This window comes from Choloepus didactylus, chromosome 8 (assembly GCF_015220235.1).
Source record: "Choloepus didactylus isolate mChoDid1 chromosome 8, mChoDid1.pri, whole genome shotgun sequence".
Lineage (NCBI taxonomy): Eukaryota > Metazoa > Chordata > Mammalia > Pilosa > Megalonychidae > Choloepus > Choloepus didactylus.
The window spans coordinates 114,863,877-115,152,234 of record NC_051314.1 but is presented as its reverse complement, the minus strand read 5'-3'; the positions used below and the strand labels follow the sequence as shown (position 1 = coordinate 115,152,234).

At 35.3% G+C, this 288,358-nt stretch overlaps 1 pseudogene; it reads left to right on the top strand.

The window, feature by feature from the left end:
• Positions 1-29,137: 29,137 nt before the first annotated feature.
• LOC119542886 lies at positions 29,138-32,364 on the top strand (annotated as a pseudogene).
• Positions 32,365-288,358: the final 255,994 nt, after the last annotated feature.

Sequence of the window (288,358 nt, the reverse complement as noted above, 5' to 3'; positions counted from 1 at the left end):
AAATCACAAAATTATAGTGATAGTGAGTGGATCACTGATTGTCAGAGTTTAAGATTGGAAGAAGAATGTGACTATAGACAGGAAATACTTGAGATCATGTTTGTGGTGATGGAAGTGTTCTGTATCCTGATTTTTGTGGTAGTTAAACAAATCTATATACATGATTAAAATTCATAGAAGTATACATAAAATAGAGTACGTAAAAACTGGTGAAATATTAATAAGGGCCTTTATTTAGTTAATAATAGTGTACCAATGTCAATTCCTAGTTTGATAATGTATTATGATTATATAAGATACTGCCATTGGGAGAACCTGGGTTAAATGTAACCAGGAATTCATTGTACTATGTTTGCAAATTCTTGCGGGTTTTAAACTATTTCAAAATAAAGTACTTAAAAAAAGTAAAACAATAAACTTAAGACTTAAAAAATATAAACATGATGTCTTTATGATATATAAAATATGTAGGATTAATTCCTTAATATCATCAAATATCTAGTCAGTGTACAAATTTCCCCAATCGTCTCATTTTTTACAATTGTTTTGTATATAATTAGGAACCAAATAGTGTACACACATTGCATTTTGTTGATATGTTCCTTCATTTCCTTTAGTGTTTACATTCTCACCCCCCACTTTTTTCAAAAAACCTTACAGTTAATTAAACTGGATGGTCTGTCCTGTAGCATTTCCTACTGACACTCATGTTGATGATGTTCCTGCACTGTCATGTTATACATTCTTTTGTCATCTGTATTTCCTGTAATGATCTGGTTAGAACTAGAGGTTTGATCAGATTCAGATTAAATTCTTGGCAAAAATATTTCTTGTATATTCTCACATATTTACATTAGGATCTACATATGTAAGTGGTCTCTCTTTGGGTGATGTTGGCAACCATTGATAATAATTATCTAGAACTATTGAGGCAGGTTAGAATATGGCACTCTGGGCAGGCCAGGGGTGTCGGTCAGTTCAAATGGAGAGTCAGCATCAAGCCATAGATAGCCAAGTGGAGAGCGAGAAGGAGGGGCCGAGCAAAAGCAGGACCAAACCCTGCTTCTCAAAACCAGCTGAGATAGACAGGCGGAGGGAGAAAGGAGGGGCTAGATGGAAAGAGACCCTACTAATTCCCAGAATCAGCTGAGATAGCCAGATGGTGGGAAAGGAGGGGTTAAGCCAGGGTGGGGGAAGAATGGGAAATTCCACCCCCAACCCTGGCCTAAGGCATAGAAACAGGCTAACATGTAACACCTGGACATAGCTCAAACAGGTGCGTGCCCCCTCAGACACGCCCGTGCTGACCTCACAAGCGTGTATTCCTTCTTACCAACCTTTGCTATTGCCCAGTCTGTGCCAGCTTTTTTTTTTTTCAAATAAACTTTACTGCTTGCTACTGTTCCTCTTGTCCCTGAATTCTTTCTTGAGACAAGAAAATAGAGCCCACACCAGAGCTCACCTCAGGTGCTGAGCAGGCACGATTATTTCATTAAGGATTACCACATGGTGATATTTAAATTCTCTCATTTCTCCTCCATGTACTCGCTGGAGTATCCCTCTAGAGAGAACTTTCCTCCTGTCCACTATTTTCTTCCTCTGAGGGAGAGCTCAATATGAAAATGAAGAACATATGCTTCCTTTTTTTCTCCTTCTATTAGCTTTCAAAACAGTATTTTTCATTTTTACAGTATCCTCTAAAGCTGACCAATAACGATTTAACTAATTTAAAGAAACGTATTAACTCACGGTTTTGAGGCTAGGAGAAATTCAAAATCCAGGATTCAGCAAGACTATGTTTTCTTCCCCAAGGCTGCATCTTCTGGTGCAGGTGCGGCGATCCTCTACTCGCGCCACACACCTGAATCCTCCCCTTTCTCTCCAGGTGCTGTTGTCTTCCGGCTCCGGCTCCTGGCTACCGGCTCCCAGGTCCCCACAAAGCTTTCTTTGATTATGCATGGATTTCTTCTACATAAAAAGGCGGCCAGTAATCCTAATTAGGTCCACCCTCATTGCGTTGAGCAACACCTGAACGTCATATAACGTTTTCAAGCGATCCTTTCTACAGGAGGTTCACACGCAGGAATGTGGGTTGAGAACGTGTCTAAATTAGAATACATTATTCAATCTACATAGAGATAGTAAAAATTTGTTCATTATATAAATTGCAGATATTGCCTCAGTTGGTCATTAGTTTTGTTTTGTTTTTTTTACTTAAGTTGTTTTTTGTCGGACAAATATTTTATGTTTATGTTAAATTGTCTAGCAGTAATTCCCCTTATTGTTTCTAGGTTTTGAATCATAGGCCTGTTTTCTTCACCCATGCTTGAACTTTTATGGTTCCATGATTTTTATACCTGGATCTCTGATAATCTTGTCATTTTTCCTCATAAATAGTGTGAATAACACACTCAATTTTATTTTTTTTTCCCTATGGCTAGCTGTTCAGTTTTCACGCCAGTTCTTTAAATGTCTACCTATTTTCCCACAGATGTACTGTTTCCTTTCATACTACATTGCCTTATGGAATTGGGTCTATTTTTGCCTGCATTTTCTACTAAACTCCATTGGTCTTTCTATTCATGAACTGATAACGCACTATAAGTTGGAATAGCCATCCTCATTGCTCTCCTAATTCTTCTGTCTATACTTGATTCTTTTTCTTCCAAATGAATTTATAATCAACTTTTCTAGCTCTAAAAATATTATGGCATTTTACTAGGGTCCCATTAAATATTGATTTATGGGTATTTGCTATTTTAAGTGTATCCATCAATTTCCCTCCAAATTTACCTATGAATTCTAGAGCAGTGCACAAGTTCACAAAAAGACATGCATATAAATGTTTATTACAACATTAATTAAAACCAAAAACTTAGAAATAAATTCAACACTAACAAGAAAGATTATTAAATAATTTTTTGGATTTATCAAATAATAGAGTGTTACGTAGTCATTAACATAATTTTGACAATCTCTAGGATCTTATAGAGAAATATCACAAAATATACCCTCAAGTGAAAAATAAATTTTATAGAAACATGCAGAGAAAAATCTCATTTATATAGAGTAAAATTAAAAATATTATACACACAAAAAAGGGATCATAAAAGGAAAAGATTACATGATTTGTTATGTTTAAATGTTTTATAAGATGAATGTTTGCTTTTTACTGAATCACCAGTTTTTCTTTCTCTATTCCATCATTCCCATTAGCATGTCAACATAGTGTTACTCATTTCATCTTAATGAGAAAACAAAACAAAAACAAAAACACTCTTCACTCCACATTGCTAAGTACTGCACCTTGTCTCTTTCTCCCTTCAGCAAAATTGCATTAAAGAATTACCTCTGTTTACTGTCACTGATCTCCATGTTACCATATAATGATCAATTATCATCCTTGACATCTCAGCAGCATGTGAAACAACTGATCATTTCTCCCTTAAAATAGACTCTGCATTTGACTTCTGGACACCGTACTTTCTTGGTTTTTCTCCTAACTTACTTGTTGCTCCTTCTAGTCTCTTTGACTGAATTATCCTTCAATTTCAAAATTCCAAATGTTGGAATGTCCCAAGTTATATCCTGGGACTCATTCCCTTCTCTATCTACACTATTTTCTCAGTTAACTAATCCAGCATATATATACACACATTTTTTACAACTGTGGAAATCAAGGCTAAGTCAGGCTAGGAGTAGTTACTAAACTGGTAGGAGGTGCAATGCAGATCTGAAACAACTCCATTTGACTGCAAAGCCTGGTTTCCATCTCTGATGCCTTTAAATCCCTGGAATTATGTTGAAATCAGCAAAGTGTGGCAGCTTCTTAGTTTATATAGGATTTGCAGTCAGTGCAGTCTGATTCACTAAAGACACACCAGCCTCACATACACACACACACATCTACTTGGGACCTGATATTTGGCTGACATGCTTTTTATTACCATCCATATGAAAATGATTTATAAGATTTCTCTAACCATAAACTTCAAATGAACCAAAACGCATAAATCCATCTCACTATTCAACATTTACCTCTGGATGGCTAATAGGCATCTGAAACTTAGCATATCCAAAACTGAATCCCTGATTTCCGCCCATAAACTTGCCCAGTAATTTCAAAACCATTAAATTACTTAATTTTTCTCTCACACACCTGATCTAATAACAGAACTTATTAGCAGTACCTTAAGATTATATTTTGACTCATCTACTTCTTATCATCTCCAACACTTATCAATCCCAGTCAAGCCACTATCCTTTCTTACCACAGTATACGAGACCAGATATTTTCTATCACCTGTCTATCACACTTTTCCCTTTGATCACCCTGCTTCAGGTTCACTGGTCTCCTTGCAGTTCTTGAACATACTAAGCAGATACCTGCCTCAGGGCCTTTGTCTTTTCTTGGCACCCTCTTACCTCAGACATCCACATGGCTTACATTCACTCTATTCCGGTCTCTGTTCAGTTGTCACCTCAGAGAGGAGTGTTAATTAGCGTACTTCATTACTGATTTTCTTTACCCTAATTAATAGTTTTTGTCATGGTAATTATCTCCTATCATAAGATATATTTGCTTATTGTTTATTTTATATCTCCTCTAAATTTTAAGTTATTAAATATAAAGACACTGTTTTTTCCACATTCATATCCTCAATGTATAAAAGAGTGCCCAGCACATAGAATTTATTTAATAAATATTCAAAGAATTGTTCAATTAATGAGTTTATGTAATATCTGTGTAATTTTTTTAATTACAAAAGAAATCTAGAAGGAAGAGCATTGTGAGTTAAAAGAGAAGTCCAAGGACCTTTTGGGCAATTCAACTTATCCTTCTGAACTTAAAGTTCTTAAGATAAAAATGAGAGCCTTGGATTATATTTTCCCCTACAGCTTTAAAAATGGAGAATGTCCTTGGAAATTTTAACATTTTTCATCACATATTAATAGTTGGTCCTTTATAGAGTAGAAGGACCAGTTGTATGACCTCTCTAGGTTTTAATGGATCCATGCTTTGTTGTTGCTGTGTTTAATTAGTTTTGTTTCATCATTTTGCTTTTAAAAAGAGCTTATACTTATGTGAGTTTGAAAATAAGTTGAGAAAACTGTGAAATAGTGATACTCTGAACTTTTATCTTTAAGACCTTTAGGACAAATTCAATATATATTATAATAAGGAAAAACAACAACAACAAAAATGCAACCAATAAGAGTTATTCTTTTCTCACTGTTCTTGGAAAGTCTTATCCAATGACAAACATTTAGACCCATGTATTTTGAGCATGAAGATGCTGAATCAACTCCATTCTAGTTCTTTTGGTAGGGTGAAATAACTAAGGAGGTTATCGGGGCCAAAGATATCTTTATGATCTACCAATTCCTGTATGTCTATGGAGATTCATTCAGTTCAGTTCTCCTCACCATTGTAAGGATAAAAGAATTCATTGAGGATCTTACAAATGAAGAAACCTTTGGTGAATTTGCTGCAATTCCTCATTTCATACCAGACCATAGTGACTGGTGCTGAATGGACTGTATAATAAGGTACACTGCTCTCTGATAGAAACTTTCATAAAGAAGAAAAGTTACTGATGAAAGCCAGTGGATTGTGTGTGTGTGTGTGCACTAGTGAGCAGTTGAGGTTTCATCTTGCTTTCAACGACTGAAGAATGAAGGACAACGGGGGAGCAGGCCACAAACCTGAACTCCCTCTGCTCCTTTCCTGAAAGTGAAGAGAGAGCATCAAAGGGAATGTAAGTAACTGGATATCCAACAGAAAAGTATTGTATATTCTTGCTTTGGGTCACAGCCATAGTTTGCATTATAAAGTAAAAGCTTCCTAATATAACATTTATGAACTTAGTTCTTGGTTTACATTGAGAGGTTGTGGAAAATATTGTGTGTTAGGAGTGATGGGTTCTGAGGTGTAATGATCAAATCTTTAACTTCTCAACATGGTTTATTTTGCTCCTTCACATTTGACTGTTGTTTTTCTTTCTCATAATTGTACATTCTAAATACATAATCACTTCAAATCACAAAGCAGTTACTTGCATTACCTAAAATAATGGTGTCAGGGAATTGTTTAATTAAAGAATTTTATATTGTTACTTGGAAATTGGCAGTTTGGATCCTTTCATGGTTCTCATTCAGTAAACATATCCCAAATAATAAATAACATTAATTAGTGAACATTACATAATTAATAATTATTGTGGGCATAACCTAGCTAAGAATTTTAAATTTCCCTATTCAATAAAATATGAAATATTTCTTTTCAAATTGCTTCTTGAGAACTCTTCTGATTTCACTAAGATTATAGTTATGATACCAGAAGTTTGAGTTCTCATTCAAAATTACTTTTCTTGCTGACATTTATACAGTAGAAATGAAAAGCTTCCAAACTTTTCTGGCTGTTTTAACATAGTAACCGTTTCATGAGAATGGAACAACTAGACACAATCTTCAATATTTGGACGTCTTATTCATTCAACCTCTCCACCCTGCACCCCACACCCCATCACTGCCCCCACTGTTTATAACTTCTAAAATGTTTTGCATCTGTCATCTAAATATGGCTATAATGCTGTATAGGTCAGCTGTTTTTGACTCACTGTCCCAAATTCAGGTTTTCAAATTCACATTTTTCTGGTGCACATTATCAGTATGTTTCCAGATAGAGTCCCATGTAACTTTGTTACAGATAGAAAAGATCTATTTTAATTTATTTTCTTATTGTAACCACAAATTAAAAGCAGGATGTGGTTACTTTGCCAAAATGCCAGCTCTATGCCTTTGTTTCTGTACATGGCATTTTTATGTCACATGTAAGTTAAAATTGATAGAGATAAAATCCTAATTAATAAAGGCTTTGGCACAGTCATTGTAAATATTTTAGCATATGCAAATATTTCAGTCAGTAACTGTTATATAGGAACAAAATCCTGGTTTAATAAACAATAAGGTAATTCAGAGAAAAAATATCTGTTAGATTGGGTATAAAGTTAAATTGGATTATTCAAACCGGATTGGCCACTTGAGGTTTTATTTATATAACCCAGAATAAGCCAAACAGCAGTGGCCAACACTGGAAATGCTGTGTCCATGCTGCTCCTGCCAGGCTAGTTGAGACAGGGATCCTTTAACCTAGTTCCATTGTCTTGTACCCTTCAAATTGCACTATATGCACAGATGTTTACTCCAGTTTTCTAGCCAAACCAGAGACTAGGAAGACAGTGCAAATGAGCTTGCTTTTGTAATTGCATTCTCTCCTGTGATCATTAAATGTGTTTTATCTTTAACATGCTCAAATGCTATGATACCACAAGGGAGCACTAACTCTGAAATTAACCTGTTACATCTGAGAAATCCTACAGATTTGCAATTTAAGGCTCGCTGCAAGAATCTGTTTTCAATGTCCTTTTCCAAGATATATTGTAAACTTTTATCCGGAGAAATAAGGAGAAGTTACTTAATCTTTTACATATGATATGAACCAATGTTCTTTATTTAGAAAACTTGATAATCATTATCAAATAATATATAATCAAATTTTCCTTACATCTAATTTTAAGTTCCAAAATCCAAGTGAGATGTGGAGAACATTGATATGGTCCAGAAAAAAAAGAAAGGAATAAAAATTTGGAATACTAAATATGCCTGATGATGAATAGTACTGGAAGGAATTTAAAACCTCCTGTATTTAATGAACATCGCCTAGGTGGTAAAGATCAACTGTTTCATTTTCACAGAGGGAACTTAAAAAAAACAATTAAATTAAACCATGAGGAATGTAAGTTAGATTTTCAGGCTGAGAAAGACTCAATTTATAGTGTGGTCAAGAATAACACAGATACCTAAAATAATCTACCATATACTTCTTGAAGATAAGAGCTAACTTCATATTTTCAGTGCTCAGACTATAGTAATATAGATGTTTAAATAACGTCTTTTGACTACATAAATGAGAGAAAAAAACTTGGCCCCACCCAGATAATCCAGGACAACGTCTTTATTAGCTGATTAGCAACCTTAAATCCATCTGCAACCTTAATTCTCCCTTGCCATGTAACATAACACATTTACAGTTTCCAGAGATTAGCATGTGTACATTTTTAGGGGTTGGGGGCACATTTTTCCACCTGGCACACTCTTCTTTGTATTGTAATCAAGCATATTTCTAAGTTTCCCTTGCCAATTAACTCAAGCAATGGCGGCCACTCATTGGTACTAAAAGGAGGTTGGAGATTGGGGAAAAAGGAGGAAAGCAAGATTCTCCTTTGCTTGGGCAATGTACCAAACAGTGGCTGCTTCTCCTCCCATTCCAGATAAGTGTTCTCACCAATTCTTTTTTTTTTTTTTTTTTTTTTTTTTTAATAATCATTTTATTGAGATATATTCACATACCACGCAGTCATACAAAACAAATTGTACTTTCGATTGTTTACAGTACCATTACATAGTTGTACATTCATCACCTAAATCAATCCCTGACACCTTCATTAGCACACACACAAAAATAACAAGAATAATAATTAGAGTGAAAAAGAGCAATTGAAGTAAAAAAGAACACTGGGTACCTTTGTCTGTTTGTTTCCTTCCCCTACTTTTCTACACATCCATCCATAAACTAGACAAAGTGGAGTTTGGTCCTTATGGCATTCCCAATCCCACTGTCACCCCTCATAAGCTACATTTTTATACAACTGTCTTCGAGATTCATGGGTTCTGGGTTGTAGTTTAATAGTTTCAGGTATCCACCACCAGCTACCCCAATTCTTTAGAACCTAAAAAAGGTTGTCTAAAGTGTGCATAAGAGTGCCCACCAGAGTGATCTCTCGGCTCGTTTTGGAATCTCTCTGCCACTGAAGCTTATTTCATTTCCTTTCACATCCCCCTTTTGGTCAAGAAGATGTTCTCCATCCCACGATGCCGGGTCTACATTCCTCCCCGGGAGTCATATTCCACGTTGCCAGGGAGATTCACTTCCCTGGGTGTCTGATCCCACGTAGGGGGGAGGGCCGTGATTTCACCTTTCAAGTTGGCTTAGCCAGAGAGAGAGGGCCACATCTGAGCAACAAAGAGGCATTCAGGAGGAGACTCTTAGGCACAAATACAGGGAGGCCTAGCCTCTCCTTTGCAGCAACCGTCTTCCCAAGGGTAAAACTTATGGTAGAGGGCTCAAACCATCAAACCACCAGTCCCCTATGTCTGTGGTCATGTTAGCAACCATGGAGGTGGGGTAGGCGAATACCCCTGCATTCTCCACAGGCTCCTCAAGGGGGCACTATCTCTTTTTTTTTTTTTTCCTTGTTTGTCATTTTTCTTTTTTTTTTTTTTTTTTGACTTTCCCTTCTTTTTTCAAATCAACTGTAAGAAAAAAAAAGTTAAAAAGAAAACAAACATACAATAAAAGAACATTTCAAAGAGACCATAGCAAGGGAGTAAGAAAAAGACAACTAACCTAAGATAACTGCTTAACTTCCAACATGTTCCTACTTTACCCCAAGAAAGTTACATAATATAGCAACATTTCAGTGAACTTGTTCCTACTACATCCATCAGAAATTAACAGACCATAGTCATTTCTGGGCATCCCCAGAACGTTAAATAGCTTATCTGTTCTTCTTGGATTATTGTTCCCCCTTCCTTAATTGCTCTCTACTGCTAGTTCCCCTACATTCTACATTATAAACCATTTGTTTTACATTTTTCAAAGTTCACATTAGTGGTAGCATATAATATTTCTCTTTTTGTGCCTGGCTTATTTCGCTCAGCATTATGTCTTCAAGGTTCATCCATGTTGTCATATGTTTCACCAGATCGTTCCTTCTTACTGCCGCGTAGTATTCCATCGTGTGTATATACCACATTTTATTTATCCACTCATCTGTTGAAGGACATTTGGGTTGTTTCCATCTCTTGGCAATTGTGAATAATGCTGCTATGAACATTGGCGTGCAGATATCTGTTCGTGTCACTGCTTTCCGATCTTCCGGGTATATACCGAGAAGTGCAATCGCTGGATCGAATGGTAGTCCTATATCTAGTTTTCTAAGGAACTGCCAGACTGACTTCCAGAGTGGCTGAACCATTATACAGTCCCACCAACAATGAATAAGAGTTCCAATTTCTCCACATCCCCTCCAGCATTTGTAGTTTCCTGTTTGTTTAATGGCAGCCATTCTAACCGGTGTTAGATGGTATCTCATTGTGGTCTTAATTTGCATCTCTCTAATAGCTAGTGAAGCTGAACATTTTTTCATGTGTTTCTTGGCCATTTGTATTTCCTCTTCAGAGAACTGTCTTTTCATATCTTTTGCCCATTTTATAATTGGGCTGTCTGTACTATTGTCATTGGGTTGTAGGATTTCTTTGTATATGCAAGATATCAGTCTTTTGTCAGATACATGGTTTCCAAAAATTTTTTCCCATTGAGTTGGCTGCCTCTTTACCTTTTTGAGAAATTCCTTTGAGGTGCAGAAACTTCTAAGCTTGAGGAGTTCCCATTTATCTATTTTCTCTTTTGTTGCTTGTGCTTTGGGTGTAAAGTCTAGGAAGTGGCCTCCTAATACAAGGTCTTGAAGATGTTTTCCTACATTATCTTCTAGGAGTTTTATGGTACTTTCTTTTATATTGAGATCTTTGGTCCATTTTGAGTTAATTTTTGTGTAGGGGGTGAGGTAGGGGTCCTCTTTCATTCTTTTGGATATGGATATCCAACTCTCCCAGCCCCATTTGTTGAAAACACCATTATGGCTCAGTTCGGTGACTTTGGGGGCCTTATCAAAGATCAGTCGGCCATAGATCTGAGGGTCTATCTCTGAATTCTCAATTCGATTCCATTGATCTATATGTCTATCTTTGTGCCTGTACCATGCTGTTTTGGCAACTGTGGCTTTATAATAAGCTTCATAGTCAGGGAGTGTAAGTCCTCCCACTTCGTTTTTCTTTTTTAGAGTGTCTTTAGCAATTCGAGGCATCTTCCCTTTCCAAATAAATTTGATAACTAGCTTTTCCAAGTCTGCAAAGTAGGTTGTTGGAATTTTGATTGGGATTGCATTGAATCTGTAGATGAGTTTGGGTAGAATTGACATCTTAATGACATTTAGCCTTCCTATCCATGAACATGGAATATTTTTCCATCTTTTAAGGTCCCCTTCTATTTCTTTTAGTAGAGTTATGTAGTTTTCTTTGTATAGGTCTTTTACATCTTTGGTTAAGTTGATTCCTAGGTACTTGATTTTTTTAGTTGCTATTGAAAATGGTATCTTTTTCTTGAGTGTCTCTTCAGTTTGTTCATTTCTAGCATATAGAAACATTACTGACTTATGTGCATTAATCTTGTATCCCGCTACTTTGCTAAATTTGTTTATTAGCTCTAGTAGGTGTATCGTTGATTTCTCCGGGTTTTCTAGATATAAGATCATATCATCTGCAAACAATGACAGTTTTACTTCTTCTTTTCCAATTTGGATGCCTTTTATTTCTTTGTCTTGCCGGATTGCCCTGGCTAGCACTTCCAGCACAATGTTGAATAACAGTGGTGACAGCGGGCATCCTTGTCTTGTTCCTGATCTTAGAGGGAAGGCTTTCAGTCTCTCACCATTGAGTACTATGCTGGCTGTGGGTTTTTCATATATGCTCTTTATCATGTTGAGGAAGTTTCCTTCAATTCCTACCTTTTGAAGTGTTTTTATCAAAAAGGGATGTTGGATTTTGTCAAATGCTTTTTCAGCATCTATTGAGATGATCAATTGATTTTTCCCTTTCGAGTTTTTAATGTGTTGTAATACATTGATTGTTTTTCTTATGTTGAACCATCCTTGCATGCCTGGAATGAACCCCACTTGGTCATGGTGTATGATTTTTTTAATGTGTCTTTGGATTCGATTTGCAAGTATTTTGTTGAGGATTTTTGCATCTATATTCATTAGGGAGATTGGCCGGTAGTTTTCCTTTTTTGTAGCATCTTTGCCTGGTTTTGGTATTAGATTGATGTTAGCTTCATAAAATGAGTTAGGTAGTGTTCCATTTTCTTCAATGTTTTGAAAGAGTTTGAGTAAGATTGGTGTCAGTTCTTTCTGGAAAGTTTGGTAGAATTCCCCTGTGAAGCCATCTGGCCCTGGGCATTTATTTGTGGGAAGATTTTTGATGACTGATTGGATCTCTTTGCTTGTGATGGGTTGGTTGAGGTCTTCTATTTCTTCTCTGGTCAGTCTAGGTTGTTCATATGTTTCCAGGAAATTGTCCATTTCTTCTACATTATCCAGTTTGTTGCCATAGTTGTTCATAATATCCTCTTATAATTTTTTTAATTTCTTCAGGATCTGCAGTTATGTCACCTTTTTCATTCATTATTTTGTTTATATGGGTCTTCTCTCTTTTTGATTTTGTCAGTCTAGCTAGGGGCTTGTCAATCTTGTTGATCTTCTCAAAGAACCAACTTTTGGTGATATTTATCCTTTCTATTGTTTTTTTGTTCTCTATGTCATTTATTTCTGCTTTAATCCTTGTTATTTCTTTTCTTGTACTTGGTTTAGGATTGGTTTGCTGTTCATTTTCTAGCTTCTTCAGTTGATCCATTAGTTCTTTGATTTTGGCTCTTTCTTCCTTTTTAATATATGCGTTTAGTGCTATAAATTTCCCCCTTAGCACTGCTTTTGCTGCATCCCATAGGTTTTGGGATGTTGTGTTCTCATTTTCATTCGTCTCTATATATTTAGCAATTTCTCTTGCTATTTCTTCTTTAACCCACTGATTGTTTAGGAGTGTGTTGTTTAACCTCCAGGTATTTGTGAATTTTCTAAGTCTCTGATGGTTATTGACTTCTAATTGTATTCCATTGTGGTCAGAGAATGTGCTTTGAATAATTTCAATCTTTTTAAATTTATTGAGGCTTGTTTTATGTCCCAGCATATGATCTATTCTGGAGAAAGTTCCGTGAGCACTAGAAAAGTATGTGTATCCTGGTGATTTGGGATGTAATGTCCTGTAGATGTCTGTTAAATCTAATTCATTTATCAGATTGTTTAGGTTTTCAATTTCCTTATTGGTCTTCTGTCTGGTTGATCTATCTATAGGAGAGAGTGATGTGTTGAAGTCTCCCACAATTATTGTGGAAACATCAATTGCTTCCTTTAGTTTTGCCAATGTTTCTCTCATGTATTTTGTGGCACCTTGATTGGGTGCATAGACATTTACGATTGTTATTTCTTCTTGCTGAATTGCCCCTTTTATTAGTATGTAGTGGCCTTCTTTGTCTCTCAAAACATCCCTGCATTTGAAGTCTATTTTATCTGAGATTAATATTGCTACACCTGCTTTCTTTTGGCTGTAGCTTGCATGAAATATTTTTTTCCATCCTTTCACTTTCAGTTTCTTTGTGTCCCTGTGTCTAAGATGAGTCTCTTGTATGCAACATATTGATGGTTCATTTTTTTTTGATCCATTCTGCGAATCTATATCTTTTAATTGGGGAGTTTAATCCATTTACATTCAACGTTAAAACTGTGAAGGCATTTCTTGAATCGGCCATCTTATCCTTTGGATTATGTTTGCCATATTTTTCCCTCTCTCTATTAATATCCTTTATTGTACCCATACCGAATCTCTTTAGTACTGAACCTTTCTCCAAGTCTCTCTGTCCTGTCTTTGTTTCTCTGTCTGTAGGGCTCCCTTTAGTATCTCCAGTAGGGCAGGTCTCTTGTTAGCAAATTCTCTCAGCATTTCTTTGTCTGTGAAAAATTTAAGCTCTCCCTCAAATTTGAAGGAGAGCTTTGCTGGATAAAGTATTCTTGGCTGGAAATTCCTCTCACTCAGAATTTTAAATATATCGTGCCACTGCCTTCTCGCCTCCATGGTGGCTGCTGAGTAGTCACTACTTAGTCTTATGCTGTTTCCTTTGTATGTGGTGAATTGCTTTTCTCTTGCTGCTTTCAGAACTTGCTCCTTCTCTTCTATGTTTGACAGTGTGATCAGTATATGTCTTGGAGTGGGTTTTTTTGGATTTATTCTATTTGGAGTTCGCTGAGCATTTATGATTTGTGTATTTATGTTGTTTAGAAGATTTGGGAAGTTTTCCCCAACAATTTCTTTGAATACTCTTCCTAGACCTTTACCCTTTTCTTCCCCTTCTGGGACACCAATGAGTCTTATATTCGGACGTTTCATATTATCTATCATATCCCTGAGGTCCATTTCGAGTTTTTCAATTTTTTTCCCCATTCTTTCTTTTATGCTTTCATTTTCCATTCTGTCATCTTCCAGGTCACTGATTCGTTGTTCAACTTCCTCTAGTCTTGTACTATGAGTGTCCAGAATCTTTTTAATTTGGTCAACAGTTTCTTTAATTTCCATAAGATCATCCATTTTTTTATTTAGTCTTGCAATGTCTTCTTTATGCTCTTCTAGGGTCTTCTTGATTTCCTTCATATCCCGTACTATGGTCTCATTGTTCATCTTTAGTTCTTTGAGTAGCTGCTCTAGGTGTGTCTCTTCTGGTCTTTTGATTTGGGTGCTTGGGCTTGGGTTATCCATATCGTCTGGTTTTTTCACATGCTTTATAATTTTCTGTTGTTTTTGGCCTCGTGGCATTTGCTGAACTTGATAGGGTTCTTTTAGGGTTTGTAGACCAGTTGAAGTCCTTATTTCTAATTTATCAGATCTACAGCTTCGTGGAGTACACTTTCTCTAACTGACCAGCAGGTGGCGTCCACGAGCCACCTGTTCTCCACAAGCCAGATCTCCCCTGCTTAGCCTTTTTGGTGAGTGGGGGAGTGAGTCTTGAGGGGCCCAATTGGTGTACCAAGCTTGCGTGTGTAGTTGGTGTTGCCTGCCCTGTATGTGGGGCGTGTTTCTGGGCAGTCGGGGAGGGGGGGTGACCCTAACAATCAAATCTCCCTGATGATCCTAGAGTTTTAAAACTACTGCAATAGTCTAATCCTTCAGTTCAGTCCTGCCACAGTTTGTCTCTGCCACTGACCCACAAGTCTTTGGTATTGGCGTATGGCTCCTGAGACTTGCAAGTGGGCCCCTCTTCCAGGCTGTGCACCCCGGGTCCTCTGTTGAGGGATGACTGTGCTATGTCACAGGTGAGTGCCGTCCCCCCAGGGCAGTTCTGGGCTGCTGGGCTGTGTTGGGAGGCTCCCAGTCTGCTCAAATGATGGCTGAATGGGGCTCTGTTAATTCACACTGCTCCCCCTTCCCAGCTCTGGGACATTCAGCTGAGGTTGCAGGGAAGGCTAATGTCCAAGCCCAGTTTTGTGGTGTGTGCCTGTTATTTGAAGCACTTCCGTCACACTGGGTTGTCTGGGGCAGCTCTGGGCTATGGGGCTGGCGATGGGCAGGAGTGTTTCCTGTCCACCAGGATGGTGGCTGTGAGCGGACACCCCCCTTTTCTTGGGAAGTTGTGTTGTTTAGTGAATTTTCTCAGCCACTGGATTATTGCCTTTTGTCTCAGAGCTCTCTTAGTTCTGCTCTTGACTTGACGTGCCCAAATTTCAATTCTTTGAAGCTTTCTGTATTGAGCTTCTTAGAGTAATTGTTTTAGAAAAAGCAAAAAGGATTTAAAAAAAAAAAAAAAAAAAAAGGCCCTCCTCAGAGATCTAATGGGTTATTGAAATGCTAATAGACAAAGCAACCAGGGCCATTAAGGAAAGGTGCACAGGGCAGAGAGATCAGCCTTGCTTCGGGATTTGCATATGCGCCTCAAGGCCTGATCTCCGCCCTTCCCCTTTCTGTGTTCACCAGAACTCCAAAAATCCTCTGCTTTTATTTTGGAGTTTTTCGTGTTGTTTTTTTTCTATGCCTGTCTCCTCTCTGCTGGGCTGGCTGCTCTCAGAGTCTCTGGTGTCTGGTCTCAGTCTATCTATGGTTGGAGTTTGAATCAGTAGAATGAGTTTCCGATAAGAGCAGCCACTGCAATTCTCCCTTCTCCTTCCTGGAGCTGACAGCCCCTCCTCCCCCGGGACTGAGCCTGGCAGGGAGGGGCGCGGGTCCCCTGGCCGCAAAAACTTACAGATTTCGCTGATCTCAGCAGTTCCACTTTTTCATGAGTGTTGTATGAAGTATGCCCAAAGACAGATTGCTCTGTGGTGTCCAGTCCACGCAGTTCCTGGCTTTTTACCTACTTTCCTGGAGGAGTAACTAAAACATACAGCTCACCAGTCTGCCATCTTGCCCCGCCTCCCTCACCAATTCTTTTTGTTAAAAAGTCTCCTGCATTAACTTTCCTCTATTGAAAATTCTAAATCATTTCTATTTTCCTGATTGAACCCTAACTGATGGAGTTCTTGGTATCTGGGTGGTGCTAGGAAACAGACTCCCAAGATAGAAGGCTGGAATTCACCTGCTAGAGCTTGAATGCAGTGATAACATTCTTGCACAAACAAGTATTCAAGGCATGCAGTGGTATAATGAATACATACATTATCACATGTGTTTGCTCTGGATGACGTAGTTATTGAAGGAACATCTTTGGACAATCAAGTAGTCGTTGCACTCTCCAGTGTAGTGAAAATGAAGACAAGAAGAAGATAGCATGTTTTTTCATCTTACTGGGATGGACAGGAAACCAGAGCACTTATCCCTTAAATGGTTCTCTTATTTTTTATAAACTCTTTGCTGAAGAACAGAACAAAAAATTGAATTCATGGTAGAATGAGCAAGTTGCAAGTTGAATTTACAGGTTTATCAAATATTTAAGTTAAGGTTAAGGAGTAAATTAGAAGGGGAGGGACTCTGAGGCTTGTGATGGAAAACTTTGGTTCAACTTAGATAAATCTGAGAACACTGAATCCCCAAACCTTCAGTTGAAGGAACCGCTTAGCAAGGGACCCTTGCTAGGTCTCAGGACCCAACCCCAATATTCCTGATGGCTTTTAGATTTACAGAATGAGATTACATTATGTCTAGGGAGATCAAATTAGGATAGCTTCTATGCCAACACACTTTCAAATGTTGCTAACTTTTATCAGTAAGAACACAAGGACTACGTGTAGACATTGATTACAAAGACTGATTCAAGGAGTATCAGGCTGAACATATCCATATGTATACTCTTACTGGAGATTTTGGATTTAATATGCTCACTCAAGTAGTAGAAAGTAGTTCTAACAGTTTGAATAAAACTTGGGTTCAATAGTGGCCTGTAATCAATGAGCTCAAAGTGCCAGAACTTTCTTGCCATTATGTGGACAAAGGACTCCAAAAAATAAGAAGATAGGGATGCTATTTGGCTTTTTTATGTTTTACTTGGAAATTATCTTCCATCACCACCACCTCATCCTGAATCTTTGTTACCAAAGGGCAAACCAATTCTACCATATTCCTGGGAGAATTGCAGAACTTAGTGCCACTAAAAAGACTTGAAAGATACAGGAGTGATAATTTCTATCACATATTTAAGTTGTTGTTCAGAGGTACAAAGAGCTACAAAAGATTTTTCACAATGATTGAAGATTACATGAACTTAAATCAGGAGGTGATTGATGCACTGGAGCAAATTCATTTGTCCATTCCATTTAGCGAGGACTTTTTAAAAGCCAGTTATATTGTTAAGCAGAATCAAAAGTTTGTGTTCAACTGGTAGGGTCAGCGATCCACATTCAGTGGCTTACCTCAGGGCTTTCTCAGAATTCCTTCTCAGACATAATACCATTTGGATGTATCTGGATATGCATCTCACAGAATGTCACACTGATTGACTATTTTGATGTTCTCATGCTGTTTGGACCTGGAATGCAAGAAATAACAAACACTCTAGATGTTTTAGTAAGACACCTAAGTGATGGAAGTTTGGCAATAAAGTATAAAATGATCAGATATGGTCACATTGATGAGGTTTCTGGTGAAGTAGTTTAAGATGGGCCTTGAAAGTTAAGTAGTATGAAAATGTTGTAAAGGAAAACAATATATTCAAGAATTGAAAAGAATATGAATAATGGCATAAAAGAAAAAAATAATTTGTCTTATTTTTACAAGGTGTGCATTTTTTAGAATAAAGTTGTTTTCCTATATTAATTACATTTATCCAACTATATTAAGAAATTGCATATCTCTAAAATATGGGCCACACCTACCTTTTTGGTAATAAAGACTATTGCTTATAGATTCAAAATTATTTGAATGTTTCAAGGCTTTATATTATGCATATAAGTAATTAATACTTATTGATGAGTTTATTTATACTATCAGGGTGCAAAGATATTGAAGGTTGAAATCTTATAAAAGCATTGCAAGCATAAAGTAAGAAAACATGATATTTCTCTGAAAGAACTGATAGAAAGTTTAAGTAAACTATTGAAAGTCATCATCAAATCTAAGTAAGTGTACCTGAGAAAAGTCTGTAGGTGACTGAATATGAAAGTCTCAGCTGTGATCTAAGCAGAGTATTTATCTTTGCAGAGTCTCTTTGCCGCTTATTATAGCCTGAGAGTAGCACTTCAAAATCCTCCAGGTTTGCAAGGGGTCACTCTTTCCCTAACTCTCCAGTGGTACAAAAGAAAGCAAGTTCCAAAGAACAGGTTGACCCCTAACCTTGATAGCAGCAGTGTACTGATTAGACTGATTAGGAGCAGGAGTTGTGGGTTTTTTTTTTTTTTGGAGGGGAAAGAAAATGCTTCCTTTGGTATCCTCATTGTGTCTTTCCCAGAGGCAAACCTAGATCAATTTGTGAGAAATCCATAACTCTGAGATTCTATTATTTAAATTCCAATTATAAAGGTAGAATAGATTAGGTAGAGAAATGTCATGTCCTGCCCAGGGCTAGATTAAAAATCCCTGCCACAGGTAGAATTGGAACACAAGCCTCCCTTGCAGTACTAACAGTCACACTCCTATCCTTCATATTCTCTTACTTACCTAAAACAGCTCTTTTTGATATTTCAATAATACATGTATATTTAAAGGGTAAAAGCTACCAGTATATAATCTCATTTTCTATCTTTTATAAGCCAGCTGTCTCCCCATAGTCTCATAAATGATGAAAGGAATTCTTCAAATCATGATACCGTGAATTTAACATTATCTAAAAGAAGGATTCCTCCTGCTAAAGCAGGTGCACCGGTGTGAATGTGTGGCTGTCCCATATTGAAGAGTCATATATTTCACAGTTAGGCTCTACACACAGAAATAAACAGCCATATGGCAAACAAACTTTCATTTTGCGGCTTCATTTTATTTGTTTCAAAATAGTGCAATGCCACAAATTCAGAATATTAACAATGCTCCATCTGGAGAAATGTAAGTTTTGGATCCCTTAACCAGCATGCTAGCATTCCCACAAAACTTCAGAACTTCAATTGACTCCAAACCTGGAACATGCTTTATGTCAATTCATCATAATAGAATTCTAGTGGGTCAATTAAATATATGTATAAAATGGGTAAACGCATAATTCGGGAAATATTTTAAAAGTTCCCCCCACCTTGTATACTCTTCTAATAGATTGCATTACAATGTTTATTAGTAGATTTCTTTATAAATTTAGTTAGCTTTATTCACTCTTATTTTGCAAATGAGAAAAAGAAATGTACAGAGTTGGTTGCATATAAATGTAGGATCTGGCATTTAGAATCCTAGCTGTTTGGATTAGAAATAAATGACTAATCTTCATTAACTCAACAACAACAACAAAATCATAGGTTATTTACATTTTGGGGGCAGAGTGCAGGATACAAAAATGAACAGAAGATAATTTCTGATCTCAAGGGACTTTACTAAATATAAATACCTATATTAGATTGCAAAGGATCCCAAGTTTTGTTAGGTATATGATTTATTTGATGAGAAGTTAAAGGCACCAATTGGAAGTATTGTCTTTCTTAACTTAACTATTAGAAAGAAGAAGTGGAAGCTACAGAATTTGGATGGTGGAATTAGGAAAATCAATAACAATCATATGCAATTTGGGTTATATATTTAGGAAAAGCCCTAGCATATTGTTGATTATATTCAGTTTTTGTTATTTCATTTTACTTTAAAATATTTAAAAAAGTATTTAATTGTGAAGTATTACCAAATACACAATTTAATGGTCATTTGTGAAGTGAATGTCCATGAAACATTAACATAGCATATGAAAAAATAGAACCTTATCAGCAACACAGAAGCCCCTTGTGTGACCCTTTATGATCATAACCCCCTTTTCCCAACCCCAAAAGGAGAAATTAAATTAAATTTTCATTATTTCCAAGTTCCTTGTTTTTTTTCTTAAGGTTTTAGCACTTATATATCCATCCCTAAATTATTCTTTAGTTCAGAGATTGGTGACTAATCTGTAAATGCCAGAGAGTAAATATTTTAGGCCTTTGCAGGCCATAGGGTCTCTATCACAACTACTGGACTCTGCCACTGTAGAGCAAAAACAACCATAAACCATCTGTAAAAGCAGGAACGTGTCTGTGCACCAATAAAATTTCAATTACTAAAACAGGTGGCAGGACATAGTTGTCCAACTGGCTTGGTTTTTGCTGCTTTTGAGCTTTATATTAATAGAATCATAGCTTATTACTTTTGCTTTTCAGATTTTTGTTTTTCTCAACATTGGGTTTGTAAAATACATTCATTGAAGCTGAAGTTTGTTCACTTTCCTTGCTATTTAATACTGTTACATGAATATTCAGCAATTCATTTTTCCATTGTTTGGTTGATGAAAATTTGACTTTAGTGTTTTTAGCTATTATAGTGCTTCTGTGAATATTCTCATATATGGATCCAGTTTCACATGTGAATGGATTTTCCAGCATATTTTCTTATGAATGTAGTTATTGCGCTATAGGATACGAGTATCTTCCAGTACATTAGATAATGCAAATCTGTTATCCAAAAAGGTAGAATTGATTAGAATTATCACCAGAATGTATGTAAGTTCCAGTTACTCCACATCCTTACATATGTTCCATTATTGGTAGATTTTGCTTTTGTGCTTGAAAAAACATTTGCATATTATAAGATTTTTACCCACTACTTTCACCCATTTCATATTTTTATCTTTTAGGTTTGTTTCATAAATATAAGATACTTGTATTGTTTTCCTAATAAGGCAATTCTTGCTATTCAACTGGTTTAGTCCATTCACACTGAATGCAATAATTACTGAAATATTAGGATAGAAACAATTGTTATATGTTGGACTATTTCCCAACTTTCATTCAAGTTTTCCTTATTTTTCTTTCTTTTTGAGTATTTGTTATCCACTAACTATTTGGAGTACTTCAAAGTGTGATTGAATTATTTTAGTGATTACCAGAGAAATTACAGAATGCATACTTGAGTTATCAATATGTTAACTGTTATGATTCTAATTAATATAAGAACCCTAGAGCACAAATTCCATTTAACACCTACCAATTTAAAATTTACATATTATCTTAAGCCTATCTTGTTTCTCTTAAAAATATCTCACCTGATATTATCTCTCTTTTATTCAATCAATACTTATTTACATTTGCTTGCATAATCACCACTTTTTTCTTTTTCATTTTTTTAAACTTCAGATCTTCCCCTAGGAATCCATGTTTTCCTGACTAAAGCATATCCTTTAGAGGTTTTGCTAGTTTTAAACAATCTCATTTTTGTTTGTTAAAAGGTGTCTTTATTTCTTTCATCTTTTGAAATATATTTCTGAAGTTATATATAACTGCAGGTTGGCAATTAATCTCTTTAATATGTTGAAGATAATATTTCATCAACTTGTAATTCCCATTTTTACTATTGATAAATCAGCTGTCACTTTAAATTTTGCATTTTGAAGTTAGTACCTCTTTTCTCCCCATCTTCCCACTCCTGCCAGCTGCTTGCTTTGTTTGTTTTCTTTTGCTATTATTATTATCATTATTATTATTATTTAAATTTCATATAATGATTGGATTTCTTTGTATTTACCTTGCTGGAGTTCATTGAACCCCTAGAACTTGTGCTTTGATATCTAACTCATTTTGGGACATTTTCAGGCATCACCTCTCAATTATTTCCTATTTCCACGCTGTCTTTCCTGGGACTCCAATTGACTGTATGTTAGGTCTACTCACTGTATCTTCAAGGTCTCTAATGGCTCCTCTGTATTTTCCATCCTTTTCCTCTTCTTTTTGCATTTTGAATTATTTCTTCTGACTTATTCTCAAGTTTACTAATTCCCTCTTCTGTTAAGTTCATTATTTGCCAAACATATCCACAGAATGTTTAATGTCAATTATTGTATATTTTTAAAGCATTCTATTTGTTTCTTTTTCCAGTATGCAATGCCACTTTTTATGATTTTCTACTCTCTACAGATATTTCATTGTTATAATTTCTTTAAAGATACAAAGAATAGTTGTTTTATAAGCTGAAACAGATAATACCAATGTCTGAAAACAGTAGTGGTTATATTTCTACTGTTTATTATTTTTGCTGGTTCTTGCTCATATAGTCTTTTATCTCCTGTGTGTTGGATGAACTCATGCTGTTTTTCTCTGGTGAAACATGGGTGGGAATTCCCTGATATCTCGTGTGAATGCATGTTGTTTTGTTTGTTTTGCTACAGAGGATTTTGCATTTACTTCTGTCGGGCACACAGGTCACCATCAGTTGGGGATGTCCTCAAACCAAATCCTTAGCTTTGAGTTTATCTGACTTGCCCAAGTGATGCAAACCTTGGATGCAACTTTTGTGTAAAAACCCAATTTCTTAGTTTTTTTTTTTCCTTTTCTAGCTCTGTTCAGCTTTTAGACAAAGTTAACCAATAACCCTGAATTTGGGAGGAGGTTGTAGTGTTTAATTCTGGTTCATTAACTGAGAGTGGTTCTTTTGTTCAGCTTATTATGGGGAGGGAAACTTTCCCAAAACTCCTCATCTTTGCGTTACTTGAAACTTGACGTCACATACTCATATGTGAAGTGTGGGCAACTACCCTCAAGACAAAAGATACTTTATTTTTCTGACATGATACTTATTTCTCTAGGTTAAGGTTTCCCTCAGATTTTGGCCTACCATTTCTCTGTTTTTGGTTCAACTGTTCAATGCTATTGAATTGTTTTTAATATTTTGTCTTCCAATTTAAATTTTTCCTTTGGGAGTTTGATCTCAACAATCTGGACCACTACTACTAGAAAAAGAGACAGTTCATGAATAATTTTACTCATAAATTTAACTGAGCTTAGGGAAACGGGAAATTTTTTAGAAAGAAAGCATATATTTATGATATAAACAATACAAGTTGTACAAAAGAATTCCCATTTATTAAAAGGAAAACGGTGAGAAGACACTGTCTCACTAATGAGCCCAAGGAATTTTTTAAAAATCAGAAGAATTGAAAATTGTGCTTGCAAGTTTGGAGCAAAATGAAATAGCCATTTCTTATAAAGAAAAATCACAAAAGATAAAGTAAGTTATGAGATATCACCTGAGAATGCCTAAATATATTATAGATAATACCCAGAGCTGGCCCCAATTTTCCCTCAGAATTTTTGGAAAAACAAAGCTAAAAGAACTTTCCTTAAGAAAAGAACTTGGATCTTCTGGAAGCATACTACATGAAATGCACACAGAGCAGGTAACAGTTAAGAGCTGTAAAGCAATAAGTCATAATATGCAATGTTATCAGAGACTAACATCAAGGATATGAAGAATTGAAATATATGCATCATAGTAAAACCAAAGTTATTTTCAACAAATAAAAGAGCATTGTGCAGTCAATCAAAACACCTCAGAAGTTTAAATTACAGCACATATGCACAAATATTGTCCTAAATGATCTCACTTCAGATCATGAGGCCAGCATTGTAACATTTTGAGATGAAAAAAAGTGTGATGAAGTTCTAGTGACTAAGAGACAAATTCAGATTTGATACCAGTTCTTCTAACTTTAAATCTTGTCTTGTTTTTACTATGTCATACATTCATCTTTCCCTGAAATAAAAAATAATAATCAGAAATCTTTAGTTATCTGAACCAGAAAATGTCTTAGGTTCTTGTCCAATAATGGTGTATTTTTCTATAAGAATGGGCAGAAAGATTTGAATTAATTTTTGTGATGTCCTACTAAGACTCAATGGTAAAACAGGTGAGGCAAAGAAAAATAACAGATGTTATAGTGTGAAATTGGTTATGAATGTGATATGCCCTGAATTTAATCCAATTAAAATCAGCATTTATTTTGGACAGTCAGCTAAGTGGTAAGCACTTGGCAACGAATAAATGTATATCAAGAAATATAACAGGGCTCTGGACTCCAAATATATACTATGTTACAATACTACTTCTTTGAAGGATGTTTTCTCTGTCTGAATGCCGCAATAAAGTGGCACGGGCCATCATTATGACTACCTCTCAGATTAACATTTTAAATGCATATAACAGAGGTTTTAAATAAAGATAGAAGAATTTCACTGGAAATTAGTGTTTTTTTAATTCCCCCTTTAAATTACATGCATAAGCCAACTCCAGATAAACTAAATCAGAACCTTCAAGGTGAATAATAGGCAAATATATTTTGAAGTTTTAATCTCAGAAATTTTGATACCAACTCTTGATAAGGGAATATATAAAAGGCAGATAGGTATTGAATTTTCTAATTGATCTAGGCCCTGATTGTTTGAATCATCAGAAAAGCAATGGAAGAGGTACAGTTTTTTCCAGATGTTTTCTTGTTTCATGAGGAGAAACCAAGAAATGATGATGTGTCATGGTTTAGGCTGATTTTTTATGTCTGGCTCCATTTTTATTACTTTGTAGGGATTCCTACTACATTTTGATGCTACATTCTCTGTAAGTTTTGGTATTAGGTATGGTTGTGAGTTTATATTCTTTTCCCTTTTGCTTTATAAATATTTTTAGTAAAAATTTGGAAGAGTATATCAGAAACTTCTGGTTAGATGTCAATTTGGACCTGAATTCCTAAAATTATTCTTAATTTCACTTAGAATTATTTTATAGTTTTTTGGAAAAATCACTTGGGACAACATATACCTTGATGTATGTATGAAAAAAAATTTCTTTTTAAATGCTCCTTCATATTCTTCCCCCAAACCATATTTTATGAACTTAAACACTTTTAAAATTATTTTGGTAGTCATCTATGTGTTTGGCTTTCATATATGGGTATGTCACCAAATTTTAATGTTGATGACTTTAGACATTTAATAACCTCAGACTCAGTCTTCCCTTATTTTGAACCAAAACATTAAAAAATACTAGCTGTGTTGGAAATTATTTGATCTCCAACACACACCTGAGAGTGTTCCACTTTATATTTTGGGGTAAGAGGCACTCATGCTAATGGAAATGCAAAATTCCTTTCATTTCCTGCCAAAGTTTAGGTTCTATTTTTGCCAAACTAGAAGTAAAGCACATTATACAGGATATGTCTCTCTGGTTGTTAGTTCTTCTGCCAGTTTTACTTTATTACCATAAAGCTGCAACAGCAGATGGACTCCCAAAGTTAGCACTTGGAATGAAAAGTTGTTTAGAGGACTGTGGTGAGATGTGCAATTCCTTAAAGAGAAATTTTAAAGAAGGGTAAAGAAAGTAACCTATTAAATTATGCAACTAAACAGCAAATTTGAATCATTCACTGAGTATTCTCTCCCTCTCTCTCTCTCTCTCTCTCTCTCTCTCTCTGTGTGTGTGTGTTTTGTGTTTCAAATACTGGGTTTGGGATTAAAATATTATTTTCGTCTTCTTCTCAAATCCAATAATAAAATCTCAGTCCTTACCTTACTTGTTAGCCTTTGACAAGTTGATATTTCTTCCTTCTAAAATACTTTCTTTACATTTCTATGGACTGCACATGAAGGTTTTTCTTCCTGCCTAACCGGTTGCTACTTCTCAGTATCTTTCTTCTCTCATAACTTCTACTTTTTGCAATGCTGCAAGACTCAGTCTTCAAACATCATTGCCCCAGGTAATTTAATTTATCTCCATGTCTTTAAAAACCATTTACATGCTGATGGCTTATCTGTATATTTAGTTCAAAACGCTAATATGAACTACAGACTTGAATATTTAAATATATTAAAAAGATGCTCACTTGGAGGACTGTTGGATATTTCAAAATATGAGTCCAAAATTTCCCCTTTCCCGAAACTGCTCTGCCCCCAGTGTTTTTTATATCAGTGAGTGGTACCACAGATCCACTTCCACTCTTGAAAAAGGAACTCCTATGCATTTTCCCTCACATCAAAAACAACTCTAAAACTGGACAAATACATGAAGAGTCTATTTTTGGCCATTTAACAAAAAATAACATAGAAATATATGGAAGTCAGTATCAAAAATGGCCCTCAATGATCCTTGTAATCACCCACTGGTGTGTTCCCCTCTCACACTGAATAGCAAGGACCTGTGTAACCCATCTGGTTTTGTGAAAATTATGGCATGTAACTCCCAAGGTTAGGTCTTAAAGAAATTGTGACTTCTACCTTACTGTCTTCTGGAACACTTTCAATTGGTAAAACCAGCAAAATGGCATGAAGATACTCAAGATATCCTTTAGAGATGCCAATGTGATGAGGATCTAAAAATTCCTGCCTTTACTCATACACATGAGCCAACTTGGAACCAGTTATTTTAGCCACAGCTGAGCTTCCAGATAACTATAGCTTGTTAACATATTAAGTGCAACCTCATAGGAGACTCTGAGCAGAAGCCACCCAGAAGAGCTACTGATAGATTTCTGACTCATGAAAAAGTGTGGGAAATAATAAATCCTTATTGTATTAACCTGCTACATTTTGAGATAATTTCTTACTCAGAAATAAATAACTGACATAGATTTTGAAACCTGCACATGAAGAGCTGCTGAAATAAATAAATTGTGGGGGAGGATTTTGGAATCAGGCAATGGGAAGAAGTTTAAAGTATATGAAGGAGAGTTTCAAGGTATGTATTGGAGAGCTTCCTCCTGAATGCCTCTTTGTTGCTCAGATGTGGCCCTCTCTCTCTAGCTAAGCCAACTTGGCAGGTGAAATCACTGCCCTCCCCATTACATGGGATCTGACACCCAGGGGAGTGAATCTCCCTGGCAACGTGGACTATGACTCCCAGGGAGAAATCTAGACCTGGCATCATGGGATGGAGAACATCTTCTTGACCAAAAGGGGGATGTGAAAGGAAATGAAATAAGCTTCAGTGGCAGAGAGATTCCAAAAGGAGCCGAGAGGTCACTCTGGTGGACACACTTATGCGCAATATAGGTAACCCTTTTTACGTTCTAATGAATTGGAATAGCTAGCAGTAAATACCTGAACCTATCAAACTACAACTCAGAACCGTTTAATCTTGAAGACAATTGTATAAAAACATAGCTTAGGAGGGGTGACAATGTGACTGGGAAAACCATATGGACCACACTCCCCTTTGTCCAGTGTATGGATGGATGAGAAGAAAAATGGGGAAAGGAAAAAAAAAAATTTTTAAAGGCACCTAGTGTTGTTTTTTACTTTAATTGTTCTTTTTCACTTTAATTTTTATTCTTATTATTTTTTTGTGTGTGGTAATGAAAATGTTCAAAAATCAATTTGGTGATGAATGCACAACTATTTAATGGTATGTGAACAAATGAATGTACACTTTGTATGACTGCATGGTATGTGAATATATCTCAATAAAATAGAATTTAAAAAAAGAAAAAAAGAAATTTACAGGTAGAGTGTTCATCATGCCATCTGATTTCTCCTTGTCACTTGTTATTTGTTATAGTAAAATATGAGAAGAGGGATAAGCTAAATGAAGGATTATTTAAACAAAAGGACACTGGGCTTTCCTGCCATGAAGTTTTCCAGCCTGTACGGATGACAAATTATGCCAAAATTTAAAAATTTCATCAAGGTTAAAAAAAAATCCAAGTTCACCAGGTAAATGTAATCTATTGGTAAAGCTCAGAGTGAGTATATAAAATCTACTCATAAAAATCTCAGAAAGATCTAGGCCATTGCCTCAGAAAACTATTCAGTCAAACAAAAAGTCTTCTAAAATATTTAAAGGTCTTGTCTTCAGCAGGCTCAGTAGAAGCCCAAGTTAGAGAAGAGCATATTGGGAAGTAATTTGTGGGTATGACTTTTACCCAATTGATCGAATCCCAATAAGAGTCACATGAGACCCGGAAAGATTTTAAGATAATCATATTGGCAAAGGCAGTGTCAGCATGGATTAAGAGGGATAAAGACAGCATAAAAAATTTCTGAAAAGCCTTTGGGCTCCCAAATATCCACAAGCAGCAGGCGGTCTGAGACTACTACTTAGCCCCAAACAAATGCTGGAATTCATGAAAAATTAAGTATGAAATAGAGAATAGAATCAAGAGCCTAGAGGGTGGAGTAAAGAGCCATGAGGAATTGTTCCCAAGTTTGGAGCTCTAATCAAGAAACTGCTGACCTGGGTCCTGCTGTATTTCATAATTTCTACAGATTGGTGAGTCTTCTGTGCCTCCTGTTTCCCCCTATAAAGTGCTTATAGAGGTTTTGCTACACCTGTTCCACCATTTTGTTATAGGTATGTGGTGGGGGGGTGGTTGTGAGTGGGTGGGGATGTGTTGGTAACAGGCCTCTTTGTTCATAGGTTTCAGTTTAGGAGGAAATGTACTCAAAGACTTATATTTAAGGATCCTCATCTACACTTGGATATGAGCCATTTTTAAGGAGCCTGTCTTAGTTTGCCAGGGATGCTATGACGAATACTACACGATGGATTGTCTTAAGCAACAAGAATGTATTGTTTCACAGTTTGAAGGCTAGAAGACTAATATAAAAATGCCGGCAAGGCCATGCTTTCCCCCTGGAGTCTGCAGCATTCTGGCGATGCCAGTCCTCTGTCCCATGGTGATCTCTCTTTCCTCTCTGTCTTCCTCTAACTTTAGGCTTCTACTGACTGTGTCCAATTTCATTTCTTATAAGTCCTCAAGTCATAGATACTAAAGCCCATTCTGATTCAGTCTGAGCACACCTAAACAGGATCTTTGAAAATCCTATTCACAAATGAGTTCTTGCCCTGAATCACTTTCACATATTCAATGATATTTGAAAATGGGCTCACACTCACAGGAATGCACATTAAGATCTGAAGATGTCTTCAGTGGGGAAGATGAATCAGCCCCTAACAGCATCTCACCCACTCTTGGATAAGATAAAATTCTGGACCTCAAATTCATGCTGAAATGAGGTAAGATTTTTTGGAGAGGAGGTAAGTGTATCTTGAATATGGATAGAGCATTCATATTAACTGAAGAACATCACAGTAAAATTCAGCAGGCTTTAAAAAAAATAGACATTAATAAACTTATTCTAAAATATATATGGAAAAACAAAATAGCTATAAAAGCCCAAACCATTTTGAAATAGAGCAACAAAGCTGGAGTACATACATGACTTCATTTTAAACTCACTATAAAGAAAGTGCAATCAAGACACTTGTGTTCTTTTCATAATGATAGACATATACATAAACAGAACAGATTAAAGAGCCCAGGAATACATCCCAGCATATATAAGCAATTGATTTTTGACAAGTGTGCAAAAATTATTCAATAGGGAAATGAGAGCCTATTCAACAAATGGCACTGAGATAACTGATTATCTATTTGGAAAAAAAAAAACAAAAAAAAAACTCCCTAGACTTTGCTTCACTCCATGCACACAAATTAACTTGAAATACATTATCCATATAAGTACAAATGCTGAAACTATTAAAATTTTAGAAAAAAAATTATAGAAAATTCTGGCCACCTTGAGGTAGGCAAGGATTTCTCAGATATGATGTAAAAGTATGAACCACAAAAGAAAAGTATTGATAAATTGGGACTTCATCAAAATTAAACTTCTGTTCTTTGAAAGCACTATTAAGACATTTTTTAAACTGCCATAGTGTAAGAGAAAATAATTGCAACACATACATCTAATAAGAAGTAGTATCTAGAATATATAAAGAACTTCTACAAAAAAACAATATAAATGAGGAAAATATTGAATAGAAATACCACAACAGAAGATATTGAATGAACTAATAAGTACATGAAAAAGATTCTCAAAAATCTTTCATAATAGAGAGCCAGATAACCAGAAATCCTTTTTTCTAAGTGACCTCCAGGCTTTCAAGGAGCAAAACGTGAGTGGCCTATGTGGTTTTATTTTCCATCCTGTTGAAGTGGCCTTGAATTTCGCCAATTTATAAGAAGTTCATGTGAAAGTAGTGGGATCTGAATGCCTGGGCGAGCAGGAGTGGGGAGATAAACTTCCCCTGGATGCCTCCCGCGCTCACTCTGAGGTTTTATTTGCTGGGCAGTGAGGACCCCGCGGACCCATGCCCCTATTGCGGGGCTGGGGCCAGGCCTTCCAGTCGCGAGAAATGATGGCCTGAGGTACGGGAGCGGTGTTCTCTCGAAAGCCGCCAGTTGTCTTGTCTCCGTGCTATCTAGAGATTTCGGTGACTGAATTGATTATTTTGGGGACTGCAGCTCCCAAAGACAAATGCCCCCACCACACTTAGGGTGGGGGGCATACGAATCTTCACCCCATATGGCATCAAAACTAGGAAAAATAAACAAGAACGGCTGTGGAAGAACTTCAATCAATAATGAAAAGATATCAAATCGTAGAAGAGCAAAATTTTAAAGAACATTTTGGTCTGTTTCAGTTAGGAGGCCAAAGGTGTACAGACGAAGGATATACAGACCAACTATTAGAAATTATTCAAAATGAAAACAGGTCTTCATCAAGGGGCTGGAATCTTGTTGGTCCTCTTGTTTCGGTGCCTTTTGTGGAATGATAAGGAAGATGATTAAAGTAAAGATTATTTTTTGATGCTTAGTTTATTGGTAAAGTTATTTAATCCAAAGGAATTATTGTTGGGTTTGCTTGAACTGATTGAAGAAGCCTCTGGAAAACAGGTATCCCAAATTATTCTTCTTTTACTTCAGCCATTACAGTGATTCAGAAACTTCGTAACAACAAGGCATATTCAGTTGGATTGGCATCCTCTACCCTTTGGAATCAGCTGTCTCTTCTTTCTGTTTCATACTCAAAAGAACAAATACAGATGACTACAGTTTTGTCAGTGTTGTAAGGGACACATCTTCCTAATCAATATGCAGCACTCTATAATAGCATGTTCCATTTAAGGAATGATCAGTCTACTGAGGTCATGAGTTCTCCATCACTATTACAGAGGTGATTCATGGGACATGGGAGGAATTTGGACTAAATTATGTGTAATTACTCTCTAATCCAAAGATCCCATGTTCTGCTCCTCCTACCATTTTATTTGAGAAACAAAAATATACATATTTCAGTTTCGTAAGAATTAAAAAAAAAAATCTAGACCCAGCGGCTGCTCCCGCAGGGCGGTGCGGGAACCTGGGTGCACCGCCCCCTTCCCGCGAATCTCACTGGAGCCCTGGGGGGTTTTCTGACAGACCCCCGCGCTGCGACGGGACTTGGTCTTGGGTTCTGGTTCCCATAGCCCAGGTTTGCTCGGATCCATCCGGTAGGCTGAAAGTTCTACAAATGGGGATTTTATGCAAACGGCCCTTGGATTTGGTCCGGAAGCTGCGGGCGCACTGGAAAGGGCAGCTGCAGCTCGTCAGCCCGACTAAGAAGGCCCGGACCGGGCAGGGCGAGCTCGGGCACACCGCCCTCCTCGCCGCTGAGCCCCAGCGGTTGGTCTGGATCCAGAGGAACAAGGCTGCGCAACCTTGCTGAGACTCACAGCTCGCCATGTGCTGGTGGATTTTTGGTGAGAGTTGGAAGAAGCAACTCAACGGAGAGTTCAGGATACCTTGTATCATAAAGCTAATGGGATTTGTTGCAGAAGAAAGAAACCATTACACTATTTATCCACCTCCACACCAAATCTTCACGTGGACCCAGATGTGTAACATAAGAGATGTGAAAGTTGTCATCCTTGAGCAAGATCATTATCAGGGACCCAATCAAGTTCATGGGCTCTGCTTTAGTGTTCCAAGACCTGTTCCACCTCCACCCAGCTGGGAAAACATTTATAAAGAGTGTCTGTAGACATAGATGGTTTCGTTCATCCTGGTCATGGAGATTTACCTGCGTGGGCCAAAAAAGATGTTCTCCTACCCAAAGCTGTCCTCACTTATCGGGCTCATCAAGGCGGTTCTCACAAGGGGAAAGGTTGGGAGCAGTTTACCAATGCAGCCGTGTCCTGGTTAAACGAGGATTTGAGTGGCCTTGTCTTCTTACTCTGGGGCTCTTATGCTCAGAAAGAAGGGCAGAGCCATTGATAGGAAGCGGCACCACGTGCTGCTGACAGCTCATCCCCTTGTCAGTGTCCAGAGGACTCTTTGGATGTAAATACTTTTCTAAAACCAATGAGCTGCTGCAGAAGTCTGGCAAGAAGCCCATCAACTGGAAGGAGCTATGATCCTGAACTAAGGAGGGATGGTCTCCATCGATGTTTTTTGAGAAGCTGCTTTTGAAGAATTTGTCAGTTGTGACTTTGAAATGAAAAAATAATTTCCCTAGTAATTGTTAAGTATGCTGTCCTAGGGGAGACTGCTTTAATAGCACAGCCATGAACCAGGCTGCTTAGGAAGGGCAGCTCCGTCCAGCCAGAAACAGCAAAGACAGTCCCCAAGACTGTTAATCTTTCTTTGCAGCATGGCTTTGGCCTAAAATATGCCGCCAGTGAAACTTCTGCAAAGCCAAATACTAGGTCAAATACTCCTCTTTTTAGTCCTCCTCTCCTCTCTTACCTTTGGTCAAGGAGAGAAAATATGCACCTTCTTGATACATCCAACAGTTTGGTTTCTGCTGCTACTTATTTTTACTTGGTAGATGAGGCTTTAGGTTTATGAGGCTTTTGGTGTCTCCAATGTTATTTTATCCTTAATAAACTTGATATTTTAATAATGGTTTGATAACTTTTTGCCCAAAATTTAACTAGTTCTAAATATAATCAAATAAAAGGGGTGATATTTACTGTGCCACCTTAATATATTAGCAATACAATATGTTAGTAGTACAATCGTTGGGTTCACAAAAGCTGAAACACATCATCTGTAACCATATATAACATATATTTTAGCACTAGTCTCCAAACATTTTTTTCATACTTTACTCAGATAATTAACTTACTCTAGCATTATTTGAGTTAATTTTCCATTGCTATATAATAAATTACCACATATTTTGCATCTTAAAACAATACCAAATTATTATCTTTTAAGTTCTGTAGAAGTCCAAGAAGGGCTTAAATTATAGTCTCTAATCAGGTTCTCACAAGGCTGAGATCAAAGTTTTGGCCAGGCTGCATTCTTTATCTGGAGACTTGACTAGGGAAGGATCTGCTTCCAAACTCCTTCAAGTTGTCAGCTGAATTTATTTCCTTATATCTGTAGAATTCCTGGCAGCATGTCTTGTTAAAGTCAGCAATAGAAGAAAGAGTCTTTGTTGTATGGGCTCTCTTTTAAAGGGCTCATGTGATTAGGTCAGGCACACCCAGAATTATCTCCCTTCAATTAGAGATATTAATTACATCTCCAAAATTCCTGCATATTTGCCATTTAATGTAACATAGTCACAGGAGTGGCATACACCACTATTGCCATTTCTACTGGTGAGAAGCAAGTCACGGGTTCTAAAGGGGAAGTGTGGATACCAGAGAGAGGGAACCATGGGAGCCATTTTTAAATAATGCCTACCACAGGATAATTTAATGCATTGGTTCGGTGACTGCAGCATTAGGATTTCAGGTTTTTCTAAAGCTAGTATAGGGTATCTGTCTTCCCTGAATGTGAAAAAACTATTGTGTATTGTTAACTGAAATACTTCATGCTGTTCATTTCATTTTTTTCAGTCAACATGTATTTCTGAAATTAGAATGGATTAAACAAAACCTTTCATGGCATTTTAAAAATCTCATATAGGATTTTAATTATTTTGAATTTACCCTATTGTGCATAGACTGTTCTTTTAACCCCTACTCTGAACCCCATCCAACTGAGTCGCAGATTTATAACATTAAAATGAAAATATTATTTTACTTACTAACTTACAGAAGGGCACCCATATATGAATGTTCTTGAGTTCTGAGATCCCTCAAGAGAAGTGGAGGGAGATTTCATTCCATTACAGTATTTTGGTCTTGGTGGGTGTGGACCATCCCACAGACCCCACACCAATAGTCCTTGAACTACCCTAAAGAAGCAGATCACCATGGCAGAGATTTTGTTTGGAAAATTTGAAGGGCAGTTGATGCAATGATCCTAGCTTGCCCAAGTTGGGAAGGGATTAGCATCTGAGGGATATGGAAGTGGTCAGGTCTTTGAAGGTATATGGGATCTCAAGAAACTCAGGGATGAAGATAAGTATGTATAGTTCTACAAATGGCAGGGATGTTCACATTATGTTCCAGTGGCCTTAACAGTTATTATTAACCGAATAATACAATAGTCTGAATGATAGGAAACGTGAGCTCTTGAGTACTTCAAGTTTCAGATTTTGTATTATCAAACATCACCACATGATCCTTCTTAATTTTATTTGAAAACATTTGTGAGACATTGAGATAAATAAGGTCATAATTACAACCAGAAGATAGTGTGTCATATTTTAATGATAATACTTAAGTAATCTACCTATTGTGTGGATATAAATATAGATATAGATACAAGTACAGATGAAGATACAGACACAGATAGGGATATAGATACAGATCAAATTTCATGAACACAAAATGTGTAGAAAATGGCCATACTTTGTGGTTATTGGATTTTTCAACGTTAGTTGAATAGATTCTATAACTATTATCAGAAATCCATATGAATCAATTTATTTTTAGTGACGGTTTTCTTCCCTGGATTAGTTTTCTATGCTGCATAACAATTTTCTTCAAGTGTAGTGAATTAAAACAATGCAGATTTGTTATCTCCCAGTTTCCATAGGTCAGGAGTCTGGTATGTTTTAACTGGGTCCTCTACCCAGTCACACAAGATTGTATCAAGTTATCTTCCACCTATGACCTCATTTGGAGGCTTTACTAGGGAAAAATCCACTTCCAAACTCCACACTCCCTCATTTTCCTATGTGGGTTGCATATTAGAGATTAGAAAAAAAATTATTTGAAGAGATGTTGTTCATTATTATTTTTCTATGAAATATCTGAGTTGCTTATGTCAGCCAGTAGTGTGATCTTATTATATGTATACCAGATGCTTTTACATAACTTAAAAAAAGGATAAAATTGTAAGAATATTTTTATTTCAGTGATTTCATGTGTATGTGTGAGGAAATCTTTCCAAATAAAATAAAAATTCTACATTATTCAAGAATTGAATATCAGAAACACCATATACTGCTGAAGTACTTGTTTATTACTTACTCATACATACGTACTCTTATATACAATACATAAAATGGCGAAAATTTCTTTTAAAAAAAGTTCTGGAAAAGATCTCTATACAGGTATTTGAAAAACGTGTATATATGTGACCTGGCAGGGGAAGCTATAACCTGTCAGTTACTATTGTAATTCTGAGTTACTATGAGGTATGCATAATATCTCACACCACATAGTAAACATGAATTGAAATCAAGACAATGTAAATCCACATACACTGCTTGCTTTTACTTGCAATTCAGTTGACTTCTTGCATTTTCAACCAAAATTGTGTTGACTCAAATTTCTTAATTTGAAATTTTTCTCCTGTTCAGAAAAATTAGAAATGCCATCTTAGCTTTGTTTAGACTAAGAGCTTCAAGTTTAGCAATGAAAGAAATTGCATTTTCTTAAAGTCTTTATTTGAATTGATCTGCCAAAATAATGTTGTCATTCCTGAAATAACTGATACAGCACTGTTTTATGCTAAATATGCATGTGTTCAGAATTTTTCTCTCAGCTCATACTCAAATATAACTACAGACTAATACTCTTTGGACTTTTAAATAAATATAAAACTCATAAAAAATTAGAAATAAATATGAAAGACTTAAAAATTCTGACACAGAACACTGAAAAATGTATTGCCTTTCCTTAACATTGAAAGATTGTACAAATTATTTGTATTGTTAAATTACATAAACTATACAGTTATATACTTACATTAATTCGAGTTAACAGAAACTGTATTTTTTTTAAAAGATAATTAAGGAGAAAAAATACATTTTAAAATTTGACAAAATTATTTTTCTATTATTAATTCAGTCTTTTTTGAGTGTCTGTGATTCTTCCAACATCTTATTCAATTATGCAAAGGCTGTAATAGAAGCTTAATAGCCAAAAACTGCATCAGAAAGTGAATTTAAGTCAAAAGTGAGGCCAATGCAAAGAAGCTTTCTCTAACAGAGAAATATGAAGATGGGATGTAGTGACTTGAATCAGTGATTCAAGTATAAGGACAAGTATGGTGTAGAACTGATCAACTACCCTAAAGGGAGGAAGAATATATGACCTCAGTGGGGTGTAATAGAGAGGTAGGAAAACCCCCCATTGATCAAAATAACATAAAGTATTTTACATGGCATTAAAAAATATCCTTTAACAAATAATCTACATAACCTAACTTCCTTTGTATTAATGTTCATCTGTTTGAATTAAAGTACATAAAAAATATGCTGTTTACTGACCTACGATGCTTATTTTATAACCTCTATATTCAAAATAAAATATTGTAAGAGAAGACATTAGAATATACATATTATACATTATTAGGTAGGATAAACACATCTCTGAGATCTTTCAGTTTGAGGGTGGCCACAGTTGCCTAAGATTTTTCAGAACTGTTTATTATAGGATTGGTTGAAATCCATGCATTCCCCACACTATTAGATTCTCTCCACACAGCACTGATTTTCCCCCCATGATATAATATAAGCACGGTTATTAAAATATAATTTCATTCTTCATTTATGAACCATTTAAAAACACAAAATATCTGATATTGTTAAAAGTATAAATGTACTATACAGATGTATAGACATGTTTTGGTATTTGTTTGTTCAACACAGCATGCAAGTACAAGCATTATTGCAATAAGTAAGTCTGACAGATCATTATTTATGCTTGTGGAAAAAGTAGACAATAAACAATTTCAGGTAGACATGCGTGACTAAAATATCAAGAAGCATCTGTAATTGTGGGAAAACCAAAGAGGCCAGAACACAGATAACTCGGCATCAACACAAGAATCCACCAAGCAGTGTCCTAAATCCTGTTTACCCCTCCAACCTGCTTAGTAAAATATACATTATTGAGGATTTATTGAGTAAAAAATGATGGCCACTGAATTAAAACTACACACACACACACACATATATATATAATCTTGCTTACTCCTCAACATTAGCACACTTCCCATTGCACTCACGAGGAAACAAAAGCACAGTAATTTAAGACTATATTTTAGCAGTGGATTTGAGACTTAAATTCATACTTCTCACAATGTGTTATAGGGTTAGCTTTTCAGAGCGTAAGACATATCCAGAATAATATTTACCAAGAAAGAGAAAATAAAGAAAAAAATAGAAAAATATCCATATCTGAATCCATAATAGTTAGGACCACGACTAGGTTTGAGGTTTTGCTACTTCAGCATCTGTAACTATATCCTCAGGAGCTTTAAACAATCCAATTCTCAGGTCTATTTCAAAAAAAAAAAAAAAAAAATTCATGTATTAACATTTAACAGGATGTTAGCATGGAAATTACTATATTACTGAACTGCATATTATTACAATAATCATACAATGGAAATTTATTGGGGTAAATACATTAAAACACTAGAGGAAATCAACAAAACCAAAAGATGGTACTTGAAAAGATCAATAAAATTGATAAAACTCTATCCAAGCTAACCAAGAATAAAACAGAGAAGACACAAGTTACTAACATTAGAAATGAAAGAGGGGCTGTTCTAGTTTGCTAATGCTGTGGAATGCAAAACACCAGAGATGGATTGGCTTTTATAAACAGGGGGTTTATTTGGCTACACAGTTACAGTCTTAAGGCCATAAAGTGTCCAAGGTAACACATCAGGAATCAGGTAACTTCACTGGAGGATGGCCAATGGCATCCAGAAAACCTCTGCTGGCTGGGAAGGCACGTGGCTGGCATCTGCTCCAAAGTTCTGGTTTCAAAATGGTTTTCTCCCAGGACATTCCTCTCTAGCAAGCTTGCTCCTCTTCAAAAGGTCACTCACAGCTGCACTGAGTTCCTTCTCTTTGAGTCAGCTCATTCATATGGCTCCACTGATCAAGGCCCACCCTGAATGGGTGGGGCCATGCCTCCATGGGAATATCTCATCAGAGTCATCACACACAGCTGTGTGGTGCACATTCCAGGCAAATCTAATCAGCACCAAAATGCCTTCCCAGAAGACTACAGCAAAGATAATGGTGTTTGGGAGACACAATACATTCAAACTGGCACAGGGACCATCACTACTGATCCCATGGAAATTACAAGGATAATAAAGGAATATTATTAACATCTCTATGCCCACAAATTTGATAACTTAGATGAAATGAACCAAGTCCCTTAAAGACACAATATACAAAAATCCATACAAGGAGAAATAGACAATCTGAATAATCCTATCTCTATTAAAGAAATTAAATCAATACTTAATAACCTTCCAAAACTGAAAGCCCCATATTAAGATGATTTCACTGGTAAATGCTACTAAATATTTAAAGACGCAATGATACTAATTCTCTACAGTCTGCAACAGAAAATAGAAGCAGAGGGAATACTTCCTAACTCAATTTATGAGGCCAGTATTCCACTAATACTAAAAATCAGAGAAAGCCATTACAAGAAAGGAAAACAGGTCAGTACTCTCATGAATAGTGATGCAAAAAAGTCTCCATAAAATATTACCCAGACAAATGAAATAATGTATAAAAAGATGCATAAATTTCAGACACAAGTGGGATTTAGTCCAGGTATGCAAGAATGGTTGAACACTAAAAAAATCAATGAACACACCCCATCCCATCACAGGCTTAAGACAAAAACATGATACGATGCTATCAATAGATGAAGAAAAAGTATTTAACAAAATACAGTACCCATACATGATAAAAAATAAAACCCTCAGAAAACTAGGAATACAAGGAACTTTTAAATTGATAAAGAACATCTACCCAAAACCCACAGCTAACATCATTTTTAAAAGCAAGAAACTAGATGTTCTACCTGTAAGACTAAAAGAGAAAGGACTCCCCTTCTCACCACTCCTATTCAACATCTTACTGCTAATCCTAGCTAATGAGATAAAATAAAAAAGGAAGTAAATGTTGTACAGATTGGGAAGGAAGAAATAAAGCTGTCTTTATTCATAGATGAAATGACTGTCTATGTAGATAAACTCGAAGAATTGACCAAAAAAACCCTGAGACTAATTAGCAATTAAAACAAGGTTGCAGGATCCCAAGTTAATATACAAATGTCAATTACTTTCCTATACAAGTAGTGAGAAAGTGGAATTTGAAATTTATAACACAATACTATTTATATTTGCACAAATATACTTAGGCGTAAATCTAACAAAATATGAACAAGAGCTTTATAAGGAAAGCTAAAAGATTCTGATAAATCAAAGAGTTCTAAATAAATGGAGATATATTCCATATTCATGGATAGAAACACTCGATATTCTTAAAATATCAATCCTTCCCAACTTGATCTATAGATTCAACACAATTCAGTCAAAATCCAGGCAAGTTTTTTTTTAGATACCAAGAAACTGATTCTAGAGTAGAAATAGAAAGGCAAAAGAACAAGAATGGCAAAAATGACCTGACTTCAAGAATTACTATAAAGCCACAGTAACTAAGATAATGTGGTATTAGTGAGGGGAAAAAACAGAGGCATAAATCAATGATACACAATAAATAGAACAGAAAAAAATGTGCAAAAACATAGGAGCAAAGGCAAGTATTGGAGAAAGGATAATCTTTGTAGCAAATGGTGCTGGAACAAACGGACCACCACATGCAAAAAAAATGGAATCTAGACACGGACCTTACACCTTCCATAAAAATGAACTCAAAATTGGTAACAGAAACCTAACTGTGAAACATGAAACTATGTAATTTCTAGAGGATAACTTAGGAGAGAATCTAGGAGACTTTGAGTTTGGCAATGAACTTTTAGATAAAACATCAAAAGCATGATCCTTGAGAGAAAAAAATGATAGGCTGGACTTCATTAATAATAATAATAATAAAAAACATCTGCTTTGTGAAAGTCACTGTTAAGAACACAAAAAGGCCATCCACATACTGGGAGAAATTATTTGTAAAAAAACATATCTGCTGAAGGACTTGTATCCAAATTATACAAAGAACTGTTAAAACTCAACAATAAGAAAATGAACAAGACAATTACAAAATGGACAAAAGATCTAAACAGATACCTCACCAAAGAAGATATATAGATGGCAAATAGGCATATACGAAGACGACCAACAGCAAATGTTTTGCAGAAATGAAAATTAAAACAAGATACTGCTGCATACCTATCAGAGTGGCTCAAATATGAAACACTGACAATACCAAATGCAGGTGAGGATGTGTAGCCACAGGAACTCTCATTCATTGCTGGTAGGAATGCTAGATGAGACACTCACTTTGGAAAAGAGTGTGGCAGTTTCTTAAAAATCTAAACGTTCAATTACCAAACAATCCAGTCATTGCACTCATAGGTATTTATCTAAATGATCTGAAAAATTAGGCCCACACAAAAACCAGCATGGGGATCATTATAGAAGCTTTATTAATAATTGCCAAAACTTGGAGGCAACCAAGGTGTCTAAATAAGTGAATGAATAAGCAAACCATGGTGCATCCATACCATGTAATATTATCCAGTGATAAAAAGAAATGGGCTATCCAACTTGAAAGGTGAAATCACTGCCCTCCCCCCTACATGGGATCAGGCACCCAGGGTAGTAAATCTCCCTGGCAACGTGGAATATGACTCCCCGGGAGAAATGCAGACCCCGCATCGTGGGATGGAGAACATCTTCCTGACCAAAAGGGGGATGTGAAAGGAAATGAAATAAGCTTCAGTGGCAGAGAGATTCCAAAAGGAGCCGAGAGGTCACTCTGGTGGGCACTCTTACGCACAATATAGACAACCCTTTTTAGGTTCTAATGAATTGGGGTAGCTGGTGGTGGATACCTGAAACTATCAAACTACAACCCAGAACCCATGAATCTTGAAGACAATTGTATAAAAATGTGGCTTATGAGGGGGAACATTGGGATTGGGGGGGCCATGGGGATCACACTCCCCTTTGTCTAGTTTGTGGATGGATGAGTGGAAAGGTGGGGGAAGGAAACAAACAAACAAACAGACAAGGGCGCCCAGTGTTCTTTTTTACTTTAGTTGCTCTTTTTTACTTTAATTATTATTCTGGTTATTTTTGTGTGTGCGGTAATGAGGGTGTCAGGGATTGATTTTGGTGATGAATGTACAACTATGTAATGGTACCGTGAACAATCGAATGTACGATTTGTTTTGTATGACTGTGTGATATGTGAATATATCTCAATAAAATGAATATTTAAAAAAAAAAAAGAAATGGGGTATCAAGCTTCAAAAAGACACAGAGGAACCTTAAGTGTACATTGCTAAGAAGCCGTTCTGAAAACACAAAACTATAGAGAAGTGAAAAGATCAGTGGTTGCCAGGGGTTTGGAGGAGTTTAGTGGGGAGGAGAAATGAAAAGGTGAAGTATGTGGGATGTTGAGGACATTGAAATTATTCTGTATGGTCCTGTAACCATGGATATAAGACATTTTGCATTTGTCAAAACCCAAAGAACTGTGGAATGCAAAGAATAAAACCTAACACAAAATATGGACTTTAGTTAATAATGGTGTATCAATTTTGGTTCATCAGTTGTAGTAAATGTACCACACTAATGCAAGTTGTTAGTGATAGGAGAAACTATGACCAGAGGAAAGAGTTTACATGGGAACTTAATGTACTATCTGCTCCACTTGCCTGTAATTTTAAAACCCTTCCAACATTAAGGTATATTATTTTATTACCATTATCATATATACTTCCTGACCTGAAGAATGTCACAAAGAGTTCAGACTAACATAGACCTGTAAAGGCAGAAGAACTTTAACTTTTCTTACAGCAATTAAGTGTTAACATACTTGATCTAATGTTTTCATTTAAAAACTCAATATTATTTAAGATGCAAATTTGATCTGTGAGAATGTTCCCAATTAGAGGACAGAAAAAAGGAACCCTGTCAAGTAGCCAGGGTTAAAAGACGCCTATCTGCCCCATTTTGCCCCTAACTCCCTTCAAAATGTCTGATATTCTGGGGATATTTAATCATGTACTTAGCATTTGAAATTAAAAGGAAATAGAAATCTATTTTTAAATTTGGTCAGCTAAATGAAAGTTTCATTTTAAATTCATTCTAATGAAGCCTAAAAAATAAAAGTACTTACTTTCTTTCTCATTCAATTAAAATATTTTGACTTTGTTAGAAGCAAAGCAATTCGAACATCACCATCTTTGAGGTATCTTTAATATCTTCCCATTGTCATTAATAGTTACAATATATTACCAGTATGGTGTTTTATTTTGATTAGATGAAACCATCATTTAACTTCTTTAAATGCTTTTTCTTAATTTCTTAAATAGTCTGCATTATTCTTGGGAGGCCATAATAAAATATTCCCTACTACAATATATTTATAATAAGGTGTTCATTAGGCATGGTCTGCAATATCACAACATGTATTTGCAAGATATAAGAATGAATTAAAGCAAGAAACTAGTTATACATTCTGAATTTGACTGTGTTTCTAGTTGCTTTCTAATAGTAATTCCTACAGAAGATATCATTCAACCTAGAAAAGCCTGAACTAATGAATGCTAGAGAAATAAATCAAACTTCTGCTAGACATTGATGGTTTTTAAATTTGTTTTAATTCTTGAGGAAAGAAACCCAGGTGTCATTGTGAACAGCTCAATAAGGATGTCAACTTAATAGTCAACAATAGATAAGCAAAATGTTTATTTGAAGTATAAAGGGTAGAACAAATATGGAATATAAGAAAACAAAATTATGTAAAGAGAGAAACTAATGGTAATGTTTTAGCAGTTGCATTTTTTGTTAGATATTTCTTCTTCATCGGAATATATCATCAATACTACATTTGTCAGATATATATTAAGAATCTACTTATATAATCAAGGGAGATGGTCAGGGATATATCCACAGAAGAGATAATTTTTTGAGTCTCATCTTGAGTGGTCAGCAACAGATGCAAAGCAGACAATAATATTAAAAGCATTTGAGAAAGAAAGAATAGCACCTGTAAATCCTTGGAAATTTAAAATAGACTGATGTATTTGGAAGACAGCAAGTAACTTAATAGAATTGTTCTTTATATTACCCAAAAGCAGACAGTGATAGAAAGTTTTGGAATTTCATTATCATACAGATAAAATAACTCTTCAAAATAACTTATTGGACTCCAGGTACGATGTTAAGCACATCACATCATCTCATGAGAACTCTATAAAGTAGATACTATTATAGTCTGTTTATATAAACAGAAAAAACTGAGATGTAGAAGAGGTGATTTGCCCAGTGTCCAACAGTTGGTATTTACTAGTATAGCAGAAATTGAATCCAGCATGTCTAATTCCAAAGATATACTCTTAAGAATTACATAGAGTCTCTGATAATTTAAAATTGATAGCAATAAAGCAACTATTCTCATGCATTTCTCAAGAACTCATCTGCCCATCACCTGTGAACAAAGCCCTGCTTTATTGGTTTTAAGGAATATATCCATGACTCAGCAATGGATTGCTTTCCCATAAATAACTGTGCCATAAAAGCCGGTCAAAAAGTATACCTGGCTCTCCAACTTTCAGGCATAAGGTAGGGGGCCCCTGTTGAAGTTAGCTATGGCCAAGTGACTTACATTGGTCAATAAATTGCACTTTTGAACAGAAGTTTGAACATATGCATGATTTGCCCTTTTGCTTCTCACTGTTCTGGTGATCTTGGAAGCAAGTTTCCAGATGGAGTCTGTCAGCCTGGGACCCTTAGTGACTACAGTGAGCCCAAACCTCCTTGTCAACTTGTAATGGACATGTGGTAAAGAGCGAGAAATAAAACTGTGTTGTGTTAAACTTCTGGAATTTTGACATAGTTTTCTACCTGTTACACAAACCAAATGTGCTTATGAAATATTTCTAAAGTTACAAAAGTATCTAAAATAAGAAACCTTGGGTTTTTCCAGGATAAATAATTCCACATAACTTATGCTATTTTTCGCTGTGACCGATGACCAAAACCAAAAGATTAAGAAAGACCAAACATTTATTTGGAAACAATCTTTTCTTTTTCTTCTTGAATTATCTTAATGTATATAACTTAACAGACAGCTGTATTTTATATCTTTTATTTTCAGGATGCTGATTTTCATTCTAAACTAAATATCAAGTAAAAGATAACCACCAAACTGCAAATGGATAGGTATAAAATTTCATAATTAATAATTTAAACTAAGGATCTTCATTTTGAACTTCATTGAATATAAGTCTTGATGACAATCTAAAAGAACTTTGGAGAAGATATAATTTGCAGAAATCTGAATAGAGCCCCTTTTTTGAAGGGAAAGGGTAAAGAAATACTTTTTAGATGTTTTCTGAAATAATTTTAAATGCATATCCTAGTTATTGACTAGCTTTGCACTGTTTGGTTTTTGTGAGTACACTGTAAAGCTTAATTCATGTTCATTCTTTCATTGAAGAAAAAGTGGGTTTGTTTTCAACAAAATTCATTGACTATTTGCATCAGTACATTGTTCATAAAAAAAAATCTAAGCATTTCCATTTGAATTTGTTGAGAATAAATGGTATCTCTGAAGAAAATTTAATAGCAAAATGTCTTTTTAAGAAGCAAGTCTGATATTTAAAACTATATTTGCCATTGTTTTTTATATTCTTCATAATAATTGTAAAATACTCACCAGTTTTCTTTATATACACTTATCTTCACCAATATGTTTATGTGGCAATTTACTCCTATTGTGCTAGTGGCTTATTTAGCATAAAAATCTCTATACTGAAATGGTTTCCTTTGCCCCCATGAAAAATAAGTTGCCAGACTCTTTCAAAAAATGTATATGAAGTTTTTGTCCCCTGGCTACATGAAATATATATGTTTTGGGAACATTACTATTTTTACCATTTAAGAGGATTAAAAATTACAGAAACAAGAGTTTACATAGGTAAATTCATCTTCCTCAAAAAAAATACTGAGGAGACAGATAAAGGAGATCAAGATTCTTCCTTACAGTGAGGATCATTGCATGTGATGATACATTTATTGAAGATAACTTGTGAAATAAATATATATAATTCAATACATTATTTTATATATTTCATACTCCTTTGACACTCATCTCCATTCTTATTCACCTTTTTTTTTCCTCCCCAGAGGAAAAACTATAATCTAGTCTATTTTTAAAATAATCTCTCTTTTCCTCCTCTTCCCATTCATTCCTCCCTTCAAACACCTTTCTCCCCTTTGCTCTCTCTCTTCTCTCTCCTCTGTCCCTCCCTCCCTGCCCCCATCTCTCTCTCCCTTTATCGTTTCTCTCTCTGTGTCTCATGATCCATTTATACTGGGTACACTACACAAATTATCTATGATTTTCTCTCTGTACTTTGAAGATGTTATAACCCTGGCTCCTGCTTCTATCCTTTTGAAAGGTCTACTCAGTGGGTAATTATATATCCTTTAGGTGGGTTTTCTTTTCTTCCTGGCTACTTTTAAGATATTTGTGTTGACTTTAACATTATCTGTTTCACTACAACGATTTAGTTGTGGATTTCTTTTTATTTTATTCTGCTTAATTTCCTTTGTACTTGAGGATACACATCTTATATAAATTCTTAAAAGTGCAAAAGTTGACTTTCTTCTAGCTTCTCCTCACTATTTCTATTTCTCCTTCTGGAATCTCAAATAGATATATGTACATTTTTCTCCCCATGTCTCCCAGCTATTGTTTTTTACAATTTTTATGATCTTTACTTTCTGTGCTGCCTTCAGGGTAATTTCTTCTGAGCAATCTTCCAGTTCAATGAGTCTCTCTTCAATTGTTTATAATGTGCTGCTTAATAAAAGTTTTAACTTTAAAATTTTTTATAATTATGTTTTTTATTAAATTTCCATTTTAATCTATTTAAATTCTGCCTACTAATTTTTGACAGTTCTTAATCTTTATTTTTCTTTTTTCTTTTTCAGTTATTTACTTCTTAAATGGTTCATAAAGGGTTTTATAAAATCTTCCTGCTTTCTAGTCTTATTTTAATTCAAGCATTTTATTTTTTTTTTGTTGGTAATTTAGGCAATAAGATTTTTTTAACAACTGTTTACCTGTCATTGCTTTTTATTTTTCAGTAGAGAAGTTGTAAGTTTCCAGAAAATCATGTAAACAATTAAGCATTCCCATACACCTCCCTATTACTGACACACTGCATTAGAGTGGAGTTTCATTCCTTTTTATAGCTCAGTAATGTTCCATTGTACGTATATACAACATTTTGTTTATTCATTCATCAGTTGATGAACACTTGGGTTGTTTCCATCCTTTGGCAATTGTGAATAATGCCACTATGAACATGAATTTTTTTGGATACATAACTAGTAGTGAGATTGCCAGATCATATGGTAATTCTATACCAAGCTTTGTGAGGAATTACCAGACTGTCTTCCACAGAAGCTGCCCTGTTTTACTGTCCCACCAGCAATGAATGAGTATTCCTATTTCTCTACATCCTCTATAACAACTTGTAATTTTCTGTTTTTATAATAGCAACCATTCTAATGAGTATGAAATGATATCTCACTGTGGTTTTGATTTGCATTTCCCTATTAGCTAGTGATGTTGAGCTTTTCATGTGCTTTTCAGCCATTTGTATATACTCTTTATGGAAAAGTCTACTCAAGTCTTTTGCTCATTTTTAAATTGGTTATTTGTCTTATTATTCAGTTGTGTGACTTCTTTGTATATTCTATATATTAAACCCTTATCATGTATGTGTCTTCCGAATATTTTCTCCCATTGAGTAAGTTACCTTTTCACTTTCATAACAAAGTCCTTTGATGTGCAAAAGTTTTTACTTTTGATAATTAAAATTAATTTTATTTTGTTCCTTGTGCTTAGAGTTTAAAGTTTAAGAAACCATTGCCTAGTACAAGTTCCTAAAGATGTTTCTCTATGTTTTTCCCTAGGACTTATATAGTCCTGGTTCTTATATTTAGTCTTTGAATGATTCTGAGTTGATTTTTGTATATGGTGTAAAACAGGGGCACTCTTTTATTCTTTTGTAGATGGAGATTCAGTTCTTTCAGCATCATTTGTTGAAGAGACTATTCTTTCCCAATTGAGTGTATTTGGCAGCTTTTCAAAAACCAATGGGCCATGATGCAAGCAAGAGTCTATTTCTGAACCCTCAATTCAATTCCATTGGTCAATATATCTATCCTTGAATCAATCCCATGATGTTTGGATCATAGCAGCTTTGTAACCGTTTTTTGTTTTTTTGTTTTTTTCTTGAGGATATTGGTGAGCCATGAAAAGTTTTAAAGCTAGGATACAGTGGGGGTTCGATTTGCATTTTTAGAGAGAGCAGTCTGTTTGTGGGGAAGGGATAGGAGGAGCCAGCTGGCAACAGGGAGGCAGATAAGGAACTGGGGCAGGACTGCTCGGGACATAGAAGGGAGGCTGTTAACTTTGGGAGATGTTCCTAGGGCTAGCTGGTGGTTCACTGGTGAGTGAAGAAGAAGGGGAGGCCTAGGATAATGGCCAGGTTTCCATGGTTAAAAATGGAGGCCCACATGTGTTATGAGTAGAATCAGGGGGGATCTGCTTTGTAGGTAAAAACAGTTTCATATGATAAGAAAGGCAAGCTAAATGTTCAGAGTAGGGGCTTCTTGAGCCCCAAGCAGAATCATCAGTTTTGGAAAGTCTCTTTTCTGCAAAACCCTCACTGTCTCCAACTCCTGGACCTCAAGGCAGGGGGAGTTGAGGGTGAAGGGAAAGGGGCTGGGTGGGTTTTCAGGAGGAGCCACTTTCCTGAGGACACAGGAAATTTGGGGAGAGGTTGAGGCTAGGCAAGGCTGAGACCTGTGGTCTCAAGAATGTTGGCCGTTTGTTGTCTGTGTTCAACAAGCCTCCCTAATTTTTACCACTCTGCTGGTTTGACAGGTTTGTCTGGAAGAGTGGGCTCCAGTACATAATTGCAGTGACTGAGGTCATTCAATGGGCTCCCTGAAAAGTGAGTAGCCTCATCTTTTCTCTAAGAGCAAGTAGGAAAGTGCAATACACTTGGCCTTGGTCTCCAACGACACAATCCAGCATGGTGATGGCAGGACTGCTGCCCTTAGTAACAGGACAGGTGGACAGTCTTCTTTCAGGTCAGTTATCAGTGTCTTTTCTGCTTGGCCCCCTCACTCTCTCTGTTCCCAGTGGATCTACATTTGCTATCTGTTGTAATTTTCCCCTCTGGGTGAAAATGTGGATTGCTATCCCTACCTCCCTCTCACCCTGGGCTCTCGGGGGATGACCTGGGCAGTTTTTAAGGAACTTCTGGTGATGTTCCCTTCATGCTTGTTTCTTAGGCCTTTTTCTTCTGATTTCATACTCAGACTCAGTGGTGATTAAGGTTCCCTTCCTTTTCAACCTTATTTGTGTTAAAATGGCTATTGGGTTTTGCATTTACCCTTTTAGTCACTCTTACTGAATATCTTCACTTCTTCAACTCTACGCTAAGCCACTCTCTATCTTTTCCTTTCCACTGCAGAACTCCATTTAGTGATTCTTGAAGGACAGGTCTTCTGTAGACAATCTCCCTCAGTTTCTGTTTATCTGTGAATATTTTTAACTCTCCCTCATTTTTGAAGGACACTTTTAGACAGATAAAAAATTGGGAGTAGGCAGTTTTTCTCTTTCAGTACATTACATATATCATACTATTCTCTTCTTGCCTCTATTGTTTCTGATGAGAAATTGGCATGTAGTCGCATTGAGGATGCCTTGAAAGTGACAAATTCTTTTCTCTTGCTTTCAGAATTCTATATCTTTGGCATTTGACATTCTGATTATAATGTTTTGGGGTAAGTTTATTAGTATGTATTCTGTTTGGAGCATTTGAGCTTCCTAGGCATGTATATTTATGTCATTCATAAGAGTTGGCCATTATTTCCTCAAATATTCTTTCTGTCCCTTTCCCCTTCTATTCTCTTCTGGGGCATCCCTGATGCACATGTTTTTGTGCTTTGTGCTGTCATTCAAATTGCTGAGACATTGCTCAATTTTTTTCTATTATTTTCTTTATCTGTTCTTCTGACTGAAGATTTCTATTGTCCTGTCTTCTAGTTTGCTGATTCTTTCTTCTGCCTTTTCACATCTGCTGTTGTATGCCTCTAGTGTATTTTTAATCCCTACTATTGTGCCTTTCATCTCCATAATTTCTGTAGTGTTTCTTTTTACTTTCATTGTTCTTCAGGCTCATTTATTTTCTTCTTAATATCCTTTATCTCTTTATCCATATTTTCCTTTGTCTATTTGAATTGATGTAGGAAATTTGTTTGAACTTCTTTGTTCCATGTCTCCTCTGAAGTTTTAATTTGTTCAGTTCACTAAGCCATATCTTCTTGTTTCTTAGTATGGCTTATCATTTTTTGCTGATATCTGGGCATCTGATTATCTTGATGAATTTTCTCTGAAAGTCAGTATCTCCCTCTCATATAGGATTTTATTGTTGATAAACTTTGTGTTTTCTCAGCTCTTCTTCATCTGATTCTTGCCATGGATATGTGGTACAATTTTTAAGATTGCATTTTTTGTGCAATTTTTTCAACTCCTTGGGAAAGCTTTTTTTCCTCTGTTCATTCTCTGGGAATCTTGATCTGTTCTATTGTTTTTGTGCAGAATTTTATTCCCAGCTTCTATGATTTTTTTTAAATTCTTTTCCCCCTCAGTGCTCCCTTTTCATTGCATTTTTCTGTTCTGGAACCTGTCCTGTCTGGCAGCAGATCAGTGTAACCCCTCCATATTTTTTCTGTGAGGATTTTCTGGTTCCCATTTCTTCCCCATTAGGGTATCCTGCCTCAGGGAGCTAGACGGGGGTCAATCCAAAAAGGTGGCTCATTCCAGAAAAGTCCATTTTGTGTTTAGGTGGTCCAGCCAATACAAACTGTACTGAGTGAGTGCACCTCTTCTCAACAGTTCTGCCATAGTCTCTCTCTCTCTCTCTCTTTTTTCCCCCTTGGGGCTGTTTTGTATGCATCATGACTTAGAGGCTTCTTCTACCCAGGGCCTCTGCAGACATAGGTCCCTTTACCTGGATATGCATGGGGTTCTAACTTCCTACCGTGAATGGCTCTGTAGTCTGCCTCCACAGTGAGGGGGGGACCATGCTGCCTCTGCATGATTCCCAAGCTGCATAGGACCAAGTAAGGGGGAGGGTTCTGGACTGGTGTGTCTGTACAGAAATTTCCTACCTGATATGTTTCTTTTTCTTCAATTAAACATTTGTGGTGTTCTTATCCAGCCTGTACTATCTTCCAAAGTTCTAAGCAAGTGGGATGTGTCTGTTTATTAGCTGATTATCAGGGGAGACTTTTTCAGGGGATGTCTTACATCACCATGTTGACAATGTCACTGCATTGTCACTACTTCTTGTGCTTCTTTGTGTCTGGGTGTACTCAATTTTATTCTGGCAAGTTATCTCTGCCTTTGCTTCAGGCCAGGACTAGGGGAAGTGAACATTTTGAGTCAAGAGGTATCTAGAAATGTTTATGCTTAACCTTCTCATTTGAACTAGCTGAAAAGGTTGTGTGTGTGTGTGTGTTGTTTTGCTTTTATTCACTCAATATTTTGAAAATAGTATTTGATTTCAATCTGAAAATGTTAATCAGATATTTTGTTTCTTAATATTTATTCTTGTTTTGTAATAATATTTATTCTTGTTTGTAATAATATTTAGTAGTCTTCTCTTGACTTTAGTAATTTTATATTTATTATGATACAAGATATATTTTTATTGTTATTAATTATGCTGTTTGGCACATTGCGAGCTTAATGTAAAGATTGCCTATTTAATTCTGAGAAATTTTCAAATATTTCTTCATGTATTTCATTTATCCATGTTCTTTATTGAATCCTTCTGGAATTCCTCTTAGAAGGGAAAAAAGCTCTTCAAGATTTTTCTTCCATGGCACTTAACTTTTATTTTATATTTTTATGTTTTTATTTGTATTCTTGAAGACTTTTTTGTTCCAGTATTTCTGGTCATTTTTATATACTTTTTATTATGAAATTTAAGATATATACATAACAGTGATAACTTTCAAAGTATGACTTAACAAGTTGCTAGAGAGCAAATTTCAAAAAATCTTATGTGTTACAGTTCCACAATTTCAGTTATTTCCTTATTGTAAAATATATTTACAGAAAGGTGATAGCTTTTAAAGTATAATTTAATGAGCGGCTATAGAACAAATTTCAAAGGATATTATTGGTTACAGCTCCACCTTTTCAGTTATTTCCTTCTAGCTATCCTAATACCCTAGCATCTAAAAAAATTTACAAAAAGATTCAGTATTTGTAATCCTTTGTTAAATTCTATTTTGTTTGTTGCTACCCATTCCTCTCATTTAATCACTTTCTCAAACTTCATGGGTGTCTAGGCAGAGACCTCTCTAACTTGTTCATATTGAAAAGGGATGTCAACTTTGTGTGGAAGGGGGCTGCAACTGGTTGATGTTCATGAAGAGACTGTTGCCTCTGGGTTTGGGGACTTATCTGGCATAGGAGCATTCTGAAGGATTTAAGTTTCTGAAAGATAAACTTAGTGAGTGAAAGTTTTATGGAATCTCAGGTAGGGACCTACATTTTTCAAAATACTGTTGGTTAGGGCATGGCATACTGTGGCCATTTGGGATATCTAGCTGGAGCTTGCATAAGAGAAAACTCCAGGAAAGACTCATGACTCCATTTGAAATCTCTTAGCCACTATAACCTTATTTTGTTACCTTTCTTTTCCCCCTTTTGGTCAAGAAGGTATTTTCAATCCCTTGATGCCAGGGCCAGACTCATTTCTGGGAGCCATGTCCCATGTACCAGGGAGAGTCAATCCCCTGGGAGTCATGTCCCACCTGAAGGGGGGAGGTTAATGCAATTATTTGCTGATTTGGGCTTAGAGAGAGGAGCCACATCTGAGCAACAAAAGAGGTTCTCTGGAGATGCCTCTTAGGCAGAATTATAGGAGGGCTCAGCCTCCCTTTTACAGCCATAAGTTTCACAAGAACAAACTTCAAGATCAAGGGCTTGACTTATTAAGGACGGGATTCCTAATTTCACACAGCATATATTCTGCCCAAGATAAACAATCAGTATCTCACATTATCTTTACTCAGTTGTACAAATCATCATCACTCTCAATTTTAAACAATTATCATAACTCAAAACATTCCAGAGCTCTTACCAGCTGCTTATTATTCATCCCTAGTATTAGACTAGATACGGTGAGCTATTCCTATTAAATATAGTCTATAATATGTAAAGGGTAGTGTTTGTATATACCACTCTGTTGTTAACTCTCTGTACCAGTGTCATACCTTAGAAGTATATCATGCAAACACTAATATATATTTGTAGTCATTAATTTATTCTTCAGTTGTATGCATTGTGCTCTGTAGCCTATTTTAAGGGTAATTATTAATATTATTGTTAATTTTTTAAATTTATATTTTCTATTTCTAAAATTTCTACTAAATTCTTTCATTATCAGAATAATTTTCTTTATCTCTTGAAAATATTTTTAAATATTATTCTGCTCATATGATTAGGTTCCTTGAATATAGTACTGTTCTAGTTTACTAATGCTGCTGGAATGCAAAACACCAGAAATGGATTGACTTTTATAAAAGGGGGTTTGTTTGGTTACACAGTTACAGTCTTAAGGCCATAAAGTGTCCAAGGTAATTCATCAACAATCGGGTACTGTCACTGGAGGATGGCCAATGGTGTCCAGAAAACCTCTGTTAGCTGGGAAGGCATGTGGCTGGTGTCTGCTCCAGAGTTCTGGCTTCAAAATGGCTTTCCCCCAGGATGTTCCTCTCTAGGCCTCAGCTTCTCTCCAAAATGTCACTCTCAGTTGCTCTTGGGGCATTTGTCCTCTCTTAGCTTCTCTGGAGCAAAAGTCTGCTTTCAAAGGCCATCTCAAAAATGTCTCTGTAAACTACAGTTCCTATCTCAGCTCCTGTGCATTCTTCAAAGTGTCCCTTTTAGCTGTAGCAAGCTCACTCCTTCTGTCTGAGCTTATATAGTGCTCCAGTAAACTAATCAAGGCCCAGGCTGAATGGGCAGGGCCACATCTCCATGGAAACTATCCAAGTAGTCATCACCCACAGTTGGGTGGGGCGCATTTCCATGGAAACACTCAAAGAATTACAATCTAATCAACACTGATACATCAGCCTACACAAGATTACATCAAAGATAATGGCGCTTGGGGGGACATAATACATTCAAACCAGCACAAGTACCAATCTTTCTGGATGTGTTTTCTTTGTCATTATACGAGAATTTTTTAGAAATATAGTAACTCTTGACAGAGAAGTTGAGCTTGCTTGTGAAGCTCTCTATAGCTTCTCCCTCCAAAACTGTGAAGGCATGTGCTCAGCGCTGCATCAATGAAAATGAGAATAGACAGGATTTTCCACATAAGGAATGTTTGTCATTATTTTCAAACTCAAATTTTACCATTTAATATAGAGCTTCTGGTAAAACTGCACACACCACACTATTTCAGATCCATTTATTTCGTCTTATTCCTTTTGCCCAAATTACTGCTTTTAACAATGAATGTTTTTCAAGTGCCTTAAACATTTTAAGGAATATATTAGACACTTGAGAGCAAGAGATGAGCAAACACTTCTCCTCTGAAGTTTACTTCACTCAACTATGTCACTGTCATCTCTCCTAAGAATTCTTATTGGAATGAAGAGGGTTGGCCAACTGTGCCCACTCTCTATCCATATCCTAATATTTAACATTTTACATATTATTTTGAAATCATCTGCTTATAAGTCTGTTGTCCTCATTTTGCTGTTGGCCTAAATCAGGTCAAGGACCATGCCTTAATTATATTTGTATTCCCACAAGTGTCTAGACTGAATAAGTAAATACTCATAAAATTCAACTGAATTTAACTAATATTTGAAATGAAAGTGGCTTCTTTGTCTAAATAATATTTAATAATAATACTTAAGCTGTATTAAATGTTTCAACTACCTTTAGTTTTCACACAACCTTGGAGAATTTCACTCCATCCAATTTCCTCAAGAAATTTTCTCAAATCTCTGTGTGCTATTTAAAGGACTCATGACTGAACTGACAGGTGTGGTGATGGGAATAATGTTCAGTGAACTTTGTAGGGTTAATATGAATTAAAACCTAAGAATGAAATAAACAATTGTGTCATGGTTACCTGTCATACAAAAATAATTGCTACAGTTTCCATGTTTATATAAAACTTTGATTTGACAATACTTTTCTTATATTACATTTCATAGAGGGCATTTTAAATTATTGTATTTTCCATGATGCAAATTCTTATAAAACTACACAACTAATTCATTTTTATCTGTTAATAACAAATTATATATCAATGAAAATATTTCCTTGTAGTTATATAGTTTTCAGAATTTTTTTGAATGTTTGAATAGTTTGCTTTCTCTAATACAATCGATTTTATTCAATTTTCAGAGTACATCTCTAGAGGAAAATTGAGATAGTCAAGTATTCAGTATTTTTTTGAAAGTCAATTTGAGCAAGTATTACAATGCCAATATTTTCATAAAAAATCAAAACATAAACACGCACACAAGCAAACATGCATATAAATATAAAAAACACATTAGAACTTGAAACTATTGACCAAGTATCATGTATTTATAGTTATACCTACCTTTCAATCATGCCTCCAATGGAAATTTTAACTGACATTGGTCTTTCATAAAAAGAAGAGCTTGGTTATTTCCTCCCAAATTAAGACAATGGTCTTTAATACTTAATAAAAGTACTTTTCTTCCTTCTATTACTTTTTCCAATTTATTGTAAATGGCAGAGTACATCCAGGTCTTGAAATAATCTACACTTGATTTAAAATGGTAAACATAAAACATACAAAGATCATCTATCCCCAATCAAGTCTCAAATGAAGATTTCACTATCACAAAAATAATGGAATATGGAATATCAAAATCCTACAAAGTGGAAGATGGTTGTTCCAAAATGGAATGTAAAATGCAATGACTTTGATTCCACTATCAATGAAATGCTACATTTTTCTTTAATGAAACTTTCCAGATAATCTATCACTACTTTCTAGTAATTTGCTTTTCCAATAAATGCAGTAAACTGAATAATAGAGCCTACACTCATCTATACTTAAATGACAGAAAAAAATGCACTTAGATTTTGATCAAAAGAATTACCTTTGTCATTCAAATAGATTTTATGGTGTTATTTAAATTTTTTTATGTCTTGTCTGGAAATGAGAATGTTTCATGAATATGTTAAATAAATGATAATGTCGATTGCCGGTGTAACATTACTTCTAGTCACTCAGTATTAAACAAAAAGAGAATAGCCTTTTCAATATTACATTCACTTTTCATGTTATGATTCAAATTCTTTATATCCTAAGGGAAAAAGAATCTAGTTTGACTCATAAGGTATCCGGATATATTGCCAAAAATACTGTGCTCTTTTAACTAATTCTATTACATTTACTTGAGTAGCAACAAATACAGAAGTAGTGTACTTCAATGACCTTGTGAAAAGGTACAGTATGGGTTTACAATTCTGGATTTCATTCTCTGAGGACAAGAAGGTTTCTTTTACTATTTGTTTACAAATGTCTACTGTCTAGTTTAGTATATTTTTATTTTAGCCTTTATAACAGCCTTTCTTTCATGACCTAAAATTTCTTCCAAACAACTTATATAGTGGTTTAGTTTAGAAAAACTGTTGTCCTGTATTCCTTTTTTCTAGTATTTTCCAGCATGTAACATTTTTCTAGCCTAATTAATACTCCCCAATTATGAGTTCCCTCCAAATATAGGATCCAAGTCTCACCTGTTATATAAAGGGCAAGATCACTTAGTGAAAAATTTTACAGAGAATCATTATCTTATTGGGGCCACAATGAAAACTCCTGAGTAGAATCCTAGGCAGAGTTTGGCAGGAGGAATTTTAGAACAAATCCTCACAGAACTCATCAATGCCTACTTTTCAACCTCCCAATCTTTCCCAGGAGGTATTCTGCTACACTTCTGCTAGTAGCAGTGTTAGTCAAATCAAGTAGAGTACACAGGTTTTCTTTGCTTAACCTATGGAGAGAATGTCATTAGTGTCCTCAAGGACAAGTGTGTAAAAAAGTTGACTGGTATTATTTTGGTTTAAGTTATGCTTTAGGAAAAGAGTCTTGAGGAGATAAAAGACCCTATGTTAATAGTAGTCAAATTATGAGGAGACAACAATAAAAATGAATGGTTCTCAAAGGGTACTGGTTAAACTAGGGGCATGGATAAATTCAATAACTCTAAATTTCCATGTATAGAAGACCTATACAGCTATGAAAAGCACTTGAAAATATCTTGTACCCTATGGAAAACAAAAATTGATCTATGTAGATTTAGTGCAATTCAAATAAAAATTCCAACAGGAATGTTCATGTAAATTAACAAGATGATTCACATTTCTATATTGATGAGCAAATGGACAAAAGTTACTGGAAAAGAAGTAAAATGGATGATCACTGGTCTTACAAGATCAAAAATTAATTAAGACAGTGTAGCATAGGTGCTATATTAAATAAATTAGGGAACAGAAAAGAGAAATCAGAAATAGACCCATACATATAAACACATTTTATTTAGGATAGCACTTTCATAGCATTTCAGTGAGAGAAACACAAAGGAACCTCAATATCTGGTGCTGGGGCAATTATTGTCAAAATAGGGAAATCTGGAGTCCTGTTCTCACTAGAACCAAAACTTAAAGCAATACACATGGATTAAAAAATCAATCCAAGAGAATAAAAATATATATGTAGGGCCCCCACTGAGGAGCTGGGGGAAAATGCAGAAGTGTTGGGCTTCCTCACCTGGACTGCTGCTGATGTTCTCACTAACATTGAAGACTGGTGATTTGATGTGCTGAGCCCTCTATCATGGGACTTGCCGTTATGAAGCTCCTTACTGCAAAGGAGAGGCTAAACCTGCTTATAATTATGCCTAAGAGTCTCCCCCTGAGTGCCTCTTTGTTGCTCAGATGTGGCCCTCTCTCTCTCTCTCTCTCTAGCTAAGCCAACTTGGCAGGTGAAATGACTGCCCTCCCCACTACATGGGACCTGCCTCCCAGGGGTGTAAATCCCCCTGGCAACGCAGGATATGACTCCCGGGGATGAATCTGGACCTGGCTTCGTGGGATTGAGAACATCTTCTTGATCAAAAGGGAGATGCAAAATGAAACAAAATAAAGCTTCAGTGGCTGAGAGATTCCAAATGGAGTCAAGAGGTCACTCTGGTGGACATTCTTGTGCACTATATAGACAACATTTTTTAGGTTTTAATGTATTGGGATAGCTAGAAGTAAATACCTGAAACTATCAAACTCCAACCCAGTAGCCTGGACTCTTGAAGACGCTTGTAAGTATCTGATGTAAGGAAAATGTAGCTTACAAGGGGTAACAGCATGATTGTGAAAACTTTGTGGATCGCACTCCCTTTATCTAATGTATCGATGGATGAGTAGAAAAATGGGGACAGAAACTAAATGAAAAATAGGGTGCAATGGGGCGGTGATTTGGATGTTCTTTTTTACTTTTATTTTTTATTCTTATTCTGATTCTTTGTGATGTAAGGAAAATGTTCAAAAACAGACTGGCATGATGAATGCGTAACTATATGATGATATTGTGAACAGTTGATCATACACCATGGATGATTGTATGGTATGTGAAAATATTTCAATAAAACTGAATTTAATTAAAAGAAAATCAATCCAGGTAGCTTAAAACACACAAAAAAGCTAAATCGCTTAGAAAACAATATAAAATAATATTCTTTCTTATCTACGGTAAAGGAATGATTTATTAAACAATAAAAGAAAGGTTTGATTGCTTTAAAATTAAGCTTTCCTTTCACTGAAATGTACTGTAAAGAAAGGAAAACTAAATCCACTGACTGAAATATTATCAGTAACACTTCAAATATATATATATAAATTTTATAAAGAATGCCATAAAAGAAAGAAGACAAGGCAAACAAGCCAGTAGAATATAAAGGGTAAAACACAGGAATAGATTCTCCACAACAGAGAAAACACAAATGACTAATAGCCATTATTTATCAGGAAGATAAAAATTGAAATCTCAATGATATATCATCTTGCATCAATTTCATGGAAAAAAATGTCTGACAATACCATCTCTTGGTAAAATATGAAGCAAATGAAACCTTCATTCATTGCTAGTTAGAATGTAAATTTGTACAATCACACTGATAAACAATTGGCTTTTTCTAGTACCAGCTAAAGATATGTATACTCCACAACCCAGTAATCCTTCCATATTCTAGAAAAATGCCTTTACTTGTGTAGGAGAATTGCCTACAGGAGCATTGTTTGCACTGAAAAAAAAAAGCAACCTAAATATCCATCAACAGGAGAATGGATGAAGAAATCATAGGATAGCCATACTATGGAAAAATATATAGTACTAAGGTTGAATGAATTATAGTTAGCATGTTGTACCAGTTAGAGTTCAATCTGGAAAGACAGATTACACAAGTTTGAACAGTGAGAGTTAATATAAAGAATTATTAACTGTAATAGGACTGAAAAAATAAAGAATTGGCTAGGAAGAAGTAAAGAGAACTCTAAATAATATAGGAACAGCAGATACAAGGAGCAACCAGTGCCCCCAGGGCTGAGATAGAGGCCTACGGAAGAGCTTTCCACTCCCCCACAAAGCCCCAAACCTTCGCAAAGTGAAACTCAGAGCTTGTTCGGGCCAGCACAGCTATGGATGACTCAGAAGCAGAGAATTCAGTGTGGTACCACACTGGTAGAACTTGCCAGACGTCCACCTTCTAGGGTGCCTGGGGAAACTGTTCTTAGGGATGACTCTTATGAGAGGCCCTATGCTACAAAACCACCAGAGAGGGTGCTGGGGAGAGCTGCTGGCTGCTGTGCAATAGAAGAGCTTGCTGAGCAAGCTCGCCAGGAAAGGCCCTTTCCTCCTGTAAAGGACTTCTCTAGTGACATGTCCCTTACTGGCAAACCTTAGCATAGTGCCAGTTGGCATAGAAAAAATATCTAAAGGACTAGGGTTTAATTTTGGTTATTCTCTATAGCAAAGAAAAGGGCAAGTTAAAGGAGAAGCACAGTTAAGACTTCTTGGTTATGGCTAATGTTATCTTCTTAGCTGGGAGCTGTGTACATGAAATATTGCATTTTTTTCTTCTCTATACCATTCATATGTGTACTTTTATTTTTTTACCTCTATTCAGTATTTAATTAAGATAATTTTAAAGGGTGCAATCCAAGATCACACACACACACATACAATCTAAGCAGTGGAGTATATTTAGTACATCATTAAAATATTTCAGTGCATAGTAAAGTATGTATACTTATCAATTCATTTTACAAAGTTAGCACAACCATGATTATCAAAATCTGAACAAATTATATAAAACAAACAAAATTATCCAAATTCTTGTGTGACTATAGCTGCAAAGATCTTAAATAAAATAGTTATGAGAATATTCTGGCAATGTATTACAGGAATAATATAGCATGAACAAGTAGTATTTATTCAAAAAATGACAGGACGTGTCAAATTATGAAATCTAGAAATTAGAAAAATCTAGAAAAACTTTAAATCTACAAATTAAAGTAGAAAATTTATAAGTATATAAACATACTTATACATTTTTGTTAGAGTACTAACTAAAGAAGTATATGAACATTCTAAATATTTAAAAAATGATAATATCTGAAACAAACAGAAAACATAATAGTTAATAGAAGTAGAAGTATTTTAATTGAATCCAAACAAATAAACAAAAAAGGGTGCTTTATGAAACTATTAATATTCAACACAGTTCTCAAAGTTTAGCCAGTTCTGTGATATAAGAAAAAATTTGATTAAAAATATTTAAATGGAAAAAGGAGTAATAATTATCATTATTTAGCAAATGTCATATTTTCCAACTAAACATTCCAAGAATATTGCAATTAATGGAATGATAGTAAGCTATCTGGATGAAATACAATATATAAAATTAAATATCTTTATATTATACCAGTAATAATCAGTTCAAATTATAATGGAAACATCATTTCAGCATAGGAGCAACCATAGAGTAACAAGAAATTAAGCAGAAGTGACAAAATAAATGTGATACAATAATTCATATATATATGGATTTACTACAGTATATATGCATATAAAACATGTAAGGATATGATAGATAAATTATATATTTATTAAATATTATATGTAATTTAAAAATGATGGCATGTGCCATTTTTTTCTTCAAATTGAAGTAATCCAATCAGAATTACAATGGACATTCTAAATGCCTAATATTCATGGAATTGGTATGACAATTATGGAATACTGAGCAACCTTTAAAAAGATAAAATAAATATATTTACTGATATGGAAATATGTTCAGGATGTATTGGTAAAAATATAATGAGTAATATGCAGTAGGATGCCATTTTATTAAAGCATAGATATGTGATGATATATCATAAATCTAGAAAGGATATATGTCTATCTATATATCTATCTAGCAATCTCACCATATGTTAAAATGGTTTTTGACTTGGAGAAGAGGAGAGGGTAAGTAGGCTAAAATGGGAGGAGCAAAACAAAATAAAAAAATTTAACAAAAATGCATTCTGTGATGTCCTGCAGAAATAGTATAGAGTCTGTTTAAATATGTGTTCAGAAAAAAGTTTGAATTGGATAGAAAATTTAAAAAATTTCAAAAAATGCATATAATCCTAAATGCTCTATATTATAGAGAAATTGCTCACATTTCATTAGAATAATTGGCTCGGTACATACATAACACCTTGTGCTGTTCCCATACATACATCTGAAACATAATTTGATAGAATTTTACATTACATAAACAAGAAAAAACTTTTAATATCCATCTTTATATTCTTTTTCAGTACATAGTCAAATGCACTATTTCCTTACAGTGAATGGACAAATTGTATGCGAAATTCACTGCCTCACTGTTCAATAAAGAAAACTAATCAAATACTTATTTTCTCTTTTTGTGCAAACTCTGCCTCAGGTTATCAAATAGTTGATGAAAAAAATTATTCTTTTTTATAAAGGAAGTTTAGCTACTAGATGAAAAAGCAATGATACAATTAAAATATCACTTTTGCAATAATGGATTTGGTCAATGATAATGGCTGCAAATCTCATTAGGTGAAAAGCTGATAGGAAACTTTGTAATGGATGGGTGAGATTGACAGCAATTTAACCCAGTGATTGATTTTATTATTACAAAAAGACAGATAATCATATATTTTGTGTTTTGGTAGTATAGAATATGGTCTTTAAAATATCCTTGCCAAAATATAGAACCTGAATTTGAACAAGCCTCTAGATCTAATTTCCAGTTTATAGGAATTATGGGTCAAAGAAATAAAATAAAGGACACTAAGAAGTTGCAGTTAGCAAAATTCTGAATGTGAGAAATACTACCAGGACAAATAACTTGTGTTTTAAAAGATATATCAATCAAAGGATAAACAAGGAAGGATAAAAATCTTTTACATTAAAAGAGCCTTAAAAGACATAGCAACCAAATGTAATGTAGACCTAGCTTGGATCCAAATGCAAACAAACCTAGTATAAGGGAAAAATTATGAGAGAGTTGAGAAACACAAAGACAGACTGAACAGCTGATAATAATTAGGTAATTGATAATTTTAAAATTATCAATATTTGGTATGATAATGCTATTGTGATTACATTAAAAAGTCCTTATCAATATAGCCTTATCATGTAGAGATATATTTAGAAAAATTTATTCAGAAAACTTTAAAAGTAAAATAATTTGAAGCCTAGACTGACAATTGTTGAAGCAGACAGTGGGTATATGGGAGTGCATTAAACTATTCTGTTTTTGATTCTGTGTTAAATTCCCCATAAAAAAGTTATTTTTAAGACCTTGAAACATTGTAGCCAATAGTGATGACCAATGGAAATGAACACTCTATCTTAAATTGTTAACAATTGACATTGCGTCAAATATCATTAATGGGAGAGAATCTAAGATGGCGGCATAGAGAGGAATGGAAGCTAAGTAGTCCCCCTGGAACAACTGAAAAAAAACAGAAACAACTAGTAGATAACCCAGAATAACTGCAGGGGTACAAACGTGACCATCCACTCATCATACACTAACCTGAATTGGGAGGAATGCCTGAGATCATAGCATAAAATCTGTAAGTAAGAACTGCAGATCCAAATCGGGAGACCTGTCCCCCACAGCCCAAGCTACAAAGCCTCATGGTGCCAGAGAGAAGCTTTCTCCCATCAAGCGAATATAGCTTAGTGAGCTCCAACTGGGGTTTTAATTAGCGAGTGTGAACTGCTCACTACGAGGTATGAATCCCCAACAAGTAGACAGAGGCTTTGGGTGGTGACTGACCTTGGAGAGCCAGAGGGTCACCTCAGACTAGCTCTGTTCCTTTTTCGACTCAGTAGAGGAAGCCTCGGCCATTTTCAGTTCCCAGTTCTGTGACCCAGACAGGGGTGTGGCACAGGCAGAGAGAGATTATTGAAATGCTAATGACCTCCCCCTAGTGCGTCCATCTTCTCTAAGAGGAAAGGGGTAGGGCCCAGCTCTACTACCTGCCTTTCATTCAGAATTTACACCAGTCAAGAATTATAGGCTAATCTTTGCATCAGGCAGAGAGCGCCCCTGCATGGCCTGGCAGCCCAGGGCTTCCCTTGAGGGACAATGTGCACTAGTGATGTAGCACAGCCTTCCCTCAGCAGAGGTCCTGGAAGACCACAGCTAAGAAGGGGGGCCCGCTCAGAAAACCCAGGGACACTACGTCACTGCCAGTGGTTTGTGGGTCAGCAACAGAGAAAATCTGGGGCAAAACTGAAATGAAGGCTTAGACCCTTGCAACAGCCTTGAATCTCCGGGAACACCTGGGAGGTTTGAATATTAAAACTGCCCTGCCTCCATGACCACCCAGACACACGTCCCATGTTCAGGGTGGACAGCTTCAACAACAAACCCAAACTGAGTTCACCAACTGAACCCCATAAAAATCATTTCCCCACACACCATAGAGACGGAGTTGGGGAGAACTGACTTGAGGGGTATAGGTGACTCGCAGATGCCATCTGCTGGTTAGTTGGAGAAAGTGTAAGCCACCAACTTGTATTTCTGAAAAATTAGTTTGGTATTTTTTTTTTTTTTACAACTTGAAAGAACCCTATCAAGCAAAGCAAATGCCAAGAGGCCAAAAACAACAGAAAATTTTAATGCATATGATAAAACCAGATGATATGGAGAACCTAATCCCAAACACCCAAATCAAAATATCAGAAGAGACACAATACTTGGCACAATTAATCAAACAAGCACAATCGAGGAATGAAAACATGGCACAGGATATAAAAGACATGAAGAAGACCATGAACAGGATAAAAGGGATATAAAGAAGACCCTAGAAGAGCATAAAGAAAACATTGCAAGATTAAATAAAAAAAAAAGATCTTATGGAAATAAAAGAAATTGTTGGCCAAATTAAAAAGACTCTGGATACTCATAATACAAGGTTAGAGGAAGCTGAACAATGACTCAGTGTCCTAGAAGTCCACAGAACAGAAAATGAAAGAACAAAAGAAAGAATGGAGAAAAAAAATTGAAAAAATCAAAAAGGATCTCAGGGATATGATAGATAAAGTAAAACATCCAAATGTAAGATTCATTGGTGTCCCAGAAGGGGAAGAGAAGCATAAAGGTCTAGAAAGAGTATTCAAAGAAATTGTTGGGGAAAACTTCCCAAACCTTCTACACAATAGAAATACACAAAGCATGAATGCCCAGTGAACTCCAAATAGAATAAATCCGAATAAACCCACTCCAAGACATATTCTAATCAGATTGTCAAATACGAAAGAGAAGGAGCAAGTTCTGAAAGCAGCAAGAAAAAAGCAATTCACCACATACAAAGGAAACAACATAAGACTAAGTAGTGACTACTCAGCGGCCACCATGGAGGTGAGAAGGCAGTGGCATGACATATTTAAAACTCTGAGAGAGAAAAATTTCCAACCAAGAATACTTTATCCAGCAACACTCTCCTTCAAATTTGAGGGAGAGCTTAAATTTTTCCCAGACAAACAAATACTGAGAGAGTTTGCCAATAAAAAACCTGCCCTACTTCAGATACTAAAGGGAGCCCTACCAACAGATAGACAAAGAAAGGAGAGAGAGATATAGAGAATTTTGACAGACATATATAGTACCTTACATCCCAAATCACCATGACACTCATTTTTCTCTAGTGATCACAGATCTTTCTCCAGAATGCACCATATGCTGGGACATAAAACAAGCCTCAATAAATTAAAAAAAAAAAAAACATTGAACATATTCAAAGCACAATCTCTGACCACAATGAATACAAATAGAAGTCAATAATTTTTTAATTTAACTCCACTATTTACTTCCTACATGGTATAAAATACACTAACTCTAATGACAAATCAGTGATTTTGAACTCAATGTAAAATATGTAATTTTTGACAAGAACTATATAAAGGTGGGGGAATGGAGGAGTTTATGTGTCCTATTGAAATTAAGTTGGTATTAAAGAAAAACAAGATTGTTACGGATTTAAGAGTTTAATTTTAAGCCCCACAGTAAACACAAAGAAATTATCAGAGAATATGACCATAGAGATGAAAAGTAGAGTATGGGTTAAGAGAAATGGGGGAAGGGGCAATGGGGAGTTAAGAAATGAGTGTAGGGTTGCCGTTTGAGGTGAAGAGAAATTTCTAGTAATGGATGGTGGGAAGGTGATAGCATTACAACATTCTAAATGTGATTAATCCCACTAATGGAAGGCTAGGGAGGGGGTGGAATGGGAAGATTTAGGCTGTATATATGTTTCCACAATTGAGAAGAAAAAAAAAGACAGTCTAAATAGATGACAATTGAATGCCAACGATGACTCTGGATGGGATCTGAGGATGGAGGACAGGAGGCTCAAAGGGACACAGTTGAGACATAAGGAAAAGGAAATATAGAATGTAAGTTTTGTATCATTGTTGTATCTCTTGTACTTCTTAGCTGCGCTTAATGGGATTGCATAAAAGAATGTTCTTGTTCATGGGAATTGTATATGTGAATTATAGTGTTTGTTCAAGGGTGTGAGCAGCTAGCTCTCATATGTTCATAAGACAGAGCAATAGATGATGGATGATAGGGAGAGAGGGAGGGAGGGAGTGAGAGAGGGAGGGAAAGAAATAGCAGTGTGACAACATGTTAAAGTTAGTGGATCGGGATCGTGGTATTGGGGGGGTCAGGGAATGCTGGAGTTCTGTGTATGGGGTTTGTATTGTTTTTGCAACTATCCCTATAACTTTGAATTTATTTCAAAATAAAATATAAAAAAAATCATTAATGTTCTGATAAATCTAAAAGCAAAATGTTACTCTGAAAAATACATGATGAAGTGTTAGGTGGTATATGCAATCAGATAACGCCTTCTCATATAATCTGTGCACTGTATCTTACAAACAATGATAACCAGATATTTTGAATCTATTCAGAAGGAAACAGAATTACAGCAATTATTTTCCTCCTAATTCTCAGTTGTCACTTTCCACATCATATAAGGATATTTTTCAGGTGTTATAAATAGGATGTGAAGGGACAATGGAGTGAATGATAATTTATCTCATGACCATTCTACACTAATGTGAATTAGTAGAATTGAAGGTTTGTCTATAGTCAAAACATTTCCTACAAAACCAAAATCAGCAGCAATGAGTTTTAGATTTTTGCTTGTACGTCATAGTGTTTATAGACATAGAAATACATGACATTTGCATAGAAAGAAAAGACAGTGTATGAACAGCATTTTACTGAAAATGAAATACACTCCCTCCCTACAGACATGTATGTGAATATGTGCCCATATGAACATGTATGTATGTGTGTATGTCCTTGTGAACATTGTTTGCAAAGTAGCAAATTGAGGTCATGTTCTTTATTTCAAAATGGAAGAATTTAAATGAAACTCCATTGTCTCTCACTTTTATAGATTTAATGAAATTCCAGCATCTTTCCAAATAATATTCTCTTTATCTGGTTGACTATGCTTTATTGCAAGAAATAGTAATACATGGCTTTTAAAAGCATACTATTAGCTTCTCTGATAACAAATCCTAATACAGTCTTCCTGCTCAACTACATATTTTGCCAATATAATTTTCCTAAATTATAACAGTAGACAATTTCTGTTGACTTTTAAAGACCAATGCTTGAATTTACCCTGGTAATCTGATATGATGTAATAGGTCTGTTGTAAGTATTAAAGGATCATTGGAACCAACCCTGAAATTTTGCAAATGGAAAAACTAAGAACCAAAAGAGTTAAGTAACCTGATAAAAGTCAAATAATCACACAGGAAATTCTTTGGAGAAGGAGTGGATTGATTATACTCTTGAGGTTTTGTTTGCAATTTCTATACAGTTTTATTGCTCACACTACACAAAGCAGACAGAATCTTGAAATATCAGTGACAATATTTTTTTTGTACTTTCTTTCATTCAATGCATTGCTTTCTTCTGCCTGTAATTGGATATCCACCAAAATCACCTCATCACAAAAATGATTATGAAGATTCTCCTGTACTTACATTATTTGTGTCTTTAAAATATGATCAATTTGTAAGTACACTTAGTAATCACAGACAGCCATTGCTGAGAGACTAGGATACCAACAGAAATTTAGATGAATTGGCTCAAGTGCTCAAATAAGGTCTGGTTTTCTCTGAGTAATATTTGTTAAATACTTGAGTTGCATAGGGCAGAAGCTTAAAAACATAATGCATAAAACTCTAAAGTAATAGAAGAGCAATTTGGATGTCTTGAGACCAAGGTTCAGCTGGGGACCCACCAGAAAGTAAAATGAGAAGCATGATGAACAATGAAGCCTTGGTTCAGTACGGAAGGTAATTGGATATACGTGATCAGACATAAATCTACTGTGATGGCCAAGGGAAGTATGAATCACCTCTACAGGAAGACATTATCTGGCATTGTTATAATTTTTTAGCATTTAAGAAAAAAATGACTATGCTTTCCAAATGAGAGAACCACATGACTGAAAACCAAATGAAAAAATTAGATAATGGAAATTGACACAGGTGAATTAGATAATAAGTCAGTTGAAAGAACTTTAAAATAGCCATGTTTAATATATTCAAGAGAAAAAGATGACAAAGAATGCTGAAGAGATTAATAATTTTGCCAGGGAATTATAATCCATAAAAACAAACAAGTGGGACAGGACCTCTGGAAAGACGGTGGCATAGAAAGGAGTGGAAGCTAGGTAGTCCCCCTGGAACAACTAATAAACAACCAGGAACAACTAGTAAATAATCTGGAATAACTGCTGGGGGGCAAATGTGACTGTCCACACATCATACACCAGCCTAGATTGGGAGGAATGTCCAAAATCACTGCATAAAATCTGTAAGTAAAAACTGCAGACCCGAGTTGAGAGCCCCTCTGCCATGGCAGCCCAAACCACAAAGCCTCACTGTGCTAGAAAGCAGCAGTCTCTGAACAAGTGAATATACCTCAGCCCAGATCCAACTGAGGTTTTAATTAACAATGTTGACTGCTCAATACAAGCTATGAATCCCCAAAAAGCAGACAGCAGCTTTTGGTGACAGCTGATCTTGGAGAGCTGGAGTACCTCTCTGGGAGGGAGGGGGAGACCAGAGGACCAGGTGCTGTCTCTGGCCAATGGTTGAAACTGAGGGTGGCTGCAGACTGGCCCTGAAGGGGGGCTTTCTGTCCCTTTTTCAGCTCAGTGGAGAAAGCCTCAGCCATTTTCAGTTCCCAGAGCTCTGACCCAGACAAGGGTGGAGATAGCAGAGGCAGAGAGACTATTTGATTGCAAATGATATCTCCCCAAGGGGTGTATTTTCCCTAAGAGGAAAGAGGAGGTGCCAAGCTCTATTACCTGCCTTCCATTCAGAACCAGACCCCAGAGCCTGGAGGAAAAGAGCCAAGGCCACACCTCCTTACACGAGTCTTGAGGGACAGGCTGACAGGCACCACCTGCTGGGCAGAAAAGCACAGTGACTTGAGGCCTCACAGGGTGTATCAATCTTCTAAGACCTGATACTATTGCCTCCTTCTTGGACCTAAGCCTGTTCTGGTCTGGGAAAACATGATTGGGGTAACCAAAGAAACCAGATGCCTAGACAACAGAAAACTACAACCTACACTAAGAAAAATTAAGTTATGGCCAAGTCAAAGGAACAAACTTACACTTCAACTGAGATACAGGAATTTAAACAACTAATGCTAAATCCAGTCAAAAAGATTAGGGAAGATATGGCAAAAGAGATGAAGTGTAAAATGAAAACACTGGACATACATAAGGTAGAAATTGAAAGTTCAAAAAAAAAACTGGCAGAATCTATGGAAATGAAAGGTGCAACACAAGAGATGAAAGACACAATGGAGACATACAAAGCAGATCTCAAGAGGCAGAAGAAAACGCTCAAGAACTGGAGAGCAAGACACCTGAAAGCCTACACACAAAAGAACAGATAGAGAAAAGATGGAAAAATATGAGCAACATCTCCAGGAATTGAATGACAACGTGAAACACAGAATGTATGTATCATGAGTGTCCCAGAAGGAGAGAAGGGAAAAGGGGCAGAAGCAATAATAGAGGAAATAATCAATGAAAATTTCCCATCTCTTATGAAAGACATAAAATTACAGATCCAAGAAGCGCAGCTTACCCCAAACAGATTAGATCTGAATAGGCCTATGCCAAGACACTTAATAATCAGATTATCAAATGTCAAAGATAAAGACAGAATCCTGAAAGCAGCAAGAGGAAAGTGATCCATCACATACAAAGGAAGCTTGATAAGACTGTGCGGATTTCTCATTAGGAACCATGGAGGCAAAAAGGAAGTGGGGTGATATATTTAAGATACTGAAAGAGAAAAATCACCAACCAACAATCTTATATCAAGCCAAACTGTCCTTCAAATATGAGGGAGAACTTAAAATCTTCTCTGACAAACAGACAATGACAGAGTTTGTGAACAAGATACCTGCTCTACAGGAAATACTAAAGGAAGCACTGCAGACAGAAAGGAAAAGACAGAAGTGAGAGGTTTGGAGCACAGTTTTGGGAGTTAGTAGCACAGCAATGTTAGTACACTGAACAAAGATGACTGTGAGTACGGTTGAAAGAGGAAGGTTAGGAGCATGTGGGACACCAGAAGGAAAAAGGAAAGATATAGACTGGGACTGTATAACTCAATGAAACCTAGGGTGCTCAAAGATTGTGATAAAAGGTACAAATATGTTTTTACATGAGGTAGAACAAATGAATGTCAACATTGCAAGGTGTTGAAAATAGAGCAGAATTGGGGGGAAAATACAATTGTTGTAGTTTGCTAATGCTGCCAGAATGCAAAACACCAGAGATGGATTGGCTTTTATAAAGGGGGTTTATTTGGTTACACAGTTACAGTCTTAAGGCTATACAGTGTCCAAGGTAACATCAGCAATCGGGTACCTTCACTGGAGGATGGCCAATGGTGTCTGGAAAACCTCTGTTAGCTGGGAAGTCACGTGGCTGGCATCTGCTCCAAAGTTCAGGTTTCAAAATGGCTTTCTCCCAGGATGTTCCTCCCTATGCTGCAGTTCCTCAAAAATGTCACTCTTAGTTGCACTTGGGATATTTGTCCCCTCTCAGCTTCTCCAGAGCAAGAGTCTGCTTTCAACAGCCATCTTCAAACTGTCTCTCATCTGCAGCTCCTGTGCTTTCTTCAAAGTGTCCCTCTTGGCTGTGGCTCCTCTTCAAAACATCACTCACAGCTGCACTGAGTTCCCTCTGCCTGTCAGCTCATTTATACGGCTCCACTGATCAAGGCCCACCCAGAATGGGTGGGGCCATGCCTCCATGGAAATACCTACTCAGAGTCATCACCCACAGCTGTGTGGGGCACATCTCCAAAGAAACATTCAAAGAAATCTAATCAACACTGATGTCTGCCCACACAAGATTACATCAAAGATAATGGCGTTTGGTGGACATAATACATTCAAACTGGCACAACAATCAATGCAAACTAGAGACTATAATTAACAGAAACATTGTATTATGCTTCCTTTAATGTAAAAAGGCAATATACCAAAGTTAAATCCATATAGGGTGGATAGGGGAGGGTATGGGAGTTTTGGCATTGGTGATGTTGTCTGACTCTTTATTCTACTTTAGTTTAATGCTATCATTCCTTTTGTCACTTCCTAGCTGTCATGTTTTCTTTTTTTTTCTCTCTATTTTTTTTCTTTTGTCTCTCTACCTTCTTCGACTCTTCCTCCTTTGTGGAAGAAACAGAAATATCCTTTTCTATATATCACTATATAGATAGTGGTGAACTTAAATGTTTGGAAGTGGACAGAGGTGATGGTAGCACATTATGAGAATGACTAACAGAGCTGAATGGTCTGTGAATGTGGTGGAAAGGGAAAGCTCAGAGTCATGTATGTCACCAGAAGGAAAGCTGGAGGTTAAAAGATGGGAATGTACAAAACAGTGAATCTTGTGGTGGACAATGTCAGTGATTAACTGTGCAAATATTAGAAAACTCTCATGAACTAGAGCAAATTATGACACTATAACTAGAAGTTAATTATAGAGGGGCAAATAGGAAAAATATATACCTATTGCAAACTATATACTACAGTTAGTAGTATTTTAACATTCTTTCATCAACAGTAACAAATGTACTGTACCAGTACTATGAATCAATAATGGAGGGGGTTGTTTAGGGATATGGAAGGATTTGAGTTTCCTTCTTTTGTCTTTCTTTCTTTTCTGGAGTAATGAGAATGTTCTAAAAATTGAAAAAAAATTAATTGTAGTGATGGATTCACAGCTGTATGATAGTACTATGGGCAATTGATTGTACACTTTGGATCTTTGGATAATTGTATGCTTTGTGAACAATCCCAATAAAAAAACAAAATAAACAAACATTGCATGGGCGAGCCCTGTATTATGGAACTTGCCCTTATAAAGCACATTACTGCAAAGGAGGCTAAACCTGCTTATAATTGTGCCTAAAAGTCTCCCCCTGAGTACCTCTTTGTTGCTCAGATGTGGCCTTCTCTCTCTAGCTAAGCCACCTCAGCAGGTGAGCTCACTGCACTACCCCCTATGTGGGACCTGACTCCCAGGGGTATAAATCTCTCTGGCAATGTGGGATATGACTCTCGGGGATGAATCTGGACCTGGCATCATGGGATTGAGAACATCTTCTTGACCAAAAGGGGGATGCAAAATGAAATGAAATAAAATTTCAGTGGCTGAGAGATTTTAAATGGATTCAAGAGGTCACACTGGTGGGCACTCTTACGCGCTATATAGATAACCCTTTTTACGTTTTAATGCAGTGAAATAGCTAGAAATAAATACCTGAAACTATCAAACTACAACCCAGTAGCCTTGACTCTTGAAGATAATGGTAAAGCAATGCAACTTAGAAGGGGTGGCAGCGTGATTGTGAAAGCCTTGTGGATCACAGTCCTTCTGTCCAGTGTATGGATGGATGAGTAGAAAAATGGGGCCAAAAACCAAATGAAAAATAGGATGGGAGGTGGGGGATGATTTGGGTGTTCTTTTTTACTTTTATTTTTTATCCCTTTTTTCACTTTTTCTGGTACAAGGAAAGTGTTCAAAAATGGATTGGGGTGATGAATGCACAAATATATGATGGTACTGTGAACAACTGATTGTACATTTTGGATGATTGTATGGTATGTGAATATATCTCAATAAAAATTAATTTTAAAAATATATAATGCTGAGTGAAAAAACAATGAACAAAAAAAAACAAATGGACATTTAAAACTGAAAGACACACATTTTAAATTAATAAGGTAATTAAATGGTTTTAATGATAGGTTAGACACGGCAGATGGAAAAATTCATTTATGGAGAAACTAGGAAAATAGAATATAACTGAATTAAAATTAAAAGAGAAAAATATAAGAAAATAAGAGAGGTAAATGTTCATGGTTCAGTTTAAAAGTCTAACATACATGAAATTTGTGTGAGAAGTCAGAGAATCAAGCAAAAGGAAATATTATTGAAGAGATAATGATTGGAATTTCCAGAACTGATGGCAGACATCAAACACAGATTCTGTTCAAAACACATGGAATAAATATTGAATAAAAAGTAATAACAGAGTAAGACTCCTGAAACTTAAATTGGAGAAAAGCTTAAAAGCAGCCAGAGGAAAAAAAAGAGATACTATCTTCAAAAGAACCTTAACAAAACTGATATTTGATTTCTCAACATATTGAGGGAAACCAGACACAATGGTATGGCATCTTCAAGTCCTGAAAGATTACAACTGTCAATCAAGATTTTATACCCTGAAAAAACATACAATTCAAAAATAAATGCAAAATAAGATATTTACTAGAAATAAAAAGGAAATTTATTTATTTTAGAAGAAATACTGAATGGCAATATTTAATGGTTTGTATAATGAAGGTCACATATTTTAATGAAATTAGAAGAAGAAAATATGTGTTTTATATTTGCCCACATACTCACCAATTCCAGCACTCTAAATCTCCATCCCATAGATCTGAAATGCCATTTGTTGTAAATTCTCTTTCAACTTAAAGACCTTTCCTTAGTACTTTGTAGTGTGGGTGAACAAATGTGGGTATAAATTCCACTTACTTAAAAATGTCTATATTTTAGCTTTATTTTTTTAGGATACCCTTAATGGATATGAATTCTGGATTGTCAAATGTTTTCTTTCTTTCAGCCCTTTAAAGCTGTCATTCCATTTTTTATCTGGCCTTCAATGTCTCTTATGAGAAATTAGCCACTGTTTAATTATTGTTCTCCCATATATATTTGTTGTCTCCCTATAGATTCTTTTAAGATTCATCTTTCTCTTCAGTTTTCAGCAGTCTGATGAAGCGGATCCTGACTGTGGTTTTCATTATATTTTGTCTATTTGCAGTTTTCTGGATTTCTTACATTTATATATATGACTTTTTTTTTTCTTTCAAAATCTGGGAGATTTTTGTCCATTACTTAAATGTTTTCTGTCCCATTGTCTCTCTCCCTTCCCCAATTAAAGGTTGGGCATATTGACATTTTCCTACAGATCACCGAGTTACCGAAAACTTTTTTTTAATTTTTTTATCTCTGTTTTGCTAATTGGATGCTCCCAACTTTTCATATGTCCCCAACTTTTCTGATGTTTTCTTCAGTCATCTCTAAACTTCATTTAAATCCATGCAGTGAACATTTCATTTCATTTCTTTGTTTCATTTTTCTGCTACAATGCTCCATAAATGACTAGATTTTCTTTCCTTTTTTTTTTTTAAAGTTTTATGGGCAGAATGAAGAATCTGAATCCACTTTTTGAAATTTTGATGTTTGACAGCTTATCTCTCTCTTTTTTTTGCATTTTTTTCTTTATTAGAGAAATTGTGGGATTACAGAACAATCATACATAAAATACAGGATTTCCTCATGCCATCTTTTTCAGTTTGCTAACTCTGCCAGAATGCAATATACCAGAAATGGATTGGCATTTACAATGGGGTTTTTTTAGTTCACAAATTCACAGTTCTAAGGCATGAAAATGTCCCAATTAAGTCATCAAAAGGCAGATACCTTCTCTGAAGAAAGCCCAATGGCATCTGGTGTTCCTTTGTCACATGGGAAGGCACATGGCAACGTCTGCTGGTCCTTCTTCTCCAGGGTTCTGTTTCCCAAAGGGCTTTCTCCAAAATGTCTCTGGGCATCTGTCTTTCTTAGCTTCTTTCAGCTCTCTGCTTGTTTCTGCTGGGGCGTTTCTTTCTGAGTCTCTCCTAGCTTCTCTCAGCTCCTGTGGGTCCTCCTTGCTACTCCCAGGGGCAAACTTTGGATTATATATCTTAGCTTCTCTCCAAATGTCTCTCTCAGCTTCTCTGAGCAATCTTTCTCAGAAAATTCTCTTAAAGGACTCCAGTATAGGATTAAGACCCACCTTGAATGGGTGGGGTCACATCTCCATGGAAACAACCTAACCAAAAGGTCCCACCAAAAATAGGTCTGCTCCCACAAGACTGCAAACAGAACATGGCCTTTTATGGGGTATATAGATCCAAACCAGCATGCCACCCCACAAACAACAACTTGCATTGGTGTGGAACATTTGTTACAATTGATGATAGCACAGTTTTATAATTATACTATTAAAGTCCATGGTTCAAATTGGGTTCAAAGTTTGTGTATTGTAGTTCTATGATTTTTTTAAAAAAAAATTTTTTCTGTTACCATATGTACAATCTAACATTTCCCCTTTTAATCACATTTGGATATTTATTTCAGGGTTGCTCGTTGTGTTCACAACATTGTGCTACTGTCACCACCATCCATTACAAAACATCTCAATCATTCCAAATAGGAACCCTCTAATTTTAAGTCTTAACTTCCCATTCCCTATCCCCATCCCATCTGCTGGTATACTTATATTCTAGATTCTGACTCTATGAATTTGCTTATACTAATTGTTTCAAATCAATGAGATCCTTCTGACAGCTTTTAAGCCTACTGCTCCCTCTATTTTATTCATTATCATTATAATCTTTATCATTTCCTTCATTATTGCTTTGAGCTTAGTTTGCCCTCTTTTTCCAGTGTCTTAACATCAAAGGTTAGGTTTTTGTTTTGAGATTTTTCTTCTTCTTGGTATAGACATTTACAACTATATTTTTTCTCTAAGCACTGCTTTAACTCCATCTCATGAGTCATCATAAGTTTTGGTATGTTACTTCTTCATATTCACACATCTCAAAATATTTATTAATTTCCTCTAAGATTTATTCTCTGCCCCATTTATTATTTAGGAATGTGTTGTGCGTGTGTTTTTGCACATATTTATGAATTCCCCAAATTTCTTTCTTCTACCGATTTTTAATTTCATTTCATTGTATTTGGAGAACACACTTTTATTACATCAATCCTTTTAAATTTACTGAGGTTTGTTTTATGACCTAGCACACGGTCTATCCTGGAGAATGTTCGATGTGCACTTGAGAAGAATAGGTATTCTGCTATAATCAGGTAGAGTCTTGTACCTAGGTCTGTTAGGCCTGGTTGATTTATACTGTAGATTCATTATTCATTCATTCATCCATTTTTAAAGATTGTTGCATTTTGTTTTGGCAAGCAGTTAATTAACTGGTGGATTATCATGTTATTTGGGAAGTTTATTTTTCAGTTCTGTTAGACAAATTTAATGTAACCCTACTTATAAAGTGTGGGCTTTGATAGCTGTCAACAGAGTGTCTGGGACCTTCAGCACTGGGTCTTTTCTGGCTGGTCAGAACCATGTATTTCAGCATCATGTGACCTCCAAAATTTCTATTCAGTTCATTGCTCTCAGAAGTTCTTCCCTGTCAAGTCTTATGAAGACTTGCCCTTGGCCAAAGACTTAAGGACGTTTTACGGAGATTGTGAATTCCCTTATCTCCAGTACCCTGTCCCTCAAGCACCAGCACTCTCTTCATTCACAAAATATGATCTCTGCCTCCTCAGTTCAGTAAGACCACTATGTTTCGTCGTGCTCTAACTCACTGTACCGCGATCCAGGAAGTGTATCTAAGCAGAATCTAGCCAATTATGGAGCCATTCTAATCCGTTACCCTTGTCTCCAGAATCACAACGTTGTACTGCTTGTTATCTAACCTTTGAAAATAACTGCAAATATTTTCTCCAGTTTTATAATTGTTTACATTGGGAGGAATATTACAGTACAAATTACTCTGGTATGACCAGGAACAGAAGTTGACCTTTGCATATTATTATTATTGGAACAGATTATTCTTGAAAAAAGAAAACAGAATGGTTGCCCGAAATTTTATTTAGGTATTTTAAAAATCTTTTTCCTCTCTAGAATGCTTCCTCCAACTTATAACATTAAGTACAATGATACTTTGCATGTTTTTTTCTTTTGACAACACTTTCAGAAATGCATTATATATAATAATAGATTTAAGCATTCTCTCATTTTTTCTGTTTTTCTTTTCTGTTTTCTGGGTTTTTTAAACTTTTTTTGTCTTGTTTGCTTTTGTGCATTATGTACAGATAATTTTCTGGTATAACGACTTCTCAGATATTAGACTATTTTCTTGATACAATTACAAATAAAACTTGATGCTTTAGCATTTAAAATTAAGATCACAGGAAGCAAGCCAAAACACTCTTAAAGTCACTTAATGCCAATAAGTAGAGACTTGTGCAATACTCCATTAATTTGGGTGTTGATATGGGAGACACATAAATGACAACAGCATCAGTTTTAACTTGTATTGATTAAGACCATAGTTGCATGGAAGGTTACCAAAAGAGCAACCTCAAGACATTCTCCCAGTTGGATTTTAATTATTATTATTATTTTTTTTTTGGTACCTTAAAGGATGTTATGTGAATGTTGGGGAATGTTGCATACATGTTAAAGTAATCATGGATGCCACATGTCTTTGAATACAAGACAGATTATAATCCCTTATAATTACTCATATTGTATGCCAAAAGAACCAGGGTATATTTTCATACATAAACCAAATAAAATGAATTTATTTCCTTTAACTACCTTGCTCTGTTTACTTAGTCCTGATTCCCTGTAACCATTGCTTCCAACATTAATGTATATTTTGCCAGCATTTCGGTGTCTATGCATTTATATATTTTCATAATGCCTGCTTTTTTCAAATGGCATTATATATTTGCACATAAATTCTCTTTTTCTTTGTCATGTCTGCTAATCTTTTTGCTGATGCTGCATTTGGCCTGCAAGTTCAGTTTAACTCATGAATATCAAACTGTCTAGTCTGCCTCATTCATCATCATCAACCAAAATCACCCTGGAAATCAAAACTTGTTTTCTATTATCTTGTTAGTTTTGGTGATGAGAAATGGAAAGGAAAGTAGACAGTGGCAGGGCACAGGATTGAACTGTAGTTTATAGCAAACATCTGCCTCTGCATAGTAACCTTGTGGGATTTGTGCAGACTCTTATCTAAAAAATTCAAAATTCGGAAAGAAGCTTTTTCTGCCAAATGTTGTTTGGATACAAATTTCAGTATGTGGGTCATCAAAAGAAAATTTGAGTACCAAATACATATAGATTCTTCATACTGCAAATAATTGCAAGAAAAACTGAAGCAGCAAGTGTAGTCTAAGAGTAATGAATAATTTAAATTGAATTTAGAAGCTTTTATCTTGGTATCTTTAAGTAACAGACAATTCAATAGATCACAGGACATTTTGGAGAAATTTTTTTGGAAAAAATTGAAAGAAGAGAGATTCAATTTTGTCAGTAATTTGAGAGAGGTGTAAATTCAGTTCATTCTTCTAGTACAAACAAATAGGAAATCATTCTTAATCATCTTAAGGTCCAAAAATGAATGTGAAGTAGATAATATATCTTCCTCTGTGATTGTAAAAGGAAATAGAGAATTGATGCTTGTCTTGCATAGACTTAGAAAGTCGTAAATGTGAAATCACCCCGAGTCATTATCCTTTGATCATTCAGTTTTGCATCCAGATTAAAACGTAATAATTTTAACTATTCTGTGTTATGTCAGTCATAAGAATGTTCGATTTTAAAGCAAGCATATAAAATTAAAGTATTATAATTCATTCTATCTGAGCATGCTTAGGAAAGATATTTAATTCAGCCATTCATTTCTTTAGTTCTTTCAGCCTTTAAAACTTTTTTAAAATCATCTGATAAAACTGAGAATACATAAATTTGGAAATAATATATCAGTTAAATGGTGACTATTGTGAGCAAAAAATACATAATGAGTTAAATGAAATAAAATAGTACCTGAAGAAAGGTTCTCATTTTAATTTTGATGAAATCCTTATTATTGTTTTGACCAAGTTTTTCTGAACATTAAAATTTTAGATATGCTGTATGAACTCTGAGCATAGATTGCATACAAGTTTTGATTCACTATTTCTGCTATGTGGATGATGTTTCAATTCAGTTAAATCCTTTTATTTTACTGTCAAAAGCCAAACACTTGGTATTAAGAGGGCTCTTAGAGGTCCTATAATTCAACTCTGACCTTCTGCAGAAAAAAACTACTTAAAACTTCTCGGAGATGTGGTCTTTCAATTTGGAATCTCTTATGAAGGAGAAAGCCATTTCTCCATAAACAATGTGTGCTGGTTGGGAAGTTCTTATTCACTACATTAGTTTCCTAATGCCACAAACTGGTGGCATAAAATAACAGATATCTATTCTCTCATAGTTCTGGAGGCCAGCGGTCTGAAATCAGGGTGTTAGCAGGGCCATATTCCCTCTTAAGTCTCTAGGGAAGAATCTGTTCTATGGCTCTCTCCTAGCTATTCTGATGGTTGTAGGTGATCCTTGGCATTCCTTAGCTAATAAATTCATCACTCCAATCTCCTCTTCCATCGTCACATGGTGTTCTCCTCTCTTCTTTATTCTTATAAGGACATTAGTCATATTGGATTTAGTGTCTACCCTTACTCCAATATGACCTCATCTAAACTAAATACATTTACAAACATCTTATTTCCAAGTAAGTTCACATTCATGGATTCCAGGAGGACCTGAATTTTGGGAGGACATTATTCAATCTAGTACATTCATATTGAATAAAAATTCTACTACCTGGTCATTTAGATTTTTTTTTCAAATTAAATTCAAATTAATTTAATCTTACAACCACACAAAAATCCTGCACATATTTGACAATATCCATTATATCCATCATTCAATTATCAGAAGGAAAATTCTGAATTCCTTTAACTGCTCTTCTACAGGCCTCATTTCCAGAAACGTGTATATATCATTCTCTTTCATTTCTTAACATGCAATAATTACATTTCTTAATATCTCTGTTAAAATGTGACTTCCAGAAGTATGTAACATTTTCTCAATAATATTGGATCTATGCCAAAATTTTACCTTCATTTTTATAAACACCATATTTTTCTTAACTCAAGAGGCAATAATATTTTTGCCAACTATATTATACTGCTGACTCAAGTTGAACACATAATTATAAAAATTACAGTTACTTTATCCATTTGATAAATATTTTAAAGTACATACTATTCTACTTCTACCTCTGGTAAAAAGCTATGCTAGATGCTGGGAAAACAGAGACTAGTAAGATAAGGATTTCAAGACAAGAGATGAAACAGATGAATTCAGATAAAGTTCAATAAAATGCATACAGTATGCTATTGCATCACAGAGGAGGATTTTCCTGGGAGGTACCACATAAGCTGAGTCTTTAAGAATAAGTAGGAGCTAATTGGAGCAGAAAGTACAAAGTCATGAAATAGCATGTTGATGTTTTGGGGCAACTGAAAGGGTTTATGAAGAAACCACTACAATGAAATTAAAAAAATTAAAAGCCCATAAATCCTAAATAATGAACATCATAAAATTGGGAAAATAATGTGTATTAGAGATTTCAATATACTTTTCTAGCATGAAAAATAAAGAAAGGAATGATCATTGAAATAGCTAGATAAAAGAAACCAAAAGTCTAAGTTCCTGTCAAGAAAGCAACTAAATTGCCTCCCCAAAACACTGAAGATGCTAGATACTTGACAAGATCAATGGCAGAAAAAGGATGGGACTGAAAAAAGTGGAATTACAATCAAATCTGTATGTGGAAAATATGCCAACCTCCCTTCTCTCACTGCCACATTATAGTGCCTTAGGTAAAAGTTCTGAAGTTTATTTTCTAGAGAAATTGAAAAGAGTAAGAGTAAATACTTCTTCACTCTGGCATTTAGAAATCCTCCAAAGAAACATGCAAGACCCTATCTACTTATGTTAAAGCAAATCCCTCTAGCTAGCATGCCTCACCCATATATACAGGATTCCCAAATTAACTTTTATTCCTAAACTTAAAAAAATAGTCAAAGAATTTGTGAGAGTTAAGAAAAACCTCTAATTGGAAGTAGGGAGACTACTAATAAGCCAAAAGAACATGTGGCTTTTTAGAAAGTTGAAACTATGTATGATATTAAGAGGAAAAAAAGTATTCTTGAATGTGAGGATGAAAGAAGACACTACATCTAGACTACAACAATCAGAAAACAAAAACTACCTCTTGGAAATGAAATTCAATCTCTGATTGCTAAAATGAAACAAATTCAATAAAAGACTCTGAATGATTTTAATGAAGGAGGTAACCAATAAAATTTCTAATAAATTAGAATAAAAAGAGAAAGTACAGAAAATATGAACTAAGAGATCCAAGGAAGAGAACACTAATCCAAGAGTTCTAACTTCAGAACATTAGAAACAGTAAATGAAGAGAGACAAGATGTAGGAGAGAAGTATCAAAGAAATAGTACAAGTTGAGTTCCCAGAACTAAGAACAAAAACAAAAACAAAAAACACTTCCTCAAATAGAAGGATCATAACAAGTGCCCAGGGAAATAAACGAGAAAAAAAAGTACTCAGTAAACATCACTGTCAAATTTCAGAACACAAAAAATAAACATAAACCCCTAAAATTTCTAGATAGGTCACTTGAAGAACACTTAAACTCATCAAATTTCTCAACATCGATTGTCAACATAGAATTCCCAGTCCAGCCAAACTGCCAATGTATTTTATAAGGTAGACTACAGACATCATCAGTCAGGTAAGAACTCAGGAAATTTAACTCATACTTGTCTTTTCGTAGGAAGTCATTTGAGAATGTGCTCTTACAAAAAAAGAGAGTAAACCAAGAATATTGATAGAGATGAGCTAGAGATAGAGAAAATTGGTTGAACTTAACATAGTAACAAAAATAAGGCCTGGGATGGAGACATTGAACAAGAATAAAGAAAAATCAGTTAAGTTTGAAGCAAGAGACTATTGAATTTTTGGAGGGAGGTTCATGAAGCAGAAAAATAGAGAGCAAAATAGAAATCTCAGAAAGGGTTGATGATGAGGAATTAGGCAAATAATGTAGGAGAGACTGGAGAGACTGAAAGGCAATTACGATCTCAAGGAGAAACATAAACCTGCACCATAAAGAAACGTAATCACAATATACCTTCTAGGCCATCAAGGAAGAGTGTTTACATAATCATAAATAAGTCAGATCTTATTAGTTGTTTAATGAGGAATAGGTACATCAATGTTTATGAAGGACAAGGAGGGGGAGACAGGATGGCATAAGGGAACACAACTGTCATCTCTCATTACCAGAAGTCAAAAGATAACATCCAAAACTGACAGCACAAGATTTAACAGTAAAAGCTTATTTTTAAAACGTGTAATGGTAACTCTTAGATGAATCAGCTAATGGATCAGAAACTGTTCCTTTTGGGAGTGGGACACAGTGTTCAGGAACAATTCTCTGAATCTTCCTTCTTTCATCCTGATTGGTTTCAGTCTTACCACAAACATTGTTTCAACTCAACAGTGATTCTTCTGTGTTGTCCTTATCCCTGTCCAGATATAGTAATGGGTAAGAAGGGGGAGAACTCAGGTTAAAAGAAGGGTGCATGGGAAAATTTCCAATCTATGCATCAGCATGGTGGAAGCTTCCAACATGTAATAACTTTTAATGTGGCCAATCTGGATGTGAATTCAGCTGCACATTTGTTTCCATGCTTTAAGCATTCCAGTATATCATCATGCATACTATGTCAATTATGATGCACTAGAGACTTCCGTTTTCCAGCAAGTTAGAAGACAGAACATAAGTCTTCTCTATTATTCCTGAAATGAAATTATTTTACAACCAGTTTACTCCAGAAATTTAAAAAATATAAATTTGCATGTTTGTGGATTCCTTGTTATTCTCATTCTTTTAGATATCAAAGAAAAATTTTTGACTAAAGATGAAGGAAATAATTACACAGATTTAGCTACACATTTTATTTTCCCTTTAGCTATATCTCAGGTCAGTTTAAATCCACACATACACAATATTTTCGCAATGGTCTCTATCGACTTCAATGGATCACACTCTCTACTGACGCCCCCTGTGAGATAGAAAAGAATGAGGCTTGTTCATAGATTCCCTGTAGCACATCACCACCATTGATCCATGGTTTTAAGGGCTTTAGTCACTAATTTCCTCCCACCAATGGAGAGACCCATTGCTCAGTGTGTTTAGAGTCTTATGGCTGCCCACTGTGACTCCGGTTCTTAATCTGCCTGAAAGTGTCAAAAGTCACGCTGCTGTTTGGAGCGAGAGTGATTTTTTTAAAAGACTGCTACTGGAAGTGATGCTTTTTTGAGTACTAAGATGCCCATGATAATGGAGAAAGCTCTGAAATACATCTATTCTGTTCTCTCTTGAACAAATAACTGCTATTATTCATCTATATATGACAGAGAATTTTTTAACAATGCATATTCACTCAAGGAATTCCAGCATAGGTAGTATGCTTAGAAAAAGGTGCAAGATAATGCCCTATATCACTGACATCTAAATATAGCTTAAAAAAAATCTTACTATTATCAAAAGAAACAAGTTTGATCTTTTTAACATCCAAATCTTAAAGCTCTAGGTACCTTTTTATTAATTTGCATTAATAATAATACAAAGTGAATATATGATCACTTTCTTTTTCATTTATGATGCATTTGATTTTATACAAATAGGTCAACTGTATTAAATAGCATAACATATAAAGATCTTTAACCTCATACGTAATCATATAATACAAATTGAAACATCAATAGGTTATCAGTTTTTCACTGTATAAATGTTGAGTATGATGATTCTCTGAACCTCTATTAAACCTAAAAACATCTTTGTATGGTTCTGTAATTTCAGTCTTGATTGGCAAGCTGGAAAAGCTATTTACTAGATGAGTTTATCCTCTATATTCCAAGATATCTGATTGCATTTCTGAAGTGATAAATACCTTCAAGGATAAGCACACCTTTATACTTACAGACTGATGAAATACCTTTACTTGTAAACACAGTAGTCCAATGTGGCTCATTTATTATCAAAATTAGTGACAGATCTAACTTTTTCCAATAGGTAGATACAGCCTTTTATTCCTAATTATGGCTAAGAATTATAAGGCCAATGACTTGGAGCTATGATACACTTAGTCTAAAAATGCATGTATTGTAACTAAAGCCTTCAAGAGACAGTATTTTACATGGTGGGACTAATAATTAGTTTATAGAAAGTAGACTGGGAAATAGATAGGAAATGGCTTAGAATTAAGCCCAAAAATATTGAGGTTACGGTTTATTAGGAATTTTTGTGGCTGATATTCTATATTAATTTATTCATTCAATGAATATTTATTGAGTTTCTGATATGTGCCAATTGTCCTTCTAGACATTAAAGATATGATAGCAATAAAAAAAAAATGATCCCCACCTCCACAGACCTTACAGTGTAAGAATGTTTTATAGGGAGAGAAAGGCAGTGTTTTTTTTTTTTTTAAAAAAGTATGGTATTAGCAAATTGTGTGGAATGGAAGATGGTGTGTGTGATGATTTGGAGGCTTTATGAACCCCAGAAGAGTAGGTTCTTAAAGTTAATTCATTCCCATGGGTGTGGACCCATTGTAAGGAGGATCTTTTGGTGAGTAAGATCTTAATTTAAGATGTGACCCACCTCATTCAGGGTGGGTCTTAATCCTATTACCAGGATCCTTTATAAGAGAATGAAATCCTGAGAGAAGCACACAGAAGTTCATAAAGAAAGCCACAGAAATAGCAGCCAGAAGCTGAAAGCAAAGAAATCTGGGAGAGAAGGGAGAAACCAGCAGACACTACCATGTGCTCTGTCATGTAACAAAGAAGTCCAAGATCAGTGTTCTTCAGGGAGAAAGCATTGCTTGTTGATGCCTTGATTTGGACATTTTCATGGTCTCAAAGCTGTAAGTTAATAAGTCCCCATTGTAAAAGCCAACCCAGATCTGGTATATTGCATTTTGGCAGCTTTACAAAACTAAAACAGTACAGTAAAGACTATGAAATAAACATAAAATAGGGATGAGTATAGGAAACGGAGAAGAGGAAGAGGGTTTGCCATTTTTCAAAAGGGTGGCCAGTAAAAACCACATTGAAGTGATGTGAACAAAGATCTGAAGGTGAATGGACAAGCCATGTGGTTATACAGAGAAAGAGTGAGGCAGGTCACAGGAAGAGGAGGTACAATGGTTCTACCATAGAAGCATGCCTGGCATGTTCAATAACATCAAGAAATGCCCGTCTGGTGAAGATAAGTGAATGAGGGGATGAATCACAGATTACAGAAGACAAGGTCAGAAAGCTAACAGGAGACCAGATTATGGGAGGCCTTCAAGACTGTCATCTACTCAGAGCAATGTGAGATGCCATTGGAGGCTTTGAGCCAAAAGGTGACATGATCTGATTCACATGTCAACAGAATCATTCTCATTGCTCTGTTGAGAGTAGACAAAAGAGGGCTGGAGTGGAAGCAGGAGATAAGTCAGAAGGCTGCAGTAAAAATCCAGGAATTAGAGATTGATCTAAGGGTATGTTACAGGGAAGAAAGTGAGAACTGGTTTGATTCTTTAGGTATTTTGAAAACAGAGGGGTGTGGGATTTTTTTGATAGAATTGTCATTTAATGATATGAAAAGGAGCATATTTTGCAGATAATAGAGGAGTTTTATTGTGCATATTTTTAGTCTGAGGTGCCTACCTATCAATCATGTGGAAATACTGAGCAGGCAGTTGGCTATATTAATCTGGAGTCCATTTGAGTGTTAATCTCAGAGGTAGAATTTAAAGCATTAGAATAGTGAGATAACCAAAGGAGTGAATGTAAATGGAGAAAAAAAAAAAATGAGCTGCAGTAACATATTAGAGTTTTAGTTATCATGAAATAGCCCTTTTTGTAAAAAAAAAAATTATAGTCTTACATTAAAAACATCACTTGATCTCTTAGATAGCTGAGCCAATAAAGTAGTCATCCATCACCTGGCCACTAGTTAATAATTTAGCCATGTTCAGCTATCACAATAATTCAACTCTCATTTAATAATTCAGTGAAATTTCAAAATGGGATGTTTGTAATGCTCCCAGTTCACCTTTAGGGTAAATAATCTATACAACATGCATAGCAAAATCAGGAAGAAGCAAACACACTTTCGAATTGTTCATGAAAGCCACCAGAATACATATTCCTAATAACATTGTATCATTGGACTCATGAATTATCATTTGCAATGTTAATGTACAAGAATATACAAATTCATAACATCTACAATACTCTTTTCCTAAAGTGAACTCACAGGTATAATGGACAGAAAAACAACACTTAGTATTTTTCTAAGAGTAAGAGTAACAAGTATTATATATGTTGCAGGTTTTTAAAATTTATTATATTCACATGGGGAAAATAGTGTCCCAGAGGAAAATACATAGCACACTCAAAGTGGGTAATTTGACAAGTTTAATAAAGGGACAAAAATGACAGCTAAGATTCAGAAGGTAACTGGGTAAATGCCATAAAACTAGAAAGTTGTGTAATTGTGATTGAAATCTAGCTTTTCCTGACAATAACTCCATATACTTAACATGATATCACATGGTTTTAACATCTACTCTTGCTGTTTGGAGCAAGTCAAAGAAAAAATGAAATTTCAAAACATTTCAACAGGGTGGTTCACGTATATAGAGCTTTGGGAGTTAATGTTTTCAGAGAGGAAAATGAGTTGCCCATTTAAGAGAAGACAACAGACGGGGTCTGCAGTGTACTCCAGACAATTAGAATTACACATAAGTAAATGGTCTAAAGCAATGAAAATTTTTCCTTAATTATAGGAAAAAAGAAACTTTCTTACCACTATCTCACACTATAAATAAAAATTAATTTAAATACAACAAAGACCTAAATATAAGAAACAGGTCCATAAAACTCCTAGAAGACAATGTAGGGAAGCATCTTCAAGATCTTGTGGTAGGCAATGGTTTCTTACAGTTTACACCCAAAGCACAAGTAAAAAAAAGAAAAACTAGAAAAATGGGACCTCCTTAAAATTAAAAACTTTTGCATATCAAAAGACTTTGTCAAGAAAGTGAAAATACAACCTACTCAATGGGAAAAAATATTTGGAAGTCACATATACTATAAAGGTTTAATATCCAGAATATAAAGAAGTACTACAACTCAACAATAAAAAGACAAAGATCCCAATTTAAAAATGGGCAAAAGACTTGAATAGACATTTCTTCAAAGAGGAAACACAAATTACTAAAAAGCACATGAAAAGATTCTCAACAGCACTAGTTATTAGGGAAATGAAAATAAAAGCTACAATGAGCTATCATTTCATGCCCATTAGAAAGGCTCCTATTAAAAAACAGAAAACTATAATTGTTGGAGAGGCTGTGGAGAAATTGGAACACTCATTCACTGCTGGTGAGAATGTAAAATGGTGCAGCCACTGTGGAAGACAGTTCGGCACTTCCTCAGAAAACTAAGTATAGAATGTCCATGTAATCCAAAAATTCCACTGCTAAGTAGACACCCAGAAGAACTGAAAGCAGGAACTCGAACAGACATTCATAGGCCAGTGTTCATTGAGCCATTGTTCACAATTGGCAAAAGACGGAAGCAACCCAAGTGTCCAACAACTGATGAATCAGTAAACAAAATGTATTTATAGTCTATGCAGTATTATACAACTGCAAAAAGGAATGAAGTCCTGATGCACACAACAACATGGATGAACCTTGAAGACATTATGTTGAGTGAAACAAGCCAGACACAAAAGAACAAATATTGTGTACTCTCACTGTTATAAACTAATTATAATAAGCCAGCTCATAGAGTTAGAATCTAGAATATAGGTTACCAGGTGATAGATTTGGATTAGAGAATGGGGAGTTGATGCCTAACTTATACAGAATTTCTATTTAGGCTGATAGTAAAGATTTTGGAAATGGATGGTGGTGATGGTAGTACATTATTGTGTGTGTAATCGACAGCACTGAACTACATAGTTGAAAGTCATTAAAAGAGGAAACTTTAGGATGTGTATATTGCTGGAATAAAAATTAAAAGATAAAACATAGAACTATACAGCACAGTGAACCCTGTTGTAGACAATGGATTATAGTTGTTAGTTACATGTTCTTTCACGGCTTATAACAAATGTATGACAAGGTGGTAATAACTGCGTGCTATATCAGAAAAAATACACCTAATGTAAATAATGGATGATAGATAGGACTATTTTAATAATCTTTCCTCAATTTCAATAGAGGTAACTACGGTTAAAAAAATAATGCAATTATAAAAATGTGCTGTCATCAATGGTAACAAATGTTCCACATGAATGCAAGGTGTTGCTGCTGTGGTGGTGTACAGGAATCCTCTATTTCATGCATGATTATTTTGTAAACTCAAAACTTCACTAATAAAAAAAATGTAATGAACTCAATACACATTTTTAAACATATTTCCAGCATATGTTTAAAAATGTGTAAACATGGACACCAGAGATGTCCATAACCTTTGGACATCTCTAAATCATAACTTTTTTCCACTGTACCCTCTGAAATACTCACACTAAATAAGATTTGCTACTGTTGCTTCAGAGTCTTCCTCAAATGTCCTATCAACATCCTTACCATAACTAGTACCTAAGTCTTCCCTTAAGACAGCGCTGCCTTTGGGTGAAAGATGCTCAATCTCTCGTTCACCATATCCTACAACACATGGCCTGTGGCTGGAGTTTGTCACATTCCTCTTGTCAAATGCTATTTTCAGACCATCACTTCCATTACTTGGCCATGCACATGAAAAACCTCTGCTGCTTTTAAGATTCATATCATTTGGCTATTTAACAAACCTCTCTTTGACATTGTTATCTTTTGACCTCCAAGTCAAAATTTAATCTTCAGTGGATACTTTAGTTCTTGGCTCATCATTTTATTCAACTCCCCCCAACCCCCGCAAAAAAAATGCCCACACAAGCAACTAATATCTATAGCACCCTGGATAATTCTATAAATTATTTCCTCAGGTCCTTGGCCTTTTATTTAAAGTGCCTTCTTATCCACTTTAATTCTGCCAGCCAACCCCCTGACAATATCCTCAAAATCTGTACATCTCTGATGCAACAATTTTAAAATCTCAATGAGCACTTGTTCCTATTCTTCCTTTTTTCACTAGTTACTCCCTGACGTTTACTTTTACAAACATTGAGTCCTCCATGTTCATACCACCTAATAATATTTTCCTACCTTTACTCAATCGCCTCCCTAACTTCCATGAGCTATTACTTCAAACACATCTTAAGGTCAAGTGAACCCGTCACGACTCACATGTCTGTTATCTTTTATCATATTTTGGTTTTCCTGGATGCAGAGACTGAGATGGAGTTTTTTGTGAGTTGATTTATTGAGGAGTGACAAGAGGAACAACATCTATAAAAGGATGAACAAAAAAAGGATAGGCCAAATGAAGCAGGTAAATTGTAATGTTGTCATAATGATGCATACATGGGGAGTTGATCCCATGGGGAGCTTTAAAGCAAGGATGGACACATGGAGTTGTCACAATTGAAGAATGAGGTCTAGGTTTTGCACACTCATTATCAAATAATAAGTCTCAGGTTTAAGCACGTTTAAGCATTTTAGTAGTCACATACATGCTGTCCTCATTAAATTCATATCATTTGTCTGGTTTCTAGTGGATTATATTTTTCTCATCAATTTATTTTAATGCACTTACATTTACAAGATAATAACTATTAACCCCTGAACTGTAACTAGTATTTCAAATGTTTTTCAACTATTTGTCTTTTGATTTGTTTATGATATTTTTGCCAATTAATAAATATTTCTAAAATGTTCAATATATGTAACCAAACATTTCTAGCTTTTTAAAAGGAATGTAGTGTTTTCAGTCTTTCGTCAAAATGTGTCCCAAACTCTTGGATAACAGATATTTTCTAAAATTTGAATTTTGGTACCTTAGACTTTATTCAAACATATATTTACTTCCATTCGTGTTGAAATCTGGGTGCCTTACTTAAATTTTTTTCTGTATATATAGGCAAACTATTCATATATAATTATTAAGCAAAACATACCTTTAAAATTCTATAAAATACTATCATTTTATAGAACTTACTGCTCTAAATATTTTATACCTGTAAAATTATTTATCATCAATCCCTATAAAATTCTGCAAGGTTATAGTGTTGTACCCTATTCTTTTTGACAGATTAAATGGTCTACTTCAATACAAAAATAGGAGCATTTTTGTTACAGGATCTTCTAGTTATTGAAGTTGAGCTGGTCTCCTAAATAAACCCTGGAGAAAAGTTTTATGTGCTTCCATTACTGAAGAATTAATAGCATCTTAAACATATTTTAATATTGAGAATGAATAAATAACATGACCACAGATGAGAAGAATTTGAACTATTGTAAGAGGGAGGAAAGAAAGGGGAAAAAGGAACATCTAGAGGAAATTATCAACATATAAGTAAATGAATCTGAGTTAAGAAGAATTAGAAAATTTCAATTGCTCAATTTCTTAGGGAATTAGGAAAGTTGACTGAAGTACAAACTTTTAAGTCTTCATTCCAAAGTATTTATTTTAGTTATATATCATTTTTGAAAAACAATTCAACCTAATATTATGATTTCACACCATAGAAGATGATAACAAGTTCCCTCATTTTTTAAACTAGCTGCTCTGGTTTGCTAACACTGCCAGAATGCAAAATACCAGAAAAGGATTGGCTTTTATAAAGGGGGTTTATTTGGTTACTAGGTTACAGTCTTAAGGCCATAATAGTGTCCAAGCTTAGACATCAAAATGGGGTACCTTGGATGAAGGATGGACACTGGCATCTGGAAAACCTCTGTTAGATCTTTAGTCACATTACATTGCTGGCATCTGCTTGCTCCCAGGTTGGGTCTCAAAATGCCATTCTCCAAAATGTGAGTATCAGCTTTCAACAGCTGTCTTCAAAATGTCTCTGTAAGCTGCAGCAGTGAGCTCCTTCTGCCTGAGCTCTTATATAGGGCTCTAGTGAATTAATTAGGGTCCACACTGAATGGGTGGGGCCACACCTCCATGGAAATTATCTAATTAGAGTTATCACCTACAGTTGGGTGGGTCATATCTCTATGGAAACAGCCTAATCCAAAGGTTCAAACCTAATCAATGCTAATTAATACATCTGCCCCCACAAGATTGCATTAAAGAACATGGCATTTTGGGGGACATAATACATCCAAACTGGCACACTGGCTATCAGGAAATTTATATCATAATTTACTAATTGAGATATAAAATAATTTCAAAAAGGAATTAGATAAAAATTTAGCATCATAATAAAATTCCTAATAAAAATTCCTAAAGACAAAAAAGATTAATAAAATGTGATTAAAAAACTAAAAATGAACACAAAGTAAAATTTATTTCAATGAAAACAAAATTTAAACCATATCTACTAAAATCTAGTGTAAGATAAGATTACATGTATCACCATTATTATTTAACACTATTTGGAAGCTTCAGACAATCAATTAATACATGAAATAGAAAAAAAGTGTTACAAACTTTAGCACAGAAAAATGATTTATCCTTTAAATATATCATAGCTTGTCCAAAACAGCAATGCTCTAGTCATACATGAGTAAAGAATTTAATTAATAGTGGAATTTGGTATCATGCTGAATACAAGAAAATCAATCAAAACCAGTAACTTTTATCTATATTTGTAACAAGTGATGAAAATGGAAGTGTAAAATCGATCCAAAATGGCTTTGAAATAAAACTGAGTTACTCAGAAATAAATGCAACACTAAAGGTGCAAGAACCATATTTTTAAAATAAAACTTCTTATAGAGGGACATAAACGGGAGCAAAAAATGTTAAAAATCATGCCATGCTCTTGGACAGAAATTCTTAATATCTTAAAAATGATAATTTTAATAAAATTCATATATAAGAATTTAGAATTAGTCCAATTAGAATTCCATAATTTCTGGTAATCAGATTTTAAAATGTCTTTAGCTTTACACAGAAAGAGATGACAGTAAAAATCCAAAACAACAACAAAAAATGAAAAATAGTGGAAATGAGAATGGACTTGCTTTAAAACCATTAAAGAAATGATAAATCCACTGTAACCTTAAATGAAGTATTAGTAAAAGATTAGAATAATAGACAATTATAATCAATCAGCCCAGACTCTATTATATCTAGGGAAAACCTTCAAAATTGCATCATCATATATAAATATTTTAGTATGTACATACACACATGCATACTTTGAGCATTCTATATTTGTACATATAAATTATATATGCATATATATATATCCTTTATTTCATATAGCATCATTTCAGAATATATATACATAAAGTTAAATGTCATATAATTACCACAAATTAGTAAAAAATAAAAGCAATCACAAATATGTGAAGAACAGGCAATGTGTTAGATAAACATTTATTCATTGCTTATTTTTCAATTACACATATACACATTGTATATTCATATTTATATAATATTATGTATTTAAAACTCACAATTTTAATTTTTTATTAATATGCTTTATATTTAGAGCAATTTTAGGTTTACAGATAAATCAAACAGAAAGAACAGAGTTTCAACACACTCCTTCCACTTGCCACTCCTCCCCCCTCTCCCCCCACATACTTAGCACAAAGTTTCCCCTATTATAAACATCTTGCCTTACTGTGGTACATTTGTAATGAACCATATCAAATGTGATACAAGCGATGAACAAGTATTTATATACTATTAGCAACTAAAGCCCATAGTATACATTAGGGTTCACTTTGTATTGTAAAGTTGTAGGGATTTTGGCAAATGCATAGTGCCAAGTACCGACCATTAGTGTATTACACAGAATTGTCTCACTGCCCTATAAGTTCCCTGTGCTCCACCCATTCATCCCTTGCTCCCTACTTCCCAATCTCTAATAATCACTGATCTTTGTACTGTCTCTATAGATTTGCTTTTTCCGGGTTTCATATTGGAATGACACAGTCTTTTCAGACTTGCTTCTTTAACTTAGCAATGTGCATTTAAGATTCCTCCATGTCTACTTATAGCTTGATAAATCTCTCTTTTATAGCTGAATAATATTCCATTGCACAGATGTACCAGCTTGTTTATCCATTCACATAATGAACAACTTGGTTGTTTCCAGTTGTTGGTGATTATGAATAAGACTTCTATAAAGCTTTGTGTTTAGGTTTTTGTGGGGTGTAAGTTTTCAATTCATGTGGGTAAAAATCTAGGAACAAGATTGCTAGATCATCTGGTAACTGCAGGTTTAGCTTTGTAAGAAACTGTCAACTATATTTGTGTGGGTGTATTTCTGAATTCTTTACTCTATTCCATTGATCTATTTGTCTGTTCTTTTGTCAGTACCACACCATCTTGATTAATGTAGCTTTATAACAAATCTTGAATTTGGATACGTCAGCCCTCTGGCTTTTTTCTTCTTCAATACTGTGTTGACTTTCAAAGTTTATCTTTAAAATCAGTTTTTTGCTATCCGCAAAATAACTTGCTGGGAATTTTCTAGGATTATATTGACTCTATAGATAAAGTTGGGAAGAATTAACATCTTAACAATATTGAGTCTTCTATCCATTAACAAGGAATATCTCTTCATTTCCTTGCATCTGTGCTATCTTTCTTCAGAGTTTTATAGATTTTTTCATACAGAACTTGTACATTTTTTGCTAGATTATATCTAAGTATTTCATTTTGTGTTATTAATGTAAGTGGTGCAGTTTTAATATCAAATTATACTTGTTTATTGATTTTGAATAAGAAAAGAATTGACTTATGTCAATTATTTATGATTTTCCATATAGATAATCAAGTTATCTGCAAACAAAAATGATTTTATTTCTTCATTCCCAATATATGTTCATCTCTTATTTCCTTTTGATATCTTAATGCATTAGCTAGGATATCCAGTATTATATTGAAAAGGAGTGGTGAAAGAGGACACCATTGCCTTGTTCCCAATCTTAGGGGAAAAGTACCTAGTTTCTCACCTTTAAGTGTGATGTTAGCTATAGGGCTTTTTGGTAGATGTTCTTTATCAAGCTGAGGAAATTCCCTCTGTTCTTAGTTTGCTGAGAGTGTTTATTATGAATTGGTGTTGGATTTTGTCAAATGCTTTTTCTATATCTATTGATATAATCATATTTTTTCCTTTAGCTGGTTGATATGATGTATTATACTAATTGATTTTCAAATGTTGAACCAACTTTCCTACCTGGAATAAATCCCACTTGGTCATGGTGTATAATTCTTTCTATGCATGACTGGATTTAACTTGCTAACATTTTGTAGAAGATTTTTGCATCCATATTCATGAGAATATTGGTCTGCTGTTTTCCTGTCTTTTAATGTCTTTCCCTGGTTTGCATATTGCTGTAATGACAGCCTCATAGAATTAGTAAGGATGTGTTCCCTCTGCTTCTAATTTCTGGAAGAAATTAAAGAGAATTGGTAACATTTCATTCACAGATGTTTGCTACAATTCACCAGTGAAACCATCTGGGTCAGTTCCTTTCTTTTTAAGAAAGTAATTATTAATTCAATATAGATATAGACCTGTTTAAATGACCTATTTCCCCTTGTGTGTGTTTTTGTAGATTGTATCTTCCAGCATATGGTTTATTTTATCTACCACCAAATTTGTAGGCACAAATTTATTCATAATATTCTTTATTATCCTTTAAGTGTCCATGATGTCAATAGTGATGGTCCTTCTAACACATCTAGTATTAAATTAAGTCTTCTATCTTTTTTTCTTGGTTAGCAAGTCTAGAATTTTATCCATTTTATTGATCCCTAAAAGAACCAGCTTTTAGTTTCATTGATTTTTTTCAACTGTTTTTTTTTGTATGTGTGTTCAATTTCATTGATTCCTGCCCTAATTTTTATCATATATTATTATGTATTTTCTTCTGTTTATTTTGAGTTTAATGTTTTCCTTTTTGTATTTTCCTGAAGTAGAAGCTTAGATTATTTACTTTTAGGTTTTTTTCCTTTTTAATATTTTCATTCAATACTATAAATTTTCCTCTGATGCTGCTTTCTCTGCATCCACAAATGTTGATAACTTATACTTTCATTTTCATTTAGTTCAAAATATTTTTAAATTTCTTTTAAGATGTCTTCTTTGACCTAGGTGTTATTTAAAAAGTGATGTCTAATCTAAAAATATTTGGAGTTTTCCATCCATCTTTTGTTATTGATTTCTACTTTAATTCTGTTGTAGTCTAACAGCATACTTTGAATGATTTCCATTATTTTAAATTTGTTATGCTGTGTGTTATGACCCAGAATGTGGTCTTTCTTTATGAATGTTCCATGTGACCTTGAAGAGAATGTGTATTCTGCTGTTGTTGGACAGAATATTCTATAAATATCAATTGGATCCAGTTGATTGATGGTGCTGTTCAGGTCAATCATACCTTTACTGAGTTTCTGCTTGCTGGATCTGTCAATTATTGATAGAAGGATAATGAAGTTTCCAAATATAATAGTGGATTTGTCTATTTTCTGTGCAATTCTATCAGTTATTTCTATCATGTATTTGGATGCTCTTTTGTTAGGTGCATACACATTGTTATGCCTTCCTGGAGAATTGAAACTTTGTCATTATGCAATGTCCTTCTCTAACCCTGATGACGTTCCCTGCTCTGAATTCTGCTGTGTCTGAAATCAACATAGCTACCATGGATTTATCTTGATTAGTGTATTTATGGTATATTTTTCTCCATCCTTTTTCTCTTTATCTCTCAATAAATTGGATTTCCTTTGGACAACATATAGTTAGATCTTGTTTTTTTTATCCACAGCCTCCATCTTTTAATTGGTATACTTAGACCATCCACATTTTTCCTAATTGTTTTATCTAGCTGTGCCGGTTTGAGTGTATTGTGTCCCCCAAATGCCATTATCTTTGTGGTCTTGTGTGGGGCAAACGTTTTTGGTGCTGGTTGGATTTGCTTGGAATGTGCCCCACCCAGCTGTGGGAGATGATTCTGATGAGATGTTCCCATGGAGGCTTGGCCCCACCCATTCGGGGTGGGCCTTGATCGGTGGAGCTATATAAATGAGCTGACTCAAAGAGGAAAGGAGTGCAGCTGGGAGTGATGTTTTGAAGAGGAGCAAGCTTGCTAGAGAGGAACGTCCTGGGAGAAAGCCATTTTGAGGCCAGAGCTTTGGAGCAGTTGCCAGTTGCCTTCCTAGCTAACAGAGGTTTTCCGGAGGCCATTGGCCATCCTCCGGTGAGGGTACCCGATTGCTGATGTGTTACCTTGGATGCTTTGTGGCCTTAAGACTGTAATTGTGTAGTGAAATAAACCCCCGTTTTATAAAAGCCAATCCATCTCTGGTGTTTTGCGTTCTGCAGCATTAGCAAACTAGAATACTAGCTGATTAATATCTATCATATGGGTAACTACTTTCTATTTGCTGCATTTGATCTTTGTTTTTATTTCTTATTGAGTTACAATTCACATAACATACAATTAACTATTAACCATTTTTAAGTGTGCAATTCATTGGAATTTAGTTTATTCACAATGTTGTGCCACTATCACCTCTAGTTCCAAGACACCAACAGCACAAGCAACAAATGAAAAAATAGATAAATTGGATTCCATCAAAATTAAAAATTTTGTGCATCAAAGGACACATCAAGAGAGTCTAATGACAACCTATGGAATAGAGAAATATTTGCAAACTATATATGATAAGGTCTAGTATGAAGCATATATAAAGAACTGGTAAAACTCAACAACAAAAACACAAATAACCCAATTTGAAAATTCACAGAGGACTTTATATACATTTTTCCAAAAATAAATACATAATTCCAACAGAAATTTAAAAGATGCTCAACATCATTAGACATCAGTGAAATGAAAATCAAAACCACAATGAGATACCACTCCATACCCAATAAGTTGGCCTGAATCAAAAGAAAAAAAGGAAAATTACAAGTGTGTTGGGGATATGGAGAAATTGAAACCCTCATACATCACTCATGGGAACAGAAAATATTTCATAATTTTAAAGAAGATCTGCTAAATGTGTTGTCTCTTGACACTACAGCTTCACATGATTTTTCCCTTTATTCCCTTTATTGTATTTGTTTGTGAGAATCACATATATTAATGTATATTTATTCCTTTTTACTCTTGTAAGATATTGCATGTAACATATTTTGTACAAAATATCTGGTAGTTACAGATACTTGGTATTTGCAGAGTTTTTCAGTTATATGTATACATGGTAAAAATGCTGATTCATGAAGTAAGCACATATGTCATTTACTATGCAATACCAAATTGTTTTCTAAATTGGCTGCATATTTCACAAAATTGTTTCCAAAATGTCTGCCCAATTCATATTCTCATTAGCAGTGTGTGAGCATGTGATTTTTCCCACATTCTTTCCAGTATTAAATGTTGTCAGAGTTTTTATTATTTTTTACCAACCTGTTAAGTATACTTTTAAAAGAGAATAAAAGAGATTGCCTATATGACTTCAGGATAGGAAGGGATTCAACATAAAAGATATAAAATTTCCAAACCACATTTTGATTGATATTTTTGACAAGACTCAAACCACTATTCATCAATATTCTGTTCATACAAAAATGCACATAATAATTTAAGATTCAAATCATGCAATGAAAGGAATTATTAGCAATGCTTACAACTAACAAATAATAAAAATAAAATTTAATTTCATTATAGTTTTAATTTGCTTCCCCATATATATTAATGGTGCATTCTACATACCTAGTGTATAGTAGGCAAAGTTAAACATGTAAGGGAAATTAGGTTTCAGCTTTTTGAAAATGTGTATGTACATATACATTTCACATTTCTTGAAGTACAGTTCTATGAATTTTAAGATGCATAGATTCTTTTAGCTGCCACCACAATTAAGATATGGAATAAATACAACACCCCAAAGAAATTCCTTATGCTGCCACTCTATAGTCATTCCCTCTCCCATACCCTAGCCACTAGCAACTGGCCTGTTCTGTAACTCTACAGCTTTACCTTTTCCAGAAAGAAATGTAAGTGGAATTATGTAGTTTGTACCTTCCTAAAGCTAAATTCTTCGCTCAGCATAAGGCATTTCAGATTCTTCCATAATATTGTATGTTTCAATAGTTCACTCTTCTTTTAATGTTGAGGAATATCCCACTGTATGAAATGCTACAATTTGCTTATCCATGGAAGTTAGATGTAATTAAATTAAAAAACAAAACAAAACAAAAAAGCAGCTGTTAAAAGAACTAATATAAATAATATAACCAAAGTCAAGAGGATTAGAAGAGGGAAGAGAGATGAAAATAAGCAATTTCATTTTATCTCATTTCAATGGAAAGTCTAAAGTTGATAAATGAAGAAACCGTAGTTTTAGTGTATTACACAAAGCTATCAACATAATCATCAAAACAATTAGAAAAAGACTAAATATTACAAATCACCTGAAGGAATATACACATGAAAACCAGAAAAGCACATTTTCAAGAAAGTTTGAACCATTAAGATTCAATTATTACTCAGTTGTGAAAAGGAATGAATCCTGATACATGTGACAATATGGATGAACCCTGAAGACATTGTGTTGAGTGAAATAAGCCAGACTCAAAAGGACAAACATTGAATGACCTCACTGATTTGAAACAATTAGAATAAGCAAACACATAGAGCCAGAATTTAGAATACAGGTTACCAGGGGACAGGTTGAGGATAGGAAATAGGAAGTTAGTCTTAAAATGTACAGTTTCTTTTTGGAATGATGGAGATGTTTGGGTAATGGATGGTGGTGATGGTAGCACAACATTGTGAATTCAATTAACAGTACTGAAATATATATATCTGAATATGATTAAAAGCAGAAATGTTAGCTTATATATATAGTAGCAGAATAGAAATTAAGAAAAAAATCTGTGGAACTACACTACACAGTCAACCCTAAATTAAACCATGGACTTTAATTAATAGTACAATTATAAAACATGCTATCACCAGTTGTAACAAATATGCCTCACCAATACAAGGTGTTGGTGGTGGGGTGGTGTATGGGAATCCTGTATTTTGTGCATGATTGTTCTGTAATCCCACAATGTCTCTAATAAAAAAATAAATAAATAAATTTTAAAAGATTCAATGTAAATGTAAAACAAAATGATATCAACAAATTCATTCAATAAACATAAATTGACAGCCATAATGGGTCAGGTCCTATTCTAAGTTCTGGTGACATGGCACCACAGAAGATAAACATGGTCCACGCTCTTGAGTCACAGGGCTGTGGTTGGGGAGGTGGCAGGAGGACTGGAAGAAGGTGAGAAGAGAATAACCTATCAAGGGTAGAACAAATCTTTCCTTCTCCTCTGGGTTCTGGTTCAAGGGTATTAATCTTTCTGGACTCTGCCTACCCATTACGCTTCCCTAAGGAGGTGGCCTGAGTTATAACAAAGCTCCTTCCACTTTTCTATCTGGGAGCCCAGACTCCAACAGAATGGCTTGCCCTCTGATGTGATCACACAGATGTACAGGACCCAGAAGAGAGATCTGCCGTTTTAGTGCCGCCTACAGATGGAGTGGTAACTCTGATTCTAGAGTTCGGTATTAGAAACTCCATGATGCACATCTAAGACATATTCTTCAATATCATTTTTTGTTATCAAATATATTTTATCTGAATACTCTTCAGTTTTATCTCTCAAGTGGTTCAGAATCAGGGTGGAATGCAGTTTGCAATTTTGGTAGTTCTCAAAAACTCCAAACAAATCAATAAAACATGTTGATGATCAATAAAAAGTAAATAGTAGAGGGAAGCTAATATAAAATGGGTGGTCAAAGAAGACCTATTTAAAGAGGAGATATTTGAGCTGAGACATGCAAAATGCAAAGGAGCAAGTCCTCGGATGATATAGAGGCAGAATGTTCCGTGAAAGGATCTAAAGAAAGAATGAGCTTGGCTTGACTGACCACCATATTGAAAACAGACCATCTCATTCAAACTATACTCCAAACCCACTCCCTATTCCCTGTACCACTTTTTGTTCTTTTCATAGTATATACTGCTTCCAAGCATAGAATGAAATTTATTCATTTATTAAATATGTCCTGACCACCAGAAAATTAATTCCACAAGGACAGAGATATTTCATTTTGCTTACTGATATATCACAAAATTCTAGAAAAGTTCCTGGCATGCAGTAAACATTGTTTATTAAATGGGTGGAGAAGAGTGTCACTGAACCTAGGAAAGCAAGTGAAGAGTGGTTAAGAATGAGGACAGAAAAATAGGTGAAGCTACTTGCTATTGGGCTTTGAAGACCTTGGTAAAAAGTTTGGAATTTATTCTAAATAAGCTATTGGAGGTTGAAAGCAGGTAAGTGACATGGCTTGATTATTCAGCTTCTCTATAAGGAAAAGTTTAGAGAAAGTAAAAACAGGAAGCATAAAGAAGAATTAGTAGGTACTGGATAGCATAGGTAAGAGATGAAGGAGGTTTGAATTGGCAATGGAGAAAAGTTTGTGAATTCAGGAAATAGGTTGGAGATGGATGAATAAATTACAATATTGATGGTATAGCAAAGAGACAATACTAATTTAATAAACATTAAATATAAAAGGGATAAACACACCTATTAAAATACTTTATCATATTCATCTATTCATATACAAAATAATAAAACAAATCAATAAATTAACTAAAATAAATAATTAAAGGCAAACCCAGGAACATAAAGAATTAGCAAAAAAAAGAAATGAGTAGGTAAATCCAACAGCTGATTCAAAAAGGGGAAAAACACGTTATAATTATTAAATTATTAATACATCTAATAAAGAAAAAAGTTAAATCACAAAAAGATGAAAACAGCAACACAAGGAATTAAAACAATCATAAGAATATAATTTCCAAAATGTAAATGCAAATAAACTTGTAAATATTAAATAAATGGATTATGTATTTAACCCAGAAATGACAAAAATATCTAAACAGCTTTATAACCGTAATGTTGGTAAGCAGCCACACATTTATTGGGAACTTCCAACTGGCATTATATTCAAATCCACACAAAACATTCATATCATTTTCAGCTTAAAATAATACTGGAATTTGCCTAAGAAAATCAGTGTGAAAGTCAGGTCTGGGTAAAAATATCAGCCTTAAGCTTATTAAATCTATTAAACTTCTTGCAGTCTCAATTTCATCATAGGTAAATGAGTGTAGTAACACAAACACTAGTTCACTTCCTTTTCCTCTCCTTGTCTAAAAAAATACATATTAAAGCACATTACAAAAGTCAAAGTTATAGCTACTGTCAAAAACAAAGGAAAAATAATTAAATACACGCAGATCACTTTTAAGAGGTTTGCAGAGGTTGATTATTCTTTGCCCATATAAGGAGTTGTCTATAAATGACCCCACAGAATGAAAAAACTCAGAGAATTTTATTATGTCTGTGGAAATCAAAGAATCCTTGCATGTGGTATTGATATTTGATCAGAAACCTTTCCTTATAGTCTCTTAAAATTGAAGATTACAATGGCCTCTATACCAACACAGCCTAAATTGTTTGTTTTATTCCTCCAAGAAATTTGAGAATGTATCTCCAAAAATAAGTGTGCCACAGGTGCACATATTGAGAAGAAATAACAGAATACCTCTATCAATAAGGTAATGTGGTTAGGGTTTCCAGACATTTTTAATAGTTTCTCATTGTAGGCATAAAATATTTACCTGCATAAGAGATTATAGATAAGTGTCTTATTTTTTATTTTCTCTAGAGATCTGATTGCTAGTCAGATGATTATGCAAATTTTTCCCTTGGAATTTTGTCAATTTTCCCATTTCAATGAAGATTTTTCACTTGCATAAAATTAGAGACTAGTACATGTGTCTGTTGGGGGGGTGGATGCATTTCACCCAAATAAAAAGAACTTCATCTTTGTAAATGCATGAATTATCTTCTGGATGTTTAGTACCAACTGGTTAGCGAGCTGCTTTTAATTTATTTTCCATAGATTTCTTAGACTGTTCTTTTGCTTTTGAAGTATGTAACCAACACTTTTTATTAAAACTTTTAAAAATATGTTCCCTTTTGAGTTCTGAATTACTAGGCAAGCTATTTAATATCCATTTTTCTCACCTGTAGTGTGGAGTAATCATGTCTCCTTTCAAAGGTTGCCATGAAAATCAGTGCATTCATATAATTAAGTTCTGCTTTGCTTATGATAAGCAAGCCAAGTATTAACTAATACTTTTCCTTGGGTCTCTTACATCTTAGTGTTTCTCAGAAACATGTGAAAAATAAAACATTCTTGAACAAAAATTTTAAATTTAATTGATTTCTGAAAGTAGACGTAGCACCAAAGTCTTTTTATTTCACTTGAACATACAAATGAAACTTAGTTTAATACCTTGACACTCTACTGACATAAAGTTGCTTAGTCATTCATTAAATTCTTCAGATATACAAATTACTCTCATATTTAAATATTTAGCTGATTTGCATGACAACTCCAAAGTCTGTCCATAGCTAGTCAAGGTGGTCCATAACTCTGAATGCAATTGTCTTTCCACTGCCTGAAATAGACAGTCTTTACTCCAGATTGGTAGAATGGAAAATCTCAGGAAAACGCTAACTCCACACCAAATTCAGTGAAGTCCTAATCTAAATTATATCTAGTATTGCATCTCTATTAAGGCAAACACACATGGTAGATAAAAAGGTGATTTTCAACCATATGCCAGACTTGTTGGTGTCCATAGGTGGGCTTAGCTAACAAGACGCTAACTAGCACACAAACGGTACAACTTTATGATTATAAAGTTAATACACAGGCCCTGTTTCAGCATTATTTGGGGCTCATATCACCTTTGGTGAAATAATGAGATGATAATGAAGAAAGATGTTGTATACTAACACAGAATCTAATATAGAAACAAAGCAAGAATAGGGTTACTCACAGTCAGGATATTAGCAACACAAGAAGAAGCAAACATACATCATTATTAAATGTCATGGGAGGGGTTTTATCAATTATATTAATATTTTGCATCAAGGTCTGGAGTTTCAGTCTTGGAAACTTTTTCACACTCCCATCAGATTCAGTTCCAGATAAGATGGAGGAAACAAAGGCCTTCCTTTCCACTGAACACAACTATAAAACCTATATAGTATGAATGGTCTAGCTATTTTAGGACTACAGAAAAAAAATAACTACAGGCAGTTTAGGTAAGGACAACAGAATCCGAGGTACCACTAAATCTGTGGTGAGCTTCACTTTTCTCTCTCTCACTGTCTCCTGCCTTGGCTTTGGGTGCAGTGCTATCATTGAAATAGGCAGTTTCTGCCCAGAACACCAAAAACAGGAAAGTGAAGTACCGAAGAGATAGCAGAAGGAGAGGAGCTTTGGAAAGCCATTCCATAAATTTGATTATGTATTTGTAGGCTCATCACAGAACTGTGCACCTGTGAATCTTATTCAAATTAACATATCAAAGATTTTGAGAAATGAACTAAAGGGTAAACTGCCATCCAGAACCCAGACTGTCCACTGTGTGGTGCGCAAATGCCACTACAAATTCTTTGAAGACTTCACTGACATTAGAACCTCAGTCCATAGAATGTGAGGTGGATTTTTCAGACTGAACCTAATATGACTATTTTCAACATTCTCCATAGGTGTTCCAGTTTCCTAATGCTGCCAGTATTTAAAATAGCAGAAATGGATAGGCTTTTATAAAGGGGATTTATTCGGTTACACAGTTACAGTCTTACGGCCATAAAGTGTCTGAGGTAAGGCATCAACAATCATGTACCCTCACTGGAGAAAGGCCATTGGCATCTGGAAAACCTCTGTTAGTTGGGAAGGCATGTGGCTGGCGTCTGCTTGGACCTAGGTTGCATTTCAGCTCCTCTCAGCTCCTGTGTATTCTTCAAAGTGTCCCTTGTGGCTGCAGGTCTTCCAAAATGTCACTCTCAGTTGCTCTGAGCTCCTTTTGTTTGTGAATTCTTTATATGGCTCCAGTGATTTAATTCAGACCCATCCTGAATGGGTCTGGAAACACCTCCATGAAAATTATCCAATCGAATGTCTTGCCCACAATTGATTGAGTCACATCTCGATGGAAACAATCAATAGGTTCCAACCTAATCAACACTAATATGTCTGTTCCCACAAGACTGCATCAAAGAGAATAGCATTTTGGGGGACATAATACAGCCAAACTGGCACAATAAGGTTTCAATAAGACCCCAATTTTTATAAAGCAATATTCAAAATGTCCAATACACAATCCAAAGTTACTCAGTTTATGAAAAAGCATGAGACTGTCAACTTGTTTTGGGAAAAAAATCAACTGAGGCCATCAACAAGATGATATATATAATGCAATTATCTGACAAAGACCTAAAAGCAGCTAGTAAAATATTCCTTGAAAGAGCAATTATAAACTCTTGAAATAAATATAAAAATATAAAACTTTCAACAAAGAAAAGGAAAATGTAAAAAAAAAGCAAACTGGAAATTTTAGAACTGAAATATACAATGAATTAAATAAAAATATTCACTTGATGACTCAGCAGAATAGATATGACAAAGGAAAGAATCAACAACTTACAGATAGTTCAAAAGAAATTCTCCACTATGAACCACAGAGAGAAAAAAGGATGAAATATAAATTAATAAGGCCTCAAAGAGCTGTGGGACAACAATAAAAAGCCTACCATTAGTGTCATCATAGTCCCAGTAAGAGAGGATAAACAGTGTGGTGGAGAAAAAATGTTTGAAGAAATAATGACAGAAACCTTTCCTATTTAGCATAAACCTACAAATTCCAGGATACCAGACCCTAAATCAAATAGACATAAAAAAGTACATGCCAAGGCACATAAGAATCAAACTGCTGAAGCCTAAAGATAAAGAAAAAAAAATCCATAAAAGCAGTTATAGTGAAAGTTTCCATTTCCTGCAGGAAAACAAGTCAAATTACTGCAAATTTTTCATCAGAAACGTTAAAGTCTAGAAAAAGTAGTGCATCATTTTTAAAGTGTTGAAATAAAGATCAATCCAGAACTCTATATCAGGAATTGAAGGGGAAATCAAGGCATCCTCAGATAAAAGAAAGCTGAGAATTCATAGCTAGTAGACTTGCTCTTAAAGAAAATATGCTAAAGGTAGTTCTTAAGACAAAAGGGAAATTATACTAGCAGGAAACATGACACATCAAGAATAATGAAAGAGTAAAGAAATGGTAAATGCCTGAGTAAATATAACAGATTTTTCTTCTAGTCTTGATTTTTTTAAATATTATTTGACAGTTGAAAATAATATATATGTACATATATGTAAGCGTGTGTTTGTGTGTATATATATATAGATCCATGGTCTTTTCAATATATGTAGATGTAAAATATGACAACTATAACATTAATGGAGGACAGAAGAGACTATTTTGTAGTAAGAGTTCTACACTCAAATAGAAATGGTAAAATATTGATTCTAAACAGCCTTTGAAAAGGGAAGTATGAATTTTTTTAATCTCTTAAGCAACCACTAAAACAATTACACAAAAACATTTTCAAAATCAAAATGATAAATTAAAATGGAATCCTAAAAAGTTCAAATATAACCAAGTTGGGGTACAAGGTAGGAAATGGAGCAAAGAGGAATAAAATGCAGAAGGAATAAACAGAAAACAAAAAAATGGTAGACCTATCCAAACGTATCAATAAGTACAGTTAAGTGAAAATATTCTAAACACTCCAATTAAAAGAAAAAGATTGTCAGAATGCTATAAAATATGACTCAAATACATGCTTTTCACAAGAATCTCACTTTAAATACAACAATACAAGTAGGGTTAAAAGTAAAAGGATGGAAAATAATATACCATGAAAACACCGGTCAAAGAAAAGCTGGAATGGCTATCATCATCAAAGAAAGTAGATTTCAGGGTAAAGACATTTACCAAGGATAGAGAGGAACCTAGAAAGGAACTTACTGAATGAAGTGTCAATTAATAAAAAAGACATAACAATCCTAAATGTGTATTCACCTAATAACTGTGCTTTAAAATACATGAAACAAAAACTAACAGAACTATAAGAGAAATAGAAAATTCACTATTATAGTTGGATACCTCAACACTCTTTCAGTAATAGAACTAGTAGAAAGAAAATGCACAAGTGTATAGAAGAATTGAACAACAAGCACTGTCAACCAACTGGATCTAAAGAACATTGACAGAACACATCACTCAACAACAGATTACACATTCTTTTTAACAGGGCATGTAAAATTAAACCAAATAGACTATATCCTCAGTCTTAAAACAAACCTTAACAAAAGGAAAAGACCTGAAATCATACAAAGTATATTCTTTGATCATAATGGAATTGATTAGAAATCAGTAACAGAAAAATAAAAAGAAAATCTCCAATAACTTGGAAATTAAGCAGCACAGTCTTAAATCCATAGGTCAAAGAGGAAGTTTCAGGGAAATCAGAAAACATATTTTGAACTGAATGAATATGAAACTACATCTCAAAATTTGTGTAATAAAACTATACCAGTACTCAGAGAAAATGCAGAGCATTATATGTTTATTTATAATAATTTCAACAGTCCAATATTCTACCTTAAGAAATTAGAAAATTAAAACTAGTCAAGAAGAAAGGAAATGAATACATATAAAAGCAGAAACCAATAAACTTGAAAACAATAAAGAAAATCAATAAAATGTAAAGTTGATTCTTTGAAAAGATCAATAAAACATAAATTTCTGGTAATATTGACAAAGGGAAGAAGAGAAAAGAAACAAATGATCAATATAGGAATGGAGGAGAGAATTTCACTACAAAACCTGCAATTGCGTTATTAAAAAAGATAAGAATAATACTGTACACCCTGCAGTAATATTATCATAACTACAATAAAGAATACTACAAATGACTCTATGCACATTAATTTCACTAATTAGATAAAATGGACTAGTCCTACAAAAAACACAAACTACTAATACTCACCCATGATGAAATAGCTTATGTAAATAGACATACAACTATTAATAAATTTGTAGTTAAAAACCTTCCAGAAAATAAACAAAAACAAAAACAAACAACAAAAAAAACCTTCCAGGAAAGACAGATGAGTGGAAAAATGGGGACAAAATTAGATGAGGAATAGGGTGGGATGGGGGGGATGGAAAGTTTGGGTGTTATTTTTTGCTTTTGCTTTTATTTTGGAGCAAAGAAAAAGTTCAAAGATTGATTCTGGTAATGAATGCATAACTGTATGATGGTGCTGTGCATAACTGATCATACTCTGTGGATGACTGTACTAAACTGTATAAAAAAGTAAATGAACAACGCGGGGAGGAGGAGAATGGGATGTTTTGGATGTTCTTTTTTATTTTAATTTTAATTTTATTTTTTGGAGTAATGAAAATGTTCCAAGTTTGATTGTGGTAATGAAAGCACAACTATATGATGATTCTGTGAACAACTGATTGTACACTTTGAATGTATGTTATGTGATTATATCTCAATAAAATTGCATAAAAAAAAAACTTTCCAAAAAAGATATCTCCATGCCAAGATGGTTTCACTGATGAATTCTGTGACATATTTAAAGAATAAAAAGCACCAACTTGATTACATCATCTCTTCTAGAAAACAGAGGATGAGGAAACACATTCCAACTCATTTTACAAGACCAGGATTACCCAGGTAATGAATCCAAAGATAATACAAAAACAAAGACATAACTTCAGGTAAATGTATCTCAAAAACATAAAAGCAAAAAACCTCCTAAAAATACCAAATTGAATCTAGAAATATAAAAAAGAATATTAAAGCATGTCAAAGTGGGGTTTATGTTGGAAAGGCAAGTCTGGCTTAATATTCAAAACTTAACCAATATAATCCACCACATTAACAGTCTAAAGAAGAAAAAAGACATATGATAAGCTTACTAAATGCGAAAAAGCATTTGACAAAATGCAAATTCCATTCGTGATAAAAGTTTTCAGCAAACTAGGAATAGAAGGGAATATGATAAGCTTACTAAATGCGAAAAAGCATTTGACAAAATGCAAATTCCATGCGTGATAAAAGTTTTCAGCAAACTAGGAATAGAAGGGAACTCTAACTGCTTAAAGGGTATCTGCAACAAAACCTACAGCTGACGTCATTACTTTTTGGTGAAAGACTGAATGCCTTTCACCTAAGATCTGGAACAAGGCAAGGGTGTCTATACTCACCACCATTATTCAACATTTAACATTCACCACTCTTACGCTGCATTGTTCAATAATTTCTTTATATTTCCATTTCCCCTCTCTGGTCACATTCACATGAGTTCTGAGGAATTAATGAGGGTGACTGAAACCCTGCCAAATTGGGATACTAACATATATCACTCCCTGAGCCATATCTAAAGTCTAGCTTTCTTTAAAGAGCTTCCCAATACCATCTCCATCATGATCTCCTGTGCAGAAGTTATTTTCACCACCCACAGAACCATGCTACAAAAATATTTATATTATTTTTTATCAGTTTTATTTGTAAATATGATTATGGACATTTCCATTCCCTACATGTCATAAGATTTTAACTGTTCCAATGGCTAAAACTATGCCAATCATCTCTATAGCTTAAAATTAGCATAGATCCTAAAAATTAGGAGGTCTTTAAAGTTTATGAAATGATGAATGAGAGGTGTCTAAGACCCTACTTTAACTCATGTGCTGTAAGTACATTCTGCTTACCCAATGTGACTTCATATATTTTCTCACCTTCATGCTTTTAATCACAACTTTCACATGGAATCCTCAACCAAAGATGCATTTCTACCAATTAAAATAATTGACTTATACTTCAAGAGTTATCTCATCTATGAGGATTCTTTTGTTTGCTTTATTATTTGGATTTCATCAGGCAGTGAAATAATTTTCTCCCTATCTATGTTTTAATAAAACTTAAACATAAGCTCCTTGAAAACAGGGACTATTACAGATGATAGATACAGATATTTTTTGCTTATGTCTGTATAGGAGAGTTGACAGCAAACATGTTGGATACCTGCACAATTTTTTTTTTAATTCTTGTTCTTAAATATGTTTTATTCAGTTTAAAAAGTGAGTATTATCAACCTTCCACTTCCTGTTATTCTATTTAGATTTAGCCATTGAGCCCAAGATGCCACCTATTTGTTAGATTAAATGCTGTCATAGCACATATATTCATTTTCAGAGATACTGCCTTTTATTCTTTGTTTCTCAAATACGGTTTTTGTTCTAAGTATACTCTCCACTGGCACAGAAAAGACAATATAGTTTTTCTCTCCCACTTTCTAAAATCCCTCCTTCTAGAATAAGAGTGTTCCAACAATGTGAATAGGCTAAAACCTTACATTTATCCATCTCAAAAATGTATTTTGAAAAAATAAAGATTTACAGTGCTTTTCCTAAGAGTTTTCTTCTGCTTCCTTGTAGTACAGACAAATTTGTACCATTAAAACTTACAGTTGTTAGTATCTTTGTTTGTTAGTTTCTCTGCCTTAAACCCAGTGGAACTATTCTTACATCGAAAATAAAGGTATTGATAGTACCCTGTATAGTTATTTAATGTAATGAAATAATTTTTATGGGTAAAAGGATTTTAGAAAAAAAAATATTTTTAATACTTTCCTAAAATTTCTGCTGGAACTACAAATATCCTAATGCTTCTTTCTATACCATCTAATCTGAAATTTTAGAGCTGTCTTTAACAAAAAATATCCTTTCATTTTTTCACATATAAGAACTAAACTCAAATCCCTTAGGCTTAAACTATAGCTTCAGTCTATAAGACTTTTCAAAATTCAAAATTGCTTTCTGAACAGAATGCACCAACTAGCTGATGAAACTTGAGCTAATTACACTAATGTTGACAAATGCATTGGCACAAAAACAAATGTCACATTTTCCAAAAAATTACACCTCTTCAAAAGATGCTAAATAGATTCAGCGATTTGTGGGTGTAACTGAGCTATTTGTGCAAAAACAGTTTTGAAAATCCTGATAAAAAATATAAAGAGTACAAGTACAGTATGAGCATTTATATGCAATTTTCAAAGTATTTTAATGACATATTCGAAGTTTTGGAACAATAAAGAAATTGCTATTATTGGCACTGGAACATTACCTCTAAGTTGTTTATTTTAAATTTTGTAAAATGTAGAAAAACAAAATATTTCTATCTTGAGGAATGTCTTTATGTATTTTAAATTAAATTGGTATTGATATCTGAATTGAAAAATGCAATTTCTTCAGAGTTTTAATCCATATACTATCTCACAAATAGCACTTAACAAAATAAATTTGGCCATAAGTACACATTTTCTACTACTTGATAAAATGGCTACTAATGTGTTTGGTAGTTTGCTAAAAATTTTAGGTACATGATCTAATTTATCCTTCTCCTTTTTTAAGGAAGATGTATCTGAGAATCAGAGATTAAATAATTCATCTAATAAACAGGGCTGGAATTTGAACCAAGATTTACCTGAATCTCAAGCTTCTACTCTTCATACTACCGCACTGTGGGTCTTGAAATGAAAGAGTTTACTTGAGTCTTATATATTCAAAATTATCATCTTCCTTTTATTTCACATTCAGAAGTTTCCAGTGATGTTTCCAGAATATGGAAACGGTTCTTTTCGAGTTTGGATTAATCTTTCAATTTTGTTTCCAACTATCCCAAATGACTGTTATATCATCCTAGAAGAGACCTGGCTCTACTGGAAATGTCCTCTCATTCTCAAGTACTCAGTCTTGTCTCATTCTTTAAAATTCTACTTAAAAATTGAAATTAATTAGAAACATTGATGATCACAATTAGGCTTTCCATTAAAAGATAAAAAATAGTTTAAATTGCTGAAGTTCTGTTAACACTCAACCAAAATTCTGGGACATTTAGGGGAGAAAGTGATGAATTTTTTTTTATTAGAGAAATTATGGAGTTATAGAAAAAATCATGCATAAATTATAGGATCCCCATATACCACACAATTATTAATACATGCATTGCTGTGATGTATTTGTAGACAATTGATTAAAGCACATTTTTATAACTGTAGCATTAACTGTAGTCCATGGTTTAACTTAGGGTTCACTGTTTGTGGATTTTATTTTTAATAAAATAAAACCTAACATTTGCCATTTAACCACATTCAAATATATAATTCAGTGATGTAAATTACATTCACAATGTTGCATTACCATCACCACCATTCATTACCATCAATTTTTCATCATTCTCAATATAAACTCTGTATATTATGAGACTTAACTCCTTATTTCCTATCCCCATCCTGTTTTCTGGTACCTTATTTCACTCAACATGATGTCTTCAACATCCATCCATGTTGGCACTAGTTATCAGGATTTCATTCCCTTTTACAGCTGTATAATATCCATTGCATTTGTATACCACATTTTATTTATCCTTCATTTGTTGATGGCCACTTGAGTTACTTACACCTTTTGACAACTGTGAATAATGCCACTATGAACATCTGTGTGCAAATATCTGTTCAAGTCCCTGCTTTCTATTTTTGGGGTATATACCTAGAAGTGGGATTGCAGGCTCATATAATCATTTTACACTTCGCTTTCTAAGGATCTGCCAAACTGTCTTCTATAAAAGCGGCAGAATTTTACATTGCCACCTGTTCTAATTTGCTAATGCTGCCGGAATGCAAAACACCAGAAATGGATTGGCTTTTATAAAGGGGGTTTATTTGGTTACAAAGTTACAGTCTTAAGGCCATAAAATGTCCAAGGTAAGTCATCAACAATTGGGTACCTTCACTGGAGGATGGCCAATGGTGTCTGGAAAACCTCTGTTAGCTGGAAAGGCATGTGGCTGGCGTCTGCTCCAAAGTTCTGGTTTCAAACTGGCTTTCTCCCAGGACGTCCCTCTCTAGGCTGCAGTTCCTCAAAAATGTCACTCTCAGTTGCTTTTGGGGTGTTTGTCCTCTCTTAGCTTCTCCAGAGCAAGGGTCTGCTTTCAACAGCCGTCTTCAAACTGTCTCTCATCTGCAGCTACTCTCTCAGCTTCTGTGCATTCTTCCAAGTGTCCCTCTCGGCTGTAGCTCCTCTTCAAAATGTCGCTCTCAGCTGCACTGAGTTCCTTCTGTTTGTCAGCTCATTTATATGGCTCCAGTGATTAATTTAGACCCACCTTAAATGGGTTGGACAACACCTCCATGGAAATTATCCAACCAAAGTCATTACCAACAGTTGGGTGGGGTGCATCTCCATGGAAACACTCAAAGAATTACAATCTAATTAACACTGATACATCTGCCCACACAAGATTATATCAAAGAATACAGCTTTTTCTTGGGGACATAATACATTCAAACTGGCACACAACCAGCAATGAATGAGTGATCCTATTTGTCCACATCCTCTCCAACACTTGTTATTTTCCTTTTTTAAATAGCAGCCTTTCTAATGGGTATGAAGTGGTATCTCATCATGGTTTGATGTGCATTTCCCTGATGGTTAATGATGTTGCACATCATTTTATGTGCTTTCTGGCCATTTATAAATCATCTTTGGAGAAATGTCTATACATGTCTTTACCTATTTTTAATTGGGTTATTTATCTTTTTGTTGTGAAGTTGAAGGATTTCTTTATATATTCTGGATATTAATCCTTTATCAGATATGTGGTTGCCAAATATTTTCTCCCAATGTGTAGGTTGTAATTTTAATTTCATGATAAAATCTTTTAAGGACCAAAAGTTTTTAATTTTTGTGAGGTCCCATTTTTCTATTTTTTCTTTTGTCATTTGTGTTTTGGGTGTAGAATCTAAGAAACCATTGCCTAATATAAGGTTCTGAATATGCTTCCCTATATTTTCTTCTAGGAGTTTGATAGTATCAGCTCTTATATTAAGGTCTTTGATCCATTTTGAGTTCAGTTGTATGTGGTATAAGGTAGAGGTCCCTTCTTTCTTTCTTTCTTTCTTTCTTTCTTTCTTTCTTTCTTTCTTTCTTTCTTTCCTTCTTTCCTTCCTTCCTTCCTTCCTTCTTTCTTTCCTTTTTTTTCTGCAAATGGAGATGATCCAGTTTTCCCAACATATGTTGATGACACTATATTTTCTCCGTTGAGTGGACTTAGCACCCTTGTCAAATATCAGCTGGCCAAAAATGTTAGGGTTGATTTCTGACCTCTCAATTCAATTCAGTTGATCTATATGTCTGTTCTTGTGCCAGTACCATGATGTTTTGACCACTGTAGCTTTGCAATAAGTTTTAGGATCAGGAAGTGTGAGTCTTCCACCTTCATTCTTTTTTTTATAGATGGCTTTGGCTATTTGGGGCCACTTACATGTCCTTATAAATTTGATGATTTGCTTTTCCATTTCTGCAAAAAAGTTGTTGGAATTTTGATTGAGATAGCATTGAATCTATATATTACTCTGGAACTATCAATTTCTCCTTTCAAATCTGTGTAGGATTGACATCATAGTGATATTTAGTCTTCCAATCCTTGAACACAGAATGTTCTTCCATTTATTTAGGTCTTCTTTGATTTATTTTAGCAATATTTTGTAGTTTTCTGAGTAAAAGTCCTTTACATCAATGGTTAGATTTACTCCTAGATACTTGATTCTTCTAGTGGCTATTGTGAATGGAACTTGTTTCTTGATTTCTTCTTCTAATTGTTCATTGTTTGTATATAGGAACACTAATGACTTCTGGGTATTGACCTTGTATGTTGATACTTTGTTGAGTTCACTTATTAGTTCTGGGAGTTTTATTTTAGACTTTTCAGGATTTTATGTATATAGGATCATGTCATCTGCAAATAGGGAAAGTTATATTCTTCCTTTACAATGGATTCCTTTTGTTTCTTTTCCTTGCCTAATTTATCTGGCAAGAACTTCAGTACAAATGTAGAATAACAGTGATGACAATGGCCATCCTTGTCTTCTATATGATCTTAGAAAGAAAGCTTGCAGCATTTCATCATTAAGTGGGATTTTAGTTGTGGATTCTTTGTTTTATATATACACTCTTTATCATGTTGAGGAAGTTTCTTTCTATTCTTAATTTTCTATGTGTTTTTATCAAGAAAGTGCTAAATTTTATCAAATGATTTTTTTCTGCATCAGTTGAGGTGATCACATTGTTTTTCCCTTCATTCTATTAATATGGTGCATTACATTATTTAATTTTCTTATATTGAACCACACTTGTTTATCTAGGATAAATTCCATTTGAACATTGTGCATTATTCTTTTCATGTGCTGTTGAACTTTGTTTGATAGTAATTTTAGGAAGATTATTGCATGTAAATTCATAAGAGGATTTTTTGGTTTGCTAAACCCAGAAATGGGCTGGCTTTTACAATGGGATTTATTAGCTTACAAATTTACAGTTCTAAAGCTGTGAAAATGTCCAAATTAAGGCATCAACAGGATAATACCTTCTCTGAAGAAAGGCTGCCAGCATTTGGGACACCTCTGTCACATGGGAAGGCACATGGCTGGCATCTCCTTGTTATTCTTTCCCAGGTTTCATTGCTTTCAGCTTCTGCCTTCAGTGGCTACCTCTCTGAGCTTCTGTGGGTCCTCTTTTAGTTCTTTGGGTCTTTTGTCTATGAACTTCTTTTCATTTCATTTCTTAGCTTTTGAATGTATATTGTTCTCTTCTAAAGAACTCCTGTAAGAGAATCAAGACTCATCTTGAATGAGGTGGGTCACATCTCAATTGAAATAACCTAATCAAAAGGCCCCACCTATGGTAGGTCTGCAGCCATGGAGATGAATTAAAAGAACACGGCCTTTTCTGGGGTACACAACAGCTTCAAACTACCTCAGAGGTATTAGTCTGTAATTTTCTTTTCTTGTGTTATCTTTATCTGGTTTTGGTATCAGGGTGACATTGGCTTCATACAATAAGTAGGGAGTGTTTCCCTCCTCTTCAACTTTTTGTAAGGGTTTGAGCAGAATTATTGTTAAGTCTTCTTGGAATTTTTCATAAAATTTCCCTGTTTTGGTAAAATTTCCCTGTGAAGCCATCAAGTCCTGGGCTTTTCTCTATTTTCTTTACTAGTTATTTGTTTGTTAAGCTCTTCTATTTCTTCTTGACTCAGTTTAAGTAGTTTGTGTATTTCTAAGAATCTTTCAGTTTTATCTAGGCTATCTAATTGGTTGGCATACGTTTGCTCATAGTATCGTCTTATAGTCCTTTATGTTTCAGTGGGGTCAGTAGAAATGTCCCTCTTTTCATTTTTTATTTTATTCGTGTCCTCTCTACTTTGTTCTTTCTGAGCCTAGGTAAAAGTTTGCCCATTTCATTGACCTTTTCAAGGAACCAACTTTTGGTTTTGTTGATTCTCTCTATTGCTTTGTTATTCTCTATTTTGTTTATTACTGCTCTAATCTTTGTTATGTCCTTCCTACTGCTCACTCTAGTTTGCTCTTCTTTTTCTATTTCTTCCAGTTGTAAGGCCAGATATCTCTTTGTAAGTCTTTTCTTTTCAATGTAAACATTTAGAGTATAAATTTCCCTCTTAGCACTTCCTTTGCTGCATCCTGTGTTTTTGTATGTTATGTTTTCATTTTCATTCACTTCAATATATTTCCAATTTATCAATTCATCTTGTGATTTCTTCATTATCCTTTTTTTTATAGATAGTTGTTTAATTTCCACATATTTGTGAATTTACCATATCTTCCTCTCTTATTGTGTTCTAAATACATTCCATGGTGGTCTGAGAAGTTACATTGTATGATTTGAATATTTTTTTAATTTATTGAGATTTGTTTTGTGATCTAAGATATGGTCTATCCTGAGGAATGATCCACATACACTCAAGGAGGCTGTGTAATCTCTTGTTGTTGGTTGTAGCATTCTATATATGTCTGTTAGGTCTATTGGCTTAGACTATCACTCAAGTCATGTAATTCCTTATTGATCTTCTCTGTTGATGTATTAATGTCTCCTACTATAAATGTAGAACTATCAATTTCTCCCTTCAAATCTGAGAGTATTTGCTTCATATGTTTTGGGGCTCTGCTGTTAGATGCATATATATTTATCACTGTTACATCTTCTTGTGAATTGGCACCTGTAGCAGTATATAATGACAGTGTCTTCCCTCATAACTGTTTTTGACTCAAAGTCTATTTTATCTGATATTAGTATACCTATCCCAGCTTTCTTTTGGTTACTACTTACATGATATATTTTTTTCTGATCCATTCACTTTCATCCTACACATGTCTTTGAATTTAAGGTGAATCTCTTGTAGACAGCTTGTACTTGGATCATACTTTTAATCAATTTTGAAAATCTCTGCCTTTTGACTGGAGAATATAATCCTTTTACATTTAAGGTCACTACTGATAATACAGGACTTTCTTGCTATTTTAGTCTTTTAAGTCATAACTTTTTTGACCCTTAATTCTTTTGTTAAAACCTACTTTCATATTTATTTGATTTTTTTGTACTGTACCATATTGAATCACTTCTCATTTATATATGGATATATTTTTCATATAATTTCCTTGTGGCTACCATGGGGTTAAAATTTAACATCATATATATGTATATGTATGTGTATGTGTATATATACATACACATATACAACATTCATATATATACATATATATAACATTCATATTTGATTTGTTACCAACTTAACTTCAATAGCAGTATTGTTATTGTTTCTAGGGCAGATTTAGTGGTGATGAACTCCCTCCGCCTTTGTTTATCTGGGAATGCTGTAATTTCTCCCTCTATTTTGAATGAACGGCTCACTTGATATAAAATTCTTGGTTAGTCATTGTTTTCTTTCAGCACTTGAAGTATTTAAACCCAATGCCTCTTCTTTTTATGCAGTTTTATTGAGATATAGTCACATACCATATAATCATCCAAAGTGTACAATCAGTTTTTCACAGAATCATCACATAGTTAATCAGTCATCACCACAATCAATTTTTGAACATCTTCATTATTCCAAGAAAAAGAATACAAATAAAAATTTGAAAGAACACCCAAGCATCCCACCCCCTCAATACCCTCCTATTATTCATTTATTTTTTGTCCCCATTATTCTATTCATATCTCCATTCACTGGATAAAGGAATGTGAGCCAAACCATTTTCACAATCACATGGTAACGCTGTATAAGCTATATGGTTATTCAATCATCCCCAAGAATCAAGGCTACTGGATTACAGTTCAAAAGTTTCAGGTTTTTCCTTCCAGCTATTCTAATACACTAAAAACTAAAAAGGGATATCTGTATAATGCATAAGAATAACCTCCAGCATGACCTCTTGAATTGATTTGAAATCTCTCAGCCACTGAAACTTTATCTTGTTTCATTTCTCTTCCTCCTTATGGGCAAGAAAATTTTCTCCATCTCTCAATACCAGGTCAAGGTTCATCATCAGGCATCATGTCCCACACTGCCAGGGAGATTTACACCCTTGGGAGTCATGTCCCATGTAGGGGGGAGAGCAGTGAGTTTACCTGCAGAGTTGGCTCAGAGAGAGAGGCCACATGTGAGCAACAAAAGTGGTTCTCTGAGGGTGACTCAGGCACAATTATGAGTAGACTTAGCATCTCCTTTGCAGTAACAAGCTTCAAAAAGGCAAGCCCCAAGATCAAGGGCTCAGCCTCTTAAGTTTGTAGTCCCCAGTTCTTGTGAGAATATCAGTAATTCCCCAGGTGGGGAAGTTTAATATTTCCACATTTTTCCCCAGTCCCTCAAGGGGGCTTTGCAAATACTTTCTTATTCTCTGCCCAAATTACTCTGGGATGTATCGGGGTTTCAAACTAACCTGCACAAACCAACAAGATCGCACTCTCTATTCAAGGTTTCATGTAATAATGGTGTTTAAATAAACTGACTATACAAGTTAAATTATATTGTGTGCTACAGAAAATGTCTGATTTACATTAGTCTTAACCAAGTACATTTCATTCATTTATCTAATTAAAGTCTGATCTCTTTTTCAGCTTTTTTTTAACAGTTGCTATATGGGGTAATGCTGACATTCATAACTGCCAAATTATGGCTCTGAGTCTCAGGTGTCACATAGATACCCAAAGCTCCAGGGACCAATCAGGTTATACACAAAGAGCTCAGCATCTTAGAATTTATAAATAACCATTACAACTCAGGAATAGATCTGACTGCTATAAGAGCTTACAATCTAGGAATCTTTACAAGAAGCCTTCCCCTGATAACCTATGTTCTCAAATTAAATTCTCAGAGTTTGCACATTATAGTTAATCCACAATAGTGAGAGGTAATAATTATTGTCTTTTCATTTCTGACTTAATTCACTCAAAATACTGTCCTCAAGCTTCATTCACCTAGTTGCATGCCTCACAATTTCATTCCTTCTTGCAGCCACTTTATATTCCATTGTATGCATACACCACAGTTCACCATTCCATTCATCAGCTGATGTACTCTTGGGCCACCTCTCACTGCCTTCTTGCCTCCATAGCTTCTGATGAGAAATTGGCATTCAATCTACCTGGGACTTCCTGGCACTCAATCTAATTGGGACCCTCTTGTACATAACACATTACTTTTTTCTTGCAGCTTATCCTTATCCTTTGAATTTGACACTTGGATTAGTATGTGATAGGACACATTTTTCTTCAAGTTTATCCATTAATGCATATTTTGGTCTCAGGCTATTTTTGCTTTGTATAATTATTTTTTTCTCTCAATTCATTTTCTTTCTATTCTATTCTATTGACTGACTCATCTCAGTTGTCTTGTCTTTGTTGTCACTGATTCTTTCTTCTGCTAGTTTCAAGTTGCTGCTGAAACCCTATTGGGAATATTTCATATCAGTTATTGTGGTCTTCAACTCCAATATTTCTGTTTGGTTCCTTTTTAAATCTTCTACCTCTTTATTAAGATTCTCTTAGTGTTCATTCATTGTTTTCCTAATATCCTTTAGCTTTTTCCCTGTTTTGCTTCATCTCCTTGAGCAAACTGAAGATGATTTTTTAAAGTCTTTGTCTTGGATATCCACAGTCTGCTCTTCTTCATTGGATTTTCTGGATTTCTATCCTCTTCCTCTGGATTGGCCATCATTCCCTGTTTCTTTGTCTTGTAATCTTTTATTGCACAGTATGCATTTTAATTCTTGAGACATTTGTTTCTTGAGCATGTAAACATATGGTGATGTTGCAGATTTTCTTGAGTGTTAGCCTTTGTATCAGAAAAGTCTTCCCAATGCTAACAAAAATTGCAAAGTCCTCCCTGTCTTTTCATGGCCTCTGCCTTGAGCTAGGTTTTTGCTTGCTAGTGGCTTAGGAGTTACCCTGTTCACAGAAGTTTGAATACCCCCTATACTTCCAAGGAAACAGACTTTCTCCTGCTCCTGGATGTTATACTGGCTGACTTAAGCAAGTCTTTGCTCCAGTCCATCTGCCTCCAGTGTTTCTTACACTGCTTCCTTTGTCTCAAGATGCTTTTACAAATCTGAAAGGCAAATTCTAGGAAGGGGTGTGTGCTGGTTTGGAGCTCTTATGTAACCCACAAAAGGCCATGTTTTTTAAATCCATTCTTGGGAATGCAGGCCAATTGTGGGTGGGACCTTTTGATTAGGTTGTTTCAATTGAGATGTGACTCAGCCTATTCATGGTGGGTCTTAATCCTTTACTGGAGTCCTTTATGAGAAGATAAAAGATGGAAAAGTCAAGAGAGCTTAGAGAGAGAGTAATGCCTCTGAGATGCTAAGAGAACCCACAAACAGAGAGAAAGCCAATGGAATCAGAAGCTGAAAGCAATGAAACCCAGGAGAGAAGGACCAGCAGACACCACCCATGAGCTTTGCTATCTGACAGAGGAATCTGGGAGCAAATCACCAGCAGATGCTAGCCATGTGCCTTGCTACCTGACAGAGGAAACTTGGATGCCAGCAGCCTTTCTTCAGAGAAGGTATCCTCTTGTTGATGCCTTAATTTGGACATTTTCACAGCCTTAGAATTGTAACTTGTAACTTAATAAATCCCCATTGTTAAAAGCCAACCCATTACATACTCAGAGGAACTGAAACTTAAGATACAAACGGACATTTGTAAGCCAATGCTTATTGCAGCATTATTCATGATTGCCAAGAGATGGAAACAGCCCAAATGTCCATCAACAGATGAGTGGATAAACAAACTGTGGTATATACACATGATAGACTATCATGCAGCTGTAAGGCAGAACAAAGACATGGAACATATAATAACATGGATGAACCCTGAGGACATTATGTTAAGTGAAGTTAGCCAGAAACAAAAGGACAGATACTGTATGGTCTCACTAATATGAACAAACATTAATGAACAAACTTTGAGAGTTAAAAGCTGACAACACAGGCTACCAGGAGATTGAAAGAGCATAGAGATCAGGCATTTGATGCTGAAGGACTACAAAATGTTTAGCAGGATTGATTGTACAGACCCAGAAATAGACAGCATAATCCTGTGTGATGGTAGCACAGTATTGTAAGTACAACAAACAAAGGTGTCTGTGAGTAAAGCTAAAAGAGGTGGGATAGGAAAATGTACAACACCAGAGGTAAAGATAGATGATAAATACTGGGACTGTATAACTTGGTAAAAACTGGAGTGGCCAATGACTGTTACTAAATATACAAATATAAAAATATTTTTACATGTGGGAGAGCAAATGAATGTCAAATGTCAACTATGCAGAGTGTTGAAAAAGGGATGGTATTTGGGAAAAAACATAATCAAAGCAAACAGGTATCTATGGTCAACAGTAACATTGTAATATGTTTCCTTAAATGTAACAAAGGCAATATACCAAAGCTAACTGTGTATGAGAGGGAGATATAGGGGAGGGATATGAGATGAGATTCTTGGTAGTAGTGGTGTTTTCTGTCCTTACTATTATATTGTATTTTATGACATGTTATTTTTCTCTTTATCATCTCTTTTATTATTCACTAAAAATAAAACTGTTTGTAGTAATCAATATGTTCAAGTGCTGATTGTGGTGATAAATGTACAACTTTATGATGATACCACAAATGACTGACTGTACACTGTGGATAAATGTATGGTATGTGAATATAACTCTATAAAATTGTAGGAAAAAAAAAAGCCAGCCCATTTCTGGTATATTGCATTCTGGCAGTGTTAGCAAACTGAAATAGGGGGGCATGTCAGAGAGGGTTTCCCATTCAGTCTTGGAGAGGTGATGAGGGAGGGGCCAGGAAGGTTGCCAGGTGCTTCTCCCAAGGATCCTTAAAACTGTGCTTTCTTGACCTACCCCACAAATGCAGCCCTTCAGCTGTCCTCTGCATGTCTGAGGAAGCATACCTCCTCTAATTCTCCTCGGCTGCCTTTGTCCAGGGTGAGATGGAACAATGGTCTCCTTCAGAGCTGGACCCTCAGCAATCTGAAGTAGCTAATCAAAGGCCATGGCTGCTTGTCCTGTGCCCATCCCAGATCTTGAGGAAGTGGATTTTTCGTCCCTTTTTGGTAACAGCAAGGTACACCAGGGGCCAGCCCTTACTGCTGCCTACCTTGAGAGTGGGAGCTTGGTGCCAATAACCACCATGTGGTGAGAGCAATTTACTGGTACACACCAGTTTCTTCCTCCCACTCTTCCCTGGATGCTGTACACAGCTTTACTGTATTCCAGAGTTTTGAATTTCTCCATACATGTTTAATAGTTGTTCTGGAGGAGGGATTGATTCCAGGATCGTCCTACTCTGCCATTTTTCCACACTCCCTCTCAGGAGCAATTTTTTGTCAGTCTGTTCCTAACCAACAACAGAAGGATAAGGATGAGAAATCATTCACCCTTGTGATCAGAGTTTGAAATGTTCGTTGTTGTAGCCTCAGTTAGAAACAGCCAAAGTTACTAGCATGTCATAATGAAGTCATTGAAGCATTATGCTTGTTTGACCTTTAAATACAGTCTACAGTGGAATACTAACGTTACAAAGAAAATGCCAGTTTTTAAGGTAGACATAAAGAAGAAGCAATGCTTTTTACTTTTCTATCACTTATTATGAGTCAATCCAAATTTATTTCATATTTATTGAAAGCTGTCTTCACTAGATCTTGCTCTTGGCTCTGGTTCACTTGGATAGTTTGGAGTGCTGATGCCTTATCTTTACTGCCTGACTCTCTCATCCCTAATTTATTATGAGATTTTTTTGCTGTTTCCTACCCAAGCTCTTGTCCTCCAGACTCTTGTGCGTCTTGAACTTCTTGCTTATGCTAGTTCAGGGAGCTGTGAGGCTTTCAAATAAGTCTTGGCATGTCCCTTCCAGAGGGATGCTCTTTACCAACTAGTTGTCTTAAACTGAGGTATCTTTCAGGTTGGCAGTTTTACAGACTCTATTCATATCTGAAGTAATCCTTGGGATTGGAGAGCATTAATCTGAATCAATAAGATAAGTGAAAAATATTTTGACTTATCAAAGATCAGAATTACCAGTTTTAGAAAAATATATACATTTTGGTTCTCTGAAACCTTAATGAAGGCATTTTAAAACTGATTAAATAAAAACAACATTTAAAGAAATTTTAAGTACAACAGACTAAGGAGATTATTTCTACTTTTTCTTCCTCAATATAAACTTTAACTAAAGGACACTATTTTACAATTATTAAACACCTGTGGGGTGTTTAATCTTTAGCAGCTGGTTTTACAAGGGGACAATCATCCACACTTGGTAAAGCAGTTCAGGTAGCACTTATTTTTTTTTTTCTGTTGTTCTTTTCTATTCATATCCAGTAATAACAAAAAAATATTCACAATGTTCATTGGATATGTGTTTTCAATTCTGAAGTATCATTTTAATTAAAAAAATTGTGACATTTCTTTAGACTACTATTATTCAGTGTTTAAATGCTCAAATATTCAGGAATTTTAAAAAGCAAATCAGTATAGTGCAAAGTGTAAAGACCTGGAAAAAAGAATTGAGTTCAAATTTAGGAAACGTAACCAACTGAGTACTAGATATCAAAATAGTTGACTCTCTTTGAACACTAGTTCATTTGTCTAAAAATGGTACAGTATTTCCTGCCTAAATTTCAAATACACAAAGTCTTTTTAAATTATAACATACAGCACATCAAGAATATCAAGAACTAATGTGCTTAATTAACAGTGTACAAGTTTAATAGGATGCTAATGAGACAACTACAGAAGTAAGGAATTTTGCTTTCGCATAGCTGAAATACAGAAGCAAAACCTACTGATTAAAATGGATTCAGGTGTATCTCTATGGTATACCTTGCATTTCACAGCTTTTTCATCAATTTAGCATCAATCACATTCTTTGTCTTTGCTCTTTATTATTTCTCTGAGTTTGGTGTCCATTTTGTGAGCAGTTGAATTCTCACATTTAGTTTGTGAGGAAATGAGTGGAGATATAGGGAGATTATTTTTAATTGAATACAAAAAGACTGAGAAAAAGTAAAAAAGCATACCAGACAAATCACTTTGGCTCAAAGGCAATGACTTTCTGTAAAGATAAATAATTACTTTCAAGGTCATTTAGGATGTTCCACTATCTAGTGAATATATTTCAGAATCCACTCAATTAAAGATAGATGAATATGTCTAATTATGAGTTTGTATTCACATCTATATGAAAAGTGAAAGATCTAGTCATCCAGATGTTTTCAAACATTTGTTATCATGTAGGAAAAACATCTGGATGAGTTAGTTTTTTGTTGGTTATTGCTGATGTTGCTTTAATTTTCCTCTAGATATTTCAGCATTGTATAGGTATAGATATCAATCAAAGTAGCCATAGTGAAGAAAAATCATTGTTGTCTTTATTAGATACTAAAATTCTTTAGCCTATTGATTTATACAAATGAAAACAGAGTGAATTTTTAGCTTAGATAGACTTATAAAAACATAATAAATACTGCTATTATTTGTGAAACTTCATTGTATAAAACATGGGACTTTAAAAAAAAAAAAATACAACTCAAATGAATAGAATCTTTTCTGTTTGGGGGCATTTCAACCTAATGATCATTTGAAGGTTATGTATATTATTAAGAGGAAGATTGCTCCTATCCTTAAATTTGAATTTCTAGCTAAGGATACATATTATATTTTTAAATAATTGTAGAAATAACACATTTGCATATGCAGTCTGCAATAGCCCAGAGGGAACAGAAACAAGCTCTGTGTGCAGCAATCCTTCCAAATCTGGTTTTATGATAGAGAATAGTGAAGAGGTGAACTTTCTTGAAAAATTTATTTTAGTTCTCATCTTTTATGAAACTGCCACTTTTCTTACTCTATCTACACATTAGAATAGCAAAGACTATTAAAAAAAAGTAATATCTTAGGCTTTCTTCTGATGTTTAACATTCAACAAATGTTTAGTGAGCTAATAGGAAAAAAATACTTTTTATCCCACCAGACAGTGGTTTAAATTATAGTGGAAAGATGAGCCCACATAATTGCTCAAGGAGTGTCCCTGCAATTTCAAGGATATGGAAATCCTTTTTTTTTCCCTCCTTAGAATTTTAAATTTATTTTACAAAAGGTTAATTTGGGGAAAGTACTCAAGTTAAAAGTTACACATTCCAAATTACTCATCTTAAATGAAGACCCAATAAATACAACATCTCCAACAGTCTACCCATTGCTTAGAGTGGGTCTATAATGATGCTCAAAATAATAAAGTCAACTTTAAACAATTACATTTTTGGCACCATCTGGTCACAGCATATAGATGATTTTCTAACCATTTATGTAGCTGTTTATTTTATATATTTGAAAAATAACAAATACTACCTGCCTTTTAAACTAGCCAAGATTTGGGGACAATGAATTAGGAACTCAGAAGTCAAGGCATAGTTTTTTCAAATAGACCAATAACATAGGAACAAGCAAAGAAAAATTATAGGTGAACTCTTTATGTTCCTGAAATCTAAAGTAAAATATAGATCCAGAGGACCCTGACCCTTTTGTGGATAATCAGAATGGTCCACATTTGGAGTTTCTCATCCTTAATTAAGCAGAGCTGTCCAAATTGTTTTGATATAAATCTCTGGAGAATGATAGAATGTAAACTCCTTCCCCTATTGTTAATGTTTGCCTTATAAATGATGAAGTATGAAATGATTGATCATGTACCATAATGATGGATAAGGACAATTTCTGGAAAGGTCAAACCTATTAAATAAATCTCAGAATATATTTAAAAACATCTTATCTGCCTCACTGGAGCATGGTAACTCTTTTCAATGACAGGTGGCCTTCACATCAGAGGAGTAACATCAGTGGCAAACAATAGACATTCATACTTTTCTAAAAGAGTGGTGGAGAAAAGAGTGAGGATTGTGAAATTATCAGTGCTAAAGTAAGAGGTTATCTTCAATAGAACAAAATAAATAAAGACCTTGACTACAGCTACAAAATTCTGGAACACACTAATGAATAGAAAGGCAAAACAAAGAAAGCAAACAAACGAACAACAAAAATAACAAAAACCCTTTTAAACACACAGATATTTTGTGTGCATGGAAATATACACATATGAAAAAATTCTTATTTTCAATGTCATGTAATGAAAATATACTAATAGGGCCTTTAAAAATGAAATAAAACAGGGACCTTCCCATAAAACACACATTGTTTTTTCTATGATGTATACAAAAGATTTATTTCTATCAACCTGGGAAACTAGAACAAATTTCACTTAGAATTAACAGAATTATGTAAGTATATAGCTGGAAGGAACATTGGTGCTCATCTAGCAAAAACAATATCTATTTTTAATCTTCTCTGCATTCTATCATAAAACAGATTTGCTATTCCTCCCACCATCAAGTACAACTTTATAGGTATGGCTTTCTTATCTTTAAATTATATGGGAAAGATTATATATGTGTAGTATCCCATAGCAGAACATGCATTGGTCTAATTATAATGCATTGAGCTTTCTTCCTTGGAATAACTCTCTATTAGCCCAAATAAAATTTTTTTGTGGTTACCTGACAAGGCTAAAGTCTTTCATGTTGTCATATTTGCATTTGCTCTTTTTCCTGCTAGAATTTCTTATTCATACTTAGCCCTAGCAAACTCCCACTGATTATTTATGACTTAACCCAACCATCATCTCTTTCATGAAGTCTTTCTTGCTTTTCCCAGATAGGGATAGGTTTTTCCCTTACATTCTTATGATGTTTCTTTAGGTATGCCCCATTTGTAGGATTCAATATATTACCATAATTACTTCTTGGATATTTGTCCCTTCTACCAAACTGTTAGCTCCTCAAGGCCTGGAACTATGGGGCAATAATTTGTATATGCATAGAATCTGAGAGAGCTTCTAATACTTGATAGGCTTTTAGTTTATAAATGAACGAGTGAATGACTTAGAGAAACTTCATAGGAATCCCACAGAAAGTGTTTCACATGCAGCCATAATAATGGCATGTGTACTGCTACCATAACCACAGATTCTCAAATGTCTTACATCCTGCATCAGTTTTCTATTGCTGCTCTAACAAATTACCAGATTTAGTGGCTTCAAACAACATAAATTTATTCTCTTACAGTTCAGTACTTAACAGACCAGTCCAGTCCAGTCCAGTCCAAAACCAGTTTCTCAAAAGAAAATTTTGGAAAACGTCTCTATTTATTAGCAAACAAAAACAACTTAGATTGAAGGCATGTATGGGGTCCAGAACGCTGTTTTTGTCTTCACCTCCTTTTCTGCAATGTCCCTTAGGTGCAGCTATGGAACGCAGGGACGTGAATAAGACTGTTTGAAGAGGACTAACCTACTACCCTGGAATTAAAAATTTTTTTTACCACTTTTCTTGCTGTTGATTTTCTTGCCTTGTAATTGAAATAATACCTGCTTTAAACAGCTGCTGTTGTGGATTGATTTATATACCGCGGGGGAAAAACATGTTCTTAATCTTCATTCCTGTGGGTTTGAATTCATTGTCAATAGGGCCTTCTGAAGACGTTAATTTTAGTTAAGGTGTAGCCCAACCAAATAAGAGTAAGCCTTACCCTCAATCACTGGAGTCTATTATAAACAGAAATTCAGATGTGGTCAGAGCCCGCCGCCGGGCAGGGGCGGAGCCAGATGCAGGAAGTCAGTGGAACCCGGAAGAGAAAGAAGAGGATGTGAGGCTCGGACACAAGCAAAGGAACCCTAAGGATCGCTGGCGGGCAGCACCAGAACCTTACAGACCTTTAGGACAAAGGATCACCTTGCTGACACCTGGATTTCCAACTTCACCTGGCCTCAAAACCAAAACCGTGAGCCAATAAGTTCCCTTTGTTTAAGCCTATCCATTACGCCGTATTTGTGAATGCAGCCTGGCAGACTAAGGCAGCTGCTCTTTGTTTGTTTAGTATTGGTAACCTTATGTGGGTTAGAAAACTTACTAAAAATTTTTTTCAAAATATCAAAAAGTTAGATATCATCAATGGATTTTAACTCAAGTACAATGACCCACTTTTCTTAGAAGGAATCTATTTCATGTGTTTTGGTCTATTTTGTCTATTTTGAGAAGATTTGAATAAAGTAAGACTTACTGGGAATCTATTATTTACCAAGTACAATGCAATGACTCTGAAGATGAGTAGCAGATATTAATCTCATTTTACAAAAATAAAAACCAACTCAGTGAATTTTAAGTATTTTGCCCAACATCCTAGTTAGTAATTTTATTCAAGATACATATTTAATAGTAGTCTTTCCATTAAAAAAAGCAGTTTCCTCATTCTCATAAGTGTTAGAGATGGTTGAGGTACAGATATGGGATCTCTATATAATAATAGCGTGTATTGTATAACCATTTATATTCTTAAATCTCTTTGGCCTTCAAGACAATTCTGTCAAGTATATAAAGCAAGTGCTATTATCTCCATTTGCAGATTTGGAATCTCATTTCCAGAAAGTCAAATGTTTTCTCACTAAGCAATCATGATTAAATTTTTCATGTTTGTAATAATGCTATCTTAAAGAAGCCATTAATGTTAAGAAGCTCTGAAAAAAATACTGTTTCATGAAATAGGATAGAAACAATATTTTAAAATAGTTTTAACAATTTAGCTAACTCTGTGATCCATATAGTTTAATATCTATAGCTATAAATATTGATATATGTTGATGTCTGAATTTATTATTTAGAAATTATATGGTATTTTTGTTATAGATAATTATTTGCATTCACAACCAATGAGATATTTTTAACATTATGGACTGGCCCAGATATAGTTACCAATTAAATGATGAAAAGTAGTTCTTTACTTCAGTCAAAGAACAAATTTGACAAGTCTTAATGGAATTTTTAACCAAATGACTGAAAAGGAAGGAAACAAAAAATTTAATGAATAAGAAGATAATATATATGGACTTAAATCAGTTTGTAAGGACTGCTTTTGACAATTTAGGATCAGGAGAAGGATGTGTTTAATGTATCAGTTCTATCTAATGTATCAGAAGGAAAATAGGAACAGACCAGTTGGGAGGATATCACAGAGAGGACAATTCGAATAGAGGTAGAGTGCAAGTGTGCACAGTTAAGAAGGACAGATGCAAGAGCTATAAAAAATGTTAGATCTGACAAGATTTGTTTGATTGCATGTAGTGAGTCAAGGAGGAGGAATAAATGAAAGATGTTTCCAAGATTCCAAGGATTAGAAACTTAGAAAATGATGGTACCATCAAAGTAATACAGGAAATCAGAAAAAGGGGTGGATTTAAAACAGAAGATTAGTAAGTTCAGTTCAAATATGTTGAGTGTCAGATATTAATGTGATAGTTAGGTAGAAATATCTTGCAACAGGTAATGTGTGGCTGGGTTTCAGACATTTTCTTTGAAGTATAGAGAGAGTTATCAGCTACATTGATGTAACAGAGGTATCTGTAAATACAAATAAGGTTGCCAAGGAAGATACTGTAAGGAAGAGGACAGTCTTCCAGTGATTGCTCACTCACTTCTCCTTCTCGCTTCTCCCCATCTTTCCCTCTCTCAACCTCTGTGTGTGTGTGTGTGTGTGTGTGTGTGTGTGTGTGTGTGTGTGTCTATATCCAAGTCCTGTTGTTTATGCTGTCTAAATATCTCTTGACTCCACCCACTTGTCTCCTTCCCCATAGCTATTCTCTGACTTAGGACACCATCATTTCTCACCTAAAATATTCCAATTATTTCCCAATTCATCTCCTTGTATTTATTCTTCCATTCTATTTCTCCAATATAGTTAAAATTCTCCTTAAATGAAAAATAGTCTTATCATGCCACTCTTAAAACCATTTAGTGTCTTCCACTGCTCCTAGAAAACATGTCTAAAATTTTAACTCGGTTTGAAGATGCATGATCTGAAGTTCTGCCTTCCCTGCCCTATATCTAACTCCCTCCTGCTTTACACCTCAGCTGTATCAATTTCCTTTTAATTGGTCATATGTTTAATATCTCAATATCCAGTTTTTTAGCATGATGTCTGCCCTGCCTGGAACAATTTTCCCTCCTACATTTTTTGGGATAGCACATTCTTATTATTTCATTTTAGTTATTGGTATAGATGATACCTCCTGAATGGATTTATTTCTCCACCTCTGATCCATCCCTAATCTTTTTGCTTTTCCCTGGAGCCTGACCAGGTTCCTTTGTCTTCTGGCTTCTAATTGGATTCCTTCAATGGGAGGCACTCACAGATCAGGGCAAAAAAAGAGATATCAATATATTTCTTCTCTTCTCCCTTCTTTAAAACCATTTCCCTGGCAGCAGTTGTGTCTTTCTATAACAATTCCCATCAGGTGGCCCTAATTCTATTGCTCCAATCAGCCCAAGTAAAGTAACTATTTCCTGTATTGCTAGTCTCTGAGCACAATTCCACATAACTGGTGGAACTGTAGAGATTACCATCATCAAGGAATGGTGATTCTCACATCACCTTTAACTTGTATCACTGTTGCAAAAGGTAGAGGGGATTATCTTAAACTTAATCAAGTGGTGGTGATGAAAATCACAGCTACTGTTTCATTTGCCATGTCTTGTCAGATCAAATTGACAAAGCCTCTGACATTTAATATACAGCTGTTGCCTTAGTAAATGTTTTTCCTAATTCCAAATACTTAACAAAAATCACAAGCAGTTTGCCATTACCTATGAAGGACAGCAGTGTGCCTTCACCATTTTAAATCAGGATTAGGTAAAATCTACTGCATTCTGTCATAATATAACTCATAAGAACCTCTTGGTGTCCCATAAAACATCAAACCTGAACACTCCATTGATGACATTATACTACTTTAGGTGCCTTAGAAAGATGACACAATCTTAGAGAAACCCTACCCACACAAATTCCGAGGTCTGTCGCATTAGTGAAGTTTCTAGGAGTCCATTGGCTGGGGAAAGTCAGAATGCTTCTCTAAAGTGAGTGACATTTTGCAGCATCTTGCACTACTCACCATGAAGAAAGAGAAGGAGTCTATTGTAAGCCTATTTAGATTTGGCATCTGCTATTCTGATCCACTTATTTACTAAGGAATGAGTCTATTAGTTTTACCTGGGTCCTTTGCAAAAATGGGGCTCTGTTGCAGTTAAGGGCCTTAGGTTGAACCCCAAGAGTAGTGTATGTCCTGGTTAGCTGCTGATTCAGAATGAGAGGCATGTGGAGTGGACCTAAACTTAACATGCATATGGGAAAAATGCATGCCTGTTTTTGAAATCTATGGAGATTTGGGGAGGGTGGGGGTTCTTTGTTATGCATAATTATCACAGCAATAACAGAATAATACAATAGGCTTTGAGATGTTAATTCCAAGGGAGGATTACTTTTATCAGGAAGCACATTTGTGGAGGCTGAGGCTGGTCATAGACATTTTAGATTTTATATGCATGGATTCGACAGGCATTGAGAGGCCTATTATACTGATTGGGATAATTACTCATTATTAAGGGAAAATTGACTACACAGTGGGAGGCAAGAATGCTCTGTCTGGAACCTCAGTCACTGGGTTGCCGCTTAGAGAGCCCAAGTCACTTAATGGTGGTCAGTGGAAAACTGGGGCAAACCCACAAGGAACGATTTAGAACCCAGACTCCATTGGAATAGTCAATTAGGTAGCCTGCCAGGTAAGGCAATGCTACCAGCAGGCAGAGGATAAAGAGGATGTGAAATAGATGATGGAAAAAGAAAGTTATGATTTTTAATTCTGGCTCCATAACCAACAAAAACCAGGGACTATAAAATTTTTACTTGTTTGCCTCTTTTTCCAGGTCAACTTGTAAGAAGAGTAATGGTGATGGGTATGATTATAATTTAGGTTCTTGTTGAGAATATAGGCAATCTGACATTATCCACAATGATATTGAATCTGATGGCAGTTTATGCCTCCCCTTTGTTGGGAATGAGCAAATTTCAAGAAGAAGGAATGTTGAGTGGCAAAGAAGTTTTCTGTACTGATCATACTCTATCCCCTATCCTCCCCTCCTGAACCCATTCATTCTCTGCTCTTCTGTGTACTCCAGGTGATTGATGTAATGGTATGTGTCACTTGGGCTGCCTTACCAGTTTGCTTCTGGTTGAGTTTGGCAAAAGACAGGCACAGCATGAGCTCAAAGAATGGGAAAGGTGAGAGTTCCGGGTATCTTTCCCCTCTTATAATTGTGAGCCTTATGACTATTGCTACAACAGGACTGCCTCTCCTTCAGAGACCCAGCTCCCACTGGAAACCAGTAACACTATTTCATCCCTTTTTTCCATCAGTGTTGGGGGTGCTAATGGCTTCTTTCTTTTTTTATTGGAGAAGCTGAGAAGCTGTGGGTTTACAGAACAATCATGCATAAAATACAAGATGCCCATATACAACCCTATTATTAACACCTTGCATTGGTGTCAAATGTTTGTAACAGTTGATGAAAGCACTTGTTTATGATTGTGCTATAAACTGTATCCTGTTGTTTAACTTAGGGTTCACTATGTAGTGCAATTCCATGGTTTTCTTTTAAATTTTTATTCTATTACCATATATACAACATAACATTTTCCCTTTTAAACACATTCAGATCTATATTTCAGTGCTGTTAATTACATTTACAAGGTTGGGCTACTAGCCACTATCCATTACAAAAACATTTCCATTGTTCCAGATAGAAATTCTATACATTTTAAGCCTAAGATCTCTATTTCCTATCTCCTCCCTATAAGCTGGTAACCTATATTCTAGATCCTGACTCTATGAGTTTGCTTATTCTAATTATTTCATATACATGAAATCATATATTTGTCCTTTTGCATCTGGCTTATTTCACTCACATGATATTGTTACATGGATCAGAACTTCACTCCTTTTTACTGCTAAATAATATTCCATTATGTGTATATACCACATTTTGTTTTTCCATTCATTGGTTGTGGACACTTGGGTTATTTCCATCTTTTGGCAATTATGAATAATGCAGTTATCAACATTGGTATGCAAATATCTGTTTGAGTCCCTGTTTTCAATTATTTTGGGTAAATATACCTAGTAGTGGGATTGCCAAGCCATTTGTAATTCTACACTTAACTTTCTGAGAAACCACCAAACTGTCTTCCATGGTAATGGCACCATTTTAATTGGAAAATTCAAATCTATGTAAGTATGTCCAAAACAATAGATTTATTGTTACTTTTTTATGCATTTGCATTTTAGCATCTGCAGGAAGTAAGAAGTGGAATTACAAAACAAAACATATAAAAGAATAGTACTTGCATTTAAAGTTACCCAAATGCTTACCTTTACTGGAGGTCTTTATTTCTTCATGCTGCTTTGAACCACTGTTTCAGTGTGAAGGACTCCTTTAGTATTCTTATAGGGCAGGTCTAGTGGTGATGAACTCCCTCAGCTCTTTTATCTGAGAATGTCTTAATCTTATTTTTTGAAAAAAAAATCTTGCTGGATATAAAATTCTTAGTTGGCAGTTGTTTTCTTTTCTATTCCTTCTGCCCCTTTCTCTCTGTCTTCTCCTTCTGGGACTCCCATATGGCATAATTGTTATGGTTGATGGTATCCCAGAGGTCTTTTAAACTATTTTTACTTTTTGTAATTATTTTTTTTCTGCCCCTTAGCCTCGCTTATTTCAATTGTCTTGTCTTTGAATTAGCCAGTTCTTTCTTATGCCAGTTCCAATCTGCTGTTGAAACTCTCCTGGGTATTTTTCATTTCAATTATTATGGTCTTCAACTCCAGTAGTTCTGTTTGGTTTCTTTTTAAAATTTCCTTCTCTTTACTAAGATTCTTAGACTGCTCATTCATTGTTTTTCTGATATCTTTTAGTTCTGTGTCTCTGTATTTTCCTTCATGTCTTTGAGCATTTTTAAGATCCTTTTTTAAAGGCTTTGTTTGCTATGTCCAGTCTGGTCTTCTTCATTGTTGTTCTCTGGAATTTTATCCTCTTCCTTTGGATGGGCCAACATTTCCTGTTTCTTTGCCTTGTACTCTGCTGTTGTACTATGTACATTTTAATATTTTATAATGGTAACTCTGGGAGTTATTCCCTGAGATGTCTGTTTCTTGATTTTGGAAACAGCTCGTGACAAGATAGAGATGTTATTGATGTCAGCCCTCCTGTCAGGAAAGTCTGCCCAAGGTGAATGTGGTGTGTAGTAGTCCTCCCTTTCTTTTCCGGGCCTGTGTCTTGTTCTAAGCTTGTACTTGTTTTGGAATTCCTCTGTTTACAGGAGTTGGAATGTCCCCTCTATTTCCTGGGAGACACAGCTCCCTTTCCCTGGTGTTGAAAGCAGGTGAGCCTTTGCCCTAGGCTCTCTGCTTCCTCCTCAGTTTCTTACATTCTTTTCAGTGCTTTTGCCTGGGGGCAAACTCAGTGGGGAAGTGGGGGCGTGTGGGGCAGAGAGGAGTTTCGTGAGTCAGTTTTTCCCTGGGACTCAGGAAGGGGTGCTGACCGGCTCCAAAGTGTCCTGGGTTGGGTATCAGGAAGGGCTTCAGGAGCTTCTTCCATGGCTTTCAAAAGCTGAGCTTTCTTGACCTGCCCAGCAAATGCAGCCCAGAGGAAGAGTAGTCCATTTAAATCTCCTCAGCCGCCTTTGTCGGAGACTGGAACAACGGCCGCCGTCGCGGCCGCTGTCGGAGCTGGGGTGGGAGTGGGGGGTGGCATCTGAAGTCTCGAATCAAAAACCCTGATCAGCGATTGGCTGTGCCCATCCTTGATCTTGAGGAAGAAGATTTTTATATCCCTTTCTGTCACTGGCAACCTGCCACAGAGTGGGGGTGGGCACTTGTAACTGCTCAGGAGAGAGCACTTAACTAATCTTTACCATAATTTACCAGCCTCTTACTCCCGCTCTTCCCTGGATGCTGTACAGTGTTCCACTGGACTCCAGAGTTTTGAAACAGCTGTTTCAGGCACTTTCTGCTTATTTAATAGTTGTTCTGGTAGAAGGACTGAGTCCTGGAGCTTACTTCTCTGCCATCTTCCCATAATGCCTTGCTAATGATTTCCGGCTGTTGCTTGTTTCTAGCTGCCTCTCAGAGCTTTCTTTAGCTGTATAGTCACCTCACTAATTCTCCTTAATTCTAGTCATCTGAGTAGTTTTCATATCCTGCCAGTACCCAGAATGACACATTTTTCTCTGACTGCTTCCATCCCTCCAGTATGGGTGATATTTTGTTACATGGCTATCTATGAAAATTCCATTATAACATTATCACACTCTTTTGTTGGTGTCTGTTTTCTTATTTGTGTCTTATATAAGACATAAACTCACAGGAATCTGGTATTTTTCCTCACCTGTTCATAGTTATATTGGTGTGGACTGGCATAGTGTGTGACATAGAGTAAGTCCTCAAAAGATGTTTATTAAATGAATTAATTAGTGAATGAAGAATCACAGAACCTCAAAAGTCCTCAGTACATTACAAGGTGAATTAAAAGTTTGACATCATAAAGAATTCAAGGAGGGAAATAATGTTTCAAAGAAAGAATAATAAATGCAACAAAAAATGGTCAAAGGGAAAATAAAACAATGGCTTGTGATTGTGTAGATGTCTCAGTTTTGGAAACATAAAAAGAGTGAGTACGGAAGCAAACAGGTGAAGACCACAACCATTTCAGTAATGGGATGGTGGCAAGAGGCAGATTGTAGTAAGGCACAAAAGAAGCTGAATCTGAGGATGTGGAATCAGGAAATATAAAAAAAAATTATAATCGTTTTGGTGAGGAAATAAAAGACAAGGATTAGATAATAAGTTCTGGGATTAATGGTGTCAAAAGAAGGTTTGTTTAGGGGAAGGAAATCAAAGGTAAGGATGGCAGGAGGAAAACTGTTTTGGGGATATGAAGTGACTAAGAGCAGTAGGATGTTGGAAGGCATCAAATATCTGGCTAGTGTGACAACTGATGCTAAAAACAGGGTTAATGACTGAACAGATTAGGTATTGTTGAATACTTAAAAATAATAATTAGAATGAAGAAAGCATCCATTGTAAATGTGAGAAAAGGATAATAGTATGACATAAAACAAACTGTATATTTTATAGTACTAGTTCACTCAAAGCACACAGGACAAATCAACAATTATTCACATCAAGATTCCATTCATTAAAAACACACAGAAATGAACACTTCTGAGACAGAGTGCATTGAAGTAAGAAAGATCTTCTGAGCTTAGGTTTTGAATTGACACACAGCGCCTTCTTCACAATTAATCTGTATTGACCAGACTTGGTTTGTAGACTCAGGAACAATCAGAGCTACTAAATGAAATGTGGAGTTTATTTGAAGATTCCTCAAGGGAATTTCTCTCTCTCTCTCTCTCTCTCTCTCTCTCTCTCTCTCTCTCTCTCTATATATATATATATATATATATATATATATATTTTTTTTTTTTTTTTTTTCTTTTTTCCCTGTACAACACTCATACATGTTCTAAGATTTATTTTATCATTCTGCAGTTTTTGGCAATTTTCAGTTATTTTGTTTGTATATATTTGGTTTGGGGGTTAATACTGGCACTTGGAGTCATACTATTTTCAGCTTATCTAGTCATAATAAAATCAGAATATGAGTATCTATGGAAAAATATCCATTGAAAATCAGTTCTGGTGAAAGATTTTTTGTTTGTTTGTTATTTTGTTTTTTTGTTTGTTTTATGGTCATTCCAGGCATGTCCCAATAGGATGGCAATATTCTTCAATCTATCATTTTTATATACATTTTCTGTCTAAAGCATGCAAATATATTTAACTCAGTATTAAAATTAAAATTACTAAACTTCCATTGCTGTTACCTTCATAGCATTCTGCCATGCAAAGAAAGATTGTATTCAGAGGGTTGATTTTTGTACCTTGATGTCAGTAACTAGGGTTATGTGAATAAAGATCTTTTTTCACTGGAAATGGTTGCCTGAGAAGTGTGTTACAAGGTTGAGGGAAAGAAAGGTTTCAGTTAAAGAAAATGTAAGATAAATGCTAAGGATTTGGTGGTGAAATTTGGTTGTCAGTCTAGGAAACAGTAAAGCTTGTGGAGGGCCTGGCAATGGAAATGGACCGAGAGTAGTGAAGAATAAAGGGTGTGAAAAGCATAGAATCAGTCAGTGTAGAGGGGATAAAGTTGTATTCCTACAAGGCAATATTACTGTTTGAATATAAACTTGTAAAAATATGATGGAATATTATTCAACTACAGAAAAATTAAGCTGTGAAACATGCTACAACATGGATGAAACTTGCATTCATCCATTGAATGAAGAAAGCCAGACACAAAAAAGACAACTATTGTGTGATGTGGCTTATATATAAAAAAAAAAAAACTAGAATAAGTGAATATAGATAGTATATTACAGGTTACCACGAGCTGGGAGGAGGGGGTGGTAGGGGAATGGGGAATTATTCCTTAATGGGGTGTAGAGTTTCTGTTTGAAGTAATGAAAAATTGGGTAAATGGATGTTGGTGATCGTAGCACAATATTGTATATGTAATGATTATCATTGATTTGTACAATTGAAAACAGTGAAAATGGGAAATTTTGAGTTATATATATGTTACTATAAAATTTTTTTAAAAAAAAATTAAATGGGGCTTCTGTCAACTACACATATACATGTATCATTTCCCCTCCCAAAGCCTCATTAAGATAATGGTAACAAATATTTTTTAAAGGATACAATAACTAAAGGACAAAATGATTTGGAGAGGAGATAAAGGTACCAAAATCTTGGGATGGACAAATGGTAACTGACTTAGCAGTTAAAGAAAGATAAAAAACTAGAGAAAGTTAAGAAGCAATTTGATTCCTGGGTAGAATACAAGAAAGGTGTCCACATGGGGTCATGAATAGTTCAATAATTAAAAGGTAGTGAGGAGAGAAATCGAAGTATACTGATATAAAGTTCTTATACACTAAGTGAAGTGTTACCATATTATTGATGGTAGATTGTGATGTGTTAAAGATAGCATAATAGAGATCTATACTATAAACCCTGAAACAATCAATAATAAAACAAAAATTATAGCTAATAAGTCAACAAAGGAAACAAAAACAAATCCTAAAAAAATGCTCACTTAAAAAAAGATAGAAAATGAGAAAAAAAAAGAAGTGATAGGATAAATAAAAAAACTAATAGTAAGATAGTAGATATAAACCTAACCATATCTATAATCCTATTAAATTTAAATAGACCAGGGGGGCTTCCAGAGAAGCAGGGTATGGGGCTGTACTGTTATTCTTCCTCCAAAAACAGCTAGTGGATGGGCAGAAACTGTCTGAAACAACCATTCTGGGGCTCCGGAGGCCAGGGGAGCACTGCACAGCATCCAGGGAAGAACGATATGAAGAGGCTGAGACATTGCGGTAAAAACACTAAGTAAATCTCTCAGCAGCAACTGTCAGCACTCATACCCTGCTCTCAAGGCAAGCCACCTGGGGTCCAGTTCGCAGCTGGCTCCTATGGACCAAGAGGATGTGAGAAATAGGAACACTTACTCACTGCTGGTGGGAACGTAGAATGGTGCGGCCGCTTGGAAGACAATATGGCGGTTCCTCAGGAAGCTAAGTATAGAGTTGTCATATGATCCAGCAGTCCCGCTGCCAGGTGTATACTCAGAAGAACTGAAAGGTACTTGAACAGACATTTGCACACCTGTGCTCATAGCAGCATTATTCATTTTGCTAAAATATGGAAGCAACCCAAGAGTCCATCAACCAATGAATGATAAACAAAATGTGGTATATACATATAATGGAATATTATTCAGCTGTAAGAAGTAAAGTCCTGATGCACATGACAACATGGATGAACCCTGAGGACATTGTGTTGAGTGAAATAAGCCAAACATAAAAGGACAAATATTCTATGATCTTACTGATATGAAATAATTAGAATAAGCAAACATATAGTCAGAATCTAGAATATAGGATATCAGGGGATAGAATGGGGGGTAGAGAAAGTGGAACTGATGCTTAATTTGTGCAGAATTTCTATTTAGGTTTATTGCATATGTTTGAAAATGGACAGTGGTGTTAATAGCACATTATTATGAGGGTAATTCCCAGCACTGAATTATGTTGGTGAATCTGGTTGAAAGGGGAAGGTTGGGGTAATGTATGTTACTAGAAAGAAAGTTAGAAGAGAATACGTGGGACTATATAACACAGTAAATCCCTTGTGGACAATGAACTGTTGTTCATACTACAAGTACAAAAATGGTCTTTCATGAACTATAACAATGAACATTAATAATAAGGTGGTATATGGGAAAAATATACCTAATGTAAGCTATGGACTATAGTTAACAGTAATATTTTAATATTCTATCAGCATTGTAACAAAGGTATCACACTGATGCAAAATGTCATAATAATATGGGAATGTTGTATTTTTTTACATGAGTTTTCTGCAGACTACAGTCTCTCTAATTAAAAAAAGAAAAAATAATAATTAAAGAAAAACCATGCTAAGTGAAAGAAACCAGATACAAAGCACTACATATTATATGATTACATTTATATAAAATGTAACCATAAATAAATTTATAGAGACAAAATTAGGTTAGTGCTTATGTAGAGCTGGGGAAGGATAGAGGCATTGAGAGGTGACTGCGAAGAGGTATGGGGTTTTTCTTTTTGCAGTAATGAAAATGTTCTAAAATTGATTGTGACAATGAATGTACTACTCCAATTATACTAAAAGCCATTGATTATACTCTCTTCTGGTTTGCTAATGCTGCTGTTATGCAAAATACCAGAAATGGATTGGCTTTTATAAAGGGGGTTTATTTGGTTACATATTTACAGTTCTGAGGCCATAAGAGTGTCCAAACTAAGGCATCAACAAGAGATACCTTCACTGAAGAACTGCCTATGGCATCGTTCAGCTGGGAAGGCATGTGGTTGGCGTCTGTTGTTCCTGGGTTGTGTTTCAAAATGGTGTTCTCCAAAATGTCTCTGGGCTTGTCTCTCTTAGCCTCTTCAGCTTCTGTGCATCTAACCATCTGGGGGTCTTCTCTTAGTTTCTCTGGAACAAACTCTGGGCTAGTGTCTCTTAGCTTAGCATCTTCAAACGTCCTTCTGTCCGCATCTCCGAGCATCAGCTTTCAAAGGTCTTCTCCAAAATGTCTCTCTCAGCTGCTGCCCTGAGCTCCTTCTGTCTGTGAGCTCTTATAGGACTCCAGTGATTTATTTAAGACCCACACTGAATGGGTGGGGTCACACCTCCATGGAAATAATCTAATCAAAGGTATTACCCACAGTTGAGTGAGTCACATCTCTAAGGAAACATTCAATCAAGAGGTCAAACCCTAATTAGAAAGATTAATAAATCTAACCTCACAATATTGCATTAAAGAATATGGCTTTTGGGGGGACATAATATATCCAAACCTGTACATGCTCTTTGGATGGCTTTTGTAGTATCTGAATATATCTCAATAAAACTGCTTTAAAAAAAAACATTTAAATAGACGAGATGCACCAACTAAAAGGCAAAGATTATCAGATTGGCTTAAAATAAAAGCAAGGCCAAACTATATGCTCCATATAAGAATCATATTTTAAATAGAAATACATGAATAGATTAAAAAATAAAAAGAGGAAAAAGGTATACTATACTAACTGTTAACACTAACCAATATAAGGATGGAGAAGGCATATTAATATCAGACCAGTAGAATTTAGACCACAAAATATTATCATGGTTAAATAATGCCATTTCATAATTATTTGGAGGTAATTTAAGAAAACTTAAGAATCCTAGGCATTTGTGTATCTAATAACAGCTCAAAAAGCATGAAGCAGAAACAGAACCAGAAGGGGGAATAGACAAACTCACAATTACAAACAGAGATTTTGTCAACCCATTATTAATAATTGACAGAATAAATAAATAGAAAATCAGTAAGAATATAAAAAATTTGAACATCACTATCAACCATCTTGGCCTAATTTACATTTATAAAACACACCAACCAACATTAGCAGGAAACACATTATTTTTCAACGTACACTGTATTAGCCAAGAGAGTTCACATTCTAGGACTTAAAACAAGGATCAATAAATTTAAATTGTTTCAAATCATGCGGAGTATGTTCTCTGAATGCAGTAGAATTAAATTAGAAATCAATAGCAGAAAGATATCTGGAAAATTTCCCAAATATCTGCTACCTAAATAACACATTTTTAAATATCCCAGAGGCCAAAGAGCTATTCAAAAGGGAAATCGGAAAGTATTTTGAACAGAATAAAAATGAGAACACAACATATCAAAATCTGTGGGATGCAGCTAAAACTACTTGGGGGAAATTTATAGGAATACACATCTATATTAGAAAAGAAGTGAATGTCAAATCAAAGATAGCAGATTCTACCTTTAAGGCTAGAAAAAAGAGAAAATTAAAGTAAGAAATAATAAAGATAAGAGCAGAAATCAATAGATAGAGAAAACAAAAATAATAGGGAAATCAGTGAAAACAAATGCTGGTTCTTTGATAATCAAATTGATAAACCTCTAACCAGATTCATAAGAGGAAGGAGGAGAGGGAGGGGGATGGTGAGGTGGGGGGTAATACACAATATACCAGAAATAAGAGACAATAAATCACTTGTAAATCTAACAGATAGTGAACGGATTTTAAGTTTTAGTTTCCTAGGCTGCTCAAAGCAAATACCATGAAATGGGTCAGGTTAAACAATGGAATTTATTTGCTTACCATCCAAATCAAGGAACCATCAAGGCAATACTTTCTTCCCGAACACCAGCTGCCAGTGATCCTTGGCTCCTCTGTCCTGTGGCAAGGCACATGGTGGTGTGTGTTTGTCTCTCCCTTCTCTTCCAGGTTTCACTGATTTTAGATTTTTGTTTCTGTGACTTTGTTATTCTCTCTGTATTCATTCTGTTTATAAAGGACTCTAGTAATAGGATTAAGTCCCATCTGGAATGAGATGGTTCTCACCTTAACCCAAGTAGCCTCATCAAAATTTCCTACTTACAATGGTTCATATCCACAAGAATGGATTAACTTCAAGAACATGTTTTTGTGGGGTCCACACTGCTTCAAACCACCACAATTATGAACAGCTTTATTTCAATAAATTCAGCAATTTAGATGAAATGGAAAAATTCCTTGAGGGACAAAAACTACCAAAACCCAATCAAGAAGATGTTGATAAAATGAATAATTCTGAATCTATACTAAGAAATTGTACTTTTAGTTAGAAACATCCCCATACCCCCACCCCCATACACACATCAGAAACAAAAACAAGCAGAACTGACTGGCATAGATGGTTTCACTGTTCAATTCCAGCAAACATACAAAGAAGAAATGCTACTAATTTTTTACCACCTCTTCCATAACATTAAAGAGGGTGATATACTTTATAACTCTATGAGCCAAGTACTACACCAATACCAAAAACAAAGAAATTAAAAGAAGAAAAAACTACAGATTAATACCCTCCATGAAAAAATTCTTGAAAGTATTAGCAAATCAAATCAAGCAACATATAAAAAGGATATCATTACTAAGAGGTGTTTATCACAGAAATACAGGCTTGCTTAAACATTTGCAAATCAATTACTATAATTCATCATTTTAACATACTAACAAAAAGATAAACCATATGAACATCTCAATAGACGAAGAAAAATTATTTCACAAAATCCAACATTGATTTCTTAGTTAAAACTCTCAGCAAATTAGGAATAGAAGAGAAATTCCTGAACCTTATAAAGGGCATTTACAACTCAACATTCTTCATCATTACATAAAGGAAAATTAAATCCACAATGTGATACCACTATGCATCCACCAGAATGGCTAAAATTAAGACTGTCCATATCAAGGATATGGAACAACTGGGGAACACTTTTTGTTGTGGTAAGGTAATACTTCTTTAAAAGATAGTTTGGCGGTTTCTTTGTTATTCCACTCCTAGGTGATTATCTATGAGAAGTGAAAGCATACATCTATATACTTATACACAAGTATTCATAGCAGCTTTATTTGTAACGGATAAAACTGAAAAAAACCTGTATGTTCATCAGTAGGTGAATGGATAAGCAAATAGTGGCAGTGAAAGGAGTGGAATGTTACTCAGCAATGCAAAGGAGTGAAATACAGTGCGTACGATAACATGGACGACTCAAAATAATAATGGTAACTAAAAGAAGTCAGACAAAATGAAAAGTACATATTGTATAATGACATTTATATAAAATTCTAGAAAATGCAAGCATATCTAAATTTCACATGTAGATCCATGGTTGCCTGGACTGAGGGAGGATGGAGAGGAGCCAGAGGGTGGGATTATAAAAGGACATGAGGAAACTTTTGAGGTGATAGATATGTTCATTATCTTGATTGTGTTTATGGTTGATTATGGTACCTGTATATGTCAAAACTTATCAAATTATACAGTTTAAATATGTGCAGATTATTGTATGTCAATTATCCCTCAGAAAAAAAGGTAAATTAAATGTTAAAAAGGAGGTATATATAAGCAACAGTTTGACCATCAGATCTGCTCCCCACATCACACATTAACATGACTGCCTTGCTACCAATCTAGCAGAATTTTAAGGCTGAAATAAAGGAAATCTGGACTCATGAATTCCAGATAGAGATTGGGGAGTTCAAAATGAATTTCAAGACTGAAAGTGTTCAGAAAACCCCATAAAATTATTAATGGACAAAAATTCCCATTGAATATTATCCTCATGATATTCCAGAATATCATGGATAAAAAGAGAATTAAAATTTTAAATATGCAGAGAATATAGCATGTTTTATACAAAGGATAAGAAAATAGAAAAGTATTAGTTTCTTCAGTGGAAGCACTAGTTTCTCAAGGACAATAAAGGAATATTTCAAAAATCTGAGAAGAAAAGGTATTAATCACTATGAAGATATAATAAAGACACACTGAGATACACAATAATCTCAATTAGTTTACCTTGCATGGCTTTTCCATAAGAAGCTGAAAAATTAAGTAAACCAAGAAAGGGAAAATGGGTACAGAAAAAGAAGTCTCAACTCTGGAGAAAAGTGACAGGTGATGGTGAACGATAATTCCAGGAAGAGAAGTGTGTATCATTCCTAGGTAGCCAGCAAAGATGATGGTTTCCAAGAATTATGTCTTCAAGAAAATCTGGTGGATTAAACAGATGATGAGTATAAATGTGTTGAGAGGAAATTAACATATCAGTAGAGAGTGTGGTGACAAACTGTAAATTATAGTGACAAGTACCTATTATTAAGAAACACAAAAAAGGCTGTCATCTCCTGGAAAACATAAAGTTGTACAGAAATTAAATGTACATAACATACTGCATTACTCAACTGTGATTCATGTTCATATAATCATAATATAAACACTAATTATTGATTAAACCAAAAATTAAGATATAATTATATTGGAAAAACAGAGAATGACACCTGTAAGAAGAGGGTAGATAGAAAAATCTTCTGTAGTAGGAAGTCAATAGATAAATCTTAGATTAGAAAATCAAGAAATAGTAGAATAATCATGTTTAGAGATATAAAATAATTCCAAACTACAGAAATAAGAGTATTGTAAAGGGTGTCCTGAGGAGTGCAGATTTGGGGTTGTCAAGGGAGCTTTTTAATTGTTTTCTCTTATAAACCTTGTAGAACTAGTTGCCTTTGAAGTAAGAAAATACAGGAATATGACAAATTATAAAAATGAAAATTTTTTAAATGTAGGAAAAGTCCAGCTCTGTATGACATGACATGGTGATGACAATGAACAGCATTATACTTTAATGGTAATGGTAACAATGGTTTGGTAGTTTTGAGGTAACAATAATTTTGAGTTTTATTCTGAGACTATAAAGTTACTAAATTATTAAGATGGGAATATTAATACTCCTCATAGGATGATGGATTTCTTTAAAGACTCTTCTTTCTCTCTCTCTCTCTCTGCTGCTGCCCTTTAACTTCTGTAGGAGGAGTGTTTAACCTGAATCTCAGAAATGTCTACATGTAACACAAAAAGAGTCTGCGAATCTCTTTGCCACTAGGCAACTGTCAGTTTTCATGTAGTCCAATTATCACTGGGTACCACTCTAAGTTCATTTACTACCTGATTTGTTTCACCACGTTTTCAGACCTGTTTCACTTGCTCTTATGACAGATGTATTTCCGCCATTTTAGCAGTTGAATTGAACTGTGGAAGGCAATTGATTATTAAGGAAGGATAACTCAGCTACACAGCAGCACCATCTTTTGGCCTTCTAAGGAAAAGGATCCAAACTTGTCAATTATGGAGTCTATATTGCTCACAAATGATATATGTACACTTTGTGAATAACCTTTGCACTGCAATTAAAATCAGAAAATGGCTTCAAATGTAATAAAATCCACATTTTACATAAGATAGTATACATACTAAAAGAATATCTGAAAGAAAACAAATCTGTGTTTTATTCACTTGACAAAAAAATTAAATTAAAATATCACTTTAGAAACTGTGCCTTTAATTTCTTCATTTTTAATTTAGGGATTGATTATGCATATTTTTTGTATGATTCTTTAATATTAAGTGACAAAGAAAAGTATTCACTTAAAATTATTATATATTTCTGACTTATGAAAGAACTTTCTGCAAACTATTTAATTGTTGGACTGTAAGTCCCATGTTACTCTCCTTTTGCCTTACTCATGGCTTTTAGCATATATTTGTCAAATATCCCTACCTTCTCATATCCTATTCTCAAATGTTTCCTGAAGAAAATTTGCAGGAAGTACAAATTCTACGAAAACTAGATTTTGTGAAGTTGGTGTTAAGAGTAAGGCACATGATGAATTTTGGAACATGATTTTTATTTTATTGCTGCTGATTAATTTACAGCAATTGAATATATTAAATAAACAGAATGTAGAGTCAGGTGTAAGTTTTAGTTCTGAACTATCAATGACTAGCTGATTATACTAGAGGAGGTGATTCAATCTCTGTTTCCTTTATATAAAAATATTTCCTCATACTGATCTGAAAAATTATCTGGTCTAACCACATGAATATTTCCAGGAATATTTTATATTTTTTCATTTTGGAACTGTGGTTTCTTCAGTTTCACCAAACAAAGCATTATAGCATTTTGACTTTTTCCTATAATTGCATTTTCCTCCTGACAATCCTTTTATTTTTAAAAGAACTTGTTTTACCTAAATGTATAAAGTTTTAAGAAAATGCTTATTTTCACATTCCTAAGGAAAAAGTACTTTTTCTATAAAAAGATCCTTTGACATCTTATAATAGTAACTTAAAATATTGATTAATATTTCTTCTGTCCCTCAACACCAATGTATCATTTAGGCCATTGAGTTTGATAATACTCAGAAATTATAAGAATGAAGCTTAAATGTACTTTTCAGGTTGTCTAGATTTGGATCTAGATCTGTAGTATGTAATACAATAATCACCAACCATCTGTGACTATTTAAATTAAAATTAATAAAAATTAAGTAAAATTTAACATTCAGTACTTTAGTCACATTAGCTGCATTTCAAATGCTTAATAGCCACAAGTGGCTAGTGGCTCAGGCATTGTAAATATAGACTATTTCCATCTTTGCAATGATTCTATAGGGCAACACTGATGATTATTTATATATGAAATTGTTGGGGATTTGAGTACATGAAAAAGGACATGTTTGAGTCTTAATCTGTGTTCCTGTGGGTTTGAACCCATTTGTAAATAGGACCTTTTGAAGGTTCTATTTGTAAATAGGACCTTTTGAAGATATTATTGTTAGTTAAGGTGTGGCCAAATTGAATCAGGGTGGATTTTAATCTGCATGACTAGAGTTCTTATAAAGAGGAAATGTGGACACAGTGGTCAGAAGAAGCCTGAAATCAGAAGTAGCCTCTGCTTATTTATATAATCAATTCCCATGGGTGTTTTTAGATTCTTGCATTTTCTTATGTTATGACTCTTTTTTGTAGAAATAGTATATATGAGGTGTAATAGGCATCCAGTCTGCAGATATCCCCCTTTCTTACAGAGAGGCATGCGTACCTGGCAGCCCTATTTGTGGTAAATGACATACCACCATTTAGTTTTTTGTTCCAGAGTTATGCCAGGTTTATACACTAAACATGGGTTAGGGCAAGCAGATAAACTCTTACACGAATCTGTAAATGAGATCTAGTGATGGCTAGTTATTCTCTGTGTCTGGCTAGGACCCTGGAATAGGGATTTGGGTATGTTGGGGCCTAGAAAAAGAAAGCAAGATTTCAGAGACAAACAATGAAACAGACAAATAAGGAATAATAAAGGCAGTATATCAAGTTTTTAAAACTTTCTAATTCATTGTCTTGGGCTGTGGTTGTCTGTGTAATCTCTGCTATGCAGTATTAGGAAATAACCCTACAAGCCTAGTGGCTTTCAACAATATTTTTTGCTCAAGACTATATCCATGTCCTGTCAGTTGTATCTCTGCTTCATATTCTCTGCATAATTGGACCAAGACTTGTAGTAGGAGGCTGGGACATGGCAGTCTCATGGTAGTGGGAAAATATCTTATCAGAACCACATGATTCCCCTTATCCATTCAGCACAAAAAAGGCATGTATAGGTTCTGCTCATCTTTCAGAGGATAAACCAAGTCATATTGCCAAGCTTTGTGACAGTGGAATGAGAAGAGCGATCCTTCTTAGGACCAACAGGGAGTGAAAATAATAATACTTAGAGTCTGCCTCAAGGCTCCCTAAAACCTGGTACTTTTTTACCCTTGGGTCCTTGAAGACTGCTTTAAGAAGACAGAAAATATTTTAATTTTTTTAAACATACATTTCTTTTTAGTTTAACAACAAGTACACACACAAAAAAAATACCCCACCTAAACTATGTAGTTCCTTACCTTAGAAAATCTTTTAAAGGAAATGTGCAGTGATTTCCTCACATTACTGTTGACATGATAGATAAAATCTCGCTCTCCTCCAATCTGTTCTCCTCATTTGAGGAAGAGCATTTCATCTAAAATGTGGATCTTATTATTATTTTGCTTCTGTGGTAGGTTGCTTGCTTAAAAAAAACTTAAAAAAGAAAGGGGAAAAAAGGCCCTATTTCTTTGCCTCTCTCTGTATTCACACATTTTGTAATGTGACTTTAGGTTCACCTACAAAAGAGGAATCTATTTCCCCATTCTTTGAATCCGAGCTGAACATGTGCCTTGCTCTGGCCAATAGATTATGTGAGAAGTGATAATGTGCCAATTCTGAACTCATATCTCAATAGTCTTTGTGCTTTTCTGTTAACTTTTCTTGGAACTTCTGCCTCTGCCATAAGAACATGACTGGGCCAGCCCACTCAAGGGAAAACAAGGGTGGAACAAAGCTGAATCAATTCAGTTACCCCAGCCGAGGCCCCACATATGTGAGAATGCCCTGACAAGATCAGCAAAACTTACCGACATGCAGATGCATGATCAGAATCCCAGGCAAAACAAAGATGGAAAAAATGTCCACTTATCCCAGCCTAAATTGCTGACCCGTAGAATCTGGAGCTAACTAAAGTTGTTGTTTTAAGCAATTAATTTTTGGAGTGATTTCTAATGCAGAATTACCTAACTAATTTATTTTCCTACTTCAACTCCTTCAGTAGTTCCCCATTATCCTTAAGGAGAAAGTCTAAATTCCTTATACCAGCTTAACATAGAGTGGAAGCTCAATAAAATACACTTGAAATGATTGATTAAACATCATCATAATAATATTCTAAGCTATTTTTGGTGTCTTTATGGGATATTCAGGGAAATGAAAATGGTAATGAAAAAAGTCATTATTTTGCTGATATACATAGATAATTCTAGAGCAAAATAATATATGGAGTTGCCAAGTAATCAAAAACAATTTTTCTGTTTCTCCTACTGTGTATTCAGTGGCTGAAGATAAAATAGCTCATCCCAAGTAATACTGTGCTGCCTAGAGCTCTATTTTATTAACTTAGAGAATCTATCATTGGAAAAAAAAGAATCACCTCTTCAGCATAAATGGCAGATGTGCCTTCAGTCACACCTACTCCTACACACAAATTGTGCTTGTGACTTTTTGAATTTTTACAAAGTTTCTGATGCAAATATTTTGGCTATTTTTAATTCCTATGAAAAAGCAATTACAAAAGTATTTCCTGAAGCAAAGCAACACCTTTTTGGTTAAACGTCTATCAAAGAGTGTTGATGCCATTTACATTTATAGGTATATGGTACTTAAATACAAAAGCCAGGTAAATAAGTAATAAGCATTTATTGCTAAGTCTGTTTAATTAAAAAATGATAGTTACAAATTTTAGTCTCCTTCTAGGAAAATACTTTGGATACTTACTGGATAATTTGACTACCAGTTGAAATGTGATAAAACTGACTTGGATATTTATGACAATTGATACAGTAAAATGCCAGTAAAGATAAAAGGGAAAAAATTGATTACCTAAGATGGAATTTTTTGTTTTTGTTCTGTCTGTGTGTGCCATTTCAGTTAATAGCTTCACTGTGTTAGAAATCCAGTTAGCTTTCTTGATTTCTCATTCCCATTCATTCATCAGAGACTATTAATTATGCCTTTTAAATACCTCTCATAGCTTTTCTTTCATCTTCATCATCCTTGCCACTCCCCTAAATTGAGCCACATTTTTCTCCTTAATTGGAACCTCACTTTAAACTCAAAACCACTAGCATCAAAAGCACTAACATCAAGTGGGCCACATTTATGTTGCCTATGTCTATTCCTGCTCCCATTCTCACAGGCATCTATTGCAGAACCTCTTCTCACCAACAAAATTTCTATCTCTGTTTTCACTCCCTCACTCCCCTTTTTTTAAAAAAATAAAAATAATTAGAAGAGGCATTTCATAAGCTTCCTCCATCTCGTCTCCCTTCCTACCAAACGCTGATCCATAGTTTCTACTTTTCCTCCTGTTAATATGTATATATTATATGTACTCCTATCTAAGACCAGCTTCTCTGCTGGGGAACTAAATATTAACCCCTCTCACATGCATAAAGACCTCACTTTCTCAGCAAAGTCTCAGTCTTGCACACTCATTTTTTTCTTATCTAATAGATTACCATAATTTTACAAACATGCTGTACCATTTGCTACTTTTAAAAATCACTCTTTAGACTTCCAGTTTCAGTCTACATGTAAAGATCTCAAAAGTTGTCCTTACAAAACAAAATGGCGCACAAACAGAAAATCAACAACTTTCCTTGAACCGATCAGAGAACTAATATCTGGAGAGACATGTTCATCCAGAGAGATATGGCCAAAATTTGTTTACCTGGAGCAGAAACCCCTGAACCTATATACTAGTAGGAAGACAGAAATGGTAATTTTGTTGAATTACTGGAGGCCAAATGTGGACAAGCATGAAACTCCTGCAAACTTCAGTTTTAGTGGGCTCCCACACTTATGTGGGCTTTATATCAAGAAAACCCACCAGGTTCTCACAGTGAAGCTCCAAGAATAGTTCCCTCATATTCTGGCAGAGGATGGGGATAAGAATCCTTGTGAAATATGTCTGGCGACTTCCCCATAACAAAGACTTACTTTCCAGGGTAAAAGGTTTTCTAACATCTTATGCTAACTGGGAGAACGGCATTACTATCTGTTATGTTTTGCTAAAGCTGCCAGAATGCAAAATAGCAGAAATGGATTGGCTTTTATGAATGGGATTTATTAAGTTACAAATATACAGCTCTAAGGCCATAGAAGTGTCCAAACTAAGGCATCAATAAGAGGATACGTTCACTGAGGAAAGGCTGATGGCATCTGGAACACCTCTGTTGGCTGGGAAGGCACATGGCTGGTGTCTGCTGCTCCTTCATTCCCGGGTTGCATTGCTTTCACCTTCTGATTCCAGTGGCCTTCTCTTTAAGCATCTGTGGGTTCTCACTTAGCTTAGGGCAGACTCTGGGCTTCATCTCTTAGCTTAGCATCTCTAATCATCTGGTTTCAACAGCTGTTTCCACAATGTCTCTGGGTATTTTCTCCCTAAGCATCTCTCTTAGCTTCTCTCTTAGCTGTTCCCAGGGACAAACACTGGATTACATATCTTAGCTTCTCTCCAAACTGTCTCTCTCAGCTTGTCCAAACATCCAGGTCTGTGTCAGCTCTCTAAGGACTACAGTAAACTAATCAAGACCCACCTTGAATGGGCAGGGTCACACCTCCATTGAAATAATCTAATGAAAAGGTCTCACCCACAATTGGGTGGGTTACATCTCCATGGAAACAATCTAATCAAAAGATCCCACCCATAAAAAGTCTGCACCCCTAAGATTGGATAAAAAGTACATGGCTTTTGTGGGGGGCATAATAGATTCAAACCAGCACACTCTCATTCCAAAACTCTTTAGCCTTCCTGTCTCACCTAAGGGAGGAAATATAGTCAACAGAGGTCAAGGGTTCAAGGAAGTAGATTGAGAGCACAGTTGCCAGGTGAGAGAGTAGGATATAAGGGTGGGGGAGGGGAGAGAGAAATACCCTGCAGAAACACTTGGGAGGAGACCAGAGAACCACTGTAACACTGATATCTAGTCAGTGAATTTTACACACCTTCAAGCAAACCAGTGGGACATCAGTATATTATCAATTGATTACAGCCTTTTAATTTTTGGTGTAGGGTAATAGGAATTGAGATAAATAGGCCTTTATTATGTTTGAGGATTATGCTAATCTGGCTAGGAGTTGGGGGCTGTGTTTAATGTTTGCTGTAACTATAGGTGCCAGAACCTTCAAATTCCTCTAGTATCCTTTTTTGTCTTTTATTTTTTTTAACCGCTCTTTACTTTGGGCTTCATTAATGCTCCTTTCAGAGAGAGACTAAATGTGAAAATTTGTAGGATGAAGAAAAAGCAATACTTACAGGGAAATTTATTGCATTAAATATATATTTATTAGATAAAAAGAAAGATCTGCAAACAATAACCTAGGCTTTGACCTTAGGAAACTGGAGAAAGTAGAGCAATGTAAGCCTAAAGCAAGTAGAAGAAAATAAATAATAGAAATTAGAGCGGAAATCAATGAAACTGAATCCCAGGTGAAGAATAGAGTAAATCAGTGAAACCAAAACTGGTTCTTTGAAAGATCCATAAAATTGATAAAACTCTAGTCATGTCTGCATTATCTTCCAGAAAATAGCAGCAAAGCAAACATTTTCTAAGTCATGCTACAAGGCCAGTATTACACTAATATCAAAACCAGATAAAGGCCTTATAAGAAAGAAAAACTAAGATAAATATCTCTCATGAACATGCATGCAAAGCCCCTCAAGAAAATATTACCAAATTTAATCCAACAATTTATTTAAAAATTATGCACTACTACCACATGGGTTTTATTTCAGGTATTCAAGCCTGCTCCAAAATTCAAGAATCAATCAATGTAACCTACCATATTATTGTGCTAAAGAATATAAATCTTATGTTTCTGTTATTTGATTTAGAAAAAAGTGAACACAATCTAACACCCATTCATAACAACTTTTACCAAACTGGTAATAGAGAGGAATTTCTCAACTTAATAAAGAACATCTACCAAATCTTATAGCTAATACCACACATAATGGTGAGAGGCTGAATGTATTCCCGTTAATATTGGGAAAAGTCTAGGATGTCCTATTGAATCACATGTGTTAAACATCATACTGAAAGTTCTAGTTAGAGCAATAAGACATGAAAAAAAAGCTGAAGGTATACTTTCCTAATGGGAACAATAAACAATAAAGAAATCTTTAATCACAGATGACATGGTTGTCTTTGTAGAAAACCTTAAAGAATCTACAAATATAAATATATATATATAATTTACAAGAATTTCAATAAGTGAAATATTTAGCTATAAATATATCAAAATACATACATAATCTCTATGCAGAAACTTCAAGTACCAAAGAAAGAGGTCAAAGAAAAGCTAAATAAATGAGGAGATATCCATGGATAGGAAGACTTTGTATTATTAAGACGTCAATTCTTCCCAACTTGGTCTATAGGTTAAATTCAATCCCAATTAAAATTTCAGCAATTTATTGTTTAAAAAATCAACAAATTGATTCTAAATTTGCATGGAATTGCAAAAGATCTAGAATAACCAACAAAATACTGAAAAAGAAAATAGAAGACTCACATTACATTTCAATACTTACTGTACAACTACAGTTATAAAGACAGCATGGAATTGACAGATGAATAAACAAGTCGACTATGAAACAGAATAAAGAAACCAGGAAAAAAAAACACATGAAAATATAGTCAACAGATTCTTGGCAAAATTTAAAACAACTCAATGTTAAATGATAAATGTTGATGAAACTAGTGGGTGTCCATATGAAAAATAATGAACTTAGAAAGAGACTATATACAACCCAAATCAATGAACTCAATATGGATCACAGATCTAAATGTGATTAGCAAAACTGTACAGTGTCTGGAAGAAACATAGGAAAAAACTCTACCTGACCTTGGGTTTAGTGATATGTTTTTATCTACAATAGAAGCAATATACATGAAAGAAAATTACGTCTTGGACATTTGAAAATTTAACACTTCTGTTTTGTGAAAGACACTGTTAAGAGAATGAAAAGATAAGTCAGAAATAATTACAAGATAAATACCTGGTGAAAAACTTGTATGTAAAATATTCAAAGAATTGTTATAACTCAACAGTAAGAAAACAACCCAATTAAAAATAGGAAAATGATCTGAATGTATACCTTAGGAAAGATGATATTCAGGCCATAACCAAGCGTAAGAAAATATGCCCAAAATCATTTGTTCTTAGGGAAATCCACATTAAAACAACAGTGAAATACCACTACACACTTACTAGAATGGCTTAAATCCAAAAGGCAGGCAATACCAATTCCTGACAGGAATGGTGCAACAGAAACTGCTGCTATTCATTGCTGGTTGAAATGCAAAACATTGCAGCCACTTTAGAAGACAGTTTGGCAGTTCCTACAAATCTAAACATAGCCTTATCATATGATCCAGCAATTGCTCCCCTAGATATTTACCTTACTGATTTGAAAACTTATGTACACACAACACACACACACAGCAGAGAATGTTTATAGAAGCTTTATTCATAATCACACAAAAATGGAAGCAACCAAGAGGTCCTTCTCTAGATAAATGGGTGAACAACTGTGTTACACCCCATACAATGGAAAAATATTCAACGATAAAAAAGAATGAGATTTTGAGCCTTGCAATGACATTAATGAATTTAAATGCATATTACTTAGTAACTGAAAAAAGACAGTTTGTACATCTACATAGTGCGTGATTTCATTTATATTATATTCTAGAAAAGGCAAAACTACAGAGGCCAAAAACAAATCAGTGGTTCAGGGTGGGAGGTTAATAGGTACAGCAGAGTGGAATTTTGAGGTGGTGAAACTATTTGGTAATGGTCACTACATGACAGTATGCATTTGTCAAAACTTCATGGCACAAAGAATAAACCTTAAAATAAGCAAATTAAAAAAATTATCTAGGAAGTTGGGGATCTCAGGACAGAATGCAGAATGTGACAAAAGAACCTAATTGTATCAACAAAGTAAGAAACAAGCTCACTGAAAGGTGTAGAGGGAAAAGGTGCTAATCTAAGTCACTTTGGAAATGAGTAGACTCTCTAAGACTTTAAGAAAAAGGAACCATACATAAGCACTGAAATTATACTCTAGTTGATGAAGTTGTTTCCTGTGGCAGTGTGTGCTAACAATTCTGATACTGCTAGATCTGTATACTGGAATTGAATAATTAGGTAAGTCGATGTCACTGTTGGAGGGGAAGGTTACAGAAAAGCAATGGGAGAAAGCTAAAATGATCTACTTGGCAATGGATTGAAGTTGGAAATATCACTGTGAACTCATGTTTAGCTTAATATAGATAACAATGATCACAAATAGATTTATGCACATACATAATACAAATCTATAAGAGTGCTTATAAGCAATGACTCCTATAGCAGTAAACTTGCCTACCACTCCAATCTTAGTTTCTAATATACTTTTCTAGTAAACAGTACTAGAGCTCCTTGGATAAATGACTAAATTAAGTTTGAGACAGGAAATACACAAAATGAACCTGGAGCATCTTACAGTGCCAGAAAGTAAAGAAGTGATTAAAAAAAAACAAAAAAAACACAAAATGGGGCATGGCAATGGAACACAGGAGCTAACTGCAAAACTTCCCAAGAAACCATTTTAGCAATAAAATTAATAAAGTAGTGTCACAGCCCAAGAGGGCCATGCCAGTCTAGAGGCCAAAGAAGACAACGAGCATTTTCTGATACATGAATTTTTATTCAGGGTTTACTTACAGGGTGAGAAGTCATGGAGAGATCATGATGGCTCTCTCAGGCCGGGCAGGCATTGCATTCACTGGAAAGACACCCGAGCGATGCAAAAAAGGCAGAAAGCCTTTTATAAGGGTTTAAGACAAAGGCCTTCCTAAGGGTAGGGGGAGCATAGATGCAGGAATAGGTCACTCTGACCTGGGGGTTGGTGCAGGAAGGACTAGAATAACACTTGAACAATTACATTTTGCTCTTTTTGTGAGACTAAGAGCCCTCACTTCCTGCCTGCCTGCTTGCATAAAGTTACATTTTAAGGTCAATTTACCCTTTTTCTCTTTACTGGCTTAGAAAGACAATAGGTTAAACATTTAGCTGCCTAGGTCATGCAGACTGCTGTGCACCAAATATCTGCAGGCCTGTTTTGCTCAGGCCACGGGTTGCCATAAGTAGTACTGGATATAACCAAAGCATAAAATATTCATGATCCCAACTGCTATAAACACCACTGAATAAATAAATAAATGGAGAAAAATAGTCTAAACTGTGCAAAATTCAAAATAATTCATATGTATAATTCACTGTCAATGAAGTAAAGCATAACTCCCTCTCCTTAAGTATGGACTATGTATGCGTAGTGATTTCCTGCCAAAGATATGGTTTGGGGGTGGGGGGTAATTTTATAGTCATGAAACATGAAAGACACTACCTCAGCAAAGTAATGAAGATTTAGCATCAACAATTTGGCAGTTGTGAATAATGCTACTGTGCCCACTGTTGTACACATATCTGTTCAAGTCCCAATTTTCAATATTTTCTGGTATATACCTAGAAGTGGGATTCAAAGTCATATGGTACTTCTTTACTTAAATTTCTGAGGAACCACCAAATTGTCTTCTACAGGTTGCACCATTTTACATTGCACTAGTAATAAAGGAGTGCTCCTATTTCTCCACATCCTCTCCAGTACTTGCAATTACCTGTTTTGTTTTGTTTTTTTAAATAGTATCCATTCTAGTGGATATGAAATAGTATCTCATTGTGGTTTTGATTTGTTTTTCCCTGGTGGCTAATGATATTGAAGCATCTTTTCACATGCCTTTTGGCCATTTGTATATCTTCTTTGGAGAGGTCTCTATTCAAGTCTTTGTCCATTTTTAAAATTGGGATATATGTCTTTTTGTTGTTAAGTTGGCAGATTTCATTATATATTCTGGATCTTAAATCTTTGTTGGATATGTGCTTTCCAAATATTTTCTCCAATTTTGAAGGTTATCATTTTTACTTTCATGATAAAGTTCTTTGAGGTACAAAAGTTTGTTTTTGTTTTTGTTTTTAATTTTGATGAGTTCCAATTTATCTATTTTTCTCGTGTTGCTTGTTCTTTGGATGTGAACTCTAAGAAACCATTGCTTAGAACAAGGTCCTAAATATGCTTCCCTACATTTTCATCTAGGAGTTTTAGCATTCTGGCTGTTATTTAAGCCTTTGATACATTTTGAGTTGATTTTTGTATTAGGTATGAGGGTGGGGTCCTCATCATACTTTTGCAAAAGGGGATCCAATTTTCCCAGTGCTATTTGTGGAGGAGACTCTTCTTTCCAAATTGAGTGGTCAAAAATCAGTTGGCTATAAATGTCAGGGTTAATTTCTGAGCTCTCAATTCTATTCCATTGGCCTCTATGTCTGTCCTTGTGGTAGTACCATGCTGTTTTGATTACTATTGCTTTGAAATAAATTTTAAGACTGGTGTTTTAGTTTTCTAGGCTACTTAAAACAGATACCATAAAATGGTTTTGGTTTAAACAATGGTAATCTATTAGATTACAAACTTACGGTTTTTGAGGCTGTGAAAATGTCCAAATCAAGCCATCATCAAGGTGATTACCTCTTCCCAAAGACCTGCTGCCAGCGATCCTTGGCTCCTCTGGCACATGACAAGGCTAATGGTGACATTTGCTTCTCTCTCTTTTCTCTTCCAGGTTTTGTTGTTTTCAGATTCTTGCTTCTGTGGCGTTCTTTTCCTCTTTCTGTATTCATTCCTTTTATAAAGAACTTCTATAATAAGATTAAGACCCATTCTGAATGAGGTGGGTCACAATTTAACTGAAGATGCCTCATCAATAGATCCTACTTTCAATGAATCCACACACATGGGAATGAATTAACTTTAAGAAGATACTTTTCTGGGGTACATACTGCTTCAAACCAACATAGTACGTATTTCTACTGAAACTTTACGTCCTTGGTTAAATTTATTCCTAGATATTTGAATCTTTTAATTGCTATTGTAAATGGAATTTTTTTCCTTGATTTTTTCTTCCAATTGTTCTTTGCTTTTATACAGAAACAATATTGATTTGGGAGTATTGATCTTGTACCCTGCGACTTTGCTGACTACATTTATTAGTTCTAGGAGTTTTGTTTGTGTATTTTTCAGGATTGTCTTCATATAGGATCATGTTACCTGCAAACAGGAAAAGTTTTACTCTTTGCTATCCCAATTTTTATGGCTTTTATTTCTTTTTCTTGCCCAATTGCTCTGGCAAGACCTGCCAGTATAATATTGAGTAACAGTAGGGTAGTGAGCATCCTTGTCTTTTTCCAGATCTTAAAGGGGAAGATTTCAGTCTTTCACCATTAAGTAGTATGTTAGCTGTGGGTTTTCCATAAATGCCCTTTATCATGTTGGGGAAGTTTTTGTCTATTCCTAGTTTCCTAAGTGCTTTATCTAGAAGGGATTCTGGATTTTTTCAAATGCCTTTTCTGTATCGATTGAGATGATCATATGGCATTGTTTCTTCATTCTGTTGAGGTGGTGCATTACATTAATTGATTTTTTTCATGGTGAAACACCCTTGCATACCAGGGAAAAATCCCACTTGACCATGGTGTGTAATTCTTTTAAAGTGCTGTTGGATTCAGCTTGCTGATATTTTGTTAAGAGTTATTCTATCTATATTCATAAGAAATATCAGTCTGTAATGTACTTTCCTTGTAGTATCTTTATCTGGCTTTGGTATAAGTATGGTGCTGGCATCATACAATAAATTAAGGAGTGTTCCCTCCTCTTCAGTTTTTTTTGAAAGAGTTTGAGCAGGATTGTTATTAATTCTCCTTGGAATTTTTGATAAAATTACCCTGTGAAGACATCTGGTCCTGAGCTTTGCTTTTGGGAGAGGTTTTTGATTACTGATTCAATTGCTTTATTAGTTTTTTGCTTGTTAAGGTCTTCTATTTCTTCTTGAGTCTGTCCATTTCATCTAGGTTATCTAATTTATTGGTATACAGTTTTCATTGTATCCGATTATAGTCCTTTTAATTTTAGTGGATCAGTAGCAATGTGCCCCTTTTCATTTCTGATTTTCATTGTTTCCTCTCTCTCTTTTTTCTTTTTCAGTCTAGCTAAAGGTTTGTCAATTGTGTTAATTTTTTCAAGGAACCAACTTTTGGTTTTGTTGATTCTATCATTTTATTTTTGTTGTTGTTTCGTATTTCAGTTATCTCTGATCTAATCTTTGTAATATTCTTCCTTCTGGTTGTTGTGTGTTTAGTTTGCTCTTCTTTTTCTAGTACTTCCAGTTTTGAATTTAGGTCCCTGATTTGAAATCTGTCTTCTTTTTTAATGTAAGCATATTGAGCTATAAATTTTCCTCTTAGCACTGCCTTGCTGCATTCCATAAGTTTTGTAAATTGTGTTTTCTTTTTCATTCACCTCAAGATATTTCCTAATTTCCCTTGTGATTTCCTCTTTGACCCATTGGTTATTTAAGAGTATGTTGTTCAATTTCCACGTATTTGTGAATTTTCTGTTTCTCCCTCTATTATTGATTTCTAGCTTCATCCCATTGTGGTCAGAAAAGATACATTGTTTGATCTCAATTATTTTTTTAATTTATTGAGACTTGTTTTGTGATCTAAGATATAGTCTGTCCTTGAGACTGATCCATGTGCACTCATGAAGAATGTGTATTCTGTTGTTAGATGACATGTTCTGCATATGTCTGTTAGTTCTAGTTGGTTTAGAGTATCATTCAAGTCTTCTATTTCCTTATTGTTATTCTGTCTAGATGTTCTAACCATAATTAAAATTGGTGTATTAAATTCTACTATTAATATATAACCATCATTTACTCCCTACAAATTTGTCAAAATTTGCTTCATATATTTTGGAGCTCTGCTGTTAGCTGCATATATATTTATAACTATTATAGTATCTTCTTGTTGAATTAACCCTTTCATCAGTATATACTGACAGTCTTTGTTCTGCATAACTGTTTTTGTCTTAATGTCTGTTTATCTGATATTAGTGTATCTACCACATCTCTTTTTTGGTTACCACTTTCGTGGCAAATTTTGTTCCATCTTTTCACTTCCAACCTATTTGCAGCTTTAAAAGGGTGAGTCTCTTGCAGATGCCTATAGTTGGGCCATGTTTTTTTATCCATTATTCCATTTTCTGCCTTTTTCCTAGAGAAAGTGATCCATTTATATTTAAAGTCATTACTAAATACAGAAGCCTTTCTTCTGCCATTTTGCTGCTAAGTCTTTGTAAATCTTATACCTTTTTTTGTCCCTCACTTTCCCATTAATGCCTACTTTTATTTTTATTTGTTTTTTTTTTTTTGTGTGTTTTACCATACTGAGTGCCTTCTCATTTATATCTGGATATATTTTTCATATAATTTCCTAGTGGTTACCAAGAGGTTAAAATTTGCCATCCAAAATATTACTAGTTTGATGCCAACTTGACTTCAATAGCATGCACTACGTTTTTCCTATACCTCTCCACCCCCCACTATTTTTGTAGCTTTCACAATGTATATCTTTGCATTATATGCCCAAACCATAGATTTATCACTACTTTCTTTGCATTTGCATTTTAGTATCTGTAGGAAGTAAGAAGTGGAGTTAATACCAAAAAGTATAATACTATTCTACTGGCATTTATAATTACCCAAATGCTTACCTTTACTAGAGGTCTTCGTTTCTTTATATTGCTTTGAGCCAGTCTAATGTCCTTTCATTTTAGTCTGAAGAAGTCCCTTTATTGTTGCTTGTAGGGCAGGTTTAGTGGTGATGAGCTCCCTCAGCTTTTGTTTATCTGAGAATGTCTTTACCCCCCCCTCATTTTTTTTTTCATTTTTATTGAGATTGTTCACATACCATACAATTATCCAAAGATCCAAAGTGTACAATCAGTTGCCCCCGGTACCCTCATACAGCTGTGCATCCATCGCCACAATTAATTTTTGTTCAATTTTTAGAAACTTTTCATTACTCCAGACAAGAAATAAAGTGAAAAAAGAAAAAAAAAAAAAATGAAAGGAAACTCAAATCCTCCCATATCCCTAACCAACCCTCCTCCATTGTTGACTCGTAGTATTGGTATAGTACATTTGTTACTGTTTATGAAAGAACATTGAAATACTACAAACTGTAGTATATAGTTTGCAATAGGTATATGTTTTTTCCCTATATGCCCCTCTGTTATTAACTTCTAGTTGTAGTGTCATACATTTGTTCTGGTTCATGGAAGGGATTTCTAGTATTTGTACTGTTAATTACAGACATTGCCCACCATAGGATTCAAGTTTTATACATTCCCATCTTTTGATCTCTAACTTTCTTTCTGGTAACATATATGACTCTGAGCTTCCCCTTTCCACCTCAGTCATGCACCATTCAGCACTGTTAGTTATTCTCACATCTTGCTACCTACACCTCTGTTTGTTTCCAAATATTTAAGTTCATCCTAGTTGAACATTCTGCTCACACTAAGCAACCGCTCCCCATTCTTTAGCCTTGTTCTATATCTTGGTACCTTATATTTCATGTCCATGAGTTTACATATTATAATTAGTTCCTATCAGTGAGACCCTGCAATATTTGTCCTTATGTGTCTGGCTTATTTAACTCAGTATATTGCCCTCAAGATTTCATCATCAACCCATTTTTTTTAAAGATGGTTTTGTTCACATGTCATACATTCCATCCTAAGTAAATAATCGATGATTCCCTGTATAGTCACATATTTATGTGTTTACCACCTGCACCACTTTCTATATAAGGGCATCTACATTTCTTCCACAAGGCAGGAGGGAGAGTCAAAGAAGGTAGAGAGGAAAAAGAAAAAGAAAAAAGAAAGAGGAAAAAAAAATGACAGCCAGGAAGCAGCAAAAGGAAAGATAACCTTAAATCAAAGTAGAATAAAGAGTCAGACAATACCACCAATGTCAAGTGTCTCATTTCCCTACCCCCCCCCCTTATCTGCCTTTACCTTGGTATATCACCTTTGTTACATTAAAGGAAGCATAATACAATGATTCTGTTAATTACATGTCTAGTTTATGTTGATTGCACCCCCTCAATGCCTCCCCATTTTTAACACCTTGCAAGGTTGACATTCATTTGTTCTCCCTCATGAAAAAACATATTTGTACAATTTATGACAATTGTTGAACACTCTAGATTTCACCAAGTTACACAGTCCCAGTCTTTATCTTTCCTCCTTTCTTCTGGTGTCTCACATGCTTCCAACCTTCCTCTCTCAACCATATTCATAGTTATCTTTGTTCAGTGTACTTAAATTGCTGTGCTACCATCTCCCAAAATTGTGTTCCAAACCTCTCACTCCTGTCTTCTCCTATCACTCTGTAGTACTCCCTTTAGTATTTCCTGTAGGGCGAGTGTCTTGTTCACAAAGTCTCTCATTGTCTGTTTGTCAGAAAATATTTTGAGCTCTCCCTCATATTTGAAGGACAGTTTTGCTGGATACAGGATTCTTGGTTGGCAGTTTTTCTCTTGCAGGAATTTAAATATATCACCCCACTTCCTTCTTGCCTCCATGGTTTCTGCTGAGAGATTTGCACATAGTCTTATTAAACTTCCTTTGTATATGATGGATCCCTTTTCTCTTGCTGCTTTCAGGATTCTCTCTTTGTCTTTGACATTAGATAATCTGATTATTAAGTGTCTTGGTGTAGGCCTATTCAGATCTATTCTATTTGGAGTATGCTGCGCTTCTTGGATCTGCAATTTTATGTCTTTCATAAGAGATGGGAAATTTTCATTGATTATTTCCTCTATTATTGCTTCTTCCCCTTTTCCCTTCTCTTCTCCTTCTGGAACACAGATGATACATACATTCTTGTATTTGTTTTGTCATTAAGTTTCCAGAGATGTTGCTCATATTTTTTCATCCTTTTCTCCATCTACTCCTTTGCGTGTAGGCTTTCAGGTGTTTCGTTCTCCAGTTCCTGAGTGTTTTCTTCTGCCTCTTGAGATCTGCTGTTGTATGTTTCCATTGTGTCTTTCATCTCTTGTGTTGTGCCTTTAATTTCAATAGATTCTACTAGTTGTTTTTTTGAACTTTCCATTTCTGCCTTATGTATGCCCAGTGTTTTCATAAACACTGCCTTTATCTCTTTTGCCACATCTTCTCTAAACTTTTTGAATTGTTTTAGCATTAGTTGTTTAAATTCCTGTATCTCAGTTGAAGTGTACATTTGTTCCTTTGACTGGGCCATAACTTTGTTTTTCTTAGTGTAGATTGTAGTTATCTGTTGTCTAGGCATCTGACCTCCTAGGCCACCCCAATCAGGTTTTCCCAGATGAGAGCAAGCTCAGGTCACAGAAAGAGGAAATATTCAGTATCTGGTTTCCCTGATGGTTTTTCTTAGAGGATTGATACACCCTGTGATTTTATGCCCAGCAGGTGCACCTGTCAGCCTGTCACGGGCTGGTGTAAGGGGGTGTGGCTCGTGGCTGTTTTCCCCCAGGCTCTGGGGTCTGGTTCTGAATGTAAGGCAGGTAGTAGAGCTGGGCCCTTCCCTTTCCTCTTGGGAAGGTATGCCCCCTCCAGAGACGTCATTTGCATATAAATGGATTCTTTGTTTCTCTGACTCTGCTGGTCAGAGTGCTGCAATTTTAAAATGGCTGAGGCTTTCTCTACTGCAGAGCACTGTGAGCTGAAAACGGCTGAGGCTTTCTCCACTGAGCCATCCAGGTTGACAGAGAGAGAAAGGGACAGAAAGTTCCCAGGTTCACCCTTCGGTCAGAGATAGCACCTGATCCTCTGGGCTCCCTTTCCTGAGATAGATATATCCTCTGACTCTCCCATGGTCAGTCATCACCAAAAGCCTCTGTCTGCTTGTTGGGATTCACTGTCTATATTGAGCAGTTAACATTAAAACCCCAGTTGGAGCTGGGCTGAGGTACACTTGCTTGTTCAGAGAGTTCTGCTCTCTAGCACCGCGAGGCTTCTGTGAGGGAGGGGCTCTTGGCCTTCGGCGTGGGTCCGCAGTTTTTACTTACAGATTTTAAGCTGTGATCTTGGGCATTCCTCCCTATTCAGGTTGGTGCATAATGAGTGGACAGTCACATTTGTCTCCCCGCAGTTATTCCAGGTTATTTACTAGTTTTTCTGTCATTTATGAATTGTTCCAGGGGGACTAACAGTTCCACTCCTCTCTATGCCGCCATCTTCCCTCCCTCGTTTTTGAAAGAAAATCTTGCTGGATAAAAAATTCTTGGTTGGCAGTTGTTTTCTTTCTGCACTTTAAGTACTTCTATCTACTGCCTTCAGCCTCCATTGGAAATTGGTACTCATTGTATTTGGGACTCCCTTGTACATAACATGTTGATTTTCTCTTGCAATTTTCCGACTTTTCCTTTGTCCTTTGAATTCAACAATTTGATAAACATATTATGGGGTGTGTTTTTCTTCATGTTTATCCTCTTTGGTGATCTCTGGGATTCTTGGATGTGCATATTCATATTTTTAGCAGTTTGGGAAGTTCTCTGTCATTACTTCTTTGAATATTCCTGTATCCTTTTTTCTCTTTGTTCGCTTTCTGGGATTCCCATAATGTGTACATTGGTTCACTTCATGGTATCTCACAGGTCTCTTAGGGTATTTCACTTGTTATACATAGTTTTTCTTTCTGCTCCTCAGCCTGACTCATTTCAAATGTCTTGACTTTCAGTTTGCTGTCTTTTTCTTCTCTCAGCTCTAGTCTGCTTTTGAAACCCTTCTGGGAATTTTTCATTTCAGTTAATATGGTCTTCAATTCCAGTAGTTCTGTCTGGTTCCTTATTAGAATTTCTATTTTTTCACTAATACTCTCGTATCTTGTTGCATACTTGTTGTTTTCCTGATATCTTTTAGTTCTTTGTCTGTATTTTCTTTCATCTATTTGAGCATTTTTAAGACCACTTTTTAATGTCTTTGTTTAGTATGTCCACAGTCTGGTCTTTTTTGTTGTTGTTGATGATGTTTTCTGGATTTTTATTCCCTTCCTTTGGATGGGCCATCAGTTCCTGTTTAATTTTTTGTTGTATACTCTTTTGTTGTACACTGTATATTTTAATATTTTTAAATGGTCACTCTGCAATTTATTCTCTGAGATGTCTGTTTCTTTATTTTGTAACCAGCTGGTGATATGACAGATATTTTCTTGAGTATCAGCTATCCTATCAGGAAAGCATCCTAGGATGAATGCAAAGTGCAGGATCCTTGCTGTCTTTTCTGGGCCTGTGTCTTGTCCTGGGCTTGTGCTTATTACTGCTTTGGAGTTCCCCTGGTCACAGGAATGTGAATGCCCCCTCTATTTCCCAGGGACAGACCTTTTTCCACTACTGGGTGTTTAAATCGGATAATCTTCACCCTAGAGCATCTGCCTCATTAGTTTCTTACAGAGCTTTCCATGTTGTTTCAAACTGCTTTTTCCAGGAAAGCATATTCTGGGAGGAGAGGACAAACAAGAGAGGAGTTCCCCAAGTCAGTCTTTCTCAGCTCAAACAAGGCCAGGGTCCCACATCAGGGGCTCATACATGCTCCAAATTGCCCTGTGGAGGGAATTAGAAAGAGTGTCAGGAGCTTCTTCTTAAGACTCTCCCAAAGCTGTGCTTTCTTGACCTGCCCAGCAAATGCCACGGAACTTGAATCGTCTTCCACAGCTCTGAGGAAGAGAAGCTCTTTAAGTCTCCTCAGCCACCTTTGAAGGGGTGGGTTAGAACAGTGACCACCCTCAGACCAGGCCCCAACAATTTGAAGTCGTTACTCAAAGGCCATGATCAGTGCTCTGTTGTGCCCACCCCTGATCTTGTGTAAGTGGATTTTTTGCATCCCTTTCTTTCACCAGTGAGTTAGCCGGGACCCTACCCCACAGTAGCCTGCTGTGAGACTGCGGGATGGATGCCAGAAACCATGGATGGGAGATGAACTTACTAGTATCTACTGTGCTTTACCAGCCTCTTCCTCCCACTCTTTTCCTGGAGGCTGCACAGTGTTCTACAGGACTCTGAGTTTCAAAATAGTGGTTTCAGAAAGTTCCTGCCTGCTTAATAGTTGTTCTGGTGAAGACACTTAATCCTGGAGCTTCCTACTTCCCCATCTTCCCACAGTCCATCCTTGTACCTTTGATATTATGTGATGAGAATGTTACTTTAACTCTCTGGTCTTCTCCAAAAAAACCGTTAACCCCAGGCTAATTATACTAAAAAGAAGCATTAAAGAAATCACAGTTTTGGAATATTCTATAAAATATTCTTCCGGTACTATTCCAAAAGATGATTAAGGTCATCCAAAACAAGAAAAGTCTGAGAAACTGTCACAGCTAATAGGAAATTAAGAAGACATGATTACTAAATATAATGTATTCTGGATGGAATCCTGGAACTTAGAGGTACATAAGGTAAAAATTAAGGAAATACGACAAATGTATGGGCTTTAATTAATAAAAATGGGTTGATATTGGTTCATTAATTGTATCAAATATATCATAATTCTATAAGATCCTATTAATAGGGGAAAAGAGTACCTGGGAAATCTCGTACAATCTTCACATCTTTCTATAAATCTATCACTATTGTAAAATAAAAGTTTAAGTTTTAAAAAGCACATTTGCATCCGCTTCCTTCTCTAGAACATACCCGTTTGTTGACTAAACTCTCCATGACCATAGTCTATACTCACTATTTCCAATTACTTATTCTTTTCCCTCTTACATATACTCCAATCAAGTTTTCATATTCTTCATTAGATAAAACTATCCTTAAGGATATTAAATGATCTTCACATTAGAAAACCCACTGTTCTAGTCTCATTGCTCATTTTCCTTGGCCAATAATCAGCATTTGATGCCAATTACTACTATGGGCTGTATGAAAATTTTTCTTTGCTTGGTTTTTGGAACAGCACACTCTTCTGATTTTTATCCATACCGATTGATATCTCTTGGGATGCTCTGCAGATTTCTTCTCATCACCCTCACTTGTTAAAGTTGGACTGACTCAGGACTCCATCCTTGGACCTAATTCCTATCTATTCTTGCTCTTTTGACGACGTTATCGGGTGTCATGACCTTAAATACACATTTCAAGATTCACAGGTCCCAAGAAGGACTCCTGATATCCCCTTCCCTTACTACCTTTGCAAACTTTCTTTGTTCAGTTAATAGCAAGTCCCTTTTATAGTTCTCAAGCCAAAAACTCTGTAGCATCTTTAATTTTTCTGTCTCTCATACTCTACAATCATCCACAGGGATTCCTGTTCATTCTACTTTAAAATTATATCAATTAATAAACCATGTATAACCATCTGCACAATACCCCTCTTTTCCAATCTACTACTGTCTTTCATCTGGATTTTGCAAAGGACTTCAACTGGTCACCCTGTCATCCTTGTTCCCTCAGTCACTCATTCTATTCTGTGCATAGCAGCCAGAGAACCCCCCCTTTTCAAACTTGTAAGTGGTTTCCCATCCCACTCAGTGTAAAACAAAAGCCCTATAAGGCCCTCTGCTTTCTGGATACCACTGTCCTTCACAGAGTAGGAGTTCAATAAATCTGTGTTGAATTACTAAGAGAGTGAATAGAGGGATGGGTGACCTAAATAAATGGTCTTTGGGACTCATTCAAATCCATTCTATAATTCTGATCTTATTGCTGTCTTTTAAAAATAATTCTTCAATATGTTTCCTCTGTTCTTCAGATAAAGTCCTGGCTCTTTATCATGACTTTGTAGCCCCTCTGCACTCTTATCTCTTCCTACTACCCCACTCATATCCTAAGTCCTAACAATGTTGAATTCTTTCAGTTCTTTGAACTCAACATCCTTCTCATCTCTGGATCTTTCCACTTTTCTCCCTGCTTGGCATAATCCCAACCCACTCTCAGTCCCCTTCACCCAGCTAAATTAAATCTGATTGTCATTTGTATAGCCTGTGTATGTCTTCCATAGTCCTGTTTCAGATAATCACACTATGATGAATTGGTTATATTTTTGTGCACACAATGAAAATTGGCTCATAATGCAAGTATCAAATCCATAGTTGGTCTTAGTACAGTTCTTGATTGATAAAAGTTTGATAAGTACTTTTAAGGAGACGTGAATTATGTTCTCTATTTTGCAACTTTCCTAGTATTTTTGAAATACGTTTCATATTTTATTTTATACATGTACTTCCAATATTCACAATAAGTGCTTAATAAATATTTGTTGAACAAATCAAGCATTATACCTAGATAAAGTCTGTGCATAAACTTTCTTCAGTAGAGATTCTTGAACATTCATTTCCTCCTTTTTTCCTGTAATTGTAATGTCATTGAATACCACCTTGATGCTAAATTTTTTAATCAGTGAATTCATGTAGGTACAGTCATGGAAAATGTTACTTCTCTTAGTTCTAACATCCTTTTGGTTTGGAGAAGCATCATTTTTGTAGTTTAGTTTCCTTGTCAAAGTTTTATTTCAGATGCTGCTCTTGACTTGGCTTTTAGTGAAAATGTTGTTTCTATACTACTTCATAGATATTCAGAACCTTTCAGATTTTGGATGAAGAGGTCTGATTGAAAATCAGATACAGACACATATAGAATAGCTAAGTTCCCAGTTGCCTTGAAGTTAAGTGGAGTGGGCACTTGATTATTATGAAGGCTAGAATTGGATTGAAGAATCATACTTAAAGGTGTAATAGAGCTCAGAAAGTGCCAGACCTTAGAAGTACCAGGCCCTTGATTGTAGCAGCTGGAAGTGATTTAACAAGCACTTGAAGTGACAGAATCAAATGCTTTATATGATGAATGGGCTGTTTCAATATAGAAAATTATTTTGCTCTTTAAAAATCAGAATTAAATAGTTTATGTTTTGTGAAAAAGAAGTCCTAATAGGAGGACACACAGTTAACTACCTAACAAATGTGAGCTCAAATCACAGATACATTAACATATTTTTCTTTGGCCCCCTACAAAGGGATTTGCATGCAGATTTTATATGCTCCTGTATTTCACTGAAGGTAATTATATCTCAGTTATTATCTCATTGCTACATTTGTTACAGTTCTGTGCTTTAAAGGAATAATATCTATTGAATGGTAAGGTAAAGCAAATGTCACTTAGAATTTCCAGAAACATTAAAAATTAAATTATCATTTTATTTGATCTATTAATATATACATCCATCCATCTTTTTCTTTTCTCTAATCCAGAGACTGAATAGTGCTATTTATTTATTTGTATTTTTTTGTTCATTCATATATTTATTCTTACCATTGTGTAGACACTAATGAGTAGGTGAATAAGAAACATAACAGTGAATAAGAGAGCCCTTGCTCTTAACAGAGAATATCATGTTGACAATAACTTTAAATGGGGATCTTCCTACAAAACAATTTCTCTTTCTGGTTATGTCCTGTGCAAAATTATTATGTCCTGTGTAAAAACTTATGTTCCCTTTTGTTACTTCAAAATTTTACTAAGCATTTACTAAGGATAAATTTTACTATTATTTCTTGACTTGTCTAGTTTTGTGCTTTTTGAATCCCTGCTCTGGTAGTCTCATTTGCATATTATATAATAATGAAATAATAGCTATTAAAGGCCCCAAATAATTTCCTGTGAGGGGGGGGACGGAGTGTGGTGGCAGGGTGTAAGAAGATATGAGTGGTAAAACAATATGTAATTTAAATAGATAAAATCGGGTTTTGACTTTTCTAAGTTAATGAAATTTCCTATCTTAATAATATTTCTTTGCCCTTGCAATCAAAACCACCAAAACCAAACAAACAAACAAACACAAATTTTGGAAAATCAATTTTATTAAGCATTTTAATTAAATAATATCTATGAAGAGCTAAAAGGGATATAAGAATAACAAGTCTAAGTTGCCCAAATAACACATTTTAATTTGAGGATATGTAATTGAAAATTGAAGCAATTGTCCAGGAAAATTAGGACATAATCCAGAACATAAAAATACACCACAACTGAGCAACCACATTTTTTAATAGAAAAAAGAATTTTAGTTGGGTTATCCAATTTTATATGGACTCTGACTAAATTAATTGCATTTACATAAATATTTGCTCTATAATAGAAGTTATAATTCTATTCTTTGTATTTCTAATATGTTCTATACAATTTTCTCTAACTTTTTAATTTGATTTTTTAATTTCTTAATTTGGGCAGAGGAATTGCAGGCAGAGGAATTGTGAATTTACATTACTTAGATTCATATATTTTATAGCATACAGTATAGAACCTCAAATTCAGTGTACATATAGTAAGTTTTTAATGAATAAACTAAATCAACTGCTGTTCTGAAGATGGTGATGCCTACTATCAGAAAAAACAGAAAAACCTAAAAATAAACTTGCTATTGATTATTCATTTTCTACCACATCAATTATACTTTTATTAAATCACAATATTCTGTACTAATCTCTATAGTTAATTTTTCACATATCTCCCTTCCTTCCTCACTCAATTTTAAGCTGCTTTAGATAAGTTTCAAATTCCATTCATCTCTTTAATCCCTATCACACATCAACCAAATTAATTGTACAAAATAATAGTTAAACTATATCTGCTGAATTAATGAATAAAAATGTAAAAATTTAAATATATATTCAGAAATGTCCATTACATGCTTTGACATTTTGTCAATATGAGAAACACTTTATTTTCATGAAATAATTTTACAGAAAAGTTATATTTAATAAAACTCTTAACAGTGATTTTCATTAACTGCATCAAAAAAAAATTAAAGAGGCATATTGGAATTTTTTCCATCTGGCTTTTGCTTTTAATCATAATTTTATATTGTAATGTTCAAATTTGCATTATGAATTTATACATGTAAAGTTTAAAATTTTATAGATAAATTAAGCTTTTTCTCTATAAGTTTTTTTTTTTCATTTTTATTGAGATTGTTCAGATACCATACGATTATCCAAAGATCCAAAGTGTACAATCACTTGCCCCTGGGTACCCTCATACGGCTGTGCATCCATCACCACACTTAATTTTTGTTCAATTTTTAGAAACTTTTCATTACTCCAGGCAAGAAATAAAGTGAAAGATGAAAAACAAAAAAAGAAAAGGAAACTCTAAACCTCCCCTATCCCTAACCAACCTCCCTCAATTGTTGACTCATGGTATCGGTATAGTACATTTGTTACTGTTTATGAAAAAATGTTGAAATACTACTAACTGTAGTATATAGTTTGCAATGGGTATATATTGCTTCCCTATATGCCCCTCTATTATTAACTTCTAATTGTATTCTCATACATTTGTTCTGGTTCATGGAAGAAATTTCTAGTATTTGTACAGTTGATCATGGACATTGCCCACCATAGGATTCAGTTTTATACATTCCCATCTTTTGACCTCCAACTTTCCTTCTGGTGACATATATGACTCTGAGCTTCCCCTTTCCACCTCATTCACGCACCATTCAGCACTGTTAGTTGTTCTCACATCTTGTTATCAATACCCCTGTTCATTTCCAAACATTTAAATTCATCCTAGTTGAACATTCTGCTCATACTAAGCAACCGCTCCCCATTCTTAAGCCTCGTCCTATATCTTGGTACCTTATATTTCATGTCCATGAGTTTATGTATTATAATTAGTTCCTATCAGTGAGACCCTGCAATAATTGTCCTTATATATCTGGCTTATTTCACTCAGTATATTGTCCTTGAGGTTTTGTCATCAACCCATTTTTTTTTTAATATAGTTTTGTTCACTCACCATACATTCCATCCTAAGTAAATAATCGATGGTTCTCTGTATGGTCATATATTTATGTGTTCATCACCTTCACCACTATCTATATAAGGGCATCTACATTTCTTCCACAAGGCAGGAGGGAGAGTCAAACAAAGTAGAGAGGCAAAAGAAAGAGGAAAAAAAGATGACAGCTAGGAAGCAGCAAAAAGAAAAATAACCCTAAATCAAAGCAGAGTAAAGAATCAGACAATACCACCAATGTCAAGTGTCTAACATGGCTCCACTATCCCCCCCTCTTATTTGCATTAACCTTGGTATATCACCTTTGTTACATTAAAGGAAGCATAATACAATGATTCTATTAGTTACAGTCTCTAGTTTATGTTGATTGCATCCCTCCCCCAATGCCTCCCCATTTTTAACACCTTGCAAGGTTGACATTTGCTTGTTCTCCCACGTAAAAGAACATATGTGTACATTTTATCACAATTGTTGAATACTCTAGATTTCACCAAGTTACACAGTCCCAGTCTTTATCTTTCCTCCTTTTTTCTGGTGTCTCACATGCTCCCCACCTTCCTCTCTCAACCATATTCATAGTTTTCTTTGTTCAGTGTACTTACATTGTTGTGCTACTGTGCCAGTTTGAATGTATTGTGTCCCCCAAATGCCATTATCTTTGATGTAGTCTTGTGGGGCAGACGTTTTGGTGCTGATTAGATTTGCTTTGAATGTGCCCCACCCAGCTGTGGGTGATGACTCTGATGAGATATTCCCATGGAGGCACAGCCCCACCCATTCAGGGTGGGCCTTGATCAGTGGAGCCATATAAATGAGCTGACTCAAAGAGAAGGAACTCAGTGCAGCTGTGAGTGACATTTTGAAGAGGAGCGAGCTTGCTAGAGAGGAACGTCCTGGGAGGAAGCCATTTTGAAACAGAACTTTGGAGCAGACGCCAGCCACATGCCTTCCCAGCTAACAGAGGTTTTCCAGACGCCATCGGCCATCCTCCAGTGAAGGTACCCGATTCCTGACATGTTACCCTGGACACTTTATGGCCTTAAAACTGTAACTGTGTAGCCAAATAAACCCCCTTTTTATAAAAGCCAATCTATCTCTGGTGTTTTGCATTCCACAGCATTAGCAAACTTGAACAGCTACCATCTCCCAAAATTGTGTTCCAAACCATGCACTCCTGTCTTCTATCACTCTGTAGTGCTCCCTTTAGTATTTCCTGTAAGGCAGGTGTCTTGTTCACAAAATCTCTCATTGTCTGTTTGTCAGAAAATATTTTGAGCTCTCCCTCATATTTGAAGGACAGCTTTGCTGGATATAGGATTTTTGGTTGGCGGTTTTTGTCTTTCAGTATGTTAAATATATCACCCCACTTCCTGCTTGCCTCCATGGTTTCTGCTGAGAGATCCGCAGATAGTCTTATTAAGTTTCCTTTGTATGTAATGGATCGCTTTTCTCTTGCTGCTTTCAGGATTCTCTCTTTGTCTTTGACATTCAATAATCTGATTATTAAGTGTCTTGGCGTAGGCCTATTCAGATCTCTTCTGTTTGGATTACGCTGTGCTTCTTGGATCTGTAATTTTGTGTGTTTCATAAGAGATGGGAAATTATCATTGATTATTTCCTCTATTATTGATTCTGCCCCTTTTCCCTTCTCTTCTCCTTCTGGGACACCAATGATACGTACATTATTGTACTTTGTTTCATCCTTAAGTTCCCGGAGACGTTGCTCATATTTTTTCATTCTTTTCTCCATCTGCTCCTTTGCGTGTAGGCTTTCAGGTGTTTTGTTCTCCAGTTCCTTAGTGTCTTCTTCTGCCTCTTGAGATCTGCTGTTGTATGTTTCCATTGTGTCTTTCGTCTCTTGTGTTGTGCCTTTCATTTCCATAGATTCTACTAGTTGTTTTTTTGAACTTTCCATTTCTGTCTTATATATGCCCAGTGTTTCCTTTACAACCTCTGTCTCTTTTGCAATATCTTCTCTAAACTTTTTGATTTGATTTAGCATTAGTTGTTTAAATTCCTGTATCTCAGTTGAAGTGTACATTTGTTCCTTTGACTGGGCCATAACTTTGTTTTTCTTAGTGTAGGTTGTAATTTTCTGTTGTCTTGGCATGGTTTCCTTGGTTATCCAAATCAGGTTTTCCCAGACCAGAACAGGCTCAGGTCCCAGAGGGAAGAAATATTCAGTATCTGGTTTCCCTGCAGGTGTGTCTTAGAAAATTGCTCCACCCTTTGATGCCTCAGGTCACTGTGCCTTTCTGCCTAGCAGGTGATGCCTGTTAGCCTATAATTCTTGACTGGTGTGAGGAGGTATGACCATGTTCCCCCAGGCTCTGGGGTCTGGTTCTGAATGGAAAGGGCCCCACCCCTTTCCTCTTAGAGAAGATAGACCCCCTAGGGGGAGGTTATTAGCATTTCAATGGTCTCTCTCTCTGCTTGTGCTGTCTCCACTCTTCTCTGAGTCACAGCCCTGGAAACTGAAAATGACTGGGGCTTTCTCCACTGAGCAGAAAAAGAAACAGATAGTCCCCTTCAGACCTAGTCCAAGGTGACCCTCTGGCTCTCCCCCAAAGCCTCTGTCTGTTTTTTGGGGATTCGTATGTGTAGTGAGCAGTTCACACTCACCACTTAAAACCCCAGTTGGAGCTCAGATGAGCTATATTCGCTTGCTGGGAGAGAGCCTCTCTCTGGCACCACAAGGCTTTGCAGCTGGGGCTATGGAGGAGGGGGTCTCACGACTTGGATCCGCAGGTTTTACTTACAGATTTTATGCTGTGTTCTCGGGCATTCCTCCCAATTCAGGTTGGTGTATGATGAGTGGACAGTCTCATTTGTCCCCCCGCAGTTATTCTGTATTATTTACTAGTTGTTTCTGGTTTTTTGTAGTTGTTCCAGGGGGACTACTTAGCTTCCACTCCTCTCTATCTCTCTATAAGTTTTTAATATATTCCAAAGTTTTTAATATAATTGTGTCAGAATTAGAGAGATTTTTTGCCCTCTGATTAGTGATATTTTATCATATATGAAATTATTTATGCATAGGTGTGAATAAAGGCAATTTATTCTAGCTATAGATTCTACCAGTCTCTGTTTTTATTTTTGCCTCACAGCACATTATAAAACAGCATTATATCCTAGATGGCTGCACCCCTTTCTCTGATTGTTTTCAAAATTATCCTACCTTTCTTAACTTCATACTTAGCAGATACACTTTTGATAAATTTTCTCCATGTTTTCAAATATCCTGTTGATTTTGTAATTGAAATTATATTAAACATATGATGTAACTTTGGAAGTATCATCATCATGTTTAGAAAAATCCAGTCTTCCTGCACAAGAACCGAGTGTCTTCTTTCTCTATTTTTCCAAGACTTCTCATATATCCTTGAATAAGTTAGAGTATATGTATTCCTTAAGTTCCCATTCTTTCTTGTTAAGATTATTTCTTATTTTGCTATTTGGCTTAAATTTTTATTACAAATGGCTTTCTCTGTTATATTTTCTCTCTGATTATTTTGGTATGTAGAAACTCCTGCCTTTATATTACTTTTATCCTACCCATATTACTAAATTAGCAGATTTCATATGATTTTCTCAAATGTTCTATATATTTATGCTGGAAGTTTGTCCCTCTCCTCCCAGTAGCCTGTGTGTTATTTTTGTTTATGATAAAGGACATTCATGGTAATCTTTGGGAAAGTTCTTCTTTAAACTGTATTAACTATAAAAAAATAAAAAACAAAGAAACTGTAGAGTTGATTTCCAAACACCAGATCTTAATGATATTTATAGAAGAGTATTATAGTCCAAACTTGTATATAAACTTTCAAACTTTTCAAGTTTTACCTTCTATGTGTCAGATATTGGCATGTGTAGCATCCTAACTATGAGGTATGGTATTTTTCAGCAGAGATTTAACCATGCTGTTTGTGCAGACCGCACTTATTATTTTTTACTAATTACTCATTACAATAACTTCACTTGAGCAGCATTAGATAATTACATTTTTAAAGACGAAGTAGGAGATGCTGCTAATTGTCCAAAAAGTATCCTTTCCTTCATTCTTGCTAAAAGAACCCCAATTTTGTTTGACAACAATATGAATGATTAATACCACTAGCCTTCAACTGTGAAAAGCTACAGATTATATTCTGATACAAATTGAGAGATTCAGCTGACATGCATTTTGCCCTTTGCCCATGCTCCTGTTTTATCTGTATAAAACATGGATGTGACACCCGGAGCTTCAGTAGACATCTTGCAAGCATAAAGAAGTTAGTTGTGTATTAGTTAGCAGCTAAGAAATGTGGAATAAGTCTAGTTCCTTCTAATAATTAGGAACACAGTATCAGGCACTTCTTATTACCATTTAATTGATTACTTGTTTAGGTCCCACTAGTCAGATTTCTGTTACTTAGACTGGAATACAATTCTGACCCTGTTTAAATAACTTACAAGAACAGACTATGATAAAATTGGACAGCATTCTCGCCAATCTTAAAATGGTAAACTGTCCTTTATGTTGGTTTATAGTCAACAGCTGTTTTGTTTTTTTGTTTTTGTTTTTGTTTTTAAGCAGTTGGTCCACAAATGTTGGGTGGTTTGGCATCAAAGCACTCAAGTATTTACCATTTGGAACAACCATATCCCTCACTCAGCTGTCAGCATTCTTGATTGAAATTAAAAAAAAAAAAATGTCTAAAGAAAGCTTTCAACCGTCTTGCATTCAGGCTTCTTCATTCTATAAGAAAGAAGAGAGGGCTATAAATTGTATTTTAGCTGAAAGTACAAACATCTTGTTTTTTCCTTTTCTTTCTCTTTAAAACCCATTCAGAAGGAGGTAATTATCTGCCCCCTAATTTGAGGTCTAACTGAGCTTGTTTCTTCTTTCTTCATAAAGTTTAATATTCTACATACAGTAATATATTGACACATTAACTTAGTTTATCCAAAATCGACATAACTCCCGCTATATCTTGAGCTAGCAAAAGGTCCACATCCCCTTACATGGGATCTAGTGTTTTAAAGTAGATTTGAGCTGATTTTTTTCAAATTATATCCCTTGGTCATTTGACTCTCAAACAAAAATGAAAATTTCAGAAAAATCATTCTTTGGATGATTTGACTTCTGTCTCTGTATGTACTTGCAAATATGAATAAGAAGTTGAAATGTTTTATAAGCTATAAGAAATAAACTCTTTTGAACATGGGATGATGCTTGAATTGCTTTTCAGATTTAATTGAAATGAAGAAATGAGCTATTAAAAAATCATAAAATATCTAAACCAAAAAAATAAAATTTAGACAAATACCCATTTTTACAATAAACTAAAATTAAAGAATATAAAAATTTTAACTACCTAATAAAAGGTTTAAATACCCTAATCAGTAAAACTTAAAAAGTGGAATTAATTAATTTATATTGCTGAACATCTGTTCTTAGTTATAATAAAGTTGGAGTGGTTACAGAGTGGCATTTTTACTTTTAGATCATCTAAAATCAAGTGCTTTGAAAAAGTCAAGCAAAGTAAACTTGATAATAGATAGCACAGTCTTGAGAAAAAATAGCAGTTAGTATTAGTTGTACTGGTATAAATGGATGTTCTTTTTTTTTTTTTTTCATTTTTTTTTTTTATTTTTATTGAGATTGTTCAGATACCATACAATTATCCAAAGATCCAAAGTGTACAATCACTTGCCCCTGGGTACCCTCATACAGCTGTGCATCCATCACACTTAATTTTTGTTCAATTTTTAGAAACTCTTCATTACTCCAGACAAGAAATAAAACGAAAGATGAAAAAAGAAAAAAAGAAAAGGAAACTCTAATCCTCCCCTATCCCTAACCAACCCCCCTCAATTGTTGACTCGTAGTATTGATATAGTACATTTGTTACTGTTTATGAAAAAATGTTGAAATACTACTAACTGTAGTGTATAGTTTGTAATAGGTATATAGTTCTTCCCTATATGCCCCTCTATTATTGACTTCTAATTGTATTGTCATACATTTGTTCTGGTTCATGGAAGGGATTTCTAGTATTTGTACAGTTGATCACAGACATTGCCCACTATAGGATTCAGTTTCATACATTCCCATCTTTTGACCTCCAACTTTCCTTCTGGTGACATATGTGACTCTGAGCTTCCCGTTTCCACCTTGTTCACACACCATTCAGCGCTGTTAGTTATTCCCACATCTTGCTACCGACACCCCTGTTCATTTCCAAACATTTAAGTTCATCCTAGTTGAACATTCTGCTCATACTAAGCAACCACTCCCCAGTCTTAAGCCACGTCCTATATCTTGGTGCCTTATATTTCATGTCTATGAGTTTACATATTATAATTAGTTCCTATCAGTTAGACCCTGCAATAATTGTCCTAATGTGTCTGGCTTATTTCACTCAGTATATTGCCCTCGAGGTTTTATCATCAACCCATTTTTTTTTTTTTAATATGGTTTTGTTCACTCACCATGCATTCCATCCCAAGTAAATAATCGATGGTTTTCTGCATGGTCATACATTTATGTGTTCACCACCTTCACCACTATCTATATAAGAGCATCTACATTTCTTCCACAAGGCAGGAGGGAGAGTCAAAGAAGGTAGAGAGGCAAAAGAGGAAAAAAAAAAAATGACAGCTAGGAAGCAGCGAAAGGAAAAATAACCTTAAATCAAAGTAGAATAATCAGACAATACCACCAGTGTCAAGTGTGTAACATGCCTCCCCTATCCCCCCCTCTTATCTGCATTCACCTTTGTATATCACCTTTGTTACATTAAGGAAGCATAATACAATGATTCTATTAGTTACAGTCTCTAGTTTATGCTGATTGCATCCCTCCCCCAATGCTTCCCCATTTTTAACACCTTGCAAGGTTGACATTTGCTTGTTCTCCCTCGTAAAAGAACATATTTGTACATTTTATCACAATTGTTGAATACTCTAGATTTCACCAAGTTACACAGTCCCAGTCTTTATCTTTCCTCCTTTCTTGTGGTGTCTCACATGCTCCCCACCTTCCTCTCTCAACCGTATTCATAGTTACCTTTGTTCAGTGTACTTACATTGTTGTGCTACCATCTCCCAAAACTGTGTTCCAAACCACGCACTCTTGTCTTCTATCACCCTGTAGTGCTCCCTTTAGTATTTCCTGTAGGACAGGTGTCTTATTCACAAAGTCTCTCATTGTCTGTTTGTCAGAAAATATTTTGAGCTCTCCCTCGTATTTGAAGGACAGCTTTGCTGGATACAGGATTCTTGGTTGGCGGTTTTTCTCTTTCAGTATCTTAAATATATCACACCACTTCCTTCTTGCCTCCATGGTTTCTGCTGAGAGTTCCGCAGATAGTCTTATTAAGCTTCCTTTGTATGTAATGGATCTCTTTTCTCTTGCTGCTTTCAGGATTCTCTCTTTGTCTTTGACATTTGATAATCTGATTATTAAGTGTCTTGGCGTAGGCCTATTCAGATGTCTTCTGTTTGGAGTACGCTGCGCTTCTTGGATCTGTAATTTTATGTCTTTCATAAGAGATGGGAAATTGTCATTAATTGTTTCCTCTATTATTGCTTCTGCCCCCTTTCCCTTCTCTTCTCCTTCTGGGACACCAATGATACATACATTATTGTACTTTGTTTCATCCTTGAGTTCCCGGAGACGTTGCTCATATTTTTTCATTCTTTTCTCCATCTGCTCCTTTGCGTGTAGGCTTTCAGGTGTTTTGTTCTCCAGTTCCTGAGTGTTTTCTTCTGCCTCTTGAGATCTGCTGTTGTATGTTTCCATTGTGTCTTTCATCTCTTGTGTTGTGCCTTTCATTTCTGTAGATTTTACTAGTTGTTTTTTTGAACTTTTGATTTCTGCTGTATACATGCCCAGTGCTTCCTTTACAGCCTCTATCTCTTTTGCAATATCTTCTCTAAACTTTTTGAATTGATTAAGCATTAGTTGTTTAAATTCCTGTATCTCAGTTGAAGTGTAGGTTTATTCCTTTGACTGGGCCATAACTTTGTTTTTCTTAGTGTAGGTTGTAATTTTCTGTTGTCTAGGCAAGGTTTCCTTGGTTATCCAAATCAGGTTTTCCCAGACCAGAACAGGCTCAGGTCCCAGAGGGAAGAAATATTCAGTATCTGGTTTCCCTGCGGGTGTGTCTTAGAAAATTGCTCCACCCTTTGATGCCTCAGGTCACTGTGCTTTTCTGCCCAGCAGGTGATGCCTGTTAGCCTATAATTCTTGACTGGTGTAAGGAGGTATGGCCATGTTCCCCCAGGCTCTGGGGTCTGGTTCTGAATGGAAAGGGCCCCACCCCTTTCCTCCTAGAGAAGACAGACCCCTCAGGTGGAGGACATTAGCATTTCAATGGTCTCCTCTGTGCTTGTGCTGTCTCTACCCTTCCCGGAGTCACAGCCCTGGAAACTGAAAATGACTAGGGCTTTCTCCACTGAGCCAAAAAAGAAACAGATAGTCCCCTTCAGACCCAGTCCAAGGTGACCCTCCGGCTCTCCCAGGTCAGTCGTCACCCAAAGCCTCTGTCTGTTTTTTGGGGGATGCGTACCTGTAGTGAGCAGTTCACACTCGCTACTTAAAACCCCAGTTGTAGCTCAGCTGAGCTATATTCGCTTGCTGGGAGAGAGCTTCTCTCTGGCACCACGAGGCTTTGCAGCTCGGGCTATGGGGGAGGGGGTCTCAAGACTTGGTTCCACAGATTTTACTTACAGATTTTATGCTGTGTTCTCGGGCATTCCTCCCAATTCAGGTTGGTGTATGATGAGTGGATGGTCTCATTTGTCCCCCCGCAGTTATTCTGGATTATTTACTAGTTGTTTCTGGTTTTTTGTAGTTGTTCCAGGGGGACTACTTAGCTTCCACTCCTTTCTATCCCACCGTCTTGCTCGACCTGTCCAATGGGTGTTCTTTAAAGACAAAATCAGTATCTAGAAAAGTTGAAACAAAGTTGGTAGATCCTAAGACATGTAACTCTAGAATTCATGAGATACTTTGTATTAGCATATCTACTTGTATATAAGCTTTCAAAATTTTCAAGTTTTACCTTCTCTATTTCAGATATTAGGGGAATTTGGCACATGTGGGCTCTGAAGAAATCTCTGAGGTACTGCAGAATGCAAATCTGATATTTAATTTTTAAACTCTTAAGCCACGTATAAAATATTTCCATATTTAAATCTATTTGAATCATACAAAGATGGCAAGCATTCATTCATACAACAAATGCTTATTTGTTGCCAACAATGTGCCAGACATTCTTCTAGGTACTGGAGATATAGTAGTAAACAAAAATTTATCATACTTGAATGCATTCTAATAAGCAAATAGCATTCTAATATAAATGAAATAGTAAAGCATCAAATTTGATCTTTAGCACATTATGCCCAGCTTATTTCTCTTCCCATTCTTATGCTTAAATGTATCTTCTATTCTCCTTTTTCTGCCTGGTAAACCTACTCAGTCTTAAATCAGAGTTCAAATTTCACTTCTTTGAAGCATTCCCATATACCACTTCCATTACTTCACCCTGGGTAAAATTCATTACTTTTCCTTCTGAGTTTTTATGAACGAGCAACTGTACTTGTATATACTGACCATATTACATTATTATTAATCACCTCCTTGAATGTGAGATTTTTGATAGGGTTGTGCCTCATTTGTTTTCATAGCTCCAACACCTAACACAATGTTGAATACAAATAGTCTTTAAGAAAAAAAAAGGATTATTTAAAAAAAAAATAATGAATGCATAAATGGATAAAAGAATTTTAGGATGTTTTCATAGACAGCATCTCACAAGTATAAAGTGTTTCTGTCTAATAAGGAAAATTATATTGTACTCATTTTCTATTGCTTGTAACAAATTACCACAAACTTAGTGGCTTTAAGCAACACAAATTTATTTTCTTTCATTTCTGTAGGTTAGAAGCCCAACCGGTATGTCCAGGTGTTGGCAGGGCTGTATTCCTTCTTAGACGCTCTAGGAAAGGATCTATTTCTTACTGATTCTAGCTTCCAGAGTCTGTCTGCTTTCCTTGGCTTAAGGTCCTCTTCCTTCATCTTTAAAGCCAGCAACATTGAATCTCTGTGACTGCAGCCAAAAAAGTTTCTCAGCTTTTAAGGATTCATGTGATTATATTGAACAAACCAAGATTATTCAGGAAAATCTTCCTATCTGGAGGTCTTTAAACATGATAATATCTGCAAAGTTCCTTTTGCCATATAAGGTGGCATTTCCACATGTTCCTGGGATTAGGACATGGACATCTTTGGGGATGAAGGAGGCATTATTCTGTGAACCATAAATATAATCATACATGTGTTGATGCATGTGTTTTAGTGACTGAAAGTAATATGTGAAAATAAAAAAGAGTAGTGTGTCAAATTACAACAGGGCAGTTAAGACATAGAAATGCATCTAGTGAAGACATTTTCCTCCTAGCTGATAAAGAATCAAATGAGTAAATAAATAATTAAGGAAATGGAGTCAAAGAAAGTTAAACAGATAAACAAGGATGATTTTGGCAGTATTAAATATAATATCTGAAAACCAATGGGCCATCAAAGCCAACAGCAAGAGTTTTCCTAGAAAACTGCTTTCTGAATTCTAACTCTGTTTTTTGAGAAGCAGGGGGTATAAGCAGAATTTGAGATATGATTCATGAATCTGTTTCACGATCCTAACTTTGGTTGCCAGCTGTTTATAAGTTTTCAATGTACTGGGAAAAAAAAAATAGTTATCTTGCAATTTCCCCAAAGAGGTCAAAGCACTGTTAGGTCATTTGTCCTGACATGCAGGTTGAGATTTCATTGGCTCGACTACATGCCATCACTCCTACTTACATTCCCATGAGCCACCCACAATAACTCCTCACCGTCTTCATAAACATATCCGTCAAATACTGCTACTTGTCAATGACATCAATTTAATTTTATTGGAGATGGGGTCAGAAGCAAATATCCAGTAGACTTCTATCCTCTAAATCAGATCTAAAAATATCCACATTTGTTGTTGTCACCACCATTTATTTGAAGAAGAGGGAGAAAAAGAATATTTACTCTTGTAAATGTCAGCAAGGAACAAAAGAAAGGAGAAAAGGAGAGTGATGAATGTTCACTGAAAATTAGGCTTTTTAAAATATTAAACAACTTTGAATTCTAATCTTATTTAAGTTGAAAAATGTTCTTAGGATTCGGATTTTGATAATACTTATTTGGATTTTCAACATATTATGAAATTGCCATTCAGAGAATATAGGGGTGCTTGAAAACAATCATTCCATTTGTATAAAATACAGGTACAAATTTGTTTTTCCCTATAAAAGCAAAGTTATGTTATTCCCCTCCTATCACCTAAAAATATAATCAGAGGATTTCAGGGTAATGTTGTAGTTTAGAAATTTTCTTATTTAATTATTCACTTTAAAGATGATCAAACTAGAGAGATTTAGTGATTTGCCCAAGGTCACATTGTTAGCTGGTGTAAAAGAAGGAAGTTAAACCCAGTTTAAATGTCAGTACTCTTCTTCAACATCAAACTTACTTCCAGAATTTCTCTTTCTGGCTTAGGAAACCTCTCTTCTCCCAATGTGAACACTTGCATTCATCACGTTTAATAACCTTCTGGTATTCTCCCACCTGATTAATGGGAGCAGGCTGGAATGCTAGTCTCATATAACAAGTATCATGATAATATTTGCATTTTGAAAAGATCACTCTGAATTTTTTTTGGGGGGTTGGGGGTGGGAGTGGGATCAGAAGAAGGAAAAGAGTGCATACAAGGTGAACTGATAAGAATCCAATGCAGTAGTATAGGTGAGAGGTGATGGTAATTTTGTCTAGGCAAATATAAATATAGAAGGAGAGAAGATGGTTCAAAATTTGTAAAAATTATTAGGACATCGTGATGAAATAAATATGGAGAAAACAGAAGAAGGAGGAGAAAAATATGTTCCCTCAATTTCTGGATTATAGATTTGAATGGTATAATTCACTGAGATAGAAAGTATTAGTGGTGGACCAAAACATCAATCAGCTTTTGCTAGGTCATGATATGTTAACAAACCACTGCCCAATTTCAATGGCTTTTTTTTTTTATTATTCATTTTATTGAGATATATTCACATACCATGCAGTCATACAAAACAAAGCGTACATTCAGTTGTTTACAGTACCATTATATAGTTGTGCATTCATCACCAAAATTAATTTTTGACATTTTCATTACCACACACACAAAAATAATAAGAATAAAAATTAAAGTGAAAAAGAGCAATCAAAGTAAAAAAGAACACTGGGTGCCTTTTTTGTTGTTGTTGTTTTGTTTTGTTTTGTTTTCCTTCCCCCATTTTTCTGCTCATCCATCCATAAACTAGACAAAGGGGAGTGTGGTCCATATGGCTTTCCCAATCACATTGTCACCCCCCATAAGCTACATTTTTATACAATCGTCTTCAAGATTCATGGTTCTGGGTTGTAGTTTGATAGTTTCAGGTATTTACTGCTAGCTATTCCAATTCATACAACCTAAAAAGGGTTGTCTATATTGTGCATAAGAGTGCCCACCAGAGTGACCTCTCGGCTCCTTTTGGAATCTCTCTGCCACTGAAGCTTATCTAATTTCCTTTCACATCCCCCTTTTGGTCAAGAAGATGCTCTCCATCCTGTGATGCCAGGTCTAGATTCCTCCCCGGGTGTCATATTCCATGTTGTCAATGGCTTTTTATAAGAACAAATTTTGCTTGTCCTCTCATGGTTAAAAACGCAGGCTCTGGAGACAGACTGCCTGATTATGAATATTGGATACTGCATTTAGCAAATTAATACCCATGGGAATGTTATGGAACTGCTATCTGCTTCAGTTTCCTCATGAAACTGAAGATAATAGTGACAATTTCCTCCAACAATAAATTAGAAAATGTGTTATATATGTAGTACTACAAACAGCACTTAAGTAAGATCTTAACAAACAAGAGCCAATATTATTAGTGTTTCTACTCTCATTTCAGTGAGGAGAAAATTGAAGCTTAAAAAGCTTAAATAGCTTGCCTAAGTTCACACAGCTAGTTGATGATAGAGATTGAATTTAAGGTCAGTCTTACTGACTTCAGATCCAGTGTTCTTAACCTTTACATTAACATTTCCCTAATTCCCTTGCACCTAAGCAATGCACATACAGCATGGGACCTTTGACCACTGTCGTATATGCTGGAGCTGCGTATGAACTTCCTGCCTATGCCACTAATTCTGAAATAATAATAATAAAAAAAAAACAGTTACTGAAAAATATTCCAGAGTACCCTGACTTTTGCTCCAGATTAGATTGTGTATCATATTTATCGCTCTTGCTGCTTACTGTCAATTCAATTTCTGTAGGGCACTTTTTTCTTAGTATATTAGAATAGCTGGAAGGAAATTCTTGAAACTGTTGAACTGCAACCCATAGCCTTGATTCTTGAAGACGATTGTATAACTATATAGCTTACATGGTGTGACTGCATGATTGTGAAAATCTTGTGACTCACATTCCTGTTATCCAGTGTATGGACAGTTGAGTAGAAAAATGGGGACCAAAAGTCAATGAATAATGGGGATGGATGGGCTGTTTTGGGTGTTTTTTTTACTTTTATTTTTATTCTTTTTTTTTTGGAGCAATGACAATGTTCAAAAATTGATTGCAATGATGAATGCACAACTGTATGATGGTACTGTGAACAACTGATTGTACAGTTTCGATGATTGTATGGTATGTGACTATATCTCAAAATTGAATTAAAAAAAACATAATAAAAAATATCCTTCAATGATTGTGGAATTGCCCATTTTTTCCCTTTAACTCTGTGAGTTTTTCTTCATATATTTTTGGCTATAGTAGTCATCTTTTACACATTTAAGATTGCCATGTCTTCCAGATAAATTGAATTTTATGTCATTACTCTGTTTAGTTTGGTATGTGTGACTTTCTAGCATTCTCAAAACCACTCTTTGCTTGTTATAGATATATCCATCCTTTTGTTTTCTACCTATTTGTATTTGTATTTACAATGTTTATCTTGTAGACAGAATATAGTTGGGTCTAATTTTCATATTTACTCTGATGATCTCTCTCTCTCTTAGTTGGAGATATTAGTTCAGTATCATTTAAAGTGATTACTGATATAGTTGGACTTAGGTCTGTGAGAATGAGATGAAGTTTAGCTTTCACACAGGACAGGTGTGCCTAGCAGGGTGGGGCAGTTAAGGAATTGGTAGAAGGTTAAAAAGACAAACTGTAATCCACAGTCAGTCCCCCTGCTTATCAGCCCACTATCTACTATCCTTGCAGGGTGGAGCCTCGGAATAGAGGTTCTCAAAATAGCCTCATAACTTGTTACCAAACTAGCCTCCACTGGCTCTAAAGAGACCTGGGCATAACCATTATAGTCAGGGGTGGGGATTTGTTCCAATGTTTCCTAATGTTGCAAATTTGTGCAGGCAAACATATTTCAAATGTTTCCAGTTTGGGCGGGCTGTGTGTTTCAAATTTGGGCGGGCTAGTTAGGCTTGTCCAATAGAATGTAACCTCTGGAGTATCCAGCCAATGGAGAAACAGGGGAGGGACTTGCGGTTAGGTTTAGGGGATAAATACTGCTGAATCTATTGTTCTGTGCGCCCACCCCCACATTTTGGTTGGGTGTCTGTTCTTGCAAGCCCGTGAATAAATTCTTTTCTTCTCCACAATCGGGTGAGCGTTTATTCCTTTTAGGAATAGTGCTTGTTTCTCACAACTTCTTGGGGGCTTGTCCGGGATCCGAAGCATTGAGGGGGACCCCCAGGGCGGAAGAAGGGAAGGTGCGCCCCGCTGTTTGAGCGGTCTCGGACTCCGACATCGGGGGCCCACCTCTGACTGCTGGTGAGACCCGCGATCAGACGCTTAGGTCTGCTGCTTGTGGACAGGAAAAGGGGAAGGAAAAACGTGCCTCGCAGCCACCAGGTAACTCTGTGCACAGACCAAGGTAAGAAAAAAGGACTATTAAGTATTACCTTGGTGGTGGGGACATTCTGATGAGTCTGCGGCTGATCCTGAGGGAAAGACGCCCAGACAAGGCTCAGAATGGAGGATAGAGGCAGTCGGCCGGCCGGGGATTAAGGGAAGGGGGTACCTGTAGTGTCCCCTGGGAACATTCCTCTGGATAGTCCATTGGGGAGGATGTTAAAACATTGGGCCGAAAGTAATCGGACCAAGGGAAAGGATAAAAAGAAATATTATTGTTATGTTTGGACAGGAGAAAGCATTTTGCCACCTGATGTATTCTGGCCAAAATACGGGGCAGATGAGGAATGGCTTTGTGCCAACATTGTGTGTTGTGTTACTATAAAGAAACCTTTTTCCAAGGAGGAATCTGATTATGCCATGTGCTGGCTGCAGGGAAAAGAGACTAGTTTTTATCCCATGGAAGTTAAGAACCCAGATTCAGACACTGAATCTTTAAAAACTAAAACCTGGGATCCTTTGTTAAGTTTTCCCCCGCCTTATGTTCCCCTCCCCCACTGGGGCCGGAACCTTTGAACCTTAAAGATTCAAGGAACCAAACCACGCCCCTGGGGAATGGGAGGGGCAGTCAGAGAGCCAATCTTTGCTGACTGCTCCACCAGTTACAACCCACCCCCAGTTGAGAAAAAAATTGGAACAATGTAAAAAAGATATACAGGAGCTTCCCTTTCCAGAGGCTCCTGAGGAAAGGAGGGTGAGGGTGTATAAACCCGCTGAGTCTTTGTACCCTCTCAGGGAAGTACCTATTAGACCAGGAGAAATTGGTTATGTAAATGTCCCATTGATGAGTACAGAAGTAAGGAAGTTCAAGAAGGAAATGAAATCATTAATGGAGGACTCAATGGGGCTAGCCGAACAATTAGATCAATTCTTAGGCCCCAGTTTATATACCTGGTCTGAACTTATGTCCATACTAAATATCCTCTTTACAGGAGAGGAAAGGGGAATGGTGAGGAGGGCGGCTATGAGAGAATGGGAGAGGCAGCACCCGCCTGGACAACAGGTGATGGCAGCAGAGCAGAAGTTCCCCAATGTGGACCCCAGTTGGGATAGTAATGATCAGGAGGATAAAACACACATGAAAGATCTTAGAGAACTAGTTATACTGGGAATCAAATTGGCTATACCCAAATCCCAGAACCTGAGTAAGGCCTTTGAGGTAAATCAGGAAAAAGATAAGACCCCCTCAGCCCACCTGTAAAGGTTGAGGGACCAGGTGAGGTAATACTCAAGAATGAATCCCAATAATCCTGTGGCCCAGGGAATGCTAAAGGTCAGCTATGTAAAGGGATCTTAGCCTGATATTCAGAAAAAGATCCAAAAAATGGATGGATGGCTGGATAAGCCATTGGAGGAGTTATTGAGAGAATCTCAGAAAGTGTTTGTAAGAAGAGAGGAGGAAAAGAAGAAGCAGAAAGCTAAGGTCATGATAAGTACAGCTGACCTCATGGTCAAGGAGAGATTAGGAACGAGGCAGGGAGGAGAGAGACAGAGGTAAGACAGAGAAGTAGTCGGGGCCAGTTAGAAAGAAAGAGGAGGGATTGGTCTGGGGGGAATTCAGGCCATGGTTGGCTTGCCTCTTCCCCAGAAAAAAAAAAGGGAACTAAGGAAATTTCTGGGTTTGGTGGGGTGTCATATATGTTCAGATTTAAGGATTCTGTGGCATGGGGTTTGTGTGATTCTCTATCTGTATCCTTAAGTGATATGGGGCTGGACAGGTATTGGTGGATACATTTGCATATTTTAGTGTATAAATTCTGGGAGTTAAAAATTCATGTATCTAATGGAAGTTTGGGTCGTGTGTTTACACAGGGGTGTGGGATAATTATATTTGTATGTAATAAAAGCATGTGATACAATTATGTAGGAGTCTTTAAAGCTGTGGAAGTTAGTCAGTGTATGATTTGAGACTTGGCAGAGATTTCCTGTGTACTCATCTATGGTAGACTGGAGATATTTCTTTGTGTCTTTATAGCCTATACTAGTTTGTATGTACTCTAAAGCTGGGCAATTGTGTGCAGGTTCACAATAGTGTGGAGAATGAAACAACTCTTTACTTGAAACTGTAAAAGACACTGGCTGTACATGCTTGCAAATGGGCATAATGTATGGTTCTGTATGGTTATGGGTGTGTATATATGAATTTTACTGTGTGCAGCATTTTCCCTTAGTTAGGTAGAAGTGGTTTGAGTAGTATAAGTTGTATGTGTCTGTCTGTTCCAAATACATAAGGGGCTGTGTGTTCTTGCGATTCATAGTATGGTTTTGCTGATATATTTTGGGCAAAAGCAAAAGGTTCATAATCAGAGTGCAAGTGGATTGTATGTACATGTTTCTGTAAAAGGGGTTGAGGTTCACTAAAGCTGCATCGAATGAGCTTGGGACAGTGAGTGGTGCATGTCTCTTCCCAGCTCTGCGTTTGGTGATGCCAGGTTGCTAGCTTGAAATTGGCTCTGGTGGGAATAGAGGCACCACATATATTGTCAAATGCCACACACCAAGGCTTGTCCCCCTCCCTCTGAAAAGTGGGTTATTACTCATCTAGCAACAAACGTTGTGTGTGTATTCAAGGTATACATATATGTGAATCAACTATATTCAGGCATCACTGAACTGGGTGTATTGACTGGATTTTCAGTGAGTGTTTTAAAATGGTAAGCCTTTTTGTTCATTAATCCTGGTTTATTCTGAATTATTGTCCTTTACTCTAATTGCTCCATTCTTTTTACCAGTAAATAGCCTTAAATGTTGGCAAATTCTTGCTGCACTTCATGCAAATGAGTTCAGGGGTGTCTGTACCTGAGGGAAGTGTTAGCAGTTTTACACTAGGGGAGTCATTGGGGAGTACAGACCATGTGTAATCTGGCTCTTAAGCATTTTGCATGTGTGGGCCTTTATACTGTAGCTAAACAAATTGTAAACAATGCATAATTTGCCAAAAGGTTAGTAAGAAAGTCCTAAGGAAAAAAATACATGGGGAAAGGAACCAGACCTCAGGCCGTTTCAGAGTATTCACATTGATTACATGGAGATGCCCCCAGTGGGGTGGCTAAAACTAGAGCTCTCCCTTCCTTAGATTCAAAGGATGTCTTCCTTAAGAATTATGTACTGGCTTTGTCTCCTACTCTGTCTTCCTTCAGGCACCCTGGTTTGCTGGCCCAGACTCCGCCCCTTGAGTGTGCTGTCCATCAACAACCTAGTAGATGGGTCCTCATCAAGTCGTGGAAGGAGTCCAGACTTCAACCGGCCTGGGAAGAACCTTATCAAGTTTTGTTAACAACTAAAACAGCAGTCCGGATGGCAGAGAAAGGCTGGACTCACTACACCCGAGTAAAGGGACCAGTGTCTGAACCGGACGATAAGTTCCCAGAAACTCCGCCCAAATCTTGGACAATAATTCTAACCTCAGATCCCTTAAGGATCACTCTAAAAAGGCAATGGCTGGGAGGGAATATCAGAAAAGGTGGGGGGCGGGTCAAACTCTTTGTCTCCATACCACTTGGTCAGGTGCTTTCGAAAACTGAAGGATGGGTGGTCTAAAGTTCAGATTCGGAATGGGAATAATTATGCTAGTCATAATGTTCCCAGTTCAGAATGCAGCGAGTCCTGTCAAATTAGTAATAAATATAACTAAAGGCTTACAGTTTCAAACAGTGCAATTTGATGCATGTCAGGTAGTGGACTGTGGGAGCTTGGAGTACCAGCGGTGGCTGAGTGGAAAGGATAAATATCTATGCCCAGAGCCAGTAAGAAGTGTTTTCAGCTGAGTCTCCCCTTGCCTCTCTTGGGCTGATGTATGGTGAACTACCCCATACAAGGCATGGACTGTAGATAGGAGTTGAATCCGCCCAACCCACAGGAAATTGAAGGATAAAATAACTTTCTACAAAGGTAACACCTCACCAGATTGTAGGAATCGTCAATGCAACCCAGTGGTAATAACTATTAAAAAAGCTAATAAACGACTCACTACCAGTGGGGGAGCAGATGGGATATATGGCATAGGAATAGAGTTTACTGGTAGAAATCCTCTGGGGAGATTGCGTCCACAAGTTCTTTCCTCTCCATTAAACTTGTCATTAACCACATTCTTTCCAGTTAGCCCTTCAGTAACACTGGAGGGAGTTCAATTGGAGGCCAGTTCCCCAGTTCAGAATGATCCCAAGGTAATTAGAATAATTAAAGCAAAAAACGTAAAGCAAACCATAGAAATAGAAACAGGGTACAGAGATGCAAATACCTGGGTAGACTGGGTTAAATACACAGTCCAGAGCTTAGACAAAAGTAACTGCTAAGCTTGTGCAACAGGCCGACCCACTGCTTGGATCGTGCCCTTTCCCTTTGGTGTGGAAAAGCATGAGGAGTTCAAGTGTGTGGTGCCCCTTTTCCGGAACACTACTCCTGGTGAAAATTGTAGTACGTTGTCCTCCCTTTTTCCTCCGATCAGGAGAGGAAACACCAGGGCCAGGCTAGCTCCTCACCCTGGTCCAGGAAACCATTCTGCCTGTCTCTCTGGATGGGGAGAGGGGCTCCAGGATCTGGGGACCATGGCCTCGTGTACCCCAGTGTGGGATGTGACTGAGGATGGTACTGGCAGTTTCTCCAGTCTAACCACACCCCGAGCAGACCTTTGGTGGTGCTGCGGGAAGGGCGTCCTCCGACCAGTGTTACCTGAAAAGTGGAAGGGACCTGTGCTCTAGTCCAATTGGCCATCCCAGTCACCCTGGCATTTGAGAAAGGAGAGGACGTGAAACCCCAAGAGAAAAGGGAGAAAAGAAGTTCACCTGGTTCTTTCGACAATCAAATATATTTAGACAGTATAGGGGTTCCACGGGGGATCCCAAATGAGTTTAAAGCTAGAAATCAAATAGCTGCAGAATTTGAGTCATTTTTATTCTGATGGGTCACGATTAATAAAAATGTAAACTGAATTAATTATATGTATTATAACCAACAAAGATTTATCAATTACACCAAAGACGCGGTTAAGGGCATCTCAGAGCAGCTAGATGCTGCTAGCTGAATGGCATAGGAAAACAGAATAGCTTTAGAAGTGATGCTGGCTGAAAAAGGAGGCATTTGTGTAACGATTGGCAGCAGTTGTTATACATTTATTCCAAATAATACAGCACCTAATGGGACCATCACCAAAGCTTTGCAAGGGCTAACTGTTTTATCCGAAGAATTAGTGGGAAATTCAGGTATTAATAATCCTCTCACTGAATGGTTAGAAAGCTAGTTTGGAAAGTGGAAAGGGTGGTGTTGTCTGTCTTAACCTCTCTTATTGTAGCTGAAGTACTCACAGCAGTCAGCTGCCGCATCATTCCATGTGCCTGGGGGTTGACTCAAAGGCTTATTGAGACAGCCCTAACCAAACAAATGCTGGTTCGATACACGTGAAACAATTTATACCCCCTCAGAGAGGAGGATTTGTACAATGAGAAATGTAAGAAAGCTCTTCAGAAATTTGAAAGACTGGAATGTGAAAGCTAAAAAGAGTTTAAAAGAAAGAGGGGGGATTTGTGAGAATGAGATTAAGTTTAGCTTTCACACAGGACAGGTGTGCCTAGCAGGGTGGGGCAGTTAAGGAACTGGTAGAAGGTTAAAAAGACAAACTGTAATCCACAGTCAGTCCCCCTGCTTATCAGCCCACTATCTACTATCCTTGCAGGGTGGAGCCTCGGAATAAAGGTTCTCAAAACAGCCTCATAACTTGTTACCAAACTAGCCCAGACTGGCTCTAAAGAGGCCTGGGCATAACCATTATAGTCAGGGGTGGGGATTTGTTCCAATGGTTCCTAATGTTGCAAATTTGTGCGGGAAACATATTTCAAATGTTTCCAATTTGGGTGGGCTGCGTGTTTCAAATTTGAGCAGGCTAGTTAGGCTTGTTGAATAGAATGTAACCTCTGGAGTATCCAGCCAATGGAGAAACAGGGGAGGGACTTGCGGTTAGGTTTAGGGGATAAATACTGCTGAATTTATTGTTCTGCACATCAATCCCCACATTTTGGTTGGGCGTCAGTTCTTGCAAGCCCGTGAATAAATTCTTTTCTTCTCCACAATCAGGTGAGCATTTATTCCTTTTAGGAACAGTGCTTGTTTCTCACAGGTCTATCATTTTCTTATGTGTTTTCTGTTTGTTCCCTCCTCTTTTTGTCCTTTGTTCCCCTTTTTCTGCCTTGTTTTCAATTCCTGAATTTTTCAATTCCAATTTAAGTGGTCTATTGGATTTTATTGTACCTCATTGGTTATTTTTTTGGTAGTTGCCAGGGGTGTTAAGATATATAACCTTAAGCTTTCACAGTCTTAGAGTTAATATTATACCACCTTAAATAAAAGAAAATGAAACAGACTGCCAGGGAGGCAAATACCCAATGATATATTTGTGTTGGCTTATAAATTATATCTACATAAATTATAAATGTCACAGCAATGTTATAAGTTTTAGTTTGTATGCTGTCAACTTTAAAAAAAAAAATAAAAGCAATTAGTTTTTAAAATTTACCCAGATATTTGCCATCGCTGATGCTCCTGATTCCTTTTGTAAGACTGGAGCTTTCCTCTTACATCTTTTCCCAGTAATCTGAAGAATGTTCCTTTATTATTTGTTGTAGTTCAGGTTGTGTTAATAGGGAATTATTTTAGATTTCTTTTATCTTAAATTGTCTTTATTTCACACATATTCTTGAAAAATATATTTGCTGCATGTAGATTTCTGGAGAGACAGATTTTTCCCCCTGTGGAGGTTTAAAGCTTTATATACCCCAGAAAAGTATATTCTTAAAGTTAATCCATTCCTGTGGTTGTGGACTTATTGTAAGTAGATCTTTTAGTAAGTAGGATCTTAAGATGTAATCCACCTCATTCAGGGGGGTCTTAATCCTCTTACTGGAATCCTTTATAAGAGAATGAAATTCAGAGGGAGAAAGCCACAGAAGCAAGAAGCTGAGAGCAATGAAACCCTGAAGAAAAGGAAGAGCCCAGCAAACAGTGCCATGTGCCCTGCCATTTGACAGAGGAGTCCAGGATCGCAGGCAGCCAGTCTTCAGGAAGAAAGCATGTCCTGATGATGCCTTGATTTGGACATGTTTCTCAGCCTTGAAATTGTATGCTAGTAAATTCCCACTGTTACATCAACCCATTTTATGATATCTGCTTTTGGGATCCTAGCAAATTAGAAAATCCCCCTTCCAGCACTTTAGTGATATTGTTATTCCACTATTTTGTTCTCCATATTTCCTGATTAGAAGCTTTAACATATTGTCTTTCTCAAGCTGTTTTTTAAGATTTTTTTTCTTCAGCACTCAGCAAAATGATTCATGGTTTTTTTCATATTTATTCTCTTTGAGGTTTGCTGAGCTTTTCAAATCTGTAAATGTATGTCTTTTACAAGATTTAGTTTTGGCTATTTCCTCAGATAATTTTTCTGCCCCATTTTATGTCTCCTCTTCTGGGACTCCAATTACTCACATGTTTTACCTTTAAATATTGCTCTGTAAGCCCCTGTGGCTCTGTTTGTTGTTGCTGTTGTTTACTTTTAAGTTTTCTCTGTTTGTCACATTGAATAATTCTATTGGTCCTTCTTCAAGTGTACTGTTTGCTCAGCCATGGCCAGTTTGCTATTTAGTTTTTGTTGTTGTTGTTGTTGTTTTTTTTTTTTTTTAGATTTCAGGTTTGGGGTTTTTCAATTCTAAATTTTTCATTTATTTAATTTTATTTTTTTAGCTTTTTTTTTTTTCTTCCTTTTTAAACCCAGTCTAATCTCTTTGGGTTTGCTGGTGGCAGATATCTTGGCAAACAAAGTAAATGCTTTTTGATAGCATAAGTGTCTGTGTCTATGGAGTGCTTAACAGATGTTCCTGGTTAAGATTGCTTAGGATAAATAAATCTGGAACCTATGGATTTATGGTACATGGCTCCCAGGGAAAGTAACAAAACTGGGTAAGAACCTGAATATAAAATGGAGAGAATTCATGACTCAGGCAGTTCTTTCTGGGTAAGTAAGATGATGGTGTATTGTACATATAAACTCCATCTGTTATCCTGGGCTAGAGCATATCCAATGCAGAAAAGAAATACTTGGGGCACTTCAGTGATGTTTCTGGATTTCTGTCTGCTTTCCCTGTGCTTATTGATTATTTGTAATCCTAAATTTATTAGCAAAGCTATATGGTTGGTAAGAACTCTGATTTGTGTGACTCTTATTTGACAATCTATCTCACTAATCAATTAATTTTTGAAGGCTAGGTATAACTTTTGAAAGCTAGAAAGAACAAGAGAAAGGAATATAAAAAACCAACATTCCTTATGGACATGACTTAAAATTTCTGGACAAAATAACAACAAACTAAGACCAGAAATTTGTATAATAAGGATAATGTATTGTGATAAAATTTTGTTTATCCAAAAGAGGGGCTGGCAGACTTCTTCTGTAAAGGGACAGATATTAAATATGTTATGCTTTGCAGGCCATGCAGTCTCTGTTGCAATACTAAACTCTTCCACTGTAGTATGAAAGTAGCGTTGGAGCATATGTTAAAAAAAAACTTGGTTGAGTTCCAATAAAACTTTATTTCCAGAATTGGCAAGGAAGCCAAGGGGAGGAATTTGGTCCTCAAGCTAACATTTGCTGATTTCTCTAGGTCAGTAGTTCTCAAAGTTTAGCTTTCATCAGAATCACCTAGAGGGCTTGTGGAAACATAGATTGATGGGCACCATTTTCAGTATTTCTGATTCAGCAAATCTAGGTAGAGCCCTTAAATTTGAATTTCTAACACATTCCCAATTGGGACTGATGTTGCTGGTCTAAGGGGCCATACTTTGTAAAGTACTGCTAAAAATAAAATCATCCAGACATATTAAGTTTCTTGGAATAATAAATCTTATTAAGGATGTGTAGGAGCTCTGTGGAAGGAAGAAAAACATTCAGTTGAGGGATAACACAGACCTAAATAAATCAGTGAGGAAATATCCATATTGGTGGTTAGGAAAATTTGTGTTATAAAAGTGTAAGATATCATCAAATTGATCTACAGGTTCTGTGGAATTCTATCAATATTCCATATATATTTTTTCAGAATATGACAAATGGGTTGTAAAATTTACATGAAAATTAAATTGGCCAAAAACATGCAAAAAAAGTTTGGAAGAAAAAATATTTTGTAAAGCTCTAGTAATTAGGATATAGTGGAATTTGTGTGAGAATAAATAGGCCAGTGGGGCAGTCTTGTTACCCCAGAAGCACAAGCAGGAATATATAGACCCTTATATATGAGAGAGAAACATTGGCTATTAGTGGAGATGGATAGGTATTTCCATGAATGGTCATGGGACAATTATATTTCCATCAGGAAAAACAAAATGAATTTGAATCACTACCTCCTACCAAAAAAAAAAAATCTTAGATTTTTTTTTTTTCAAATAATTCAACACCTTCATAAACTCAGGGTTGGGAAGAATTTTCTTAAATATGACACAAACTAAATTACTGAAGAATAGATCTATAAATTAAATTGAAATAAAAGCTTTTCTTTAATTAAAAAATAAATTGAAAGTGAAAAGACAAGATACAGAATGAAAGAAAATATTTCCAACACAAATAATAGACATAATGATGACTTGTTTTTAGTATATATAAGGAAAACCATGAAATCAATTCATATAAAGAGAGTGCAATAAAAATACAGGTGAAATAATCATGGGCACTTCATAAATGGTGATAAACAAATGACCAAGTAACGTATATGAAAAGTTACTTAACCCTAACCTTCAATATAATCAGAAGAATGCATATTAATACCATATTGACATGCTAATACACACCAATCAAATTGGCAGATCATATAAAGTTTAACAATACCAAGTTTTGGCAAAGATGTGGAATAATTGGAACTTTTTTATTTTCTGATATTACTAATCTTAATTGTATTATGAAATTGTAAAAGAGCATTATTGGTCAATATTAAAAGGCACATACCCTATGATCCAGTATTTTTACTGCTAGAGCTATACACTGGATAAAATTTCTCAAATGTGCATCAGAATGAATGTACAAAACTATCCGTAACAGCTTCGATTCTAAAAGGCCATAACTAGCCAGATATTGTCAATGAATGGATTAATATATTCTGATATATTCTTATGATGAAATACTGTAGAACAATGAAATGAATTAGCAACTGCTCTATGCAAAACATTTCTTGTTTCTTTTTCATGTCTATTTATTAATGAATATAAAATGAGCACTGTTGATTATATATTGTAGAAATTCTGGATTCTGTTATAAATATGATTGGGAGAAAGAAGGAAGACACCGAGAAGTATATACTGTATAGTATATTTCCACTTAGATATATATGAAAAACAACAAAGCAAATTATAGCATTTTATTAATTCATAGATAAATGGTAATTTTTTCAAACAAGGGAAAAAAGCAAGGGAGATTGGGATGTGATCTTTAAGGTTAAACAGAATATCTACTGATGTGTTGTCAGTGTTCGATTTTTTTCTATCAGAAGCTTTTAATAGAGAATAAAACACATAATGCACCTAATAATATACATAAACATATATACATAATACATATAAGGTATGCAGATCATAAGTATATAGTGCAATATATGTTCACAGTTAGCACCCAGATGAAGAAACAAAATATAACCAGAATTTGATAGCTCTCTAGCACTTGTTCCAGTGAGGCGGTTTGCAGGAGATTGAATTACCCACTCCAATTTAGACATGTTCTTAATTTTAATGCACATTACTGTGGATGTGAACCCACTGTAAACAGGGTTTCTTGAAGATGTTATTTTTAGTTAAGGAATGGCCCAATTGAATGAGGGTTGGCGTTAATTCAGATTATTGGAGTACTCTACAAGAAGCAAAGAGAAAGCCACAGGGAGGAGCCAGAAGCTGAGAAGTCAAAGGAACCAGGAAGAGAAAGGAGAGGACATTGCCATGAGACATGAGGCAAGGATACAAGCCAAGGAACCCCAAGGATCACCAGCAGCCAGCCCTGGAATGTTTCAGATCTAGACAGAAAGCATCAGCTTACTGAAGCCTCAGTTTTAGACTTCTCTAAACAGCAAAACCATGAGTCAATAAATTCCTGTTGGTTAAGCCACCCCATTATGTGATATTTGTCATAGCAGCCTGGTAAGCTAAGACTGGGGTCAAAACTAATTTTTTCAACATACTTATCAAATTGACTGGAAAAAAATGTACTAAAAAGACTGTCCTATCACCACTGGCACTTCAGGGTCATATTTGTCATGTACTATGTACACATATTTGCTACCTATATAAAAAGTAATGTCCAGATATCTGGTAATATAAGTACTCCAACCTTGTTCTTCAAAATTGCCTTGGCTATTTCTCGACTTGTACATTTCCATATAAATTTTAGAAATTAACCAATTTTCATATAGACACCTATTGGGAATTTAATTAGGATTTCATGAAGCTATCTGGCATCTTTACTCTTAAGTTTTCCACCCATGAATGTGTTCTATCACTTCATTTACCTAGGTATTTTTGTTATATCTCAATATTGTATCAAAGTGTATAAATAAAAAGGTTTTCCTCATCCTGTGTTTCAGTAATTGCAAGATTTTTTTCTCAGTTCTTCAGATTGTAATAATACTATTGATCTTCTTCAAATTGATTCTTTTTTCTGCCACTTCTAGTCTGTTATCAGACACATCCAACACATAATAAATACATCGAATACAATAATAAAAAATGATTATAACTTTTACTTCTAGTATTTCCTTGTAGTTTTTAAACAAATTTTTCTTCTGAAATTCCCTAGCCGTCCCCACATTAGCACTGTACTTCCCTTTAATACTTTGAACATATTTCTCTTTTTCTGTGAACAGATTTATAATCGTTGCTTTAAATAATCTCTCTGCCAGATCTAACCAATGGGCCATCTTGAGGTTGATTTCTGTTAATGCCTTTTCTTGGCTATGGATCACATTTTCTTGTTTCTTTTTCATGTCAATTTATTAATGAATGTATAAGGGACACTGCTGATTATATACTGCAGAACTTCTGGATTCTGTTACCTTTCTCAGAGATTGTTGAATTTTTCTAATAGGCTGATGGCCTCAAACCTAAGTATATGTTGTTTAACATTTTGTTACAGAATGTCTATAGAAACCTGAAAGCATTTCTCAAGCACCTTGAAGTTGTCAGGACACAGCTTCACAACCTTCATACTCTTCCCCCATGGATATTATCATGATACAGTTTAGGCTTTCTTAGAATGGGTCTTACTTTAGGATATGGTTCTCATTCCCAAGGTGTAGGCATCCTTAAGTCTCAAGTAAATGCTCAGGTTGCTAATAAGTTGCTAACCAGGTCTTTGCGCTTTAATTGGGTGAGATTTCCTATGTCCTTCAGCAAACTTGACCTCAACACTCGGACACCCACTCTCAGTTGTATACAGTTTTGCCTAGCACATATACAGCACTGTCCTCAGCTAAAGATTCACAATGAACCTCCACACACGTGAGTCCCTCCCCATGTCTCCACATCTACCTACTTTCTGGTGAGTTGACCTTCAGATTCCAGCCACTTCAGCTGCCCTGCTCTGATCTCTTCCCTCTCATCTCACTGGTGTTAACCATGCTCTGCTTGAATTCCTGCTGGCTTTGCCATGGTTGTGAAATCATGTCTTATGTACTCTTTTGTGTCAGACTTTATTGGCTCAGTGCAAAGTCTATGATAATCAACCATGTTGTGTTCTTTTTCATCCAGTAATTTGTTTCTTTTTATTACTGAATGATATTCTGTTGTAAGAATAAACCACAATTTATTTATTCTCTGAAGGCCATTTGTATTGTTTTAATTTTTGCCTATTGTGATTAAACTTGCTATGAGCATGTATGTTCATGTGTCTCTTATTTTATTTTATTTTTTTATCATTGCAGTTTATTTATTTTAGATCCTGTAGGAAGTAAATAGTGGAGTTATAAGACAAAAATACAGTAGTATTGGTATTTATATTTACCATGTGATCTTTACTGGAAATCTTTATTTCTTCATGTAGTTGCAGTTGATTGTTTAATATCCCTCCCTTTCAGCCTGCTCAACTCCCTTTAGCATTTCTTATAGGAGTGATTATTGGTGGTGAAGTCCCTCAGCTTTTGATTATCCATGAATGTTTTCATCTCCCCCTCATTTTTAACCTCCAGGTGTTTGTGAATTCTCCAAGTCTCTGATGGTTATTGACTTCTATTTGTATTCCATTGTGGTCAAAGAATGTATTTTGAACAAATTAATTTATTTTTTAGTTTTTATTTTATTGAGGCTTGTTTTTATGTCCCAGCATACAGTCCATTCTGGAGAAAGTTCTGTGATCACTAGAGAAGAATGTGTGTCCCGGTGACCTGGGATGTAATATTCTATATATGTCTGTTAAAATTCTCCATCTCTCTCTCTCCTTTCTTTGTTTCTCTGTCGGTAGGGCTCCCTTTAGTACCTGAAGAAGGGCAGATCTTTTATTAGCAAAATCTTTCAACATTTGTTTGTCTGTGAAAAATTTAAGCTCTCCCTCAAATTTGAAGGAGAGTTTTGCCAGATAAAGTATTCTTGGTTAGAAATTTTTCTCTCTCAGAATTTTAAATATGTCATGTCACTGCCTTCTCACCTCCATGGTGGCCGCTGAGTAGTCACTACTTAGTCTTATGTTGTTTCCTTTATATGTGGTGAATTGCTTTTCTCTTGCTGCTTTCAGAACTTGTTCCTTCTCTTCAGTATTTGACAGTCTGATCAGAATATGTCTTGGAGTGGGTTTATTTGGATTTATTCTATTTGGAGTTCGCTGGGCATTTATGCTTTGTGTATTTATATTGTGTAGAGGTTTGGGAAGTTTTCCCCAACAATTTCTTTGAATACTCTTTCTAGACCTTTACCCTTCTCTTCCCCTTCTGGGACACCAATGAGTCTTAAATTTGGATGTTTTATTTTATCTATCACATCCCTGAGATCCATTTCGATTTTTTCGATTTTTTTCCCCATTCTTTCTTTTGTTCTTTCATTTTCTGTTCTGTGGTCCTCAGGGAGGCTGAGTTGTTGTTCTGTTTCCTCTAATCTTGTATTATGAGTATCCAGAGTCTTTTTAATTTGGCCTGCAGTTTCTTTAATTTCCATAAGATCTTCTATTTTTTTTTTTTTTTAACTCTTGCAATATCTTCTTTATGCTCTTCTAGGGTCTTCTTTATGTCCTTTATATCCTGTGCCATGCTCTTGTTGCCTGTCTGTAGTTCTTTGATTAATTGCACCAAGTACTGTGTGCCTTCTGATCTATTGATTTGGGTGTTTGGGTTTGGGTTTTCCATCTCGTCTGGTTTTATCATATGCTTTAAGATTTTCTGTTGTTTTTGGCCTCTTGGCATTTGCTTTACTTGATCTTTAATTTGTCAGAATTGCAGCTTGGTGGCGTACACTTTCTCTAACTAACCAGCAGATGGTGTCCATGAGTCACCTGTTCTGCTCAAGTCAGTTCTCCCCAACTTTGTCTTTGTGGTGTGTGGGGATCCGATTCTTGTGGAGTCCAATTGGTGCACTTAATTTGGGTGTGTTGTCGGTGCTGTCCGCCCTGAATGAGGGATGTGTGTCTGAACAGTTAGGGAGGCAGGGCAGCTTTAATAATCAAGCCTCCCAGGTGTTCCCGGGGATTTAAGGCTGTTCTCTGCCACTGACCCAAAAGTCCTTGGTATTGGAGTAGGTTCCCTGGGATTTCTGAATGGTTCCCTTTTCCCTGCTGTACTCTTCCAGGACCCCTGCTAAGGGAAGGAGGGCTGTGCCACATCACAAGTGCTTCAAAGATGGTTGAATGGGACGCATTAACTTCCCCCTTTCTGCACAGCTCCGCCCTCCCAGTTCTGGGACAATCAGCCATGGGCGTATTAAAGGCCACTGTCCATGGCAGATATTGTGGCGTGTGCACAGTGCTGCGGGAAAGACTCCCTGTCACACTGGGTTTCTTGGCACAGCTCTGTGCTGTGGGTTCAGCTCCGGGCAAGAGTGCCCCCGCCCACCGGGGGGATGGCTGCAAGTCATCCATTTTTTTTCTCCTTTTGGCTCCCCTTTGCTCCCCTGGGCCTGAGACAATCATCAGTGGGTGTGGGAAGGGATATCCTCCACGCCAAACACCGAGGCGTTAGCCCAGCCCGCTCCTGTCATATCTGCAGCTGCTCCCAGGCTTTTTTTTTTTTTTTTTTAAAGAACTAGTCCATCTCCAAATGCCAACCCACCATTTCCCCACACCGCAGCATGGCCAAGGGACTTTCAGCCAACTCACTCACTCATTTCAGAATGCAGACTCCTGGTTTCACCAAATGCATGGTCCCTGTAGATTTAGCAGACCTTGTCTGGCTGGTGCTACTCTGAAAGTGGTGTTCTGGGTCACTTTCTTGTTTTTATCTAGTATTTTTCACGGAGGTGTTTTTTTGCCCTGTCTCACCTAGCCGCCATCTTAGGTTCTCCCTCTTCTTTTATATATTTATTTTCATTTCTTTTGAATAAATGCCCAAGATAGGAATTATTAGTACAAAGAGCAGATAGGTAAATACTTAGCTTTGTAAGAATTTGTCAAAACTATTCCTAAAGTGGGTATCCCATTATACACTCTCATTAGCAGTATTAAGAGTCTGATTGTTCCAAATCCTCTCCAACATTTGGTATTGTCAGAATTTTTAATTCTGGCCATTTCAATGAGAGTGCATTGATATATCATGATTTTAAGCATGTTATCAGGTACTTAATTGGGCATTTATATATGTTTTATTCAATATCTGTTCAAATAATGTATCTATTTTTATTTGTCTTGAATTTATAGTTACTGATTTGTAAGAGTTCTTTATTGTGTATTTTATCAGATGTATGTGTTGCTAATGTCTCTCCATATTTGTGGATTGCTTAATAGAGTACTTGGTGCTGATTTTAGATGCGTTTTATTTTTGGCAAAGTCTAACATTATTTTTTTAAATTTTAGGATGAGGGCTACTTATGTCTCTCCAAGACATATTTGCCTACTTCCAGGTCTCTAAGACCTTCCCTTGTGTTTCCTTCTAAAAGTGATGTAGTTTTAGCTTTTACATTTGGTTCCAATGTCCATGTCAAATTAACTTTTGTATATATAAAGAGGTAATGGTCATGTTTTTCCATATAGATAAACAGTTGAAAAGATTTTCTTTTCAATACCAAATTGAACTTTCTATAAATAAATTGACTGTATAAAGGGGAGGCTATTTCTGGACTCTGTTCTGTTCCATTGATCTGTTTAGACCCTGATGAGATTGTTTAATGTCTTAAGGTCAAGTAGCATTAGTCCTCTATGATTGTTAATTTTCAAGAATTTGTTGTTGGTGGTGGTGGTTGCTATTTTAGGTACTTTATAGTTCCATTTAAATATTAGAACAAAGTTATTAACCCTCCTAGAATTTGAGTTTGTTTTTGGTGTATTGATGAATTAGGAGTAGATTGACATCTTCACAATATTGGGTCTTCTGAAACATTAATATGATATTTTGCTCCTTTGTTTAGATCTTCTTTACTTTTTCCCAGCAATGTTTTGTGTTTTTTTAAAGTGTAAACATTTACATATATTTTCCTAAATTTATTCTCTAGCATTGTGTTATTAACTTTATTAAAAATGGATTTTTGTTCCAATGTTTCAATGGAATTTTTAATTTTTAAAAGAAATATATTTTGCTTATTTTTTAATATAGAAATAAAATTGATTGGTAACTACTGATCTTGAATCCATATTGAATTCATTTATCATAATAGGTAGTTTATTGTACATTACGATTTTATACATAATCACATTGCCTGCAAACCAGGGACACTTTACTTTTTCTTTCCAATCATATGCCTGTAGTTTCTTTTTCCTTTTTGTTTCCTACATTAGCTAAGAGCTCTAGAAAAAGATTGAGAAAACTAGTAAGAGAATACTTCTTTGCCTTTTTCTCAATCATGGAGGAAAATGATTCAGTCTATCACAATTAAGTATGATATATGCTAGAAGTTTCTTTTAGAAGCCCTTTATCTTATTGAAGTTCCCTACTATTCCAAGTTTGGTGAGAGTATATATCATGAATGAGTACTGGTTTTTGAAAAATGTTTTCCCTGCATCTATTGAAATGATAATATGAATTTTATCTGTTATTTTGTATTATGTTGGATTATATTAATTGATATTTGAATGTTAAACCATATGAATGCTTTAATGGAATAAATCTCACCTGGTCATGATTTGTGGATTTGATTTGTTAATAATTTGCTCATGATACCTGTATTGATGTTCATAAGGGATATTATTCTCAAAGTTCATTTCATGTATTGTTTTTTTCAAGATTTGATATCAGTTTCATGCTGACCTCATAAAATCATTTGGGGAGAGATCTTTTCTCCACTACTTTCTGAAAGTGTAAATGTGTCATTTTGATGTTGTGTCTTCCCATATTTCTTGGGATTTACCAATGAAGGTATCTGTGCTTGGAATTATCTTATTTTAGGGTGTTCTAGTTTGCTAATGCTGCGGATTGCAAAACACCAGAGATGGATTGGCTTTTATAAAAAGGGGTTTATTTGGCTACACAGTTACAGTCTTAAGGCCATAAAGTGTCCAAGGTTACACATCAGTAATCGGGTACCTTCACTGGAGGATGCCAGTGGCGTCCGGAAAACTCTGTTAGCTGGGAAGGCATGTGGCTCTTGTCTGCTCCAAAGTTCTGGTTTCAAAATGGCTTCCTCCCAGAACGTTCCTCTCTAGCAAGCTTGCTCCTCTTCAAAATGTCACTCACAGCTGCACTGAGTTCCTTCTGCTTATGTCACCTCATTTATATGGCTCCACTGATCAACTTAGACCCACCCCGAATGGGCAGAGCAACACCTCCATGGAAATTATCCAATCAGAGTCATCACCCACAGCTGGGTGGGGTGCATTCCAAAGAAACACTAAAAAAAATCTAATCAAAACTGATAACGTCTGCCAACACAAGATTACATCAAAGATAATGGCATTTGGGGCACATAATACATTCAAACTGGCACATAGGGGAAAGAAATAGATTAAATTTCTTTGGTAAGTATAGGGCTCTTCAGATATTCAGCTCTATGTTATATCAATTTCACTAAATTGTCTTCTTTCTTCAAAAATCTGGGATGTGTTGTTTTGTTTTGTTTTTTATTGGGTACTAAATATCTTGAATGATACCTTGTAGAAATTCTGGATTCTAACTTCCACTTAAAAAAATACTTTTTTTGTTGTATTCCAGCAGGGAGCTGCCTTGCGGGGACCACAAACTTGAAATCTCTCTCTCCTGTTCTCTCTAGCACTTGAAAAGACTTGTTCAGGTCTTTCAACTTCTTGCCGTTTGTTGTTATGTTTTTGATGATGTTTGTTCTTGTTGTGTGTGTGTGTGTATGTGTGTGTTTGTGTGTCCCTAGTTCTTACTCCATGCATGTGTATGCATAGTTAGGATTTAGACAACATTTGGGCAGATTTTATAAGTGGATTTGAGGACTAATCACTTTTGCTCACTCCCTTCCAGCATTTCTCCCCTGTCTGGTTGCTTTGTCTCAAGCTACTAAACCAGTATGGCTATAGATTTCTGCTGCCTGAACCCAGGTCTGATTAGTGGGTGCTTTCAAGCAAAAAGCCTAACCCAGAAATCTTTCCCTTTGTGTTGGCTGGCTTCAGTTTCTGCTACCTCTAGTTCCTCTCACGTGTCTTCAAAGAATTTTTTTAAATATTTGTCCAGATTTAAAGATTAATATCTACAGGATGCATACTCTGATTAAATCTACTCCTTCATTACCAGAATTTGGAATTCTTTCAGGTCCATGATATTATTTTTTGAATTGTATTCTGTTACGTAATCCTTTTCATGAAATTTTCAACCCAAAATAAGCTATACTGAAATGAACAAAATTATTTAAGAAACTGATGAGAAACCTAAGTTTCTGATGTTTTCAGTCATCTCTGTTAGTTAGGTTAGTGTGATATATATGAATGTGTATGAGTGTATACACATTGTTTTTGTTGTTTTGTAATGTTTCCACCTAAGCTCTGCTATCTTAGTCCTCTGTCCATACACACAGGGGGGCATTCTTTTAAAGGACTGTTCAATTAATCAATAGGAAAAAAATTTTGCTATAACATCACAGAATGAAATATTTATAATGAGACATTTCTTTTGACTTCAATTTAAATATAAAATTAGGAATACATTTCATATAAATCTGGGTACCGAATGACTGTCATTTTAGTGACTATTTTCTCATGTTAGAAAAAGGCACAAAGATGATTTTACATCATATGATTGTCAGCTATGATAATTGCATGTGACTTACATAATTATTTACACAAAATATAATATTTAATTCAAAACCCTCTGGATAAATTTGCAGCCAAATAGACATATGCATAATAAACATGATGAAAAATTGTCACGTCATATACATGACTATAAAAGGTTTGTAGTTTTTCCATACTTTTAAAACTTTTGTGGTTGAAATGAACTCTAATCATACTACCCAAAAAATATTTTTAGCTTGGTTCTTAGATTCTTACAGATTTCCTTCTAAAATTCAGGAATGTAATTTCCAAATGCCCCTTTAACAATCGCTATGATTCTTTTATGATCATATGAAACTCCCTGTCAAAAAAGACAAATAATGACTATTGCTGTAGCAAATGGTGCTTTATGACATCGTATTTTAGAGAGCCAGCAAATCTGTAATCTTATCTAGTTTGACAGTTATAAAGGGCATTTCAAAAACTGATTGTATCTGCTATTATTTTAAGAGGATTAGCATTCAACTAAGGAAAAGTCTTCCTAAAATCTCTTCCCTAGGAAATGTACTCAGATTTTTATTCTTAATTCACAAATATATTCACTGTCACCCATTCTTTAGATTCAATACATATTATTTTGAAATATGCCATTGTCTACCACTCTAAGTTGAGGTATCTCATATTTCCATGTAGGTCTGTCTATTTCTCTGTAAAAATAAACATTGCTTCTAATTTCAATGGTTTAGATACTGTTTGTATTCTACTATACAAATTTAAATACTGTTTATTTTCATGATTTTAAAATACATAAAGTTAGGATATACAGTTTCAATGTTAATTCAGTTTTATTGCTATATCCTGGTTAAATGAATTCACACCTCTTATGGAGAAAGTATATTTATTTCAGTAACCTGTTCCCTTGGTTTGCTTATTCTGAACTTGTATGTCACAGCCCAACTCTCAAAAACACAATTTATGTCATAGGAAGAATAGTTTGGAACCTGAAAATGAATTTTCTACTATTGACATTTCTGGTTATTGTGCTAGAGGCATTGATCGTTTGTAAATAGAATACAGGGCATTTGTGACTTCAGCATCCATTGGGAAAGAAATGCCACTGTCCAAGTTAGCTCAGTATAAGATTTACAATTGGAATAAAAACTTAGATGATGTATGTTTTGGAAAAAAATGTTTGTTTTCTTGTGTTGAAGATTCATAGAATATTGGTTCAATTTTGGTAATGTCCTCTTCTGTAGATTTCCCTAACGTGTCTTTATCAATGTGGTTAAATCTCATAGATAGAGGTGATGGCTTTAATCTTTCTAAAGCTCAGTTGCCTGAATCAGGACACAGACCTCATGACTCTCAGCCTGCTCTAGCCACAAAGCAGACCAGCAAGTAGCCTTATTGATAAACCCGTAGAAGTATTGGAGAGAATGTCATTTCAATTGAATAAAATAATTGTATTACACACAAATACACCTTATAAATAAACTGGAGATTATCTTTGACTTTAATGACTCCAATTTTTTTCTAAATATGTGAAATAATGAAATATCTGAAATGTTTCAATTGTTTCTGTCATTTTCCTTTAATTGTTTTAGGTTTAAAACTTTGAGATATATGCCTTTGAAAACATATAGAGTAGTTTTCTTTCCTCTTAAAGGACAATGATTGTTATACCATTTTATTTTGTTGATGATGTGTGGATTTGCTTTTATTCATTGCCTTAGAGCTTGCAGTGTTCTACATTCTAATTCTAAATGTAACTATACCTTATTCCATTTCATTCATGATCTTAATTTGCTGTGAGTTTGTAAATCCAGGTAACCAAATTTATAGAAATGTACATAGACCCTGATTAAGGAAACAAAGGATTCTACTATAAGAAAAGTACTTAAGTTTTAGTTTTCAAATTTTTTTCCTCCTCTTATAATTTATGGAAGAGTGTATTTAGAACTGGTATCATTTCTTTCATAAATGTTAGAATTAACCGGTAAAAACATCTGCATCTGGAGTTATTTTGGGGAGGTATTCAGCTGTGAACTTATTGTTTTTTTAGTATCTCCTGTGATATTAAGATTATCTATTTCTTCACCAGTGAGAGAGCATTAGTAGTTTGTGTCTTCCAAGACATTTGTCTCTTTTATCTAAGTTGTCAAATAACAATTATCATAACTGGAGTGATGCCTCCTCTTTTTCTCCTGTTATTGGAAATTTCTTTACCTCGATCAGTCTGCCTATAAGTTGGTCAATTGTATTGATCTTTTCAAATATCTAGCTTTAAATTTCACATATTTCAGTATTTTAATTTTAGAATATTTTAAGATTTAGAGAAGTGTGGTGAAGATTGCACAGAACTCCATATATCCATACCCAGTTTCCCCTAGTATTATCATCTTACATTATATGGTACATTCATCACACTTAATGAACTAATATTGACACATTATTAAAGTGCATACTTTACTGAGGTGTCCTTAGTTTTTAAAATAATTTCCTTTATCTGCTCCAGAATCTCATCCAGAATACCACATTACATGTAGTCATCATTTAGACTCCTCATGGCTTCTCAGAGTTCCTTTGCTTTTTGATTACAGTTTTGTGGAATACTGGTCAGGCATTTTGTATGATGTCCATCAATTGGGATTTATCTGATATTCTTCTCACTATTAGGACTGTTTTTTTTTTTTTTTTTTTTTTGAAGGTGACCACGGAAGTAAAGTGCCATTTTCATCTCATCATATCAAAAGTACATACTATCAACATGACTAGCAACTGTGGATGTTAACTTTGGTCACCTGGTAGAGGTAACACTTGTTACCATCCATCCCCTTCCATACTCTTGGAAAAAAGTCACTGTATTCAGCTCACACTTAAAGAGTAGGGAGTTACGGTTCTCCTCCTTGAGGGTGGAGTCTGTATGTACGATTATTTAAAATTCTTTTGCATGGGAGATTAGTCCCTTCTCCCAATTTAATTATTTATTCTATCGATTATTTAATAAACTTATGGATATTTATTTTATGCTTTGACCTATAATCCAATACTCATTTATTTTGTTGTTCAAATTATTCCCTCTTTGGCAATTAGAAGCTCTTTCAGTTGGCATACCCACACCATTGGGTTTTCTGTTAGGGTTTGCTGTTATTTTTTTCTTTTTTACAACTTCCTTATTTTCTGACATTACACAATATCCAGGATTCATCATGTTTATTTTCTGCCCCAGTCCTCTAAGAAAAACTGGTTCCTCTTATTGGAGAATGGTATTAAAAACCAAGATGTGGGTGCTGGGTGTACTCATTGCTACCTGATTGTCATTTCTTCTGGGCTCTCTCAACTTACAAAGCAAGGAAATACATGTGTGTGTACTAACCCATGTATGTGCACATATCTATAAATACTTCTATATGTAGCCATGTATATCTAAATTAACATAAACATGAGGTCATACTAATGTTTTCAACTCTTGTCCATTAACACATAGATCATTCTAGTCTCCTTCGTTTGCTTATCTCTAACTTCTAATTCCAACAGTGAGAAACTTGGTTCTCAACATCTGTCATCTATCCATCTATTTACTTAATTGTTTCATTCCAGGATACATTATAGCAGTTTCAGAAGTGTTAACTCATAGCTCTCTGGGAAACAACTTTATCAACCAGAGTGTAGAGCTTTGTAGTTCCTTTTGTCTTTAGTCTTAAAGAATCCGCTCATTTACAAAGTTACATCTGTCAGCATCCCCTTTAATGAGGTTGTATCATTCATTTGCAATAGTATTAGATTTTTTGTCCCACCTGGCATTATATCCTGGGATACCCAAACTCCTAAATGTTTTTTTTTTTTTTTTCCCTGAATTTTCAGACATTAAGGTTCACTCTATGTGCTGTAAGGTTCTGTGGGGGTTGATGAATACACAATGTCATGTATACACCATTACAGTATTGTACAGAATTGTTTCACCACCATAAAAATATTGCCAGTGCTTCACCTGTTCAATACTTCACCCTTCCTGAACTCCTGGAGACCACCTACCTGTTAACTATCTCCATTGTTTTGCATTTTACGGAATGTTATATACATTGAATCATACATTATATAATTTTTCAGACTGGCTTCCTTCACTGAGTAATGGGCATTTAAGATTCAACCATGTCATTGTGCAGCTTGATGAGTCATATGTTTGCTGAATAGTATTCCTCTGTATATTACCATAGTTTTTCTATTTATCTATTGAAGGATATCTTGGTTGCTTCTATCTCTTATCAATTATGAATAAAACTACTATAAACATTTGTGTGCAAGTTTTTATGTGAATGTAAGCTTTCAAATCAGTTGTATAAGTACTTAGGAGTGGATTCTATGGTAACACTGTGAGTAGCTTTGCAAAAACTGCCAAACTGTCTTCCTAAGTGGCTGTAGCATTTTGGTGCAGTCAGTGAGAGTTCCTGTTTCTCTTCATCCTTACCAGGAATAGGTATTGTTGGAAGTTTGGATTTTTTTGTCATTCTGAAAGTTGCAGTGGTACTTCACTGTTGTTTTAATGTGATGGCAAATGACCTTGAGCATCTTTTCATATGCTGACTTACCATTTGCATATCTTCTTTACTGAAGTATCTTTTCAGATATTTTGCATGTCTTCTTGTTGGGTTGTTTGTTTTCTTATTGTTGAGTTTTAAGTGTTCTTGTGTATTCCTGATACAAGATATGGGTATTTTCCAATTTTCTCTCAGTATGGGGCTTATTTTTTTCAGTCTCTTAATAGTGTTTTTCACAGAACAGAAACTTTAATTTTAGTAAAAGCCAACTTACCTGTTTTTCCTTGCATCGATTTTGTTTTTCTTCTTCTATCTAAAAACTCATGAACAAACCTAGGGCCACATAGATTTTTCTCTCATGTTTTCTTCTAGAAATTTTGTAGTTTTGAATTTTAAATTTATGTTTATGATTCATTTTGAGGTTTTTTTTTGTTTTTTTTTTGTTTGTTTGTTTGTTTTTAAGTGTATGGTCTATGTCTGGATTCTTTTTTTTTTTTTTTTTTTTTTTTTTTGGCATATGGATGCCTCAATGTTCCACCGTCAATTGTTGAAAACACTCCCTTCTCCTTTGGATTGGCCTTGTGCCTTTGACAAAGATCAGTTGATTTTATTGTAGGTCTATTTCTAGACTCTCTATATAGCTTCACTGATCTATGACTCTATTCTTTCACCAATACCATGCTGTCTTGATTACTGTAGCTTTATAGAAAGTCTTAAACTCAGATAATGTGAGTCCTCAAACTTTGTTCTTCTTCAGTTCTGTGTTGGTTGTTCTAGGACCTTTGCCATTCTATATCAATTTTACAATAAGATTTTGATGTCTACCAAATAGCTTGCTGGGATTTTGATTCAAATTGTTCACTATATAGATCAGTTTGGGAAGAGTTGGCATCTTAACATGAGTCTTCCAATCCATGAATATAGAGTAACTCTCCATTTATTTAAGTCTGATTTCTTTCGTTAGAGTTGTGTGGCTGTCTGCATACAAATCTTGTACACATTTTATTCAATTTATACTTAAGTATTTCATTTTTGGTGCTACTGTAAATGATGTATTTTATTTTAAATTCCAGGTGCTTATTTCTGATATTTAGAAATCAATTGACTTGTAAATAATGATGTTGTATCCTGCCACCTTACTATACTCACTTATCACTTATTTGTTCCAAAAGTTTTTTGTAGTTTCTTTGAGGTTTTCTGTATAGACCATATGTTATCTGTGAATAAAGGAGTTTTAATTTCTTCCTTTTCAGTCTGCATACTTTTTTCTATTGTACTAGCTAGATCTTTTAGTATGATGTTGATATTGATTTTTCTCTGTAATTTTTGCTCTCTTTCATTGATAACTGACCTTTTTTTTTTATTATTTTCTTCCTTCTGCTTACTTGGTGTCTAATGTTTTGTTTTTATTTTATTTATTTATTTATTTTGGGGATAAGGATGCCCAAAAAATAAAACACTATCTTTTCTCCATTGAATTGGCTTTGTGCCTTTGAAAAAGACCAGTTTTCAAAGCCTAGAAAATTGATTTTAAGTATAAGGAATTGTTCTGTATTTCCGTCTGAGTACTGTTTTCGCTGCAAATCACAAGATCTGATATGTTGTATTTTCCTTTTCATTCATTTCAAAATATTATCTAATTTTTCTGTGATTTTTTTTTCTTTAACCTATTAGTATTCTTAAAGTTGGTTGTTTAATTTATTTCAGGATTTTTCCCCAATCTCTTTTTGTTATTGATTTCTAGTTTATTTCATTATGGTCTGCAAATATAACTTCGATGATTTAGATCATTTTAAATTTATTAAGACATGTTTTACGATCCAGAATATGGTCTAACTTGCTGAATGATTAATGTATATTTTAAAAATTATGTATTCTTCTAGTACAGGAGAGTGATTAGTGTCAAAAATTCCAGAGGCAACTGCTTGAATTTATATATTTACTCGGCCACTTTCTAGGAATGTGATCATATTAGATTATTTAATCTCACTGTGACTCAGTTTTCTTATTTGGGAATAGGGATAAAAAATGAATATAATTAACTCATAGGGCAGTTATAAGGATTAAATTTGTTAATATATGTAAAACATTTTTATCCATTTTTTATATATAATAAATGCTTCACATATGTTAACTGTTATTATTTTATATGATTACCCTGATCTTTGTCTTTTTTATCATCATCATCACCAAAGCAGCAGCAGTTGCATTAACTAAGTATGCAAAGTGATTGAGAAGCACGGTCTGACAGGTAGATAGGAAATTAGAAGAGTATATTGTCATGAACAAGGGAAGTAGGTTATCGGAGAAATAAATAGATCATCTCATGATTCCAAAATTCATAATTTTGAGCCAGCTCTCTCTGAACTCGAGTCATCTTAGGCCTCTGTTTACTCAACTACATTACTTAGATCTTTCAAAGACTCTTTAGGCTCAACATGTCCAGTTCTTCAGACATAAATTTTCCCCAAACCTTGTTGTCTTCAAATGTTTCTTACAATATTCAACGATTCATATTTTTCCATAGGCCCAATGCCTCTCAATTTTTACCTGTCAAGTCCCATTAATTTTTTCCTTCTAAATATTATTAAATTTGCTTATTATGTCATCTTAGACCGAGAAATAATTTCTCATTTGGACTATAATGGCCCCTTAACCATCCATTCTGTCATTCATTCTCAATGCCTCCATAACTGTGTCTACATTTTAGCCAGAAAGGTCGTTACAAAATGCAAACCTGATCATACTACCCCAACACACCCAAATCCCCTAAATAAAATTGTTAGAGTTCTCAATTTCTTTAAAAGACCTCGGCCTATTCCTCCACCCATATTTGGTATCATAACCCCCACCTTGTTCTCCCCATCCCAGTTACACAGGCCTCCTGGCACATCTCAAGTATTTTATTATCCTCCCAGCCAAAGTATCTTCACATGTATTTCCTATGCCTAGGTTCTGCTCTCCTTCTCTTAAAGTTGGTAAATGCTACTCATCATTCAGACGAGCTCAAATGAACCTGTGAGTATATCATATTCTTTATTTATGCTCCCATTGTTTCTATTAAATATTTGCCGGTAAGCAATGATATATATGTGTGTGTGTGTGATTGTTTGATTAATGTCTGTCTCTCCTCTATACTTTGTATCCAAGTGAGCAGGATGGTGTTCTTTGTCTACTATCTAATCACCAGTTACTATCACAATGTCTGGATGTAGTAAACATAGTATCATATTTTTAATATGGTAAAGAAATGAATAAACATGCCATTTCAGAGTGATACAACTTAGAAGGAGTGTCAAAAACTGAGGGGGCTTTGCCAGTCGAAAGATCAAAGAAGACACCAAGCATTTTCTGAAACATGAACTTTATTCAGGGCTTACTTACAGAGAGGCAGAAATCAGCAAAAATCAAACAGCTTTTCTCTTCGCAGGGCAGGTACAGCATTCAGCAGGCAAGCTGACCATGCAATCAGGCTAACGGGTCAAGCTAGTTTTAAGGGCTTTCTAGACAAAGACATTCCTAAAGGTGTGAAAGCATGGGCACAGGAATGGGGGTCTTGAGACATATGAGTGATCGATTATGTTGTGCAGGAGGGAGTAGAGAACATCTAAGGGGGCTGAGGAAGGAGGTAAGATATCAACTAATTCTTGACATATAAGGTCTGGTTTCTATAGTACACAGTCCAGCTGCACATTCCTTCAGGACACAGAAATGGTGGATTAAACATTAACTGACCTAGGTCACCAGGCTGCTTAGCGCCAAGTCTCACAACCCCCAAGTTAGGCCAGTGGCCCTTACAAGGAACAAACATAAATCAAAGGCAAAATTACCGAAACTTAACACTACAAAAGTATTAATAAGAAAAGTGAGATCTTTATAATACACTTGTATCTTTGGATTTATATTTTTGAGTGTCGGTACATATTACTTTCCATTAGTTTGGCCCAAACAGAAGCCACTGTATTATAATTTAAAGAGCCCTAGATTTAAAAAAAAAAAAAAAAAAAAAAAAATTAGGAGAACCTTTCCCTCCCTGACGCCGCCAACGTCGGACGCGTGAGGCCTTTCTGTTGCCGCGGAGATGCACTAAGGTCGCCTCCTACCTGCTGGCCGCCCTCGGGGACAATGCCTCCCCCAGCGCCAAGGACATTAAGAAGATCCTGGAGAGCGTGGGCATCGAGGCAGAGGACGACAGGCTCAAGAAGGTCATTTCTGAGTTGAACGGAAAAACATAGAAGAGGTCATTGCCCAGGGAAGTCATTGCCTAGAGAGGGTATCAGCAAGCGCGCCGGTGTGCCTGCAGGTCGGGCTGCCGCCGTCTCCGCCGCCCGGGGCTCTGCAGCTCCTGCCGCTTGGCCCCAGTGGCAGCGGGGAAGAAAGATGAGAAGGAGGAATCAGAAGAGTCGGACGACGATGCAGGATTTGGCTTGTTCGATAAAATTTCTGCTCCCTTGCAAATAAAACCTTTTTATTACCATTTTAAAAAATTGGGAGAATTGAATCCTTGTCCTGACTTTTGCCAAAGGAGTCACCCACAGAGTTGCTCAAAAATCTCGTAAATATGAGACTTTTGCAGAATATAATTCCCTTCTCAGGATCAGTTTCCCCTTAACCCAAAATAAGTTACTTCAAATAATTATGTGTTTTAGTTTAGTTCTGCTATAAGCAAATTCTTAATCAAGGATTTGATAATAAAAATATTATTTGGGATTTTATATTAGGGAATACCAGAAGAAAAATTGGGAAAATCTTGAAGGCAGTGCAGATTATGCTCAATGGAATTATGCCTCCCACAGATTGAGGGATCTGGTGCATTTATGCACCAATTCCCTTCAGTCATTGGCTTAGAGGTAGTTCTGGAGTGGATGCTAGTATTTCTGTCCTTCAAAGCATGTGGACAGAGTCGGGTAGGAAGTTCTTGGGTAGTTTGAAAAAAGGAAACTGTGTACTAATCTGGTAAAGTCCAAAGGATATGGGTGGGGTATCAAAATTGTCTGCTGCACTCTGTTCCTCACACCACACAGACCCATCATGTTCCATAAGAAGATATTTTTCTTCTCCCTCCCATATCACTAATTCAAAATGCACCTTATTGGAGAGCACTTCTGTTGGTCTAAGTCATTTGTCCAGTGGAGTAACTCAGACCTTACTCTCCAAAGGGACTGACCCTTGGTTAGCATGCCATTTTTAAGCCATTTTGCTGCAATTGCCCATTAAAAATTGTCACAGGGAATGGACAAACAGAACCCATAGTTTCCTGGTTTCCAGATATACTGCTACATGTCCCCCATTATGTAGTAGCAAACCTATCTCCTTACAATAATTTTCCCTACCAATATAGTGCAACAATACAGTATTGCTTTCTTCACCTCCTAGACACCTGTGAAAACTTTTGTATCCCTGATAGAAGATGTTTATTTGTCTCTGTAAGGGCCCAGTTGCATGCCAGAAAATGAATAGTTCTCTGCTGCAGAGGACATGGTCTTGGACCAACAACCTAGGAGCCTCTGCTATTACTTTCTTAGATTCTTTCTTGAGGCTTAGCAGAAATGGCACCTGGTATTTTCATATACCACGGGGTCCACTTTTACTGAAGCCTGAATCTGTGCAGAGCAATCTCTTGCTCTGTCATCTACTCTATACCAGTTGTCTTCTGAGTCACTAATTGTGTTATTGGTGTTTCCAAAATCCTAAGAGGTCCACTGTGCACTGTGCATCTTTCTTAGGGATACGAGTTATAAGAAACAAAATGAGTATTTTATCTTGGATGGGATATTCTAGGTACCTCTACAATACTCCATATCTTTGTAGGGTTTATCTCACACCTATGGTCCTCGTGTCTTACTTTGCCATAGGTCTTTCCATTTTCTGCTTCCCAAATGTGATTAAAATGATGTTATTGATAAAGGGGGAAAATTGGGGGTTTAATGGATGTTATGGATTGAGTTGTGTCCCCCAAAAGGATCTGTTCAATTCCTAATTTGTGTTCAAGTAAATCTGATCTTATTTGGAAATAGAGACTTTGAAGATGTTATTAGTTAAGGAGGCCAAACTGGATTGGGGTGAACCTTTAATTCAATATGATTTACAACCTTACAAGAAGAGAAGATTTGGGCAGAGAGTAAGAGAAGATGGTAATGTAACAACTGAGGCAGAGATTAAAGTCCAATAATTGCTGAAAAACCACCAGACACTAGGAGAGCAGCATGGAACCGATTTTTCCCTAAAGATGTCAGAGGGAACATGGTGCTACCACCAACTTGATTTCAGACTTCTAGCCTCTGTAACTGTGAAACAATGAATTTCTGTTGTTTTAAACTATCCAGTTAGGGGTACTTTGTTATGGAAGCCCTAGAAAACTAAGACAGTGGAATATCCAGATGACAAAGTTTTTTCTTTATACTGTATTTTGACAAAGATCAAGAAAATGATTATAGAAATGGAACAAGACAATGAAGGTGAATTGATGTCCATTCCAAGAGAGTGCAAATTGTTCTGTTTCTCTTTTTCCATCAAGATGAAAATAACACATCCATCAGATAAATAGCTGCACATAAGTGCCAGAGGCTTTGTTGATTTGTTATAGTACTGAATTCATATCCAGCACATCAGCTGTAATTGGGGCTACTTAATTATATTACCAGAGTCTTGTGTCGTTTGCTGATCCAGAGGACAGAATGATGAGTTAACAGAATATGATGAAATTACCACCTTATTTCCTTGAAGTCTTTGAGGATAGCATTAATATCTGCCATTCTACTTGATATGTGTTGCTTCTTATTTTCTATTTTGGGCTAGAATGTGGATACAGTTTGCCATTTTCCCAAGGATGTGGAGAAAGTTTTCACTTGGTGTTGCCTACAAGGAAACCTTGACTCTTAGCTCCACAGGAGGCCAATGTGAGAGTTCTGTGAGCTGCTACATCATATATCCATCCTTATTATGGACCCATGACTACAAGTTTGTGCTCAAACCCATTGGACACACTGTAAGGGAAACTTAGACCAGAAATTCATTTATCACCTGATCTTTATGTTCCCCCACTCTAGCAGTGTGGTGTTTTAGGTTTCTTGGTATCACTTTCTGTGCCAGTTTGGATGTATTATGTCCCCCCAAAACACCATTATCTTTGATGCAGTTTTGTGGGTGCAGACGTATTATTGTTGATTAGGTTGCAATCCTTTGATTGAGTGTTTCCATGGAGATGTGACTCAATCAATTGTGAGTGAAATGTTTGATTGGATAATTTCCATGGAGATGTTACCCCGCCCATTCAGGATGGTTGTTGATTGGATCACTGGAGTCGTATAAAGGAGTTCACAGACAAGGACCTCAGAGCAGCTAAGAGTGACATTTTGGAGAGCAACTGAGAGTGACATTTTGAAGAAGAACTGCAGCTGAGAGACACATTTTGAAGACGGCCATTGGAAGCTGATACTGATATTTTGGAGAAAGCCATTCTGAAACCAGAACTCCAGAGCAGATGCCAGCCATGTGCCTTCTGAGGTAACAGAGGTTTTCCAGATGCCAATGGCCATCCTTCAGTGAAGGTACCCGATTGTTGATGCCTTACCTTGGACACTTTTTGACCTTAAGACTGTAACTGTGTAACCAAATAAACCCCCTTTATAAAAGCCAATCCATTTCTAGTGTTTTGCAAATGGCAGCATTAATAAACAGGAACACTTTCATTCCTGACTTATACCCAATAGCTGTTAAAAGATCTATTTCATGTTGGGAAACTAATTCAGCTTTCTGCTCACCTGCCCTTGATTGTTTCTGATGTTTAGTCAAATAATACTCGTATTGGCTTCCCATCTGTCTCACCCTTGATAGCATCTCCTGGCTTATTATCCATCACTATATATTCTCATGTGTGTTAATTCCCCCTGCTGGCAATTTCGGTCTTGCAGCTCATTATAATAATGGCACTGCTTCGCTTCTGCTCTCTGGCATCTGCTATTCTTGAATTCTGTCATCTCTACTGATGATAGTTTCAAGGATGCATCTCCTACTATCTACCCTATCCTATAGAGGAGAGTCAACACTGATCTTCTCAACTATGCCAGTGGTTTAATTCGTATATGTCTTATTATGAATACATCTGAACGATATTTTCAGCTTACAAGTTCTATCATCTGCCTTGTAGTTGAAAGATGTATCATATAGATAATATGTTTTTTCTATTTCTAAGATAAATTTTCTACATTACTGTATTAAGTTAATGTATTATACAGATCAAATCTTATTATAATATCACTAAATGGAAAATTGTAATGAAAGATGATTGATTTAAGAGTCATGACTCTTTCTTGGTTCTACTGCAAATTGTATGGGAAATGTTTATTCCCTCACATATAATTGTTCCATACTGAATGACATAACTGTCCAAAAAATCATCTGTGAACTGTGAACAATTTTCCAAGCACTAGACATGGTCCACACATTTAGCTAATATTTATTACAGCACAATTTTAGTACAATTATGTTATCTTAAACTTCAGACTTAATTTCTGCAAATGAAATGTATTTAATATAATCCCAAGGTGCTGAATATACTGTATAAGTTCTGAGAAAATAGAACCATATTTAACCTGGTTTCTTTTTATTTCAGAAAATTTCTCATAATTCAAGTTGAGTTTTTGCCGTGAGAATTATTCTACTTACTATTAAATAAGAAATCACCCTAAACTTAGTGGTTAAAATGACCTCTTTATTATGCTCATGGATTCTGTGAACAGGAGTTCAAACCAAACATAAACTCTTTGCTCGCCGGTGTCTAGAGCCTCAGCTGTGAAGACACAAAGGCTGGGGTGACTAGTTGGTAGGGGAATATAATAATTTGAAGGCAGGTTCACTCACATATCTGTAACCTAAACTTACATGACTTGAAGATGAGGTATGCCCTGGAGCATCTGCCTGTGACTTTCCCATGTGGTTTGGCTTCCTTAGCATGATGGCTTCAGGGCAGCTGGACTTTTAAATAGGGGGTCAGGGTTCAACTATTCCAGCAAACAAGGCAGGAACTCTCACCTTTCATGACCTAGCTTTGGAAGCCATGCATCATTACACCCATCACATTCTGTTGGTCACAAACCATATTCAAGTGGAGAGGACATAGAACCCTATCTCTTAATGAATGAAGAGTTCAAGAATCTGTGGTCTGTTTTTTTATTAAAGCTGCCACAGAAAGGAAAAAGGATTAGAGTCTCTCTCAGCATTTGGTTGTTTTTTATATTTTGTTTTTTGTCCTTACAATCTGCCTTCTGAATTCCTCTTTTACAAAGTTACAACTCTCCTTGTAAGAACAAATTGCTCCTGCATTGAGTGATGGATGCCATTTTAACTGAAGGGAGCTAATTACACTGTATCCTTTGGAGGGTTGAGAGCAATAACTTGGTTGTATTCAGAGACTCAGTCAGTTGATCGACAAATAAGTAATGAGAGTAAATAAGTAATAACTCTCTGAAGTTATCGAAATTTCTGGTTATCTACTAATTATTATGAGCCTCTACTTTTTTTTCCATAGTGCACTATCTGTAGAGAACTTTGCCTGAGAAGATATACTAGAAATTCAGAAAAAACTGATATCTGTATGTATGAATTGTGTCATGTCAAAAATCTTCACATCAAGCAACAAAACTATGGTGATATCTGGCATGACAGTATAGTTCAAAGGAAAACAGGTCTGCAACTTCTTGGCAAGTTGAACCAAGAAATATAGGCAATCTAAGGTACTCACGAATACTTTTCTATCAAGTAACTAATAAATGCAAGGGATTTACTGTTTTTACCTGAAACTTCTGGGTATTCATGGATGGTGTTTTGTACTTCAAAAGTATTTTAATACAAAGAGATAATATTTGGTTTAGTGAAAATAATTTTAAACTGAATTGGATGTTAGAGTATTGGCAGTCAGTATGGGTCAGATCTCAGATATGAATAAGAGGAGGAGAATAGCCAATACCTCATTGCCTTGTCTTAGATAAACTTTCAAATTTTTGGTCACTAAAAAAATTAACTCTATCTTTTTCCCTAAGGTAAACTTCAGATAATTGTAGTCAGTCATTATCCATTTATTCCCCAATTTTTGTCTAGGCATTTTAAGTCTCAAGAAAGTAGTATAGTTGCTTCTATTTGAGAATATTTTGACCAGTGACTCAAGAATGTCTAGGCATTTTGGCCAGACAACCTTTTCTTTAGAGGATAATCAGTGGATCTGTGCAACAGGGGACAATTAGAGAAGAGGAAACAAATAACAGTAACTGCTAGTGATACTCTAAGACAGAAGTCTTCTTAAACATTGAGTTTGAGCATGGAACTTAAACTTGAGGCCCAAATGGAAGCTTGAATTTCTCCCAACTAATAAAAATATTGGAAAATTTTTTGAATTGCTGGGAAGGAGGGTCCCAAAGAAAGGAGGCTACTGATGAATAGATGAGATAAAGCAAGAGAGGCAGAGAATTCTTGTTCTTTAGATAGAAAAATGGTACAAATAAACATCCTAGATACTAAACTATCAGATTCACAGATCTTTATCCTTGAGGAGTAACTAGAAAAGGATAGGGAAGAGATGAACCTGTGATAGAACAGATGGAAAAATCCCCACCCCCTCAATATCCTTAGAGTGATATAACTCATGAGTCTTGACATTTTCTTAAGTTCTTTTGTATCTGTTTTATATTTGTATTCCTATCTGTATTATTAAATAATCCAACTCTGGATGTATTAAACAATACAGTATATTTATTAACTCACTTAAGAGTAATTCAAGAAAAAAGGAGGATTCCAGGGTTGATTAATTCAGAGGATGAGCAACATCATCAAAGATATGTATTTTGTTCATCATACTTCATGTGGACATCCTTAAAATATTAGCTTTTTATCCCCAGGCTTGTCTCTTCATGGTTAAAAAATGACTGACCCACCTCCAAAAATCAAATCCTTAAACAGTTACCAAATGTAAGAAGAGAAAATGTCTCTTCTTTGAGGGGATAAGGAAAGCTTTTCCTAGAAGCCCCCAAGTTATGCCCCTCACATCTTACTGTTCATAACTGGGAAAAATGTGCATTTCCGGACAATTATTGGCATGACCGATGGAATTGTAATCAGCTTACCTGACCCAATGTTTACTCTGGGGCTGGAATGGATTTTGCTTCCTCTGAACACCATGAATACCAGTTACTGAAACGAAATCACAGTTCTGTTAACAGAGAAGAGTGGAGTGGGGGATGTAAGGAATAGTTGAATTGGCAGCTTATTCACCCCACCCCACAAATACTATTAATCATATACCTGTAGACTCTATATGTATCCTTTCTCTAATACCTCTGTTTCCATCTATATTCCTAGTCTCACTGCCTGTTAAACTCTCTTAAACTATTTCCTAAAGATTTCTTTTCCTTCCAGTCTCATCATCTTCCACCGATTTTCCATGTTGCTGATAGAATCATTCTTACAAAATATAGACTGGAAATTGGCATGGATGTATTCAAATTACTTGAAATGACACTTCTCAGCAGAAGGCAGTCCACGTTCCTTATCCTGGCATACTTCTATAGAAGTGCTTAACAGGCAGTGAGAATAGGTCTTTGCTCAGTCTTCCTGATCAAAGCCCACTCTTCAATCTAATGTTCTTTACAGTCTTAGCCCCAGCCAAATCTGAATACACATAGTTTATTTAATATGCTTTGTGAAATATGGCTCACCTGCTTTGCTCATATTGCTCTATCTGCCTGTAATGAATGCTTTTATCCCTTTACTATTTCCTTCCCCAGAACCCAACTTAAGCATCTGTCTATCCTTCAAGCCCTATCTCAATGAACTTCTCTGTCACAAAGCTTTCTCACATTCTCCAGTTGGAAATTAGCCTCTCCTGTGGCCTCCTAATTCTTAGTTTTAACCCAATTGCCAGCTCTTCTCAGGGGCTGTAATAGAGGCTTCTGTGTACCTCACCCTAATGTAGTAGCCTTGAGTGCAGAAACTTTGTCCAGGTTATCTTTGCATCTCCTGAAGCACTTTTCTATAACCCAATAAATTACAACCCTCTCCTGCCTTTCTAAAATTGAAGTCATCTAAATAAAATTAATGCTTGATTTGAGAAAATATGAAGTGTATGCTACAAAGATTCTGGATACTTATATATTTCAGTAATTACCTTACTTAATTTTAAATTCTGAGAATTGAGAAATAACAATTCAGGTCTGTGATTCTTTTTACCTTTTTAAGGCAAGTGTTAAGGAATATTCTATCAATATGTATTTATTGAATATGAGGATCTTATCTGTAAAGAATGGTAGGTACAATGGAAGTTTATTTATTTAAATGGAGCAGTTGATGTATATTACATCAAAATCCTTCTACATCTACTATATTACATTTTGCAGTGATAATTTTAATAAAGTAACATGGATTAAATACATGTAATGATCAATTTGCATATATCTTGAAAGGATTAGAGGAAGGAATATGATAGTAGTGATTTCTTATGTTAGTAATTCTGTGCTGGTTTACTTTATCTAAAGATCTCTAAGGGCTTTACAAACATTAACATCTCCCTCTTATCCAGTGAGATAAGTATCATTATCCAAGTTTTATAGAAAAGTGATGGAGGCGCAAAGAGATTAAGTGATTTCTTCAAGGTTATCATCAGTTGTGACAAAAGGATAGACGTTAGATTTATGAATCTCTGTCTTATGCTTCAAATATCATTGGACTCTGTGTAGCTGTCACTGAAAACACTCAGATGAAAAATAGAGAATACAATAAATAAAAATCATATAATTAAAATCAAATGTTTTGATATTCAATATAATATTTATTAAATAGGTAGATGCTTTAAACACAAATCTGGAAACCTAGTTATATTGAAAAGGATGTGGTCCATAGTCTGTAAATAAGTAAAGATGGAAGGAATTATGTTATCTTACATGTCAATCAGCTTGTATGCACAGGTCATATGACTTTGTTTTGGGAAAATATTAAAAATATATATCAAAGAAAAGAAGAGTCACATAATTTGAAATTTATTAACATGGCATTCTATAGACCTAATAACCAATTTCTGTTAAAAACAAAAACAAAAAACCTTTAGTGGATGAGATGTTTCCTTTGCTCTTTGTTTTAACAATCCGTCTGTCACATTATAAAGTGACCTCTATGTAAAGCAAGTTTTCTATTGTCAAAGTAGAATAGAATTTATTATTTTATTCTGGTAAATCTGACAAAAGACTCATCTTTGTACAGATTTCCTAAGTAATCAAAATTTGTCACCTGTAATATGTATTTACTGATCTGATGATTGCTTTTAAGAAATAAAATTGTCCCGGACAACTACTATAAACTTTGGCACATTCTTTTTGTTGAAACAATGCACTTCCTAGTGTTTTAAAGACAATCTGATGTTGACAGAAATGAGAGTCAAATCCTCTGAAGTGCACTTCACTATGAACAAGCTTCCGCTTTTGCCAATGCAGGGCGTCCAGGGGTCCCTTGGTAACCGCAGCCAGGTGTTCTTCCATGGCCCCCAAATTTGTTGTCATCTAATATACATTACTCTTACGTATTCCTAGTCAAATGTGAAAGAATGACAATGAGAGGGAGAAAGGTCATGTGCGCCATGCCCCATGAATTACCCAGTCTTTGGCAGACTGCTCTTTTCCTTCAATCCTTCTGACCCAGATCCCTCTGCGGGTGTCCCATGTGTGTTAGAGATTTGGTCTTAGTTACTCATTTGATCATATGAGCAATGCGGTTTTCTTTATTTTTACTCTTTAACACTTTTATTGAGATACAATCACATACAATGAACTATACATATTTAAGGTGCATATTTTGATAAGTATTGATATATGTGTACACCCCTGAAACCATCGCCACAATCAAGATAATTAAAATGTCCATCACCCTTAAAAGTTGCCCATTTATAATTCATCATCTTCCCTTCCCACTGCTTCACATTCCTGTCTATCCCCAGGTAACCACCGATCTGCTTTTTTTTTACTGTAGTTTTGTTTAATTTCTATAATTTTGCATAAATGGAATCATAGATTATATACATTATGTACTTATTTTTTGTGACTTGTTTTACTCAACATAATCTTTTTGATGTTCATCCATGTTGTATAAAGAGTTTATTTTTTTATTGCTGAGTTGCATTCCATCACATAATACATCACAGTTTTTTATCCTTTTTTATAGTTGATTTTTTTTCAGCTATAGGCTACTACTAATAGAGCTACTCTGTATATTCATGTACAACTATTTGTATGTATGTTTTCATTTCTCTTGTGTAAATACTTAGGAGTGGAATGGCTGAGTATTATGCTAGGTATATGTTTAACTTTTTAAGAAACTTGCATATAATTTTCCAAGGTGATTGTACCATTTTACACTCCATCAGTCATTTGTGAGAGTTCTAGTTGTTCTGCATCCTTGCCCACTGTTGGTATGGCCATTCTTTTTAATTTTAGAAATTATATCAAGGGTGTAGTTATTTCTTGTTGACATTTTATTTTGCATTCCTCTAATGACTAATGATGTTAAGAATCTTTTCATGTGCTCATTGTCTTCCATATATCTTTTCTGGTGCAATGTCATCAAATCTTTTGCTTATATTTTATTGTTTGTTTAAACATCCATGCTATGCTTTTTTTGTTGTTGAACATCCATGCTATGAAAACTTGAAGGATACCACAGCTATCTGAATATGGATATTTGAAACAGAATATGCATAAGCAATAGTTATACTATCTAACCATTTTACAGACAGGAAACCAGCCAGTTGTTCAGCAATAGTATAGACACAGAGCAGACTGTCTGCAATTTGATTGAAGCCATTAGCCCATTAACTTAGACTTGTAGAAAAATATGCTAAAATTTCCACATTATTTGCTCCTTGAAACAGTAACCAACAGTCATATATGACTGTTATATATATATTCTTCCAAAAACAAATAGAAGACCCAGTACAATTTTTTTTAATTATGAAATAGTCTATCTTTATATGATTAACAAAGAAATTGACTAAATTTAAGGACTCTTTTGTGATCATCTACTATGCACAAAGTATTGATTTTGCTGTGATGGCATATAGCATTATATGATTTGTACTGATTCCCTAAAAATTTCAGAATACAGGGGAAAACAAAAACATGTTTTATATATCAGGCACCTGAGCACATAATAAGCTCAAAATTTATGTGCAAGATACAATTTAAAGTTTTCTTAGATATGTGAATAATTACATGCAGGTCTAACTTCCATCTGGTGGATTGACCAAAAAAATTGTAGTTTTTTAATGCAAAAATCTGAGTGTGTATGTGTTTGTACACACATGTATATGATGGGTAGAAACAGCTTATGTGAACAATATTTCAGCCACTCCTGGTGAATCCTCTCTTTTCCTTTTTCCTTAACAAAGCAAATGCTGTATGCTTGAAATTCAAAAGTTCTAAATAGTTTTTTTGTGAATCAATATTCTCCAGTGAAAATTGGTTAAGTAGTTTATTCAACAAATCTTTCTTGGCAAAGAGGGCATTACTATTCAGTAATTTTCATAAACTTGATTAGAATAAAAGCTGAATAGTGTATCCTCATTGATGACCTGATTATGCTGATTTGACTTAATAAATGGAGGTCTTCTATATCCCTTGAGTAAAGGACACATAGATTTATGTCCTCTTCCACTTGTTCTAATGCCAAACTCCTGCTCAAACTCAAGGTAAAATTCAGATGCCACCTTTTTCTTAAACTTTCCCTGATTGAATACATACTGCATTATCATCCAGCAAACTTACTTATATACCTGTTTCTCCAATAAACTGTAAGCATCCTGACTTAAAATATGCACTTTTTCATCTCTGTATCTTTCAGCACCTAATATTATATCATTTATATACATATATGTCTATATAATCTAATATATTAATATATTTTATCTGTATCTATATCTTGCTAAGGCATTATTCTATTTTCTAAGTTTACAGAAAAAAAAACCTCTTATGTTAGAGAGCTGGGGAACTCAGAGTTTAGCAGAAAAGACAGGAAAAATAATTAAACAACAATATAATAAACACTCTGACAGACATATTTACAAGATATTCTTTGAAAATATAACCTAAAGGAGGCAAGGAAAACTTCCTAGAGTAGGTGACACCTAAATAGTGCTAAAGAACAATTAAGTATCAGCCAGGTGAAGGGGTAGGGAGTGGAGACAGGGAGTGATAGTCTGGGTTGATGGGCCAGCATGAAAGACTTTGAGATGTTGAATAGAAGATGGTAATATAGAATTAGAATATAAATTTTAAGGTTGGGATCAGCAAAGATAAGACTGGAAAGGAACACAGATATCAGACCATAGAATGCATCTTATCTGAGCAACCATGTTTTTCCATTTGCCCAGGAGAGACAAGACTGTGCTGACATAACTATAAATAGCACCATAGCATTCCCTTTCACTCATAAAAGTATCCTAATTTGGACAATAAATTCCAAGGTCACCATAATCTAAGACTATCTTCTGATTATGTGTTTGTTTTGCAAGTATTAAGAGACCTTTGAAAAATATTCAGGAAAATATTGATAAGATCAGAAAAACCATTTAGAAAGGTAACTCTGGCAACTGGTTAGAAGCTGACTTTCAAAGTCTGAGGCCATAAAACTAGTGAGGGCACTGCTGGAGCAGTCCAAATGAATGATAAAGGTCTGAATGGCAGTGAAAGTAATTGGCCATATTTAGGAATTAAAATAACCATTTTTTTGGTGAGTGAAGATGGTGGAAAAAAAGAGGGAAACAAGTAAACCAACTAAATGTTAAACAGAAGAATGAATGACTGAGTGAAAGCCTAGAAGTGGAGAAAACTGTAGGATGTGTTCTCAGATGGTGAAGATACATAATCTAGAAAAACCATGACATGTGTATCTCCCAGATAACTCTGGGAGGGACTCTTGGATACAAATACCAAACAGCCTTAATGTCAGCACCTTGACGGGTGAGCCTGGAGAGCAGCAGAGAAGCAAAGGACAATCAGGAGACTGTCTGGAGAGGCCGTGTGGTGGGACAGTGGGGCAGGCTGCCAGGTTCTGCAATAATGTTCAGTACAAGGCTGCCCAGTGAGTCAGGTGTCAGAGCAGCAAATCAAAGCTGTAGCCTAGTAAAGAATTCATTACTGAGGCTAGATGTTAAGAACAAGATAAATGAGCCAAGGTACAATAGGTAAACAGACTGAAGCTCAGGTAGGAGTACAATCTAGGACTCCCTATTGGGGCAAGGATCCAAGGCTGGGAGATTCAAAAAGACGGGATGATATTTTGCAGATAAGATTGACAAATTTGCGTCGACAAGCTGCTTCCCGACCAGAGAAGCTGAAAGAGTGACAGTGCAAGAAGCAGTCAGAGGTAAGGTAAAATAACTGACTTTTCACTCTGTGAAGTTAAATTTTAGCAAAAAAAAAAAAAAAAAAAAGAGTAAACTGCCAAATGCCACTGCTTAACAGATTGGTTTGGGGATTCAGAAGCAACTACATCCAAGATCAGTTCTATCCAATATGAAAGGGCTTTCCTAGGGCCATGAAAATTCAGTTATTTTACTTGCAATAAGAGCAATTGAAAAAATAAAATAAAGTTGATGATCTAATAAGCATTGATAGCTGAATAAGATCTATGTTTTACAAGATGTCTGAAATATTCTAATTTTTAATTGCAATTAGTTTCTATTTTACATAGGCATATGTAAAAAAGTTAAAGAGTTCTAATTATTGCCACATGTGACTAAAATTTTTTAATGAAATAACTTATGTCTTGCTAATAGATTTCACTTCTTAACAAATGCCCTATCTTGTGGATATATGTACAGATTTTCTTCATCATCAAATCACTCATATTTTTCTAAAGATTAGTATTTTGCTCCTCCCCAAAAACCTCTCTTTGAAATTATGTGTTCTGTGGAGTTCCATTCATAGCTAATCAACAGGAAGTAGATTGGGTGCTAAAAACTATCATAACATTAAAGTCTTGGAAATTAATGAATAGCAGTTTGGATTTTAAAGTAAGAACAATTTTCAAAGTGGTATCTGTCAAAATCAAGCTAATATGTCTAACTTAAATGTATCTTTAAAACTAGGAAGGCTGATCAGTATTTCTTTTCTTTATTTATGTGGCTAAAAAGATGTATATCTTATGTCATACCCAAATTAACACTGACAAAATAGAAACTACCCTTGTCTTTCTGAACAAACACTGTATTAAAACAAACAAAATGAAACCAAAATCACTCTCTGTACCACTTTGGTGTAATCTGGAGATCAGAGTTTCGGAAACAAGTATCTGCAAAACTATGGACAAGGAAGATTACATGCAATGAGTTGATATGCAAAGCAAAAATAGACAATAAATATGAAGGTAGTCTGTAAAGTAAAGTCTATATAATTAGCATTTGCAAAGAAAATGCTTGTTTTTGATTAATAGGGTTTAAGCAAATAAAGTTCCTATATAATTCTGAGTTTTCATAAGTAGCATAATTAGTATGTCATTAAAATCCATTGTTACTATCAATGGGAAATCATCTTTCCATTGCATCTGTCCAGGATGAATATAGTTCATTTTATTGTCTTCCATAACTCACTTCTTATGATTTTGCTGAAATCCTATGTAATAGTTTCACCTCTAGCTCTACCCTGTGTTATACCACATCACAAAGTCATTTAAATAGTGATATTAATGATTTTAGAAGTCACTACAAATGGCTGGCAGCATAGTTGTCATTAATGTCTTCAGGGAGCCATACAAACAAGTTTTATCAGCTGGAGGCTGAGGTATTTGATGAAGTAATAACAAACTAGCTCTGAATTGTCTTTCATTACCCTTTATCTCTCCTAGAGAGAATATAATCTCATTCAAATTATAATGGCCTCTGTTATCAATGGCCTTTAATATTTATTTGCCTGCATCCAGACATGCAAATGCACATGCATTCTGCATTTGCAACTTACCTGTAATGAAATTCCTTCACTATCAGAATCATGCACAATCACAAATTACAAACTAGTACATTTTGCTTAGCATGAAAAAAAAAATCCCCTACTCATTCTTTTAATATGCTGTCTTTATTAAAGAAGTAAAATCCAATCTTTCGTGTTGCAGTACAGTATTTGCTAAATAACTTTTAAAATAAATTCACTATTTCCATTAGGAAATTATTGGGAATTTTTGTTTGTTTGCTTTCTGTTTTCCCTTAAGCAAAATAGTAACTTATATTGCGTTGATGCTGTTAGGTTAAGGAGAGAATAGTCAGACTCTTCCTCCTTATGAGAGCTGAACACTTGATATGCAGGAATCCATTTTTTTGTTTCATCTTAGTTACCTTTATTTAAAATAATGTTTTGTATATTTGTATAAGCTCAGTATTTGCAAAGTGTTTTCCTATCCCTTACCAACTTTATTCCCTTAAGCAATTTGTAAAGTATGGGAAGCAGGTATAATTAGGTACAATTTACAGATGGAGGAACTAAAATCTGGAGAAGTTAAGGGCTTTGATTAATCAAGACTAGAGTCTCCTGGGTCAGTCTATTTTTGACCTTCAGAATAGCTCCACCTTCCTTGTTTTATTTGATATATGCTAGCTAACAATGCAAAAATGATTCTTACCATGAAATTCATAGTCATTTGTAAACAGAACTTTTTTTTTCCCATTGATTCATTCATACAACAAATCTCTGTTGAATACCTGCTTTGTGCTAGGTGTAGTTCTAAACATGGGGAATAATTCAGTGGACATACAGACAAGAATCCCTACCTTCACTCTATTGTGAGAAGACAGGTTTTAAAAGTAAAAAAAATGGATAGTAGCCTAGAAGTTTGTACGTCTATGGAAAAAAATATAAAATCTCATAAGGTAGATGCAAATGTTAGGGGTGGGTTGTTATTTTACAAAGTATGATCCGGGTAGACCTCCTATGATAGTAATAGACTCAAATTAGATGAGTCAGTAAAGCATGCAAATTTGTTAATCACCACCTAGCAGAAAAATATCAGGTAATTGTAATAGTAATTTCCAATAACTTACCATTTTCTATTTTATAAAATGTTCTTATAAGATAAGATCTTCCTAATAACCTTGTGAAGGAGGAAGGGCTATCCTTGTCCTACAGAGGAGAAAACACATTTGGAGAAGTTGAGTGTTATAAACAATGCCTGTATTGTTTTCCCCTACCACATCATATTTTAATTCCTTTGATTTAATATTCCATAGGTCAGTGCACCAACTTCATTTAGTACTCTTTGAAATTAATGAGCCTTCCTAAAATTATGATGTTAATACTATAACTAGTCTATGACATCCACAGACATGGGGTCATGTCTGTTTTATTCTCTAATAATTTCATTTCATTAAGCTCACTGGTGTCCAGCTACCCTGTGTGTCTTATTTTCCTAGGGCTGAATAACAAAGTACTACATACTTGGGTTTGTAGTCAGTGGAAATTTATTGTCTCACAGTTCTGGGGTCTAGAAATCTGAAATCAGCATGTTGGCAGGACCATGCTCCATTTGAACCCTATGCAGGACAATCCTTCCTTGCCTCTCCGTGGCCTCTGCTGTTTGCTGTCCATCCTTGCTTTTCCTTGGCTTGTAGAATCTCTGCCTCTGTCTTCACATGGCCTTCTCCCTTGTGGCTGAGACTCTTAACTTTTTCTTATGAGGACACCAGGCATATTGGATTAGGGGCCACCCTAATCCAGTTTGACCTCATTGTAATTAAGGACATTTTCAAAAACATTATTACATTATTTTAAAAAAAGATCACATTCATAAGTCTGTGGGTTAGGATGTTAACATATCTTTTGGGAGGACACAATTCTATCCATAACACTGGCTTTGTTCCTCTTTCTCAAATACACCCCTTATGCTCTTCTCCTTTTTCTCTGCCTGGTAAATACTAAATTTGTGCCTGCATAGTCTCTCTTTCTATCTTTTCTTTCTTGTATCAGGATTTTCTTTACAGTTGTATTCTCAGATTCTCAGGTGGTAGATACTTTCTCATCTTTTGGGTCTCAGTATTGTCACACTTGGGTTATGTATTGTCTCTCTTCCCCCATCTAGAGAGCAGAAATACTGGCCCCGTAATCACTCTGGTGTCTTCAACTCCCAGAATATCTCAAGCCACATTGTCAGAGCCTTGTATTAGTTGCATTAATGAATGCTATCAAGTCACTCACAACTCCAATAAATGCTCTAGCATCTGTAATGGCAGAGAGCATCTGGAATTAATAAAAACTATTTGTTACATCTGATAGTTTACTTAGAATTAAATTCTTTAAATACCATTACTATTCTCATTTTACAGATCAGAAAAGTGAGTCATAAAGAGAGTGCCTCTAACAGCTAATAAATCACATAATCAAGATTTGAGTACTTGATCTTAAGTACTTTACTCTATGAAAGTATTTTTTAACACTTTCTCCCAAAGGATTATGAATATTTTCTTGGAGATTTGCCAGCACATTGCACTATTATACATGGCACCATTTGCTTTATTATTGTATGAACATAAAAAATAATATGAAGAAACCTCTTGGAGGTGGTCAACATGAAAGTCATTTCATTTGGAATACCTTGAACAACTTTCCTGTTTCCTTTAATTCTACTCTTGCCTGCTCTTTCTGACTAGTAAGCAGTTAAATACTTGCCCACATATTCTCTTGCTTCATCTTTCCATTCACCACCAGAAGATATGTTAGTAAAAGTATAAACATAAAAAAATGCATACATTAATTCTACAATGTTTATACCTAAATGGGGCATTGGAAGGCTTGGATTTATTGCTGGAAGAAGGATTCAGTCCCATCAAAATCGTAACAGAAACTTTGATGATGGTTGCTAAGAAAAACAGAAGTGTATCTAAGATACACATTTTTCCCTGTTTTAAAATTAGTAATTAGAAACTTATAGTTTGATATAATAAATATTAGTTATCAGAGAAATTAGATGTTGGAGAAAAAGGAGAACTTAGGAAAGATTTTTCTACACTACTATAAAAAGGTAGCTTTTTCTCATGTGTTTTATGGTGAAAGGAAGAATGTAAGCAAGATAGAGGATGTGTATCATGAGCTTATAAGTTTCAGAGGACATAGAGAATGGCCTGCAGCTCTGTACCCTGCACGGAGTATACAGTGTTTGGGAAATAGAGTGACTAGTGCTTCTTCAGTTATCTGGGTCAGAGTTATTCAAAGTGTATTCTACAGAATGCTAAGTCAGTAGGATCTTAAGAAGCATTATATGAAATAAGATTTCCATGGCAAATACATTTGAAAAGTGCTTGAAACAAAGCAAATCAATGCTATCTCTGAAAAATTTCTCAGACCTTTTAGTATACCAATATGAGTTGTGAATATTCAAAAGTGGTTTATAGGTGCAGTGTTTGCCAAGTTAATTTGAATTCAAAATTCAAAATTCATATAGCATAAAAAATAAATGGTATGCCTTGGATTTTACTTGGGATTGATGGTTCCTTTTATTAGGAATTATAGGAAAAGCAAATTTAGCATATCTCATTGACTAGGTAATGACTAAAAGGAATAGCTAGTTTAGGTTATGATAGAAGAAGAATGGAGAGAAGTGACTTGCCAAGATTTTGATGTAAAGGTGTTTGCAGTTCCTGGAGCTAAGATTCTTTATATTCAAGTTATGTTACTTTAGAGAAAAAATCAGGGTAGATTAAGGTCTAGAATAGGATATTACGGATATTAAGGCTTTTTCTAAAAATTTATTTCAAAGTAGTCTTAATTATATCTAGATATATGTCATTCTTTCAGTCCTGCTTAGAACTAGTGACTGTTTAAATGTATCATCAAAGTAAGATTTGTAAAAAGTCATAATTTATCGGAAAGACTGTGTATTCTTCTTGGCTTTATCTTTCAGCTAAATGAGAAATTTAGCTTTTTAGACCTAAGAATATGCTAAGAGCAGATACCATTTTACCAAGTTGCAATTTTCCTCATTTATAGACCCAGTAACTAAGAATAGGTAGCAACTGAAACTCTAATAATGCTTACTCAGTGTTTTAGTTTCCTAGACTGCTCAAAGCAGATACCATGACATGGGTTGGTTTTAAACAGTAGGAATTTATTAACTTACAATTTGACACTATGAGAATATCCAAATCAAGGCATCATCACGGTAAGGCTTTCTTCCTGAAGACCAGCTGCCAGCAATCCTTGGCTCTTCTACCACGTGGCAAGGCACATGATGGCATCTGCAGGTCTCTCCCTTCTCTTCTGGGTTTCATTGTTTTCATCTTCTTGCTTCTGTGGTGTTCTGTTTTCTCTCTTCCTATTCATTCTGCCTATAAAGGACTCCAGTAATAGGATTCAGTTCCATTCTGAGTTAGGTGGGTCACACCTTAACTGAAATAGCCTCATCAACAGGTCCTACTTACAATGGGTTCACACCCACAGGAATGGATTAATTTTAGGAACGTGTTTTTCTGGGGTACATACAGTTTCAAACCATCACACAGCCTATAAAGTAAAGGGAAATGTCAGGCTAACATTTACTAGGTAGGTTTCTTTCTCGGGGGTATGTGACAAAGATAATACTGGAGAGACCAGTATGAAATTTATTTTATAGAATTTTTTGAGTCTTGGTAAAGATGAGGATGGAGCTGAATAAATGAAAGATCAAATGACAAATAAATAAAAGATCAAGTATATGACAGATCAAATGAGAACAGTGTTACTTCCTACTTCTACCTGGCTCACAAGCAGGCCCACTGGATTCCTTAAACTAATGCCCAGAGCAAATAACTTAAGGGAACTCTTTTCTTAGAATAACTGGGTGTGACTTCAAAAGTGATTAAAGATAAAAGGTCCTGCCTGGCAGGATATTAGAGGAGTTTAAGGCAGGAATGAAAACATAGTGAAAAAAAGAGGAGAGTAGTTAATATAAAAATAGTATTTGGTGAAATTTTTGAAGGGGCTAAAATCACTTTCTTATTTAGGCATTTATACAATGTATTTTATTGAAGTATAACACAAATAAATAAAAAGTGGATAAATCATTAGTGTACTGTGAAACGAATTAACATAAAGCGAGCACAGCCATAAAGTCAACAAGCAGGTAGATAGAGAACATTTTTGATTCTGCAGAAGCCCCCCTTGTGTCCTTTTCCATCCCAAAGGAGACGTAGAATTTTTTTTTTTTGCCTCCTTTTGAACCTTTTATAAATGGAATCATATACTATGTACTCTGCTTTCACTCATGTATGAGATTTATCTATGTTACGTTATCAAGTAATGACTGTATCCCTTTGAAATTTTTAAAACTAATTACAATGAATGCAAATCATAGAAAATAGTTTAACACATTTCAGAAATTTTAAGGCATGTTCATATTTGAGTAATTCACTGACATCTTTTCCAAATTTCAAATATGGCCTTGTTGATTAATAACCAGATGTAAGCCTTTGGCCTCCTACATTAAATTGGAGAGGGATAAAATACTGGAGAAAAGGGATAAAATATTTGCATCATCATGTTATTAACAAGAGCCAAAGAATTAAGCTAAACACTATACACAAAATTACGATAAAATGTAAACACAGTATCACGTGAACATAGGTAATTTTCACATGCACAAATAGGAAGTGTGTCTATATCATAAAGAGAATTTTTTTGCATTTTTTGTGCATGGTCTACAGAATCTCTTTTTTGTTTCTTGGCCTTCTTTAGATAATAGAAACTTCTCAGAATCTGGAGATAATCTTTATCTATATCACCCATTTGACAATTTTCGATATTTACACATACAATATTTTGAATTATATTTACTATTTCAGAGACTACCTGAAAGAATGCACAAATCTGTGATTCTCAGATGAAGAATGTTAACTTTAAAGTCATCCTTCTGCAGACATTTATTTACTAAACAAAGAAAGACTGATTAGAAAAATACTCATTGTTTTCTAGAGAGGAAAATCACAAAGGCTTTAGCCATCTTTAAAAACATAATAAGTAAACAGTTTGTTTTTCTGCATAACGGAAATTAGGCCTTTTAGGCTGAATTAATCTTTCTTTTGAGTAGTTTCAGATTTACTTCCTAAATCTTTTCAAATTCTCTGTCTACTCTAGTTCCCAGATGCAGCATCTAGATTCTTTTTCTCCCTCTCTCCATCACTCTCTCACCCTTTGATAGCTCTACTAGAGCATGTAATTTTGCAAAAGTCTTCAGCAATTCTTAGCTTTTTCTCATTTTATCACTTAACTGTTTTGAAAATACCATTATCAGGGTACAATTGCAGCTGACAGACTGCTTTAGCTATTTTATACAGACAGTTACTTAATAGAAGGAATCAAGGGCTAAACAAAATCACTGGAAGCTCTGGAAGAACAGGCTATAGTTTGGGCCTCCTTGAATAATTCCAAAATAACAGCAGAGAATTAACCACTAATCTGTCTGCTGACAAGATCAGGAATCTAAAGCAAGATGTTGCTATCCCAAATTCTGACTCCGTGATCAAACAAAATAGCTTAAATCAGAGGAACAGAGAACCACCACTGTGAATATTGGTTTGGGGAACATAATGCTGGATCAAGGGATAAAGACACTTCACCAGAACAGCTGCCTCCAGAGCTATGATGCAATAGCCAAATTGATGCCAGGCCTCTCTCTCCATGTAGTTCAGTTCTGAATTCAAGTCTTACATAACTACTTATCAGTAGAAACTAAATCCTAACCACGACTGTAGTTCTGGTCTTTTAGCTTTTTATCTCTTCAGTACATAAGGCAGATCACATGGAATAGGAAAAACGGTGAGCAAGGTAATCTGCGTTGTATGCCATAGGTATCTAATGGTATTCAGTCATGGCTTTATGATTATCAGGATGTGATTATCACAAGAATATTAAAAAGTCCTCAACATAAAATCGATTGAAAAGTTCTTCATTTAAAAGAATTGAAGTTATACTATATTTACTCAGCAGGCCTATTATATAACAGCAAATAAAGGAATATTATAGACCCAAAGCTGTGTCTATTCTGTTCCATACAGTGAGTGATAGATAGAGGTTGCTCACATTATCTTACTGTCCTGAAATAATTTTTTGCATTAAAAATTGCTTGAAACAGGGGAACTTGAAATCAGCTGGGGCTTTCTGAGTTTTTGTTTTTCCTTTTTATGCATGTGTGCTCTGCTTACAGAGTAATTTTTCACTTTATTAGCATTTGTTGTAATAGAGTTTGATCTGCACGCCCCAGATGTCTAGAATGAAAACAAGAGAATAGCAAAAACATTCTGTATTTTTCATGTGGTTAATTGAAATTTTTCCTTAACGAGTTAAGAAGACTATTGTATTACAAATTCAACATTTTTTACAACCTTTGCCTCTTGAATTAATTCAGTATTTATTTGTAATTTATGCATAATAAAAATAATTCCTATTATTGTGGAAAGCCGCCTCCCGAATCGGGCCTAGCGTATGCGCTGCAGCCTGCTCTAGAGTTACCCCCGCCCATCGAGTGAGCCAAGATGGCTCCTGCATGCTGTTTCCGCATAGTGACGCATGTATCCGCCACCCGCTCCTACCAATCGAAATCCTGTATACGCGATACTAGCCTAGAAGCTTATTGGTTGTTAATTGTGTATAAAAGGTCTTACCCGGACGGGGTAGGGTGAGACAGCCCACAAGGAGCCGTGCCTGACGGCCACATCGAGGCTGCTCTCCCACGAGGCGCCGGGCCCCGTGTGGGAACCAGTAACACAGAATGTTCATCTAGCTGTAGTAAAGGGCTTGCTTTCACAACTGCCGTGTGGTTCGAGTCGTGATTCATGACCAGGTTAGTTCGCGCAGTCTGCATCTCTCTCTCTCCTTCCCTGTTTCCCCTCGCCGGCCGGGAACCGGGGACCGAGCGGGGCAGCGCCGGACAAGTGGTGGCCCGTACGGGGAAGCTCCTCCTCCTGCCTCGCTCTTGACGGTCCCTCTGTGAGGAGAGCAGCGCTGCGCGTCGAGCTTACGGCGGACTTCCCGCGCCTGATCAACGCGAGAAGGTGAGTGCGTCTTATTACATGATAGTTAGGGCCCGTGGGTTTTCAGGTGACCCCGGGGGACTCGGAAGAGCTCTCCGAGTGACTGAAGTATAGTGCCGACTGCAATCATGGGGCAGTCCGGAAGTTCACCTTTCTTAGCTCCCTTAAAGAACCTTTTGAAACAACGGGGTTTCTCGGTCAGGAAAAGCTCCCTTCAGCGTTTTCTTGATGATGTTGATACTTTTGCCCCTAAGTTTGCCTTTACTGTGCCCTCTAGTAATCAAGAGGAGCCCTGTCAACGCTTTGAATGGACAGTCCTGCCCCAAGGCATGGCTAATAGTCCTACCATGTGCCAGCTGTATGTCGCTGCGAAGCTAGCTAGCACTCAGCAGCAGTTCCCTCAAGTGAAAATCATCCATTATATGGATGACATTCTCTTAGCCCATAGAGACACAGATCTTCTTAAAACAGTTTTGTCACATTTAGTCCTTAGTCTTAGAGAAGCTAACCTAGAGATTGCCCCTGAAAAAATCCAAATGACTGACATTACCACTTTCCTGGGGGCGAAAGTCGCACCCACTCATGTTTCCCCCCAAAAGGTGTCTCTCAGGCTAGACAATATACACACTCTCAATGATCTACAAAAACTCATGGGGAATATCAATTGGATCCGTCCATACCTAAAAATACCCAATGTCAAACTGACACCTTTGTTCGACCTGTTGAAGGGGGATTCTAATATAAACTCACCTCGAAGCTTCACTCCAGAGGCAAGGCGAGCACTATGCCAGGTGGAACAGGCGCTCAGTGGCGCTGCATTGAAGAGAATAGACCCTGATGAGCCTTTTGAAGCCTGCGTGCTGCCGACAGAATTACAGCCCACTGCGGTACTGTGGCAGCGGGGGCCGCTGCTCTGGGTCCACCCTGGAGTTTCCCCCAAAAAAGTCCTAGAGCACTATCCTACAGCGGTTGCAGACTTGGCCCTAGAATGCATTAAAAGGGCTGTGCAGCATTTCGGTCAGCAGCCCAAAAATCTCAGGGTGCCTTATTCTTCCCAGCAGCTTGAGATACTCACCGGATGCATAGATCAATGGGCCATTCTCCAGTGTACATTTCTTGGTCCCATTAACAATCAGTTCCCTAAGGCTCCTCTCTTGCAGTTTGTCACCCGGCACCCAGTGATTTTTCCCAAAGTAACCTCTCCTAGGCCACTAGCAGGCGCCCCCACTGTATACACGGACGGCTCCAGCTCTGGAACAGGGGCGTATTGTGTGGAGGGAGACACTCCTAAAACAGTGCTCTTCCAACCACAAAAGCCTCAATGGGTAGAACTGCAGGTTATCATTGCAGTCCTGGAAAGCCTTTCCGAGCCCTTAAATGTCGTCTCGGATTCTGCTTATGTTGTGAACTCTGTACAAATTTTAGAAACGGTGGGCATTGTTAAACATTCCTCTACAGTAAGGACGTTCTTTGCCAAACTACAGGAGGTTATATGGACCAGGCAACACCCTTTTTACATAACCCATATTAGAGCCCACACAGGTTTGCCTGGCCCTATGGCCCAGGGGAACCATAGCGCAGATGTAGCCACTCGACAGCTGCACATCTTTCCGACGCTGGTACCGTATCAACAAGCCCGAGAATTCCATGCCAAGTTTCACATCAATGCAGGTACCCTAGCTAAGCGGTTCAGCATACCACGTGCAGCTGCTCGAGATATTGTCCGAGCCTGCAACAATTGTGCAGAGCAGAGAGCAGTCCCCTCGGTTGGGGTCAACCCTAGGGGTCTCACCCCAGGGGATACTTGGCAGATGGATGTCACTCATCATTCAGAGTATGGTAAGATCAAGTACTTACATGTGTCGGTGGACACATGCTCCCAAGTTTTATTTGCCTCTGCTGAACCAGGAGAAAGAGTCTCCCACGTCATTGCACACTGCCTTGCTGCATGGGCAGCTTGGGGTAAGCCAAAGACGTTAAAGACGGATAACGGGCCTGCCTACACTAGTAAATCCTTCCAAAAATTTTGTGACAACATGGATGTCCAATTAAAACATGGCATCCCCTATAACCCTCAGGGGCAAGGAATCATTGAAAGAGCGCACAGATCTCTCAAAGACTTGCTTAAAAAACAGAAAGAGGGTATAGGCCACGGCCTGTCCCCAAAAGCTCGACTGTCTGTAGCCTTGCTCACATATAATTTTTTAAACGAAAATTCACAAGGAATGACACCTGCCCTGCAACACACCACCCCGAGTCCTCCGCATAGAGGTCTAGTCCGTTGGAAGGATGTCCTGTCGGGGCAGTGGAAAGGCCCTGACCCGGTGCTCAGCTGGGCCAGAGGCTCTGTTTGTGTTTTTCCCCAGGAACCAGGACGTCAACCAGTGTGGGTTCCGGAAAGACTGGTGAGAACCGTGACATCACCTGAAGAAGCCAAGGAACAGCTGTCAGAAACGCCAACGAATATACAACCTGAACCATTAGACCAAGCCTCCGACCCTGCTGATGATGGCGACGACCGACAAGACGATAATAGTAGGACTGACCACCCCGCGGTTGCCCAAAAAGAGGATCGGTAACTCTGTTCTTTGCTCTCCTATAGCAATCCTTCTAATCTGCCTTTTTCTTTTTAGTGGAACTATATTTCCTCCACAAGCTTCAACGAGTCCTTCCCCCTCACCAATGACACACTGATCCTCTCTTTTGCTAACCTCTCTGTCAAGGTTGTCAACACCACAGTTGCGGCGAATGCTACTTGTGAAACTGGTAATGGCGAGTTAAGTAAGGGAGTCTTGCTTGAATTTCTTAACGTTACAGGGAAGAGCCGCCAGTCTTGTGAAGGGATCTTGAGTAAAAAGGAGACTCAAAGGTGCCTTTTCCTTCCAGGGCTTGCTCCTACAGTCTGCAACCGTTCCAAAGACCCGGATGCCTCGCCGCCCCGCTATCCTAGTGTATCGCCCAAGTTATGTCTGGCTCCCCGTCAAGGCAACCGACTGGGTTGGCCCTGTTTCTCAAGTTGTTTCACTTAACAATATCCCCTTCTCTAAGTCTAGGCGTCCAAGAGGCATAAAAGAATGGCTATCGAATGCTGCCAGTGTAGCTTCCTCTTTGTTTGTCCCAACGATCGGGCAGGCTGTGCTACAAGCATGGACAGATCGGCAGCTCGCCATAACGATGGAAACGGTAAATGGCTTGGTCAACCTTACCCGAGACGTGCTACGCCGCCACAATCAGATGCTGAACTTAAATTTCCAGGCCATTCAGAAACTCCAAGCGGAGATAGATGAACTTGGACTGGAAATAGATGGACTCTGGAGAGTGCTTCAGCAAACATGTGACACCCGGTGGCTTACGGTTAAACTCTGTGTCACTCCTGTCAGGGCCAACGTGACCGGAAGCATTTCCAGAGTCTCTGATTGGCTGAAAAGGTCATATTTTCCTGAATTTGTTAATCTCTCCCAACAGGTGGAATCTAGTTTAGACACAATTGGGGGGATCAAGTTAAAACCCGTTAAAGTCGATCTCTCCGGGTTAGGCGAGGTTCTACAGAAACTATTGCACAGTGTTTCTTCCTGGTTCTCTTGGCCCAATTTAACTAATTGGATCCTCATTGCAGTGGGATTATTGGTGGGATTAGTCGTTGTTAAATGTTTGCTAGAACGCCTGTTTCAAGCGCAGCAGCAATTGCGTGTTACCACTATGATGGCTATGACTCCCACCTCTGTTACCCCCGATAGTGACCGATTTATTAACCATACCCCTTCCTGGTCGCCTCAGGTGGGGCGCTTTGGAGCAAAATTTGTAGCGAATCGCATGGCTGTTTCTCGGGTGTAAAAGGCGACACCAGTAGTCATAATTTTGTCTCAGGTGGGTCTCTAGGGCAGAGTCCTAGTTGTGGCCAGACTGGACCCTAGCCATTGCACAGAGACACCTAGTGACACCCCCGACTCTGGTTACTGCTGTTCCTGCCCCCGTCGTTGTTCCCCAGTTGCCAGGCAAAGCACTGCAGGGAGAGTCACGTTGTTTCCAGCTTACGGACTCTCCGGTCTCCATATGACGTGAGCATTCTGGTTGGTGCTAGAGGCTCCGCCGCTGGATGGCTGAGGCCTAGTCCAGACTCCCCAAAGCACCAAAGAGGTTGTGAACCATTTGGGTTCACGGGAGCACGCTCATCACTGGAGACACTGGGTCAAAAATAAATAAGAAAGGGGGAGATGTGGAAAGCCGCCTCCCGAATCGGGCCTAGCGTATGCGCTGCAGCCTGCTCTAGAGTTACCCCCGCCCATCGAGTGAGCCAAGATGGCGCCTGCATCCTGTTTCCGCATAGTGACGCATGTATCCGCCACCCGCTCCTACCAATCGAAATCCTGTATACGCGATACTAGCCTAGAAGCTTATTGGTTGTTAATTGTGTATAAAAGGTCTTACCCGGACGGGGTAGGGTGAGACAGCCCACAAGGAGCCGTGCCTGACGGCCACATCGAGGCTGCTCTCCCACGAGGCGCCGTGCCCCGTGTGGGAACCAGTAACACAGAATGTTCATCTAGCTGTAGTAAAGGGCTTGCTTTCACAACTGCCGTGTGGTTCGAGTCGTGATTCATGACCAGGTTAGTTCGCGCAGTCTGCATCTCTCTCTCTCCTTCCCTGTTTCCCCTCGCCGGCCGGGAACCAGGGACCGAGCGGGGCAGCGCTGGACACTATTATAATCTATAGTTGGAAGTCTTTGTGGTACATCATAGTACAATATAGGGAAAAATAACTTAGCTATTGAAGTACTTATATGTCAAATATAAGGTGTCAGATATATCCTTATCACGTTCAGATATGAAGCCTAAAAGAAAAACTGTTTGGAATGCTAATACAGAATTTAAGTCATTTCCCTCCCAGGATGACCTTCATCCATTTAAGCCTTGACAGCAGGTGAAAATATTATTTGACATACCACTTCACCTAACATTGAATTCCTCCCAGCAACTCTAAGAAAAAGATTCAGTTTGGAAAGCCAACCAGCACTACACATGTATAGGCAATGTTAAAGCAAGAGTCTAGATAGTAAAATAACAAACATGAATAATGTGGAGGTGTGATGGAAACTAAATGTATCTACATCCTCAACTGTAAAAGGTATCCCTGCATTTCTCACAACTGCTGAAACGAAAGCGTGCCTTGTCTCCACCCCTGCTATCTCCACTCTGACTGAATGATTACCCTATTTCCAGGAGATGAGGAACCACCAGAGAAGACCTCTGGCAGGTCAGGTTCGCAGCTAAGTGCTTCTGATCCCACCTCTGGCAATTTCCTCCCTGCTCTTTCGTGCCTGTCCTCACACTGACAATCTTCCCTCTGAGTTGTCCTTGTTATGTGTGTGCCATGGGAGAGGGAGCATCAGAGAGCAATGGGAATAACAATAACTTTGTTTTCATACTTGTCCTATTTTTTCTCATCCTCTCCTTGCTACTATCAGAAAGTACCAGCAACTCTGCTGGGGACTAAGGATAATATAATCCTGGGTTGGAATTTAAGTTCCAACACTTTCTTACTCTATTACCTGGGACCAATCACTTAGCCTTTCTGAAGATCAGTTTATTCATCCTTAAATCAGGTAAATATCACCTACCTCTAAAGCTATTACAGAAATTATATAATTGCATGTAAAATATGTATAAATTCCAAGTCTCAAGTCCTACATAGAGTAGATTCTCAGTGCATGTTAGTTAACTTCCTTCCTTTCTCCAGCTATCACAAAACTGTATTTGTTCTCCCTCTATGGAGAACACTGTTTTTACTTTTAACTATCACTAGAAGTTCAAAAAATAAGACAATATTATGTCCAAATTAAATAATGATGAAAGAAACAAAATGTAGACTTTATTATAATTAAAAAAAAAACCCAGAAATACTACATGAAATATTTCCGTCAGACAGAAAAGAATATAAAAGTGATAATATGAACAGCATAATTTAGGGAAAGAGAATATGTACTGCTTGCCCAGCCTGGATATAATTTTGGTTGTGGTTGCCACAATTACAATTTAAGTAGCATTATGCTGTTCATGCTTAATTTTCTTCTAGACTGTTTCAAAGTACCTCTTAGTGTGTTTGTTTTCTGTCGACATATCTATTGACACTGCCTCCATCTTATAGTCAAACTAGAAGCTGGTGATGATTACAAAATCAATCCTCTGCTCAGAAATATGACTCTGATTTCCATGAAGCTTTTTGTTTCTGTATTGCAAAATCTCTTCTTTAATTTTGAACATTGCAAACCACTTTGTTTACTATGCCTAGATTTGTTTGTTTTAGTTTCCTTTTTTAGTCATGCTTTAAGGGTTAGCCACAAGGTGACTCCCTTGTTCTGATTACACATATGGTTAATTTTTTTTTAATCTATTCACCTATGCCTTTTATTTTTTATTTTTTATTTGTTAATGTTCTTTGGCAGAGTAAACACCAAAACAAAAGTAAAAAATATTTCAAGTCAGTAAAAATAGGTTAAATTTCAATTTACATTTTACTTACAAGTTGTATTATATATGGGGCAATACATCAATTATCTGAATGTCTTTTTGAGAGATACAAGAGATGTTACAGCAACTTCCATATTTGTATTGAAATATCTCTTGTATTGAAATTTGTTCAACATTTGTATTGAATTTTGTACAAAATTCCATATTTGTATTGAAATAGCTCTTGTATTGAATATCTCTTGTATTGAAAAATATCTTGTATTGAAATTTCAAGATTTCTTGAAAAATAATTCTAGGTATAATTAATATTGGAGCTACGGAACAGAACTTGACTATTACTGTTTTCCTCTTTTTTAACATGACTTATCTTCATTTGTTGTCTACTGCAGATAAGAAACATTCAGGTCAGCAACATCAATAGGCTGTATTACAAAAAGCAGATGTTATCATCACCTATCTGTCAGTATAATTACAAATATTGAAATGTGCTATATATTTGTGCAACTTAAGATTGTGGGAAATAGCTTGTTTTCCAAGTTTTTCAAATCCTTGAACAGTTACTGCTTCAAAAAATGAATCATTTTTCACTTTTTAATGGGATCATGGAAAAAGCATAAATTTGATATTTTGGTTTTTAAACAAATCATCCAGAGTGTTTCAATAAGGTCTGATCATATTCGACATTGATTTTATTTCTACGATTAAAATTGTTCAATAGAACAGATCATGATCCTATATTATAGGCATAAATCTTTTTTTCACCAACAAAATAGGGTGATGAACTCTTTGTATTGCTTTGCACAGGCTGTGCTACAATATCAAGTGGACTGCAAAACTACAGGCGGTTAAAACCGTTTTATTTTCTTACTCAAGTAATGCTTCAGGGCAGTAGTCTCCTCCATAGTCATTTAGGGACCCAGCTCATGTCTTCTTCTCATCCACAACTGTGACCTCCAAGGTTCTCTGGGCATCTCCATTTAAGTCAGCCAGAAGGGGAGAAAGAGTGTTGGGCCCACAAGAGGCACACAGCATTTCTTCTAGAAATGAGCCAGAATTCAGTCCCATGGCCACATCTACCTGTGTAAGAGAGGCTGGAAGCTATAAGCTGGGATATACCTATGAAGAAAAAGAAGAAAAATATGGTGACTAGCTAGCATTTTCTGCCATAGCTTACCAAATAGTAACCAATTATCCATTTGTGTATTTCTTCCCAAGTATAGAACATGCTGACTCTCCTTTCCAAGAAGACAACCTAAAATTCTATCCAGCTCAAAGTCCAGAATCACTTAGGTGTAGATTTCAACATCACATTCAGAAGGAAGTCCAATGACCATTACATTAGAAAGACACATGACCTCCCCTTCTCCAACATGCAATGATTGACCCTCTTATCCTAGCATTGGAAAAGTTTGCTTGATTAGACCTGAGACTGCTCTCTGGTAGAAATTCCCAGAGCCCTTGACTCTTCTCACTCTCATGCTCTTTGTTTTCTTAATCTTCTTACCACATCTGAAGAGGTATCAAAGAATATCCCTCCTTTTGTGGCCGTTCAGATTTTTCAGTGTAATTCTAACTTGTACAAGTTTGGAGGCCTGAATTGGTTTTAAGACTTAAACAATCTAAAGCTTTTTTCAGAGCATGCTATTAGTTTCCTTGGGTTGACAAGTGGTTTCCTTGGCTTTACCAGTGATTTTTTTTTTTTTTTTTAACATCGATTATATTTTCAGTCTATTTGTATCCAGTAAGTTTTGTGAGAAGAAATCACAGGAAAAGAGGTCTTTCCAAACAGTTTCCAACTCTGCTCTCCTTCAAATGAATGACAACTGTCTAGCTATGGTGAGACTGTCTAAAAGAATAGGTTGGGGTGGGAGGGCACTAGCACACTCCTTTCTTCATGAATTTTGCATATATTTTTATCTACTTGAAACATTTATTCATTGATTCCCTAGTTCTCAGCTACAGTTTGATTAGTGAAGTTGTTAAACAGAAAATTTGTGAGTGATTTAAATGTCACAATAAAAAGTACAATCCAAATAGGCAAGAGGCCATGTATTTATATATAAGGAATAATCATTTTATAGATATCTGAGTGGAAGTGCTTATACAGAATGATTTTACAACATCTCTTTAATATATTCTCCCTGATTAAAGTTAAATCCTGTTCTGTGGATAATAAGAATTATTTCCAGATAGAGCATGAGAAGAAAGGGGTATGCTGACATGGGGACTCAGAACTGGATGGTTAAGCACTGCTTGGAAAACTGGACAGTACAGCAGGAAAAAAAAGAAAGAAAGAAAGAAAGAAAGCTTACCTTTTCAGTTTAAGGCAAAGCGTATCAACGAAATATTGCACATTCACATTTGTGGTAACCACATGCACTTTCACCAGTTGGTAGATAGATAGATTCATAGAGAGATATAGATAGATAATAAATCCATCCTTTGTAGTAGAGTTTTGTTATTTTTAAACATTTGGGTGATAGTAAAATTAAAAATGACTCTCCTGGAGACAGTATCATGGAGAAAATAAAGGGTCAGACAGAATGCAGAATATCTTGATGATCTTGACTTTAGTAATATCACTTTAATCAAGGTGGTTCATCTCTGGTGCTCATTGTCCCCATATGTAAAATGAGATTTAGCGCTATCTTTTCTTAGGCTTATTCCTGTCTGAAATTCTCTTCTCATTAGAGATTAAACAAGCTGGTTGGTTTACCTAGTTGTAGACAAGCAGTGGATTGAGGTTCCAAGAAGTGCATTAGTGCAGCTATATTAAGGAGGAAATTAATAGACCACCACATAAGAAGTTGGAGTATCAAAATGTGAACTCTAAGTCTGCAATGGTCATAAATGACAAGGACTATAAATGAAATGTAATAGCAAGAGTTGGGGAAGAAATGGAATTGAATTGAAGAAGGGAGAAGGTGATTCATGAATGAGATAAGTTAGTAAGTTACAGGATAGTCAGCAGGTGTATGTGTCTCATCTTATAGATGGGTGTCCATTAGTGTGGGACTGTATCTGAGATTAAGAGTGACCAGAATCTTCCATCTCAAATATTTTCTTATTATCTAGTGCTGTGTTCAACTGGATAACAAATAGTTTAATGGGATGGGGCCACTGAAACTACAGAAGTGATAGAGAATAATGGGTGAATAAGGAAAAGACTATCAAATAAGGCCAGAATATGTCCAGGTTGCATGATAGTTTGACTTTTGGGATGTAACAAGTGGGAAATTAAGGTTTGAGATAAACAAAAATACAATATTTATGAATCAATAGCATAGGCACAGAGATAGAAGTTCACACACACACACATTTGTACACAAACATAAATATCATATAAAAATTGGCACAAACAAAACCATATAACATCTATTTCTATCTCCTAGGAAATATTTTCAAATGTGGTTCCTAAAGTCCTAACAGAAAAGTAGCCTTTCTTACAAAGTGTGATAATAAAGCTATGCCCATGGAGAGTAATTCAGCCTCAAGGAATGCCACATCCATATTCTATTCCCTCACGAATTTAGGCACTGCATTAAAATGTCAGAGTTGGGAACTGCAACTAGAAACCAGGAATTCATTCTCCCAGCTTCAAATGCTAATTAGGAAAATTAACTTCACATTCTAATTATTAAAGTCCTGCAGTTAATTGTTTTATACTGACTGATGCTTACTGCACAATTTAACTCATTAAGGGATGTCAATAACTAGTTAAAATACATTTTCAACAGTAATATTTTAAAAACTAGTTTCTGATTTTTTATATTACAATGTGAAAGACAACCTGACAAAATAGTTGATAATGAAGGTGTCTCTTAAGCCAGCATAATATGGAAATTTCTGGTGCCCAAGTTAAAGGAATACCTCCCCAGATGGTAAGCAAAAGGTTCAAGTAAATCAACAAATTTCTATTGATAAGATTGCTTTGGTGAAACATGATAAAAGGGAACAGTCAAGCGTCAAATTCCTCTGAAACAGGCAAGAAAATGTGGAAGTCAGAGTTTTTTCATTATAATTGCTGCTTCACTGTCTGCAACCTAACCTAAATATTATAGTAGAATATTATTTTTTGTTGTTGTTGCTAGATCACTAACCTCTGAGCCTGTTTTCTTAATCTGTGAAAATGAGTGTAATACCCTGAAACGTTAAATATTTATTATTCAGTACAAAGTAGGGTGAGTGAATACAGATGTGAATAGAATCTAGGGGTATATGTAAGTGTTTAATTTGCAAACCTGGATATCACTGGCTTTTCTGAAGTTGGAATACAAACTTTATCTGCCCCTTTTCTAGATAAATAAAGGTAAGTTTGAGTGTGTATCCCAGTAGAGAAAAAAGTCCCTCACTTTCCTATGAAAATGCCTTTAGAGAGTAGCAAAAATGTCCAAAGGTTATGAATACATGAATAGTCTCAATGCTTGTTTACAATAACTGATGTCAAGATAGGAGTATGGCATTTTGCAGTTACCCACAAGGAGTTTCTTCTCTGTAATATTGGACCCTTCTGGATATATATAGCTCTAGAAGAATAGTGGTCTGAAATGTACGCATGATGTTTTAACGATGCTGGAGGACTCGAAAGTGATCACCGTATTGAGGAAATGAGATGATAGCAGTGTTTATTCAGAGCTTTCCTTCGAGAAGAGAAGTCCTAAGCAATCACGTGAACCATCCAGTTCCTTAGCTATTTAAGCCAGTGTGAGTTGGGTTTTTCTACAACTTCCTACTGAAACAATTGTAACCAATAAAAAAGGGTACTAAATCTGACATCAAAACCTAAAGGTTCATAATGTTGGTTAAATAAATCAGACTAATGATTTATTTAAAACTATTATTAGCAGAACCTATACAATAAAGATATTCAGAGTAGAGATAAAAACAACAACACATAAATGCGTAGGTAGAAGAAAAACAGTGAAGACTTGCACAATAAAAGTAGGCAGTCAAAAGTAACTATGAAGTCTATGTGAAATATTAGCCAAGTTTACACATACTACGGATTTAAGGTGTTCCAGGGGAAATTGAAATGTTTTAAGTTTATGAAATCATTTAAACATCACAACAAGCATCTGAAACAGGTACTAGTATTACCTTTATGTTACAGAAAATGAAGTTATTAAGTTGGTAAATAAGTAAGAAGAGTTAATCACTCAACTGGGGCTTGAAGTGAATCTACCTAAACACTGCATTGTTTCTTGTGAAAGAGAAAAAGAATAAAGCTGGTCACTGGAAATGTTTCATTTTCTGAAAGACTTCTCATGCCAAGTCCATCCAGGTATTTCCTTATTATAAATCATATCTGAATCACGAGGCTGCTTGAGTCTCTGTTCCTTGCCGCTAGTGGCCCTATCTAGAAATCAAGGGGGAGGGGAGGGTTAGGTGGCCGCCTAGTACTCAGAGCAGGAATCTTCATTGGGGTCAGGTTAGCAACAAAGAAAAGTTGATGCTGAGTAAAAGACATGTGGGGCTGGAGAGGAATGGGCCTGAGCATATCCAGTTGGTGAAGAATCTAGTTATTTCTGCAGTGATACGAAGAAAGTAGTAGTGGCTTGAAGTCAAGTTCAAGCTAACAGTAGAACTGGAATCTCAAGACAGTGTTGAGAAGGAAATTTATAGCTCTAAAAGCATATATCAAAAAGCAAGAAAGAGCTAAAACTGAAGACCTAACTGAACAACTGAAGACACTGGAGAATGATCAGAAAACTAACCCTAGAGCAAGTAGAATAAAAGAAATAACAAAGATTAAAGCAGAAATAAATGAGCTGGAGAACAAAAAACAGAGAGAATAAACAAAACCAAAAGTTGGTTCTTTGAGAAGATCAACAAGAATGACAGACTTTTAGCTAGACTGACAAACTCAAAAAGAGAGAAGACCCAAGTAAACAAAATAATAAATGAGAGAGGGGACATTACTGTGGATCCTGAAGAAATTTAAAAAATCATAAGAAGATACTATGAACAACTCTGTGTCCACAAGCTAGACAATTTAGAGGAAATGGACAATTTCCTAGAAACACATGAACAACCTAGAAAGACCCAAGAAGAAATAGAAGACCTCAACAAACCAATGACAAGCAAAGAGATCCAATCAGTCATCAAAAGTCTTACCTACAAATAAAAGCCCAGGGCCAGATGACTTCACAGAGGAATTTTACCAAACTTTCCAAAAAGAATTGACACCATTACTGCTCAGACTCTTTCAAAAAATTAAGAAAGAAAACTACCTAACTCATTTTATGAAGCTGATGTCACTCTAATACCAAAACCAGATAAAAATACTACAAAAAAGGATAGCTATGGGCCAATCTCCCTAATGAGTATAGATGCCAAAATTCTCAACAAATTACTTGCAAATCGAATCCAAAGGCACATTGAAAGAATTATACACCACAACCAAGCAGGATGCATTCCTGGCATGCAAGAGTAGTTCAACATAAGAAAATCAATTAATGTAATTCAACACATTAACAAATCAAAAGGGAAAAATCAATGATTATCTTGATAGATGCTGAAAAAGCATTTAACAAAATTCAACATCCCTTTTTAATAAAAACACTTCAAAAGGTAGGAATTGAAGGAATCTTCCTCAATATGATAAAGGGCCTATATGAAAAAAACAAAACCAGCATGGTATTCAATGGTAAGAGACTGAAAACCTTCCCCTAAGACTGGGAATGACACAAGGATGCCCATTATCACCTCTATTATTCAACATTGTGCTAGAAGTTCTAGCCAGAGCTAGAACTTGTCTTCACCAAGACAAAGAAATAGAAGGTATCCAAATGGGAAAGAAAGAAATAAAACTGTCATTATTTGCAGATGATATGATGTTATATTTGGGAAATCCTGAGAAAATGATGACAAAAATATTAAGATAATAAACAATTCAGAAGAGTGGTGGGATACAAGATTAATGCACATAAATCAGTAATGCCCCTATAGACTACTAAGGACCTAACTGAAGAAGCAATAAAAAAATTTCATTTACAATACTGTGCCAGTTTGAATGTATTATGTCCCCCAAACACCGTTATCTTTGATGTAATCTTGTGTGGGCAGACGTCATCAGTGTTGATTAGATTGAGTGTTTCTGTAGAGATGTGCCCCACCCAACTGTAGGTGATAACTCTGATTAGATATTTCCATGGAGGTGTGGCCCTACCCATTCAGGTTGGGCCTGGATCAGTGGAGCTATATAAATGAGCCAGCAAGCAGAGGGAACTCAGTGCAGCTGTGAGTGATGTTTTGAAGAGGAGCTACAGCCAAGAGGGGCACTTTGAAGAAATCACAGGAGCTACAGATGAGAGACAGTTTGAAGGTGGCGGTTGAAAGCAGACTCTTGCTCTGGAGAAGCTAAGAGAGGACAAATACCCCAAGTGCAATTAAGAGTGACATTTTTGAGGAACTGCAGCCTAGAGAGGAACGTCCTGGGAGAAAGCCATTTTGAAACCAGAACTTTGGAACAGACGCCAGCCATGTGCCTTCCCAGCTAACAGAGGTTTTCCGGACACCATTGGCCATCCTCCAGTGAAGGTACCCGATTGCTGATCTGTTACCTTGGACATTTTATGGCCTTAAGACTGTAACTGTGTGACCAAATAACCCCCCTTTTATAAAAGCCAATCCATTCCTGGTGTTTTACATGCTGGCAGCATTAGCAAACTAGAACAAATACCATCTTAAAAAAAAAAAATCAACTATTTAGGAATAAACTTAACCATGGACATAAAAAGACCTCTACACAGAAAATTACAAAACTTTACTAAAAGTAATTAAACAGGAGCTAAATAGGTGGAAAGTTATTCCATGTTTATGGATAGGAAGGCTAAACATCGTTAAGATGTCAATTCTACCAAAACTGATATACAGATTCAACGCAATTCCACTCAAAAGTCCAACAACCTACTTTGCAGACTTGGAAAAGTTAGTTATCAAATTTATTTGGAAGGGAATTGCCAAAAACATCCTAAAATAGAAGAACAAAGTGGGAGGACTTACAATTCCAGACCTTGAAGCCTACTATAAAGCCACAGTGGTCAAAACAGCATGGTACTAACACAAAGATAGACATATCAATCAACGGAATTGAATTGAGTGTTTGGAAATAGATCCCTAGATCTATGGTTGACTGACTTTTGATAAGGCACCCAAATCTACAGAACTGGGATAGAACAGTCTCTTCAACAAATGGGGCTGGGAGAACTGGATAGCCATAGCCAAAAGAATAAAAGAGGACCCCTACCTCATACCCTGTACAAAAATGAACTCAGAGTTGATTAAAGGCCTCAATATAAGAGACAGCAAAAAAAAAAAAAGAAGAAGAAGAAGAAGATAATACAAGGAGATAGCTTCATGATCTAACAATAGGAGATAGCTTCTTAGACCTTAGACCCAAAGCACAAACAACAAAAGAAAAAATAGGTAAATGGGAACTCCTCAAAAGCAAAAGCTTCCATGCCTCAAAAAACTTTGTCAAAAAGGTGATGAGACAACCATCTGAATGGGAGAAAATATTTGGAAACCATATATCTGAAGAGACTGATATTCAGCATTTATAAAGAAATCCTACAACTCAACAACAGTAGTACAAACAGCCCAATTATAAAACAGGCAAGAGATGTGAAAAGGCCTTTTTCTGAAGAGGAAATACAAATGGCTAAAAAAACACATGAGAAAATGTTCATCTTCCCTAACTATTAAGGGAATGCAAATCAAAGCCATCATGAGATACTGTCTCACACCATTAAGAATGGCTGCCATTAAACAAACAGGAAACAATAAATGCTGGAGAGGATATGGAGATATTGGAACTCTTATTCATTGCTGGTGGGATTGTATAATGGTATAGCCACAGTGGAAGATAGTTTGGCAGTTTCTCAGAAAACTAGATATCATATTACCCTATGATCTGGCAATTCCACTTCTCAGAATATACCTAGAAAATCTGAAAGCAGTTACACAAACTGCCAATTATTTTTTCAAACTTTCGAGTTCTTCTTTATGTTTGCCCAATGATTTCTTTATATCCTTCATCTCTTTTGCCATATCTCTCCTCAACTCATTGATTTCATTTTTGAATTGATTTAGGAGATTTGTTTAATTAATAATTAGTTGTTTCAATCCCTCCACCCCCCCAGGTAAGTGAGTCTCCATGGCAGTGTGGGACATGGATTCTGGGAATGGGTCTGGGCATGGTGTTAAGGGGCTGAGAATGCCTTTTTGACCAAGGGTGGAGGAAAAAGGCAACAAAATGAGGTTTTAGTGGCTGAGAGAGTTCAAGTAGAGTCAAGCTGTCATAGTGGTTGCTCCTATGCAAGTTTCAGCAAGATATGCCATGTGGCCACAGTATGATAAGCCCAAGTCGATAGTGGTCCTGAAGGCCCTGAAGAGTGCCCAGATTCCTATCTGAGATCTATGAAAGTTTCACTCACTAAGTTTAGTCTTCGGATACTTGGATTCTCCAGAGAGCTTCTGTGCCAGCTAAGTCCCAGGACCCAGAGGCAATATCCTCTTCAAGAACATCAGCCAGATGTGTCCCCTTTTCCCAAAATGTTGTCAACCCTTTTCAGCATGAACAGGTTGGGGTGGTCACTGCCTGGACATCCCTGAGGACTGGAAGAGTGATTGGACTGGAGGAGGGGGTAGCAACAGACAAGGTGGAGTTTGGTGGAGGATTGTGAATGCTGAAATCTCTAAATAGTTTTCATTTTTCTTGATTGACAGGATACCAGAATGACTGGAGGGAGGGAATCAAAGTGGTGGAACTGTAACCCATGGCATTCTTTGAAATTTGCTCTATGGCTACTTATTGAGTTGTAGTTTGAAGGTTATTGCCTTTTTGTATATATGTTGTATTTCACAATGAGGAAATGGCTGAAACTATGGTACTGTAACTCATAGCATTTTTGGAGGCTTCCTATGTAACAACTGCTTGTTGGATCATTCTTTGAAAGTAGTTACTTTTATTGCATATATGTTGTGTTTCACAATGGAGAGGTAACTGAGACTGTGGAACTGTGACCTGTGGCATTCTTTGAGATTTGCTCTCTAACTGCTCGTGGAATTGTACTTGGAGGGTTGTCACTACTGTGTATATATGTTACATTCCACAATAAAAAATATGATTAAAGAAAAAAATTTTAGGTGGAACTCCACCCCACTATATAGTCCCTGGAAACTAGTCTAAATGAATTTTGCTCTCAGCTTTACATGCAAAAATGGCTACGTTACATTTTCTTTCAGTATTATTAATTATGGGCTCATGCTCTTTTATCCAAAAAAGGTGAAGGCTACAATGTTAGGTAATTTTGAGTCTCAATTTACCACTTGCTAGTTGAGTCATTTGGGTGGGCACTGAGTCCCAATTTCTTGGTATGTAAAATGGAGATTTTACTTTCCTTGACATACGTTGAGAAGGATAAAAAGGAAAAACTATGTAAATTATCTGCCTCAGTGTTTCACTATTATGCTACTATAACTAGTAAAATTTATGTAAAGTATTCAATAATATAGCAAAATTCCTAAAATATAGTACTCAGTGAAAGTAAATTCCAATTTTTTCCACATGTAATTATTTAAAATTACTTTATGATGGAAAACTTCCACAGTGATAGATTATTCAGGATCTCTGAATTTTAGTATTAAGGTGATTATGGATACCCAGCTAAGTTAATTTAATTATTTAAAGCTTATTGAGACCTAGACTCACCTCCTTCTTAATATCCAAAAGCATAATCCTATCATTATATTTTTGCTTCAGATTGAGCTTTGTTTTAATTACTGAGAGTTCATTTACTGTTCCTTTCCTTTCCTTTGTCACTTTAAAATATTAATTGTAGCACTCCAGGGGCCATCTCTATCTTCTTACAAACTGCAATTAGCTTTTAGCTCTGTTCTAATTGCTGTGATAGCACACCTCCTTCATGGCTCCAAAAAATCCTTAGCTGTTTCTTTCTGATGTTTTTCTTTGTCACAAACTAAGTATCCTATTGTCTTCTTTTCTAATCATAGGAAAACTGCTCTTATGTCATTACATGTTCTTACTTTTTTCCCTACTCAGGGGCTTACATTATAAAGTATAGGCACTCCATTCTCCAGGCTTTCTGGAGTTCTCAGAACTATTGTTTCTGCCATAGTTACAAAAGGGTGTGTGTGTGTGTATGAAAGTTCTCTTACATATAATTGATTGGTATTTATATATTAAACTAGCCCTTTTTATATTAGTGTAAGTATCCTATGTATTTTTTTAACCTCCTTTTAAGCTATTTGTCCTACTTAGGTGTATTTTTAGGCAGCATATAGCTGGGTCTTTCCTTTTTATACAATCTGACCCTATTTACCTTTTAATGAGGGTTTGATAATTTGATTTCATGTGATTATTGATATGATTAAATTTATCATCTCAATATTTATTTTCTATTTGTGTCTCTAATGTTTGTTGCCTTTTTTCTCTTTATCTGCCTTCAATTGGATTAACTGAGTTTTTTAATGACTCCATTTTATCTCCTTTTCTGGCTTACTAGCTGTAACTTTATATTGTTATTTTTATGGTTGGTTTGCAATTTATGGTATACACCTTTAACTTTCTGCAGCCTACCTTCACATAATATTATACCACTACTAGTATAGAATATAAGAATCTTGCATCAGCATACTCCATTTCTCTCATCCTGACTTCATGCTACCATTTTCATGCATTTTAGTTTTGCATGTGTTACAAACCCAATGATACATTGCTGTTATCTTTTTTTAAACAATTGATTACATTTTAAAGAGATTTAAATAATAAAAAGCCACGTATTTAACCACGTAGTCGTTATTTCCAATGCTCTTCACTCCCTTGTGAAAACCCAGATATCAACCTGGTGTAATTTTCCTTCTGCCTCAAGGGCTTCCTTTAACATTTCTTGAAGTACAGGTTAGCTTAGCTGATAATTATTTCTTTCAGATTTTTATGTCTGAAAAAGTCATTTAGCCTTCCATTTTTAAATTTATTTTTTCAGGGTGTGTAATTCTAGGTTGACCTTTTTTTCTTTTAGCACTTTAAAAATATTGCTCCACTGTCTCCTTGCTTGTTCTGTTTCCAGAGAGAAATCTTCTGTCTTTATCTTTGCTTTTTGTAAGTAACATGATTATTTTTCCTCTGGCTGCTTTTAAGATTTTCTTATTATCCCTTGTTTTGAACAATTTGATTAAGTGCCTTGGTGTACTTTCCATTATGCTTCCTGTGTATAAGGTTTATTCAGCTTTATGGAAAATGTGGATTTATATTTTTATCATTCTTGGAAAATATTCAGCCATTATTTCTCAGATATATTTTTCTCCCTCTCTTGCTCTGCCCTTTCACCTGGGTATTCCCATTATATGTATTTTGGGCTGCTAGAAGTTGTTCACAGTTCACCTATGCTCTTGTATGCATTGAAAAATGTTTCATTTTTGTTGCTATGTCTTCAAGTTCACCATTTCTTTTCTTCTTCAATATCTAACCTGCTATTAATCTTATCCAGTATATTTGTCATCTCAGAAGATCTATTTGGGTCTTTCTGTTATTGCTTCTATATCTCTTCTTAACTATATTAACTTAATTGTTTGTATGTCCTTGTCTACTAAATCTAACATCTATGCCAGTTCTCAGTTAGTATTGATTTTTTTTTTCCTCATTATGGATATTTTTCTGCAACTTTGTATGCCTGATGATCTTTAATTGTGGATTTTAACTCATTGAGTGTTGGAAACTTTGTATTCCAGTGCACCCTGCATCTAGCCTCCCCCATTGATAGATCTTGCATAACTATGTACAATATCAAAACTAGGAACTTGATGTTGATCAGCATCACAGAGCCAATTCAGATTTCACCAATAATGTATGCATTCATTTGGATCTGTGTTGCATAGCTCTATAAAGTTTTATCACATTGTAGCTATGAAGAACCACCACTATAATCAAGATACCTAATTGAAGTATCACCACAAGACTCCCTTATGCTACCCTTTTATAACCACACTACTCCTCTCCCATCCCTAACCCCTGGAACCAATAATCTGTTCTCCATCTCTAAAATAGCAATTTCACAAGTGTTATACAATTATTGTCATTAGTATTTATACTTTTTAGATTGGCTTTTTCACTCACCATAATTTCCTTGAGGGTCATTAAAGTAGTTGCATATATGAATAGTTTGTTCTTTTCAATTTGATAAATAGAATCCAATGGTTTGGAAGTACTACAGTTTGTTTAATTATTCACTCATTGAAGTACATTGGATAGTTACCAGTTTTTGCCTATTACAATAAGGCTGCTATGAAAATTCACATACCAATTTCTTCATGAAAATAGGTCTTCATTTAGAGTGGTTGCATGGTAAGTCTACTTTTTTTAGTTTTAAAGGAACTGCCAAACTATTTTCCACAGTGGCTTACCATTTTAAATTTCTACCAGCAATGTATGAGTGATCCAGTTCCTTGCCAGCATTTGGTGTTCTCACTATTTTTTTATTTTAGTCATCTAGTAGATATGTTAGAATATCTCATTGTCGGTTTAATTTGTCTTTTTCTGTTTGCTAATGATGTTGAACATCTTTTCTTGTGCTTTTTTCTGAGCTGTATATTCTCTTCTGTGAAATGTCTATACATGTATTCTGCCTCTTTTCTGATTAGAATATTTGTTTTCTCAATGTTGTGTTTCAGAGTTTTTTAAAAACATATCATAGATAAAAGTCCTTATCAGATACGTAATTTGAATATATTTTCTCCTAGTCTGTAATTTTTATTTTATTCTTTTAACAGGGGCTTTTGCAGACTGAAAGTTTGAATTTTGATGAGGATCAATTTATCCATGTTTCCTTTAATGAATTGTAATTTCAGTGTCAAGTCTAAGAAACTTCTGCCTAGTCTTAGGATCGAAAGATTTTATTTTTTTTTTAATTTTTTTCTAGAAATTTTATAATTTGTTATTTTGCATTAAAGTCCAAGATTCATTTTGGGTTAGTCTTTGTATAAGGTGTACAGTTAGGCTGAGGTTCATATTTTTACCTATGGACGTCCAATTGCTCCAACACTATTCATTGATAAAATTGAATTCTTCCACTGAGTTGCTTTTGCTCCTGTGTCAAACATTAGTTTGATATACTTATGTGGATCTATTTCTATGTTCTCTATTCTGTTTCATTGATCCATGTGTCAGTCTGTCTACCCAGCACATTATCTTGATTACTAGTTATGGAGTAAGCCTTAATTTCGGTGAGAGGGATTGCTCCAAATTTATTTTTAAATTGTTTTGGCTATTATATAGGCTTTCTTTTTCAATATCAATCTATAATAAGCTTGTCTATGTCTACACAAAATTTCTAAGATGTGAAAGAGAATTACATTAAACCTATAGATCAATTTAGGGAGAATTGGCATCATTGCTATGTTGAGTCTTTCAATCCATACATATATCATTTATCATTTTAAATATTTCTCCCATGTGAAGAAATTTAATTAAATCTACAAAAATAAAGCAAATATTATTATTATAGTGCATTTTGGTTTAGTAATATATATGCTCAAACTGTTACCTTATCATGAGAAAAATCTCTGGAAATGCACACCTACAATTTTAGAGTCCTGTTTAATACTCTTCAGAGCATTCCTGTTGTCTTCATGAAAGAGCTCAAATTCTTTAAAACATCTGCAACGCCGTTCCCATACAAACAAATAGATTTATTTTTAGCTCTCAGTGACATTATAATTTTTATGAGTATTTTCTTGCAATACCCAAATAACATTGAATACTGTGATTTTCTTTGAAGGCAGTTTCCAGTTTAATTGGAAAAAATAGTATTTGTTATGTGCAAATTACTATGGTAAATATACATAGGATTTCTCTTCATAATATGTCATCTTATTCTACATGTATCTATCCCAAATGTTCTAATAAAATGTAGAGATTTTATATCTTCAATATAATTTATTCCACATTTAACATTTATCTTAATTTGTCATGAAGACATGACAAAGTTTTACATTTTTCAAACATATTTTTAAAAACATTATATAAAACATAAAAGGAAAAATACTTGAGATGAAACAGCGTATTTCTGAATACACCTTTTAATTTATGTAAGTGAAAAATTATTAATAGCTACTGTGTGTTTTCTTGAAATACATAGAGAAATTTAATGGACTGTTGAAAAATAGGAAATTCGATGGGCTTGGTAAAACAGACTTATATGGTTGGCAGTCAATATTCTAAAGGACAATCTTTAGATAAAAATTATTCCATTGTCACTAAAATTATAACACAGATTAGATTTATTTTATTAAATTAAAATATAGTATGGTAGGTGAATAATCTGTCAAAATATGGATTTTTTGTTTTTGCATGTGGGAAAGCAAATGTCAACCATGTAGAGAGTTGAAAAAGGGATGGTATTCAGGAAAAAACATAATCAAAGCAAACTGGAGTCTATGGACAACAGTAACATTGTAATATACCTCCATTAAATGTAGCAAAGGCAATATGCCAATGCTAAATGTATATGGGACGGGGATATAGGGGAGGAATATGGGATTCTCGGTAGTGGTGTTATTTGCTGTCCTTACTAGTATATTGTATTGTATGACATGTTATTTTTCTTTTTATCATTTTTTTCTTACTGCTAAAAAAAAAACAATTTTTCTTGTAGTAAAAAATATATATATATGTGGATTTTTTTAGTTACAACATAGAACATTATCATGCATTTTGAAAGGCCAATATTTTATACATTATTCAAAAAAGGTAAAAAATTATGGAACTTACTCTTTTGAACTATATTTCATGTCTGCCATTGTTGATTTAAAAAATAAATTATTAACAATTAGAGTGCAGATATCTACAAATACTTTTCACTTCTGAGAAAACACACACACATGTAATTTGTTTTTGATTATGTGCTATATTAGGATACTCCATTGAGAAGGAAAAAAGTGCATGTGAGGGTTAATTTTATCTGTCAACTTGACTAGGCTTTGGTGCCCAGTTGTTTGGTCAAACACCAGCCCAGATACTGCTTGTGAAAGTATTTTGTAGATGTGATTAACATCTACAATCAGTTGACTTTAAGTAAAGGAGTTTATCTTCAATAATGTGGTTGGGCCTCATCCAATCAGTTAAAGGCCTTTAAAGAACAAAAACTGAGGTTTCCTGACAAAGAAATAGCCTCAAGATTGCTGTTTCACCCCTGCAGTTTCCAGCCTGCTGGCCTGCCCTATGAATTTCAAACATGCCAGACCTCACAATTACCTGACTTAATTCCTTAAAATAAATCATATTTCCTCTTGGTTCTGTTTCTCTGGAAAACCCTGACTGGTACAGCATGTGATGATCAGTAACAAAAATTTTAAAGAAATTGTCTAACTAATTTTATTTTGCATAAGGTTTGTTATGAGCACTGGTAAAAGAAAATATTGCCTCATGTTTCAGGCCAGTTTCTTGAAACCAGGCTAATATTAAACAATTTGACATTCACAAAAAGCATCAGCTATTTTTTTGGAAAAACATATCTTATACTTAAACTTGAATTATGATCTGAGTGTACTAATTGTGCTGCCCTCCTTGTCTTAAGCTGTTAAATTGTTTTTCATAGAAATGATAAAAGGGTCTAGAGGCCAGATAAGAAATAGCTATGGAGATGGAGATGAGATGAATAAATGGAGATAGAGAGGTACACATGTATTTGTTTTTGAAAGGAGCAGATACTTTCCTGTAGAATTATTATACAAAATAAGCATTTTCTTTTGCATTCTTAAAATACAAAATGGGCTTAGAAATCTGACACTTTTGCAACTTAACACTGTTTCTATTCTTGCAGTGGTTATCCTAGAATCTTTATGTTATTTTGTAAACTTTAAGTAAACATTGACATAGTAAGTGTACAGTGTATGAGTGTGCAGCTTGATACATTTTCAGAAAGTGAAAACACAATGTAACAAGCACCCAGATAAAAAAATAACTTCATCTAAACCCAGAAACTTCTGCTGCTGCCTTTCATTTACTACATCACCTAGGTGTAACCGATCTTGTCACTTCCAACAGCATATAATGTGCATAATGTATATGTACTCTTTTGTGTTAGGTTTCACACACTGAACATTATATTTGTAAAATTCATTCAGTTTATTGTGAGTATGGTTTATTCATTGCTCCTGTGGAGTATTATTTCATTAAATGAATTGACCACAGTTCCTTTATTCGTTCTTGGATATTTGAGCATTTAAATTGTTTCTAGGTTTTGAGCTATTGAGAATAAGGCTGCAATAAAAATTCTTATGCATCCCTTTTGGTGTATAGAGATCATGCAAATCTTATTCAGTAAAAGTGGTAAGAATATGTGCCCTTTCGATAATAAGTCATCACTAAGAATGTTTTCTCTTTTCTGTACTTTTTTTGTAGAAATTGTTTTTCAGGTTAAGAAAGTACTTTTCTCTTCCTAATTTATTAAATTCTTTTAAAATGAAAGTGAATTGAATTTTGTCAACTATATTTTCTGTATCTATTGAGTTGATTGAGTTTTCTCCTTTTATTTGTTAATGTGAAATAGATTGATTGCTTTTCTGAAGTTTAACCAGCATTATAATTCTGAAAAAAGCCATCGTTTTTCAATGTATTGTATATGTGTACACATACACCCCCCACACACAAACAGTGCAAATATCCTTTAAATAAATATTCATATACAAAGTGCATACTTCAAAAAATATATACTTCTAAATATATACATTTCTGAAAATATTTTATGAGTTTTATTGCTGATGTTTTGTTTAGTATTTTTTTGCATTTAAGGACCTCAGCAATATTGGTCATTATTTCTCTTGTAATTCCCTTGTCAGGTTTTAATTGGCCTCATAAACTTGGGAAATGGATGTGTTTGTGTGACAATGGTGCTATTTAACAAGTCATACCATCATTATCATTTGCCTTAATATTTTTTAATTTCCAATATGTTTCTTATTCAGTCCCTTATTTAGTGATTGTTCCCTATGTTATTCATTTCTGAAGAGTTGGAAGTTTTCTGGCTGTCCTTTTGATGAATTTCTTTGTGATCAGAGATTGCCCTGAATTACTTAAACTCTTTGGATTTTGCTGAGGCTTACTTCATGGCACAGCATACAGTCAATTTTGGTAAATTGCTCTTGAAGAGAATCTACACACTGTCTATCTAGGGAACTGTCCTATGTAGGTCTAACATTAATTTTCTTAATTTTGTTTTTCAGTTCTTGTATATGTTTTCTGATTTTGTGTTTGCTTCTTCCAGTATTCCATTATGATTGTGAATTTGTTTCTTTGATTTCTGTCAAATTTTACTCTTAATGTTTAGAAACTAAGTTAAAAGTGTATGCTTATTTAGAATAGTAATATTCTCTTTGTGATTGACTTCATTATTATTGTGCAAACTCCCTCTTTTCTTTAGGAATACTTCTTACATTTAAATCTGTTTTGCCAAGTGATTGACTTTCTTTTCATTAGTGTTTCAATGGTACATCATTTTCCATCCTATTATTTCAAGACCCTGTGTCTTTATATATAATATCTATCTCTTTTAAGTAGCATATAGATGTTTATGCAGCCTGACAATCTAAATATTGTATTGAGTGCATTTACATGTAATATAATAATTGATATACTTGGAATATAAATATCATCAAACTATGTGTTATCTATTTAACTCATTTGTTCTATGATTGTATCACTTCTTGATTGCCCTCTATTTGCAAATCATATATTTTCATTATTCAAGTTTATTTCACTAGTTTTCCTATTTGTTTTTTCTTACTTTCTATTTTACTGGTTACCCTTGAGTTCCAAAATATTTCATCTTTAACACCTTATAGTCTAATAAAATTATTAATTTATTCCATGTTTGATTCCTGAATAGTACTAGACCTTGGAAAATGCAAATGTCATTCATTTTCTTCTATGAATTTAAAAATTTATAGAACATCATGTGGTTTTATACAACCAATATTCAGTCAATATTCATTTTATTTACTCTTATATTTATCATTTCTGGAAATTTTCATTCCATTTTACAAATCTCTGTCTTTCTCTGGGGAGCTTTTCTGCCTAAACAATTCCCATCAGAATTTATTTTATTACAGGTTTGCTAGTGACAATTTGTTTTAGTTTTTGTTTGTCTGTACTGACAAAATTTCTTTCCACTTTTAATTGTCTGGAAATTTCTGTATTTAACTCTTATTTTTGAAAAATATTTTAACTGAATACAAATTTCTAGATTGGGAGCTATTCCTTTCAGCACTTTGAAGATTCAACTCCATTGTCTCCTGGCCTTCATTACACCTGTGGAAAAGTCAATTGTCAGTTTCATTGATGCTCCTTTGAAGAACGTGTGACTTATTTTCTGTCTGCTTTTATTTTTTCTTTGTCTTTGATTTCTGATGGTCTTAGCAGGCTGTGTCAAGGTGTAGTTTTCAGGATATTCATATCATTTGAGTTTTTCAGTACTTCTTGAATGTTTTAACTAATTCTTGGATAACATTTGTTACAATATTGATTTTGCTCCACTTTTTGTCTTCTACTTCTAGACTCCATTTACACTAATGTTGGACCTTTCTTCTAAGTCTGACATTTTCTCTAAAACTCTTTTTTTTCCCCCTCCAATCTCTATACTTTTTATTCCCTGTATGGATATGTTTAAAATTTTCTTTGGTCAGTTCATTTAGTCCAATAATTCTGTCTTTTACTGTGTCTAATCTAATGTTAAGCTATTCTAATACATTACTTAATTTTACTTTTTTTTCAGTCCTATAATTTCCAGTAGATTCTTTTTGTAGGTTCCAATAATCTGGAACCTATATTTTCATGAACTTTCTCCATCTTCTCCATTCCTTTCTTGAATATATTTTTCATAGTTATTTTAAAGTCATTTTCAGCAAACTCCAATATCTGTATCATACACCTAGAGGTCTAATTATATTTTCTGTTTTCTTCTTACTTTTTGCTATACTTTTTAACGTCTGATTGAATTCTAGACATTGCCTTTTTAAAATATGGTAGAGGTTTATAAGATATCTTCATGCTATTTTCTGCATCTGGAGAAGGCTATACAGAAAATGGTGGCTGAATATCTTAATCCAATCAGGGATTATGATGAATCAAAACTGTGTTGAAATTCTAGTAAGGTTCACTCGTTCTCTGATTTGTACTGCTTTTCAGGCCTTTCCTTTGTTGTTTTGTTGTTTTTCCACTACGAATGTGATATACCCTGAAGGGTTTGCCCCTCTTAGGTAACAAACTCTAATTTCTGTTTTATGAGAATGATGAAAAAAACCTCCTGTATTCTTCAGAGGCTTTCTGCTACATTTTAGCAGGTCCCAGTATTTGCAAATGTACTGAAAGAAAACTAATTGTATGCTCGAAGGCTCTAAATTTACACCCATAGTTCTGCTGTTTCTTCTGTCCTTTTCAGTAACCCTGTCCAGGTTTTCAAATTTTTTTCAGGCTCCTGAAAATCCTGGGATTTAGCAAATGTCCCCAGATTAAAAGTAGGTGAGAAGGTACTCTCTGGGGTCTTATTCCCTCAAGAATTTAAACTCTGCAGTTCTTTTTGCCCCAGTAGTTAGACACGTCCTTCAGACTTTTTTGTTTGCTGTATTTTATGTTTTATTTTAATTTTATTATATGTATCTATATTGTTTATGTATATCTATACTAGAACTGCTGATGTGCTGCTAACTACTATATCCCAATCAGAAGCAAAATAAAGGCATAAAAAAGTAAACTATGGCCAAAGCTAATTATTATCTTTAATCTTCTCCTGAAAAAGGCATGCCATTTTCTAGCATTTAAGTTCTATTTTGAATTTTTATTTCTCCAGATAAGCTGTTATCCTTAATGCTTTCCACCGTCAACGTTTGTCTAGATTTAGCCTTATTTATAACATCTCCAATGCACTGTCATTGCATCTTGGGCTTCCCTCCTGGGATCATTTTTCTTTTTCATAGAAGTATATTCTTTGAACAACGAACGTTAATTATAACAACCCACATAAGTTTTCAGTTGTGTAAACTGCGTGTGTTTCCATGTATTTCTCTGTTTTCATTTTGAAATCAGAATGAAGTTTATTCAATTGTAAAAAATAATTCAAGGAATACAGTCTCCCCAATATTTTCTTAGAACAAAGAAAAACTTGTGTTCAAAATCATTTGCAGTATTATTTTTGTTCTTTTTCTTAGAATTTCAGAGTTGGTTTGCAATTCTGAAACTGCATGAATTTAAAGTCCGATTTCTTCTCATCATTTTTATGAAATCAAAGGTAATGGTGCTGCTCTTTAAAGTGCTGGCTAATCTATGTTAATAGAGTGCAGATTATTATGGAAGCCATAATAATCACTGAGAAATTGATAATGACTCGAATCAGTGTCTGGCTTGTTAATTGTAAAGCTTTTACCATAAAAATAAATTATTTAACAACTGAATTTAACCAGTTATGAAAAAGTTTTATTAGAAATAGAATTTAATGGTTCCTGTAGTATCTAATGCAGGAGATAAAATATCTTTGTTTTATCATAAAATTATAACAGTCACATGTTGATATTCTATAACTACATAAAGATTTCCAGTTCATAAGTCTTCTTCCACATCTTATATATTTAATGAGTTTTCTTGACAAATAATAATATGGTGAAAGAAACTCTGTGACTGTTAGAAATCAATATTCAAATATTATCACCTGCAATAGATTAAACTTACTGAAAATATATATATTTCAATTCTACCAGCTCAAACATTTTAGAATCATCTTTAACACAGAACACATTTGATATTTTACAATTGTATATTAAGCTTATAATGTGAATCCTCTCAGGATTCATTATTCACTGACAAAACTTCTCATAACTTTAGGAAAATATGTTTTTAATTAAAAAAAATGGACAGAGGAGGTAAGAAACATTTAGTGACTGGTTATTGTTTGCTGGAGAGTGCACTAAGTTCTTTATGTAGGCTATTTGATTGAATTCTATGAATAGAATTAAAATCTGTGAACTATTCAGTTCTATGAATAGACATTGTTATTTGTATTTTATAAATACAATAACTTCAACAAAGACTAGTAACTTGCCAGAAACTTCATAGCTAGTAAGTGATAAAGCTTTAATTTGAAAAGCAAGAGTGTCAAAATGTCCCAGCCCAGTAGTTAACAAAAGTAAAAATAGCAGGGACAAATAGACAGTGGAATGTTTGAAAACACAAGAACAGATGGGGTGCCTAAAGCAGTTCCATTTTCCTCACAAAGTTATAGTGGGGGAGTGCTACAGTTCCCAAAGATCAAAGTGACCATTTGTTTCCTTTTCTTTTTCTTTCACATTTTTTGCTTCTGTTTAATGTATGACCTGTTTTACTTTTTAGAAGCTTCCACTAGGAATAAACTTAAGAGAAGAGGTGTGGAGAGAGAGAGACAGAGAAAGAGAAAGCAAAGTGCTCTGGGTATAGTTGGTGGAGTCCCTGTGACTACAATATTTGCCATTATCCTAATTAACGTCAAGAGTTTGCTTCAGTCCGTGATTGCATAACTATGTAGCTTACATGGTGTGACTAGTGATTGTGAAAACCTCGTGACTCACACTCCCTGTGTCCAGTGTATGGACTGATGAGTAGAAAAATGGGGATAAAAACTAAATGAAAAATAGGGTGGGATGGGGGAGATGGAATATTTTGGATGTTCCTTTTTACTTTTATTTTACATTTTTGGGCGGGTAAGGAAAATGTTCAAAAGTTGATTCTGGTGATGTATGCACAACTATATGATGGTACTGTGCACAGTTGATTGTACATTGTGGATGACTGTAGGGTATGTGAATATATCTCAATAAAACTGTATTTTTTTAAAAAAGAGTTTGCTTCAGTCCTAGATCACTTGGTATTTTGTAACTTTCTGAGCTCCAATAGGTTGACACTGGCCAGATTATATATAGAGCATTTTAAGCCAGGGGAAGGACTACTAACTTCAATTTATGTACTGGGGAACCCTCTGGAAGAATGACACCTTTATATTTCACTCCTGTGAAAACTTTCTGATCTACACAAGGAAAATAAAAAAAGAAAGAAAAGGGAAGAGAAGAGAACAAAGGAGGGAGAAAAAAAGGAGGGGAAAAGAGAAGACAAGAGAAAAGAAAATTCCTCTCAAAATTTATTTTGTCCCTTATTTGAGAACTTTTAGTAAAGATATAAATTTATTTTCTTGGCTTTGTGAACTTCATATTGATGACTCTGAGTGTAACTTGGTGCTGAGTGGGTCTGAAGATGGCTCATCTCCTACTGTAGCAGCAGTATAGATTTTATACTGAACTTAGTTGACTTAGTTGTAGTCTCTGACAGTGAATTCCTTGAGAATATGTGTCAGATGCAGTGGTGCCTATTTTCTCAAGCCTTCCTCTCCCATACCAAAGGTCACTGAATTCCTTCCTGCAGGCTCAACCATATTCATGTGTGTGGCACCAATTATGACCTAATTCAATAGAAATTCAAGAGACTGGCAATACTCTAGGATACAGTTCTGAAACCTGATACTCATTTTCCTATAATTCTAATGATTCATAAGTAGTGTTTATAGGGTGAAGTATATAACATGAAAATGTTAGCCGTATGTGTCTTCATAAATTGCCACTCATAGTCATTCTTTATTTTATCTGTCTTGCAAAATCTGTGATTTTTATAGTATCATTTGGGTCTGGATTATGTTTCCACAAAAGAAATATGCATTTCTTCTTAAGATGTGAAATGGTTGTATAGCATATACCTCACCCCTCTCCTTTAATTTAAATAAATCTACGTTTGCTCTATATTTCCAATTGCTTCTATCCCTACCCAGAAATAACAGCTATTAAAAATTCAGAGGCAAACAATTTGCAAGGAAAGCAGGAAAAGTTTGTTGTTACATGACCAGGGCAAGGGTACCCAAATTTAGCAAATAAAAATAAGACACCCAGTTGTATTTCATGGTTGCACATGCTCATGGCAACTTTTAAACAGGGAATTTCATATAAACAAAAATAACTTTCAGTATAAATATGTACCATGAAATATTGTTACATACATATACTAAAAAAAACTGTTGTTTATCTGAAATTCAAATTTATCTACATGTCCTGCATAGATGTGTGTAGTTTTAAGCTGCTAAGTTTGTTTAATTGGTTACACAGCAAAGGAAAACTAATGTATTTTCATTATCAAGACTTGTTTATTTTTTTCTTCCTGGCACATTTATGCCTCCCATTATGCTGACTTAAACACAGGACTTTGAGACAAAATATGGCAATGCTAGATGTTTATGCATGGTCAACCAAATGGTGTTTACCATAATTTACTAGGAAGTAGCATTCATTCTCCAAGCTTTCTCTCCACGCTTTATTAGAGAAAAAGTTGATTTAAGTGTATTCGAAGTGTAAAGATGTTTGCAAAGGTCTTGGAAATTCTATACTAACGCGAGTTTAGAGAGGTGGAAACCCCTTAAATGTAAGGTTGTTAACTCTTTCTTACAGTGCTTTCTCTAGGGTACCTGATACAGGCTATGTTTAATAAAATTTTCCAAAAAATGACCACAATATTTAATTCAGTTACATTTATCTATTATACTGTTACAAATCAATGTATAAAATTAATTACATGTAGAAAAAATAAATGCATCCATTAAGGATTTACATGCAGGCTGCTTTTACATAAATGATAGGAAATATTGAATGAGAATTAAGTAATCATCCATGAATAAAGGCAAAACCATGATAGTTTAAGGTAAATTAGGCCAAAAGCCGATTCACGTACATGTAAACTTTTATTTACCTACATAAACAGTGTCTATCATGAGCATTTAAAATTAAATCATCATAAAGCATTTATAAGAGAAAAGAAGGGCTTCTAATTACTATGTGAGAGAATTACATATAAACAGTAATCTATTCTTTATATAGAATATGCAATTGCTTTTGTAACTCATTACCTTTTCCTCCTTTTGCAACTAATAACCTTTATGTGAAGATATTCTTCTAAGGAACAGGCGAAACTGTTAGGTTCCAGTATGTGTGAAACCATAAACTAGAAAACACATATACAATAGGTACCATAAAAGTACTATTTGCAAGTAGAAAGATTTTAATGAAAACTCAATGAATGTGTAGGTTAAATGAGTTCTGGGGCATTTGTTCCTCTTCTTTAATTCCAAGCTCTCAGTTCTTAAAGAAGTGTATATTCCGTTAATAATGAAACCACTCTCATTTTAAGACTGCAGTTAAATTATTCGTTGGTGTAGCTTATTTTGTGCCAACCATACCAGTTGTTCTTCTCTTTTATGGATGTGTTCTCTGAGTAGTCTTATAAAAGTGTTCTACTTTATGTAAAACTTTTATAATTTTAAACTCACTATATAAGCTTGAGGTCCCCCTTTCAATTTGAAAGGGTAAAAGCATACCATTCGGTACCTAAGAGGGAAAGAGCTTCACTTTAAATATCCAGAAAACTATTCTTCCCAAATTGAGACAGCCACCCATGTTACAAGTTGAGGTTTGAGTTCTCTTGGGGGGGAGACTCATGGGGCTAAAATGGATGTCAACAAATTAAGACTACATGAATATTGAGTATCCTGTGTATGTTTACTCTGTAGGTATTGCTTCATCCTTTCATCCTTTTCTATGTTCAAACATTTGTGAGCTACTTATTTTACTGCATCACCATTTAATCTTTGCTTAACATGTGCATTGTCCCATTTATTTCTCTTCTTCCATAGCAAAACCGAATATTCTCAAATATGGAAAATTCACTTCGCAGCAAGAAAAATCCCCTGAGGAACCACAAGCAAAAGATTATGAAAATCAAAGAAACAATGGGTACCCAAGGTTATTCTCATACACTGCTTGTAATAAGTTGGAAGACCTTCCTAGAAAATAATTTGGCAATATGTAACAAATCTTAAAGCGCTGTATATAGTTTGACAGAAAAATTCCTTCTAGAATTTTATCCTATTTATATAATGATCCTATGAAAACATATATGCATGATAACACTTATGTAACAGCATTATTTACTACAAGAAAATTTAAAAAACATAAATGCATAACTACAGGACATTAATTAAATAAAGTGTTACGTCCATAAAATAAAATATGAGAAAATTTAAAATGATTTTATGAAAGAAAAAAATGCATTGATACATTGGCTAAAAATAGTATCAAATTGTAAATTTAATATTTAAATTGTGTATAAAATATAATTATATATTTCACTGTGGAAGAATATTTTTTTAAATGTGTAAAACAAATAAATACTACTGATGTTAAATACATGTATCTGTAAAATCAGCAATATATATTATTTAAATAAGCAGATTAAACCATTAAAATTTCTTATAATTCCTATTAAATAAAATCAACAATTTTAAAAAATGGAACCCTTAAATACAGAATACTTGATGGCAAATGGCATAAATTTTATTTTACATGACTTCAAGTTTTTATGTATGTGTAACTTAAAGGATACGAAAGAGATATAAATTTCACAATGATCATTTCTATCTTACCCTACAATTTCATTGCAAGTTTAATACTTGCAAGTTGTAAATTTAAGCATTTTAATATCGTGTATTTGAATGAAATAATAGAAGAGTACACTAGGGGGAGGAAGAGTTCTTATTAAAAGTCAACTTGGACTAGGTGTTGGAGTAAATAGGAACTTCAAAACACAATGACTAAAACACCAGCAATAATTCTGAATTCAAGACTCAGATTAATATCCCATCAAAATGGTGAGTATTACATAAAATAAAAAAGTTCCTCATGGTTAAGTAAATCTCCACTCAAAAACAATTTATTTAAATTTCAAAAACAATTTATTTGCACAAATTTACTTTGGGAATTTATTGAAATATACCTATATATGATAGTACAAGAAAAACAAATTTACTGTTTTTCACATGAAAACATGAATGAAATAATTTAATTAGCAATAGAAAGACACTTTGGAGATTTAAGCTAACCTATATCCTGCTATTGTTTGACTATAAATCATAGAATAAATAGCTTTTGTGGAACTGACCAAAATATGTGAAAAATAAGGGGAGTACACTATATTTTATTGTAATTTTCCTCTCAAATTTTAGGAATAAACAATTATGTCAAAATCAGTATTACAAGTCATTTACATTTTTTGTGTTTTTAATTTGACTTTACTTTTTCATAAACCATATTAAGTCTATCACTGCTATGTGGATAAATATAAAAATCAGATTTTTTTGTACATGGGCTCTTGGTGTACATTGATAAATTTGTTTCCTCTAAAGTTGAATCAATGTGTTTGCTGCCAGCAGGGTTTGACATTGTCAATCTCATTATACCTGTGTTGGCATTGAACATCCTCCTCAGTTTAGCATTTGCCAATAAGATATGGGGAAACTGGATCTCATAAGTGTTTTCATTTTAATTTTTTTGGTTACTAGAGAGCTCAAACAATTTTCATCTGTGCATTTGTATTTCCTTCATTGTGGTGCTTGCTTGTTTTTATATGTTTTGTTTTGTTTTTTTCTCTTTGACTTAGGAGCGAACATTAAGGATTGAGGACATCATCTTTGGTTACCTTATATTGAAATAAATATGCTCTAGAAGTTCACAAATTTAAATTATGCCATATCACAAGTCAAATATTTAAATTTTTACTGTATTAATTACTATTTAACTTTTTCTGTATTTCTTTCACCTAGAGACTTTTATATTTTGTTTTTAATACATACAATCTGTTAGAAAGAGTACCTGCTGATCATTTCCTGTGAAAAGTAAACCTATTATAGTGTCTTTTATTATATATTTTAATATCTATAAATATGTAATAAACTTTAAATTAGAAGAATTTATTATATTTACATTGTGAGTCACTTTGCTAATTAAAATATATTTAACAACTTTCAAATGCTTCTATAAATACTTTACTCCCTGACTCAAATTGACTCAATTCTCCAAGATTACACAGTATATTTTGAAAAATTCCCAAATAACATGAGCAAATGCAGAGGAAAGAGTGGGGTATTTTAGTATCAAACGCTGTTTTAGAAAATGGGCAGTTTCTACTACAGGGTTAAGTTTTCAGAGCCAAATTAAAATTGGTTTCTGTACCTGTTTTATACAAGGTACTTTTCTCTATTTGATTAATCCCTTCAACAAATGTTCTTTGAATACTTAGTATTTCCTTACATTATGTATATTGAAATTGAATAATGTAAGAGACGTCCTATAGCACTATGGACTTTACAATATTATTATGGACAAAAAGACATGTATAGAAGATTAATTTAAGCATATATATATTTATAAAACCTAACTACATCAACAGGATAGGTAAGAGTATCATGAACTGAGAAATAATTATTTTAAGAGACACCTATAAAATAGTCCAAGTTCTAGATATGAAAGTATTAACAACTAGTATGACAGGGAATGAAAAAGAAAAGAAAGATATCTATCTAGCTAGGGTGCACTGGAAATGTTTATAGAAGAAAGGGAAATTGAGTGGAGTTTTTGGACACTGAAATTATTCTCTTAATGAAAGGTATTATTAATAGGTCCTGAGAATAATAGGTTACCTACAATTTTAAGAAAATCATATCTGCAAGTTTATAGCAGGGTGCTAAACTGAAATAGGACTTAACTCACAATTGGAAATCAGGATCATAAAAAAATGCCACTCTGAAATAAATATTCGCGAAAATAAATAATAGATTTTATTAATCATCTGTACAAATCTTCCCCAGTGATGAATACATAGATATAATTCCTGGATAGAAGATGATAATTTGCCTAATTCTCATAAAATTCCTCAGTGCTTTCCTTAAAACGAGACCTTAATTTTAAGCATAACACATGTAAAATAAGCTGCAATGTTAGGCAATATAATGCCTTTCAAGAAGTAATAATTATTTCTGTAAGTTTCATAACCAAGAAGACTTTTGAAGAAAAGAGAAATGAGATTTCAACTGAAATTACCTTTCAAATCCGTTTACAAATTGTATATCTGTACGGATCATGAAATGCCAGACTAGGACAACACTGTTTAAGAGATCTGTGAGAAGTGAAATTGTGACTATAAGACCAGAGAGGGCCCACTGGAAATCAGTATTTATCTTTAACAATATCCAACTGGGTTATTAATACGGACTTCATGAAAGTAAATATGTTTAAATGCACACAAGTATGTGGTAAACATGAATCAGACTTTCCTGAAATCTGCACACTATTCGTCAAAGTGACAAAACTGATATAATTAATTTTTAAAATTGAGGAATAGATCCTAAAACAGAGTATATCTCATGAGGTCTGGCCTAAAAACAAACAAAAGAAAGCACAAAGGACACACATTGCTCTTTTTAATTTTCAGCATCTGGGATAAAAGAAGACCATTTCCTTAAGACACGTAGTGTCTTTGTAAATGACAATTTTTTTTCCTGAAAAGACAATTCAAGCCAGAAAAGAGAACTAATTTTATGATATTTTTCCTTTTACAGCAAGAATGATAACTTGTGTACACTTTGTTTTTCTTTATTAGAGAAATTGTGGGTTTACAAAACAATCATGCATAAAATACAGGATTCTCATCCACCACCGTATTATTAACACCTTGCATTTGTGGGGAACATTTGTTGCAATTGATGAAAGCAAATTTTTATAATTATACTATTAACTACAGTCCTTGGTTTAATTGAAGGTAAACTGTACAGAGTAGTTCCATGGATTTTTAACAAATTTATTCTGTAGTCATGTATACAACCTAACATTTCAACCCTTTTATCCACATTCAGCTATGTGTGTCAGTGCAGTTAATTACATTCACAATGTTGTACTACAATTACCACCATCCATTACCAAAACATCTCCTTCGTTCCAAATAGTAATCCTGCACATTTTAAGCCTTAGCTTTCCATTCCCTAACCCCACCCTGTCCCCTGATAACTTATATTCTAGTTTCTGACTCTATGAGTTTGCCTGTTCTAATCACTTCAAATCAGTAAGATCATACAACACTTGTCTTTTTGTGTCTGGCTTGTTTCACTCACATAATATCTTCAAGTTTCAACCACGTTGTCACATGTATCAGGACTTCATTCCTTTTCTGTGGCAGAATAATATTCCATTATATGTATATACCACATCTTGTTTATTGATTCCACATCTGGTTTATTGATTCATCAGTTGATGCACAGTTAGGTAATTCCTCAGAAAGTAATGTATATAATTACCACATGGCCTGGCAATCTCACTACTATGAATATATTCAAAAGATCTGAAAGCAGGGACAGGTGTTCATAGTGGCATTATTGACAATTGCCAAAAGATGGAAGGAATCCTTCTATACTCTTGATTGTATTTTTTTCTTTTTTTAGTTTTTTAATCTGTGTACTTATTTTCCCTCACATGATAAATAACTTGAGAATCAGGTTCTGTGTGTGTGAAAGAGAGACAGACAGAGAGAGAGAGAGAGAGAGAGAGAGAGAGAGAGAGAGAGGAGACAGTTTGTATGTGTGTGATTTTTTTAAAAAGTCTTCCTAGTAAAATCAGTTCAATTTTGCTTTTTTATTTTTTTCACACTTGACAGGTATATACATGAAGATAAGAATCATGATAGGCTGTTGAATAGTTTATCTGTTTGTAGGTTAGCTTCAAATATATGACTCTAAAATTCAGAATAGATATATCACTTGAGGTAGTTCAGATAATTGATTCATAAGTCAGCTACATCAGGCAGGTTTTGATGGTATCTTTATAAATAGGCCGAGGCTTTCAAATGCCTGATGGTATCTCTCATGCTGACATGAAAGGCATTTAGAGGTTGGAATATGCTACCAGTACAACTTGTATTTTAGGTACAGTTTATGAGGCCTATTAACTTCCTATAGCACAAGCAACAAAATATCACTGAAATGTAATAAAGGAGGTAATAATACAAGAAATGCTTTTACAATTGTTTTAAAGGAGCAATGTGGGATAATGTCTTTTATATTAGATGTTTAGAAATAAAAAGACAAGCAATTTTAAGATGTTTAAAACAAGAACAAAATACTAATAAAACAAAAGCTTTAGAAAGGCCAGAGACAACAGCCACCATTGCAAACTCCTAGAGGTCGCTTCTCATCTACATGTGAGACTGAGCCTGCCTTTGCATTCACCCAGTCTGTCTTCATAATTCCAGATGCATACACACACATCCTTCCTTCCTAAAGTTAGACATTTACATAGTGAGGTATTTTTCAAACAGCTATAAACATACAAGTTTGTGGACTAGAATTAGTATATTAAATGAATCTATTTGGCAATTCTAGCCAAGTATTCTATGCACTTCATCTGTGAATTTCTTTAGATTTTTCACAATTACAGAGGTACAAGCATTCTAGACCACACTCTATTCCACCATTTCCCTTCCTGCCAGCTGCCATAAATTGACTTCCGGGTCAGTTCTTGTCATGGTGGACTTTTCACTAGATTTGAAATACTTCTTTCAAGGCACTGTTCCCCTTCCCACTCTGCACCACAAACATATTCATCTAGTCCCTGCCATCCTAGAAAGAAGATATCTGTACTCATTTATTTGTTAACTTTTTCAACAAATATTTATTGATCACCTACTATATTCCAAGACACATACTAAATGCTGTGAATACAGCGATGAGCAAGATAGACAATCTCATCCCATGATCTAAATTCTGGTGAAATCTACTGATATTCTGCTGCCATCAACTAATATTATGCTTTACCCTTGTCTTTATCAAGACCCAAAGATGTAGCACATTTAAATATTTAGTTCTTATTTTTCCAATCTCCAACCATAAGTTCTTATCTTTTTAGGTCAATCATTCTTGTATCTGTACACCTTGTTTCTTAATTGAATTGATTATACTATTTCATAATATGTCCATTCTAATTTCAATCTCTCTTATTTAATACATTATTTTTTGTACTGATATTTAGATGAAACAACTCTATTTTTCTTCATTTTATGTAATCATCACTTTCCCTCACTAGATGTTTTTTCTTTCTCAAAATTTTTTTTGTATAAATTTTAACCTCCAGAAAATAATTTTCTTCTGTTTTCTTGTAACAATTCAATTATGGAAGTCCTGGTTCAGATATTATAAAATAAAATAATAGATAAAATAATTACATGTATAAATTTCAAAAAAATTATTTAATGGTAAATTCAATCTGGTGTCATTCACAGAAAATAAAATATTGCAGAGTTTCTCATTTGCTCTACAATAGAAAGGCCAGAACACTTAGGGAGAATAAAAACCTTAATAATTTTTATTTATTCATTTCTCTGTCAACAAATAATTTTGAGTACCTTTTTGTGCCAAAAACTATTTTAGGAAAAGGAATATATCATTAAATAAGAATTAAAAGGTCTGTTCCATCATGGAATTTACATATCAGTGGGAAGAGACAGACAATAGATGTATAAGAATTTAAATAAACTATATGATGCCCGGTAGTGATAAGCAATAAAAAATAAATAAAACTACCGCTTCCAGTCAAGATGTAGTGTAAGCATCTGGATTTACTCTGCTATCTGAAACAACCAACTAAAAACGGGGACAAATGTATATATAAAGCTGCAATTATCCAGATGTTGGACATCAGACAATGAGGAACAGTGATCCTTGAGAGAGGAAACAACAGACGTGAACCCTGTAATTAATCCAGGACTGCCTAGAGAAAGTTTCCAGACTGTTATGCAGGGAGGGGAAACCTGTGCAGAACTAGGCAGTCTCCTTGAGTGAAGGAGACAGAGCTTAGAGAATGGGAAAGCCAATGCAAAGAATTTCCAGACCAGAGCAATGGAAAGGAAAGCGCTGAATTCCAGAGAAATTCAGAGGGTCCCCTTCTAGTTTCTATTTAAATATGGGTCAGCACATAGATATGAGGGAACTACCTAAGGCCAGTTCAGAGAGCTCACATAGGTCTAAAAATCTAAATATTTTTAGATTCCAACAGGAAGAGTGGAAAAACTCATAATTCATGGGGCATCAGTTAAAGTTTTGTCTCAGTAGTATGGAAAATTAACACTTGACTAAATGCTGTTCTGGAATGTCTAACAAATCTTAAAGAGCTGAAGGGATTAAACTGATTCCAACTAACATAAGTGTGTGCCAGAAAAAATCCTCAAGAAAATGTTCAGTGTTACAAAAATACCCAGCTGCTAGTGAGATATAAAAAGCAATGTAATCTAGAAGAGAATGGAGTAATGTCTTTTGAGTCCTGGCCTGGAAGAAAAAACTCATCCTAGAATTCTTTACCCTGCAAAAATGTCCTTTAAGAGTGATGATGTAATAAAGGCTTTTTCAGACATATATCAGCTGAAAGAATTATTCACCCACAGATGGAGAGGTCAAGAAATGTTAAAGGAATTCCTTAGTAAGAAAATACTACTATACAGAAAAATGAATAAATCAGCATTCATTTTCTAAAGCTGTCATAATAAAATACCACTAACTCAGCAGCTGGAAACAAAATGAACTTATTATCTTATAGTTCTGTAGGTCAGAAGTTTGACGCAGGTCTCACTAAAATCTAGGTGTTGGCGGGATTGCATTGCTTTATGGAGGCTCTAGAGGAGAATTCCCTTCCTTCCTCTTTCAGATTGCTGTCAGATGTCAGTTCCCTTCACATTTATGACCGAGGTCCCGTTTCCTAACTGGCTATCAGCAGAGGGCCATTCCCAGCTTCTAGAGGCCACCATATCCCTTAGCTTGTGGGCCCATCTCTCTATCTTCAAAGACAGCAATGGTGGCTCCAGTTCCTCTCACGTCTCTCTCCTGTCTCTGAACAATCCTTCTGCTTCCCTCTTCTACTTTTAAGGATGCAAGAGTTTACATTGGGCCACCTGGATAATTTGGGATAATTTCCTTATCTTAAGGTCAGCTGATTAGCCACTCTAATTCCATCTACAATCTTAACTCCCTTTTGCCATGTAAAGTGATATAATTATAGGCACAACACTGGGGGCAAGAAGCGCATGGAGCTAAACCTTGCCTGCACCACTATCCTAAAGAGTGAAAAATACCATAAATAATAACCACATGAGTGAATGTAAAGGTTTTTTTTCTTATTTAAAGCTCTTCAAAACGTAATTGATCTTCAATGTGAATATAACACTTTTGTTGTTTGTAACACATGCGGAAGTAAAATGAATGACAAAATATATAAAGACAAGGAGAGGAGCAAAAGACGCTTAAATTATTCTTGTATTATACATGAAGTAGTATAATATCACTTAAAGGTAAATTGTAGTAACTAAAATGGGTATATTGTAAATTCTAGAGAAATCACTAAAATAATAGAAGAAAGAAATAGTTGTTAAGAGAAGAAAGTGGATAAAATGAAATTATTTTAAAAATCAATTAATCCAAAAGGGAGAAGAGAGATGAAAAAAGAAACAGCAAATGGAACAAATAGAATAAAATCTTAAAATAGTAAAAAAGAATCCAAATATATTAAAAATATGTTGAATATGAATGGTTTTGTGCATAAAGGCAGGCCTGGAGTCTGTTATCCTTAGAAAGGCCGTCTTGCAATGCTGGCCCTCGTCTGGCATCTGAGAAGTTGACTGATAAGCTTTTCCCTATACTGATACAAAATTTTCCTAAATGATAAGAGTAGCACTATTCCTAAAATGTTTGTGCAAGCATACAGTTTATGTTGAACACCTGCTTTCCTTCTGGGAATTGGAATTTTGGTTAATGCTAGGTAGAGGGTCCCTTTGTGATTGGTTCCCAATAAAAACATTGGGCACTGAGCCTCTGGTGAGCTTCCCTGATGGACAACACTTTGCACATGTTGTTATAACTCATTGCTGGGGGAATTAAGGACATACTGTACCACTCCACTGGGAGAGGACTCTTGGAAGCTTGCTCCTAGTTTCCTCTGGGCTTCACCCCATGCTCCTTTTCTTTTCTGTTTTGCTTTAGCTACAATGAATCTTTGCTGGAAGTACAACTATATGCTGAATTTGTCTAGCAAATCACTGAAACTGGGAATGGTCTTAGGGAGCCCAGGCACAGGTTTAATGCCCCAATTAAAGGCAAAGATTGTTAGATTGGTTAAACCAAATGAGGCCCAATGATACACCAACTACAAGACACCCAATTTAAATATAAAGGCACAAATAAGTTGAATGTAAAAATACAGAAAATTATATACCATACTCAAACACTGACCAAAAGAATTTTGGAGTGGCTGTATTAATATCAAAGTAGATTTCATAGTAGAGAATGGTACCAGAAATAATCATTTCATAATTACAGTCATTTCATCAAGAGAACATATCAATACCAAATGTTTATACATCTAATAACAGAGCTTCAAAATACTTGAAGAACTGCAAGTAGAACTAGACAAGGAGAAATAGACAAATCCATATTCATAGTCGGTGATTTCAATTTCTTTCTCAATAATTAATAGAAAAAGGAGCTAGAAAATCAGGAAGGATATAAGAGTCAAATAATACCATCAACCAACTTACCCTAATTTATAATTAAAAAGTCATTCAATGAGAACATAATGCACATTCTTTTCAAGTTTCCAGAAAACATTTACCAAGATAGACCATATTCTGGGCCATGAACAAGTATTAATATACTTAAAAGTAATTAGTCATAAAAAAATATTTTTCTAACCACAATAGAATTAAATTAGAAATTAATAAGAGAAAGATATCTGGAAACTACACAAATATATGGAAACAAAATAACAGATTTCTAAGTAACCCATGAGTAAAATAAGAAATCAAAAGGAATATTAGAAAGTATTTAGAACTGAATGAAAATGAAATCAACACATTAAAAATTGTAGGAGGTAGGTAAAGCACTTAGTACTTAGAGGACAATTGAGAGCATTAAACAACTTTTTGAAAAAACAAGAAAGGTCTTAAAACAAGGATTCTGCTTCTACCTTAAGACTGTAAAAAAAGAAGAAAATATTAAATCCAAAGCAGAAGGGAAATAACAGAGATCAGAGCAGAAATCAATAAAATAAAGTAAAAAAAGAAAAGAAAAGAAAAGAAAACTAACAATGAAACCAAATGCTGTTTCTTCGAAATGAGTAATACTATTAATAAACCAGTGGTCAAATTGATTGGAAAACAAGGAAAAAGATGAAACTTACCAATATCAAGTATAAGAGAGATGAGATCACTACAAATTCTACAGAAATTAAGAGGATCATAAGGAATATTCTCTACTGCTTTATGTCAATTTGATACCCTCTCAAGTTGAATGATTGGATCTGTGTGATAGCTGCAATGATTTTGTCTTTTTAAGAGACTAGCTCACTCGGGGCACCTACTTTTCAGATGATTACATAAGCCTGAGGTTTATAAGAATCAGAGTTACTTTCTTAGAGAGAGGAAAGCCATCTCTGTTGGGTGGCCTTTTTCTGACACTTACTTCCAGTCAAGCAACAGTGTCATCTACAAAGGCTTTAAAGAGAGCCCTAGCTCTCTTCAGAGCAGACTTGCAATTTCTCTGTCATCTCTATTGCACTTCCTTTACTCCACATGCCTAGAGTGGTGAGAACATTCCAGAGTTGTCCTTTTTCTCTTGTTTTTAGTACTCTTTTTCATGTCTTTCATGTTCTGTAATCCAGCTTTGTCTGAAAAGCCTTGAGGCAGATGAAAATATGCATAAAAATTTTTTTACAAAATAAAAAAATTTCTCTGTCTCTTCTTTTGATACAGATTTGTGATGCAGTGACATGTTCTAGAACTTAGCTTTGAGTTTGAAAAATAGAGCAGAGGTTGTAGCTTACTTTGAGTTGAGATGTAGACCTAGTTTAAAGATAGTTTACCTTCTTTAGAAATAAGGAGCATGTAGCCTGTTCCAACTAAGCATATTATAGCTCGATATCATATTTGGAAACAAAGCTCCAAGTTCTCATTGTTTTCCTTTGCCCTGTTTTGCTTCCTTTTTTCTTTATTAGGCGGAAGTATAGGATACTTCCACTTTCAAAGGTCAAAAATTGGCAATTTTTTAAATCATTAATACTTTCCTTGGGAACTTGGCAATTAACAAGGTCTTTTCCTAGACCAGATATGAATTTGCTTGTGTCCCTGACCAGAAATATTGGCTTAACAATATTCTATCATATTTTCTTCAAAAATGGATGTTGGTTTAAAAAGTGGGATAGAATTGATGGTATAAATTTTCTTTTTAATGTACCTTCCCCTTCTCATCTCATCTTCTCCCTTGTTAGAACCAAATTAAGTAGAACTTTTGAGATTTGCAGGTCTAGAGCCTGATGCAGGTGGATAACTCATTCAAATGGAAGCAGCGCACAATAGTGGGGAGAACATTGTTTTAGGAGGAGAAAGTCTGAGTTTGAATCCTAGACCCTCTATTTACTATTGGTGAAATGATTTTACCTTTCTCAGCATCAATTTCTTCGGGACAGAATTGGGAAAAGAATCTTTATTTTGCAAGACTGTGGGGAGGATTAAGCTGATTAAAACAGTACCTGCTGGGCCGCCGATGATCAAAGTGATGATGGTGGTTGTTCTAGTTTGCTAATGCTGCCGGGATGCAAAACACCAGAAATGGATTGGCTTTTATAAAGGGGGTTTATTTGGTTACAAAGTTACAGTCTTAAGGCCATAAAGTGTCCAAGGTAAGGGCGTACCTTCACTGGAGGATGGCCAGTGGTGTCTGGAAAACCTTCATTAGCTGGGAAGGCACGTGGCTGGCATCTGCTCCAAAGTTCTGGTTTCAAAATGGCTTCCTCTCAGGACATTCCTCTCTATGCTTCAGCTTCTCTCTTAAATGTCACTCTCAGTTGCTCTTGGGGCTTCTGTCCTCTCTTAGCTTCTCCAGAGCAAAAGTCTGCTTTCAACGGCCGTCTTCAAACTGTCTCTCATCTGCAGCTTGTCTCTCAGCTCCTGTGCATTTTTCAAAGTGTCTCTCTTGGCTGTAGCTCCTCTTCAAAATGTCACTCTCAGCTATGCTGAGTTCCTTCAGTTTGTCAGCTCATTTTTATGGCTCCAGTGATTTAATTTAGACCCACCCTGAATGGGTGGGGTAACACCTCCATGGAAATTATCAAATCAGAGTCATCATCCACAGTTGGGTGGGGCACATCTCCATGGAAACACTCACAGAATTACAATCTAATTAACACTGATAGGTCTGCCCACACAAGATTACATCAAAGATAATGGCATTTGGGGGGACATAATACATTCAAACTGGCACAGTGGTGAAATATTAGGGTAGTGACAGGAAACCAGGCAGCAGACAGTAGTAAGGAAAGAGCAGTTTATATAACTATGAACATTTTGTTCTTTATACTTTTATATTACTTTTATGTACTTTCAACTTAAGTTCTTTAATAAAAGAACATTAAAATAAAGCTATTAAAGCTTAAAGTAGTAGTATAGTGCCTGCTGTATAATATGCATTCGTATGTTTCACTCGGTATTTCTTGGTTTCTAACTGTGCTAAAGTGCCAAGGTCCGGTAGACAGCAGTAAACATGAATCACAAGTACTCTGCTTGCATGGAGCTTAAAATAATGTAATACAGGTATACTTATGGAACAAATAAATACATATTCTTTCTATTATTTATACTTACTGCTCAAAAAGTTACATTTCTGTTTATAAGAAAATGCCAAACTTGTTTCCAAATTGTCCGGAAGGGCACAAGATAACTTTTTTGGGGATATGGATATGATTTATATCATGATTTGAATGGCAGTTACATGGGTGTATACATTTGTTAAAATTCATTGAATTGTATATTTAAAATCTGTGTATTTTATTGTATAGAAATTATCTTAACTAAAAGTTCAAAAAAGATATTCATTTTTTTCTAATTATGATATACATGCTCTTGTAGAAAATTGGAAAGAGAAAATCCATCTTTAGAATAGAAAATTAATAAATTCTGTTAGATTTGGGACTTGGTTTAGATTGAAAAATAAAAATCTTTATTCCTATTTATCCTAGTAACATATATGTAACCTAAAATTTCCCCTTATAGCCACATTCAAATATTTAATTCAGTGGTGTTAATTATGTTCAACAATGTTTGTTTTCTCTTTCCAACTAATTCTTATAATAGATGTGATACCCAACGCAGGCAATAACTAGCCTTGACCTAGATTAAATATATTGTCTATGTCAAAGTGTGTGAAATAATGTACTATTCATAAATATTCCTTGAGTATTTAGCAAATATTTCCTAAGGCAATAAATTATTTTCAGATATATACTTTCCATTTCAGATTAATATTGCTATTTTCTTGTCTTTAGGAGTCTTTTAAAAAACCCATACTTATTTGAGTTTATTGTGAGGAGGGCTTGGTTTGTTTGTTTTTATGTTTCTTGATCCTAAACTAAGGGAAAGATTTTCAATGGTCTGGTTTGCCAATATATGTTGCACCTATTTTATCTTTATTTCATTTCCCTCTCAATTATTATTTTATGGGGGGATCGTGTAGCCCTCTCAAATCTCATACTGGAAATGTGTCCATCATATTGGTTGATGTGTCCTTTTTCAGCATAATTTCTGGTCATAATAAGAATTCATGTAGTTTGGATACGCTGTATGGCAATGGAAGGTGGTTCCCATTATGAGGAAGAGTAGATGTACTAAAGAACATAATCTAAATGGTTGTTCTTTTTTTAAAATAAGAAACTACACATGAATAATTATAAGCCACAGCTCTTTAAGTTCCAGCCCCAACATGCCAAAAAACTGAATCTCTACTTTATGTGTATTTGCCTTTACCCATGAGTACAGGCTAAGATTTTTTGCTTCCACCACTTCTCTTACTCCTCTAGATACGCATGTTTGAGGAAAGACAGCAGATGGTGGTCATGGATCCTGAGTGATAGAGGAAAGAGACAAGACAATTTCAGAAAACCTGTCTCATGGAAGAGAGGGACAGGTAGACAGTTTGTGTGAAGCTAGAGGAGTTAACAATGGGGTAAAATATTGTACCTACCTGCAACCAGGGAAGCTATGCTTTATTAGTCCAGAAGATAGCACAGACATAAGGCATGACTGTATCTTTCATTTTAACTCTCAATTTAGTTAGTGAAAAAGTGTATGAAATGAAAAAAATTATTTCATAATTTTTTATAAGGTCTTCTGTTATATTAACTTTTGATGCTAAATATCTGTTATAAGGCCTTCTGTTATATTAACTTTTGATGCTATTACACATTGTCATTACTCAAACTAAAACATAGAATTTTAATAGAAAATTGCAAAATGGTGGATTCTGTCATTTTCTCAATCAAGCCCCCTGATTGAAAATTTTTGCCAGCATGTGTCCAATATTAATTTATTTAATAGATATCATTTGCGAATTCTCCACAGGTAAAATTAACTAATTAAAGCCATATCACTTTATAGTTCCCTTATAGAGGGAACTTGATTTGTTTGAACATATTAAATAAAATAGCATCGTTAGTCAAAATTGCCTGCTTATTCTTCATTTTTATCAACAGTAATTTTGTGAGTATCCTCTACTAGATAATTGAAACAACAGTAAGTGCTATTCAACTAAAAAAATAAAGTAAGATAAGCAGTTGCTGCTCTATCTCTGACTTTTTTGGAATACTTAATAGGACAAGTCATATTTATTTTTTTAATGCAATAGGAGTAAAAAAATTGTTTTCCAAAAAAATAATTTTTTTCATTTCATACTTTTTCAGTTACATATCAGTCACTGTTATAGAATACAATACCTAAAGAATGAAGATCTTGGGGTATTTTCCACTGCATTGCCCCATCTCCAGATACACTCACACAGTTAGAAGAAAATGGGTTGAACAGTAACCATAAATTCCATTCAACTATCCAATAGTCCTTACTTTCAGAAATGTTTTTCTTCAACTAATCTAAATTTCTCAATTCACACTTTAAACCCAATTTACCTAGTCTATAGTGGATGTAATTTCTATTTTTGAGGATAGTTTTAGCATGTTTTTCCTCTTAGCATAAAATCCTCCATTTATGAACCTTTCTTCTAGGCTTAATTTTCTAATATTTTATAGATTCCCCCTAATTCTTCTCCAAATTCTGGTATTTGTAGAGAACAATAGGAACATTACCTCCTGGTGTCTCAATTGCATTCCTCTTTCCTCTGAACTCTTCACGCAATCTCATTTTTTATCATGCCCACTTTATTTAACTATAATGCTAAAGTATTAACTATTGTTCATTTTTTTAACTCCAAATCAATTGCTATGATACTTGTACATATTTAGTCATATAACTACCCATCCTTCTCTGATTTCGCTGTATTCATTCTCTGCCTTTAATTCACTTGACATTTTTACTTTTTCCAAGAGAATGAGTTATTTTTCAGATTAGGTAACAGCATATGTATATATGTTAGTCTGCAAAAAGTATGTTTAATTTCAATAAGATGTTTTAAAAGAACCAAAAACTGGTAGCAAATAATAGTTGAATTCCACAAGTTTTGAACTGTTTTAAGTAGTTTAATGCACTATACATTGTGGAGAATAATAATATAAGTAAAATATAGGCTTCTTTTACTTAAGGCCTCTTACTTAAGGCCTCAATGTATTTAGATTAAATTCAGTTGACTGGTTATTTTTTTTTTTTATTTCTGTTTAAATGAATTAAACATCTAGCCCCTCCTTTGTCAAAAATTTTAACCTCCAACTGTTTGTGTGTAGAAATGCCACAAAATTTTGCAAACCTAAATATTTTATTACCTTGATAGTAAATCTATAACAGAGAAAAAAAGCCTAATTTTTTATAAATATTTTGAAAAGTTTCCATGTGCTTAGTTGATAAATATTCACCTTGAATCGTGTAAAATGGCCTAAAAACTTTACAGGTAACTCTTGGGTCATACTTTCACATAGTGGCAAGGTATTCCATCTTTTAATCTTCTTCTAGTTTTTTTTCTTTTTCTGTTTTTTTTTTTTCCCCTTCCTTGCTTCTGCCTTAGTAATTCCAGGATTACTAAAGTCTTGGCCAATTTCCAAGTTGCTACTCTCAGTTTATAGTTGGCTGATTTCCTCCTTAGAGCAACTTATATTTCCATCATTAAGTATAAATTTGCATTATGTCTATATCCAAAAAGAAGAAAAATAATATGTTTTGTGTTTTATACATTTGAAAATTATGATGAATTTTTCTTTGCTTACAAAATAATTTCTTGTCACTATAAAGTATATTTCCAATTTATGGTGTGCCTTTTTTTCTTTGAGAATTTAAAATATTTTAAATAATTTGGGCTTTGCCTGATTCCCCCAGAAATTGTAGAATATGACTGATAAGTGCCTTTAGAATCCCTAATAGCTAAATTACAATTATTATGCAAAGTCCTACAATAGACAGTTATATGGATTGTTAAATGGCTTTGCCTTTTTGGCAAACTATAATCATTTTCCTTTATTAGCTGAAGGATTTCATAATTTAAGGAAGATGAGAAACCTATAAGTCATGCTTTCAAATAAGGAACATGGATATTGCAAACATTAAATTCCTCCATAAAAATGTTAAGGCATCATTAAACTAGGTTCAGATTAATACAATTCAGTCAACTCTGGATAGATATCTCCCATAATAAGCTGAAACAATAGCTAGTATCTAAGATGTAAAATATTTTACTACACCAATTTATAAACCTATAAAACATACAGGTATCATTCAACCCCTTTATTAATACTGCATGCCTTGTTTTAAATCAAAAACATTTTAAAGGCCCCTCCCCTTTTGCATTCCCTTCCTCAGCTGTTGCCCCTCATTATGTGTCATTTCATTGAAGCTCATCCGAAGTGAATGATAGCATCTTTTTTACTAGAAGCAGAATAGGCAATTCCTGGCTCAGTGATACAGCTTAACTATCTCAGAGATTTATAGACACACTTGCTACCATCAACTTACAACATTCCTTGGCCTAATGTTGATGTATTTATTTCTCCATTGGCAGATGTGCTCTTTGCTCACTTTGGAAAACTGCCACTTATTGTTCTTAAGTTTTCGCAAGTTGCTTTACACATGAAATATATTTACATAAAAATTCATATTGGTTCAACTTAATATTCTAGAAAATTTTGATTACATTTGGAAGAATACTTTTTTCCATCCTGTTTTTCCCAGTGAGAAAGCTAAACATTAGAACTGGCTGAAGTTACTGAGTATTTTAATGAATTATCTGTTCTGCTTATCTATTGCCGTGTAACAACCCCCAAACTTAATAGCTTAAAATAATAATGATACTTATTATGCCCACAAATCTGCAATCATGGAGGACACTTATGGGGAGAACTGGCCTCTGCTCCACTCAGCATCAGCTGGGGTAGCCCAAAGGTTGGGAACTACAATCACCAGCAGGTTCTCTCACATATTTGGTGGTTGGGTGGTCACTAACTCCATGTGGTATCTGCAGCCTGGCCCCTTCAGGGCAACCAGACTTCGTACATGTTGGTCCATGGCTCCTGAAGCACAGTCCCGAGAGAGAAACAGATGGAGCTCTATCACCTTTTCTAACCTGGCCCCAGAAGTCACACAGTCACTTCTACCTCAATCCATTTGTTAGAAGAGAGTTAATAACACTGATCCATGATCAAAGGGAACAGAATTAGGCTCAGACTTTTGATAGAAGTGTTGAAGAATGTGCGCACGTTTTAAAACTGCACATTAGCCAAGGGGAAATTAACCCAGGACTTTTAAATATAACTGAAAAATAATCAACTGTTCATTTCTAAAGTTACTTCACAGAAGCCACTTTTATAATGTAAATTCATATTCCTATTGCTGTCTTACATAGACTCCTTATAACAAGGTGTGTCATTCCAGGTCATCTTGATAAAATCTCAAGGTCTAATAAATAAAATTTTAAAACATATGGAAATATAATATCCACAATAGAGAAATTTTGAACTCTGACTCATCACTGATACATACATATGCATGAATTAAGCTATTAAAGAATTTGAATATCATTTTGACAGTACATTTATTACATATAATATGGAGAAATATATTACTTTAATGCAGAATCATCCCCAAAGAATCTTTCTTTAACTGAGAAAAATTTTTAAAGAATGAGGACCAAATCTCTAAAAATGAGATTATCCAGAGGAAAAATAAAAACAAAAAAGTATAACTGCTTAAGCATGAATATGTACACATATAATCAGTTTTGACACCAGAAAATATACATAAAAATCTATAAATAGTTGACCAAAAAATTGTCAAAATATGTCACTAAATTTGTTACAATAGTTTTAAACAATAGATGTTTGTTATTCATTCACATAGCAATCTAATAGGGATGTTCTTATTTGGTAGGAAGCTTCCCTCCTTAAGCATGATATATTAGTGCTGATCAAAAGAGATTTGTGCCTCATTACATTCCTACATAGAGGTAACTGTGAAGTTCCTTGGTTTGCTGTCCATCTTGTGTGGAGGGAAATTTGGCCTGTGGTACACTGACTTCTGCGCATTGATCAGTGGTTTAGCCAGTTGGTCAGAGGTCTACAAGAGTTATGACTGGAAGATCAGTAACAGAAAGTCTGGGGTAAAGATGTGTGAATGGATCTCTCAGAGAGGGCACAAAATATATACATCTTTGTGTATCATGTTAATGCCCAGCAGAGAACATCCAGCAATGAGAGGCATTTTAATCTGGACAGGATGACTTATTCTGTGGATATCAACCTGCCTCTCTTCTTCGGCCATCTCTGTGCTTATGAAATGGACACGTGAAAACAGTGACTATGGCCACAGGGATGAAGGCAATGCATGAGCCCACATTATGGATGTCACTTCTAGGCATCCAAACCACCAGCACCAAAAATGGAGCCTCAGCTCTGGATGTGACACCATTTCTTTAGAGGATACATAGGAACAGACTGGGCAGCAGGTTCTGCTGTTCCAGGAGTCCATCATCTGCATTGATATCGAGGAGCACACTTCAGTGGAAAAATCCCACTATCAGTTCTAGCCCAGAGCACATTCAAAATTGTCTGTCTTCTTTCACTAGTGCATTCCTCACTTCCTTAGTAAAGGAGATCCCTCTGAGTTCTCCCAGGGAACATCCTCAGGGTGGATTCTTGGGTTTAATGTGCTATATCAATTCTAACTTCTCATCTTAACAAACTTTCTGGAACTATCTTGTATACTAGCAAAAAGTTCTGTTATTTCCACTACTTTTACTTTAATACATCATCAAGTTCAGACAAGGAACAGCAAAGCTTTGAATCAGCCCTAAGTGTTGCTCCTAAAATTTAAAATCCTGCTTCATATGAGTCACCCCATGTCAAGGAATTCTCTCCTATCCAGCCTAATATTTGTTTACACCACCTGCTCAGTCTGTCACTCCCAACTCAAGATCTACTTCCACCTGGGTACCCAAGTTCTTGTAGATTTATATTAATTAAATATGTGGCATTGCTTGTACTCACAGTTTGGTTTGCCTGAGACTTAACCCTCATTATCAGCTTTTTGGCTGAATACAGGCCTAGGGTCTCAACTTGCAAAGCTCAACAAGAGCAGCAGCAGCAGTACCAAGGTTCTAGAGTGTTGTCTTCTGAAGGAAATGGTGGTCAAAGTAATCTGAGAAGGACTAAAATGTTGCATCTAATACAAAAATATCTCCTTCAGAACAGGAAGGCCTT